The sequence below is a fragment of the Loxodonta africana genome, chromosome 19 (genome assembly GCF_030014295.1).
Source record: "Loxodonta africana isolate mLoxAfr1 chromosome 19, mLoxAfr1.hap2, whole genome shotgun sequence".
Taxonomy (NCBI): domain Eukaryota; kingdom Metazoa; phylum Chordata; class Mammalia; order Proboscidea; family Elephantidae; genus Loxodonta; species Loxodonta africana.
In genome coordinates, this window is record NC_087360.1 from 17,335,168 (window position 1) to 17,555,217 (window position 220,050).

Here is a 220,050-nt window from a genome sequence, read left to right on the forward strand (position 1 = left end):
CAAAAAGGAAATCAGGAAAGCAATACCATTTATAACAGCCCCTAAAAAAAATAAAATACTTAGGAATAAATCGAACCAGGGATGCAAAAGACCTATGCAAAGAAAACTACAAAACACTATTGTAAGAAACCCACATAAATGGAAAAACATGCCATGCTCACGGATAGGTAGGCTCAACATTGTGAAAATGTCAATTCTACTCAAAGCAATCTACAAATACAATGCAATCCCCATCCAAATAACAACAGCATTCTTTAACAAGATAGAAAAACTAATTATTAACTTTATATGGAAAGAGTTGAGGCACCAGATAAATAAAGCACTACTGAAGAAGATGAATAAAGTAGGAGGACTCTCACTGTCTGACCTCAGAACCTACTATACAGCCATGGTAGTCAAAACAGTAAAATGACAGACACATTGACCAATGGAACTGAATTGAGAATCCAGATGTAAATCCACCCAGTTATGGTTGTCTGATCTTCAACAATGGCCCAAAGTCCACTAAATGGGGAAAAGACAGCCTTTTTAACAAATGGTGCCAGCAAAACTGGATGTCCATCTGTAAAAAAAAATGAGACAGGCCCCATACCTCACACCATACACAAAAACTAATTCAAAATGGATCAAAGACCTAAATATAAAATGAAAAACTATAAAGATCGTAGAAGAAAAAATAGGCTCAACACCAGGGGCCCTATGATACGGCATAAATGGGATACAGACCATAACTAACGATACACAAACACCAGAAGATAAGCTAGATATCTGGGATCTACTAAAAATCAAACACTTAATACTTATCAAAAGACTTCACCAAAAGAGTAAAAAGAGAACCTACAGACTGGGGAAATTTTTTGCTTATGACGAATCCGACAAAAGTATAATCTCTAAAATCTATAGGGAAATCCAACATCTCTACAACTGAAAGAGAAATCAGCCAATTAAAAAATGGGCAAACGTAATGAACAAACACTTCACCAAAGAAGACATTGAGGCAACTAACAGACACATGAGGAAATGCTCCTGATCACTAAACATTAAAAAAAAAAACATTAGAGAAATGCAAATCAAAACTAAAATGAGATACCATCTTACCCCAACATTACTGGCCAAAACCAAAAAAACCCAGTGCCGTTGAGTCAATTCCGACTCATAGCAACCCTATAGGACAGAGTAGAACTGCCCCACAGAGTTTCCAAGGAGCACCTGGCAGATTCGAACTGCCGACCCTTTGGTTAGCAGCCGTAGCAGTTAACCACTGCGCCACCAGGGTTTCCACATTACTGGCACGAATCAAAAAAACAGAAGATAACAAATGTTGGAGAGGCTGTGGGGAGATCAGAACTCTTATGCACTGCTGATGGAAAATGTAAAATGGTACAACCATTTTGGAAAATGATATGCAGTTTCTTTAAAAAGCTAAAAATAGAAATATCATATGATCCAGCAATCCCACTCCTAGGAATATATCCTAGAGAAAAAACAGCCATCACATGAATAGACATACGCACACCCATGTTCATTGCAGCCTAGTTCACAATAGCAAAAAGATAGAAACAACCTAAGTCCCCATTAACAGAGGAATGGATAAACAAACTATGGTACATACACACAATGGAATACTACACAACAATAAAGAACAATGATGAATCTGCAAAACATCTCACAACATGGATGAATCTGGAGGGCATTATGCTGAGTGAAATAAATCAATCACGAAAGGACACTTATAGTATGAGACCACTAGTATAAAACTCATTAAAAGGTTTACACACAAAAAGAAGCAATATTTGATGGTTATGTGGGTGGGGAGGGAAAAACACTAAATAGGCAATAGATCAGTGATAACTTTGGCAAAGGGTAAGACTGTACATAGTACTGGGGAAGCCAGCACAACTTGACCTAGGCAAGGTCATGGTAGCTTCACAGACACATTCAAACCCCCTGAAGGACCAAATTACTGGGCTGAGGGTTGGGGACTATGGTATGGGGGGGCATCTAGCTCAGTTGGCATAACATAGTTTATAAAGAAAATGTTCTACATCCTACTTTGGTGAGTAGTGTCCGGGGTCTTAAAAGCTTATGGGCGGCCATCTAATATACTCCCCTGGTTGTCACCCTGTCTGGAGCAAGGAAGAATGAAGAAAACCAAAGTCACAAGGGAAAGATTAGTCCAAAGGACTAACGGACCACAACTACCACAGCCTCCACTAGACTGAGTCCAGCACAGCTAGATGGTACCTAGCTACCACTGACTGCTCTGATAGAGATCACAATAGAAGATCCCGGACAGAGCTGGAGACAAATGTAGAACAAAATTCTAACTCATAAAAAAAGACCAGACTTACTGGTCTGACAGAGACTGAAGAAGCTCCGAGAGTATGGCCACTGAACACCCTTTTAACTCAGTACTGAAGTCACTCCTGAGGTTCACCCTTCAGCCAAAGATTAAATGGGCACACCAACCCAGAAGCAAGGACAAGAAAGCAGGAGAGGACAGGAAAGCTGGTAACAGGGAACCCAAGGTCAAGAAGGGGAGAGTGTTGACAAGTTGTGGGGTTGGCAACCAATGTCACAAAACAATATGTGTATGAATTATTTAATGAGAAATTAATTTGCTCTATAAACCTTCATCTAAAGCACACACACACAAAGAAAGAGCAGAGCTCAAGCAAGCAATGAGGCAAGCAAACAGATGAGGGAAGATAGGTGCCACATCACATGGGATCTCCAAGGAACCAAGAAACAAAATCTGAAAAGAGACAAGGACCTTCCCCCAGATCCGACAGAGAGAGAAAGTCTTCTCCTAGAGTTGATGCCCTGAATTCAGACTTCTAGCCTGGTAAACTGTGAGAAAATAAATTTCTCTTTGTTAAAGCCACCCATTTGTGGTATTTCTGTTACAGCAGCACAAGATAGCTAAGACAGCTAGTTTTGGTGTCTTAGTTATAAGGGGGAATTTTTCTCCTTTTTTTTTTTTTTTTTAATCTTTACTGTGCTTCAAGTGAAAGTTTACAAATCAAGTCAGTCTCTCATACAAAAATTTATATACACCTTGCCATATACTCCTAATTGTTCTCCCCCTAATGAGACAGCACACTCCTTCCCTCCATTCTCTATTTTCGAGTCCATTTGGCCAGCTTCTGACCCCCTCCACCCTCCCATCTCCCCTCCAGATAGGAGATGCCAACATAGTCTCATGTGTCTACTTGATCCAAGAAGCTCATTATTCACCAGTATCATTTTCTATCCCATAGTCCAGTTCAATCCCTGTCTGAAGAGTTGGCTTTGGGAATGGTTCCTATCTAGGGCTAACAGAAGGTCTGGGGACCATGACCACCAGGGTCCTTCTAGTCTCAGTCATACCATTAAGTCTGGTCTTTTTACGAGAATTTGGGGTCTGCATCCCACTGCTCTCTTGCTCCTTCAGGGTTACTGTTGTGTTCCCTGTCAGGGCAGTCATTGGTTATAGACAGGTACCATCTAATTCTTCTGGTCTCAGGCTGCTGTAGTCTCTAGTTTATGTGGTCCTTTCTGTCCCTTGGGCTCATAATTACGTTATGTCTCTGGTATTCTTCATTCTCCTTTGCTCCAGGCGGGTTGAAACCCATTAATACATCTTAGATGGCCACTTGCTAGTGTTTAAGACCAATAAGGGCAAATTTTTGACACTAATTAAAATGTAGCAAAGTGAATGGTGTCTTGTCCATCTCCCCACTTCAGTGCCCCTGGGCCAAGCTTAGTTTTGCTCTAAAATAAACAGTTTGTTCTGTCCTAGGTCCAGATCAGCTTTCTTTCATGTTACTCTTCTGCCTCTACCCTGGACTTTCTTATACTTATTATTCAGTGCCTCACCCACATGCATCCCCAAATTTAGCATCAGAATTGTCCCAGTAGATCTCATAAAACCCTTTAAGGTCACATAAGGCCAGAAGTTTTCTTTGTGTAATGAATCCAGAATTCTTAAAAGGGCTGGTGGAAAAAACAATAGACCAGAGAAATGATACCAAACTGGCCTCACATGACCCAAATGTTTTTTTTTTCCCCTTATTGGCCCCTCTCAGTCAGTTAATTCCAATATTGAGAGCATTCCCTTGGATGCAGGAATGCTAAAAGATTGATGGATGGATGGGTGAGTGGATGGATGGATGAATAGATAGATAGATTTTTTTAAATGACTCATAGCTACCCTATAGGACACAGTAAAACTTTCCCAGAAGGTTTCCAAGGAGCGGCTGGTGGATTTGAACTACCGACATCTTGGTTAGCAGCCAAGCTCTTAACCACTGTGCCACCAGGGCTCCAGGAAGATGATAGACAGATGACAGACAGATAGATAAACAGACAGACAGATAGATGATAGTCAACTCCAACATTATGTGTGACAGAATGAAACGCTGCTGCCTGGTACTGCACCATCTTCACAACCATTGGTATGTTTCAGTCCATCGTTGCAACTATTGTGCCAGTCCATCTCACCAAATGTCTCCCTTGCCCTTGCTTGCCCTGTACTTTGCCAAACATAACGTCCTCTAGTGATTGATTGCTCCTGATGATGCATCCAAAGCAAATAAGTCAGAAAATGTGCAATTGTGATCCATAAGGTTTTAATTGGCTAATTTTTGGAAGAAGATCGCTAGACCTTTCTTCCTAGTCTATCTTAGTCTGGAAGCTCTGCTGAAACCTGTCCACTGTGGGTGACCCCACTGATATTTGAAATACCAGTGGCATAGGTTCCAGCATCACAGCAACATGCAAGCCACCGCAGGATGACAAACTGACAGATTCTGGCGGTGGGGGGAGGGGGGGTGCTTATTACATGTCAGGGACTATTCTAAACACTTCACATGAATTTATTTATTTAATCATCACAACAATTCTGTAAGGTAGGTACTGTTTTTAATCTCCATTTTGCAGATAAGGAAACTGAGGTTTAGAGAGATCTATTGTCTGGCCCTGATCTATAGGCTGAAAGGCTTAGAAATCCTATTTTGACCCACACCAAGAATGGGTCCATGTTTTAGAATTGGACTTACATTGGATTTAGCTTACTAAATCTAACGTTTAAAACTGGAATGCCAAATTATTAATTTATGATGAGAAATTTAAGCTCTTGAAGACCACAATGCTGATGTTAGCGTGACTTCAAAGCATTCTCCCTTTGTAAGCTGAGAAGCCAAACTGCAGTCAGAGCACGACTTAAGGAGCATATAATTAGAACAAGGAAAGTTGGTAAATGAGCTAAAAAAGCATCCCTCAGCTCAGCTTTTTAGAAATACTCTAGTCACTATGAGTTGGAATTGACTCGACAGCAGTGGCTTGGTCCTCCTTGGGATGGCCTCACGTATGAGTCAGTAATACTAGAAGTCCATCGCTGGGCTGTTTTAACAGGACTCCGGATATTTACCTCTGAGGTGCTTGTTTTTCTATGCTTCCAAAACTGACCAACTCCCCTCTGATAGACAAAATTTTTTTTTTTTTAATTGCATTGAACATTTGATTTCAAGCCTTTGCTCTGGCTTAGGAGTGACTGTATCTATTCTAATTCAAGATATATTTATTTTACAGATCTTTCTTTTTTTTTTTTTTTAATCAGTCATATTTATAAATGCTCACAGGGCCTAACATGGTCACTGTTCAAGGCAAGTCCTTAGTAAGGTTGGTTGAAAGAATGAATGGGTGAAGGAATCAATGAAAAAATGCATTTCAATGTCAGACATCTTTACAAATAGCTCTTCCATGCTGACTCATGGCTTGTGTTTCTAAATCTGAGCTCTGTATCCACAAAACCAATATATCAGCTCTCATATTTGTCCTCATATTTTAGTGCAACGGGTTTGTCCTGTTGAACGTCATTGAGACTTCCTATCACATAGTGCCACTGTACCAACTATACCATATATAGCACAGAGTTTCAAAATAAAGCTGCAAAGAATATGGTCCCTACTCAATAATGAAAAGGACAGACTATTGATCAAGAAAATAAATACAGTATTCACAGTTGATAAACAAAGCAATTTGATACCGGGTCGACGTTGACTTTGACAATCTTAATATAATTTTTTTTTTTTAGATCTGCAAGAAACAAATATATAAGCAGTGCAGTTGAACAAAATCATACAGGATTAGCAGTTTTCTGACCCACTTACTAAAAAAAGCTGAATCACTCAATAGAGACCCCAGGGATATGCAGATTTATACCTTTGACATATTGCTTAGTTTTCCTTCAATTAAGTTAAATTCTGTAACCAGTTTTTGAGTTCTTGCCATTATCTCTTTTTTTAATTGGGTAATTTCATATCAATTCTTGAATACAAACCTTTGCAAATTCTTGATTTCTTGTAGATACAAATGTATAATAAAACATGTATATGGCTCTCTTGTATGCAATTATTTTCCAAACACATCAGGAAGGCCTGCTTCTATCCCTAATCCCTTCCTCTGTTACGCTGTGGATAAGTGGGTCAGAGGAGTGGGCTGTCATGAAGAGAAGCCCAGTGCAGTTTGCTGCAGATGGTAGCGGCAAAGGATAGAGGGACGGTTGCTCACGTGTAGTCACACTGGCCCAATGAAGGAGGTGTGCTTCTGTTCCCACAGGCACAAAGTCAAAGTCATATTTAACCCCCTATTTTTTTTTTTTTTCCACCAACAGACCTTCACCAACGCTTTTCCAAACAGAGAAAATAATCTCTCTCCTCCTGTCAAGTATGGGAGTCCCTTCTCCATGAATTCTAGCTTTCTCTGGAAGCTTTCCTATGGGTGCAAAAAAAAACTTTTCATTTCCAAGCCCACTGGTACCACTACTAACCAATATCTCATCAGCAATTCACTCTTATAATTGGTATATTTATACTGATTACATGGTTATCTTATTTCCTATCTAGGCCAGATGTCCTTGGCCACTGCCATATCCAAGGAGGCCTAGTTGTCTGATTATCTCCCTTTTTCTGGCTTTCCTGTTTCTGGCAATAGCACTATCATGTTGTGGCCTAGGTTAGAACCTCAGAGCTCTCTGCATCCTCCTTTTTCCTCTCTCCTACTCCTTAATACTCAATCAGTCTCTGAATCCTGGCAGTTCTCTCTTCACGACCTTTCTGACATCTTTTTTTCCTTTTCCATGTACCTTTCATCTAGATTCTTCTGGCAGTATTATAACTGGTCTCCCTGACTCCTGACTCCCACCTCGAGTTCATCCTTAACACCAGTGCCAGATTAATCTGCCTGAACTACAGCTTTATTCAGATCATTTTACAATTTCAAAATCTCCAATGGCTTCTTCAGTTTAACATTCTCTTTGGCTTAGCATTCAAAGCTAGACAGGTGGAAAGACTCCAGGTTTTATAGGCAACCTAACCCCTATTCAAATCCCAGCTCTATTCCTTTCTAGCTGCAGGATCTTGGGCAAAGACTCTTGACCTCTCAGAACCTCTTTTTCTCATCTGTGAAATGGGGGTAATGACACCCATCAGGAAAGGTTGTTGCAAATTTAAACAAGATAATGTAAGTCAATCCTCTGACTGCCTGTATTGTTGTCATCGTTAGTTGTCATTGAGTCCTCTCATGGTGGCCTTATGTATAACGGAATGAAACATTGCCTGGTCTTGTGCCATCTTCACGATCCTTAGTATATTTCAGTCCATTGTTGTGGCTATTATGTAAATCCATCTCAAGGACTATACATGATGTCCTTTACTAGTGATTGGTCTTTCCTGCTGACATGTCCAACATAAGCAAGTTGAAGTCTTGCCACCCTTACCTCTAAGGAACATTCTGGTTGTATTTCTTCTAAGACTGATTTGTTCATTCTTTTGGCAATCCACTGTATAGACAATGTTCTTCACCAACACCAACCCTTGCTCTGATAATGTTCTATATTTATGTACCATGTTATCATTGGGGGAAGCTGGGTGAAAGGTACACAGGAACTCACTGTACTATTTTTGCAACGGCATCTTTCTTTCTTCTCCAAGTCAATGCCAATTTACCTTTATGACTTTATTCTCTCCCTCCTTTGCTGTTCTCCAAACACAACTTTCTGGCCCCTGTGGCCTCTGTTCCTTCTACTCGCCTCGCCTCTTAGCCCACGGAAATCTCCTCTGTCCTTTAAGGTCCTACTTCATGAAGTGTTTCTTGATTAATTCTGTCATATGTAGTCACTGGCATACCAAGGGAGCATTGTGGAAGTATGTTGCCACTGACCTTGCTTAGAATTACTAGCATATGGTGATAATAAAAAGCAGACTGACTTTTAGTTGTTTTATGCCATTGTATCTAAGAGAATCTCCCTTCTCTGAACTAAAAAAATATGTAGCATAATGTATTCACAAGGTGTTTAATATAATTCCAATACTGCTTGGAATTATAGTTATTTTTGTTCATGCTTTCTACCTTTACTAAAGTAAACTTATCGAGGGCAAAGATCACAGTATACAAATCTTTATTTCCCTCACATAATATCCAACACAGCAGCCTCCATGCAATAAATGTTCAATAAATGAAGATGTTAATACAAACCATATAGAACTATTTTAATATGTAACAAATCCAGTATACTGAAACCAAGGTTTAAAAAAAAACAAAAACCCATGTACTTATTGAGTGAACACTGACAATGCTCTAGGCAATATACTAAGTGCTTTATGTACATCATTCATGATAAAAACTTATCAAGAGCCTACTATATGCTAGGCACTGTTCTAGGACGTAAGAACACATTAGTAAACGAAATTATTGACTTACACAACACCTGGGGTCAAAAAGGTTAGCTCAGTTGCCCAAGGTTATTCAGCTAGTAACTGGGGAGCCTTGACTTAAAATCAGATCTAACTGTAGAACCCGTGTTCTTAACCACTGTCATGGATTGAATTATGTCCCCCCCAAAATGTGTGTATTAATTTCGTTAGGCCATGATTCCCAGTATTCTTTGGTAGTCCTCCATTTTGTGACTGTAATTTTATGCTAAAGGGGATTAGGGTGGGATTGTAACACCCTTACCAGGTCACATCCCTGATTCAACGTAAAGGGAGTTTCCCTGGGGTGTGGCCTGTGCAACCTTTTATCTCTCAAGAGATAAACAGGAAAGGGAAGCAACCAGAGAGTTGAGGACCTCATACCACCAAGAAAGAAGCTCCAGGAGCAGAGAGCATCCTTTGGACCCAAGGTTCCTATGCTGAGATGCTCCCAGACCAAGGGAAGACTGATCACAAGGACCTTCCTTCAGAGCCAACAGAGAGGGAAAGCCTTCCCTTGGAGTTGACGCCCTGAATTTGTACTTGTAGCATACTTGACTGTGAGAGGATACACTTCTCTTTGTTAAGCCATCCACTTGTGGTATTTCTGTTATAGCACCACTAGATGACTAAGACAACCACTGCATTATATTGCCTCTGGTACAAGCTATGGGCAAGCCATGATGACGATGGTTAATGTTCCATCTGACACTGTCTCTTATACAAGCACTGATGGCATCTTCTTTAAGGATAGGGATAACCTTTATAAATCCTAACGGTCTCATATAATGCTAATCCCAAACCTAGTATCAACCTTTGGTAGTTACTCAGTAGATACCTACTGCCCCACTGCCTTGAAACTAGACAATTTATAGGGCTTCCTTACAAGTGGGAACTTTATATTTTAATTTGCCCATAAAAATGTTTAACAGCTAATAAAAACTTATTCTTCCCAATCACTGTTAAGTATAAATTAAATTACCAATATTTGCTGGTGCATTATACCAACTCTCTTCCCAGCACACTTAATCGCATGTATATCCCACACCTACACATATATCCCAGACACACATGTAGCTGTATACTCCAGGACATGCGATTAAATCTCCACCCTTCAGAAAATGACAACAATTCCTATGATCAGGGGAAGACACCAAGGCTCTTTGCTAAGGGTGAGAAAGTAAGTAGCAGCATTGAGACCACATACTACGAAAAATAGATTAAAGGCATTTTACTTATCCACCAAGACAAGTTTTCAGTTGCCCTGGCAACTGTGTGATATACTATTTTACAATCAGTTTCATCCTGTTCTGAAGCTGACAAAAAAAAAAAAGAAGTGGGGGAAATCCACTTAAGAAACAGTGTTAGTTTGAACACTATCAATAGGTATAAATAACTTGCCTGCCAACAAATTAAACCAGAATGTGATGCAGAAAGAACAAGATATAACAAATGTTTGTTAAATTCTTGGAATGAAATAAAACTAGGAAATGTCTAAAAACAGCTTCCGATGAATGATATATGTAGCAAAATACATCAGCATTATGTTTAGGGCCAAGATGATTGAAAAGAAGAGGGAAATGTGAATATGCAGAAAATTAAATCACAAGTCTTTCTAGATGTGGGCATTGGAAGAGCCAAAAATAGCCAACACTTGTGCATAAAGTGGTCGTTTTCTGATGTGTATGGGCAAACGAGACAGCCAAATCATTAGAAGAGGAAGGGAGAGTATAACAAACAGTTTTGTCAATGTTGGGAACTGTTCAACCAAAAACAGAATGTTTTTTATCTGTTTGCCTCTATTACGGGCTGGTTTCTCAGAGGGGAATTCCTAAAAGCAGCCCAAAGCACCCTTGGACTCGCATCATAGCCCCTCCTGTGTATAGCCCATTTGGGTCTTGCTCAGGCAATAAATCCCTTGATCAAGCAGTAGATGCCTAGGTCAGGGTTTCTCAATCTCAGCACTATTGACATTTGGAGATGGATCATGTTTGTTGCATGGAGCGGGGACTGCCCTGTGCATTGTAGGATGTTAACAGCATCCCTGGCCTCTACCCCCCTCTCAATTGTGACAACCACAACTGTCTCCAGATATCGCTCAATGTCCCCAGGAGACAAAATCACACCCTGGTTGAGAACCATGGGTTTAAAAGATTAAGGGATTATCAACCAGCCCAACTCCTCACCACAGAGATGAGGAAACTGAGGTCCAGGCACATTAAATGCCTTGCTCAGATGTACAAAACTGGTTAATGACAGACCTAAGATATGAGCTAGAGATCCTCACTCTCAACAGCTCCACTATACCCAAACTTTATCACTTGCACACCACCATCATGATTTTTGCCATGCTCAAAACCAGTCATATTATTTTTACAATCTTATGTAAATTGACTCATTTTTTTAATTTATACGAAAAAAATTTTAATAAAGAACAGGTATATAAAAGAAAAGAAGACAGATGTGGAAGGTAAGAAATATCAAGGTCTCAGAGGGAGAGGGCCACGCTCAGTTATTTTATGTATTTATTCATTTATCAAACACCCACATCTTGCGTACCATGTGCCTGGCACCATTTTAAGGGGTTTACATATATGAAATCTTTTTACTTTTACAATTACCCTATCTGGTAAGCATCCTGGGTTTTGCAAATCATTAACATGCTTGGCTACTAATCAAAAGATTGGAGGTTTGAGTCCACCCAGAGGCGCCTGGGAAGAAAAGCCTGGCAATTCACTTCCAAAAAATCAGGCATTGAAAACCCTATGGAGCATAGTTCTACTCTGACACACATGGGGTTGCCATGAGCTGGAATTGACAGCAACTGGGCATTACTATGCCCATTTTAAAAATGAGGAACCTGAGACACACAGGTTCAAGGTCACTCATCTCATAAGTTGCCGAGTCTGGCTCCAGGGTCCATACTTTCAATCAGTAAGGGGAAAAGAATGGAAATGCCAGATTAGGATGGAGAGAAATGGGTCTGCAGCTGGAAACAACAGTGGTTGGGAAATAATGGGCAGAGGTCAAAAGCAGCTGGACTGGGTCTTGGACAAATTCCTGGGAGAAGGGAGCTGTCACCTAGAAGAGGAACATTGGGCAGAGATGGTGGTAGGAAGAGAGGAAGTTGGGAGAGAGGGAGTTAGGACCTCGTGTGTGTATCAGGGGCAAGTAAAGCTTTAACTAAAGCTTACTTAGGCTCCAACTAAGTAAGTAAATTCAGCGCATCAGGCACTGAGTGAAATGAGGAGGTTGGTGGGATGAGGAAATGGAAAGGCCAGAGATGCAAATTCAGGAAGCAAGCAGTTTGCAGTTGGCTACTGACTCAAAGGTTGGAGGTTCGAGCCCACCAGCAGCTCTGGAAGAAAAGGCCCAGTGAATTGCTTCTGTAAAGATTACAACCAAGAAAACCCTATATAGAGCAGTATAGATGTAACACAACGGGGTCACCAGGAGTCGGGGACCGATTCAACAACAACATGGTGATCTGCAAAAGGGGTAAAAGGAAGCGCAAAGTGGGCTTCAAGGCCCAGGGCAGGATACCTGAGAGGGCTGAGGAGGGAGGTGAGGGAACTGTCAAAGCGAGAATGGAAACATGGGAGGGGCTGCAGTGGGTTAGCTGGAGCTAGGGAGGGGCCCCAGCAGAGTGAGCTGCGGGCACCATGATGGGTAGCAGAAAAGACACACTCCACCCTAGGCAGAGCAGGGGTCTGCTGGAAACTGATCCTAGTGAGCACCAGCACTGAAATCTATGTTTTTCCCCTAAAAATTAAGTTGAGAACTACCAGGGGTAAACACATAGCAGTTTAAAAATGTTGAAGTAACTTATTGTGGTGTGAGGCCTAAAATTAAGGTTCAGTATTATGTGCTTTTTTTTTTTTTATGTGCAGTTTTGACATCTGGTAAAATCACCCAAAAACCCATTGCTGTCAAGTCGATTTCAATTCATAGTGACCCCACAGGGTTTCCAAGGCTGTAAATCTCCATAGAAGCAGACTGCCACATTTTCCTCCCGCAGAGCCACTGGTGCTTTCAAACCATGGACCTTTTGGTTAGCAATCGATCGGTTTAACCACTGCACCGCCACAGCTCCTTTGGTAAAATCAAGAAGGCTTCAAATGGCTTAACTGCTAGTTCCTCTCCCCACTGTGCTCCCACCGGGATAAGGTCTTTTAGCCAAACAGCCCTCCTGATCAAAGTGACCAGGCACAGTTTCTGACAATCCCTGAGTAACAGGTTTCAGTTTCCTGATAGCCTGCAGAAATACTCAAACAAGCCAGTCACATTCTCTGGTGGGAACCCAGGGGCACCTCACCCCCTTGATACTACAAAGTCTGCCTCCCACAGCCCCTGGGTGTTCATTCTGCTCCCAACTGCAGCCTCCATGTGGCCCTGGGTGGCATGTGGTGTCCTCTTCACTGGCTGCTAGTATATGTGCCTAATAAACTGCTGCCCATCCCATCTGTCCAGAGTTGGGTGTTAATGTGTTTGGCCATCCCCCTAAACCTAGGATGGGATCCCTCACTCATCCATGGAGCAAATTAAAAAAACCCATTGCCGTCGAGTCAATTTTGACCCACAGCGACCCTCTAAGGCAGAGTAGAACTGCCCCATAGGGTTTCCAAGGAGCAGCTGGTGGATTTGAAGAGCTGACTTTTGATAAGCAGCCAATTTCTTAACCACTGTGCCACCAGGGCTCCATGGAGTAAATAGACAGCAGTTAAAACATTCATCTCTAAAAAACATAAAAAGCTTTTGGGTAATATTTTTAGGATTGAATTTCTTAGACTTTCATGTTTCCGTAAGTAATTCATAAATAAAAAACACAATTTTTTTTAAAAAAAAAACACACACTTGTATTGCTAAATGAAAATAACAAACACAGGGTTGCTTTATTACATGTTTTGTCACCTCCTCATGTTTCTTCAACGCTTGACTTTTCAAAAACAAACTTTTCTTGAAAATGTTTTGTTTTTTATATTTCCCAGTTTTTACAGATCAAGATGTTAATAAAAATAAACAGCTTGGGAAAATTCCACGAGTGTTGTCATATTTAAAAAGATAATCAGGATTCCTAAGAAGGAAAACTCCATGTTTGGTGTTTAGTGATATAATAGCATTTAGGTGGAAATGTACCCATGATATATTAAGATGGGTTACATATAAATCAATTGGATTATCCAGGTACCAAAACTGACATTAATGCAATATGTCTTAATGGACTATATAATGCTAAAAACACCAAGTAAGGCCTAATAACTAAGAAAAAACATTTTGGAGTCAGACAGACCTAAATTACTAGCATCATAGCATCACTCACTAGCATATTGGTGCTATATACTTGCATTATAGGGTTATTGTGAGAATTACATGAGATAAATGTCATAGAAAGCATTTTAGGAATATTAGGCTAAATATATTTTAGCTATTGTTATTCTTGGAGCCCTGGTGGCACAGTAGTTAAAGAGCTTGACTGCTAACCAAAAGGTCAGCAGTTGAAATCCAGCAGCTGCTCCCTTGGAATTCCTATGGGGCAGTTCTACTCTTTCCTATAGGATCGCTATGAGTTGGAATTGACTCGATGGCAACGGGTTTGGGATTTTTAAAATTATTATTCTGGCGTAATCTAAGCAGAATAAACAAAATAATAGGCTTATTAGAACAAAATAATAAGTTTTTCCATGGGATTTTTAAAATTATTATTCTGGCGTAATCTAAGCAGAATAAACAAAATAATAGGCTTATTAGAACAAAATAATAAGTTTTTCCATAATCTCACTTTGATGAATGTTATATCTTGGCACTAATTTCCTTGTAGGACGGTACTTGTTCATTCTGCTTAGCTCGAGGCAGACATAATGGTCTTGGATAGCTCTAAATCAGCAGTTCTTAAAATGTGTTTCACCAACTCATGGGGGTCCCCAAGATCCTTTCAGGAGGTCTATGAAGTCAAAGGAGCCCTGGTGGCGCAGTGGTTAAAAGCTTGGCTGCTAACCAAAAGGTTAGCAGTTTGAATCCACCAGCCACTCCTTGGAAACCCTATGAGGCAGTTCTACTCTGTTTTATAGGGTCGCTAGGAGTCGGAATCAACTCAACGGCAAAGGTTTTTTTGTTTTTTATGAAGTCAAAACTATTTTCATAATAATACCAATGATAGTAATTCTAATTTTATTATTAGTAAAACTAATTTCATAATAATACTAATTGCCTAATACTAATTTCATTTTTCACTGTGGCGAAAAACCAGCGCAAGAGTGGTGGTGGTTAAATTGTTGATAGCTTAGCATGAATCAGCAGTGGCACCGTGCTGCACGGGCTGTCATGATATCCTTCACTACCCTGCATTCCCAGGGGGCAAAGGCTAGTTTCACTTTTTTTTTACTGTCTATTATGAAAGTGCAAGAATTATTACTTTTATTAAATCCTGACCCTTAGGAGAACGTCTTTTTAATATTCCATGTGGCAAAATAGGAAGTGCCTATAAGCACTTCTGTTGTACATTGAATGAAGTACAGTGGCTATCTCGAGCAAAAGCATTTAAACCACTGTTTGAGTTGTGAGCTAAACTAGCCACGCTTTTCATGGAACACTGATTTCTCTTGAAAACAATGACTGACAAACTACGGTATTTGCATTTCGAGGACATTTTCTTCAAAAATATAAAGTAAGCCTGTCATATCAACGAAAACAATTGACAGTATTTGTTACCAACAATAAAATGCAAGCTTTCAAGTGAAAATAAGAATTCTGGAAAACTTGTATCCTCCTCAGTTATCTTGATAACTTCCCGATACTTAAGGACTTTTCCGACAAAATCAGTGGTGATATTAACGAACGTGTTTTTTTTAATATGTTGTATAATGACATGTGATGAAATTTGGAAGATCGGAATAAATCAGTGAACCGATATTTTCCAAACAACCAGTGCATGGTGTTATGGATTGAATTATGTCCCCCCAAAATGTGTGTATCAGTTTGGCTGGGCCATTCCCAGTATTATGTGGTTGTCCTCCATTTTATGATTGTAATTTTATGTTATACAGGATTAGAGTACGATTGTAACACCCTTACCTCACATCCCTGATAGAATGTAAAAGGAGTTACCCTGGGGTGTGGCCTCTACCACCTTTTATCTTATAAGAGATAAAAGGAAAGGGAAGCAAGCAGAGAGTTGGGAACCTCATACCACCAAGAAAGCAGCCCCAGGAGCAGAGTGTGTCCCTTGGACCTGACATTCCTATACTGAGATGCTCCCAGGCCAAGGGAAGGTTGATGGCAAGGACCTTCCTCCAGAGCCAACAGAGAAAAAGACTTTCTCTGGAGCTGGTGCCCTGATATGGACTTGTAGCCTACTAGACAGTGAAAGAATAATTTTCTCTTTGTTAAAGCCATCCACTTGTGGTATACACATGGTTTTACAGAATCATACATGGGTAAAGGATATATTCAAAGTGGAAGATAAATCAACAGATTTCCTTGACAGAGTTGCAAATTCCACAACCACTAACCTTTAAGAAACTATCACTTGTCCAGTTCTGGTGTAATATCAAAGAAGACTGTCTCAGTGATTTCAAAAAGCTATTAAAACATTCCTCCTTCTCCCAGCCACAGATCTTTGCAAGCATAGATTTTCTTCATATATTTCAATCAAAACAATATCACTACAGATTGAATGGAGAAGCAGCTATAAATACCCAGCTTTTTTTCTATTAAGCCAGACAGTAAAAAGATTTGCCAAAAATGTAAAATAATGCCACTCTTCTTCCTGATTTTGTTAATAATTTATCTTATTTTTGTTTTCATTATCCTCAGTTTTTAAATTAATTTTGTTTTTTATTATATTTTAGATGAAGGTTTACAGAACAAATTGGTTTCTCATTAAACAGTACACATACTGTTTTCTGACATTGGTTAACAACCCCATGACATGTCAACACTCTCTCTTCTTGACCTTGGGTTCCCTTTTACCAGCTTTTCTGTTCCCTCCTGCCTTCCAGTCCTTGCCCCTAGGCTGGTATGCCCCTTTAGTCTTGTTTTGTTTTGCGTGCCTGTTTAATCTTTGGCTGAAGCGTGAACCTCGGGAGGTACTTCATTACTGAGCTAAAAGGGCCATGCTCTCAGAGTTTCTCTAGTCTCTGTCAGACCAGTAAGTCTGGTCTTTATTTTGTGAGTTAGATTTTTGTTCTACATTTTCCTCCAGGTCTGTCTGGGACCCTCTATTGCGATCCCTATCAGAGCAGTCATTGGTGGTAGCCAGGCACCATCTAGTTGTACTGGACTCAGTCTAGTGGAGGCCGTGACAGATGTGGTCTGTTAGTCCTTCAGATTAATCTTTCCCTTGTTTCTTTAGTTTTCATCATTCTCCCTTGCTCCTAAAGGAGTGAGACCAGTGTTGTATCTTAGATGGCAGCTCATAGGCTTTTAAGACCCCAGATGCTACTCACCAAAGTAGAATGTAGAACATTTTCTTCATAAACTATGTTATGCCAATTGAGCTAGATATTCCCCGAGACCATGGTCCCCACAGCCCTCAGCCCAGCAATTCGGTCCCTCAGGGAGTTTGGATGTGTCTACGGAGCTTCCATGACCTTGCCTTTACAAGTTGTGCTGGCTTCCCCAGTATTGTGTACTGTCTTACCCTTCACCAAAGTTACCACTTATCTATTGCCTGTTCAGTGCTTTTCCATCCCTATTAACCATCAAAGATTGTTTCTTTTTTGTGTAAATCTTTTCGTAAGTTTTTACAGTGGTCTCATACAATATTTGTCTTTTTTGATTGATTTATTTCATTCAGCATAATGCCCTCCATATCCGTCCATGTTATGAGATGCATCATACATTCATCATTGTTTTTTATCATTGCGTAATACTCCATTGTGTGTGTACGTACCATAGTTTGCTTATCCATTCATCTGTTCATGGGCATCTAGGTTGTTTCCATCCTTTTGCTATTCTGAACAACGCTGCAATGAACATGGGTGTGCATATGTCTATTTGTGTGACAGCTCTTATTTCTCTAGGATATATTCCTAGGAGTGAGATTGCTGGATCATATGGTATTTCTATTTCTAGCTTTCTAAGGAAGTGCCATATCGTTTTTCAAAATGGTTGTATGCTTTTGCATTCCCACCAGCAGTGCATGAGAGTTCCGATCTCCCTGCAGCCTCTCCAACATTTGTTATTTCCTGTTTTTTTTTTTTTATTTATGCCAGTAATGCCAGGGTGAGATGGTATATCATTGTAGTTTTACTTTGCATTTCTCTAATGGCTAGTGATCACAAACATTTTCTCATGTGTCTGTTCGCCACTTGAATGTCTTCTTTGGTGAAATGTCTGTTCATTTCCTATGCCCATTTTTTAATTGCATTATTTGTCTTTTTGTTGTAAAAGTGTTGGATTTTTTGGAGATTTTAGAGATCACACTTTTGTCTTATTTGTAACCACCAAAAATTTTTCCCCAGTCTGTAGGTTCTCTTTTCACTCTTTTGGTGAAGTCTTTTGATGAGCATAAGTTTTTAATTTTTAGAAAATTCCAGTTATCTAGCTTATCTTTTGGAGTTTGTGAGTTGTTGGTTATGGTTGTATCCTGTTAATGCCGTGTATTAGAGCCTGTAGTGTTGATCCTATTTTTTCTCCTATGAACTTTAGAGTTTTTGGTCACTTTTTTTATTTCTTGATTTGAGAATATATATTTTTCATAAAAATACATTCTTTGTGTTAACATGTAAAAGGTGAATCATAAGTATTTTTAAATGAAGTAATAAATATTTTTAAATTTCTGCTTTAATTTTTAATACATAAAATATCAATAACCCACATAACTAAAAGTTTTTGAAATCCTCTATAATTTTCAAGAGTGTAAAGAGATACCCAAACTAAAACGGTTATGAACCACTATTGTAAACAGTTCTCCAAACTTGGGCTGGTCTCCCCTGATCATTCACAGGAAGATAGGGCCAAACCTACAGTAGAACACTACCATTTCCCAGTAAGGTTAGGCAGTGGAACAGGGTTAAGGAGGATCCTCAGAGCTAGAGTTAGGTAAGAGTGCATTCTCACAGTAATGGATGAGTTCAAGAAAGGCAAGCAAAAGTCCTTTCTTGAGTGACGGGCTGCATGTCTGCATCAAGGAAAAAGAAATAGCTGAAAACTCTTTTGATTAGGAATCCTGTGCGCTCTTCATATGTGTGTCTCTATAGATTAGGGAGAAACTTGTCCTTTTGTGATTCAAAAAAGACAAAAGAGAGTTGTAAGTGGATTTCACAATGGACCCACAATTTCTGCTCAAGGGGGGCATGATAAAAAGTGTTAGAACATTCCATTGCTGTCATGGTACCATGGACAACTGCAGGGGTTTAGCTCTAAGAGGGATGAGGGAATCCCTCTATTACCTGTTTCCTTTCCAATCAAGAGTGGACAGAGCCATTCCTAAGGATCGGGGCCTTCTGGATTCTTACCTTCAGTCTGAGGGTAGAAAGCAATGTGAAGACCTGAATATTGTTTAGGCTTTGAAGTTAATAAGGAATAAAAGCCATGTGAGTTTGTCATACTGTGGTGGCTCGTATGTTGCTATGATGCTGGAAGCTATGCCTCTGGTACTTCAAATACCAGCAGGGTTACCTATGATGGACAAATTTCAGCAGAGCTTCCAAACTAAGACAGACCAGGAGGAAAGGTCTGGTAATCGACTTTCAAAAATTAGCCAATGAAAAACCTATGGATCACAACAGAATATTGTCTGACTGGACCCAAACGCGCCAATGATCATGAAGACGGCAGGCAATGTTTTATTCTCTTAAGCATAGGGTCGCCATGAGTTGGAGTTAACTCAATGGCAGCTAACAACAACACAAGTCAAGTGAAACTGGCCCATTTCAGCCTCTTGGTGTTCTGAAATTTCAATGGGATGAAAAGAATCAAGGTATGATCTAACTCAAAAATGGGTTGTCACCCAAGAGGGAAAATACGAGACCAAAGCAACACCAGTCAAAGCAAGAGCTGACTGGAATTCACCCGCTAGGCTCTTCAATCTATATTTTGATCATTGCAAGAAGCTTTCTTGATGCCACTTTCTACACAGATCCAGTCCATCTTGGTCACAGACAAATTGCCATTTATTTTTCTCCAGCCTTTTCACATGTGAGGGAAGAATAATGATTTACCTGAAGGCTGAAGTCATTTTGCCTGGATCTGAGTCCTGATTCTACCAGTTGTAATGACTCCATGCCTCGAGGCCTCGATTTCCTCCTCTAAAATGGGAAGAGTGACAGTATTACTTGTAAGGTTCCAAACCAAAAACCAAACCCACTGCAGTTGAGTCATTCTAGAACTGTCCCATAGAGCTTCCAAGGAGGGGCTGGTGGATTTGAACTGCTGATCTTTGGTTAGCAGCCAAGCTGTACTGTAAAACCTGTGAAAGCTGGAACCTGTATAAAGCAGAAACCTGTCAGAGAAGGAAAACTAAAACATTTTCCACAAAAACGAGGGATAGAAAAGTGGTAAGACTGCATCAAAGGTGGAAAATCTGTGAGACCTGGAAAAACGAGGTGGTCCCCTTGAGTTCCAGCTCTTACAGGTTTCACTTTATATCAAGGATTTGACACAGGACATACCACACACTAAGTGCATTAAGCTATTTTTTTTTTTTTTTTACCATTAGAGAGGAAACCCTGGTGGCATAGTGGTTAAGTGCTACTATTAGGGAGCCCTGGTGGTACAGTGGTTAAGACCTTGGCTGCTAACCAAAAGGTCAGCAGTTCAAATCCACCAGCTGCTCCTTGGAAACCCTCTGGGGCAGTTTTACTCTGTCCTGTAGGGTCGCTATGACTCGGAATCGACCCGATGGCAATGGTTTTGTTTTGTTTGGTTTTTTTTTTTTTTGGTGGGGGGGGGACTTATTAGGGAGATTGCTTCGTATTCTCACCCACAAGCATTTTTTCCGTTATTTCTCCACACGGCTCCTTCCTGTCCAGGCTGTTGATACCCGAAGCATCTAGTCCCTCATATCCCTGAGTCATCATCATTAAGATGCCGAGTTTCCCAAGTCATCCCTCGTCCTGTCTCTAGGGCTCCCTCTCCTGCCTGCTTAGCTGTCCCGGGGACGCAGACCTAAATTCCGCAACCGTGAGCCACCAGAGTGGGAGGAATGCCCCCAGCCCCCTTGGCCCAGATTTCACCCAAGACGTGACGACAAGGCTGAGCCCCGTGCCCAACCCAGCAGTGTCAGGGAGGCTGTGGGCGGGGCGGTACCCCCGAGGTGACAACGAGGGTGGGGCGGGGCTACAGCCTGAGGTGACAGCGTGGGGCGGAGCCATAGCCCAAGGTGAGAACGAGGCTGAAGGCGGAGCCGCGCCCCGAGGTGGGAGCAAGGCGGGGGGCGTGGCCGCGCCTCAGGCGCCGACGGGACCGTCAGGGCTGCGCCTCCCGCCTCCACAGGAGGCGCGCGCAGCTGGCCCCGGGCGTGAGGCAGCGCAGGGGTTAAGGCTGCCGGCGCCACCTGGGCGCCGCTGAGGAGACCCGGGAGCCGGCGAATCCCGCGCGGGCGCGGCGACAGGTGCCCGCGCGCGTCAGGCGCCGGCGAAGGGCGGGGAGAGGGGCGCGGCCGGAAGCCCGGGGCGGGTGCGGCCGGCCAGGGGAGCCGGCGAGCGGGGGCCGGCAGGAAGGAGTTCGCGGGCTGCGCGGCGCGCGATGTGGTGCTGCCGCCTCGGCCCCTGCAGCAGCCGCCGCCGCTGCCGCCGCTGCTGCTGCTGCTGGGGCTGTCGCCGAGCCGAGGGACATGGAGCGCGGCTGCAGAGGGCGGCCGCCGGCAGCAGCGAGCGTCGCAGCGACAGCGGAGCGCAGCCCGCCCCGTGAGGCGCTGCCCGGCCGGCGGCGGCAGCAACAGCAGCAGCAACAGGGCGGCTAAAACCCCGGCGGCGGCGGCGCTCCTCCTCACACCTCGCCTCTCGCTTCGCGGCCCCTCAGCCTTCCCTTCTTCGCCTCGGCCTTCCCTACCCACACCCTTCGCCTCTTCTCCCCCAGCGGCCGCGCCGCGGAGCCGGGGGCGGGGAGGGGCGCGTGCCGCCGGGCGGGGGAGGGGCGGCCGGCCGGCGCGCGCCGCGCCCAGGGCTCGCGGGGACCGGGGAGCGCGTGCCGCGGCGCGAGGCGAGGCGCCGGGCGCGGGGCGGCGCGGCGGCCCCTCCCCCTGCAGCCTGGCGCGCGCCGGCCGGGCTGCACCGCTGCGGGCTCCGCGCGCGCGGGCCATGTCCGCCTTCTGCCTGGGCTTGGCCGGCCGCGCTTCAGCACCCGCCGAGCCGGACAGCGCCTGCTGCATGGAGCTGCCCGCCGCGGCCGGGGACGCACTCGGGAGTCCCGCCGCCGCCGCCGCCGCCGCCCTCGTCTTCCCCGGGGGCCCCGGGGAGCTGGAACTGGCCTTAGAGGAGGAGCTGGCGCTGCTGGCGGCCGGGGAGCGGCCGTGCGACCCCGGGGAGCATCCTCAGGCCGAGCCCGGGCCTCTGGCCGAGAGGGCCGGGCCGCAGTCGCCGCCCGCTCAGGATCCCGAGCTGCTGTCGGTGATCCGGCAGAAAGAGAAGGATCTGGTGTTGGCAGCCCGGCTGGGCAAGGCGCTGCTCGAGAGGAACCAGGACATGAGCCGGCAGTACGAGCAGATGCATAAGGAGCTGACCGACAAGTTGGAGGTGAAGACCCCCGCCCGGGATGGGTGGGAGGCAGGGGAGCCCAGGCACTCACCCGGCCATGGACAGCCTTTCCTTATCCACCCTACCTCGCAGAAAACCGCTTGGAGAGGGAATCGGGTGGGGGACCTCGGATTGTCAGACCAGGGCCTCCATTGAACCCACCCGACTTTCCCACCCTGCTCATAGCCAGTGAGACCATGCACAGCTCCCACCGCTGTGGGCCGTTCTATATATGTACTGTACACAGTTCTAAAATAGAGCTTACAGTATGACTAATTTATACAGCACCGAGATGATGTCTGCACACAGAACAGGAGAAAGTCGGGGAGCATTTAAAATATGCTCCAGGCTTTCCCAGAAGTAATCTCTAATCAGGGTGTTAGCCTAAAGCTTTCCAGTTTGGGCTTTAAAGCCTCCAGATGCCCTTGTCTTAACTTCCTGGCAGCTCAGAGTTGTGGGAAACAAGTGCCCCTCAAGGAGCTTTATATAGCCTTCAAATACTCAGGGATTAGGAAATGGGGTTCCATTGCAGAAATCAGGCGAGCCTGCATGCCAGGGCTCAACATGTGACTGCTGGGAGTGGATTTAACTTGGACCTCAGTATTTATGTGTATTTAATCATGCTTTCTGTGTTCTGGGTCTCATGCCAGCAGTTGGATGGTCAAATGCAACATGTGAGAACCACATTAGTGTAACTACTGTTATCAATACCGCTTATAGTATCTGTAATATTTCTGCTCATTCTGAGCTATGCCTGTTTGTTTTCTTGCCCTTAACTAAAAAAGGGCCCTGAATGTGGTACAGACTGCCAGCATTTCTAAAAATTAGTTTTGCAAAAAACCAGGGGCGGGGCGGGGGGGGGTGGCGATTTATGGCAGTGGAGACAAGCTTATCCTTTTCTGCCTGTGGATTTACCATTGTTACCCAGTTTGGTTGTGACCAGTTCTTTTCATTCTTAGTTACAAGAGGACAGTAGTAATCTTGTATAAAAGGTCTGAAGTTGATCCTAGTCTGGCTCAGTATCACTGCTACTGGTTCAACAGTCAGCACGTAGATTCAGAAACTTCTCTATAATAACATTTAAGTGTCTGCAGTCCCACAATATATCCAAAGTAAATCGGGGCGGGGTGGGGGAGGAAACCAGTGAGTACCCTGTAGCTCAGTTGGCCTGTTAACTAGGTCTGCCAGTTGATGAACTCCTGTGATACGTCTCTGAAAAGTGGTCTGTGAAACCTGTGGGTAGACTGCCAAAAAGCAACCTGATGAATTGAATTGTTTAATTTTCACTTGAAGTAGAGATCTAGAAATAAAAGGGTGTGTGTGTGTTTTTTTTTAAGAGATTCAGTTACACGACTGCATAAAGAAGTACTCCTGCAGAGATTTATACTTGTGATTTCAAATTCTTTCAGTGAGAGACTTGATTGAAGAGACAGCCAACTTGAAAGGAACATCGTATCAGTCGGTTTGATTAGTGATAGATTTCATAGCAATCCTGAGTGTGCAATTACACACATCCTGGGTTCCATGTGGAACCTTTATACATTTCTTCAACAAAGGGGAAAGATTTCAAAAATTCTGCTGTAACAAGAAATGTTCTCCTGTAAAAGAATATATTACCTTTGACTTAATTATTGACTTGGTAGACATTAAGAAAATAGCTTAAAACTCTTGAACTATTTATTTTTTTTTAAACTTCACTGTTCTGTGGGTCAGCATCCAAACTCTAGTGTTAAAAAAAATTTTTTTTCACAGCCAAATATCAATCATTGTTGAAATGAGCCATGGGTGCGTGAGGGTTCAGTTATACTCTTCCCTCTAGGGTATGTTTGAAAATTATCATGAGTTTTTAAAAATACACTTTTTAAGATATAAAGATATTGCCATTGGTTGCTTATGAATTCTTTTAGTGTTAATATGAGAGTGACAAACCTGATTAACATGGGAGTGCTTCATTTGATACCTGTAATTGAGTTTTGCTAACAGTATATTTCTTGAGCAGCCTGGATTTTAGAATGTCTCCATAGACAAAGCTTCTAAAGTTTAACACTGCCACTACCTTTTCAATTAAATTGAACATTTTCGAGTAGGGAATCAGCCCTTACTTTCAGAAGTATTTATAATCTCCCACACTGTCAGACAGTGGACTCAAACACATTTTTCACAGGTCAGTTCAAAAGGTAAATTCAGGAGTGGACTCAGAGAACAGTGGGGTTTGACTATTAAATAGTGAGAGTGTTTTTATTTTAGTTTTATCTGCTCCCTCGCTTGGTTTTGAAATTACCATTTTTTTTAACTTCAAACCAAACAAGCATTTTCAAGATCTTCTCTACCTATTTATCAGTTAATACTGAACACCTCTCCAGCTCTTCCTGTCGAATCCAAGATTTTCTGTTTTGTCATTTAAAACGTAAAGTTCTTGACCCTGTGCCAAAAACCCATTGCTGTCGAGTCGATTCTGACTCATAGCGACCCAGTAGGACAGAGTAGAACTACTCCATAGGGTTTCCAGGGAGCGGCTGGTGGATTCGAACTGATGATCTTTTGCTTAGCAGCCGTAACTGTTAACTATTACGCCACCATACTATTCCCATTAAAGGCATACTCTCTCTCTTAAAAGACTTTAATGTTCAAAGGGTTGAATTAGAAGTTTTTTAGCTATACATCTCTCAAGGTTAAAATGAAGATTCTATTTCATTTTAAAGCTGTAAGTTTTGGGCTATTTTTTTCACCCTGGAATTGGCTATATTTTATGATTCATTTACTAAACAGATTTGCATATGCTTAAAGTTCTAAAGGCACTTTTTAAATTTATTTCATCTGTATCTACAATTAGCCCTTTTGCTTTTAAAACTTAGGTTCAGCCAGGTCATTTGTTTTTAAACTAAAATAGTAACTTATATTTATACAGTTTTTTTCTTTAGGGGTTAAATATTTCCTTTTCTTTTCTTTTCTTTTTTTTTAATAATTTTTATTGTGCTTTAAGTGAAAGTTTACAAATCCAGTCAGTCTCTCACATAAAAACTTATATACACCTTGCTACATATTCCCAATTACTATCCCCCTAATGAGACAGCCGCTGTCTCCCTCCACTCTCTTTTCGTGTTTTTTTTGTTTGTTTCTTTTTAATGTACAGCATTCCCATTTTTTTCCATTGCTGCTGAGTGAATTATCTCTTACTGCAGAGATGGTCTCTTTTTTAAAAAATACTACTGTATTTTTGGTGGAAGTGTACACAGCAGAGTTAATCTCTTTCCTCTTACATTTTTTTCCCCCTTTCCTAGGCCAGTTCTCATAATTCTAATCCCTTTTTTTAAAGAGGGCAAAAAGTTAAGATGAAAATGATTACCTAGTGGGAGTCACTGGTAGATTTAGGGAAGCGAACCCAAGGCCTTGATCTGTATTCACTGCTTGGTCGACTTAAACAACAGCACTTTTTCTTTGTATTTTTCGGTTACCATGTTGCTTTTTTTGGTCCTTTGTAGAAGTGCGTTTCTGTAAATACCTATTTTATTGTGGGCTAATGATGTTAATTTTTTTGGAGTTTTTAATAGACTTTTTTTTTTTTTTTACAACAGTTTTAGATTTACAGAAAAATTGAAAAAAGAGTATGGGGAGTTCCCAGATACCCCGGACTCAGTTTTTGCTATTATGCCTCATTTGCCACAATGAGTGAATGAGCCAATATTGCTGCATTATTATGAACTAAAACTGAAAAACCAAACCAGTTTCCACTAAGTCAGCTCCAGCTCGTGGCGGACCCCATGCGTGTCAGAGTAGAACTGTGCTCCGTAGGCAGGGTTTTCAGTGGCAGATATTTTCAGCAGCGGATCGCCAGGAGTTCCTACCAGGGCACCAGTGTATGAACTTAAATCTCCAACCCTTTGGTTAACAGCCGAGCACTTAACCATGTGTGCCACCCAGGAACTCCGTTACTAACTAAAGTCCTTCAGATTTCCTTAGCTTTTACCTGTCTTTTTCTGTTCCGGGATCCCATGCACAGTACCACATTACACTTAGTTTTCGTATCTCGTAGGCTCCCCTTGACCATGACAGTTTCTCAGACATTGCTTGTTTTTGATGACCTGGATGGTTTTGATGTTAGCATTTAAAATACCATAGAACCCTGAGAAACAAGGGAAAGCATAGACAGAGCCTGGCCTCCATACTTCTGACATAGTGCCTGGAGTTTGTTTGTTTATAAGAATATCTTGATTTTTTTTTTTTTTTTTTCAAACGGCTGGGAAACGTGAAATAGGAAGTTTGCCTCATGCCCGTAGAACTGGAAGGACAGAATAGACTGACCAGCACCACCTGTCCTCAACCCTGTCCTCCTCCCTCCAAGTGCAGCGGATGGTCTTAGTTGCCTGACTGGGCTGTCCACCAACAGCTGTTTGCTGAATATTTTGAAGTCTCTCTGTTCTTTTAGAACACAAGCCTAATTTATCTGGCCTCTCGGTAACACAGTGATTGCTGAGCTCTTGCTGTTGCCTTCTGCTCAGTCTTTTTTTTGTTTGTTTTGGGAAAACTCAATAAAACCAAAGGATCACAATTTTAGGATTGCAGCTAGCATTTGTTTCTGCATTCCATCTTTCTGAAGTTTCTGCAATCCCTAGAACATTCTCATTTTGGGAAGTTTAGCAGTATGAAGGAAGCACAGAGCAGGGAATTCTCACGCTGATGAGTGGAAGTCCCTCCCTTGCATACCTTTCCCATGTGCTCCAAACAGGCTGAAAAGACTATAACTATAAAGTAATGTGCTTTTCAAACAGATACAGTAAATAAAGTGGCTGTATCCAGATGAGTTATGCCTTTGAAAGTGGTCTACTTGGGAGGCTCTGTGTTCATTTCAGCAAATACTGCCTTTGCTAGTGTGCTCAGAATTTTCATTGTGGATCACCTTTTTAATCTTCTGGCACATTCTTTTGATTACTCTTCGTCATGGTAAATTTTCATCTTTTGGGGTGCATTTGTCTTTAAGAAACATTGACAAGCTATTCAGGGCAACCAAAAACCAAAAAAAAACCCACTGCCATCGAGTAGATTCCAAATCAGAGCTAACCCAAAGGGTTTGCAAGGCTGTAAATCTTAATAGAAGCAGACTGCCACATCTTTCTCCAGCAAAGCCACTAGTAGTTTTGAACTGCTGACCTTTTGGTTAGCAGCCGAGTGCTTGAACCACAGTGCCACCAGAGCTCCTTTTTCAGAGAAGAGTCAGAGGAATAAGATGGCAGGATGAAAACGGATAATCTCATTTTTTAAACAAACCTCAGATGTGAAGTAATGGGACTGATTTTGTTGCCTGACTATAAACTGGACCTTAAGAATTTCCAAAGAAGCATTCCAAAAAATGTTTTGAAAGATGGAAACTTTGATAGATTAAGAGTGTAGATTTATTTCCAAGGTGAAGAGATGATTGAGTACTCTGAGGGAGAAAATTTGTATGTTCATTTCAGCTGGTTGAAACAACCTCAGTGCTTATTATCAACCTTGGGTGTGCATCAGAATTTCCTGTAGACTAAAAAAAAAAAAAAAATAGATGACCAGGCCTCATGCCTTCTTAACTGAATCATGGTCTAAGGAATTGCGGTCTCCCAATATAAAGTTGATTATGACTCATAGTGACCCTGTAGGACGGAGTAGAACTGCCACACATAGTTTCCAAGAAGCACCTGGTGGATTCGAACTGCCCACCCTTTGGCTAGCACTTAACCACTATGCCACAGGGTTTCCAATTGGGATCAGGTGGGTGTTATTTTCAAACAATTACACCAGAACTTTTCTGAGGGCACCAAAGATTGAGGATTGTTAGGTTAGCTTACACTTCATATACTCTTTGAGATACAGACTTGGCTTTTACACATTCTTTGCTTTTTTAAGGAGAACATACTTGCCTCTGAAAAGAGGCCACCATATTTATCTCACTGAAAAAAATGATGGTATTGCTTTAATCCAAAGGAATCCCTTTCTATTAAACTGCTACTTCAAACCATCTGTACTTTTCCTGGATCTCATTTGTCACACACAACTAAATAGTGATCAGTCTTCGCCTCTAGAATGAAAGCTCCATGAAGACAAGGACCCCTTCTATTTTGTTCATGACTGTGTCCCCAGGACAGTACCTGGCCCACAGTAGCCACTCAAGAATAAATGAATGGATCAGAAATAAATCTGCAAGGCTTAATGGGCCTGAACCTGAGCTTACCTTAATGATTTTGAAATACAGCGCTCTATATAGCAACTTGTACCTGGTGGTACAGTGGTTAAGAGCTCGGCTGCTAACCAAAAGGTTGGCAGTTAGACTCTTCCAGCTGCTGCTTGGAAACCCTAGTTCTACTCTGACCTATGGGGTCGCTGTGAGTTGAAATCGGCTCTCCAGCAGGGGGTTTTTTGTTTGTTTTTATAGACAGCAACAAGTATTTATTGAGTTATGACTTAGAACACTAAACAGAGTCAAGGAACTTAGTTACAAAGCTCAGCTCTGCCATTTACTAGTATTGACCTTGAACGCTTAACCTCTTTTTCATCCTCTGTTGCCTCGTTTGTAAGAAGAGATGATTAAAGGATTTCTGAAGTTCTTTGCAGCTCTGAAAATTCTTCGGTTCTCAGTGCCTGGTGTTATGCCAGGCATAAAAGATGGTTCCGAAAGAAGCCTTCTTAAAATAATAATGAGTATTTTGGTTATGGGACTCGTTTTAGCTGTTTAAATATACAGTTCTTCCACTGATCAGATGACTTGCTAAATTTCCGGGGAATGCCTGAGTCTAGAACGGCATGCCCAAGGACGGCAGTAAACATAATACCATAAAGTGTTTTCAACAGAGGTGGTGTTCAGTTTGTGAAACAAATTCTTTCCCTCATCTGGATGAAGGGAATATTTTTATAGCTGCAAATTGGGCAACATACATTTGTCCTATGTGGCAGATTGTTTTGTTTGCCGACTGAGGGAAAGAAAAGTTAGGACTGTATGAAAAGAGAAAAGAAAGGCTGTGGAATTTTTAACGGTTTTAAAATTTTTCATCCAGCACTTAGAACAAGAGAAACACGAACTAAGAAGACGATTTGAGAACCGGGAAGGGGAATGGGAAGGGCGAGTGTCCGAGCTGGAGAGTGATGTGAAACAGCTTCAGGACGAGTTGGAGAGGCAGCAAGTTCACCTGCGGGAAGCAGATCGAGAAAAGACGCGGGCGGTCCAAGAACTGTCCGAACAGAACCAGAGGTTACTGGATCAACTCAGCAGGGTGAGTCCTGAGTTAAAAAAGAGGATTCGTGGCGTAAAATTCTCCAAGTTAAAACAGAGCTTATGTGAAATGCCAGGCGTGTGGATGGCAGCAGCAGTTCTGATTCTTGTTGCCTTTGGGTTTGTTGTCAGCGAGTTAAGTATCTTCCACCGAGAACTTCAGCAGTGCTGAACTAGAAGTCAGGAGCCAAGGCCAATCCTTGTCGTTAACCGGATATGAGACTTTGACAAATCACTCAGTTTGGGAGTTTTCTCATTTGTAAAATGAAGGGGTTGTGCTTCATGATTTCTAACGTTCCTTAAGCTCTGGAAGTCCGTGATTCCTTTACCTAGAGCAAGCCTGTCGCTGGGAAAGTTACCTTAATACATTCAGTTCTTATATTAAAAGCTGCCATCTTTAAACTGAAAAGTGTAGGGAAAATTTCTAGAGCAGATAACTTTCGTTGATGTTGCCATTTGTGAGCATACATTCTTTCATGTCATTTAAATGCGATAGGAGGTGTGTGTCTCTATATTTATTTATTTCCATATTAAGTAAAAATTCTTAATTGTGCTGTATAGGGTGGTATCCTGGAAGTATTAATTAACCAAGGTCAAGGATATAAAATCATTGCAAAGAAGGGGGTTGAAAGCTGAATAGGTGGAAATCTAATCTAAACACAGAACATACCTTTTTAACAAATGCAGGAATGTTGTTAGTGCCCTGATCTCTAAATCAACCTACTGTTGGAAGTTAAGAGCTGAGTTTACTGTTGTACCTCAGCCCTTCCTATGTGTTAAAAATAGAACTGCTAACTCTTTAGTTAACAGAGAAAAAGAACTTCTGCTCTGATATCTAACAGCTAATGTTCTTGTGAAAGTACTGCCTCGTCCACATGGTTAGGGTTTAGGTTTTCGGGAAAGTTTAGCTAGAGCAGCTTATGGTTAAAGTCCTGGCTCTTCCAATCATTTGATGGTGACATAGTACAAAGTTGTTTAACTAGTTTGTGCCAGAGATGTTTCCTTTGGGTACTCTGAGACTGAGGAAAACCTGCATGCCTCACAAGTAAGTGTGAAGTAAATGTTGACTCTAGGAGAAGGGAGATGAGGAGGGGGAGAGGAAATGATGCCAAATATCTTGGAAGTTTCAGGGAGATACCAGAACATACATGAAAGGTGAGAATTCAGGTAGAAGGCAGAGCTAAAGATCTTGCCCGAGAGTTTCCCATCTAGGGAATCAAATCACCGTACCCTGTTTGGTTGGGAAACAAAAGTTGGACAGTTTTTCAAGAAGTCATTTCAGTTAACATCATTTCTGACTCCATTCTAAAACCTTTTTAAGCAACCGGGAAGGGAATGTCTATCCTTGGAAGATTTCATAGGTTTTTGAGTCTTTTTATTTATTATTCATGAAAGGTTATACTAACCAGCTAGACTTGGCTAGATTGATTCACTTGTACAAAAACATTTAGTAAATAACTCTGGTAAAGAGTTCTTTTTATGGAAACTTAAGGAATGAATATAACAAACTAGAACAAGTAGAGGAAAAATTAAGATTTCTTGGAGACAAAGTCCATGATAGAGCCCTGATGGTGCAGTGGTTGGAGCTGGGCTGCTAACCAAAAAGTCGGCAGTTTGAATCCACCAGCTGCTGCTTGGAAATCTTATGGGACAGTTCTGTTCTGTCTAATAGGGTCACTATAAGTCGAAAATGACTGGAAGGCAGAGGGTTTGGTTTTTGGTTTAAGTCTACGATACAAAATAATGTGAGCAGAACAGACTTAACCCTGCTTTCTGATCTGGTGAAAGGTGCATGGCCAAGGGAGATGAAGGGAGAACGCAAATACTAACTGACATAGCAAAAGAGCACGGGGCTTGGAATTTGAATCCATGTTGAATCTTGACTATGCTTCTCATTCACTGGGTGACTTTGTCTGTGCCTCACTTTCCGTATCTTTACAATGGAAGTAAAATTTGTACCTCACACAAGTACTGTTGAAATGAAATGAGATAATATGTTTAGTTCAGAAGTATGTGAAGGTAAAGATTTGTTTCAGTGTTGATGGTTGTTTTATTAAAGCAATATCTTTATAGTTGATGTGCCTTTGCCTGATTCCTGATAAGCTGCTCCCAAAAGAATGTAGGAGGATAACATCTCCCCAAGATCTAGATTCTTGTTATGCTCGCTGACCTTGAATATGGGCCTTTGATGTGTTTCATGGCCTTTTTCCCTTTCTCTTGTTAAACAGGGCAAGCCCCTGGGGTTTCTATCAGCAGCCAGTTTAGGTTACATTTTATTATCGTTTTATTAACTTAGTGTTAAGGAACTAGAGGAGTTGAGTACTTTGAGGTGAATTAAGATTGTCCTAGGACAAGACTGCAACCACCAGAGGTAGTAGAAGGCCATGCTTTTCATACAATGTATATAATGTGTTGTGTGTGTTTTAGTAAGACTTTATTATTTTAAGTGAAAGTTTACACAGCAAATTAAGTTCCTCTTTAACACTGTTTATACACATTGTTCCGTGACATTGGTTACAATTTTTGTGTGTCAGCATTCTCATTATTTCCATTTTGTTTGTTCTGTTTCCATTCATCTAGCTTCCTTTCCCATTCTTGCCTTCTCATCTTTGGTTTTGGGTAACTGTTGGCCGTTTGTTCTCATAGAGTTAATTGTTTAAGGGAACACATTACTCACAGGTGAGATTGTTTATTTTATAAGCCAATTTATTATTTGGCTGAAAGGTGACCTGCAGAAATAGCTTCAATTCCAAGTTCAAAGGGTATCTTAGGGCAATAGTCTCACAAGTTTCTCTAGTCTCTATCTGTCCAGTAGGTCTAGCCTTATTTTAGGAATTTGAGCTTTGTTCTACATTTTTTCCCCATTCTACCCAGGACCTTCTATTGTGTCCCTGGTCAGAGCGGTCAGTAGTGGTAGCTACAATGTGTTTTTAGAAGCATGACCTGTATAATATCTAAAATGCAGTACAATGTTTCTGTGATGTTTTTGTCCAGAGTATTTTTACATGTAGTATTTTCTTTGACTGCTATCGTCTCCAAGCTTCTTCCTTTTATAATAACAGTTTTATTGGTATATAATTCACATTTCATGAAACTCAGTCTTTTAAAGTATACAATGCAGTGGTTTTTAGTATAGTCACAGAGTTGCGCAACTGTCACCACTCCCTAATTTGGGGCATTTCTTCCCCCCAAAAATAAACTCTATACACACTAGCAGTCACTCCCCGTTTCCCTTGCCCCCTAGCACCTGGCAACTACTACTCTACTTTCAGTCTCTATGGATTTGACTATTCTGGGCATTCCACATAAATGGAATCATCAATATGTGGTATTTTATGTCTGGCTTCTTTCACTTATCAACCTTCATCCATGTTGTAGCATATATCAATACTTTGCTGCTTCTTATGGCTGAAGAATAGTCCATTGTATAGATATGCCACATTTTGTTTATCCATTCATCAGCTGATTAACATTTATGTTCTTTCCACTTTCTGGCTACTGTGAATAATGCTGCTGTGAACACTGATGTACAAGTTTTTGTGTGGTCGAGGCTCTTTCAGCACTAAAATAGGATGCTATGAGCATATATAGCCCGTGAGCTTTCAGACCCTCAGTGTGATGAAGGTAGGGATAGGTATTGCTCTTATTTTACAGCTGGGAAAACAAGAGGGACAAAGATAGGAGACTTGATTAAGCATCTTCCAATTTAAGGCCGATACGAGTTTCTGTGCCTCAACTTTAAATTTCTAAGGCAGCAATTAAATTCACAGGTTCTGGAGCCAGACAGCCCTGAGATCAAACACCAGCTCTGCCTTTTGCTAGCTGGGCAAACATGGGGAAGTTATTTTTTCCCTTTTAAGCCTCTGTTTCCACCTCTGTGTAATGGAAACAATTATTACTATTCCCTGATAGTACTGAGGAATAAATGTAGTAATACATGTGAAATGCTTAACCATAATGTCTAGCATACAGTAAGTGCTTAATAAATGGTAGCCACCATAATTATCATTTCATCATCATTTGTATATAATTTTTGCATCTGGTCGAGCATTGATCCTCTAATTTGGTAAGAGAAGAATCTGAAGTGTCCCTGTTGTTAGGTGCTGTCGAGTCAATTTCAACTCATAGCCACCCCACGTGAGCACCTAGCAAATAAAAAATTATTTTATTCCAGAAAGTCATTTGAGCTTTGCATCTTAATCCATAGATGATCAGACCGCTTTAACATATATGGGAAAATGTTCTGTTTTGTAGTTAAATCTCTATTCACAAATCTTTGTGTAAAATTGACCCTTGTAGGAGCTGGATCAGGTTGTACCTAGTATCCCCTGGAACACTGCTGTATATACCCTGGGGATACTTTCTCCCAGTTTATCTGTTCATTTGCACAAGATCCCCTCTAAGTTCCCTCCTATCTCCTAAGATTCTGTGAATTTCATTTTTGTGAGACTCAGGCTGACGTATTCGGAGAAAGTGTAATTCACTTTCTAAATTAGAAAGTAACACCAGGATGGTATTGACAGTGGGATTTAATAGAACTTGTTAGACACCTATCATCCTAAGTATGTCAAAAGTGGAAAGAACACAATGGTGCTTGCTTTGGGAAAGAGGAGAAGGCCATGCTTGGTGCCTGAGGTGAATATCTCCATATGTAAAGCATGAAATGGAGAATTTAGAGGAATCCTGGTACGTAATGCAGTGCTTTTCACTGGCATTGCTGAAGAAACCTCCAGAGTCGCGAGCTAATTTTCTCCCCAGCAGCAGCAGCAAAGGTATCAGAGTTCTGCCCAACATTAAAGAGTCCTGAAGTGATTTTTTACTGGTTTAACCTGCCACAGCTGTATAGCACAGTTTAGGTACTTGGGAAAATCATTTCTGCCAGCTCGTACAGCATCAAGCCAGAGGAGTGATCTGAACAGCGTGGAAACACTCTTGCTCATAATAATATCGACAATCACAAGCTTCCTATTTAGCCTTTCCGGTATTGAAAAGCAGTTGAAGTAAGAGATTATTTCCAAAATGCATTTCAGTAGTGTTAGAAACACCAAATAAAAAGTAAAAGAAGGCATTTTCACAGTTTGTACTAATAAAATACCGTTCACAGATTCTTGCAAACACTGGGGCCAGATTTGAGCACCTGGTGACCAAAGAATGGTAAAAACAATTGATTGCTTCTAGGAAATAAGATTTCAAAATTATTCAGGAGCTCCTTCCCCAAAATATGTAGCTTTAGGGTTTGTAGAAGCTGCCTAGGAAATTAGCCTACATTTCTTCCCTATAGTTTTATGTATGCTGTATCAGTCCCACCTTTTCCTCCCCCTCACCCCCTGGCTCCGTGATGAGGAATTGATGGAATACCAATTGAGATGTTCTGACAAATGGATGCGGCGCTGGAAGTGCTCACTAGTCTATGTCTAGAAATTTCAGAAGACAGCTTCCTGGCCAGCCAACCGAAAGAGACCCATATTTGTGCCCATTCCAAAGAAAGGTGATCCAAAAGAATGCAGAAATTATCAAACAGCATCACTGGTGTCACACTCAAGTAAAATTTTGCTTTAAAATTCATCCAAAAGCAGTTACAGCAGTACATCAACAGGGAACTGCCAGAAGTTCACTCCTCTTCAGAAGAGGACACAGAACAAGGAATACCATTGCTGATGTCAGATGGATCTTGGCTGAAGGCAGAGAATACCAGAAAGATGTTTACTTGTGTTTTATTGACTATGCAAAGGCATTCAACTGTGTGGATCATAACAAATTATGAATAACATCACAAAGAATGGAAATTCCAGAACACTTAATTGTGTTCATGAGGACATAGACATAGACCAAGGGGCAGTAGTTCAAACAGAACAAAGGGATACTGCATGGTTTAAATTCAGGAAGGGTATGCGTCAGGATTGTATCCTTTTGCCATACTTATTCAGTCCATATGCTGAGCAGATAATCCAAGAAGCTGGACTATATGAAGAAGAATGGGGCAACAGGATTGGAGGAAGACTTGTTAACCTGCATTATGCAGATGACACAACTTTGTTGAAAGTGAGGAGGACTTGAAGCACTTACTGATGAAGATCAAAGACTACAGCCTTCAGTATGGATTGTACCTCAACAAAGAAAGCAAAAATCCTCACAGATGGACCAATAAGCGCTATCATGATAAATGGAGAAAATATTGAAGTTGTCAAGGACTTCAGTTTATTTGGATCCACAATCAACACCTATGAATGCAGCAGTCAGGAAATCAGACGATATATTACATTGTGCAAATCTGCTGCTAAAAACCTCTTTCAAAGTGTTGAAAAGCGAGGATATCACTTTGAGGACTAAGATGCACTTGACCCAAGACATGGTATTTTCAGTCACCTCATATGCATACGAAAGCTAGACGGTGAATAAGGAAGACCAAAGAAAAATTGATGTCTTTGAGTTATGCTGTTGGCAAAGAGTATTTAATATACCACGGACTGCCAGAAGAACAAACAAATCTGTCTTGAAAGACATACAGCCAGAATACTCCTCAGAAGCAAAGATGGCAAGACTTTGTCTCACTTTGGACATGTTATCAGGAGGCACCAGTCCCTGGAGAAGGACATCATGCTTGGAAAAGTAAAGGGTCAGTGAAAAAGAGGAAGACCCTCAACAAGATGGATTTACACAGTGGCTGCAACAGTGGGCTCAAGCATAGCAATGATTGTGAGGATGGCGCAGGCCGGGCAGTGTTTTGTTCTGTTGTACATAGGGTTGCTATGAGTTGGAACCGACTCGATGACACCTAACAACAACACAGGGTTTGTAGGAACTGACTAGAAATTTTCCTAGATTTCTTCCCTATTTTACGTATGCTATATCAATATCAATCAATAGATAGGGTTGCTATAAGTCAAAATTGACTCGACACCAACGGGTTTTTTTGGTTTTGATTCCACATTTTCTACCCCCTTCTGGTCTTTCCAGAAGTTGTCACTCAAGAATTTACTCATTCAGAGTGCCTGAAGACCAGAATGCCCACATCCCATTCCCTTGGTACCCCCATCTCCCCACCCCCACACTCTCAGCCCATAAAGGAGTCACTCTTCTGAGGAGTGCCTGTGAGGTGAGATCTGTAGGAGGAATTTGATGCAAACAGGGTGCTTAGTTTCCTGCCTGTTTGGAGCTGTATTCCTTAGTCAGCCTCTCATGTCTTATCCACACACAAAGAATACAGTGTATACATACTAGCTGAAGCTAATTTTCCCTGAAAAGGCTAATTTTCCTCTGAAAAGTAAACAGACTCCTTTTCTTCAAACAGCTCATTTCGAATTAGCAGCTGAATCTGCATCATACGTTTCCTGAAGCACATTTCTCCTGATGGTGTTTTTCCCAGGTTCCTTTCTCAGGATTAGAGACTTGAAGGCAGTGGCCCTAAGTTTCACAGTTTCTCTGTCTATTGGTGATGGACAGCCATCCTTGTTTCTGGGACACATTACTGTGAACAACAGCTGCTCACCCAAAGTCGTTTTAATTGCTGAATAGGCTTTTATGCTTTTATTGGGGGGCGGGGGGAAGGTAGGCTCTATTATTTTTCTTCTTAAAAGTACTCTTTATCTACACGTGTGTTATTATTTAGGGGGGAAAAAAAGGCCTAGCAATTTTTAGTCAGCCTATTCTTGAAAGACATCATAAAAACAAGATTGTTTTCCAACCAGATAACAATAATTTAGGTTTGCAAAGGACGTTCACGTATGCGACCTCCGCTAATCTTTTTAGCACCCTGTGATGGAAGTAGTAGTAATTATTCTTTATTTGACAGATGAGGAAGCTGAGGATTAGAAGTTGACTGACACGTGCCCAAGGCCTTGCACTAGTTACAGGTTAACCACTGGTTTCAGGATTGTTTTTTGTGTATTTTCTAGAATGGGTAGTCAGAATTAGAAACTTCCTCATGTGTATGTACTGTCTCATTGGCTTGTTTTCTTAGTTGATGTTGTTTTGGATGCCCCTTAACATCAGAGTCACTCGGTAGAATGAATTCAAAAGTTTGAGATCCATTTCTTGCAGCTTCTGTCTGTCGTATCAAGGGTATGCTAGAAGGATTAAAAATCAGCTAAAACATAAAAGGGTCTTTTGCATAGAGCAGCTCTCCTGTATGAAGACAGCCTTTCTCCACATTGGTGCTGTTGCTGATTAGTAGGTTAAACACATTAGGGTAGTAATTGCTTAGTCTTTCAGCATATGGGTGTTTTTATTGGTAGATCTGTGTTGTGATTATTTGAGCCTGTTCTTAGTTACCCAGAGAGAGCCATGCCTGATTGAGGAGACTTCAGGTTCGATATGTTCGTTACAAGTGTATCTAGTTCTGTTTTTCCTTTTCAAAGGAAGAAAGTCTAAGGTTCTAACATATTTTGCCTGAATTTGTGGAGTTGTAAGGCTCAAGATTCAGATGAATTACTGTTGGTGTTGTTGGTGTTGTTAGGGGCCATTGAGTGGATTTTGACTCACAGTGACCCCATAGCGTTTCCTTGGCTATAATCTTTATGGGAGCAGATCACCAGGTCTTTTCTCGTGGAGCTGCTGGGTGGGTTCGAACCGGCAACATTTTGGTTGGCAGACAAACTCACTTAACCGTAGCATCACCAGGGCTCCTATTGTAGGGTTTCCAGGGAGCGGCTGGTGGATTCAAATGCTGACCTTTTGTTAGCAGCTGTAGCTCTTAACCACTGCACCATCGTAGCTCCATTGTAGGAGCAGATCTTCTTAATCTCTTTAAATTCCTATAATACAACAGCAGTCAGCCTTCTTTGATGTAGACATCTGAGTTCCCTCAGTCCCTGTAGCCAGTTTAGTGTATTGTAATGGAATGATGAAAGCAGAGGTCAACAAACCGCCCCTACCTGGTGTGAGGTGGGGCCTCCAAATGTGGTACCTGGCAAAGGGTTGCAGATGGTAGGAATGTTGGAGTTTACTGGCAAAGAAAAAAAATTAACATCAAACTACACATTCTTTGTTACCTATGCTGGTTAGCCATAGTCCTGATCCCTAAATAGTATTGTTTTGAAAAATAAAATATGTGTATTCAGTGAGTAGATACAATCAGCAGAGGTAGGTATTGTTTTGACTCTGATAGCATGGTCTCTGTTGCTCTTCACTGGCATTTGAGAGAACAAACCAGGGCTGTCATATCATTTTTTAGAGCTAAAAGAGAACTTCTGGTCCATGTAGACCAGCAGTTTGTAAAATGTTGATCTTCCAGAGCGTCTGCAGATTTGATTCTGTTTTTAAAATTGTAACACTTTTAAGTACCATTACCAGCATAGACATCATGCACTGTCTTGTGATAGATGCCTCATTTAACAGGTTAAGACCGTCAGTGCTTTAACTTGTCCTATCAGGCTAACTTGCCTGTGTGGTGACATGGGCCTAAGACTTTTCCTGCCATCTCTGTTAACTAAAGAGTGTTATGTGATTGTGTAAAAGCTGTCAGCATTAGTAAATATTCCACTAGGTCAATAAAAAAAATTTTTCCATACTGTGAAATCAAAACTAAATCCAAAAATATATCAATACTAATACTGCTGCTATCATCCTTATTCCCCAGTGTTGAATTGTTTTCATCAAAAAGCCTCACTGGTCTTATAGAACAATAAATAAATACATTTTATAAATTTCAATGTATAAAAAAGTACTATTATTAAAAGATTATCTGTTCTATTTATTGAGACTTCTCATAAGATTTCATAATTCTACTGCCAAAAGAGGGAAAAAAAATCACATAATTTGGAAAACAATTGGTTTAGACCTGTGGTTCTCAAACTATGACCCCAGGAATCATGGGTCCCCAAGAGGTACCTCAGGAATTGATGCAAGGAAGAGCTGAGGGGGACATTAAGTTGATGGACTCCTGTCCCCTTCTCATTTCCAATTCAACCTGATCATTTTTATGTTTCATATACTGAAGTCATGTTTAATATTTTATTGAAAAGAGTAGTTTTTTAGCTGTATATTAAAAAGTAATTATTTTCACATTACTAATCTGTCAACAGTTAAGAAAACTGAAGCCAGGGAGGTTCAGTGACTTGCCCAAGTTTACAGTTCCATCCTTTGCTATTTCTGCTATGCAGTGTGGCTTTCACTGGCTTGACAAGTAAAACAGGCCACCTCTTTAGGAGTGAACATTATAAAACTGATGAGGAAAGAAACAAAGGGATGGATGGTATTCAGTATTTGTAGAAGGATAACTCTAGTTATGGTTTTCTGTAACAGATAACCCCCAAACGGTGGTGGTTTAACAGAGGAGTTAAAAACTGATATTGCTGGTTGGTGAGTGGCCCTCATTTAAAGCAATGGTTCAGTGATCCAGCCATCTCTTGCCATCTTCAGCTGGTGGCTTTTAAACTTCAGTGGCTGGAAATGATGCACATCACTTCCACTCCTTCACTGATCAGAAGGCCACACTCAGACACAAGAGAAACATAGGCTAGGTTTGTGCTCCAGAAGAAGAAATGGGTTGGTGATCAGTTAGCAATTCTCAGCCATAACAGTGTCAGTAGAAAGAGTCCTGGACTCAGAGGCAGACTGGGTTCTGGATTAGGTTCTATGGCTAACTTGCAGCATGACTTGAGCCAGAGTATTTCCTTTTCTGGGCTTCAGTTTTCTGAAGGGGTTGTAATGACTAATTGCTAAGATCCTTTTAATTCTAAATAGGTAAGATTGCACGGCAGACATAGTTGTAACAATACCACCTTTTTTTTTTTTTTTTCTGGTACACATACACCATTTTCTCCCAACTGAAGAAGCTGCTTGGTCTTTTTGTACTCAGGCAGTGTCTCTGATAATCTCAGATTTGGATAAATTCCTTTGAAGTTGTAACCTGGTCCAGAATCCTCAAAATAAAAAATGTGGTGCTTTGGGGTAGGATAGTCGCATTCATGGTTATATTAGGTAAAGTAACACTAATTTATCAACAGACTCTAAAATTTCAATGGCTTTACATAATACAAATTTGTTTTTCATTCCCATGAAGCCCAAACAGGTATTCAGGTTTAAACATGAAAAAAAAAATTAGTGTAGTGTTTTAATTGAAAGACAGAAGACCTAAGTTCTAGCCCATGCTCTGTCACTAACGTGACCTTGAATAAATCTTTACTCTGGGTCTCAGAAATTGTCAAAGATTTCATTTTACTGGATCCACAGTCAACACCCATGGAAGCAGCAGTCAAGAAATCAAATGACGTATTGCATTGGGCAAATCTGCTACAAAAGACCTCTTTAAGGTGTTAAAAAGCAAAGACGCCAGTTTGAGGACTAAGGTGCACCTGACCCAACCCATGGTATTTTTAATCGCCTCAAAAAAAAAAAAAATTTTTTTTTTTCATATGTATGCAAAAGCTGGACAATAAATAAGGAAGACCAAAGAAGAATTGATGCCTTTGAATTACTGTGTTGGCAAAGAATATAGAATATACCATGGACTGCCAGAAGAATGAACAAATCTGTCTTGGAAGAACAACCAGAATGCTCCTTAGAAGCAAGGATGGCAAGACTTCGTCTCATATACTTTGGACATGTTATCAGGAGGAACCATAAATGAAATAATTTCTTTTATAAGGATCAGCACAAAGCTGGTTCCTGTGAGGTTAAAGATGTCCCAAATGTCCAGCTCTTCCAAGCTGCTGTACCACTCCATCACCTCTAACATCAGCTCCTTCCTCTCCCCTCAGTACTCTTCTTCCCATCCTTGGGTTCCCTAATCTGCTGCAGTGTCTCACAGAACTCACAAACCATATAAAGGAAATGGCTCACATGGTTGTGGAGGCTGCCAAGTGTCAAATTCATGGGTCAGGCATAGTCTTCTCCTGACCCATGCAGCTGCAGGAGCTGACGAACCCAAACTGGCAGTTTGGACCACAGGCTGCTGGTTCACAAGGCTGCAGAAGCCGGCGAATTAGGTCACATGATAAGCCACCAGTCCAAGAGCCTGTGGAGGCTGGTGAACCCCAGAATCGCCAGGTCATACAGCAGACCTCTCGGGAGGTCAGTTGATCACTGTATGCGGGATCCAGATGCAGAGAGATAGAGCCTCGCCAGGACGCACACATATATCTTAGATGCAGGCCACACCCCAGGAAAGGATGTACCTTTAGTAAGGATGTGGCTTGAGTCACGCCCTCCTGCAAAGCTGTGACCCAAAACACACCTTATGCCAGTCCTAACTCATCAACATGTAGGGGTCAAGATCCACAACACATAAAATGGAGAGACAACCACACAATACTGGGAATCATGGCCTAGCCAAGATGACACAACCCCAACCGTCACAGGTTCCATATACCTTATTTGCATAGTTCCACTCATTCGTTTTGTGTGAGTCACAAAGACCATGGCTAAAAGGGCCATATTAAGTTAATTCATTTCACCACATACCAGTCCTTGGAGAAGGACATCATGCTTGGTAAAGTAGAGGGTCAGCAAAAAAAGAAGACCCTCAACAAGATGGAATGACACAGTGTCTGCAACAGTGGGTTCAAACATAGCAATGATTGTGAAGCTGGTGAAGGACCGGGCAGTGTTTTGTTCTGTTGTACATAGGGTCTCTATGAGTTGGACATGACTGGACAGCAACTAACAACAACAACTGGGTCTCAGTTTCTTTGTCAGTAAAACAAGATCATTGAACTAGAAGGTTTCTTTACTCTTCAAAAGTCCCTTTGTGTGTATGTGGTCTCTATTAGAAAGGAAATTCTTAAGAGGGAAAATCCTCTCTTTATTTGGTATATTGTGAGAAGAGTAGCTTTGTAATAGTGCCTTCTCTGCATGCAGAACATATTCCTCCTCTGGGCCCGGGGCGGCTTCTCCTCTCACCCAGATTCACTGCCTCTGCAGATTAGAAATAAAGGTGAAGATGATTGGTGCCACAACAAAATTTATTTTCCATTCCAGTCATAATACATAAAGTACTTTCCCTCCGCACAACTGACGATGTGGGCAGTGAGGAGGTGTTTATGTGCTTTTCCTGTTTAAAAGCATGCATCATAGTATTAAGGTTTTATGAGGTTGACATTCCCCAACGCTGTACAGATGAGTCAAGTTTTCCACGTTGCCCTCGTACGATTAGTCGCATTCAGCATTGCGTGTTTGTCATTTGCAGAACTGGAAGAATTCCCCTTACACACACCTCTCGTCATAGGTTGCTAGGTTCCAGCTTTTTACATTGTCCCAGTCTGGCGGTGTTGCTATGGATACCAGTTACTCCTCTTATGACATTGTCTGGTCAGGCTCAGAGTGCAGACAAGACGTAACTACGATGTCACAGATGTTTTAGCATATGTCTTCCCATCTACATCAGTGATAAGAGCTAAGAAATAGATATCGATTCCATGTTTTCTAATATAAATTAAGGAAATGAGTAATTTAGCTGAATGCTGGACACAGTCCATAATTAGAACCTCTATTCCAATAGTATTCTACAGAAATAAAACTTATAGATTATGAAATATACATATGAGACCTGCCGTATTACTTCCAGCTCGTGCTTCATACAGACCAGCATCCTACCTCTGATAGGACCCTACATGGAATAATTATCCTTGATAGTATCCTCAAAGGTTAGTGACATTTAGAGATGCTTTTTGTCAAACTCTTAATTTACCTCAGTGATAAAGCCAGTGGTCTAAATTTTATTGTCAGCATCACACATGGTTATGTTTATTTTTCCTGCTAGGTTTTGGACAACGTGCAGACAGGAACTGGCTTTAACCGGTTTTATCACCAACAACATTTAGTATATAGTGCCACACACGTCAGAAACAGCTTACTGGTTTGTTCTGAAGTCTAAAAGAGTAGGTGATTACTGATTTGACTTTAGATTTCTATCATAATGCTTTAAGATCGTGAGAACCCCTTTATATATGACGTTTGTTGAAGGACAAGGTTAACTCATGTTACCCACCTCCCATGTAGTCTGACCCTTTGATCTCACAGTTGAGGGAACAACTAAGGCCCCAAGAGGATGTGACTCATCTAAGGTCACGGAGCAAGTAAAGCTGTGGTTTCTGAAAATGTGTCTTATAAAAAGTCTTTGTAAAAAACAGGGCTCTAAAATCCTTGCAGTAAAAATAAAAATAATCCTGTTTACTTAAATGGTAGTTTTGGTTTATGCAGTCTGTTTACTAAAAAGGCTGGCAGACAGACATATTATTAAAAAGGAACTTCAGCGTTTAACAGGAGCTCTACAATGAACATACCAATTATTATTCCAAGTCAAGTCAAACCCTTGAAGTCTACTTAAAGATTTGACTTATTACCCAAAAACCAAATCAAATTTGAATAGAGCATAAATTGAGGCCAGTCTTTCAAAGTTAACATCCTGTTAAAAACACACACACACACAAGAATGAGACTAAAGGGGAACACTAGCCCTGGGGCAAGGACGAGAAGGCAGGAGGGAACAGGAAAGCTAGTAACAGGGAACCCAAGATTGAGACGGGAGAGTGTGGACATGTCGTGGGATTGTTAACCAATGTCAAAACAATATGTGTACTATTTAATGAGAAACTAGTTTGTTTTGTAAACCTTCACCTGAAGTACAATTTAAAAAAAAAGGATGTAAATTTTTAAAAAATCATTTTTTTGTGTGATAGCACTACCCTAAAGTGAAAGGAATTTATCAAATAGAGCCTTTTGTTTGAAAAACAAACAAAATTAATGAAAATGCATCTTCTGAAGAACAGGCAACTGAAAGTATCAGTGAGGAACTTTCACTTGTCAGTGGGAAAGATGGACAAATCCCATGAGGGGAAGGGAAGATGACAAAACAGAAGCTCTCATAAGATGACATAATATTCCAGATGAACTTTCCTTGCTCCCTCCCAGGACCAGCGAATCAAAGAGCCTGCCCCCTCCTTTCCCTTCTCACTGCCATATTCCTTGTTGAAGATCTCTTAACTTTATGCCCCTCCAGTCTTTCCCATTGTCAGGTTTTTTTCCTCTATGGATACTCTGAACAACTAACTACCTTCAGAGAAGTCCCCTTTGTATACCAAACAGAGGTTACACTCCTTGACATAACATTCAAAGCCCTGTACCATCTGAACTTAACTTGCATTTCCAGCCTTGTTTCCCATTACTTTTCTGTTTGTGCCCTATGCCTCAACCAAACTAACCTGTTCCCTGAGAATGCCCTGTGCTTTCCCGTCTCACATCATCTCCTCCCAGTGCTACCTGTTGGAAACTACTCCCAGTCCTTAAGGCCAAGCTTAATTGCCAAATGAGGTGTTTTCCCTCATTTCTCATGCCATTCTTCCCCCACCAGACTTGATCTCTCCTTTTGCTGACCACCAAGAGCACTTCCATACTTTTCACATTTACATCACATCATCCGTTATGGTTAATTTATGCACTGGCTCTGTTGAGTCAAGGGCTGTGCAATCAGTGTGGCTCCCACATATTTACTAAACACAGATGCATAGTAAATATTAGAATTAAATATGGGAGTCAAGTAAGCATATATCACTAGCTATGTAGTTCAGGTGCAGAGCAAATCTGACTGCTAAAAGGTGTTACCCACCCAGAGAACTGATACTTTGCTTCCTTAATATATTCACTCTTGCAGAAATTCCTAGATCACTGGTTTCCAGTCTTTAGGTATGAGGACCTCCCTTTTAGAAATCTAATCCAACTACCTTTTACAATATTTTTAAACAGCTTTGTTGAGGTATAATTTACACTTTATAAAATTCACCTCTTGTAAGTGTACAACTCAGTGGCTTTTAGTAAATTTATGGAATTGTCCTACCATCAGCATAATCCAGGTTTAGAACATTTCACCCTCATGTTTGTTTGCAGTGAGTCCCTATTCCTACCCCCACCCACAGTCTGAGGCAAATATCGGTCTGCTTTCTGTCTATATTGATTTGCCTTTTCTGGTTATTTCATATAAATGGAATCAGACAGTATGTTGTATTTTGTGTCTGGCTTCTTTCACTTAGCATAATGATAGTATGTTAGTGAGATTCACAAATGTAGCACCTATCGGTAGTGAGTTCCTTTTTATTACTGAATGGTATCCCATTGTGTGGGTATACTGCGTTTAGTTGAATTGCTTCCAGTTTTTTGGTTTTTTTTTAACTGTGATGAATAAAGTTGCTATGGACATTCCTGTACAAGTCTTTGTGTGGACATATGTTTTTATTTCTCTTGGGTGGGTATCTAGGAGTACAGTTGCTGGGTGGTGTGGTAAGTCTTTGTTTAGCTGTTAAAGAAACTTGCCAAACTGGTTTCCAAGATGTCTGTACCATTTTACATCCCTAACAGCAGTATGGAAAACCTGGTGGCATAGTGGTTAAGTGCTATAGCTTCTAACCAAAAGGTCGGCAGTTCAAATCCACTAGGCACTCCTTGGAAGCTCTATGGGGCAGTTCTACTCTGACCTATAGGGTCACAATGAGTCGGAATCGACTTGACGGCAGCGATTTCTGGTTAACAGCAGTATGAAGATTCCAGTTTCTCCACAAGAGGACTCCTTTTTAGTATTTAAGAAATTGTGGACTCTGACATGATGATAGATGTAGTTGTTAGTATCTGTAGATTGTTAAGTATCACAATGATACATTATTAGGGACTGAGCAATACTTCTAAGAAGGATTTATATTCTGTAATCACAAGAACATTTACTGATATGATATTTTCAGTCAATAGGCAGTGGACTCCTGTAAGAAAATTGGCTGGGCCTTTTCAATGTCATGGAAGAAAATGAAGCGGTGTGGGGTGGGGATTTGTTCAAGATTGAAAAGATTTAAGAGACATAACAGCTAAATGCAAGTGTGGATCCTAGTTTGAAGAAGTTAGCTTTAAATTAGATCCTGGTTTGGACAAATTAGCTTTAAAAGATATAATGGGGACTTCTACTTCTGGTCAATCTGGAGTCACAGGGAACAGAAAAACTGTATGAAACGGTGGCTTTCAAGATGTTTGGTATAGGCAGTGAAGAATAGTGATCCCTGAGAGAGAAAAAACAGAAGTGAGCCCTACAATTGCCCCCCACTGCCTTCAGTTTCCAGGCTGTGGGAGTGGGGACTAAAGCAGAGCCCAGTGGACTCCCTGAGCTGACATGGAACTGAGAGTCCGGGGAGACAATGCAACTAGAATTCATAGGACTGAGTACCAGAAAGAAGAGAGATACACAGAATGGACCCCAGAGAGCTGCAGAAAAGTATCCCTTGAGTATTCATCAGAGACTGTTCAACACAAGCATGTGAACAAACTACTCGAGGTTGAGGAGAGAACCATTTGAAGGGTTTAGAGGGAATGATGTCCACAAAAGTGGCCACAGTGCCTGTTGCTACCAGCCGGATAGGAAAATCTCATAATTCACAGAGCACTGGGTAGAGTACTCAGGAAGGTCTTGGCTTAGTAGTGGAGAATAATTAGTCCTAGACTGAGCACTGCTCTGGACTAGCCTAACAAATTATAAAAGCAAGACTCAGAAGGATCAAACCGTTTTCAAGTAAATTTACTGCACCCCAGAACAAAGCTTAAGAACAGCTATAGGAATACATAAATATCCAGCACCAAACAAGGTAAAATTCACAATGTCTGGCATTCAGTCAAAGATTACCACACATGTAAAGAGGCAGGAATATATGATCCATAGTGAGGAGAATAATCAATTAAACTGACCCAGAGCTGACCCAGTTGTTAGAATTAGCAGAGAAGAACACTCAGAGAGTTATAACTGGATTTTATATGTTTGGAAAGTATAAAAAAAGACCCAAATTCAGCTTCTAGAGATGAAAACTGCAATGTCTGAGGTGAAAAGTACACTGGATGAGATTAATGAAGAATAGACATTGCAGAAGAAAATTCTTAGGGATTTGAAGGCATGGCAATAGAAATTTTCCTAAATGAAACACAGAGAGAAAAGAGAAAAATAAAAAGAGCATCAGTGAGCTGTGAAACAACTTCAAGCAGCCTAATGTCTGTGTAATTGGGGTCCCAAATGAGCAGGGATACAGAAAACATATTTAAAGAAAGAATGGCCAGAAATGATCCAAACTTGATGAAAAGTAAACACCCACAGATCCAAGAAACTCAACCACAAACATAAGAAACATGAAGAAAACTGTACTGTCAGTCATCGGTTTATTGTCTTTCAGCTACAGATATACCATTCAATATATGCTCTGTGATAAACAAAGGAATTCCTTTGAGAACTGAGGTTCTAACTAGTACTATTAGGCAAGAAAAAGAAATAAAAGGCATCCAGAATAGAAAAGAAGAAGTTGTCCATTTCACAGACAATATGATTGCCTATATAGAAAATTTGATGGAATCTCCAAAAAAAAAAAAAAAAAAAAAATTACAAGAACAAATAAGTTAGCTTAGGAAGATTACAAAATATAAGATCAGTATACAAATAGCAATTGTGTTTTTATGTACTAGCAAGAACAATCAGAAATTGAAATAAATGAAACCATTTACAGTAACATCAAAAATATTTTTTGAAATACTGAAGTAATCTGACAAAAAATGTAGAAGACCTGTACACCAAAAACTGTAAAATATTCATGAGGAAGCTTAAACACCTAAATAAATGGAAATATATTCCTTGTTCATGGGTTGGAAGATTCAATGCTGTTAAGATACCAGTTTTCCCTAAATTGATCTATAGGTTCAGCATAATCCCAATGAAAATCCCAGCAGGCTTTTTTGTAGAAATTGACAAATCCAGTTTATCGATTTGTTCTAAAATTCATGTAGAAATGCAAAGGACCTACAGTAGCCAAAACAACACTGAAAAAGAAGAACAGGGTTGCAGGGCTAACACTACCTGATGGCAAGAATTATTGTGATATGGGCACATAGATGGATCAATGGAACAGAATAGAGAGTCCACAAATAAACCCACACACATATTGTTATGGATGACCACGATTTGAGATTATAATTTTTTTTTTTCTACATCCAACTGAGTTGGAGTTGGGTATTAAACTTAGATGAAAATTCCGTAAGGAAAGTGGGGTCATATAAAGAATATTGGCTATTCCAGTGCTTGAAATGAGAAAAGAACGAGAATGATGAAGTAATCTCAGATCCCTTTGAAATAAAGTTGAATCTCACCTCATTCCCCTTGAGGTACCATTTTACCTTGAAACTGCTTAGTAATAACAATAGCTTTTTGCCTTATAGTTTGAGCTGTTTTCTTATATTATCTCATTTGAGACTTACAACTGAATTGTTAGTTAGATGATGATAACCTGATTTTACTAATAAGGAAATTGAGGCCCAGAGAGGCTGTGATTTGCCCAGAGTTGATCAGTAGGTCCTGCCCAACTGTCCTATTCTTGTCATTTTCTGTGTTCTATCATGGCTTTTACTCAGATTTCTTTGGAATCTTTAAAAATCTAATTAGCACTCCCCAGATCTTGTTGAAAATATGACTTTCCTTGTAGAATAATTTATGCCCTGGCATTTTTTCTTGAGTATAATGTGGTAACCCAAACCCAGCATCTCTTTGGTTCCCACAGGACCAGTCATAGGTTGAGCTTTTTTTTTTTAACCAAGAAGCTAACATCACTTAATACCATTATTCCTAATGAACAGATCTGTTTACTCTTAATTTGCAATTATAGTGCAAGATAGAAAAACAGCAAAAAGATTCAGGTTCAGAGGCATTAAAATGCTGATTGTCATGTTCTTAAATGAGTATTTTTTAAGACAGAGTTTTAATTGAGGCAGTACTGGAGCTATTAATCTTACTCTGTCTTGCCATACCCCTAAGCTGTTGAAGACTCAGAATTCATCCAGGAAAACTGGCTATATCGAAGGCTAGCTGGGAAATGGCTTTGTTTTTCCTGTTATGTCTGATGATGGAGGTCGTGACTGTCAGTTTAGTCAAGGATCTGGAATTGGAATATAATTCTAGCATTTTCTGGGACTGCGGGCTTTATTAAGAATACCAGTTTGGTAGATCCTCTCCAAGTCTTGTTTTCACTAGAGTTTTAATTAAATAGAAGATATCTCTAATTCTGTGTTTTGCTCGCTACCTTTAGACTCTCCTGTTTCTCTGACCTTTACCAAGGCCCATTGAAGCTCCATAGACACACCCAAACTCCCTGAGGGACCGAATTGTTGGGCTGAGGGCTGTGGGAACCACAGTCTCAGGGAACATCTAGCTCAACTGGCATAACATAGTTTATAAAGAAAATGTTTTACATACTACTTTGGTCAGTAGCACCTGGGGTCTTAAAAGCCTGTGAGCGGCCTTCTAGGGTTCTCCACTGGTATCATCCATTTGGGAGCAAGGAAGAATGAAGAAAACTAAAGATACAAGGGAAAGGTAAGTCCAAAGGACTAATGGACCACATCTACCATGGCCTCTACCATACGGAGTCCAGTACAACTAGATGGTGCCTGGCTACCACTACTGAATGCTCTGACAGGGATCACAGTAGAGGGTCCCCAGACAGAGCCAGGGAAAAATGTAGAACAAAATTCCAAGTCAAAAAGAAAGACTAGACTTGCTGGCCTGACAGAGACTGAAGAAACCCTGAGAGGATGGCCCCTAGACACTCTTTCAGCTCAGTAATGAAGTCACTCCTGAGGTTCACCCTTTAGCCAAAGGTTAGACAGGCCCATAAAACAAAATGAGACTAAAATGGCACACCAGCCCAGGGGCAAGGACTAGAAGGCAGGAGGGAACAGGAAAGCTGGCAATAGGGAACCCAAAGTTGAGAAGGAAGAGTGTTGACATGTTGTGGAGTGTTAACCAATGTCATAAAACAATATGTGCACTAACTGCTTAATGAGAAACTAGTTTGTTCTGTAAACCTTCATCTAAAGTACAAAAAAAGAAAATGTGTTATTTTGTGAAATAGGCAGCAGTACAACAGGACTGGCCAAGAACCCAGCCATCTAGGGGGAGTCTACAGATTCCATAGTTACAGGTAATCAAGGAGTCAGTTGGAGGGAAGCCAGCTGATTTAGGAAAAAGCCAGCTGGCACAAAGGATAGTTGAGGTGGTTGTGATCCATGAAGTCAATGAGGAGGCTCTAGCAAAGTATGCTGACCAAAAAGATATGTCCTGATCAGAGGGTGTGGTAGCCTTAAAACCATGGTTCTTAATTGCTTGTGGCTAGAGGCCCAAAGTGGCCCTGTTCTGAGTAATACAGGGGTGAGCATGCTATGATCACTACAGGCACAAACGGAATGCACTGTGGCACCCCCAGGGCAGCGTTCTGTTCTGTGCCCTGAACTGCAGAGCTATAATTTTACCTAAAGGTTAGCAGAATTTTCCCCTCAATAGGTAGTACAAAGATCGCTCAGCTGGGTTCTACAGAACAGTCTTTGACGTTGTGATTATTATAAATCTAAGGTTTTTTTTTTTTTAATTTTATTTTTAACCTGGTTGCCATTCATGAAGCCCTGAATTGAAATGTAGATCTGTTTAGAATTTTCATGTGTTTACAGCAGCTTTCCTCAAAGTGTGCCCCTTACAGCATCAATCCCAAGAAGTGCACCTCAGAATTAAAAAAGGTTCCTTGTTCAAGTAAATCTAGGGAACATTTAAGATGCTGTCCTCCTCTTGGAGATTTCCAAAGTATATTAGTATATTAAAAGCTTTAATAAGTCTCACTGTAAAGAAACGTCTTTCCCAAACATATTTGACCCCAGAATTTTTTGGAGGGTCATGGGGGAGGAATGGGGTGGTGAGGTAATACCCATTAAACTTCAGCTGAACTAGTATGTCTTAAACAACTTCGGGGACAGAATATACTCTTGGAAATGATAGCTGTATGCCAAGTGGTTGAGTTTGAAATGAGTAGGGAAAAAGGCTTAGATTATCGTTAATGTAGCCATGTGATTTAGAGGAAAGTTCAAACCTTCATTAAGGGAATAGATAGAGCCAAGAAAGGGACTAATGATGGTCTGCTCTATTTTCCTGAAGATATGGTTGCATTTTGGAAGTGGGACAGACTTCCATCCCTTAGAGGGGGAGGAGGATTTGCTTCACATTTGTATTATGCTTTAGGGTTTGCAAAACTTCACATTTCCTTGATGGTATGTGAAGTAGAAGGTAGCTATAGATCCCATTTTCCAAAAGAGGAACCTCAGATTAAATGACTTGCTCAAGGTCACACGGCTATGTGTAGTAAAACTAGAATACCTAGAACTCAAGGCTTCAGTCTCCAAGTCTAGTACTATGCCCACATCACCAAAGTGGTTACCCACATCTGTGTTAATGAGTGCTTGTTTGTAGAAGTGTATACTTTCTCTTATTCACTTTCTTTTTCTCCTTTATAAGTACTTCTAATTTCATTTCTTTTGTCTTTGTTACTTCCCACAGTATCTGAAGGATGGGTACAATCGGGACATAACAGATACTCAGTTTGTCTCTAGGCTGCCTACTTCTCAGAAGCTCAAAAGCCTTGCACTTAACCTAATTTCAAATTTCTCTTATAGAACCTGCTTCCAGGTATAAATTTAGAACCCACCATGTTACCCTTTTTTTGGTTTTGATCTTGGTTTTTATAAATACAGCAAACGTGTGTTGAGAACTGACTACCAGCTATAGGCAAGGCACCAAACTATACATATTTTCCTCCAACACTTTTTTCTAAGAATTTTTAAACATACAGAAGAGTTGTAAGAATTGTTCAGTGAGCAGCATATACCCATCACCTAGATTTTACAGTTAAAATTTTACTTTGTTTTTTATCATATATCCATCTATCACGCCATCTTATTTTTTTATGCATTCCAAATTAATGATAAAGACATCAGTACACTGTACCCCTAAACACTTCAGGATGTGTATCACTACCTAGAGTTCCACATTTGTTTACAGTTCTATTTTAGTTTGTGTTTAACTTTTTGTGTACTGGGTACTTGATAGGTCCTTATCCAATGTCTTTTGAATGAGCAAATGATTCAATCAGATCAATCAAAAAGAAGAAGACAACCAGTCTGCAGAGTCATGAAAGTTGTAGAACCTCATAGGGTTTGAGAAGGCCATCTCATGGCTGCTGCCTTGACAGTCTCAGAATAAATTTCTTCCACCATGTCTTCCCTTCACCCTATACACGTATGCAAGACCTCGCACATACCGGTGTTAAACATTGCATTCTCATAGACAAAACACTGCATTCTCAGAAGCCAGGAAGAGGGAGTCTTTTAGGAGAATGAGGCCAGAAATGGTTGGTGCCTGATAGTGGTGCATCAGGTGGCTTTGGGGTCATGGGCAATGACAGAAACCAGGAGCAGCTTAAGTTTTAAGCTACAACTTAAAGGGAGTTTTTTTTTTTTGATGGGGGGACAGCGGGGGGCAAAATGCCTCATGGCCTAGCCATGTCCTCAATACAGCCTTGTCACCTTTAGGCTAGCCAGTGGGTTAAAGAATTAACAGTTTCTGCCTGTCCAAATTCTACCCATTTTTCTGGGACCCACTGATAATTCGTCTCTCTGAAGGCTTCCCTCACAGTTCTAGCACACCCTGATTTCTTCACTTTCTGAATTCATTACTTGATACTTAGTATTCACACCTTGTGAGATTTTATTTTGCTTATCTTCAAACTAACCTTTTGTTATTACAAAGGCAGTACATGTGTGCTAAAGAAAATTAAAAAATAGAGATGAGTCAAAAGAAAAAAATAAAAACATCAGTTTTCACCTTCCAGAGAAATGACACAAATTCTTAAGGATCTTTTTCAAGCGTACATAAATACATCTGTCATTTTTTAACCAAAATCATATGGTTATATGCACATACTATTTTGTAACCTGCCTTTTCTAATCAATGATCTCCACCTTTCCACTCTAGTAATTTTTCGTTGTTCTAATTTCAAGTCTATATTCAAATTTTCCTAATTGACCTCAAAAGATGTCCTTTTACAGTTAGTGTGCAAATCATGATCTAATCCAGGGCTATGCCTTATGTCTCGTGGTTATGTCCCTTAAGTGTTATTTATTCTAATATGTCCCCCTTTTCCTTCTTTATGCGAATGACATATTGAAGAAACTGGGCCAGTTTTCCTGCAGAAAGTTCCAGCTTCTGAATTGCCTGGTTATTTCCTTTTAGTGACATTTAGCTTGTTCGTCTATTCCTTGGCATTTCCTATTAACTGGGTATTATACATAAAAGCTCGACTGAGTCAGGTCCAACATTTTTGGCTGGAAGATGTGCATTTCTCATTCATTACATCAGATGATACATACCTGGTCATGTCTCATCTACAATGCTAAGATTGACCCTTGCACTGTAGAGAGGCTGTGAGATCTCACTGTTGTTCAGTTTTCTTTTCTACCTTTTGACTACAAAGTATTCTGTAGAGGTGTTCAGGCATTGACTTTTGAAGGATCCTTCTCTCAACACCACCAAATACTGGAACACAGTTCCTCATCCTTCGCGGTCATTGAGCATTTTGATGAAAATGGTGTATCATCCAATTACATTTTCACATGAAACTTTGCTATGTGGTTTTTTGGTCCCTGTAACCTACTGTTCTGATTTTGGAAAATGAACTGGTACTATTTATAGATGAATAGAAATTCTACTTTCTAAGAATGAAATTAGGAATTCTTCAAATATAATGGATAAGATCTTCCATCTGTAGAAATGAACGTGCAAAATGTGAAATGCAATCAAGATCACCTGAGCATAACTTTGTGAAGGCATGATAGACTAGATTTTTAACTAAAATTATGATACCAAAATTAACAAAACACGAAGAGGTTTGAGAGCTGCCTTTTGGCAGTGGGGTCTCCTTCCCTGGCATTGGAGGCTGAGCTTGAACAGAAGCATTGGTCCCTGAAGAGGGTGTGTCGTGTGCCTATGACCCTGCCTGGAATATAAGATCATCCAAGAAACTCCCTTACTGGGATTTGGCTTTACACATGAATTTCTCTGAAGGGATGCAGGGATCAGCAAACTTTTATTTATCATCTGACCATTTCCATGGGTCAGGAGTCAGAGGACTCATAGGTTGCAGTCAAGGTGTCAACTGGACTGGGTTCTCATTTGGAGCTCAGGGTCCTCTTCTAAGCTCATATGGGTTGTTGGCAAAATTCAATTCCTCACTGCCATAAGGCTGAAGTCCACAGCTCGTCAAGAACAGTCCTCCCATAGGCAGTTCACAGCATGGCTATATGCTTCCACAAGGCCAGCAGGAGTACGTCTCTCTACCACTTCCACTCTCTCTGTTTAACTTTTTTAATTCTTTTTTAAAAAATTATGGTCTGTCTTATCTCTCCATCTAAACTGAAAATATCTTAAGGAGGTGCTTGTTTTTTTTTTTTTTAATTCCCTACAGCTCTTAGCATAATTGTCCTTTGTACAAAAGAAAGGAAGGAGCCCCAGTGGCACAGTGGCAAACCACTTGGTTGCTAACCAAAAGGTCAGCAATTCGAACCCACCAGCTGCTCCACGGGAGAAAAATGTGGCAGTCCGCTTCCTTAAAGATTACAGCCTTGGAAACCCTATGGGGCAGTTCTACTCTGTCCTACTGGGTCATATGAGTGGGAATTGACTCAATGGCAATGGGAAATGAGGACAAAGAATGCGTTGCTGCTGTTGTTGTTAGGTGCTGTCAAGTCGATTCTGACTCATAGCAAGCAACCCTAGTACAACAGAATGAAACACTACCCAACATGCACCATCCTCACAATGGTTATTAAGCTTGAGCCCATTGTTGCGGCCACTGTGTCTATCCATCTTGTTGAGAGTCTTCCTCTTTTTCACTGACTCTATACTTTACCAAGCATGATGTCCTTCCCCAGGGACTGGTCCCTTGTGATAACATGTCCAAAGTGTGTAAGACAAAGTCTCACCGTCCTTGTTTCTAAGGAGCATTCTGGCTGTGCTTCTTCCAAAACAGATTTGTTCATTCTTCTGGCAGTCTATGGTATAGTCAGTATTCTTCACCGACACAAATTACTTTGTAAAATATTTGTCAAATTACTAGATTTCTTAAAACTCAGCTCTTGAGTTATTTCTGTAATTGTTACTCCAGAAGTAAGAAATAGAAGGAACTTATCTGCGGTTTCAGTTACCCTCTGTTCAAAAATGTTAAATGAGTACGTAGTGTGAAGAAATTTCACGCCGTCCCACTGTGTCATTCACATAACTTTTATTACAGTGTATTGTTATAATTGTTCTATTTTGTTATTAGTTATTGTTATTAATTTCTTATTGTGCTTAATTTATAAATTAAACTTTTATCATAGTTATGTATGTATAGGACAAATCATAGTATATATAGGATTCAGTACTATCAGAGCTTTCAGGCATCCACGGGAGGTCTTAGAGTATATCCCCCGTGGATAAGGGGGGACTACTTGTTACCTGCCTACTGTATACTAGTGTGCACACATAGTGTGGAGCTCCGCACTAGCTTTTTCTTATTTGATCCCTATGACAACCCTATGTGGTATGTGTAACCTCATCCCCCTTCTTTAACTGAAAAAATGAAGCTCAGGGATGCTTATACACAGTGATCAAGTGACTGAACTGGGGTCCACATCAAAGGTGGCTGACTTTAAACGCCGCTCTTAAATCCCTGCTAAACTGCTTATTGTAGGTGATGCTCCTAGGAATGTCCACGTACAGAAATATTTTTTACAAACCTTTTTTGGAAACTATGCAATATATGGAAGAGGCATAAAACATAAACATACACAATAACGAAATGTTACAAAGCAAATACCCATGTAACCACGACCCAGAGGTGTTGCCAGCACCTTAGAAACCTCTCCAGAAGCACAGCCTCCATCTTTTCCCCAGAGGAACCATTGTCCCACCTTTTATGGTAATCATTCCATTACTTTGCTTTGTAGTAAGTTTTACCTCCTAAGTATGTATTCATAAATAATACCATTTTGTTTTGCCTATTTTGGAATTTTATATAAATGGAATCATACAGCATGAATTATTTTGTGTCTGGCGTCATTTACTTAACATTTTGTTTTTACAGTCCATCCATGTTGTTGCATATAGCTTAGTTAATTCATTTACTTTGATGTATTGTATTCCATTGTATGGATATATAAAAATTTATCTGAGCTGGGGTGATGGTTGAGTTATTTATAGGGTTTAGCGATTAACAAGCAATGCTACTGCAAACAATCTTGGACCTATATCCTGATGCACAAGGCACACATTTCTGTAGAGTGAATGCCTAGGGAGTTTCTAGGTACATAAATCTCAGGCAGCTTCTCTGGTAATTTCCTGAGCATAGATACCTAGCTGTAGAATTAATGGATAAGAAAGTATAACCATGGAAGGTTATTTCAGGGCCTTGCCTGTGAATTTACTCCATAATCTGTAGCATTGCCTTTCTTTTATTTATTCTAATTTCATTCTTTCTGCTGCAGTATAAACTAGCTACATTTTGTTCTGTCTGTGGAAATGTAGCATAGCTATGGAATCAGTGAGCAATTTCCTGGTACTGGGAGCATCAGACTGGTTTTTCTCTGAAGTTCACCTGGAAATGTGTTTCTTTGATGCTGCCTGCAATCCATTCTTTTGGGTTTATGTAGTAAGTACGACCGATTGGCTGGAAAGCTTAGGAATATTGGTGAATCTCGTTGTATAGAAATACTTAAGTTCTATCAATTGAGTGTTTTAATATGCGTGCTGCTATGTTGTTGCTTTTACATTAATCACTAAATGTGATTCCTCATTTGTTTACTTAACAGGCTGCATGTCCTTCTTTGAATGTAGGGCTGCATTTTATTCAGTACCTAATGCCTTGCCTGTGGTAGATGTTCAATATTTATATGTTGAAATGGTATGGAACTCCCATATAATTTGGAATTGTTACCTTTGTGCTCTTCTGTGGTAGTCTAGGCTTATTGATGAGCGATAATTTTGATTTATAGAGCACCTCTTCTCTCACCAGGAGCTCTGAGGCATTTGAAGCTGACTCCTTTTGTCTTGGAGTAATTATTCCAGCTTTTAAATGAGCCTCTGTCTGGATGCGCCCCAGATTTTCACTTCTATCTTTTTAAGCTCCCCTGCTCCTGAGAATTTTCACACTTATAAGACTACAGTTAATTAATAATATCCATCTTGGCATCCCAGGTAGACATGAAGTTGACTGACAGAGGAAGGCAGACAAGTTTGAATAGAATACGTCTTGGCAGTCAGATAGCACTTTATACTTGAAAGCCTTCACAGACATTAACTAATCAATTTTCCAACACTTCGGAGAAGTAAGGAATGAGTTTTTTATTATGTATTTAATAGCTAAGAAAAATAAGATAGGCTTTTAATCACTTAACTCTTACTACAAAGTTGATGTTCACTTGGGAACAACTTTGTTTAAAATCATGAAGCTATTCTTCGTAGCCTGGTTTACGTAATAACATTTCTGTTTTTTAAAAATCTGAATTTTTTTAACAGATTTTTCTTTCGTCATTCCATCTTCTCAGTAGGAGACAACTGAATCAACTTCAAAGCTTACCCGTTTCATTTTCACAAAGCCAACACACCAGGCAGTTTCCAGAAGTAGCAAGCTACTCTTGCTCCCTTGCCATCCTTGGAGAAACCAGAAAAAAGAACAGATGCCAACTCAGGACACGAGGGAATATCTAATTGCCCCCTGAAGGTTAATACAACAGTAGGTAGTTAGTTTGCCCCAGGTTTTTGAAGGCCTGAGGAGACAGGCCAGATTGTTTATGCGAATTGCGTATGTTCACCCAGTGAGCCAGTGGGCAGTTAGCAATGGAGTCTTTAGGAATGGAGTCTAAAGACAGCTGATTTCCACCCCAATACTTTTTCCTTAAGCCAGTGGTTCTTAACCTTTGTTCCATCAACAGACATGCTCAAAATGCTTCTGTAAGGTGCGGCTTACCTAAATGGGTTGTTGTAACTACACCTTCTCTCCTACTCGAGAAAACACGTTCAGTGCACTCATGTTGAGTTTGCTCTTACTGATATTTTTGAAGTAAATTATTTACTTCATTACATTATTTACTTTTTAAAGTAAATTATTTATTTCATTACGTTATTAGTAACAAATGATTTGCAATATACCTCCCAAGTGATCATGACCAAACTCTAATACGTTCATAGTTAATAGTTTTGTATAAGATTTGTTCTTTTTTTTTTTTTTTCAAAATAGTACATGGACATTGTTTGAAGTCTCTCAGTATACTTGATTTCTTAAACAACATAACAAATTATGGATCACATGGCGAAGATCGGGAATTCCAGAACGTTTAATTGTGCTCACGAGGAACTTGTACATAAAGGCAGTTGTTCGAACAGAATAAATGGATACTGTGTAGTTTAAGTGCTATGGCTGCTTACCAAGAGGTCAGCAGTTCAAATCCACCAGGCGCTCCTTGGAAACTCTATGGGGCAGTTCTACTCTGTCCTATAGGGTCGCTATGAGTCGGAATCAACTTGACGGCAGTGGGTTTGGCTTTTTTTCATGTAGTTTAAAGTCAGGGAGGGTGTGTGTCAGGGTTGTATCCTTTCACCATACTTATTCAATCTGTGTGCTGAGCAAATAATCCAAGAAGCTGGACTATATGAAGAAGAACGGGGCATCAGTATTGGAGGGAGACTCATTAACAACCTGCATTATGCAGATGACACAATCTTGCTTGCTGAAAGTGAAGAGGACTTGAAGCACTTACTGATGAAGCTCAAAGAGCACAGCCTTCAGCTTGGATTACACCCCAACATAAAGAAAACAAAAACCCTCACAAATGGACCAGTAAGCAACATGATGATAAACAGAGAAAAGACTGACGTTGTCAAGGGTTTCATTTTACTTGGATCCACAATCAACGTCCATGGAAGCAACAGTCAAGAAATCAAAAGACACATTGCATTGGGCAAATCTGCTGTAAAAGATCTCTTTGAAGTGTTAAAAAGCAAAGATACCACCTTGAAGACTAAGGTACATCTAACCCAAGCCATGGTGTTTTCAATCGCCTCACATGCATGCGAAAGGTGGGTGATCGATAAGGAAGACCAAAGAAGAATTGACACCTTTGAACTGTGGTGTTGGCAAAGAATATTGAATATACCATGGACCGCCAGAAGAACAGACAAATCTGTCTTGGAAGAAATACAACCAGAATGCTGCTTAGAACCAAGAATGGCAAGACTACGTCTCACATACTTTGGACATGTTATCAGGAGGGATCAGTCCCTGGAGAAGGACATCATGCCTGGGAAAGTAGAGGGTCAGCAGAAAAGAAGAAGACCCTCCATGAGATAGATTGAGACAGTGGCTGCAACAATGGGCTCAAGCATAACAAGGATTGTGGGGATGGCACAGTACCAGGCAATGTTTCATTCTGTTGTGCGTAGGCTCGCTGAATTGGAGCCGATTCAACTGCACCTAGCAACAACAACAACAACAAAAAAACCACCTCAGTGTTCTCTGGCCTTTCCACTCACATTCAGATGTAATTCTTTTCTTTTTTTTTTTTCTCCATTGTTGATTTTCTTGCTAAATCATTTTTTGTCGATTGTTGTGAACCAAGCCCTTTCCAAATGCTGGAGAGGTTGTAAGAGAAGTTGAGCCCTCCTTTCCTTGGAGGAACCTATAATCTAACTCTAGTTTAGGGTTAAGGCTTGTTTTTGTGAAATAACTTGTCATATTGGGAAAGTCACTTAACCTCTCCAAGGTTCAGCTTCCTCACCTAAATAGTAGGTTAATAATACCTGTCTCACAAATATTACTCTGAAGATTTAATGAAATAATTAATGTGACAGCACTTAACATTGGCGCCTGGCTTAGGGTAGGCACTCAGTAATGGTTAATTCAGTTTGTATCTAGAGAGTCATGCAAGACACTCATTATCATGTGAAGGCCATTATTTAAAATATGAATCAAGAGGCAGGAGCAGAACTGAGAACTAGAGTTTATTAGGCAAGTCTTCATGGAGGATGTAGGATTTAAAGAGGTTCTAAAACATAGATTACCCAACTGTAGGCATTATAAGGATAAGGAATGGATAGATGCTGACTTCAGGAGTCTCCAGCATTACTACGATGCTTTTTCTGCCCACATATCTGTGTTGCTTTCCCGTGACTTCACGGAAGATAATTCTGCACCCAGTGGTAAACCCTGTGGAGCTAATCCATGTTAGCATTACTACTGTTTCTATGACAACCATCAGATGATACATAATCTTAGTGAGGCTAGATGTGAGAAGTATTTTCATGGACAAATGCTCAGTTTTCCTGGTAGAATGTACCACTAGGAGATTATCAGATTACTTAGCTGCTGTCTCTAAAATTTAAACTCTGCTTGTCCGTGTTTCCATATTTCAACATGCAGGAGATACCCTTAAGGAAAAAAAATCTTGCCATAGCTTTTTCTGTAAGGAAACAGCATTCTGCTTGCGTTTTGTCTGAATAATTTGTTCAAAATGGACGTAACAGGTAAGGTAAATCTGAGGGGAATGGGTTTCATATCTAATTTATATAGAGTTTTTGAATGCTGATGAGTAATTATGGTCAAAGGTCAAAATTGGAATGATGAATCTTCTGTCAGTATTATCAAATAAAAGGAATATTTAAAAATAAAAGTCTTAGTATTTAAAAATAAAATTTTCTTTTCCTTCTGAAAACTGTACTCCTTATATAATGTGAGGATTTTACAGAATTTGTTTTGGTCACTGTGACACTTAGAGACAGCCTTAAAATGCAAATATACATGTTTTCTCTTGTATTCAGCAAATTTGTCTACTGTGTTCCAGCTTGGTTCTCAGTACTGGGGTTATAGCAGGAAATAAAACAAAGTCCTTGCCCTTTTGGAATTTATAGTCAAGGGCACAGAAATAGGCAATAACCCAATAAACAATGAACTAAATGTTAGGTATAATAAGTGCTATAGAGAAAAATTTAAAAAGAGGCAGGGAATAGAGATTTACAGGAGTAGGGGGAAAGTAAAGATAATGCTACTTACATGACCATGCCCAGGTGAAAAGACTGCATTCATTTCTACTTCTGCTTATGATGGCATTTGAGAACAGACTCAGGTAAAGGAGAGAACAGGCCTTGTGACTATCTAAGGGAAGAGTGTTCCGGGCAGAGGGAATCGCATATGCAAAGATCCTGATGGAAGAGTATACGTGACAGGTTCGAGGGCAGCAAAGGAGGCCAGTATGAGTGGAACAGAGAGAATGTGGTAAAGAAAAGAGGTCAGAGATGAGGCTCCACTGGGTGGATGAATCTTGTAATCTTACAAGCCATGGTAACCAAAAAAAAAAAAACCAAACCTATTGCTGTTAAGTCAATTCCGACTCATAGCAACCCCTACAGGACAAAGTAGAACTGCCGCATAGGATTTCCAAGCAGTGGCTGATGGATTTAAACTGCTGACCTTTTGGTTAGCAGTCAAGCTCTCAACCACTGCGCTACCAGGGCTCCAAGCCATGGTAAAGACTTGATATATTTTATTCTGAGTAAGGTAGAAAGCTCTTGGAGGGATTTGGGCAGTGACATGATCTGACTTGAGTTCTTAAAGGATTGCTCTGCTCTATGGAAAATAAGCTCTAGGAGGGCCAGAGTGAAAGCAGAGGGACCAGTTGGATGATTACTGATTCCAATAATTTCGGTGACAAATGAAGGTGGCTAGAACTAGCCTGGTAGCAGTGGAGGTAGTATGACAATATCCAGTAGGATTCTGGGTATTTATTTTAGTCAATAAATACTAGTATAGCACTTATTATGTACTGGGCACAATTCTAACAGCTTTATAAATATCAGCTCATTTCATGCTGATAACAATGTTATGAGGTCAATTTCAAACGTAGCGCCCATGAGATTTGCAGATGGATTGGATGTGGGGTGTGAGAGAAAAAGGAGTCAAGAATGATTCCTATGTCTGGGCCTAAAACAACTGTAAGAGTGGAATTACCATGTCCTGAGAAGGGGAGGACTCGGGGAGGAGCATGTTTAGGGGGAAGCCCTGGAATCAAGAGTTGGCTTTTTGGACATGTTGCATTTGCAGTGCTCATTAGATATTCAAGTGAACAGGTTGAGTAGGCAGTTGGATATAGGAACCTGAAGCCAGATGAGAGGTCGGGGCTGGAGATAAATTAGAAAAAAAAAGCCTTCAAAGTACTCAGAAAGAAGTGCCAACTTGATGTCTGATTTTGTTGCTAAACCGAAGCAGAAGTAGACATGAGGGCAGTCTTTTCCCCTGGGCTGGTCATGTAGTAGCATGATCACTGGCTTTGGGATCAGATCTGCATTTGAATCCTATCTCCTTCATTTACTAGTTAATGACCTAGGCTATTAATATTTTGTAGCTTCGGTTTCTTTGTCTATAAAATGGGGTTAACAGTGCTTATCTCATAGGATTAAGATAAAATAAAATAACATAAGCGTGATACCTAGAGGAATACCAAGACATAGAAAGTGCTTAATGTTTGTTATCTTCCATTTCCTTGGGTTTAGTTTGTTGTATTAAAGCTAAACTAACAAAATTTGAGCTTCTCTTCCACGATTAAACAAGTCTGAATTTATAGCTTCCCTCATGTACACTTTGGGGGGAGGTGAGTATTTAATGACAAGTTCCAGAAGGGATTTCAAATCCATCTCCTATCAAACAATAATGATCTTATTGGTCAACAAACAAAAATCAGTTGGGTTTCAGCAATGAGAAATCTGAAAGGAAAATAAGGGAAACAATTCCATTTACAGTAGCATCTAAGAAAATAAAATACCTAGGAATAAACGTAACCAGGGACATGAAGTACTTATACGGTGAAAATTATAAAACACTGCTGAAAGAGGTTAAAGAAGACTTAAATAAGTGGAAAGATGTTCTAGGTTCATGGACTGGAAGACTTAATATCATTAAGATGTCAATAGTAGCCAAAGCAACCTACAGATTCAACACAATCCCCATCAAAGTTCCAACAGCCTCGTTTACAGAAATGGAAAAACCAGTCCTCAACTTTATATGGAATGTAATCAAAACAGCTTGGCATTGGTATAACCATAGACACAAAGACCCATGGAATAGATTTAAGAGTCCAGAAACAAACTCACACACCTAGGGTCGACTGATTTTTGACACAGGTGCTAAGTCCATTCTTTGGGGAAAGAAGAGTCTTTTCAATAAATGATGTTGGGAAAATTGGATTTCCAAATGTAGAAAAGTGAAACAGGATTGATACCTCACGGCATATACAAAAACAAATTCAAGATGGATTAAGAACATTTAGGTGCAAACTAAAACAATAAAATTCTTAGAAGAAAATGCAGAAGCAAAACTGTAAGGCCTAGCTTTTAACAATGGATTATTTAATATAATAACAAAAGCAAAAGGCAAAATAAATTAATGGGACCTCATAAAAATTAAAAGTTTTTGTTCATCAAAAGACTTTACCAAAAAAAGTGAAAAGACAAGCTACACACTGAGAGAATATGTTCAGAAACCATGTATCCAATAAGAATGTAATAACTGAAATATATATGAAACTTTGAAACAACAAAAAGATAATTCAATCATAAAACGGGCAAAGGACTTGAATAGACATTTCACAAAGAGGACCTTCAAATGGCCACCAAACATATGAAAAGATGCTCAACATCATTAGCCATCAGAGAGATGAAAATCAAAGCCACAATGAGATATCATTTCACTCACACTAGAATGGCTAAGATTTTTTTTTAAAAAATGAAATAAATGTTGGTGAGGATGTAGAAAAACTAGGACCTTTATCTACTGCTGGTGGAAATGCAAAATGGTACAGCCCATGTGGAAAATAGTGTGGCAGTGCCTCAAAAAACTAAAAATAGAAATAACATAACCAAAACCAAACCAAACCCAGTGCCATCGAGTCGATTCCGACTCATAGCAACCCTATAGGACAGAGTAGAACTGCCCCATAGAGTTTCCAAGGAGCGCCTGGCGAATTCGAACTGCCGACCCTTTGGTTAGCAGCCGTAGCACTTAACCACTACGCCACCAGAGTTTCCAGAAATACCATATGACCCAGCAATTCCACACCTAGGAATAGTCCCAAAAGATTTGGAAAGCAGGTACTCAGAGATTTGTATACTAATAGTTCACTGCAGCAGTATTCACAATTGCCAGAAGGTAGCAACAACCTAAAAGCCCATTGACAGGTGAATGGATAAATAAAATGTGGTACATACATACAATGGAATACTAGTCAGCCAGCAGGAGAAATGAAGACCTGATACAGGCTACAGTAAGGGTGGAGCTTGAAGACATTGAGCTGACTGAAATGTCAGTCACAAAAAGACAAATATTGTAATAGACGACAACTACCACAGCCTCAACCAGAGTGAGTCTAGTACAACTAGATGGTGCCTGGCTACCACCACCAGCTGCTCTGACAGGGATTACAATAGAGGGTCCTGGACAGAGCTGGAGAAAATGTAGAACCAAATTCTAACTCAAAAAAAAAAAAAACCAGACTTACTGGTCTAAAAGAGACTGGAGAAACCTGGAGAGTATGCCCCCTCCCCCGACACCCTTTTAGCTCGGTAATGAAGTTATTCCTGTGATTCACTCTTAGGCCAGTAAAACAAAACTAAATGGGCACACCAGCCCGGGATAAGGGCGAAAAAGCAGGAGGGGACAGCAAAGTTGGTAATGGGGAACCTAAGGTCGAGAAGGGGAGAGTGTTGACATGTCATGAAGTTGCCAACCAATGTCACAAAATGATATGGGTATTAATTGTTTAATGAGAAGCTAGTTTGCTCTGTAAACCATTTAAGGTATAGTTTAAAAAAAAAGGACAAATATTGTATGATATGGAGACTAAAGTTTGTTAGTGGTTACCAGGGGTGGGAGAGAAGGGGAAAGGGGAGTGGTTATTGCTTATGGAGAACTGAGTTTTGGTTTACCGTGATGGAAAAATTGCATTGATTAAGGGTAGGATTGCATGCCAATTACTGTTAAGTACTGTCAATAAGTTGTACACCTGTAAAAAGTTGAATTAGCTGAAGTTGTGTGATATATTTACAATGACCAAAAAAAAAGAGTAGCTGCTGAGGCTACTTATGTACAACCAAACATCTCATAGGATTTGGTTCCTTCATTTGGAGGTTTAGGGCCATGGTTTCATGGAACATCCCAGTTAATTGGCCTAATAACATGTTTAGTGCTTCTATTTTACCTCCTAGTTTGTTGCGTAGTGCCTCGGGTCTTAAAAGCTTGCAAGCAGCCACCCAAGGCGTAACAATTGGTCTTTATTTGCCTGGAGCAACAGAGGAAGAAGAAGAGTCAGGAATAGGAGGAGGAAATGGAATGTGTGGCTAACGGCTTCCATGAACAACTGCCTACCCTACCATGAGATCAAAAGAACTGGATGGTGCCCAGCTACCACTACTGAACATTTTGATCAAAGGTTCTATAGAAAAATCCTGATCAAAAAGTGGAAAATGCTGAACAGAATTCCAAATTCTCATGGACTCCAAACTTTCTGTAGCCATGGAGGTGGGTGAACCCCTGAAACTATTGCCCTAAGATAATCAATCTTTAAACCTTAAACCAAAAATACCCCCTGACGTCTTCTTAAAACCAAACAGTAGTTTAGCTTAATTGGTAAAAAAATGTCTGCCTTGTGCATTATGCTTTTTTTTTTTAATAACTATATGGGATCAAATTGACACAGCAACTTGAAAGATTAGATAGGAACTTTAAGGGCAGTGAGTTTGTGTTAATGGGGGAGGAACAACTCAAAAAAGGAGGGTGAGAATGGTTGCACAACTCGAAAAATGCAATCACTGTCAACTGGTACCTGTTTTGCTGTGTAGATTTTCAAGAACAGCAAAATAAATAAAATTAAAAAAAAAGAAAATCACCTCATAAAAGGAAAGACTTTAGTGAGGTTTATACAGGGCACAGCCAAAGATGTTGTGGGCTCTGAGTATTAAAAGATGCTTCATGCAAAAGCAGTGTGAAGGTTTAGGTAGAAGCACGCACCGAGCAGCAAATCCAGGGATCAGTCATGGGTCATTTACATCAAAGCCTTACTAAGTAAATCTAGTTGAGCCATGGTGATGACCTACAGGAGGAATAGGACCCTTTGCTGGCTATGAGCTATTTAAATCAAAGGAAATTATCTCATTAATTCCCTGATGATCCTGGTGGAACTTTGCTAAAGGGGCACTCCTGGGGTTTAGCTTAATCCCACTTCTGTTTTCTACAGTCATAGCTTGACTCTCTCAAAAAGTACTCTTAAGGTGTTCAGATTTTATCTCATATAGTAAATGTACTGTATTTAACACCTATTATGTGCCATGTACTTTATTAGAAAAACAAAGTCGAATAGGAGATACAATTCCTGCCTTTAAGTCTTTTGCAGTCTAAAAGACAGACATGTAAACAAGTAAACAAAATAGAAAGTGGTAAGTCCTATAAAAGGACTGCAAATAATGTAGTAATTCTACCCTGAGAGATTAATACAGTCAATATAGAGGTCATCTCTAGCTGGGATGTTAAGATTGAGTTAAGAATGTATCAGGTGAAAAATTTCAGGGAAAGACATCCCAGAAAGGGAGAACACCATGATCCCAGTCATAGAGGCATGTTCAGGAATATGGCACTTTGGAGAAAATGTTATAATCTGATTAAATAGATTTTTTTTATGTTGGTGGGAAGAAGAAAGTGACCACTGGTTTGGAAAGCAATTTCTCCCTAACCTTTTTCCACCTCCAAACAAGAACACTTTAACATTCTAACCTTCTTTTCTAGGTCTAGATAAGTCCCATTGGTGAGCCATAAAGAAAGGAGCCCTGTTGGCACAGTGATTAAGCATTTGGTTGCTAACCAAAAGGTCGGTGGTTTAAACCCACCAGCCACTCCATGAGAGAAAGATTGGCGGTCTGCTTCCATAAAGATTACAGCCTTGGAAACCCTATGGGGCAGTTCTCCTCTGTCGTATAGGGTCGCTATGAATTGGAATCAACCCAACAGCAATGGGCTTTTTGGTTTGGTGAGCCATAATGACTAAAAGAAATTTGAAATACTACAAAAATTAACTAGCCCCCAGACACACTTTTAACTAAGTACTGAAGTCACTCCTGAGGTTCACCCTTCACCCAAAAATTAGACAGGCCTGTAAAACAAGCAGTAATACACACAGTTCAACCACGCATACGAGACTAAATGGGCACAGCAGCCTGAGGGCAAGGATGAGAAGGCAGGAGGGGACAGGAAAGCTGGATGAATGGAAACGGGGGACTGGAGCTCCAGAGAGGGAGAGTGTTGACATGTCACGGGGTTGGCAACCAATGTCAGGAAACAGTATATGTATGAATTGTTTAATGAGAAACTAATTTGCTCTGTAAACTTTCACCTAACATGCAATTAAAAAATTAATTTAAAAAATCCTTATTAGGTTTAGATGTGACAGTTATTTTCCGAGGGAATCCTGAATGTGTCCCTGTGATGCCATTTGTCTTACAATGAAGGACTCCTAAGTGTTTACCTCATCACTGTCCTAAATTAAAATTAGTTAAGTAGAATATCATTCAAAGTGTCTACCTTCCCCCAGCCTTCCTGCCTGATATGAAAAGCCTCCCAATATCCTTTCAAAGCATCCTCATGAAGTCTTCTTTGGAAAGCATAAATATTTCATAGTCCAGGAGGTCCATGTATTCACAGTAGTTTCGATCCTGGAGGACCAGAGAAGCTCAATCCAAGATGGACATGTTCTTAGGCACCGTGTAGTGCCTGGATTTAGCTTGATATTAATCCTTTTGGCTTGGCTCTGTTTCCATATCCATTTTCCTTTAGCCCCAAGACCGTTCAAGGTTTCTCTTTTATTACCACACCACCATTCAATGCCCAGAGTTCCTGCAACGCTGCCTCTCTGTCCTCCATTAATCCCTACACCAAATTTCCTTAGAGTGTTAGGCTCTCTAAGGTCTGCCCTCATTTCCATCTAATCTTTTAGACTTTTCTGTGACAATGACTTAAGCATTAGATTTTCAATCAGGATTGATATTCGAGATCATTAGAGCTGTCTTACAATAATGATGAAGATGACAATGACATCAGCAATAGCAGCTGCTAACACATACAGTCCTTACTTTGTACGAGATGTTGTTCTGAGCACTTTCCATGTGTTTATTTCATTCTTATAACTTTAGAAGGTAGGTATTACATTTGTCCCCATCTTACAATAAAGAAACTAAGGCACAGAGGGTTAAGCAGTTTGTCTGAGGTCACACAGCACAGTAAATGGTAGAGAAGGAAGATCATGTTCTTTTCAGACTGTGAGTTTAGAAGACCGCTTTCTCACAAGTTCTGTCTTACTCACCTGTGTACCCTCAATTCAAGGCAGAGTAAGTGTTCTGTCCATGTTGGAATTAGTGCAAAAATTGCCAAGCCACGAAGTTAACTCAGAGTATTGTTTCATCTTGGTTTAAAAAAAAAAAAAGAATGAATCAAAAGCTTGCATTGTGATTACAGCGCATTGGGGAAATCTAGGTCCTTTTTTATTATGAGTTCTAATAGAACACTTAAAATTTTTTTTTTATTCTTTCTGACTTCTTCTGAAATCCTTTTTATTAACTAGCAGTAGGAATCTGACATTGAATAATGGCCCTTTTTTCAGAAATAAAAGTGGATTAAGGTTTGTCCTTTTTCAGTTAAAACCAGTGCTGCTTGAGTTACTGGTCTTTGATGCTGAGGGATTACGTTTGTGGTAATGATTAAAAGGGTAGTAATAACAAAATGGTTATTGTGTTCTAATTCTAACACTAGTTCAATAAAACATAAAATTAGACATGGCCTCTATCTAACGGTCATACACCTTCTAAACGTCAAAGAGCAGCTTTTACACGTGCCTGGTATAAACAGGACCCCCAGTAATGCGTTGGCTTTATCAGGCGTTCCCTCATATTAAATGTCATTAGTGGCACCAGACTTCTCTCATTCCAGGGGATGGGTTTTTGATATCCCTAAAAATTGTCCAGCATGTGGCTATTTGTTTTTGCCTAAAAAAAAAAGGTAATGAAATGGAAAGAAACTGAAAATAGGATACCAGAGCCAGCTAATGCTATGACCTTGGGCAGGAGGACTTTTTCAGTCACTGAACTGGTTGGTATCCTAATGGGCCTCACTTTGTTGACCCATGCCTCAGTTCACTGCCTGCAAAATTAGGGGTTTGAACCCAACAGTCTCCGAGGTTTCAACTCTCAAATTGCTTACTTTAAATGAATAATGGCAGTACTCTTATTAGTTTTCTTTTTATCATAAATAATAAAAATATCTATAATATTTTACATATTTTAATCTGTGTTAAACATTTTATATACATTATTGCATTTTAATGCTGGCATAACTTTAAAGGTAGATCTTATCCTCATTTTACATATGGGGAAACTGAAACTGGGATCTCTCAGAAATTTCTCTAAGGAGCCTTGATTCCTGTTTTAGAGAATGGTATTTAGAAACCAAGATCTGGGCAGTAGGTGTGTTTGTTGTAACTCTGGTGTCTTTGCTTCTAAGTCCTCTCTGAGGACAGAGCTAGGAAATATGTGTTTGTATACTAATATACACATAAACATGTATCTATATTAATTTCTCTAGTCACTGTATATGTACACTAAATATATATAAGTTCACACTGTTACCACCAATTCTAATGTAACATCACCAGGTTCATTCTAACCTCCCCACTTTCCTTATTTGTAACTTCTTTTTCTGAATGTAAGATACCTGGTTCTCATGATCCAGTGTATTTACTTCTTTGTTCAATCCTGTTAAACACATACAGTAGCTTCAGAATCACTAACCCTGTGAAAAACAAATTTATTAACTAGAATGCAGCATCTGTGTATAGTTTGTTTTGAATCTTATGGCATATAGTCAAGACTATTTTCCAAAGTATCCTGACGGGCCTCGCTTTGTTACTGTGTTCTAATTTTAAAGCTAGTTCAAATAAAACATAAAATTAGGCATGGCCCCTATCTAATTATTTTCTTCTACACCCCCTTCAGTGTGGTTATATTATTCATTTGTAATGCAGTTAGGTTTGTTACTGTTGGAGTCCCTGGGTGGTACAAATGATTAACAGATGAGGCTGCTAACTGAAAGGTTGAAGGTGTGAGTCTACCCAGAAATGACTTGGAAGAAATGCCTGGCAGTCTGCTTCCAAAAGATCAGCCATTGAAACCCTAGGGAGTACAGTTCTATTCTATTTGGCTACCATGAGTTAGAATCGACTCGATGGCAACTAGTTTTTTATGTATGCATGTGTTCCGTTGGTTGGTTGTCATTATTTAGGTATGGGAAACATTACCATGGTTCTGTCACTACCTGTCAGCTCTTTGATGCTTTTAGGAAGTCATTTCGGTTTTATCCAGCATTTTTAGCTATTTTCAGTAGAAAAAAATAATCCTCGCCTAATGTATTACCAGAAACAAAGCCTTTTCTTAGGGGGGAAAAAATTGGTAAAAGTCTTACTGTCTTCAGACATTAAGGAAAAAATAAATAATTTGCAAAATTCACTTTTGAGCTTTATTTTTGAAAGACTTTGGGGGAGTTGGGAGACTACTCTAGTGAGAACAAAAAGCCTGTTTTTTTCTTTTGTTTATTCCCTAGTAGATGGCTATCATTATAATTACTGTAAATAATCAAAAGTTAAAAGGGGACTGATTCTGTAATTTGCTATTGATAGGCACACAGCACCCATTACTCAATTTAAAAGCTTTTAACAGGAAAACCTTGAAAATCAGAAAATACAGACTTCTGGTCTGGTAAGTTCTACTGCCACCACCCTAGTAACATATATTCATCAATGCATTATAATTGCGAAATATGGAAAATCCCGGGTGCCTCACAGTAAGGGAGTGGTAAGGGAAATTATAACACATCTACTGAGGAACATTATGCCGTCATTTAAAGTGATGATTGAGAAGAGTAGTAATAAATAACTCCAAAAATGCTTTCGATGTAATTCTAAATAAAAAAAAGAAAAAAAACTATATGAACAGTATGATCATAACTAATTATAAACACACATACATATAAGTAGAAAGATTGAGAAAAGCAACAAAATGTTATCAGTGTTTTTTAAATGTGCTCATATTCTGCAGCAGAGTTAAACAAAAAAATAATTTTTTGTTTTTTAAGTAGTGCCCTAATGTAGCAGTTTTAGACCAAAGTGAAGTACCAATGTTTTAAAATAATTTGCCCTTTCTCTTAAATTAGAGTAAATTCAAGGTTGTTGCTCTAATGTTCCTTTCATGTCAGTAAGTATTCTTGAAAGTAAGACAAGGGGGTAGTGCGGAGGCAGTATGGTGTTGAAGCTAAGAGTGCCAACTATACAGAAGCAGGAGATTTGGGTGAAATTCTGGTTCCATCACTTCACAGCACCAGTATGACCTTGGGAAATTACCTAACCTCAGTATCCTCATCCTTAAGTAGAGAAAGTTAGATTACCTACTTCTTATTGTGAAGACTAGACAAGATGATAAATGTGTAATGCTTAGAACAGGGTGAAGCACAGAATATTCAATATGTGAACCTTTGTTGTCTCCTCACCATCTTCGTCATTGTCTCTCGGGGCCACCCCCAGCGTGTTTCAGACAGATGCCCATTATCTGTCATGCCCTGGCACAAAAAAGATGGAGAATTTCTTAAAGTAAAACTCAGTAAATTGGGCAGAATGTTAAAAATTCCCTACAAAGATTTCTAAGTCAATTGGTTTATTTTCTTTCTTTTGACATGTTAAATGGATGCTCCTGTATAACTAGTGTAATTTCCTTTTCTCCATTTAACAAGAAAGTCTATAGTTAACAGTTCTGCTTGGCCAGTTTAAACAAACTTAATCTAAATGTCCCAGTTTAGAGAAATGTTCATCTGTTATTAATCACGGCAATAAGAAAAGTAATCATGGAGCCGCTCTGCTCAGCGGGGAGGGAGGAATCTGTCCTGGGTGGGACTCAGACCAAATCAGGCACATCAGGGAGAAGGAACCCACTGTCAGTATGTTTTGCCAACTTGAGGATTAATTAAATAATAATAACTCAAGCACTCAGATTATAAAAGGAGTGCATTTCAGATAGTTCAGGGACTGTGTAAGTGTTAAAACACTTGAGCGTTTCACACCACAACTGTTTATTTCTTTCATGTCTTTTGTTTTCATTATCACCCAATCTGTATGCAATGAAACTAAAACTTAAATTTTTGAAAATATCAGAAAGAAGCATCCAAAGATTAAAATGTTTGATAATACCCAATAGTAGCAAGGCATTGAGAAGCAGGCATATTGGTATATTGTGGGTAGGGATATAAATGGGTGGAGGACATTTTGGAAATACCTATCAAAAAGTATATGCATATTCTTTTATCTAGCAATTCCATTTCTAGGAATTATCCACTTATAGGATATAGTCCCATAAACACAAAGATGGGTGCAGAAGGGTGGTTTTGGAGCAATGTTTGTAATGACCAAAAAATAAATAATTGGAATACTCTAAATCCTTACCCAGCAGGGACTAGTTAAAACAAATTATGGTCCATTCACACAATTAAATACCAGACAATTGTTAAAAAGAATGAGATAGATCTACATATTGACATGGAAGGATGTTAACTATGTATATGTATTTTCTAAAAGCAAGGTTTTTTTATGGTAATGTCTTAGGTAGATAGGAATAGAAAATTTCTAGAAGGACTCATAAAAAACATCTCTAATAGTGATTACCTCTGGAGAGTAGCCCTGAGGATTAGGGATAAGTGGTAACTTTTACCTTTCATTTTAATCCTTCAGTTCTCTGTATTTTTTTCTCTTTACTCTGAACATTGTTACTTTAATTATAGAAAAAAATTTTTTAATTTAAAAAAAGAACAAATACCTGAACTAAAATCATACCATCTATTTTATATTTACTTATGATTACAGAAAAAAAAAATAGATGGTATGATTTCAGTTTAGGTATTTGTTCCTTTCTTTTAATTTAAATTTTTATATTTATATTTTGAATTTGTTTAATTTTTATATTAACTTACTATTATGGAGGAAACCCTGGTGGTGTGGTGGTTAAGAGCTACAGCTGCTAACCAAAAAGTCTGCAGTTTGAATCTACCAGGCGCTCCTTGTAAACCCTATGGGGCAGTTCTACTCTGTCCTATAGGGTCGCTATGAGTCAGAATCGACTCTATGGCAATGGGTTTTCAATGGGTATGATTACAGATGTCATTCTTTGCCACAGCTGTTAGTGGCTGTGTAACTAGCCAGAACTCATCTTTACTTTTGAGAAGTAAATATAAGACCCATGCCTGCCATTTTCTACTATAAGAATGAATTGTCCTAATGTCACTCCCCTCCCAGAAAAAAAGTTCCAGGCATCAGATTGCTCGTATAACTTGGACACATACATACGGTAGAACAGGAACTTTAACCCTGATCATTTGAGTCTTAATTTCCTTTTTCTTTCCGTCACACCATCATTCCATCTCAGGAGCAGAGTGGGTCCCTTCAAAGAGACTCCTGTTGTTCTGAATAACTCGGCTACTTGGAGAGCTTCACAGAAGCTCTGGAATTCTTTATGGAGCTAAGACTAGCCCTGCAGGCCTCCTGATACTTTGACAGGAAAGCATTTAGAACATTACAGTTCCGTATAAACTTACAAGATTATTATTTAGTTTATGTGCAGAAATTGATAACTAATACTCGTTCTGTTAGTCAAATCTAAAGATCTGAGCCAGATTCCATCTCTGAAAAAAACAAAATAACTGACTTTGAAAGGTGCTTTAGCTCCTTGAGAATAGTAGGTTTATAACCCTGGCTTATAAGTGCTCTCCATCACCATTTCAGGAAAATGACTGACGCGCAGGCTGGAATGTGGCCATGATGTGGCTGAAGATCAGGGAAGTGCCACTGTAGCTGAGCAATCTTGGCAGTACATGGCACTCCCTCTAGTCTCTACCTCCTTGTCTGCAAAATGAGACCAGTGATTCCTGCTTCTTAGGGCTGCTGGAGATTCAAATGAGGAAATGTATGTTGTAAACAGTACATCCTTAGACACATCCAAAGGAGTAAAACATTTAAAGGAGACATTATAGCTTGGTGATTAAGAATTCAGGCTCTGGAGTTGGACTTCCTGGTAGGAAGAGACAAATTACTGTTTCCAGAAAGATTGCTTTGAGAGGGGGCTGGTCTACAGGAGCCTTTCTGATTCCAGCTGGGCTAGAGTTGTAGCCCACAGTGAAACTCTGTGGCTTCATTGCCTCATGATTGATTTCAAGGTGGTCATGCTAGGTGTAAGGTTGGCTGCCTGAGTTATCCAGTGCTTTGTAAGTCTAAACATTATTTATTTATCTATTTGTGCTTTAAGTGAAAGTTAACAAATCGTCAGTCTCTTATGCAAAAAGTTATACTTAATATGTACTCCTAGGTGCTCTCCCCCTAATGAGAGAACCCATTCCTCCTCTCCACCCTGTATTCCCTGTGTCCATTTCAACCAGCTCCTATCCCCCTCTGTCTTCTCATCTCACCTCCACACAGAAGTTGCTCACACAGTCTCATATGTCTACCTGAACCAAGAAGCTCACTCCTTACCAGTATCATTATCTATTTTATAGTCCAGTCCAATCCCTGTCTGAAGAGTTGGCTTCGGGAATGACTCCAGTCTTGGGCTAACAAAGCATCCGGGGACCATCACCTCCAGGGTCCCTCTAGTCTCAGTCTGACCATTAAGCCTGGTCTCTTTACGAGAATTTGAGATCTGCATCCCACCATTCTGCTCCATCAGGGAAAGTCTAAACATATTTGAAACCCCAGTAGTCAACTGAACTCAATGCAGGCAGGCAAACTGCAGCATAGGAGAGGGAGTTTTCGTTATGGGCCCGAAATTCCACTAGAAGACAGTTCCAAAGACTCTTAAATGAAATTTCTTCACATTAAAAGAGGAAAAAAAAAAAAAGGGGCTCATGTAAAATTTGGTTTCAATAGTAATAGAATTCTGATACAGGAAAAACTATTTCAGGTATAAGAAGGCAGTGTTATACTCCTAATTGGGGGATTAGACAAACCAAAGTTTCCCACCCTGATGGTACCAGTTACTGAGATCTTGGACAAGTTACTTCACTACTGCGAGTCTGCTCCCTCACTGGTAAATTGGAAGTGAAAGGCCTTGCCTTGGTTGTGATGACAAGATGATGCATTTAAAATATTTAGCTCAGTTCTTGCACGTAGTAAGCACTCAGAAGTATTACTGATGTCGTTATTAGACAAGGGTGACTGAATAACATTGTGTTAATACGTGATTGAAAAGTCTGAAAAAAGGTGGTAGTGCCTAAAATTAAATTTGGAATTTGGATGGAAAAGAGATGGTTTGATATTATTTCGTCGTATGCTTTGTTAAGCGTCGTTTAAATACTAAAACTATAGGTTAAGATCCTAGGTGGCTCTCTAGTCTAGTGAGGCAAAATTTGTTGAAACTTTGGAACCAAAAAAAAAAAAAAAGATGGACAATTGATTCTATAGCACTTGAGGGTAAAAAGAACTATTGAGCATGTAAACATTACAGTGAGAGCCTCATTGAACAGCTAGCCTACAATTTCAACATTATCACCATTTCACCTCCTCCAAACGCCTTTCCTAACCATTCCAGCACACAGTGATCCCTCTCGAGAACCTATAAAGCTTACTGACCCCATGTGGCCTTAAAAAAGCACTGAGACAGTTACTTAATTTGTCCTGTGGCCCTGAGTGCTTTCCTCAGAGGGGTCTAGGCAGGCCTCAGGAGGTCGGCTGGAGTTCGCGTGTTACCAAGTGACCATTGTTTCAGACGACCCTCCTACGTATGGAAAGGAAGGTGCTGGCACACTGAATGATGTTTTAGTGTTTGCTGTGTTTCAGCAAGACGCCCTGGTGGCATAACGGTTAAGCACTTGGCTGCTAACCAAAAGGCTGGTTCGAGCCAACCCAGCAACTGCACGGGAGAAAAGACCTGGCGATCTGCCCCCGTAAAGATTACAGCCTAGAAAACATGATGGGGCAATTCTCCTCTGTCACTTAGGGTCACTATGAGTTGAAATTGACTCAGTGGCACCTAATAACATCATGTTTCAACACTAGAGAGTAAATGGACTGGGGTGGAAAATAAGTACCTCAGCCCAAATTCCCCAGAGAGTTAAAAGTTGCAAAAATGTCCTTGAGAAATGAATGGCAAAAATATTAACAGACGTGAACAGGGAATTTCAAATAGTGACCATTTAAAGTGGAAATGAGAAATGCAGACCAGAGGTAGGTGCTTTGGCTGGGCCCAGCTAGGAAATGGATGGGGAAAAGAAAGGAATTTCTAAGGCAGTAGGCATAACTGTCTTATTCCTTCATATAAAATACTGAGACTGTCTCTCAGTTTGGTAGATATTTGCTACGTGCCCTGGTGGCACAGTGGTTAAGCACTCGGCTGCAGACCAAAAGGTCAGCTGTTCGAGCCCACCAGCTGCTCTGTGGGAGAAAGACGTGGCAGTCTCCTTCTGTAAAGATTATAGCTTGGGAAACCCTCTAGGGCAGTGCTACTCTCTATGCCCTATAGGGTCACTGTGAGTCAGAATCGACCCAGTGGCAGTGGATTTGGTCTGCCTCTCCTATGTGCAGAGTGATAATGAAGGTAATTAACATTTGAGAGCTTACTATTTCCTGGGCCTATTTCTTCTGATCGGTAAAGTGGTCTTGAACCTAGACACAGCCATAGTATGTAGGGGTGGGGGTGGGGACTTGTCTTGGCAAAGAGAACAAGTGAACCAGGGGTGGGAAACCAGCATCTCATTCAGTACTCCTTCTAGAATGGAAAGTTGCAAAGAGATGTTTGAGTAATGAAAGGCAAAAATCTTAACAGACTTCCTGTGCACAACCTCTGAATTAACTCAAGGTCTCCTCTGCTCGCAGGCATCAGAAGTGGAGAGACAACTCTCCATGCAAGTCCACGCCCTCAGAGAAGACTTCCGAGAGAAGAACTCTTCAACCAACCAACACATCATCCGGCTTGAGAGCCTGCAGGCTGAGGTAAATCTCCCACGGGGCAGTGCTTGGGGGGTGAACGTGGTTTCCTCGTTGGAGGCGCTGTACTGGATCATTTAGATAAGGGGCCCTCGGATCTGGGAACAAAAGCCTGCTCTATAGAAAAACCTCTCTAAAGAGAGATCTGTGAGAAGCTAAATGGGGAACATGTGATCCATGTCCCTCTGGGTGGCCTGTTGTCTGGAAAAATAAAGTTGCTGAGGGATTGCTTACAGTTACTGCTGAGAGTGCTGAAATCATGAATGACCTACATTTCACTGACTATGTTGACATCTCCCAATCCTTGCCAATCCCAAAGAGATGATGGGAGAGAGAATCCTTCCTTTCTCCATTCCATTCAGGCCCAGTTTAGCCCACCTTAACGTGGAATTGCCATGGGTCAGAATCGACTTGACAGCAACTGATTTGGGTTTTTATTATTCTTATCTGAAAAGTAAGCGTAATAGAAGTACCTGCCTCAGGGGTTGTTGTGAGGACTTGATGAGTTAATACGTGGAAAGTGAGTTGTTTGGTGCTTCCGAGAAGCCAGAACATGGCAGCCAGGGTCTGAGGCCCTGAGTGGGCCAGAGGGAAGGAAAGAGAAAGTAGCACCCAGGGAACAATACAGTGAGAATCCAGTTGTGGGAGGTGAGAAGGGGAGGGTCATACCACCAGCCCACACAGGCTTTCCCCTGGGGATGATTCGACCTAATCTGCTCCTCAGAAACCCTCAGCTAATCTGCTCCTCAGAAACCCTCAGCTAAGTGTTTAACAGCAGCCCTTTGGCCAAGTAGAACTTTGAAGGATAGTCTAGTCCAGAATGAGTGAGCACCCTCCACTGTGCTATGGTCAGGCCCCAGAGAAGCCCAGATGGGCTGCTCCACTGCTTTGTAAATCACTTGAAGATGTTTTTCCTAAAATCTGTCAATATCTTCTTTTTTTCCTGCCTCCCATCCCCTTCCTTCCTCCCTCCCTTGGAATTCCTACTGGTATTGAGCAGCAGGTTCTTGAAGTAAGTAGAGTTTGCTCCAGTGGAGTTTGGCATGTGTGTCTGTGACCATTTGTGTGCATGACTTGCCATTCAACTGCCTCTGCCAAGCTCTGACTCCTTCGAGTTGCCTGTCTTCCTCTTTACCCCTTCTCCTCACTTCTAGACCCTCATGGCACGGAGGCATTCCTGGGAATGCCTACTGCCAGATTCGGTCACAAGTTTCAGGGTGTGTAAGGTGGGTTGAAGGAGTTGACGGCCTAATGCCAATTCTTTGCTTCATCCCAGTATCACTGCTGCATTTAAAAGCCACCTATGAGACTATTCATTTCAGATAAGTTACTTCATGTAGCTCTGAACTTCTTAGCTATTTTAAGGGGTCGCAATTACCTGTTTTCTTCACTGAGTGGAACTTGGGAAACAAAGATTATCCAAGGGAAGAAAAATGTAGAGGTCAGAGGGTATTTAAATGAAAATCAGCTAGAGTAAGAATTCCCTTCATGTGAGTAACTTTGCTTCAGTGAGGGAATAGTGGGCCCATTCACAAAAGGCACTTGCTCCTTTTGGTCCCTTACCCAGGTGCACACTTGAGAGACAGTATTTCTTTGTCTTTCCAGATACCTGATCTCTCTGGACAAAGGCCACATACTTTGTTTCCCCGGGACAGCATCCTATCTGATTGATTGGTGGCCAGGGAAGATCTGTGCCCTCTGAACACAATTCTAATGCATGTGAGAACAGCCAAAATGCAGAGGGGAAGGTAGACGGAGCTCAGAGGAGCTGGGACGAGCTAGACATTCATTTCAAAGTCTCCCCTGGAAAAGTTCTGAGCTGGTCTCCAGAACTTAACCAAGTCAAGCCCTTAAGAAATTGTAATCCAGGCTAGATCAGAGAGCCTGGAAAGCATCTCAACCGTGTTAGGAAAACATTTACAATCAGAAGCTGGTTGAGAAATCATTCCAGCAGGCAAGTGATAAATGGGAGGAGCCAGGGGACCTGCAGGACTCCAAATGTTCCCCCTGATGCCAGTAGGAATCAGAAAGTCAGGCACCTTTCCAGAAAGCAGTAGCAGACTTGTAAAGGCTCTCTGTAGCCTGAGCAGTGAGCAGTGTTCTTTGGGTGAATCCTTGGCTAAGACTGGCTAAGTGCCTCACTCTGCAAAACTCCGAAGGCCAGAGAAGGCTTGGCATCTTTCTTCTTTCCCTCTGTTTTCTTGCTGACCCTGAAGAGTCTGGACAGACTTTCCTAAAAGAAGAGTTACCTATCTTGAGGCTGGCTAGATACTCAGTGTACCATCCTGTTTAGTAAAAGGAGAGAACGTGCTTCTATTCACAAATTACTTGCTCAGCAAAAGACACTTGGTAAAATCAGTTATTCCCTGTGTCACTGTCCTAGTCCTTCCCAGGACACAGGCTCATACAGGCACTGCTTTGTTGTCTGTACCCTCCATTGACCCGGGGCACCAGGGCTGAGCTGTGACCTCCAGAGCCAGACAGGCCAGCAGTGGGAAGGGAGAGAAGGGAGCCCTATACAGTACAGTGGCTGCAGAGAGTTTCTTGGGTGTTTTCTTGTGCTCATGACTGGAGAAAGAGTAGTAGTAAGCAGGCTAGGTTTCACTCCCTACCACACACACACAAATGGAGGGCTTGGGGTAAAGCTGAGGGCAGGCAAGGTGGGGCCCTTCTATCTTATCTCTGGAATTTCCAGAACACTAACCTTCCCTTCCTCTGCCTGGCATCTGACATTCCAGCTTCCCTAAAGCTAACTCCCACCTCTTCCCAGACAGGTTTCTAGAGGGGAGGAGTTTTCTCTTCAGCATAGGATTGCACAGCTGTTTTCTCTGAGATGGGGCACAGAGCCTCTGGACAGCGCTCACGCCTTTGTGTTTTGGGGCTAGTCCCTCCCTTCCACTGGTCAGCCCAGGTGTAACCCCACACCACCCCTGTGGCTCTCCGCCCTTTCAGATCAAGATGCTGTCAGATAGGAAACGGGAGCTGGAGCATCGCCTCAGTGCCACCTTGGAGGAAAATGACCTGCTCCAGGGGACCGTGGAGGAGCTGCAGGACCGGGTGCTGATCCTGGAGAGGCAAAGCCATGACAAAGACCTACAGGTATGGGGCAGAGAAGTGGGCTGCATCAAAGAAGCTCAGCTGTGTAGCCAGAGTTGAAAGGACCACCCCCGCGGTCGGGAGTGAGTTATGCTGAGGTCTCCATGGCCCCTGTTGTAATTCCCCGCAGGCACTCACTCCTGGCTCTCCTGGGGACAGGTGCATCTCTACCCACAGGTCATCCCACCAATTTGTTCTGAACCACTGGCCTCTGGAGCAGTTTCACCGCGTTCTTTCTGGGCTATTAACATGGCTGGAACACCGGGAGTGTCATGCCGGCCTCAAAGCGTTTGTGAAATCTGCCAGAGGGTCTCAGAGGGAGCCTTCGACTTTCTGTGCTTGGCTCACAATGCTCTTTGCTGCTGGTCTCCTGGGCGGGTGGATTTAGTTGACTGGCACAGAACAGAACCAAGAAACTGCCCACTGATCACAGCAAGCCACGTAGCCTGCCTCTGGTAGTTGCCAGGAAAGGCACAGGCTGACCCCTTTGTGAGTCTAATTAGCCTCTCTTTTCTCTTCCTAAAGGAAATTGCTTTATGACCATTATTTGTACTTATCTGAGAACTGCCACCAGGCCTCCACTGAATCCCCAAGCTCACACTTAAAAAATAACACCCCCAAACAAAAAGATAAAAACACTCTCAGCCTCCCCACACATCTGCAACCAAGAAAGCTCTCCTGGGCCAGCCTAGGAGCATCTTAGGCCAGCAGCCAGCAGTGCATCGCTTCCCTGTGGGCATGCGCTGAGAATGCCAGGGAGGGGACTGGATTGGAAGGGCGTCATTAATGCGGAGGTGGCAGCAGTGTGTACCAGGCGGGTCCCTGCCCAAAGACCAGGCCACAGAAGTCTCCCACTGAGCTCAGATGTAGGCTGTTCAGAAAAGCTGAGAGTGGGATAAGGAAACAGCATCTCAGGCTAAGATCACTTTTCATGGATGCCATCTGAGTGATTAACCTCTTTGAAGGCCAATTATCAGCTCTTCTCCCCCCATGCTTCTTGTACCTTCAGCCTGGAACTTACCATAGAGTAGGACCTTGGAAAAGGTTGACTAGCAAATGGTGCTGACTAACGCTTCACAGCAGCTTTCCCAGTGGGAAGAAGTTCTTTCGTTTTTTTCTTTTTCAGTATTTTTTATTGTGGTAAATTGTATAACAAAACATTTGCCATTCCAACCATTGTTACGTGCACAGTTCAGTGACATTGATTTCCTTTGTCATGTGTGCAGCCATCACCACTCTCCAATTCCAATGTTTTTCATCTCCCTTAACAGAAACTCAGTTTCCTCTGAGCAACAGTTCTCCCCTCCCCCGCCCACCTGCCTCTGGTAAAACCAAAACCAAACCCAGTACCATCAAGTCGACTCCAACTCATAGCCACCCTATAGGACAGAACAGAACTGCCCCATAGAGTTTCCGAGGAGCACCTGGTGGATTCGAACTGCTGACCCTTTGGTTAGCAGCTGTAGCACTTAACCACTACACCAGGGTTTCCCTGCCTCTAGTAACCACAAATAAACCTTGGTCTCTATGTATTTACCCATTGGAGATAGTTTCCCAACCATTTGTAATTCTTGTCCTTCTGTTCATGTGGAACCTTTCTTAGGCTGCTACTAATTACCCGTGTCCTCCAGAAAGCTTTCTGTTGTTAAAATGGCCTGTACTGATAGCAGAAATAAAAATTTCAGCTCACTCAAGTAATAATTAAACCAAACCTATTGCTGTCAGTTCTGACTTGTGGTGACCTTATGTGGGTAGATTAGAACTGCACTCCACAGAGTTTTCAGGGATCTGATCTTTGGGAAGCAGATCACCAGGACTTTCTTCCAAGGTACTTCCGAGTGGGTCTGCACTGCCAACTTTTCAGTTAGTAGTTGACAGTTAAGTGTTTGCGCTACCCAGAGACTCCTGGAGTGGTATCTGAATGGCCCCAAATCAGACTTGTAAAATGTAGAGCTGGTGGCCTTAGAATGTGTAGACTCCCCTGGTTTTAAACCCTTTTCCTCAGACAAAGGGTGAGAGGAAGGCTAAGCAGGCAAGGCAACAGGCCTGCCTCCCCTGCCGCAGCCAGTGACACTCCCCGTGTGTCTATTTCACTGTACAATTTGGAGTTCTGGATAAGACTTAGTTTGAAAAAAGAGTTCTGTAAAAAAAAAATAGATTTCGCAAAGCACTAATCAAATCCAACTCTGTTTTCACTCCAAGAATAGGGATAAAAATTATTATTTATTGAGCACCCAGTATGTCTCAAGCATTTTGCTAAACACTTAATACCTAGTGAAGAAAATAGACTTTGTCCCTCTAAGAGCCACTTAACAGTGGTCTAGTCCAGCTGGACATCTTAGTATGTATACAGGAGCCAGCCCTGGCGAGTGGGTGGATCTCATCAGCCAAGAGCACAGGCCCAACTCACTGTGGGGTGACGCAGGAAGCAGGTTACCTGGAGTTCTCACCTAGCTCAGACTCAGATCCCTCAAATGTAAAATGAGGAGAGTGCCCTGCTTCTGTCGACTTTACAGGCCTGAGTATTTGAATTCTTAAGCTGAACATACTTACTCAGACACAAGGCATTTGATGTCATCCTTGTCTGTATGTATAAACGTATTTAGTGTCATCTTTGTTCTATAAAGGATAATATTTCTTATTTTAGGGGCTTCTTATACTCACTAGAGTCTCCTCTGGTTTGGTTTTCTGCATATGCCTGTCCACTTGGTAAATCAGTTAATGACCAGCGAGTATAGACCTGGCCTGCTCTTTTCTTCTCTTGCTGTAACGATTAATTAAGCACCTTTGTGTGTGCATGAGTAATTGAACTAATTTTGCCCAGTGCATAAGAACTTGTGCTTGTCTGAGCTGAACTTCTCCTGCTGAGATGTATGTGGAGTTGTCTGGAAAATAATCGTAAAGCATTTTGCCAATTTAATACGCTGTTTGTAATTGTGCCAAATGCTTCCGAGGAATGTCTTTTTTTTTAAACCTCTGATTTCTTCTTTCTGGATTTCCTCAGAACTGGGGCTGGAGGAGTTCCCACTGGACCAGCAGGTACTGCTGATCCATGAGAACCATGCAGAGCAGGCTTGCCAATACCTTTTTCACTCTGAGCAGCCAGGCTTCAAGCCCTTACTAGTTAGGGCTCATCCAGCTCACTGGGGCCATTTGTCAACCGTGTCCTGTTACCGACTGACAAAGGTGAGGCTTCCAGGGCGCCTAAAGGATTGGCTAAAAGCCCTGCCAGGCAGCTTGCTCCATTTATGAGAACTGCAAAGCTCTGAGGAACTGCCAGCCACCCCGCAGTCTCTGAATCTCTGCAGGCACCCCAAAGTCCACTTGGCCAAGCATCTAGAAAAGACCAATGCAGTATCCACTCTTATTAATGGAACAGGGATGGCCCCAGAAATACCATTTTATAAAAAATAAAATGGCTAAATTTAAATCTCAGGAAGTCTCCCCACAATCCAATTTTCTAATATTGTTTAAAAGGGATTGGGCAGCCCGCAAATACGAGGTTGGGAAGTAGGGCTCATGTGCAGGTGTATTGCGTGGTTGTAGCACAGTGGTTGGCAAACTGATTGAGATTTTCACAATTAGGGACTGTGCGTTAAAAGCAGGTGGAGTAATGGGTGCACAAATAGCCTGGTATCCAGCAGCTGCGCCAAGGCCCCCTGCATTCAGTACCGATAGCCTCACCTGGTAGGGGTGCCCTGTTGTCAATGGCACACTGAAGGGGCCATAGACAGTGCAGAGAGGGTGAAGCAGAGGCTGTGAGGGGGGAGCTGACCTGGCTGTAGGTCGTGATCCCTGGGCTGCTGTCTCCTCTCCACCACTGGTGTCACCCCCTTGTCTGGACCTCAGTTTTATCATCAGGAACCCGAGATGATTGGACGAGCTTATCCCTACAGCCCTGCCAGCTCTAGAATGTTGGATTATGAGAAAACTTTTGAGATCATTTAAAAATCAAGAAAGACGGTCGATGGGAAAAGTCTAAAGGGTGTGTAATGTATGTAATATTCAGCTTGCAGGATGCAAGCTTTTGAAAAGGAGTATCTCTACGTAATTAGCTCTTGCCAGTCTTCAGATAGGACTGAGATAGAACAAATAGCCTAATGTGCAGAATGAAGGACTTAGACTAAACAAGGTAAAGACACGAGAGTTGGAACTGAAACTGTGGAACTTCCCCTCCTGAGATCTTTAGAATAGGTTAACATCCCCTTCTCTGTGACAAAGTGGGTGGAGAAGTGAAAAGAGCACTGAGTTGGGAGTCATGAGTCCAGCTCTGCTTCACCATGGTTGGGGCAAAGCTGCTTTTCACCTGCAGCTCAACTACCTGATCTGGGAAGGGAGGGAGAGTGACCAGGTGATGCCTAAGGCTGCTCCCATCCTGGGCCTTATCTTTACACTGAGGCATGACACAGCTCCCCACCTGGGCCTTGTCTTTACCCAGAAAGTGGGAAGACACTGCTCTCCCCTTGGGTTTGGAAACTCTTGGTGTTACCACCCAGGTGTTGATCAAACCCCAGCCCCAGCTCCTTTCTAAACTACCTTTTTGCCTCTTAATTTTTTTCATAAAATATATGTAAACCACACAAATCTGAAGTGGACAGCCCAATGAATTTTCACAGATACATGCTCCAGGGCAACCACCACTCAGAGCAAGATACAGAACATTAGCAGCACGCAGACACTTGGCCTCCCGGGCAGTACCTGGCCACTTCCTCAAAGGCAAGCCTCTGTTCCGACTTTCTTCTTTTCTGTCTCAGGGAAAAGGGGGACTTCCTATACATGCAGGCATATACAAATCTTTTTCGGTCTGGTTTTTGGTCAGCATTATGCCTGTGAAAATCATCCCAGCTTGTGGCATGTAGTGGCAGTACGTTCATTTTCATTGTGTGTAGTATTGCCACGTGCGAACATGCCACAGTTCACTTCTCCATTCAGTGTCTATTGGCATTTGGATTGTTTCCCGTGCGACTACTATGAATAATGCTGCTATGGACATTCACTTTATGCTTTTGTGCACACATGCAGTCATTTTTGTTGGGTCTACACCTAAGAAAAGGAGCCCTGGTGGCACAGTGGTTAAGCACTCGACTGCTAACCAAAAGGTCAGTGGATCGAACCCACCAGCCACTCCTCAGGAAAAAGATGCGGCAGTCTGCTTCCATAAAGATAACAGAACTTGGAAACCCTATAGGGCAGTTCTACTCTGTCCTATAGGGTCGCTGTGAGTCGGAATCAACTTGAAGGCAACGAGTTTTAGGATGGATGTATATTTAACTTTATTAGATACTACTGAGTTTTCCAAAGCAGTTGTACATTTTATACTCCCATGAGCATTGAGAGTCTTGGTATTTCCACATCCTTACTAACACTCAGTATTATCAGCATTCATTTACTTCAGCCATTCTGATGAGAGTCTAATGGTATCTCACTGTGTATTTGCATGCGTGTGCTTAATTTTTATTATTAAGAGTTCAGACAAACTCAAAAATCAAATAGTGTAGTGAAACCCATGTGCTGCATTGCATAGTACTGGCATCCATCAATCCATGGCTGGCCCTGCCCCATCTACATCACAACCACTTCCTCCTCCTCTCTCATCATTTTGGAGTTATCCCAGAATTATTATTGGTCCGTCTGTACATAAAAAATAGCTAAAAAAGGTAAGGACTTAAAACATAATCACTATAATACTATTATACCTACAAAATGAACATTATTTCATTAATACTATCAAATACCCAGGGTCCAAAGGGTTTAGTTGTAATATGTCATGAATTTTTCATTTTTGTTTGAATCAAGATACAAATTAAAGTAGGCCCACACGTCAAGCTTATTGATACTTCTTTTAGTTCTCTTTTAATCAATAAAAATCTGCTGCCATTGAGTCAATTCTGACTCATGGCAACCCTATAGAACACAGTAAAACTGCCCCACAGGGTTTCCAAGGCTGTAAGTCTCTATGGAAGCAGACAGCCACGTCTTTCTCCCATAGCAACTGGTAGGTTCAAACTGCTGACCTTTTAGTTACAGCCGAGTGCTTAACCACTTCACCACCAGTTCCCCCTTTTTTCTTTTTTTCCCTCGCAATTTGTGAAGAAACTGAGTTGTTTGTCCTGTAGAGCTTCCCACAACCTGGATTTTGCTGACTACACCCCCTGATGGAGTCTAAAGTTCCTCTGTATTCTTCTGTAAGTTGGTGGTTGGATCTAGACTTACGATCGGTTCAGGGCAGTTTTATGTGTTTGTGTTTGGCATACCTGACTACTGTTTCCATCTCGTTGAAAGCTGCATCAAAGCCAGCTGGAGCTCCAGGAGGTGCGGCTCTCCTGCCGGCAGCTGCAGGTGAAGGTGGAAGAACTCACTGAGGAGCGGAGTTTGCAGAGCTCTGCGGCCACCAGCACCTCCCTCCTGTCAGAGATAGAGCAGAGCATGGAGGCCGAGGAACTGGAGCAGGAGAGGGAGCAGGTGCCGACACCCATCACTCCTCAGCGTGGGAGATCACCTGGGGATTCCCGGGCAGGGACCTGGACTCAAGAGCCCAGCAGCCCTCCATATTGTTAGTGCCTATTATTTCAGCTGCCAGCCTGGCAAGGACCTGTGGCCTACACCTGGGCAAGCCCTAGGCTGCTGGCCAGAGCTGTCTTAAAGCAGGCCCTGAGGAAGCATGCTCCTGGCCCTCCATTTTCATCACGCTGTCCGTTAAGGCTTTAAGAACAGAATTGCCAGAGGATAGAATGTCAAAGGCACAGCCACATGCCACCCAGTGCCCTTTAGGAAATACTTGTTGACTAATGATTGGCCTCATGCTTCTTGTACTGACAAAGTTCTAGAACATTTATGATCCATCCTTTCTATCCACTTGGTTTCTTTTCATGCTACCCACAACTATTTATTCCCCTAATCATTTTCTGATTCCCACAAAAGTGACTGTGCTTATATTAAGAAATGCTTATATGGTGGGTGGGAGGGGCCAGAGCAGGGAAAATAAGAATTGGGAGTCTTTATAGACATATATAGACATACTGGGCCCAAAACAAGTATCGGTGTTTCTTGGGACAGGTGATTTAAAACAAAAAACCTTTTTCCCAGAACTGGTGTCTTGGGTTTAGATACTTGAAAAAGGTGACCAGTTGGCGGTCTTCACTGGAACCCACAGTCAAGAGTTATTTCTTTCCGTAACAGCTGAGACTGCAGCTCTGGGAAGCCTACTGCCAGGTTCGCTATCTCTGCTCACACCTTCGAGGAAACGACAGTGCTGACTCAGCCGTCTCCACAGACTCCTCAATGGACGAGTCTTCGGAAACCTCGTCCGCTAAGGACGTGCCAGCCGGCAGCTTGCGCACTGCCCTCAACGAGCTCAAAAGACTGATACAGAGCATTGTGGACGGCATGGAGCCCACGGTAAGAAGCCAGCCTGAAGTTCTTACGCCCCAGGATCTGGCTAGGGGTAGACTGAAACCAAGAACAGGAGGTAAGGCTAACCCTGGAATTGGAGCCTTATAAAATAAGTACAGGAATCACTGAATACTGGTGATCAGACAGGGGTGTAGGTGCTGAGGAATGGAAGACTCCAAGACCCTCTTCCTGCAGCTACTGGGATGCATATTGGAGTCCTTTCTCCTTAGAGTTTGTCCAAGCAATGGGGGCTTCAAGGCCAAGAGATTTCCTTAGAAGCTTTGACTATAGGAACTTGTATCCAGGTTAAAAACTACAGGTTACTCTTCATAGGCCACTGGTCCTGGTGATAGGGTGTGGCTATGAACAGGTCAATGTAAAGATGGGAAGCTTTGGCCAAAGAATGTAAGTGAGTTACAGAAAGCTGAGCTCAACTGCAAGGGCCTTGTAGAATTCCTGATGAGGCCCCTCCTGAGAAGGAATGGGCAGTTCAAGTGGGCATCTGGGCAGAGTGACATGCCCTGCAGCTTCACAACAGGCTTGTGCGCCATTTACTCCATCCACTCCCAGCTGTCAGGCTATTACGTCTCTTCAGGTTTCGTCTTCCTACAGAATAGTTGTGTCTTTCTACCCGTATGAGGTGAGGTAAGATGATAGGATGTTGTTCCTACCTGAGCATGCTGTGTTGATCTGTGGAACGTATTGCCGGAGTCCATGGAGGCCAGTCTTTGTGGGGAAAGGGAGTGGTCAGACTGGGCGTGTGGCTCACTGCATACAGACCATTCCCCTTCCATGAGCCCTGAAACAAGAATAAATGTCTAAAAAAGCAAGAAAATGGAAAATATCTAGCTGTTGTTTGCAAATTGATATTGAGCAAGAGACTCTTTCTCCCCTAACCTTCTTTCTTCCCCCCTTTGTCTCTCTCCCCTCCCTGTGTACCATTTCCCCCATTATCTTTCTCCTGCTCATTTTGCCATTTCTCTCCCCTCCACCTCTCCTCCTCTCCCCACTGGTCCCCCGTACCCTCATCATCTCTCTGGCTGGCTGGGTCACATTCTCTTGCTGTCAGAGCTCCCGGAGAATTGATGATGACTCCTTAGAAGAACAGATAAGGCAGACCAGTGAGGACTCAAGAGCCCTAAGGGAACTCATGGAGGGAGAGAGGGGTAAACTGAGGCAAAGCCTAGAAGAGCTGCAGCAACTCCACAGTCAGGTGAGCACCCGCATCTTCAGCCCAGGGCAGGGAATGCGCACGCGTCTGTGGGCTCTCCTGGGGCCCTGGTGAATTGAATTTGAGAAGTGGCTTTCCTCTGACAACCCTCAGGGAACTGTGACCTGAAGTTGAGGTGAGCTGGGTGTCTTCAAAAGAGGAAACCAGTCCTCTGGCTTAGCCCAAAGTACAATTGGCAGAGATACGAAAAGCCAGTCCTTGTCTCCTCCAGTGACACATTACCTTCCACAGAGCCAAGTCAGTCAGTGGATGCTGACGCTGAAGGAGCCACAGCTCCCAAAACACTTAGGGATGTTTCTTCCAGCAGCTGCTGAGCAGGGAAGTTTGCAAACCAAGGAACAATCGATCTCTGCAGGACTGCTCCCTTTTTATAAATGCCACCATCTCTGTTGGCCTGCTTTTCACCTTTAGAACTCCCTGCTGCTCCTGTGTTCCCTCCCTGTTGGTCAGGATTGCATCGCTTGAGAACACTGGAGAAGGATGTCTGTATTCTGATCTGAGAAGATGTAAAGAGCTAAGGAGCAGCCCTACCCAGAAAGGAGGTCCTGGAATCTATTCTAGGGTTATATGAAGGTTCTTCCTTTTGACTAGGGTCATGTTTAGTCCCTTACTACTGTGAGGGACACCACACACATACCCTCTAAACCCTGCCCCCACCCAGCCTGCCCCTTTGTTTTCCTGTCCAAGGCTGTTCATCCCTTCCTGCTACACAAGATTTCTGAGATGGGACTTAAGCCAGGCTATTACTTCAGTCACCATTACTTAAATTTAAGAGACTTTTCTAGAAATAAACTGCTGTCTTTTTATTTCTTTGGATCATACCCATTAGTCTCCCTAGTATTATCCTCTTGGAAAACAGGAAAAGACTCACCCACAAACATGACTGTCCTCTCTCTGTGAGGGAGCAGATAACGAGGACACAGAAATGTGTTTAAAGCTAGGGTTTGATCTTGGCAAAGCCCTGGGAGTGGAGTAAGGCAGCCAGAGACAGTCTTAGTCCTACAATCTGATACCTCAGGTGGTATTGGCCATGGTGTGGTTCTGACTCAAGGACAAATCTCCCAAATGGGAAGAATAAAACGCAAGTGAAGATTGAATCTACACGTCCTTGGATTAATAAAAATGTTGCTAATTTTAAAGCCCATTTACATTCCTGAGGGGTACTCTGCTCATCAGCTCTTTGATATTGGCTGGTGTTTTCCGTTTGTTTTTTGTTTCTCAGGCCTATAAAACTGAAAGCTCACCAGAGGACACTATTTCATTCAGAAACAGAAGCAAAGCGTAGGTTGCTGAGAGTCTGGTGTGGAACTATCTAGGAAGCCATCCCCACCAGGAAAGTATCCTTAAAAATTCAGCCAATAACTGGTTTAGGCCAGCCGTGGATTCCCTTCCAGGTAGCTCATCAAGGAGATGGATGCACTCAGGACCCACAGGGGCCATAGAGCTGGGCTTCTCTCTCGGGTCATCTCTCCCCAAATACTCAGTCCAAGCTGAAAACATCTTAGCCAATGCAGCCCGACAGAGCAACACTGACACCCCGAGGCAGTGGGCAGGGTGCAGATTGAGGTCCAGAATGATGGTGGAAATGGCAGCCATCACAGCAGGCATCAAGTTCTTCCTGCAGCATTGATTGAGCACCCACTGTGTGCCTGACACTGTGCTAGACCTGAGAGGCACAAGGTGGACATGACAGGGCCCCTACACCCCAGAAACTCTCAGTATCGGGAAGAAGTCAGAACCATCTTTGTACCCTTTTAGAGGGACAGAACCTAGACAAGGTTAGGTGGAGCCAGGTTCCAGCAAACAGCTCCTAGACCTGGGGGAGATGGAATTGAGACAAGCCTCATCCAAGGATCCAGCCTCGGAGCCCAGCTCCTTCCTACCTGAGTGGGTCCTTTTCTCTCCTGGAAACTAGGAAACTAGGCCAGAGGTAAAAGGTGTAGGGCCTGGGAGGCGACAAAACTAGCCCCCTCAGAAGCCTACTCAGATTTGTTAAAAGAGAGCCTAGGTTCAATTAAACTGATAATTAGATGTCTGAGGCAAAAGCCATAGCCACACCTGAAGGCCGGCCCAGCATCGTTCTCTTGCTGAATTAGCGCGCAAGTCTCCAGCTCCTGCCCTCTGTAGGGCCCCCCACACCCTCCACGTCAGTGGCAAGGGGCTCCCCTCCCTCCATTCCCCACAGCTCTCCAGACCCCTGCTCACCTTGTCTGGCGAGGGCTGGGTATAGAGCAGCTGCCACTGAGGCAGGGCAGATCTCTGAGTGATTCGTCTGTAGCAAAATGAAAAAGCCATTTACCTGTGAATTTCCTCAGCCATTTTTAAGGCCAGTGAACCTGGTTTAAGAAGCTCAGTGAGAAAGTCCTGGCTGTGGTGTTTGAATCCTTTATGCTTGACTAGCATGCACGCCAGATACTCCAGAAAGGGAATCGAAAGCACAGGAGAACTGATACTGGGAGTGGTCAAGGCCTGCACTAGTACAACCCTGATGGCTCCTTCTCTATAAAATCTCAGCATGTTCTCTTTCCTCCATTGTTCTCCTAGCCACTGCCCCAGTTCTTGCCTGCATTCTTTCACATGGGGATGTGGTAATCACTTCCTAACTCACCTGTCTTCCCCCAGTCCACCAGCCCTCCAAATGGTTTGGATTGATCCTCCTGAAGCATAACTTGAAAACAGTATGCACTTCCAGTAAGTTCTGGGCACGGCTTCAAACCGAATCGTTCCAGTCTGAACCCCTGCTGAGAATTTGCATTTCCGGTCCATGTATGCTGAATCAAAATCTAAATTTTAACACTATCCCCAGGTGATTCTTTTGTATAACTTCCTGGGAACTTGTTAGGAATGCACATTAGAAGCTCTGGTTCTGGGCTGGCTTCCCATTAATCAATAAAAAGAAGCCTCTGGCCTTCGTGGCCACCACAACAGTCTGGTTGCATTCTCGCCAGCCAGCCTTCTGTCCTCTCATTTCCCACCTCACCTCCTTTGTGTTAGCAGTGAACAAAGGCTGTAAAAGGGGATGGCACACTTACCCGTGCTTTTCCACACCTGGGCCTTGTATCCAGCTCATCTCTCTGCCCGGAAAACCCTTCGTCCCAGCTGCACATAGCTCAACCCCATCATCCTTCAAGTGCCCCATCAGGTGTCACTTCCTCCTTGAAGCCCTCTTGGTTTCATCCCTCATGGAGTAGCCCCGGCTCTGCTTTGCCATAGTTACCCTCATTCACATTTCATCTTCCCAATTAAACCCTAGATGCCTGAGGACAAGCTCAGGTCTCATTTGTCTTTGTCTACTAAAGCAATGAGCATAGGACGTTGCCTAGAGTGGGCACTCAAATAATTGTTGAAGGAGAGAGGATATACTCAGGATGTTAGGTTATATTCAGGATGTTTTCTTCAATGCTGTTTAACTGTGGGGACACCCACTTTATTTGCGAGAAGTGGATTTGGGGTGGAAGTAACCCTAAATCGATGTATAGACAAGCCAGACCGATCCTCAAGAGTAAGTCCCGCACAGACAGAGGGAGGAGGAGTGGAGCAGACAACCATCGGGCAGGCACTGGCCTAGGCCCTTGCCACTATTTATCTCATTTGATTACAACAATCTGAGGAAGGAGAATAGTTATTTTTATTCCTACTTTTTATGAAAGGTTTAAGAAAGATTAAGTCCCTCGTCACTTCTGCTGAGGCAGATGGCTGGTAAGCCTTACCTTTACGAGGCCAAAGTAAAAAGTTCTTCTGCAGTTTTATCTGGAGCATATTAAATGTTGGCATTTCCTGCCTAGCATGTAGTCTCACCTGTTCCTTTCTCAGCTGGCAGAACACCTGGCTGGCCCTCGGCTGCCCTGAGGCCGTGTCAGGGGCATTTGGTCTGAGGCGGGCTGTCTGTCTCCACCAGGTGCTTTCTGGGTCTTCCCAGGCAGCAGAACCTACAGTAAACAGGCTGAGGCAGCCTTTTCACCTGGGCCTTGTCTGCTTCGGGGCTGGATGGATATGCAGACACCACCCCTGCTGACGCTTAGTTCTTACCCCAGTTTTGGGGTATCCTCTGAACTCCTGGAGATGGCTGCTCCTCAGGGCCTGGCAACTCTGCTGTTTCAGTTTGGGGAGAATCTGAAGTGTTTCCAGGAAGCTTGATTTTCAGCCTTAGTCCTGAGCCTGTGCTCCATACCGTTCTATCTAAAGATGATTAGACCAGGGCTTCAAACCAGTTCATTCAGGTTCAAACCCCTGCTGAGAATTTGCAAGTCTAACAAGCTCCCATTTGATGCTAATACTGCTTGTCAGGAACCAGTTTTGAGAACCACTAGTAGAGCAGTGGGTCTCAAAATTTGTTATATATAAGAATCACCTGGGGATCTTGTTAAAATATAGATTCTGATTCGGTATATCTGACGTGGAAATGCAAATTCTCTGCAGGGGTCTGAATTGGAATGAACTGGTTGGAAGTCCTGGATTAGAGCTGGGACTTGAAGAGCAGAGGAGTGGACTGAAAGATGGCGTCTGTGCCCTGTGGGAGGGAGGCAGACCTGTGTAGATGGATCCTCCCTGCTGGAAAAATGTCACACTATACGTGATATTTAACAAGACGTCAGGGCCGGACAGCCTGACTCATGTCTGAACTTACCAGCTGAGAAGAAGGGGCTCCAACCCTTCCAGTCATTCAATGGATCCTTACCGAAAGCTCTGCCGGGCAGGGTTTTTTATTTTTTATTGCGTTTGAGGTGAAAATTTACAGTGCAATTTTAGTTTCTCGTTCATAAATTTATTTACAAATTGTTTTTGCGACATTGGTTGCAGTCCCCACAATATGTCAGTACTCTCCCCCTTTCCCTTTACACCATGGGTTCCCCGTGTCCATTTGTCCAGGTTTCCTGTCCCTTTCTGCCTTCTCACCTTTGCTTTTGGGCAAGTGTTGCCCTTTTGGTCTTCTCTGGGCAGGGTTTCTCATGGCAGGCAACAGGAACTTGCTCTGCTTAACTTAAGCAGGAAGAGAACGTAGTGGAGTTCGTTCAGGTAGCTCCCAGAATTAACAGGAAGGCTGGAGAACTGGGCTCCAAAAATAGGAAGAAGCCAGAAACAATCTGTGACCCCTGTAGGTAATTTTCTCCTGGCCTGTGGCTTTGGTTTACTCCCTTGAGATGTGACTGGCAAGTCTGGGTCACTTGCCTATGCCCAGGCTGCCTGGGAAAGGAAATGTCTTCCCTCCTTTGGCTTCCATTAGGAGGGCCATGCCCTGCTCATACAACCAGGAATGGCCCAGAATAGGAAGGGAGTTTGGATGACGAGTAGCCAATAAATGACAGATGTCCTCTGCACAAGTGTTGGGATTAAGCACTGCAGACGGTCAGATTACAGAGATGGATCCAACACAGTCCCTGTCATCACTGAGCTCCTGGTACAAAGGTTACTGTGCAGTGGGAAGGGATAAGCCTGGTCACGGAGAGAGCCACTAGGAAGGGCACCTGATCACCAAAGGATGACTCCAGGTTTGGCACGAGAACCTGAGTCGGCTGTGGTGCCAGTCACTAAAGCACAGATCACAGAAAAGGCAACAGAGTTGAAGTGAAAGATGATAACATCATTAGGTATCTAAATCCCACGTGGCTTTGACCTGGGGAGGTGAATGAAGAAGGAAAGGGAGCCAGGCTGCGCCAAGAGCTGTCAGAGAGCTGAGTGACGGAAGCCAGGGCCACTTGGGACCATGTTGATAGCAGCTCTCCATGTTGAGTGGATGGTGGCTGGAAACAAAACTTGAGCCCATAGCCAGAGCACTGAGGCATTTATGGCCATCCGTCCTTAGTTACCAGGGAGTGCCTTGAAATGAAGGAGGTGGTGTAGTGTGCTGGAGACAAAGGGGCTCTGGCCTCGCACCTGCAGGTCCAGGGCTGTGTTCCCCCGTTGTCCCCTTGCCACTGCGTTCAGGCCTAGCGTGGGGCATCCTTTGTTCAGGAGAGACTTCCTGAAACTCAGAGGCTTCAGGCATAGGAGCTACCCGGTGCCTGCTGGGGTTCTCTGGTTCCTTTTTCCCAGCAGCAGTGATAGCATCCCACTCATTCTCCTTGGGCTCCCGTTAGGTGACGCTGCTGAGTGTGGAGATGACTGCACTGAAAGAGGAGAGAGACCGACTCAGAGTGACATCAGAGGACAAGGATCCAGAGGAGCAGCTTCAGAAGGCCATCAGGGACCGGGATGAGGCCATCGCTAAGTAAGTGAGATCCCTCGTTTGGTTCTATTTTTAATTACACAAGTAACATGTGAGTATACCTCAGTTGAAAAACATTTTAAATCCTGCACAATTACAAGTGTAAAAAGCTAGAGGCTGCCTACTACCCGCCTCGCCCCCAGTCGCATTCTTCTCCGCAGACGGACACCACTCTTGAAAGTTGGGTGTGTGCGTTTTACAGATTTTTTTCCTGTGCATACGCAGGAGGCTATGCAATATTGTTGTGGTTGGGTGCCCTAGAGTCCATTTCGACTCACAGTGAGCCCATGTGCCTGAGTAGAACTGCCTATAGAGTTTTCTTGGCTGTAATTTTTACAGGAGTGGATCTCCAGATCTTTCTCCTGCGGAGCTGCTGGGTGGGGTTCAAACCAACCACCTTTCAGGTAGCGGCCAAGTGCAAAAACCATTCACACCACCAGAGCCCCTTATATGCAACATAGTTCTTGTTCTTTTTTAACATCACTGGGATGATACTCTCTATGCCTTGCTTTTTTTCACTTCATATATTTTAGAGAGCTTTCCAATTTTATTTTTATATAAATATGTTTATAATATATAAAATATGTTATATATAATTAGCGAATACTTGAATAGCAGTGCAATCTGAGGGGCGGGAGAAAAGGGGGCACATACCTTCACAAATAACAACGAGTGGTATGGTTTGCTACAGTTATGTAATAAAATGGTAAAATTAAGGCACTATTATTATTTTTTTTTTATTTATTTTTATTATTATTATGGAAGCCCATTGGGAATAAAAAGCAGAATAAAGTTAGAAGTACAGGCTGGCTGGTCACCTACGATCAGCTAGGAAAGCAGAACAGAGATTAAGATTTGAGGCTGCCATACTGGCAGGGACCAGCAGGAATCCCAAATCATGTCCTAGACCTTCCCCTGAACCCTCAGAGGAAAAGGGATGACAGCTGAGGAAACGAACCAGGCACCCATTGCCTGCTGGGGTGGGGTGTGGAGGGTTCGTGCCCCAGGCCCCAGCCCCCATGCAAACATGTCTGGTGGGCTGAGCTGGGCCCAGCAAGTCAGGATTCTCCTCAACACCCAAGCCTAGGGCTGAGGGTCAAGATCTGACCATACTCTGGCATCAGCACACGAGGTGGGAGATACAACCAGAGAGAGTGGTGGGGTGCAGGAGAGAAGGAATAAGTTGTCCGGTCCCCCTCAAGAAAATGGAACCTATCTCTGCCGCCAGGGTGAGGGACGAAGCCACCAAACCTACATGAAGCCTCGTAACGCTTGCCCTTGACACTAGCTGATCCGATCTGCAAATTCTCATCCCCGGAAGGATGCTCCCGGTAGGCGGAACTCTGGAATGAGGCCCCTGCTCTTCCTGGACCCCAGTAGCATAGGGCAGGCCCTGTGGGAAGAGGGCTGGGGTGTCAGATCACTCCAGAATGGTTCTTTTTCTGCTCCTTACAAATGAAACTTGGTGTACGGTAATTGAGACAACAGACTTGAGCAGTCATTTAAGGGGGAGCCACACCCACATTTGCACAGGACTTCAGATTTTACAATACACTTTCCTCTCCATCATCTCAGGTTCTTAATCCTGGCTGCACATTAAAATCATTCTGGACTTGCCCAGAACAACTCAATCTGAATCTCTGGGGTTGGGGCTGCTCCTTAAAAGCCTCCCCATCTACCCACATCCCAGATTCTAATGGGCAGTCAGGGCTGAGAATCCCCCAAGAAACATAGCTTCCTAGCCTACACTGGGCTGCAGGAACCTTAAGGTGTACCTTAAAAAGTCGCATAATTCTCTCTTGCAGGTGAAAGACCTTCACTAAAAGCAAAAACGTGGGACTAGTAATCTGCCTCACAAAAACAAAAAGGAGACGATTACTCGTGGTTCCAGTTAAGTAAGGGATTCTGCTAGCACTTAGAAATATTCCTGTCTTAAAACGTGATTAACGCAGGGATCAGCAGCTTCCGTAGCTTAGCTCTCCCTGTCTGGGATTTCTCATGAATGACAAGGACCAAGATGCTTAGTGAGCGAACGATCCCGAGGGTGCAATCCGAAGCCAGGGTACGGAGGTGGGCAAGGCGGGCCCCGTCTCCGGGGGCTCCCGAGAAGGAAGGAGGGCCCCCAGCGCCGAGGCCGGGCCGCTGCTGGACCTCGCCCCTCTGGTCCCGCTGGCCCCTCTCTCCCGGGCGTTAGTCAGCACATTTCCGGGGCTCCAGGCTGCTCGTGGCGCCACCTGCCGGGAGACGCCCGGAAGTGTTTGAGGCTGCAGCCGCCGCGAGGCGCCAGGGAGACTGTTCTGACGTCCATTGGCCGCGGGGGCGGCCGGGATGGGCGTCCATGGCAACCGGTACCGCGCGGCGAGGGCTGCTGTTTGCCGCCAGCCAATAGCAGCGGGCGTGACGGAGGCGGCCTGCGGCGCCTGAGACCCCGACGCTCATTGGAGGGGCCAGGTCCTACGCCGCAGACCGCAGCGCAGTGCGGCCGGGGCGGACGCGGGCGCTGGGCGCTGGCTGAGCGCTTGCTCCGGAAAGAGGGGGGCGGGGTGCAGGTGGGTGACTGATGACTCCGTGGTCATGAGGCCAGAGAGGATGTGCTAGTCACAGTGCTGGTCACGGTGGTGGCCTGAGCGCTTTACTAATGGGGCCCGCCTGCTCCTGCTTCCGGCTGCGCTTTTGCTAGTGCAGTTGGCGTGCCCGAGGCCTCCGCAGACGGGTCCTCTAGCTGTCCTCGCCCGTGCAGGGGCGAGAGGGCGCGTTGGTCGCTGGGCCTGTGCAACGAGGACATTTTTGTGAGCTTTTTTCTAACAAGCGCGGTAGCGGTAGATGAGGGCAAGGGCTACCAGACGCTTTGGCAACCGGGCAACCAGTGCAGCCTCTATAGGGGCCATCCAAGTCCCTCCCACTTTATCCCACGCTCCCCCCCCCAAAAAAAACTCATTTTTTGCATTGAAAACTAAGAGTCAGGAATGTTGGGGAATATGAACGGAGTGATACGTGTAACACGTACAAAACGTGAAAATGCAACCGTGTGTGTGGGAGGGGCTCCCCGTCGGGGATCCTTACCCAGAGATACCAGTGCGACATTTTTGTGTATGTCTTTCAAATACCGTGCAAAACTGATATCGTACTAGTTCTTGTGTTGGGTGCTTTTCTCCGCTCAACAATACGTCGTGAACATTTCTCCATTGTCAGTAAATAGTCAGTGTCCTGGTTCTCACTGGTGATGGCGTGCCATCCCATAATTTACTGTTTTTTTTTTTTTTTTTTTTAGTTCCCTAAGTGTTGCATATGATGATTGGCTAAGCTATGGGGATCGCCATGTGTGACTGCCTTTGCACACTTCTGTATCTTTAAGGCAAACCCCTTAATAGGGGAATTGCTGGTCAAAAGGAATCCCTCCCTATAGCAGGAGGACAAACCCTCCATTCCAGTGGGGACTGACATATTTGCTTGGGGGAAGGATTAGTAGCTCCTTTGTGCTGTGTGAGGCCTTTGGTCTCCTCTGGATTCCAGTCCTGACTTAGGTATCTTTCTCTTTTAACCACACTGAACCTCTCTTTCTGCATCTGTGAGGTGGAGCTAACATATAATCCCTTCACCTACAGTTTAGTTATAAAAATTGGGAGGATGTGTAGTGAAAGCAGGTTGCAGACTTTCTACAAGTAACATCAGTTACTGTTACAGTTACCAGGGGCTTGTTAGGAGTTGGGGGTCAGGGCCTGTCCCCCCCTACTGTGGACTGCAGATCCTCTGGGACAGGGTCTCCATGCTTACCCTGGCTTGTCTGTTTTCAGGAAGAATGCTGTGGAGCTGGAACTCACCAAGTGCAGGATGGATATGATGGCTCTGAACAGCCAGCTGCTGGATGCCATTCAGCAGAAACTGAACCTCTCGCAGCAGCTTGAGGCTTGGCAGGTAAACGAGAGCCCACAGCCCCGGGGAGAGAAGGCAAGGCTCCAGTGGGGTCTCTGAGCCTCAGGCAGTGTGGAGAGGTTGTTACTGGAGGGTCCCATGGGACTGGTGAGCAGTGACCCCAGTCTTCACCTGCCGAAATCTACAGCTCACATTCCTGTGTCTGGAGAAGAATGTTGATGCTTTCAAGAGCAGCAAGCCCCAGACTACTGAGCTGGGGCTGGCGTGGCCTCCAGATGTGGCACTGGGGCCTCCCTCTGCCGCTGGCATTCTCTGCTCTGTTTAAATTAGAAAGAAACAGCTGTTAACGTGGAGGGCCCAGGAAGGCCCGTGTGATGGATGAGAGTTCGCAGCTGGATGCAGTTCAGCAGCTCTCAGGCGCTGGCAGCTGCTGCCCTGCCCTTCTCAAAGGCCAACTTCTCTTTCCCAAGAGCACTGCAAGGCACTGTAGCACTGCTGTGCTCAGGGTCCTGCAGCGCTTCTCAGGGCTGGGACTGGGACTGGCCTTGTGTGGATGTGGATGAGGTATACAGTTGCAGGATATGAGTGTGACCAGTAATGTTTCTCCCCAAGAAAACGGAACCAGACAGGTGAAAAGCCACTTGGCAGCTTTACCACAGGCAGGTTAGCAGTGCCTGTCCCGCTGAGGTCCCACTGCCCTGGGTCCCACCGCCCAGCCCGTGAAGCTGGCAGAGGTGCCGCCACGGACTGCTGGTCCCCGGCTGCCCCGGCTCACCGTCCTGTTCTTCTTTCTTCTCTCCTGGCTGCAGTTTGCTTCCTCAGGGCTTTTTACTATCTGGCTCCTTTGGTTTCTGATCTAGTGGCCTTTCTCAGTTCCCGTATCAACAGCTTTAGTTGTACACCCCTCCTGCCTTTGAGGTGAGACTGAGCCTGCATCCCATCTCCAGCCATCACCGTGTACCCCTGCCGCCTCCCCTTGTCACCACTGTGTCTGTACCGAGCCTGGCGTCATCTGTGCAGTGTGACATGCCATCAAGCCCCAGCCTCCCTCCCTCTGTCATCATCCTACCCAGTGGGGGCCTCGTCAGCACGTGGCCGGTGCTCAGGCCTAGCGCTGAGTAACCCTTTCCCAGAAATACCGTGTTTTGCCCACAGAAGTAATAGCAGATGTGAAATTAGGAGCAGCACACGCATGTGTGTGTGTGTGAATCTTTAAAATTATGTATTTCATGGAATTACTTTGATGAACTTGCTCAAAGTATAAAACTGCAGTTTGCAATGTGCCAGCGAAAACACTGTCAGCTTGGAAAGGCTTTCTTTCCAAAGGGCCCTTCGGTATTCTTGTGCTGCACTTGACAACGTCAATTGTATTGAGCAGGGCCCAGGTGCAGGCACTGGGCCTAGGATGCCCGCGGGGCTCCTGAGCAGCAGGGGCTGTGTCTTCTAGTTGTGTGGATCGGCCAGCAGCTGCGTGTCAGATCTGACAGGGGGAAAGGGAGAGGGAATGGGAGGGACCTGAGTGTGAAGAGGAAGGGTGGAGAGGACAGGGAGATAGCAGGATGGGAGGAAAGGAGGAAGTGAGGAGGTGATGGAGCAGGGCCACACTCACGGCCACCTGATGACTTGCTCAGGGAAGTCTCTGTTACACACTGAAATGTGCAAAGACGTTTGAGTAACACCAGTGGTGGGATTTGGGGTGAGAACCTGGAGGTGACATAGGTGCCCAGCTTCCTGCCCTCAAGTGAGGGGCTGCTCAAAGGCACGGAGCCCTCTGCCTGGACTCAGGAAGTACCCACCACCCCCATGCAGGCCTCACCTGTGCATGGGTGGAACTGCGGATAGGACAGGTGTTAGCCAAAGATCTCAGTGTCTTTTCACCAGGACGTCCCAGAGAGACCACCTGGCTCAAGACTGGAGGACTCATGCAGATGCTTGCTGGCTGTTCGCTGCTGACGCTAATCAGACAGGGCTGTTTATGTTGCTAAAGCAGAGGCTTCTGTTAGTGGCAGAACCCTCTGTCAAATGGAGTCTTACACAGATTCAGAATTGAGCAACCAGGACACAGAGAATGGAGCTGCTCAGTGCCGAAGCCCCGCTGTGGGTAACACGGCTGTTCTCTGAGCTGGGGAGGACATTTTCTACAGTTTCAACAAATTGGAGAGGATGAAGCCAAAGGAAATAGCAGGACAACCCCCAGAAGATGGCGCGCCCCATGGCACCTGCCACAGATCAGGCACTGGGGAGGACTGAAGGAGTGCAGCACCCAGGAAGCCTCCTGTTCCTTGCCTGTGGGATATGGGTGTTAGTAGCTCAGACCAGAAATAACTCAAAGGAAGGAAAAGAGCAGAAGTCCCTGGGGCCAGGTCATCCGTGAGGAGAGCTAGCTGGCTAAGGTCTCCCTAGGGTTGGGGAGAGGGGCAGCGGAGGGAGAATGGGTGAGGGGTCGGGGCAGCGACCAGAGCTGCAGGCACCCAGCCAGCCCCAAGGGCCCCTGGGGAGGCAGAGGGAGAGAGGCGGGGACACTGCAGCTGTTCTCTGGGCCTCTAGGGACAGACAGTCTGAGTGTCCACTGAGGGGGAGGTGGCAGGAGAGGATCACACCAGCAAGGAGAACCAGCCCCGTTGAGGAGACTCTGGTGCCGTGGGCACCTGTCTGTCCCGTGCCTCCCACACCTCACTGCTTTCTTTCCTGGTGGGCAGCCCTGGCTGTGACCCTCACTCATCTCATCTCATCCTCATCTCACATCCTTCCATTACCTGACACCTCCCTGACCCCCGTCCCCGGCCCCAAGCCCAAGTCCCTGCTGAGCCTGCCACTCTCCCCTCGCAGGATGACATGCACAGGGTCATTGACCGGCAGCTGATGGACAAGCATCTGAAGGAGCGGAGTCTGCCGGCATCTTCCTTCTCCAGGGGCCATGGCGCAGGGCGGGGGGATGAGCCTGGCGCCACCGAAGGCAAACGGTTCTTCTCGTTCTTCAGGAAAATTTAAGTTGGGAGGAGCCAGGCCACCAAGGGTGGGTGGACGGAGGCACTGAAAGGGGGTGCAGCAGAACCCAGCACACTGTCCCACGAGGGCTTCTGGAGGCCTGGGCTCCGCATTTGCAAGAGACCCAGGGTGGGAGTGCTGGCCTGGTTTGCCCTCTGAAGGGTGCCCTCCACAGGGAGACAGGCAGAAACCCTGTCCCCACCGCAGGGCCAAGCCCAAGCCTGGGTGCCCCCAGCATCTGGTATGAGCAGAGCTCAGGCTGCCCCAGAGCTGCCCCTGCTCAGCTTTGCCATTTTGACCTGCAGGTCACACACCACCCCCACCCCCACCCCCATCCCAGTGCTCCAGCACCCAGGCCCCAGGTACTGCTGCCCTTCAGTTTCTGAATACGGGGGAGCAAAAAGAGACGGAGGCCCTTCTCTGCATGCCCCAGGAGGCCGCCCACCCCCTGCTGCCTGAGCCACTCCACCCTGGCAAAGGGGTGAGGAAGGGGCCCCTCACCCACATGCATGCGGCTCTGCCAGGCACAGCTCCGGGCCCAGCACCTTTGGGCAGGTGCCAGTCTGCCGGGGCAGCTCACCGCGGGAGACTGAGCCTAAGGCAGCAGGGCCAAGGGCTGTTCTCTGGCTCAGCCACGGGTTTCAGCCCCAGCTTGGCTGAGGCCGCACTGAGCCCCAGGGAGGAAGAAGGGCCTCTTCGGGGAGCCATGGCTCTCTCTCCCCAGCCTCCTCCAGTGGCATCCTTGCCCCCTAGTTGGGGACTGGGTGGGCAGTGTTCTCTCTGGCTCTCTGCAGGCTTCAGCCACCCAGCCCTTCCCCTTCATGGGGCTGGAGCTGGGACAGGCCCTGCCCCTCCCCCCAGAAGCCCCCTGCCCCCATGTGTACTTAACCCGGCCAAGTAAGTCAAGGCCACAGACTAGCCCCAGAGGGGTCTGTGGTTAGCTACCCCAGCCACATAGGCAGCATCAGCACCGTGGGGTGGGCAGGGGCACTGTGGCAGCCCCGGCTGCTGGGAGCTCCGTGGCTCTAGACACTGCCCGGGGCTGCAGAAGGAATGACCCTGCACCTGGGGCTTCCGCTCCTTCCTCAGCAGCCACCACCCACTGTCTCTGCTGAGGCCCCAAGTCAGGTCACGGGCTGGGTGCCTGCCTGCAGCTGCTTCACAGCCAGGAAAGCGCAGCAGGGCGTGGTGAGAATGTAACTATAGATATGTACATACCACAGTGCTGTAACTTTTGTATGTAGCAATCATGTAAATACATATATGGATTTTATAATATACATATTATATATAAATCTATAAAGGCATATTTTTAGAAACACAGCGCATCACTGCTTCTTTTGAAAATAGTCTGAATAAGAATAAAATGAATTTCTACAGAGCTCCCTGCCTCGGTTTTTGAGTATTTGGAGGTGCTGGCTGGTCAGGCTGCAGCTTGCATTTCAGGAGGGCCCCTGGCTGAGAAGAGGTGGCAGTAGAGGACCCACACTGGAAGCACCTCACACCTTGGTGTCCACCAGGGTTCAGCTGAGAAGAGGCCTCCCTCCTGAGGTGGCAGCATCCTGCCCTCCAGGCCTCCGGTCGGTGACAGCTGCTTTGGTAGCCGGGGTCACAGGCACTGGGCTCACCGCCAGTGGCTGCAGGGTCCCCAGCAGTCAGGAACTGTCAGCTCTGCATCCCACCCAGAGCAGGCTCGTCAGAAGCTTGGAGCCAGAAACTGCTCAGGGCAAAGGCTTCCACTATACCCTGCCGGCATGCAGACGGGACACAGAGCTGACCCGAGCATCTTAGTACATGTGCCCTGGCCACTGCATCAGGGGAGGGGAAATTCAGCCCTGAACCAGCCCTGCCCAGAGAAGATGGGACTTGGCTTTGTAAGGTGGCCCAGGGCCTCGCAGGCACCTGTGCAGGCCTTCCCCAAGAACAAACAAGCCGGACCCACCCAGAGCACAGCTGGAGGAGAGAAAACAGACCCTGGAAGAAAATGTGGCAGCTTGAACCTTTATTTTTAGTATTTTTTTAAAAAGCATAATTAGAAATTTTCAATACAGAAATAATCCTAGCAAACCATTTAAAAGTTTTGTTTGACAGGAAATTTCACATCAGGTCCACCAGGACGTCGGCCCAGCCCTATAAGTCCCCCACCCCACCCGTCACCCCTCCCTTTGTGTATGACGCTCAGGGGACAGCACACTGTCGTCCCCAAATCATACCACCCGGGGCTGGACATACAGTGACCGGAAGCCCTGGGGGCTCCCTGCCTGGGCTGGAGGTTCCCAGGTCCCCCTCACTGTGTGAATTCGCAAGCACTCCCATGCTGGCTTCACCTGAATGCTCAGAAGTACGCCCACCCTCCCCACAGAGCCCCCAGCTCTGTGTCCCAACAGCACCCATGTTCTGCCTGGACGGTCCTGAGGACAGCGGCCAGGCTTCTGCTCTTGGCTCCCCCAGACCAGATTGGGCTGCCAGCTGGTGGTGGCCGGGCAGCCACCTTCCCCAGCCCCCAGAGCTCCCCAGCCCATCCTGTGGCTCCACAGTGGGGCCTGTCACACAGAGCCACAGGCTTTTGGCAGCCGGGAAAGTGGAGAGACAGGTCAGAAGAAACTCCCAGTTTTTATTGATTAAAAACCCATCCAACAGTGTTTACATGGAGAATCTGCAGTGTGAGCCATGATGTGATTGTCCAATCAGGACTCTGCCTGGAAATCACCTAGGGAAGGAAATCGAGTAGATCAAATCCCGGTGGTGAAATTCCCAGGTTCCGTGATCCTCTGCGGGGAAAGGTGAAGGACGTGTCCTGAGGGGAGGGAGGAGGAGCAGTATCAAGTGCAGATGACCCTGGTTTTTCCTCCAGGGAACCGGGCCAGTCAGTACTGGCAGCTGCCGGCTACCATTCCTCCCCACCCACTATGAAATCCTCATGCCATCTTGGTACTAAAAGTCTGTCAGTGATCCAAGGCTGCCTGTCAGCCCAGCTCAGAGGTGTCGTCCCCACAGTCCAGCAGCCTCCACCGCGACCCACATTCAAAGGTGCCCGGTGCTACACTGTAGCTCCAGGAACTCCAGTGGGGGCCCTGGACTGACCACAGACCAGGTGGGAGGCCCCGTTTCCTTCCTCACCAGGCAACTGCCAGGAGGGCGGACCTACTCTGCCAAGAGCCCAGCCCCACAAGAACAGGAAACCATTCACTTTTTCTAAAACAATGGACCCAAAGTGGGGAGGCCCCAACTTTTGATGCTGTGCCAATCAAACTCCAGGGAGACAAAAGCAGCGTGAGGAACTTCGTCCATTTGATTTGGCTGAATTGTCTTTATCTGTTAAAATAATGCTCCTCTAGCCCTCCGGCAGGCCGTATCCCTGCACAAACATACCCCTACCTTTCTGTTGGAACTGAAACGTTTTGGTATAAATTAGAAGCCTGTGTTCCCCCGGGCTTGTGGCTCAGGAGACAGGGAGGTCAAAGGGCAGGACTGCCATCCTCTGTGGAATGAAGGGCTGGGGCCGGCAGAGGGAGGCCTCTGATGGGCCCCCCAGGCCTCACGCAAGGCCTGGCTTCCCAGTTGCCAGATGGTTACAGGTCAGGGGAAGCGGGCAGGCTCGGAGATGACACAGGCCCTGGAGAAGAGTCAATGCCAGGGACAGCAGCCGACAGCCTACAGGGGAGAAGTAACAGGGCGGCTACTCCCCCAGCCCAGGTTGCAGAAGACGTAGCCAGACGTGGTCCTGCCTCCTCAGGAAGCTGCTGGCAGGAAGGTGGGGTGGGGTGAGGGTCTGTTGCAGCAGGCTGGCATTAAGGACGCAAAAGCCAGAGCAGGACGAGGGGGTGCAGCTGGTTAACGCAATATACATTATGTACAGACTGGTGACTCGTCCACTCGCTGGCAGCATCCGAGCCAGGTCCGGACACCTGGGCCGGGGCGGGGGGCACCAGCAGGGAAAGGCAGGTTTGTCCAACACCTTCTTGGCACTCGAAGGGGGGGAAGAAGGAAGGAAGTGCCGATGGCGCCTCCAGATACAAAAACGTGGAGAGAAATCTTTAAATAACGGCACGAAACTGAGACTGTCCCCCGAGGAGCCCCCCGCGGGCCTCGGGCTGGGAGTGACCACAGTGCAGTCCCTGCAAGTGGCCTGGCTGGGCCATTAACAGCAGCGTTTCTTTCGTTTACTGTTCTTGGTGAGCTTCACCACATCGTTCTGTTGTTGCTGCTGCTGTTTCGCTAGGTTGTCTTTCTTTGCTCGGAGGACCAGCTCTGTGATGCAGTTGAACATCTGTGGAAAGGAAAGGAGATGGGGTGGCCTCAGCCCAGACGGCCTGTCTGGCCGCGGCCTCCGAGTCCTACTGGCTAATCTTGTGTCTGTGTGTCCTTGGCTGCAGCCGTCTACACCCTTTCTAGAAGGTGGTGGTGAAGTGGTTCATTTAAAGGTCAGAAAGGAGCAACACCAAAGCCACACAAGCTGGGTGGGTTTGGGGAAGTCACTTCATCTCTCAGGGATTTTCCAGTCTCTTTTGTTCAAGGAGAGAAAGAACCTCTCTCTCGTAGCTGGAATCTTCCTGACAAGACAAATAAAGGTACAACTGCTTTGCAGATGGGACAAAGGGACCCACCACCTGTCTGCTCTGTGGATGGGATGGGGGGACCCACTGCCTGCCTGCAATGTGGGTGGGATTGGGGGGCACCTACCGCCTGCCTGCTCTGTGAATGGCATACGGGGGGACCCACCACCTGCCTGCTCAGTGGATGGGATGGGGGGGACCCACTGCCTGCCTGCTCTGTGGATGGGATGGGGGGACCCACTGCCTACCTGCAATGTAGATGGGACTGGGGGGCACCTACCACCTGCCTGCTCTGTGGATGGCATACGGGCACACCCACCACCTGCCTGCTCAGTGGATGGGATGGGGGGACTCACTGCCTGCCTGCTCTGTGGATGGGATAGAAGGGACCCACTGCCTGCCTGCTCTGTGGATGGGATGGGGGGACCCACTGCCTGCCTGCAATGTGGATGGGACTGGGGGGCACCTACCACCTGCCTGCTCTGTGGATGGCATACGGGGGGACCCACCACCTGCCTGCTCTGTGGATGGGATGGGGGGACCCACTCCCTGCCTGCTCCTATCACCTCACTGCACACAGGGCCTGAGGTCCTCTGCCTAGAGCCTTTCCCAGGACACCCAGTGGTCCTTCCAATGTCAGGATCCAGGAAACTTGATGTACTAATTCTCAGTCCTCTCCTTCACACCTCAGTCAAGGAGAACAACAGTAGTGGTGGTGGTGGTAGCAGGAGGCACAAAAAAGCTGGGCCAACATCTACAAAGCACTCACAGGACATAATTTAGGAGTAGTGCAAACGGTTAACAAGCTGGGCTGCTAACAAAAAGGTTGGAGGTTTGAGTCCAGCCAAAGGCACCTCAGAGGAAACACATGGCAATTTACTTCCCAAAAAATCACCACCAGAAACCCTATGGAGCCCAGTTCTACTCTGACATACCCGGGCTGTCAGGAGTCAGAATCGACTTGGTGGCAAGTGGTTTTACTGGTGATAGAACTTACTTCATTTAATCCTCACAACTTGGGAGGCAGGAACTCTCATTTGCCCCAATTCACAGGAAGAATAGATGGAGTGTGGAGGTGAGTCCCCGCCGCCTGGGCCCCATGTGGAAAGGCCAGTATTTTGACTAGTCTGACACTCTCAGGAGCCTGGGCTCCCACCACTGTGCGGGCCGTGTCCCAGGATGCAGTGGGAAGGACAACTTCTCCGGGGCCTTGGACCCAGACATCAGTGAGGCGGGACCTTCCTAAGGCCGGCGAGTGGGCCCAGGCTGGGCTGTGGCAACAGGTCTGGTTTTTCTCCCACAGAATCACAACTGCTTTCAGCAGGCCCAGCAGACGCAAAAAAGGGAGCTGCCTGAGCTGGTGGTTCGGCCGCCCAGTCTGCACTCTGTGTACCCTCAGGAGCCTTGGAGCTGGCAGCGGGGACCCACATGAGTTCTGGAAGCCACGGGAACCAGCCTGGTCTCTGCAGGGAGGCCAAGGCCCAGGAAAAGCAGAGAGCAGAAAAGGTGACAGTTGTGTGGCTAGGGGACGGGCAGCGAGACAGGGGACAGGGTGGAAGCTATGCGTGGCTTTGGTGAGGGACACGTCTAAGCTTCAACTGAACTACTGACAGCTGGGTGATATTCCCTAAGTTACTTCACCACCTGGAACCTCACCTTCCCTATGTGAAACGTGGGCATAATTACACCTACATCAGAAGGCTGATGAGAAAAGCGTTAACACTAAAGGTCAACAACTACTCTAAGGCAAAGACGAGAACCTAGGGGGCAAGGAAACTAGAGTACAGATACGGAACCAGAACACAAGGAGAATGTTGACTCGTGAAAAATATAACTAATGTCACTGAACAATCTGTACAGAAACTGTCAAATGGGAACCTAATTTGCTTTGTAAACTTTCACCAAAAACACACAAAAAATATTATTTAAATAAACAAGAAATGACCTAACACCTTCAGCGTGCTCAGCACAAAGCCTGGCACACAGTAGACACTCAGTAAATGGCAGTTACTGTGACACATTCTCTTGGCCCCTCGATGTCCTGACAGGCTAGTCTGGAGTGGGCAGAGGAGGGGAGGGTGGTAGAGAAGGGCCAGGCACCACTACCTCCCCAAGCCCGGCTCTAGCCAGGGCCTCAGCCCAGCCTCACCTCCTCCACGTTGACATTCTCCTTGGCGCTGGTTTCAAACAACTGGATCCCCATCTGCCCGGCGAATTTGTAAGCATCTTCTGTCTCCACCACCTTCCGCTCGGGGTCGTCATTCTTGTTCCCCACTTCAAGACAAAGCAGAGTGAACCCGGCCCTGCAGGGCACCCCACCACCTCCCACCCCACCGTCCCTCCTCTGGCTGTGGTCTCACCTAATATTCGGCACACGTCGTCACAGTTCTGGTTGATTTCGTGAAGCCACCGCTTGACGTTGACAAAGGACTCGGCACTGGTGACGTCGTAAACCACGATGACCCCGTGGGTCCCCCGATAATACCTGGAGGGCCAGGGTCTGTATCAGAGCTTCCGCCTGGGCAAGAGCTTTCGCACAAGCCACCCCAAGTCCAGGCTCTCCACCCAGCCTCGTGGCCTCACTTAAATCACACCCTGGGCAACAGGAAAGGACGCATGGCCCAGCCCTGCACCCTCACAGTTCACCACCGAGGCCCCAGCGGGGAACAGTGAGCCCAAGGGGCTGAACAGAAGCACTAACCCAAGAGCTTGAGAGACTACCCCTGGCATGAAAACACTCTGAAGTTCTTGTTTTATTTCTAAAATGCAGGCAACTTTAGTATTTGACATCATATTACCACTGTGCTTGTTTTAATATTCAAAAAAAAGTTTTCTCTCTTCAAATTTTTTTTTAGTAAAATGCCACTCTAAGAAGATGCACCATTTGTGAACACCCCGGCAAAGTCTGCCTTTGCTCCCCTGGGGGCTGGCGGGCAGGGACGGTTTGGGAGAGAGGATCCCAGGTGCGCTCATTATCCCAAACGTGCAGACCTCACAGCCTGAGAGCTCAGCGAGGTCTGGATGGGAGGAGGATACAAAACATCCCTCTGCCAAACCGCCAGCACTGTGTCCCCATCCACACAGATGGCCCAGAAGGACAAAGGACATCAACATTGAGGAGGCAGGGGGCCTCTGCCTCCCCTGGGAGTCTTCACAGACCCAAAGGCAGGCAGCAGCCCCTCCCAGCACTATGGACCCACCCTGAGCTGCCCCTCGGAACCTCTTCCCAGAGCTGCTGGAAAACCACCACAGGGATTCATGATCCTGGGGCCTCTCAGGGCCCAGAGGTTAAGAACTGCTGCCACAAAGGGAGACGAGCCTGGGGTGCAGGGCTGCCTTCTCTTCTGACCTCCAGCTGCCCCCGTGCCAGCCCTCAGCACCTCTGAAGGCTCATCTGAGCCTAGGAGCTCAGCCCCTGAGCCCGCCAGGAGAACCACTGCTCTTCCAAACCCAGTTCTGAGGCAAGAGAAAATGGTGGGTACAAGCCTGTCCTCACTGCCTGCCCATCAGCTGCTGGCAAGCCCTTCATACACTTGGCCTGATCAGAGAAGAAAACCAGCCCCGGCACCACCTCTGAAAGACTGTGAGGCCTTGGGAGGGTTACTTCACCATTCTGAGCCTCAGTTTCCTCAACTGTAAAATGGCACACTAATACTTACCTCTCAGTGGTTGTGAGGAATACAAGAGATGACATCTGTCATCACAAGGTGGTGACTCCTGAGCAGCTCACACGCGGTGAAGCCGTAGCCGTCACCTGCCGCTCTGGGTCAAGTCCAGCCTGTCCCCTAGGTCTGCCTCTCCACCCTCAGACGGCAATGAGATTTCTCCCCCCGGGCTCTTCCTTCTGCCCGTGGCTTTGCCTTTTCAGGGATGCAGCCCTCCCTGGCTCTGTGGGAGCCGTCACAATGACACAGCCTGTGGGACTAGGCACTAGGTCGTGTGTCCCCCACCCCCCCGCCCCCCTGGGCATCACAGGCCTGGGTGTGGCCCATGTGCTCCTGAGACAGTACAGAGGACACGCTGGAACCATGGGAACAAACAACCAAACCCGAGCCAGCAAAGGAAGTGCCAGCATGGAGGCGTTCCCAAACCTCTCCTCTGCTGAGGACTACCGAGGATGCCAACAATGCCCACGGCCCAGAGCCAGCACACAGCCCTGGTTTCTCCCGGGACCTCTGCCTTCCCAGGCCCAGGGAAGGGGCTGTGTCCAAGTGCTCAGGGCTGTGGCAGGAAAGGCACCAGGGCTTCCAGGCGCCAAGGCCGAGGCTGGCTCACCGCTGCCGTCACCGTCAATAATCACTAAAGGTTGATTCGGAGCAGGTGCTGCCAAGCACATTCTACCCGCTACCGTCTACGTCTTGCGACAACCTGGTCCAGCAGGTGTTACAATGGCCACTTTACCAGGGAGGACATGAGGCTGAGAGGGGAGGTGACACCCAGGTCTGATGCCCGACCCAGGTCTCGAAGGGGTCCTCTTCCTCAGCACCTCTGACCTCCACCATCGCCTCCCCCTCGGTCCTCCCCCAGCAGCACCTCTCAGGGTCAGCCAACTGCAGCAACGAGAGACAAGGATCGTCAGGGCTAAAAGGGTGCAGCTTTAGTTTTTTTTAAAGCCTCCAGTCAGACAAGGTCATGCTACCACACTCTGACTGCCTGTCTCCCTGTAAAGACACGAAACTCCTGAAACATTCCCAGGCTTCACTACCCCTGATGCCAGCAGCCACTGAGACACCAAGTCTTTGGGCAGCATCATGCGTGGCGGCTGCATGAGCCCTGTGGGAGCCCACCCCTCACTGTGGTCCCTGCCCCAAGGGCCAGAGTCAGGGACCTAAGATGGAGCTGTGCCCTCAGCCCCCGATACAGGTAGGGCAGCCGTTAGGGACCTGGCCAAGGCTACCGGGGTGTAGGGTCAATTCCTGTGGTGCGATAAATTATTTAATATGGCCCTGCTAGCCCTAGTCTTTGTAACTCCCATACAATGACTGGGTGGGACAGTGCCAATACAGTGTTGTGGTCCACCAAGGAGATTAGACAGCTTGCTAAAATATGTGAATAAGATGCATGGAACCCTGTGGGGGGTGGGACCATGCAAATAAGGTATATGGAATCCTAACAAAGGGGATTGGTCAGTTTTGCCATCCCACTAGGCTTCAAAGAGAGCCAATCCCAGAGCAGACGGGGGAGGGGGACTTGACTACCACCAAGAAGAGACAGGAGCAGAGCATATCCATTGGATCTGGGATCCCTGCATGAGATACCCCAGACCAAGAAGACAGAGAGAAAGAGCTGTAACACCAAAGAGAGCAAGGCAGCGAGAAGCAGCAGCAGCAGCAGAGATACACCAACAGCAGAGGCAGCAGAGCCAGGAGACCGCACAGTGAGCTTCTTGGCCCACAGAGCAAAAAAGCTGAGCACCTTCGAACAGGAGGCTCCCTGGTGGAGTAGGATGTCTGTGCACTCAGCGGAGCTAGACTCCCTGAACCGCAGAGCTAGAGAGCTCAGCGCCTTTGGGCTGAGGCTTACCGGTGGAGTAGGGCACTTCCACGCACTTATCGGCAGAGCTAAAAGAGCTTTGTAACACTTGCCAGGGCAGGGCTGAGGCCAGGCCAGCCCAAGAGGCCAAAGGAGTGGAGGGCCAGAGAGACGCCTGCCTGCGGGCACAGCTGAGAAAAAGCTGTCCTGATCGAAGAACTATATCCTGAGCATTCCTGAGCCTGAAATGTAACCTATCAAAAAAAAAAAATTTTTTTTTTTTTAAATTTCTTCCTAATAAATCCCATCACTGTGAGTATGGCCTGTGAGTTCTGTGTGGCCATTGCAAAGAATTATTGAACCCAGAAGGGAAGTAAAGACTGCCACTGGGAGAGGTAGCTGGTGTCAGAATCGGCAAAGATGGCGTACAGAGGAGGTAAGTCTGATCTCCGCCTCACAGGAATCAGCCTTGAGCTGTTGATCTTGATTCTCCTTCCCCCTTGTGAAGTTAAAGGAGGTCAGATGACCCCACCACGCCTTTCTTGCCCCTGCTACACCATTCTTACAGTTGGCATCACAAGCCGGGTTCACTGCAATGGCTCCAAACTCACAGAAGCATGAGACTTTGTTAGAGAAAGAACAAAGGGGCGTGGGAAGTGAAACTTCTGATGGTTGCTTGGTTGGTATCTGTAATGGCTGAAAGGAAAGTGAGAGATGTTATGCTACCACCGAGGGGAGAAAAGCCGCGCCTGGAGTGGCTGGGGCAAGTGCCAGGCTGGTTGGAAGGGAGGATTGATAGGGGGCCAGGTCATCTGGTTCCACCCAGCCAGAAGCCTGAGGCCATATGCATATGAATGGGAAGATAGTCAAGGCATGGAGATGAAACTGGAATGTTTTTAAAAAGGGTTTATGTGTTTATTTGAATGTACTATTGTAAAGCAGACCTAAGTGTGTGCTAGAAATGAATACTGGGCATTACAAATAAGAGAGAGCGTGCAACTCCGCCTTCAGCCAATACTTGATTGGATATGCTAAAAGGGAACTAGGATTTGCAGGAAGGAAACACAGGCTGTTGGTTTGAATGCAGTAGCCCTCTGTAGAGTACTAGGGGCTTAGGTGGAAAACCTGAACCCCACCCAGAATCTTCCAGTCAGGACATTTGCATTTGAAAAGACATGCAGACCTACCCAGAGCTGCTGAGAACAGGAGATTTGCATTTGAAGGAAGGACCTGCAGGAAAAAAAAAATGACTGCTTTGCTTTCTGAATTTTGAGCAATAGTTTGCCTTCAGGTGCATTGAGGCAGGAAAAGTCTGTGCCCATCAGAAGAGACTCCTACTAGCAGTTAAAGGGAGCCAGCAAGTAGACAGCCTGGCATGCTCACTTGCGACCACCTGGGTCCACTCAAGGAGTGGCAGTGGAGGAGGTACAGCAACGAGGAGATGGGCTGAGTTTGGACATGTTCCACTGGTACCCTGTTGGCCTAGCAGCCCACAGAGGTGAGAGATGACAGAGAGGGAGACAGAAGGGACTGGCTGGTCTGAAGTACAGGGAGTTGTATGGGCTCCTGAGCCTATGGCTGGTACCCACTGACCTAGTCCACAGGGACTAGGGTTGAGCGGACCAGAACCTGACCGAATAAAGAGTAAGATGTCTGACACCGTGAGCTGGTGTGGAATGCTGCAATTTGATGGCTTGCTCTGGACTTTGCTCATGGATGCAGACACTCAAGAGTTCCAACGGGAACAAAAGATTCTTAAACCAAGGAACATGACTGTCTCCTCAGGGTACTGGTTTGATAGGGATGGGAAATTTAACACTGGCTGTCTAAAATGGGGGGAGATAAAGGCATGAAGAGGCTGGCTTACACACTTTCATGGGTGTGCTTACAATCAAAATGAGGGGGTCAATGGAGGGCTTCCCTGAATAGATTCCTCTTTTCCTTACGGGTCTGGGGAACAGAGGGTGGGGGGAAAATGCTGATAGGTTATATGATTCAGTTGTGAGTGCTGACTGTTCACACAGTTCATTGTGATTGTAAAAACTGTACCTGTGGAAGCAGTAACTGTGAAAGAGTGGACTCGGGGAGGCACTGATGGACTAAAGTACAGCAGCTGAACCTAAAGTCCTATAAAGGTTTTGCTGTGCTGATACCTAGTGAGGCTCAGAGCAAGGGAAAAATCTCCTCTCAGTTAAATTAGAGGCCTGAAGGGGTGAAGACAAGATGACTTTTGGAGAACCTGTCCAGATCAGGTGGACACCTGCAGCAGACCTAAATGGCTGGTCCTCAAATACTCTCACCCTGTAGACTCTTCGCCTGAATGAAGGACTGATCGTTAATGACTGTTTTGGACTGGTAAAATGATTGGGAGGAGAAGTCAATCCTTCAAACACAAAAGGGCCAACAGCTAGAAGAGCCAGGGGGTAGCCTGCTGTGCAGTGAATTATTTAATATGACCCTTCCTGCCATGGTCTTTGGGGCTCCCACACAATGACTGGGTAGGACTATGCAAATAAGGTGCTTGTGGCCCACCAAGGGGATTGGACAGCTTGCTAAAAATGCAAATAAGGTCTATGGAACCCTGTCAGAGTGGGACCATGCAAATGAGTATATAGAACCCTAATGAGGGGATTGGTCAGTTTTGCCATCCTGCTAGGCTTAAAAGAGAGCCAATCCCAGAGCAGGGGATGGGAGAGACTAACTACCATCAATAAGAAGAGACTGGAGATCTCCTGGAGATTGGACCCGGGATTCCTGCACTGAGACCCTCCTAAACCCAGGAGATAGAGAAAGAGAGAGCTATAACACTGAGAACGGTAAGACGCCGAGAAGCAGCAGCACGGAAATGCAGCAACAGAGGCAGCAGAACCAGAGACCAGCAGGAGACGACGTGGTAAGCTTCCCAGCCCACAGAGCAAGAGACCTGAGTGACTTCAGGTCTGGGGTGGCTCCAGGCACTTACTGGCAGAGGTAAAAGAGCTTAGTAACACTTACCCAAGCAGCTGAGGGCAAAGAGAAGAAACTGTCCTGATCATAGAACTATATCCTGTGTTCCTGAACCTGAATTGTAACCTGTTCCTTCCCTAGTAAACCCCGTAACTGTGAGAATGCTCTGTGAGTTGTGTGTGGCCATTGCAACAAATTATCGAACCCTGCAGGGGAGTTGAGAGTGCCATGGGAGGGACGGGTGATGTCCAGAATTGGTAAAGATGGCGTAGAGAGGAGGCATGTCTGACCTCTGTCTCATAGGAATCAGCTTTGGGCTGCTGATCTTGATTTTCCTTCCCCCTTGTGAGGTTAGAGGAGGTCAGATGCCCCTGCCACACCATTTTTACACCCTCCTTCTAAAGCACCCTGGAAAAATCACGTGTTGCCCTCAGGTGGCTGAGAAACTCCTCCAAGTATCCCAAACAGAATGAAGGAGGCAGTTAGGCCTGCTGCTAGCGACCCAGCCTGCAGTCAGGAACGGAGCTGGGGGATGGGGCTATGGCTCCTTCAGCCAGAAGGGCCTCAGACCCCCAGCCGCCTAGCCTGGTCTCAGCATTTCTGTTGCCACAGGCCAAATACTCTCTGCTGTCCTGACTTCTCTGGTTGGTTTTAGCCAGAAGGCTCTGACATAGCCACTTTCCCCAGCCCTGCTCTCCCTGGGGCAGCACAGACCTAAATTCAAATCCTGACTCCTCCACTTACCAACCAAGCTAAGTCACTACACCCTCTCTGGGTCTCAGTTTTCTCGTCTGTGAAATGGACACAATCACAGGACACTGTATCAGGATTAAATGAAATAAAGTAGGTAAAGGCCTGAGCCACAGTCCTCAGCCTAGAGTATGGACATCTGCCCCAAGAGCCCCTGACCCCAGCTGTTCTCCTTCAGCCCCGCTGGCAGCTGCTGAGATGCAAGCAGGCCAGGAAAACTCTCCTCAGGTAGTTCACCAGCCAGCAGTTGCCGAGAGCTGCACCTGGTGTATATGTGTACGGGGAGCTACAGATGAAGAGACACGTGCTCACTACAGGCTTGCCCAGTGACGTACTCCGCTTAAGGCGCGAGCACAAATTCCTTCCTGGCGAGGGCTCTTCCCCCTCACACGTGCCACTCCTCAGACAATCCCAAGCCCCAGGATGGGCAGCCAGTCAGACGTCTGCCCATGTTTCCATGTTAAAGGGAGGAAAGGGCTCTCTGGCTGGGGACTTCCCCTGCACCTTCCCGGGAGCCCCAGGGCTGAGGAACTCCTCTGCTGAGAGGAAAAGGCGATTCCCAGAGAAGAAGCAACTACCATGCACCAGACATGGGCGGCTACTCTGACCACTGCCATATAGAGCACGGCTCTGCCACTTGCTAGGCACAGGGCCACTTCTCAGAAGCTGGCTTGTCTGTGAAGTGGGGACGGTGATACGGTGAGCACAGGGCTGTCAGGGAGTTCGAGGAGAGAATCCTTGTCAAGCCCAAAGCTCCAAATACCTGCACACAGGACTCAGCGGTAAACCAGGTCCTGAACACAACCCAAGGTCACATAACAGAGCAGAGACTGAAATCATCAACTGTCTGCCCTCAGAACCCCTGCTCTTTCCCGGAACCTGTTTCATGAACAGTCCAAGCAAGATCCAAGGTCCCTCCACAGGGCTCCTGTTTGGAGCTGGATTCTGCCTCCTGTGGCAGCAACGAACCACAAAGGGGCGCTCAGCAGCAAAGGCAGGTGACCGCTGCAGGGAGCGGGCTTCCCAGGGCTTGGCAGTAAGAGCAGAGAAAGGCCTGACGGCTCACGCACACCAATGTCCTCCCAGGCCTGCCAGCAGAGATGCCACCTCCAAGACCCCAGCTGTCACAACTGACACCTAGCAGCAATGACTGTCACTAAGTGTTCACTTGGGCAGGGCACTTCACAACCCCCTGGTGGAGCAAATCCCACGGTTATCCCCATTTCAAAGGACCTGAAGGCCCGAAGGGAGATGCCTGGCCTGAGGTTCCCGGTTACTGTCCTTGAGACTCCAAAGCCAGGTGCTCAGTCACTGTCTACCCACGGGTGGTGGCCACACCGCACCCCGCCACCCCTCACATCTTCAGGATGCAGCCGACTGTGGCCAGCAACAAGCTCCCTTCCCAGGAGCCCCAGCGAGCCATCCCAGGGACATTTCTACCATGCCACGGCACTATCCAACAACAGTGTCCAAGCGTCGGCGGGAGGGGTTGTGAACGGGAGCGCCGGGCAGACTCACGTGGAGGTGATGGTGCGGAAGCGCTCCTGCCCGGCCGTGTCCCAGATCTGCAGCTTCACTTTCTCCCCACTGATCTCCACGGTGCGGATCTTGAAATCCACTCCGATCGTGGTGATGTAGCTGCCTGCACACACAAGGCAAGTTGTCAGAGCCCAAAAGGGTGACAGCAAGTCCATGATGTTAGCAGGGCCCTCGCTGAGCACCCAGCACAGTTCTGGGTTGCAGGGACAGCCCTGAACAAAGAAGACAAGCTCCCTGCCCCATGGAGCCTACAGTCAGGGGAGGGCAAAGGTAACCTACCACAAAGTGACAAAGAAGACCGCTTCCAAAAATGGAAGTGCCGCAGAGGCAGTCACACAGGCTGGTGTGACAGAGGGGCTTCCTTTAGTCACAGTGGTTGGGGTGGGGACTGTCAGCTGGGCCACGAGAATGGGGAGAGACCTATGACGCGGCCTGAACTTTTCTATTCTATTCGAAAAATTTTAATGACCCACAAAATTAACTTCTAAGGCACAAACAGGTTATGACCTGCTGTCTGAAAACCTGTTCCAGGCAGAGAAAAGGGTAACAGAAATAGCAACGGTGTGTGTCCATGTGTGCGTGTGTGCGGGGCTGGTGGGGGTGCCACGCACGAAGCGTGAGGCGGCAGGAGGCGGCGGAGGGCACGTCTCAGGCCTGAGTGCCATCTCAGCGCTCAGGCTTCACCTTGCATGGGTGGGGGTCGTTGAACTGTTTTGATCAGGGCCTGGCCTGCATTTTCGATGGCTCTCTTGGGGCCTCTTGTAAAAGACAGATTTGAGGAGAATTTCTGGCTTACAAAGGTCTCAACACTAAGAGCACATGTTCGGGCTCCTTTGGGAACTTAGAGTGTAGCAGACACTTTGCTTAGAATGTAGCAGACATTTTTGCAGTTCAAAGGCAGACTCTTTTTGGAACTCAGTATGTAGGCGACAAGACACCCAAAAATAAGTATGCAAAATAAAGTGTCGTGAATATATCAGGAAGGCCAAAGGTCATGGTGGGTAGAGATCAAGGAAGTGTCCAGGAAGAAGTCACATTTGGGCCTAGTTTTAAAGAAGAGCTAAGATGTCAAAGGTTGAGATGAGGTGGGGAAAAGACATGCTACACGGAGGAAAACAGTTCATACAAAAGCCCAAACAGAGTTCATTCAGAGAACAAGCCAGCATGTCTGAGTCTTCCAGTCCTGGATAATGTCAAGGGGTGTGGCCCAGCACTACTGACCAAAACCCATTGCCATCCAGCCAATTCCAACTCATAGCGATCCTACAGGACAGAGTAGAACTACCCCACCGGGTTTCCAAGAAGTGGCTGGTGGATTTGAACTGCCAAGCTTCTGGTTAGCAAATGAGCTCTTAACCACTGTGCCACCAGGACTCCAGGCACTCCAAAAATAAAAAACACAAAGCCCATTGCCATCAAGTCAATTCCAACTCACGGCAACTCTGCAAGACAGAGCAGAACTTCCCCATAGGGTTTCCAAGGAGTGGCTGGTGGATTCGAACTGCCAGCCTTTTGGTTAGCAGTCAAGCTCTTAACCTCCGTGCCACCAGAGCTCCATTAGGCACTCAGCAAACAGCTAATAGCTGAACGAATAAGTGAGCAAAGTGAGTGAAAGAACAAGACAATGAACAAACAGTATGAGGAAGTTGGAAAGGTAAACCGGAACAGGTTATGAAGACCTCTGAATGTCATGCTAACACTATGAACCAGTGGTTTGCAACTGAGGATGATTCTGCCCCCCAGGGGGCATCAGACATTTATGGTTGTTACAACTAATTGGGTGGTACTGGCTTCTCGTGGATAGAAGCCAGGGACGCTGCTAAACATCCTACAATGCATAGGACAGCCCCACAACAAGGAATTACCTGGCCCAAAATGTCAACAGTACCAAGGTGGGGAAGCTTTGCTCTACACTTTGCTCTGGTGATAGAGGGACACTGAGGTCTTTAAACGGAGGACACTGCCAGAGCCACACAGCATGACTCATGGTGACCCCATGTGTGTCAGGGTAGAACTGCACTCCATAGAGCTTTCAGTGGTTGATTTTTCAGAAGTAGATCACCAGGCGCCTGTGGGTGGACTCAAACCTCCAACCCTTCGGTTAGCAGCCAAGCACCTTAATCCAGAACCATAGATTATCAAGATGAACTTAGAGTCTTCTAAAGGAGCTGTAATGCTTCAAGCTAGAACCCACAAGGGTCTGAACTAAGTTAGTGGTAGGAGAAATAGAAATAGAAATGAGGAGAAAGATTGCAATAGAGTCCTCCAAGATTCAGAAGCTGGTTGGATGGGGAGCTAGAGGGTGTTAAAGAGAAAGAGAAATGTTTAGCAGTATAATCAGGGGCTGATCATTAGTTATCATCCTGGAACGGAAGATAACAATAACAAATGCCTAATACTATTTACTGAGAAGCACTATGGCATGCGATATCAGGTAATCCTCACCAACCTATTACTCCCACTTTACAGATGAGACTTGGTCACTGGCTCAAGGTCGCATGGAGAATCCAACTCTTCCTAACAGCACACCCATGTGCTGCAGAGCCAAACTCACTTCTCCCCATAATCAGAAGGCCCTAGGTGACTTTTAGCTTGCCCTCAACCACATCGCAGGGAGCGCTCCACAAGATAATCACATTTCGGTCCTCAATTAGAGCCACCAACCCAACCCAAAGCCTCTATAATGACCCTGATGTATGAGACACATGAAAGCATGTTCAACCTCACCAGTGATGAGGGAAATATAAATTTAAATGAGACACCACTTTTTGCCTATCGGCTTAGCGAAAATGAAGGCAACTACTAAGATCCAGCACTGATTTCAAACTGGCCAGGGGCACTTTCAAACCCCTTCAGTTTTTTGGAAAGACAATTTGGCAGTACTCAAGAAAACTTGAAGGGAGCCCTTGTGGTGCAGTAGTTAAGCACTCGGCTGCTAACACAAAGGTCAGCGGTTTGAACCCAATAGTTGCTCTGCGGGAGAAAGATGTGGCAGTCTGCTTTGGTAAAGATTACAGCCTAGGAAACCCTAGGGGTGGTTCTCCTCTGTCCTATAGGGTCGTTTTGAGTCAGAATCGACTCAACGGTAGCAGGTTCGGTTTTTTTGGTTAAGAAAATTTTAAATACACATAGCCTCTGACCCAGCACCTCCACTTCTATAGCAACGGACTGTACAAGTATACCAGAATATCCTTACAACGTATCACAGCTACAAGACTGTATATACAATGTATCGCCAGTAATGTAACATCACTTACAAGAGACTCTACCCCAAAGGTACACCCATCAAGAGCACTGTTGGTGAATTATGGTTTAATCCATCCACACCTCAGGGAAACTTCACAGCATTCAAAAGAATCAGAGAGGTCTATAGGTGACAAGGGGGAAGGACGTTCCTTGAATCCTGAGGGGAAGACACGTTGCTAAACAGCATGCAGAGCTCAGAAAAAAGTTGGAAAGATACACACCACGCTGAACAGAGGCTCCTCAGGCAGCAGAGGGGTCAGGTGAAGGGACAACTTTTTTCACCTAGACAACTTGCTGTTTCGAATTTTATACAAGCGTGTACTATTGTGTAATACTTTTTTGATTTTTTTTTTTTTTTAATGTTAGGGAACAAATCGGCCCTAGGTGAGAAAACAACAGGTCTGCTACATGCTTCTCAGGAGAGTTTAAGAGAGACCAAGGGGTGGTTTTCTCACCTACGCCTCCTCCTCCTCCCTGCCTCTGGCCATCTAAATGAGAAAGTTTCCAAGAACGTTTCTGTGTTAGGCAGAGCCGGCGTGCTCTGGTGCCAGGGAAGGGAATTTAAAAACTGAAATCCCCAGGCAGCAGCCCAGGGGAACACTCACCTGAGAAAGTGTTGTCTGCAAAACGTAACAGTAAACTGCTCTTGCCCACACCTGCAAGAGAGAAACCACTGAGATCAGAGGTGACGGGGGCCACCTCCCTCCAACCAAACCTTCTTCAGGGACATGATGGGAGACAGTCCTAACTCTTACAAAGCGCAATGGGACCCATCTCTCTCCTCAAAGCCTGTTTTTACCTCCCCAAAAAGCCCCCACACCGATGACATCTCTTCCACTTACTCCCTAGCCTTTTCCTCCATCCTAGTGTAAGACAAGCTGCTCCCACCTCCCCTGGAGAGAGATGGGAAGGGATTCCTGCCAGACCCCACCCTGAGGACTGGCAACCCAAAGGAGGATTCCAGATTACAGAAATAAAGCAGAGGAAGGTCAACCAAATGATATTGGGCCCCAAAGGGAGCCTAAACATGGTCCCTAGAAAAACGCACATCACCCATGTAGCTTCAGCGTGTGCGCCACATCAACCACGAAACTACAGAGCTGGAGAGAACCCTTGAGGCCATCAGGGCTATTTTGCAAGTGAGGAAACTGAGGTTCAGAGAGCTAGAGCTGGCTATCAGCCATCTTGCATCTGCAATACACTTTCACCTCTGCTGACGTCACTGCCAGCAGGATTCATGGGGTAGGGTGGGGTGGGGGTGTCTTCCTTATACCATCTATCAGGCCAACCACTCACTTACATTTGGACTACTACGCTTATCACAGTACGTCCTGGCATACTTATTCCAAGGAGAGGTAACCTCGGACGCCTGGCTTCCCCTTTACTTCAACGCACAGCGGCTTCAGCCTACCAGATGGCCTGTCCCAAGTCCTCTTGCCCCGTCTCCCTACACCGCCACTCCAAAGTCCAATGAAGCATAGAAAGAATAAACTATATGTGCAGAGAACACCTTTGATGTGGTGGGCACTCTGAATGAAGCACTCCTATAATTCCAGCTATGTCTCAAGATGAGGAAGCTGAGGCTCCGAGAAGCTACGCAGCTGGCCCGAGGAGCCCCAGCAGGACGTGAAGCTGAGACAGGAAACGAGACAGGTCTGTCGGACTCCAAAGTTCGAAAGCTCTTCCCGGCACATACTGCTTGGGGTCTTCTTGCGTCTACTTCCAGGAGTAGAATAAAATGACACATAAAGTCTTCTACATCTCACAACTGATAAGTTTTTTAACATGAGAAGATCTTAACCTAGGGCCTCATGAACCCTTAAAACTAAATACAAAATTTTGAGGATACGGACACATTTGAGGGGAGAAGCCCATAGCTTTTATCAGAGTCTCAAAGGAGGCAATGATTCCACCCTACGCTGCCCCCAACCAACCAAAGTCAAAACCTACTGTTGAGGTCTAAGTACCAGTGGTGTTTCTCTCAACCTAACCCCAGACATCCTTTCTGAGCAATCCTCTCAAAAGAGCTCTTCTGGGCACTTCTCCAAGTGAGTACGTTGTCAGGGGATGCCCAGAAGAACTTGTTTCACTGAGTAAACCTGGGCCTTACCTTCCAAAGATAGACTGGGGGTGAGGCGCTCCTGAGCAGACAGGTGCTGCACCCACAGTACCTGTTGCTCAGCCCCTGGGACTGCAAGGTTCTTGCTCAGAGCCACTTCCTCATTGCTGCCTCTGTGAGGCTTCCTGCTGAGCACAAGGAGAGCCGAGTCCTGGGCTGGGTCCTCTACGGGCTCTGCCCAAAGCCAACACCCCATTGGCCCTGCTGGCTCCTCTGCTTCCTCCCAGAGCCTCCTGGAGCCTTCTGGGTCCAGCTTACTCAGCTAAAAGCTGAGTTCCTGTAGACGGCAAGCTCATCTCACTCACCCTGTGCTGTGGCTGACTCAGTTCCCAGGCCTGTACGCTGGGCCCTGCGCTTAGTAGGTGCCAGCACAACACTGCCTCGTGAATTTATGACTAAACAAACAACAATCTCCCTGTTGGCTATGCCATCTAATGCTGTCTCTGCAGCATTAACAGGGGCCAAAGCGGTGGTCTTCAAACTTACAGGGACAGCAGGATCCTTTTCAGAAATTGTTTTATTCAAATCCCATACCTCTAAATCAGATCAGAGGGAGGTGCGCTCTCTGCCTGAAGCCACCACATCTCCTCCACCTGGGTCTCACCCCTCGATTCCACTCACCCCCAGGCACCTCTGCAGAAAGACCATGACAGTCACTGCATGAGCTGCTGCTTTGGGCCTGACGCCGACCTCCAGACGTTGCTTTTCCCTCTGAGAGGAAGCAAAATCCACCCTGAGAGATGCCATCTCCTAGACAGCCCTGAAAGAGGCCTCCTTGAGAAAACGTGCTGCTGCCATTTGACCCACAGCACCCAGCCCTAAGCAGGAAGCTGAGGTACCCATCTACCTTCACTATGTCAAAGCTGGAAGCCCTGATGGCTCAATGGTTAAGCAGCTGCTAACTGAAAGGTTGGCAGTTTGAACCCACCCAGCAGCTCTGTAGGAGAAAGACCCGGCAATCTGCTCCCATAAAGATTGCAGCCAAGAAAACTGTATGGGGCAGTTCTACTCTGTCACATGGGGTCTCTATGAGTCGGAATTGGCTCGATGGCATCTAACAACAACATGGTCAAAGTCGACAGCACCCCAAGGCCGCTTCCACCATAAAACTCAACCAATCATCGTTTACCCTGCAAGGAGCAGAGCCCTCGGCACTCAAAGCCTCTTGGTAGCCAGGAGACATAGATCTCCACTGCAAAGACCTTGCACACCCATTCACCACCACGGTCCCTGCAGCAAACTCCCTCTCTCCCCTGGTTTCTGCCTCTCGCCCTACACAGATGCTCTGGTCTTCGTCATGCTAACCACAAGACAGTGCTCACCCTCAGCCCTGCTCCTCCCTTGGGCTAGCACCTTCACTCTGCTTCAGTTCCAGCCTGCTGGAGAGCCTTAGACTTTCAAGTTGAAGTGTTCTCAATGGTAATCTCGGCTCAACAACTACTTCACTGTATAACCTCAGACAAATCCCTTTCCCCCTCACAGCCTCAGTTTATTCATCTGTCAAATGAAATGCTTTAACTGGGTCTCTGATGGCCACTCCAGCCTCCAGCTTCTAAGAATGAGGATGGCCGGCCCAGTGGATGCAGATGAAATGCAAAGCCTCAGGAAAAAAGAAGAGAAGCAAAAGCCGAGGAAATGCATCCCAGAAGCATGTACAATGTGGCAGAGTGGGAAGAAGAGGTCTAGATTTATGAAGAAAGAAACTACCATTCACGGAGGGCCTACTGTTTGCCAGGCCTGACACCAGCTGCTTGCACACAGATTAGCAGAGATGTGCACTAATTCCCAGCTTTGCCTCTGACGAGCTGTGTGACTTTGGGCAGGTCAGTCAACCCCTCTGAGCCTTAGTTTCCTTAGTTGACAAACCACACTGGCAACAAGTGACAATCAGAGGAGAGAATGTCTGTGAAACCATTTGATCAGCCTTAAGGAAGCACTCACACAGGAGCTCAATTCAGGGGAGTATGTGATGTCAGTGTCCTTTGGCTCGATTTCCAAAGCTTAGCTGGAACTTCATGGCTACCATTTCCCAGTCTCGTAAGTGTTCAACTTTGAGCATCAGCTCACTGTCAGGAGAAATCAAAAAGCAAAGCATCTATCTCCTCTTACACAAACTAAGCCTACATGCTCAGAGCTGGGAGCCAGACCACATAAATCTTGACCCAATGAGTCTTCTCCCACACCTGACTGCTGAGTGAAAAATCAATACAGCACACAAAATGTACTGTGAGAATGGGGGCCAAAACCATCCCCTGGGGTTTTGCTGGGGAGAAATGCCAACAAGCTGTATCTTCGTGCTGACTTCAGGTTTTTCAGTTTTGGATATCAACACATGGGGCCTAGGCATCTTGCAGAGGGATAAAGACCCCTGACCACAGCTAACTGGCTTTAACTCCAAAAGGAGGACATCATCCCTCAGAACAGACTAGGGCTGAAACCAAATTCTATAAAGGCATAAGCCTCAGGACCCTGAGGAAGGCCAGAGGTCATCTCCAAGAGCAACAGTACACAGCTTGTCTGGTTCTCTTTCCGTCAAACCACAAGCAATCAACCTCTACCTTTCTAACTCCTTCCCCATCCACAGCTGCCCTCCATCTTCCTAGTCAGCCCCTAACTTTTTCCCTTACCTCTCCCCTCCACCAGCACCCACAGAAGCCTCAGCCATCCTTCCTTATCCAAACTACCAACCACATCCCAAACCGGCTTCATATGTGAGACCAAAAACACCCACTTCCTTGGACCAACTATGTTACTGTCACCCCCAACACTCCTACATCCTGAGTCTTACAACTCACTCGATTTGGCCCCCACTTTCCTTAACAAGACATGGCCTCTGGGTCCAGTCACATGACCCCTTTCCACACACTCCACTCAGGTCTGTCTATAAACAGTGTGCTCCCAAGCCTCCGCCCCCTGACACCACATAATCCCAGCACCTCAGCTATGCTCCCATAAACTTCCTGGGGCCTGCCTTCCTGACCTCCTCGTCACCCCATAAACCCGTTCACCTGCCACATTCCAAACACCTTTAAAACCTTCCCCCCTCTCCCAGCAACCAGCCTATCCTTTCTAAAGACACTTAATAGTCATTCATTCAACGTATTTACTAAGCACCCATGGGGTGCAAGGCAGTGTTCTAGGCCCTGGGAATAGAGCAGCAAACTAAGCTAGGCACCCTCAAGGAGTGTGTATATGGCCAAAACACTTTTACAGTATTGGCTGGCCCACGCCCAATGCCCCTCTGTTGCCTAGTATTCAATAGCAGACACTTACTGAGCACCTGCCAGGCACTACTGCAAAGCAACACCTCGCTGAACAGTCACCAACCCGTGAGGGAGATGCACTATTATCCCATTTTACAGATGAGGAAACTGAGCCACACAAAGGGAGAACAACAATCCAGCACGAATGTGCCAGGCCCTGTGTTAAGCGCCCTGCTTTACCTTATTTAAACCTCACAACCACCAGACGGGGCAGGTTCTGGGGAAATCCTGATTTTACAGGAAACAAAACCGAGGCGTACAAAGAATACTACGATCATAAGAACAGTAGTTAGCATCTACTTAGAGCTTTACTTTACGCCAGAGCAGGTGCTAAGCACGTCTCCTGCTGCAGCTCCTCCAATACTCACACCACCCAGCGAGGCAAGTCCCCACTTCTCAGAGGAGGGAACTGAGGCTCAGAAAGGTGAAGCAACTTGCCCAAGGTCACAGAGTGAGGAAGCTGGGAGTCCCGGGCCTCGAACCCGCGTCCGTCCCCCTCCAGCGATCGGGCGACTTGACCAAGGTCACACGTGAGGCCGGAGAGGCGCGGCGCGCAGCCCCGACGCCCCGGCCCCGAGCCCCGCCCGCCCCCCGGCGCGCCCCTCGGCCCGCGGCCCCGGCGCCCCGCCCGCCCGCCCGCCCGCCCGCCCGAGGCCCCCGCGGGCCGCGCCCGGCAGGGCCGCTCCGCCTCCGGCCGCCGCGGCCCTCACCGCTGTCGCCGATGATGAGCAGCTTGAAAAGGTGGTCGTAGTCCCGGGCCATGGCGGGCGGGGGCGGCGCGCGCGGGCGGGCGGGCGGGGTCGGTGCTGGCCTCGCGATCCGCAGCTCCCTCCGGGCTGCTCCGGCAGCGGCGGATCCACTTCCCGAACAAACAGCCGGAACTGACAGAAACACCTCCCTCCGCTCCCCCTCCTCCTCCTCAGCCGCCGCCGCCGCTGCCGCCGCCGGCCTCCTTTCCGCCCCGCCCCGTCACTGCGCACGCGCAGCGCCCGGCGCCGACTCTACGCAGCCGCAGCCCCGGCCGGCCGCGCCCTCTCCGCGCTCGCGCACCGCGCACGCGCGCTGGCAAGACCGGGAGGGAGCGGGAGCGGGAGCGGGAGCGGGAGCGGGAGCGGGAGCGGGAGCGGGAGCGGGAGCGGGAGCGGGAGCGGGAGCGGGAGCGGGAGCGGGAGCGGGAGCGGGAGCGGGAGCCGGTCGGTCTTGCCAGCGTTTCTTCGGCGAGTGTCGCCGCCGTCGATCCCTGACGATTCGGGGACCTGAGCTGCTGCTGAATTGAAAGAACCCGAGAGCGCCAGGACACCGGCTGTGACCCAGGACTGACTTCGCTCCGGCATCTTCCAGACCTAAGCGCTGCGGAGGGGAACCGCCGGCCACGAGGTGGCCGCGCAGGAGGCGCTCACGCCGAGCTCCCTGTTTCTTGAGCCTGGGTACTCGCATGTACAGGGCTGAGTCGTACGGCAGTTAAAGGCTTGGGCACTAAGCCTTCTTTCTGCATCTACGCCGCCTCCGGGGTGCTGGCTCGGGCCCACTTCGAGTCCTGGCCTGTGGACCGGACGCCGAGGGTGACAAGGATAGGAGTCGCCTGCTGGGGGTGTAGCGTGTTAGGAGTGTGGCCTTTGAGGTCAGCTCGGGGTTGAAATCACACCTAGCCCTGTGACCTCCTGGAGCCTCGTTGGAACTTGTGACCGCCTTGAATGACAGGTGTCTTTAGACAGCCTGTAAGAATCATCCTTTTGGGCCTGGATGAAACTCTGAGCACACTTTCGAAAAGAAACGCTGTTCAGAGCTCAGTGACTTGAACTGTGCTATGGGATATATATATATATATATATATATATATATATATATATATATATATATATATATATATATATATATATATATATATATATGTGTGTGTGTGGTTATATATATACACACACACTTATATGTATATATTCCTGACCTGAGGGGTAAGTATCAGTATGAACCAGTGACGGGAAACTTCGTTTCACTGTCTCAAGCAGCCCACTTACAGATGAGCTTTTGCAACACCACCTGTTTGTACATGAGCAACTACAATGGGGAGGCATTGAAAGTTTTTGAGCAGAGGAGCAATATCAAAATGTTTCTGCAGGATGGATTTCAGCAGCTGAGCTTTGAAGAGGCATGAGGTAAACAAGCAGGAAGGGGCAGATGGCAAAAGACAGGATCAACCAGATATTGAAGCTGCATTTTTAAAGATGGCAATGGGATTCATTCACTAATTCAATAAATATTTGAGTGGCTATTATGTGCCAGGCACTGTGCTGGATGCTGGGGATATGAATGAGCAAAAAGCCCCTGTTCTTATGGAGCTTATAGTAATAGTCAGGGAAGACAGGTCATTCATTCATTCAACAAATAATTGAGGGCCTACTCTGTGCTAGGCACTGATCTAGGAGCTGAGGGTTTAGTAGTAAATAAAATTCAAAAATTCCTGCTTTCATAGGATTTTCCTCCTGGTGGGGAATACAGACAACAGCTAAATATGGGTCTAAGGAGAGATGTCACCTTGAAGACTAAGGTGCTTCTGACCCAAGCTGTGGTATCTTCAATCACCTCATATGCATGTGAAAAGCTGGACAATGAATAAGGAAGACCAAAGAATTGATGCATTTGAATTATGCTGTTGGCAAAGAATATTAAATATACCATGGACTGCCAGAAGGACCCACGGGAGAAAGATGTGGCAATCTGCTTCCATAAAGATTTACAGCCTTGGAAACCCTATGGGGCAGTTATACTCTACTACCAGAAAAATGAACAAATCTGTCTTGGAAGAAGTACAGCCAGAATGCTTCCTAGAAGTGAGGCTAGTGAGACTTTGTCCTGCTTACTTTGGATATGTTATCAGGAGGGACTAGTCCCTGGAGATGGACATCACACTTGGTAGAGGGTCAGTGAAAAAGAGGAAGACCCTCAACGAGATGGACTTACATATTGGCAGCAACAGTGAGCTCAAGCATAACAACGATTGTGAGGACAGCACAGGACCGGACAGTGTTTTGTTCTTCTGTGCATAGGGTTGCTGTAAAGTCAGAACCAACTTGACAGCACCTAACAGCACCAAGGTAGGGCAGGGAGTATGCAGACGTTTAACAGACAGTGAAGGCATGGGGGTGGCCGGTATCTACTATTCATTCAAGAAGTTTGGCAGTGAGTAAAAAGAGAAATACAGTGGTTGGTTGTGAAAGCAGCGGGGCTGAATGAAGTATTTCCCGGAATAGCAGAGGTGGAGGATAAGCAGCCAGAGAGGAGTAAGGATTGAATATTTAGAGATGGGCTGAGGCATTTTAAAGAGCTTAACTTTCGCAAGGAGGAGAGTCCGGAAGTGAGGTGTCACCAGAAGGGGAGGGTAAGGGAGAAGAGACCAGCGGTGCCTGCCCTGGTGAGTGGCAGAGATGAAGGTTAGTGCACTGGAGGCCTGGAGGGACCTGTGAGATCCGGATCTCAAGACTGGTCAGTAAGGTGAATGCTACAGTTGCCAGGTAGTGGACAGCAAGGGAGGAAACACGGGCTTCCATCCTGCCAGAAGGTGCAAGTGGGTGGTAATTATGAATTTAGAGTGGACATGTAACTGAATGACAAGAACTTTAAATGGGGAGTCCAGATGGGGCACCATTCAACATGCTGGTCCAAGAGGGAAGGAGTGAATGAAATTGCACTGGGTCTCTCCCTTTGATGGGACTGAAAACTGGCCCTTTATCCCATGCCTGCATGCCTGCTATCATACAGGAGGCTTGGCAATGGGCATTGCCCTACCCTTAAGTAGTCCCCCAAAATCAAGGGAACATAAGTCCCTTGGTTGCAGGGACCGTGTCTTACTCATCTTTGGGTTCTCTGGGGAGAGAGCATGTGGTAGGAACTTGGGGTCTGCTGAATTAAAATTTAGAACTGGAAGGAACATCAGAAACAATCTAGGTGAACCCTTTCTTGAGTTTGCTTCCTGTGGGGCCTTTTGCTTTAACTCAGGTCAGTTGCTCCCCTGACACACAGTCACTAATCTCCAGATCTTTTGGTAGAATTTTTCTCCCCTCATGTTTTGGATTAGATCAGTGGTTTCCAAAGTGTGGTCTGGGGACCCTTAAAAGGGCCCTTTCAAAGAAAGGGTCTACAGGGTCAAACCATTTGCTTCTGAGTGTACAGTGGAGTTTTCTAGAGCCTGCATGACTATGATATCACAACAGACTGAAGGCAGAAGCAGATGGCAATCCAGACATTAAAGAGGCCTGCTAAAAAATGTAAAACTCCCATTCTTCTAAAATGTTTGTTTCGGGGAAGCAAGTATATTTGTTACGGATTTACACTAACATGTAAGGGTTTATTTTGAAATGAATTAATAGATACTTTTAAAGTTTTTCTGTTTTGATTTCTAAGATGATAAATATCAGTAGGTTAAATACACAAAGAAGAGCTCTTTGGGCTCAATTTTTCAGAGGGTAAAGGGGTCCTGCAGCCAGTGTTTGAGAAACGCTGGATTAGTTACTGCTGCACTCCAGCCTCCCACCTCCCTTTTGTATGCGACTCTAAACTGTAAAACCAAAGCCGTTGCCATTGCATCAATTCCAACACATAGTGACCCTATAGGACAGAATAGAACTGCCCCATAGAGTTTCTAAGGAGCACCTGGTGGATTTGAACTGCTGACCTTTTGGTTAGCAGCCGAGCTCTTAACCACTGCACTACCAAAACCAAAAAACCAAACCCAGTGCCGTCGAGTTGATTCCGACTCATAGCAACCCTACAGGACAGGGTAGAACTGTCCCCATAGTTTCCAAGGAGCCCCTGGTGGATTCGAACTGCCGTCCCTTTGGTTAGCAGCCATAGCATTTAACCACTATGCCACCAGGGTTTCCACTGCACTACCAGGGCTCCCTAAATTCTAAGAAGGACTTGATTTAGTTTGCGTCCCAGCCTTATCACATGACTAGGAGGCATGGCTCTGAGGGATTTTTACACATTTGACGTGACCAGCGTGCCATCTCAGCAAAGAAATCTCTCGAACACCAGAAAGTGACTTGGTATGTTCCATGCGGGCACACTCAGGAAACAATCTCACCCAGAAATCCCACTGAGGTGATAATCCTTGGACCAGTTTTTCCAGTTTCATGATCTTTGTTAATGTCAACGTCTACCCAACATCTACCGTTCTACTGCAGGCAGTCGGGACTCTCCTAACAAAACCGAGGGGCAGCTCAGGACCTCTCCAAAAATTAATTGGCCTCCACCTCTTCTGAAAAGTGAAACCTGGCCACTCTGCTGAGCCACCCGCTGAAAACTTGACTAGTTTCTATTGTTGAATTCACCTTCCACGTTTTTTATAGAATGGCCCCTGGGGCTTGGTGACCAGGGAATCAAGAAATGCGTTTTTTTTCCAGTTCTGCTGCCAATTGGCTACATGACCTTAGAGACAATCCTTTCTATCTGTACCTTTCAGATTCATTAAACAAGGACAAGGTCCTTCTGACCCCTCCCTGTGTGTGTTGGGAGCCCTGATCTCAGTAAGTGCGTTATTGCCCAGGCAGACCCATCCACCTGCACGCCTCTCATTCAGTATTTTAGATACTCAAGCAAACCTGTAGCCGTCAGGTCCATTCCGACGCATAGCGACTCTGTAAGACAGAGTATAACTGCCCCATAGGGTTTCCAAGGAGCATCCGGTGGATTTGAACTGCCGACCTTTTGGTTAGCAGCCAAGCTTTTAAGCCACTGCACCATCAGGGCTCCATACTCAAGCACAGTCATCTTCTCAGTGAGCAATTCTCAATGAGCCTTTCTCTGAATGTGTTTTTTAGGAGACAAAAGAAATCTGATTTTCAGTTAGCAGCTTTTCAAGAGGTTAACAATACATGTGCAAATTCTGGGTCCAGCAGCTAATTCCAGAATAGTAGAGCACTATAATTGACACCCATTATGTAGTCAGAGGTGCCTACTGTTCAGTCTTTTCATTGACATGCCTCATTCTACTCAAGTTATCCAGGTACCGACAGCCTCCTGTGTCCCTGGCCCTGTGTGGAGTGCATTACCTCATTCAACCCGTATAACAACCCTATGCAACCTGCATGGATGAGGAAACTTGGGCTCAGAGAGGTTAAGAACAAGTTCTAGGTCACAAAGCTTAATATTAAGCAGTAAAGGTTTAAACCTGACTTCTAAGTCCATGTGGCTCCACCGTACCCCACTACACTACAACCTGAAAGCAGTCTCTAGGTTTCCTTAAAAATATTTTAGGACCTAGGCCTTTAAGTTAGACTGGTTCCCCTTTTCCCCTATTTTTCTAATTTAGAACGTCTTGAAGGAATTTAAGACACATCCACACAGAACCATACTTAGAAGAAAAACATTTCTAACTGCCAATCTTGTTTCAAAATCTACCCTCAATAAAACCATCTGTATCCGGATTCCAGCATACAAGGCGGTTCAGCCCTGCAGGTTCCTCGCCCTTCTCCCAAGCCCTCCAGCATCACAATCCGGGAAGGAACAGAACTTACCTGTCGCCTTGCTTCCTAGGAGGGATGTGAACCACATTGCACTAGCCCATGTTTTAAAATAACCCTGATTCCAGAGGCTCCCAGGGTTAGCTGAAGGGTTGGGGATGGTCTCGGTTTAATGAGAGTTTTCTCTGGATTAGCTAAGGGGACGTTCTGTCATTGGCTTTTAGTTACTTGGGAGAGAAAGATAAGACAGTCTCCTCTCTGGAGGATGACTGAAAGTCTTGATAATTTTAAGTCTTTCTCTATAGATCTTCCCCAACCAGTGTCCTATAAATGGGGCAAGATTAATCCCCCCAACCTGCAGAGCAGCTGTCTGGGTGAAGAAGCCCCTGGGCCAGGCAGCCAGAGCTGTCTCATCTAGTCACCTCACATCTCCCAGGTATGCCAAGACGAGAATGTTCTAGAGGCACCCCTCTGAAGGAGAATGCTGATGCCTAAGCAGCCAGCACAGTAGAGGTCATGGAGGCTAAGAGTATGAGTTCTGGGGACAGACTGCCCTTTATTAGCCATATGACCCTGGGTGCACAACCTCTATGCCTCAATTTCCTCCTCTGCAAAATGGTAATAATGAGAACCTACTTCATAGGACTGTTGAGACGCGCTGCTGTAAAAGAAGAAAAAACCCACTGCCATCGAGTCAATTCCAACTCATAGTGACCCTATAGGACAGTGTAACTGCCCATGGGGTTTCCAAGGAGCAGCTGGTGGATTCAAACTGCCAACCTTTTGGTTAGCAGCCTTAACGTTTAACCACTACGCCACCAGGACTGCTGAGAGGATAATGAAATAATGCCTAGCACATAGTAAGCTCAATAAATGTTATCATTACCATTAACCCCAAAAGGACGACTTTAAAGATGGGTATTTCAGAGCTTCAATTCCAAAAGTCCTCGTTTTACGGATGAGAAAATTAAACTGGCCCAGAGAGGTTAAGTGACTTGCCCAAGGCCACAGCCCCAACCACCACCAGGGCATAGTTTTTGCTTCTCTGCTGTCAGGCTCCGTTTCCTTCAGGGTGCTTGGTCTGGGCTGCTGCTTTCTAGATTGCTGTCTCTGGCCTGATAAGGTCTCTATTGCCAGCTCCACAGTCATTTCTGAGACAGCCTTTCGCAGCTCACTTCCAGAGAGTGCGCACCCTTTCCAGACTCAGAGAATGCAATTCAACACACTCTGGAAGCCTTTGAGTCATCTCCATCTGTCAATCAACCTTCATCCATCTATTCTGAACAGAGAGAACTCACCCTTTTCCAGTTTCTGGAACTGGAACCTGGTGTTTTTCCCTTGGATTTTGCTTGATGAGTGTCTTCCACCTCTCAGTATGTGCGGTTCCCTTCCCAGTTTCAGACTGGGTCTGAAAGCCAGAGATGGATACCTAGTCTAAGTACCTAGTCTAAGATTCTGCAGGAAACACAACATAGTACCGGGGCCCCCACACAGCAGAACTTTCATAGCCCTTGCCGTGGCTCATCTGCATAGGAGAACACGCATGCAGACAGCTTGCTGGACATATGCCCCAGGCAGCTGGAAGGCTGATGACCATCTGAGTCCTTAATGCAGGGCAGTTACCATGGCTACCAAAAGCTGCAACCATTGGCTGGTGTGGCTGTGGGGACCGACTCAGCTGATTTCTTTAGGTCCCTTCCACCCTGGGACTCTGCAATTACAGTGAGCCAGCTGAGCCCATGTCTACTGCAAGGAACTAGGAAGTCCTGTGACATAAGGCTCTGGCAGAGAAAGCAAGGATTTCATCAGAAGTACCTTAGAGGTCACCTTGTGTTCTGAATCACCAAGTATTGAGTCACCAGCCTACTGCATTTATTAAGAAACAGAACCTTTTTTTTTTTTTTTTGGTATAGCATTTTACACCTTTTACGGAGTATACTCGCTACCACCATTTTTTATTTCTCTTCCTCTTACAGCTCCAGCCAGTCATTTCGTGATAGAGGCTTGTTCCATATCATGACCAGGGAAATAACCCAGAAAATCTTGGGTCACTGGACCAGGTGGGGATGTGTGCATCACGAGCCTTCTAAGAATCAGGGGGAAGGAAGTCATTCATAAAGGAGGCAGATGCTGAATAGCAACTTTGGCTTCCTCTTGCAAGTCCTTTGACTAATGTGGTTTGTTCTTACTCCACAGAGGAGATGGCTTCTCTTCAAAGCCTGACTCCCAGCAGCTCCCAGTCAGGAGAGAGCAGGGCAGTGGCTAGTTAGACTATGGCATCCTCCACACCAGAGATCACAGGCCTGGCTCCTGAGACCTGACCTCAAGACAGACAAGTTTGTAGGTATCCACATGGCAGCACAGAGCAGGGGAAGGATGCCCAGAAACCCTATACCCATTGCTGTCGACTCCAACACATAGCAACCCTGTAGGACAGAGTGGAATTGCCCCATAGGGTTTCCAAGGCCATAAATCTTTACAAAAGCAGTTTGCCAAGTCTCTCTCCCATGGAATGGCTGGTGGGTTTGAACCACCGACCTTTCACTTAGCAGCTGAGCACTTTAACTGCTGTGCCACCAGGGCTACTAGAAAGCCTACTGGTCTGCTAATACTTACAAAAATAGCTGCAAACCTTTCCTTATTCCTGATGCATGTAGCTTCATGTTTAATGGATATTAGAAGATTAAAAAAAAAAAAAACCGGCTTCTATCAAGATTAAATCAAAGCCTTTATTAAACACTCCTCCTTCTAACAGCCTGCATCTAAACCTATGCCCCTCCCCAGATATGTCACCAGCCAGGGCTGTGTGGGTACCATTTTCATATGATGGGTCAGATCCCATCAGGGTGTACACCAGCAAAAAGCCAAGACGAGACACCCCACACTGGGCAGCCTGCCACGGTTCTGGGCCCCACTCAGGATCTAGGCAAAAAGCTGCTGGCACCCACTCTCGACCCTGAGCTCAAGCACAGGAGAAGAGGAACTGGAAGTTTGACCCTCCTTGTTCCTGACCCTGCCACACCACACGGGGTGAGCAGCTCCTTAGCCACCATGTGGTGAGGTGTCCGCATGTGCTTTTTCTTCTCTTCTCCAGAGAAAAGGGTGTGAGATGGAGGAGGCAATCTTGAGTTGTGTGTGGGTTTGATTTAAGGCTTTGGCTGTGGTCTGCTGATATATTAAAATACTTTCTGGGAATGCCATCTCCTAAGCTCCCCATCGGAACAAACGTATTTTCAAAAATGAAAACAGTGACCAGGGATGTGGAGCCGAAATGCTGACATGGAGCTCAGTGGATGGGGCAGGGCCCAGCCATCAGGTCAGGATGGTGTCGTCCACCTGCTCCGTGGAGTCGGCCTGGCTGGCCAGCTTCCTCAGTGACCTTCGGTGGCACTCACTCAGCACCTCCAAACTGGCCACATCCAGAATCTTGGAGAGAGACTGCAGGCAAGGGTGGGAGAGAGGAGACGTAGTCAGAACATATGGCTCCAGACTTCTCCTTAAATCAAGTAAAAACAAAAATGAATGTAACCTTAGAACTAGTGCCACTGAGGTGGAATTTGGCGAAATGAGAAATGAGATGGGCCAGGGGAAAGCTGAGAAAAACACTCATGATGTTTTTCAGGTGGTGAGGTGCAGGTGGTTGCGGTTTTTAGAGCCTTAGGGCTGCCTGGGGGTAGGAGGCTGAGTGGACAGAGCTCTAGGCTTCAACTGGGCACCTTTACTTGGATCCGTTTTATAGCTTTGGGTGCCACGTGAGGATGTATTTGAAGAAAGAGCTCTGCCACTGAAAGATGTTTAGAAGCCACAGAAATGGAGGAAGGTGTGTTTCCAGGCACCAGGCCAGGCACCCGAATCACAAGCTGGTGCTCAGAACTAGCACACCTATGAGGTGGCAGAGAAGAGCAGGAGGCCTGAATACCGTCATGCAGAAGAAGAAATGCAAAGCAACTGCCTGCAGCACACCCTGGGCACACCAGTCCCAGGCTCCCACCTGAAACACCTCTTCACCCTGCCTCATCTTGAGGAGATTGACAATCGCCTGGTCACTGTAGGCCCTGACGCTGGTGTTTTTATCCTTGGTGTTGTCAAGGAGTGCCTTCAGAATGGGCTTGATGGCCTGGGGGTCCAGGGGAGGCAGCGGGTCCTTGTTTGCCCACCAGATCATCTTCTCGGCCACCAGCCTGATGTCACTGGATGGGTTCTGCAGACACTACGGACAGGAAGAGACAGACTTCCGGTGAGGCACACCCACTCTGTTTCTCTAATCACAGAGAAGCCCCAGTTCCTGGTCGGACACTCTCCATCCTGGAAACGGTCCCGACTATCCCCTTCCAACACGGTCCCCTCCTATGGGGAGGCGTGCTGCACACTCAGCCATCTGCTTTCCCATCTTGCCTCATCCACCTCTCCCCCGGGCTCACTACTCCAGGCCCACAGGGGGCTTTCACTTCCTCAAACATGCCATGTGCCTTCCTGCCTCAGGGCCTCTGCACTGGCTGCTCCCACTGCCTGGGACATACTTGCCCCTGGTGCTTTGCTCGGTTGGTTCTTTCTCATCCTGCAGGTCTCAGCTCAAATGCCATCTCCTCAGGGGCCTTCCCAGACAAGCCTATCTAAATGAGGGCCCTCCCATGGGGTTTCCTGCGTGTCTCTGACCCCAGAGATCCTGTTCATCTCTATGCCTTCAGGGTCTAGCCCAGCCGGGCACACACAGTGGGTGCTTAGTAAATAAATGCTGGATGAACAACTGAATGCAGGGTGAGGCTCACACGGGCCAGTCTAATCGGAGCCCCCATGAAGTTCTCAGTAGGGGCCTGGGGCCTGCAGGGTGGAGGCAATCACTTGTTGGAGGCTCACTACACACAGTAAGGTCTGTCCCCCAGCAGCACTCACATTGCCCAGAGCTAGCTGAAAAGGCAGAGTCCTAGGCCTGACCCCAGCTTACTAAATGCAGATTCTCATTCTGACTTGTGTGTACACAACAGTTTGAGAAGTGTACTGTATTACACCGGCAGCGGGAGCCCCACTGTCAAGAGTCCCCAGCTCCCCTATTTAGGGCCTTGCACCCAACACAATGCCCACACTAACAACGGTGCTGTGCCAGCTAAAGAAGGGAGGAAGGGAAAAGAAGATTTACTAAGATTTGAACCCAGACCAGTCCCTAATTTTACAACACCAGGGCCAGTAGGGTGCCTACAAAAAAAGCCTAAAATAGTGGCTCTTAACTTGGTTTGAACCAAGGTCTCTGAGAATATGACAACAAGTTAAACACTCTACCAGAGAAAAATACACATAGAAACATTTTGCATCCCACTTCCAAGGTTCCGAGATCTACTAAAGGCTCTCCCTGGAGAACTTCGAGTCTCAGCGTACATCTCTGGTGTTCTGTGATCCCAGGTCCTTCTCACACAGCCCAGGTTTGTGGGTCAAACCTAGTCCCTGCCCCACTCACCTTAATGAACAGGCTGGAGAGTCTGGCTGGCAACTGTCCGTCTCCTGTCTCAATGTGATATTTCATCAGAAAGCCCATGCCCCGGACCCCACTCACCGCAATGGGGATCTGTGGAAAAGTAAAGAGTAAATCGTGGAAGAGCTGGACAGGATAATTTCCCACTCCTTCTGCGGAGCGGCAGGGCTGGGCAAAGTCCATTCCCGGGGTCCCTGGCCCCTGGCTCTTCACCACCCATCTCAATCCTTATTGCTTTACACTGAAGACTCCGTGACAGCTCTCCTTCAGATAGGCTGCCCTGGCAACTGGGCAGATGAACAAAGTCTGAGTCGCTGGCTTCCGGGACTTTTCAATCTAGAAGGGACGCCCTCTAACCTAAACTCATTGTTTAGATGATGACACTGGGGTCCAGAGAGATCACGTACTCATCTAAGCTTATAATAAGTGACCAGAAGAGGTAAAATTTGACCCGAGGCCTCTTAACACCCTGTCTAGGGTTTTCTTCCTTCCTGTGCTGTGTCAGCGAGGCTATGGCCATGGCCTTGTGGAGAGGGGGAGAGAGAGGGGGAGTGTCTGACTGCCCAAAAGCCTCACCCTGTCAGCCACAGCATTGCTGAGGATCATTTCCTGGACGTCATCGCTGTACCTGCCCGCACAGAGTCTGCAGGGAGCCACACTCACAGCCACTGACAGCGCTAGGCTCCGCCCGTGCCGAACCATCCAGTCAATGCCAGACACATCCGCTGGGGAGGGAGGACAAAACTGGGGTCAACTTGCACTTTACAGCAGGCCTCCACCCCCATGAAGTCGTGGGCCAGCCCCAGGGGCGGATTAACCAGTAAGCAAGGTACGCACGGGCTTAATTGTGTTTACTTACTAATCTGTAGTGCACAATTTCACATCATAGATGTGGTGAAACATTAGTAACTGATTGTGCAGTACAGATTAGCAAGTAAGCACAAGTAAGCCCGTGTGTACCTTGTTTACTGGGTAATCCATCCCTGGCGAGCACCCTCTGAGACCAGTGTGCCGCCTGGGAACGAGAGGAAACCCCAGCCCACACTGTACACAAACCTCCCTTCTAACGTGGTCAGTTAAGGAGAGGTCTCTCACAAACCGCTTCAGATTTGGGCTGTGCTCTTTTAACAGAGACACTCAGAGTTACGGGACCAATGAAAAGCCCATCTGTTTTTCCCAATTCAACAATTTCTACATGTGTAATTCTGTGACACTGATTGCAATCCTCATGCCGCGCAACCATTATTTTAACGTTTCCAAATTACCACCATCCATTTGACTTTGAACAGCTGGACTCTCAGGGAACAGGCAGTCTAGATACACAAAGGCCCTCTGAGAAGAAAGGGAGACATGGGCTCCCCCCCCGCGTTAAGGGCCCAGGTTCCTGAAGGGAAACTCCCCGGTGTACAGAGAGACCTACCCAGCAAGCACTGCTGGAGGACAGTGTTAAGCTCCTCCTCGGTCAAAAAGGCACACAGCTCCCCCAAGCATCCAGCCGAGGAGATCCGAGAGTTGTCCTGATGGAGCAGAGAAGGGAGTGAAAGGCCGTGCAAGCAACGGCACAGCTCCAGGCACCCGGGCCAAGCAGCTACAAGGCCCAGAACCGAGGGGCAGAGAAGAAAGACAGTACAATCTGCTCAGGAGCTCTCATCTAAACCATCCTCACTCCAGGCTCCCGGCGCCAGACCGCCATCCGCTGAAACTGCTGCTTGGTGTGGAGTTAAGAATTACACACCCAGCACTTAATTATAGCTCACCCCAGCGTGTGTGCATATGGCGGACACCATCGCAACAGTAATGACAACTGTCTCTGCACAGCACCTTGCTTCGGAGGAAGTCTGAATGTTTTACATTTATTATCACAATTACCATCAACAGCCCTGGGCAGCGGGGGTGGGGCAGCTGGGAGAGACCATGGCGCCGGCACCAAAAGGGGAGCACCCGCCCACAGTCCCAGCGAAGTGAGTGCAGACAACCGCCTCGACTCCTTCCCCACTGGCCTTACGTGTCTCCTACTGTGTCCATGTCACACGCCACCTCAGTTACTCTGGTTGGTCCAAGGACATCAAACTGAAGCCACCCTTCAACCCGAGGAAGATGGGGAAAGGCCAAGCATTGTCGCTCAGATTCAAAGCCAGGTACACAGCTGGCCTGTGCTGTTCCTCCCTAGCCAGCTGACTAGGGAATCCGGAGAGTGGATTTTAGCCTATGTGCTAGTTTACTAGGTATCCATCTCCCATCCACCTCCAAAAAAAAACAGGGACCTCTGGGGAAGCTGATGTCAGGCCACCACCCTGGATTGCCACTTCCAACCCAAGTGGAAGTTCGGAGGTAGAGGAGGGTGTGGCCTGCTGGCCGCTTAGGCCTCTGGGCTCTAAGCAGAACCCCAGATACCAAACAAGGCCAAAGCTGGCTCTCTGACACCCACTCTCTCCAACTGGATCTATTTTAAACTCCAGTGCGGTGAGATGCAAATTTGTTTAATACTAACTCTTGCTCACGCTTGGCATGGCCCTGTAAAAGCCCAGACAGTGATCAAGAGAAGCTAGATGACTCCGTCTGTACCCACAGAGAAGGCCTGAGGCCTTAATCAGGGAGCAGGTGGCTGGGGATTAGAAGCCGAATAGAGGAGCCGTGATCCGTGCAGCAGGATGATGGTGGCCCCATGTGTGAGCACATGATGGAGTGCAAGTGAGTCCCATAGCCCTCTCTCCAGAGATTAGCCCTACAAATGTAAATTAGGTCACCACACAGAGGGCTGTCTGTGAGAAGGGAGAGAAAATTCTTATCCACAGGCTCAACCCCCTCCTGAGCCCGCCACAGTGCTGGGCAGCCAATGGTACTTCAATGCTCCCCGTCTGGGTAAGGCAGGGTCATGAGAACGGATGCAGGACAGAAACAGGGGTCACAGGGCCCAGACTCTGGGTTTCGCTCTACCACTCACTAGTGTATGGCCCCAGGCAAGTCTCACCTTCTAACTGAAGACGTCCCACCCACGGCACTACAGCACTAGAGATTATTAATTCCATCATGTTTCTCGATCTCTGTGACCATGCCTGCCTCACCTCTGGGCCAGGCCCAGGAGAGTGACTGTTCTTGAATAAATAAGTGAACTCCTTCATTTTACAAATGGGAAAAATGAAGGGCAGAGAGGGAACGTGACTTAAGTTCAGAGAGCAAATTATAAGCAACCTGGATTCTCTACAAACCTTACTTTCCTTATCTATTACATAGACTAATCAATATCAAAAATACCCACCCTGTCTCCCTCACAACCTGAGGAAATGTTTGGTCAACCATAAAGGGTGATACAGATGTCAGAAATCACTATTATCACTGACCATTTGGCAGCTGTACCAAGTTCTTCTAACACAAAGCAGATGTCAAACCAAAAAACCACTTGAGCCCACCAGTCCTGTGATCTATCCATGGCCTTACCTCATCATGTCCCAGCATGCTCAGTAGGAGTGAGATGGTGTTTTTCCGGATGACTGCATCCACTTTGGCCCCTGCTCCCTGAATCACAAATCGCAGGGCCTGCAGCATGGTGTCCCTGCAGAGCCAAAATAGCCGACTTAGATTGGGCTCCCCTTCACCTCTGTTCCCTCCCACGTGGACAGGTACAGCCTGAGTCAGGCTCTTGGCAGCTGCTTGGCCTCCTCATGGCACGGCTCTCTCCCCAGCATGCACCTGATGCCTGAGTCCTCCACAACACGGATTCCATTCACCAGCTCGGTGAAGAGTGGGTCCACCTTGACGTGGATGGAGATGAGCTTCCCCAGGGCCTCTGCAGCCTTCAGGCGCACGCCCCGGTTGGAGTCCTGAAGAGCTTTGGTAAAAGTGGTCTGCAACTGGGGTAGGAAGGGCTTCAGGGCAATCCCAACCTGTATGAGAAACCCAGGCCCAAAAGACACAGCTGTGGTGGTGCCCAAACAGCAATCACAAACCGCCATGCGCCAACACAGCCCTCACGCAGAGGCTAGGAATGGACATCCCATGCGAGAGGAGAGCCAGACGAGCCAGGCTTTGCTCAGTCTCCTCATCCATTTTCAGCACCCTTCATCACGCTAGAAGGAGGAGGAGGAGGCAGTGGCAGCAGGAGCCATCATCCAAAGGAGCTGTCTTACAGCCTTGGCTACACTGGTCTTGGCTCAGTGGATACCTGTCCATGTCTGAATGCATTACAGAGCAGAGCAGGCACGCACTGTCAGCATTGTTGACACAACTGACAGTTCTACTGGCAAGACAAGGAAATGGACTTAACAGCAGCTAGCAGCTGCTGAGCAGTTACTTCACAGGTTAGGCACTTTACATGTGGCCCTCAGAACAATCCCATGAAACAAGTGACCTCAGAAACTCCTCCCTGCGTACATGTGCACCCATCTAATTAAAAATCCAGTTTAATCTGTCATTATGTACAGGAAAAACAGGCGCACTCTTGATAAAATACAGATGTCTAAGACTAGGAATTTACTTATTGTTAAACGCCAAAGCAAAGTAGTTGTTTGGAGGTTCAATGCCACATAGGTCTGGAAGGGCCTGGAGTTGGGGGGGTGCAAGATTTGCTGGAGCCATGCCACAGAGTGAAGCTGGTAAATCTGGGGTGACATGTGACTCACGGCCTAAGGGACAAGGGGCACGAGGTAAGGACTCCATTTGCGTCTAAACACCATGGAAAAAGAACAGTGTGTAACGCAAGGTAAAGATGATACATATCAAAAAAAGACTCAATTTTCCACAAAATGAGGCTGAAATTCAGAATCCCAAAAGGAAAATGCTACAAACTTTAAGGTAGTTTTTGCTTCCAAACCTCAGGTAAGAATTTGATTATTTTCCCTCAACCGCCAATCTTGGTGCTGCTGTTTATGCTTTTTTAAATCTGAACGGTTTAATTATCACCCCGTGAAGCATCGGAAGTGGCTAATGTGTTGGGCCTTTGTCTCTTTCGCTTTTGGCAAAAACTGAAGCCATTTCAGTGGCTCACAGACTTCTTTCTCATTCTTTCATCATATTCTTCACATCTCTCATGTGGCCGTAATAAAAACTGAAGCATATTTAAACCATGTTTTAATTGTATTTACGTAGCCCTGAGTTTTTTCCTTTGAACCAGCAGTTCTTCAAAATAAAAGCAATTAGTGTGCGTCGAGGGCTTAGTGTATGCCAGGCATCGTACCCAACATTATTTCACGTAATGCCCACATTTAACAGCCGTTCGTGAGGTAGGCGGTATTATTACTCTCATGTTATAGGTGAGGAGGAAATAGGCTCAGAGGCTGTATGACTTTCCAAGGCCGTTCAGGTCATATGAAGTGGAAGAACTTGGTATGGAACCCTGGTGTAGTGAGTCTAGAGTCCAAGCTCTTAACCCCCTCTGCTATACCATTTCCCCCAATGCAGCTGGCCCTCTGCTGCCATGGGACACCTCTGTCAGTCTCTTGCAGGCAGATCTGTTCTCTGAGACCCGAATGCTGAACAGCTTTTTCTTTTAGTCGCTCACCTTGGCCAACAAGAGGCTGAGTGTCTCGAGCAGAGCCGCCTTCACATTCCAGCTGAAGCGGTCTCCCAGGATGCGAATCAGAGGGCCAGTGATGCTGACCACAGAGGGCTTCAGGGCATCCGCTGAGGTCAGTCTAATCACCAGGCCTAAGGCTTTGGCTGCTTCCTCTTTCTGTTCCGGGTTGCCAGTCAGGACTCCTTCCCGCAACACTGGAAGGATGGAGGTTACTCCCTGACAAGAAAATCACACCTGTGAGTCAAGTCAAAGGCTCAGACCCAGGTGTCTCCCACTAAAAGCAAGGCACTTAGCCACCCTCCCCTCAACTTCACGGGTCCGCCTGACTGGGTGCCAGTGGGGGAACAGTGTCCAGAAAAGAGACCTATCTTAACTTGATGGTGACAAGAACTGCATGTAACTGAAGACAAGTGCCCCTTCCTGTCAGAGCAGGCTTCTCACACAGAGGTAGCATGAACCAGGCCACATGCCCCACTTGCTCTCGCTATGGTGGCCTCCACAGCCTACACCTAAGGCAGCATGAACCCTGTTCCCACACTGTCTGCGAAGGTGCTGATAGCACCTCAAAGTACTAAGCCAGCTGCCCTACCACAGGCTGTGACGGAGCAGAGGCAAAGCAAGGCCGCCTGCCCACAGCATCCTGCACCACGAGACCCAGGCTTACCCTCCTGGGGAGGCAGAACCCTGGCACATGCTCGCCTCTGCTCTCATTGCCTGCAAGCCGGATTTCTTTGTGCAGTTCTTCGATTAGCATCAGCTGGTTGGCAGCATCCAGCTTCTGTGGGAATCCAGGGAAAAGCAGAGAATGTCAGAGAGTTCTAACAACCCTCACAAAGCTGCTTCAAAATAACATTGGAGGGTGGGGGTAATAAACGAAATGGGCCATGAATTAACAAATGTTGAAGGCAGGAGTCTACTCTTAAAATGTCTGAAATTTCTATAATCAAGTGGCTTTATTTTTTTAAGGCTGCATATGGTTTATTACTGTTTCTGTTCCTACTATCAAGTAGGCTCTGACTCATGGCAACTCCATTACAACAGAAAAAAATGTCGTCTGATCCTGCACCATCTTCACCATTCTTCCTACGCTCAAGTCCACTGTTGCAGCCACCACGTATTCTGAGTACCCCCCGACCGAGTGGGCTCACCTGCTAGCACTATACCAGACAGTACTGTGATTCACAGGGTTTTCAGCGGCGAATTTTCAGGAGTAGATTGCCAGGACTTTCTCCCTAGTCTTAGCCTAAAGTGCCACTGAAACCTGTCCACCATAGGCGACCCTGCTAGTGTTTGAAACAGGGTTACATAGCTTCCAGGAGCCCTGGTGGTGTAGTGGTTAAGAGCTTGGCTGCTAACCAAAAGGTCAGCAGTTTGAATCCACCAGCCACTCCTCGGAAAGCCCATGGGGCAATTCTTCTCTGTGCTATAGGGTCACTATGAGCAGGAATTGACTCGACAACAATGGGTTTGGTTTTTCGTACAGCTTCCGCCATCACAGCAGCACACAAGCCACCACAGTACAACAGGCTGACAGACGGGTGGTGGGATTTATTACTAGGTCTTATTAACTCGGGGCCAGGGAGTAACTTTCTAAGCACACCTAATGTCCAGTGATTGACAGAAAGGCTGACTCTCTCCCAGATTCTGATCAGCGGTGAGTGCTCAAAGTGGGGACAAGCGCCTGGGGGCTCAGCAGCCCCTCACCTTGGTGATGGCATTCAGGGCATCCCAGCTCTCCTCCAGAACTACAGGGTTGGAGTCGTTGAAGAGGCGGATCAGGCCTGAGACCAGGCTCCGCAGGTGGTTGGTGTAGTCCGCCCTCGTGCGGGAACAGTAGATGTTGAGGATGATGGCGGCAGCCTGCCTCATGCCCACCTCAGGGCTACGGGTGGCTTCCAGCAGGTCCTCAATAATGATGCGTTGCCCGGCCTCGTCTTCCACAGACAGGATCACAGCCTGACAGTTGGCCATCTCCTAAACACCACAGGGTACACGAGTGCTGAGCACGGATCCTCCGCTGGAGGGCAGGGCAGTCGGAAAGCTCCCAGTGTGGCCATGATGGCTCTTACCAGCTGCTCCCCCGAAGTCCCAAGCTTCTCCTTCAGGGCCAACATGACCGCTGGGAGGATCACGCTGAGATGACGGGTCAGGGCATCGCCTGCCACAGACGAGAGGAATGCCAGGACCCGGGTATTGACAGGTGGTGTTGTCAGCTGGGAGAACAATGAATATCATCAACTCATTGCATGCTAAGCACTCGTTACTAGGCTCTGGGAATAGAAGGGTGAGGAGGGACCCATCCCCACTGCCCAGGGCGGCACGTCTGCTCCATGGATCTCAGAGAACAGGGGAACTTCCTGCCTACACTGCAGCCTATCATGAGCCTCTCCATGCTAATGCTATGGCTATGACTTGTGGGAGGAGGGTGTTCACTGGGATTTACCTTGGGCACGAGGTAGGGTAGCACCACACGACTCTTGATGGCCATAACTTGCTTCAGACCGTCCAAGGCAAACTCTGACACCTTCTCGTCTTCCTGCACAGGGGGATGGGGAGAGCCCTGAGGAGCCGCTCTGTGCACATCTCTGCTATCTCCACTGGCGCTGCCAACATCCTTCCCCACTCTCCTCCCTCCCACTGCGGCCAGATTAATGTATGGTCAAAGGACAAGCACAAAGCCAAATCTGATCCTGCTGCACCCACCCCCTCTGGAGGGCCCACCTTCTGACTGCCTAGCAGGATAAACCCCCGCCACATTCTGCTTCTGCAAAGACAGTGAAAACCAAACTGGCAGGTGTGTGGCAGACCCACTCACCAGCTGCTTCAGCAGAAACGGGAGAATGTCCTCCAGGGCCTGGTGACCAATGGTGGAGTGCAGCTGCTCGAAGGTCTTGGCCGCTGCCTCCCTGACCTCCTCCAACGGGTCACACAGAGCCTTCCTGGCCGTAGGCACGAGGGACTCAGAGAAATACAGCACCTGCAAGAACACAAACACCACTGTACTGAGACAAGGGGAAGACAAGGGCAGAAGAAGCCAGGGCTCCCGGTGAGGGAAACCCGGGCCCGGCCAGCACAACTTCCTTTGCCTGACTTTTCTTTTTATTCAATTCTTTATTGGGAAAATGTTCAAATATAAAAAAGCAAAGAAGATATGTAATGTACCCCCACGTATTAAGAATCAATAGCTTCATTTTTTTAGGTGAATTCTCTGATGCGTCCCACGTCCTACAACAAGTCCAATCACCTTCACCTGGCAAGGCCCTTCATGACCTGGCCTCCTCTCTCCCTGGACTCTTTCTTTTGCTTATCCTCTTGGAAAACTCCAAGTCCTTCTTCAAGTCTCAGCTCAGATACTTCCTCCTCTATGAAGTCTTCAGCTCTACAGTGGGATCAGTGATGGCTCTCTGCTCCCTTTGGAATGAATTCCATTCTAGTAAAGCTCACTCTGAATTCTAGATACTAGTTGACACGTCGGCTTCACCACTGGACCGTGGGCACCTTGCTGGCAAGGACTCGGCCTCTGGGGCACTTGGTAACTATTCAATGAGTCACAACTCTGTTCTTGCTAAAGGCAAATATAAAAAACAGATCTAATTCGTACATTAATACACACAGAGAAGAGAGACCCCGTAAATCAGACTAGGATGCTTGGACTGAGCAACCAGCTACTTGCTTACGTTTCTCCCTGGCCACCTAATCAGTGGCTTTGGTGCTTTCATCTACACTGAGAGACTACATGCTCAACCTACTTCCCAGGGATGTTTCGAGGATCAATTACCTTAGAAAGCAATGTCAGTGTAAAGTACTCCAAAGCTCTCGAATATTGCTACTATGGAAACAGTATCATTACTACAGACAATACATTTCCACCCACGGGGTACTTAAGCTCTCACCTACTCCACTCCTTCTAAGAATGAGCGCAGACCTCTCCCGCTCCCCACCGCCCTCCACCTGGCACTCATGCACGCCTTCCTTTCTCTGCCGAGGAGGTACCACACATCTTAATTACACCCAAGAGGAGACACGGAGTGGAGTGATCTGGCATAACCTCAGGAGAGGTAAGAGAAGGCTCACCTTCACTCACCAAAGGCCATCTGAGGCCTCAAATCACTTATTTCTTAGCCTGTGAATCTGGTAGGGAAGCTCAGAGGAGGGACACTGAAGTCCTGTAGGGCCTAGCCAGCACCCACTCTCAGCAGTGCCCCCGGAGAGAGGTTCTCAGGTCTCTGAGGGCAGGGCAAAACCTCTCGGGCTGAAGCTTCTCCTGGTAGCCACCCTCCCCTGCCCTGAGTCGGGTCACCAGGGCCCAGGGCCCTCAGGAGATACTCACGGCGTCGCGGCTGGTGGACTTCATGATCTCGCTCAGCCCGATGCACACCCCCTGCCTCTCATCACTCTTCGGAGATCTCAGGCCTTCCTCAAGGATGGGGATGATCTCGGGGAGGATCTTCTCCCCTAGCTTCCGGACCAGGTCTCCCAGCGTCCTCGCTGCGATCTGTCAGCAGGGATCAAGTCAGGACGGCACCTCCAGAATGAGACCTCTAGAACCTCCTGGACTTTATGTGAGCCACTGGCTTAACTTCCCCAAGCGCTCCTACCCCTAAAGAGGTCGGAGTGTGCTTGCAAAACACTACAAAATAAAATACACAAGCAAGGGCAAGAGCCGGCACCTGATACGTGAACATGACGTTCCATGTGCTCCACAGTCAAGGGCCAGTATCCCTGGATTTAAAACTGCAGCCTAGAAGTTACTGAAGCTTACGCCCTTGCTCCAGGGAAGCTGAATTTGGAACAAACGCTTTAAGTAAAAAAAACCAGTTCTCTCCAAGGCCTCATGAGCCTCAGGGCTCTTTAGGGCCAAATACACAATGTGCTTGCCAGGGATGGGGTTAGAAGAGGGGTAATGCAGACTGGAAGAAGTGATAAGCAGTCCAGGTTGGGCACCTCCTCCCAACCACTGACCATGGCCGGCCCCAGCCCCCGCTCACCAGCCTCATCTCACACCACCCTGGCTCCTCCCTGCTTTCTCACTTCAGCCACACTGACCTATGCTCAGCCCCACATTTGCCATGTTCCCACCCACCACAGGGCCTTTGCACATCCTGTTCTTACATCTGAAGCACTATATCTGCTCTGCCTAGAACAGTTTTTTGCCATTTTCCTAGTTAATGCTTACTCATCTTTCATCTTTAAACATCCTGTCTTCTGAGAAGCCTTTCCTGGCCCCCTGGGCTAAGTCAAATGCCTCTATTTATAAGCATTTGTACTGCCATGTAGCACTTGCCACAACTGCGTTTTACAACTGTATGACTACTTGGTTAATGTCCATCTCCACTACCAGACTGTAGCTCCCCAAGGCTTAGGAGTGAGGCTGCCTTTATTCTCCATTATATCCCCAGGTTCTAGACCCCTGCTTAGTTAGTACCTACTACATGCTTGACACATAACGAATGAATTAGTAAATAAATAAAGGGCCTGGGTTAACTTCTGGCCTAGCCCCTCTCTCTCCCTAGTTTCTGCAGGCCCAGCTTTCAAGGGTCTGAAGGGAGTCGTCAGGTGCTGCTGGGTCAGAAGCAAGGTCTGAGAGACTTACTGTTCTCTTATCCGCACAGGTGCTGGCCAGGAAACCAAGCAGGAGCCCGAAGAGGGTGGGCAGGATTTCACGCAAGGTACGGGGGGTATTGGAGACCACAATCTTCCAGACGTGCAGAGACGCCTGCCTCACCACCAGCTGGGTATCCGAGCGGCCCATGTACAGCCCTGCCAACACCCGGTTCCGCCGATCTACCCCCAGGGCGGTGATGATTGCCTGCGGCCAGTGGTGGCACAACGGAACAGAGCACATAGGGTGTGAACAGAGCACAAAGCCTCCACGGCAGGCATGCCAGGGCTGCCAGCCCCCAAGTGACCCGACCACCCACAGAGGGAGGAAAACCAACCCAGGGCAGGCACCTTGTTGGACTGGGCAGTTCCAAAGTTATCATCTTCAGAGGCAGTTTCCGTGGTCATTTTCCCAGTGACACCTGAGATGTGGAACAGGAGGTCCCCAAGCAGCTGAACAGAGCTGAACCTGAGAAGGATGCCAAGCACAGAGTCACACAGCTGCAAGGGACAGTCTCACAACCAAGCACTGCACAGAAAAAAGACTAGAAGGAAATGCCCTCAAATTAAAGGCGGTAACCTGGAAATGGGAGAAGAGCTACAAACGACTGTCATTTCTTTACACTTTCCCGCATGTTTTCCAAGCTTTCGACTACTGAACACGTGTGTAACTTTTATAATGGGAAAGAATAAACATTTTTAAAAAGCATCCAAGTGATGGAATCATGGAGACTCTCTCTACTTTTCAGTATGTTTAATTTCTATAATAAAAGTCACAAAGAAAGAGAGTGCACACAAAAGGGAAGCATTAACAGGAAACCAGGAATCCTGACCAACAGAAATGGACGAGCCAGGAGAGGCCTAGGCGATAAACTTTCTTTCTTGTCGAATTAAATAAGGCTTCGTTTTTAAAGTTATAAAAATAATAGTCATACTCAGACTAAAAATTCGTGAAATACGGAAAAACATAAACAGAGTTAAAACAATCACCAAAACTCCCACCATCCAGGCAACCAAGCACTCTGTGACACCCTTGTCACACATATCCCTCTTCACCAAGACAGGCGCCCAACCACACACGAAATGAGAAACAGGCCCGCACTACACGTGTGGGACCATAGCCTACACTGTGCCGGCAACAGGAGGTCATGGGCTCTCTGTGTCAGCTCATACAGTCCTATAAGATTATTACCATTATTTGACTTAAAAAAAAAGACCACTGCACGGATGTGCCAATCTCCAGTTTTTCAAATGGTAAACAATACTGCAGCAAATATCCTTTTAGATGAATCTTCAAGCACCTGACCAAATACGTCCTTGGAATAAATTTCTAAAATTGGAATTTCCAGGTTAAACGGGTACCCATGTTTGCAATTTTAATACAGCTAGAAGACTGGATAGAGAAATCTTTCAAAAAGAGAATCAGGATGAAGGCTTTGCTACACAAAATGGTAGAGTTACAAAATGGTTAAAAGCAAGGGTCTAGAAAAAGCTGAAAAGAGTTCCTGGCAACACTCTGCTCTCCATTTCTCAAGTGGAGTTCCAGATAGCAAAGAGTGGGTCCCCTATTTGCACCTTATTCTCCAGAGGTCATCAAACAGGCCCTGCTCCAGCTGGGGCAGCAGCAGGGCAATGGCCGTCTCGGCGTACATGGAGATGACCCGCTGGCCTGCTCGCAGTGCTGTGTCACGCACAAACTCGTTCTCATCAGCAAGAGCCTGTGCACAAAGAGGGTTGGTCAACCAGGGCAGCCTAGACTCAAAGGAAGTGGGACTCCCAAATTAGCAGGAGGAGGATGCCTGCCACCCGGCCCCCAACAGCAGGGAGCCACCAGCCCTTCAGGAGAAGACATGCACCCTGCCTCCCTCGTTAGCACCATCCTCAGCATGTTCACTGGTACCTACTTTGAGGATACAGGGGATGATGGGCCCCACGTAGGGCGTAAATTTGTCCCCAAAGGTGATGGGCAGGTAGTTGAACATCATGATGTAGCCATCTCGGACGTGGGGGGCAATGTCCACTTTGCTGGCTGTAGCCACTATTTCCGGCATCAGTTTCTCCAACTTTTCCACCCCCAGACCAGCCATGACCTCAGCCAATCCTATAAGAAGACAGAAGGAAATGAACCACTTGGACATGAAGGCCCCGAGAGGGAATTCCTGGTCTGGCCTCGGCTGCTCCGGCCTCACCTTGCGCAGCACCAGAGCGGTCCACGGAGCTCTGCTCATAGGTCAGCGTCTCCATGAGCCACGGCAGCAAATCCTCAAAGCATGACTCCCCCATGCCCTTTACCATGGCCCCAAGAGCCTTTGCAGACACCGTCCGCACCTGTCAGGCAAGCAAGATCAAGGACGGGGATGAGACACAGCGCAAAAAGGCAACCATGTAGGAGCAAGGAGGGGCCCCTACGGTCTCCTTCCCTCTACCAGACAGACACAAAAACCGCTTATGGGAATTCTCAGGAATCCATTTTCTGAGGCCTAGGCTGAAATAATGAGTCCCCCACTCCCCTCACTAGACTCACCTCAGGCACAGGGTCCAAAAGGGATGCTTTCAGGCCAGGCGTCACGCTTGGCAAGTAAGGAGCCAAGTCCTGCAATGACATGAGAAGGACTGCTGCTTTCTCTGGGCCTGTTCTGTGGTGGACCCTGACCTCACCATTCTGCTGAGAAGGAGCACTCAAGAAGAGCCCCGGCAAGAAAGCCTAGCAGCTCACAGAATAGATGAGGAAAGGTAACTGATGAAGCACTCCTCGCCAGTTTCCTTGAAGGTCCCATGCAATTGCTAGAGGAAACCTATCAAGGACCCAAGAAGTGAACCCAGGACTACCCTCAACAGATCAAACAGGCACCTATACAGTTCAGTGCTCTTACACTTCCTGCCCTTCTCCTGGGACCAAGACCTGCTCAGCCTCCAGAATCTTTAGGAAATGAAATTTCTGGTACTTTCCAAATTTCGTTACCATTTTCTTCACCTTAAAATGTTTGTGTCTCTTGATGTACCATTCAGCTTTGGGGAATAATTTCAAATATAGAAAAAGCCTTATGCTCTCTGCGGCATCATTTAAAATAGCTAAAAACCTTGGCAACTATATGACTGGCGATAGAACTATATAAGGTAAGGTACATAAACTTGTCGGTATATTATGTAGCTCTTAAAAATCCATTTTATGAACTACTTGCTGTAACTGGAAATAAGTTTATATTCAGGAATGTAATAAAAAAATTAACAGTAATTGTTTTGGTGTTGGGGGACTTAAGGATAAAATTTTTTGTTTTTCTGCTTAACTTCCCAAATTTTCTATGATTGACATGGTGACATTTCCATTTTTATCTTCTTTTCCTGGGAGATGCAGAGCTGTGGTAGACAGTGAGATCAGACATGCAATCTTTGGGGAGCAAATAAACAAATAAAACACATTTCCCAAACAAGCCTCATTTCCTCTGGGTGACCTCCAGAAGCCCACACTTGTGACAAGCAAGCATGGCAGGTTGTCAAAGGAGCAGCCACTTTACCAACACTCCTGAAAGCTCAGTGAGGAGCTGGACCTATCCTCCACCCCAGTCCGCACAAGAGGCCCAGTGGGACAGGCCTCAACTGGGTACGAAGCCAAGAAACACCTGAACCACTGTTACCTGCAAGATGCCCAGAGAGTGTAGATTTCTTCTACTCCCTATTCTCCAAAAATAGCCCACTTCTCCTCCCCAACATAGCCAGGGACCAAATATCAACATCCCTTCCCGTCTGCTGTGGGTAGAGACTCTGTGCCCCAGCCCCAGCTGGGCTGTTACCTTCTGGTCTGTCAGGGAGTACATGTTGCCGATAATCTGAGCTGCCATCTTCCGCGTGTCTGTAGAACGATCCTGGAAGGCTCTCTGAACGATAGGCATGATGAGGGCCAGGGACGGGGCATCAATGAAGTGGACAAACTTGGTGTCCAGCAGGGTCTGCAAGCACTTCTGTGTCTTCCTGGACGGGTCCGTCAAGGCATCCAACAGGACGGGGGCAATGGCTGTAGGTGCCAACAGGGGAGGGGTGGGTTTGTACAAGTCTATCGAGAGGCCAAGCCAGTGGCCCCAGAACCAGCGTGGATCAGAGAGGAGGGAGCCCTGGGACCCCTCCTCCCCGAGGCCCCACAAGTTGCCAGCTGAGGAAGCTAGCCTGTCTGCTAAGAGCCACCCTCACCCCACCAGCAGGAAGCTGAAGACGCTGTGTGGAGGCAGCTGCCATCCCTTTACACTGTGGAGCTGAGACTGGCGGGGCACCTGTGGGCTGATTTCAGTGGGCAATGAGCTGCAGCCACAGTGCGAGCAACCCAGGCACCAGGGACTTTATGCTGGAAGCAGCAACTCAACTGTGGTTTTGTGAAGAAAACTGTTTTGAGACACCAAAGGCCCCTGAACCAGTGGTGGGAGTGAAGTCCAAGGTGGTCAGAGCAGCTACACGCAGATAAAACGAGCTCTCAAAGTTCTGCATAAACAAGCCCAGCCCAGGGAATTCCATGAGACGAATACCTGGATTGTCTTATCCACAAGCCGAGGGAATCTAACTACAATAAAGACCCATGCTGATCAACAATAAAAAACAACCCAATTTTAAAAAATGTAAGATTTGAATAGAAATTTTTCCAAAGAGGATATGCAAATAGCCAACAAGCACATGAAGAGACGTTCAACATCATTAGTCATTAGGGAAATGTAAATCAAAACCAGGAGGTGCCACTTCACACCCACTAAACCAAACCAAACCTGCGGCCGTGAATCAATTGAGACTCATGGCGGCCCCATGTGTGTCAGAGCAGAACTGCTCAATAGGGTTTTCTAGGCTATGATCTTTATGGAGGAGCCCTGGTGATACAGTGGCTGAGAACTCAGCTGCTAACCAAAAGATCAACAGTTCGAATCCACCAGCCACTCCCTGGAAACCCTATGGGGCAGTTCTACTCTGTCCTAGAGGGTCACTATGAGTCGGAATTGACTCGACGGTAATGGGTTTAGGTTTTTTATGGTTTGGAATCTTTACAGAAAAGAAGTCCTGGCGGCACAGTAATTAAGCACTCAGCTGCTAACCTAAAGGTCGGCAGTTCGAACACACCAGAGAAGGATGTGACAGTCTGCTTCCATAAAGATTACAGCCTTGGAAGCCCTGTGGGGGAATTTTACTCTGTCCTGTGGGGTTGTTACGGGTCAAAACTGATTTGACGGCAACAGGTTTAACCCTGAAATTAAGGACCACTGGTGGCACAACGATTAAGTGCTCAGTTGCTAACCGACAGGTCGGCGGTTTGAACCCACCAGCCACTCTGCAGGAGAAAGATGTGACGGTCTGCTTCCATAAAGATTACCACCTTGGAAACTCTATGGGCCAGTTCTACTCTATTCTACAGGGTTGCTATGCGTCAGAATCAACTTGACAGCACACGACAACAACCATCTTTACGGAAGCAGATAGCCAGGCCTTTCTTTCACAGCACCGCTGGGTGGGTTCAAAACATCAACCTTTCAGTTAGTAGCTGGGCATTTAACCACTGCACCACCAGGGCTCATTTTATACCCACTACTATGATGACTAAATTCAAGAAGACAACAACAAGTACAAATGATGACGACTGCTCTGGACCAGTCGGAAAACAGACCGCTTCCATACAACCTCAACTAATTATTCCAGGAAAAGGGTGGCCCACCTAGGACTTAGAAGTTAATTCACTGCGGACATATGTGCCCTCTCAGGGCAACAGCCTGGGTAGGTGCATCTTCCCTGCAATGTCCAAGGGCGGGGAGAGCCAATACAAGGGACCCTGTGGAAAAGACATACCCAGGATCTCCGGGTTCCTGATGACGGAGCCGATCTGCCTTAGCGCCTGCTGTCCAGCCTTCTGCACTTTGACGTGAGAGTCAGTCAGCACCTCCGTGAGCTTGGGCACGATGTTGGGCAGGCAGGATGACAGCTGCTTTGGAGCACAGTACGCCATCGCCCCGAGCAGCTCCACCGACCCTGCAGACAGACACACACCCAGCACTGGACCCACTGAGCACAGACCTGCAAGTCACATGGGTGGGCTGCATGGGCAAGGGGTGACCAGCCTGCTCCTCTGCAGGCCATGCTCACACCCTCCCTGGGAGGGGCCAGAGGGGCTGCCTCCAGCAGAGAGTACAAAAGGCTCCTGGGGCCTGCTAAGCCATGGGATCCTGGCTGAGAAGCAGTGCAGTGTGGGGGAAACAGGTGAGACCGGGCTGAGGGAGGCCAGGTTCAGTCCTGGTGGGGATCAAAGGCTAACTCACTTCATATCTCGGGCCTCGGTTTCCCCACCCACAATTGAGGAAACAGATTTACAGGTGTGATTTTTCAAACAATATAGAACCAAGTCTGAAGGACCAACGAAGAAGCCAATTGGAGAGCCCCAGACTAGACGCCGCCCAAACTAAAGCACCTGCTATGTCTGTTTTGCGTACAAGGTTCCAGAAAAGACTCTCTCTTTTAGAAGAATTTTAATGGGGAAAACAGCTTTAGAGTCACAGAACCAGGTGATTTCAGAGTCCAGCTTTAAAGCCCTGTGATTTCATGACCTGGGGTTGTGGCTCCTGTCCTGTGCATGGGAATGCACAAATCACAGAAAGATGGAGCTGCCCAAGGGCACCGAGTCTTGGCCTTTTCCCTGGGCTAGGGACTGAGGGCCACATACAGGACAAGGGCTGCCCGTGACTTGGATCCCTACAAGGGTACTTTCCAAAACAGGAAGTTGAGGAAGAGGGGCAGGAAGAGAGTGGTTTACCAGCTTTGGTCCTCCAGGATTCCTCCTCCAGGGCAGCCAATAAGGAGGGGAGCACCAGCTTCACCCCGTGAGCACTCAGGTTGCTCATCACAGCCTTGGCACAATCATCTGCAGCCTCAAGGGAGGAGAAAAGGCATTCAGGGGCGTCCTCGCCCAAGCAAGGGTTAAGGCCTGATGCCATGCCCTGTGTGCTTCCAGTGACTAGCACTCATGGGTCTGTGTCAGGCCCTGTGCTGAGGTCTGGGATACTGTGAACACGAGGCAGTTTCCCATCCTACTCAGTGCTTTATGGGGAACCAGAGAATAGTCTACACCAGTAACCAGTGCCCGAGGTGTGGGCAGAAGGCATTCTACACCGGAAGAAGAAGCCACGGGGGCCTTAGACCACCTGAGAGGCTGCCCTGCATCTCACACCTGGGCCAGCCCCTGGCTCCCCCGTGCAGCGTCAGGACTTACCTCACGCACATACTGGTTCCCGTCCCCGAAGCACAGCAGCAGGTGGGGTAGCACGTGGACCACATACGGCTCAAAGAGCTTTCCCAGCATGGTGCAGAGCATCTCAAAGGCGAAGAGGGCTCCTGGGGAGGAGCAGGGGGACAGCTGGGAACAGAGTGTTCTCTGAGGCTGCCACTGGGAACAGGAAGAGGCCAGCAGCCTCCCTACCACCTCCTCACCCTCTAGAAACACCCCGGGCAGCTATGGACTAATGTGGCTTTCCCACGAGGGAGCAGCACCCTCTGTCCCAGCTTGAAGCATCCCAGAGCAGCGGTGTGGCTGAGAGGAAAGAAAAGGGCAGGGGAGCCGCCTGTCACTCCTTGGCACTAGCAGCTAGAAGGGCAACAACTCTCCCACCTAAGGGTGTTGTTGAGTTAGGAATAAGAACGCCCAGGCCACATCATCTAGGACCCAGGAGGAACGGGGACACACACATGCCCCTACAGAACCGCCGCAGCACACACACAAACACCAGCCCTGCGTCCCTCCCTGGCAACCATCGGGACTGGCTTTACACACTGGATGACCCGAAGCTCAGAGACACGCACCCTCTCTCCGGCGGAAGTTCTTCTTGTCCTGGATGGCGTCGGTCAGCGCTGCCATCATTTCCTGCTGCTTCAGGGAGAGGATGCCCAGGCCCTTCACCAGGCCTGCCAGCCCGTACGCAGCCCCTTTGCGCTCAGCATACTTGTCCGACTCCAGCAGCTGCTGCATCAGCCTCTGGATCATCCCTCCCGCGTCCTCCTTGATGGCCGGCACAAGAGGCGGCAAGCAGCTCGCCACGGACTCCTGGACCTGGGGAGGGCACGTCTTTGTCAGAGCGGCAGCTCTGCCACACCACAGCTGGGTCTGGGTGACTGATACCATCCTGTGCAGCCGCTCACCACCAGATATCCCTAAACTCATACCAGCTGAATGCTGCCTGCCCACTGTCACAGGATGTCAGAGAAGCAGATGGGGCCTCACACGCCCTCTCGCACGTGACACACATGCCCTGCTGGTGTGCGTATCAGTTTGTCAGACACAGCAGCAGCAGCAAGCACGGCGCTATTTCTGGTCTGAACGAAGAACCGAGGCCTGGACAGGTGGGAAAAACTCCAGAGAGACCAAACCCACTCAGCGAAAGATCTCTACGATGAAGTGTGTTACAGCTCCCCCATATAAGCAGTCCAGGTCTCTGGGCTTTCAAATGTCTCAAGACCAGGCTGCGCCCTACAGGACCAGGGCCAAGTTGAGCAGAACCAAGAGACACTGTAAACTTTCCCTTCCAGCCACAGCCCATAAGCCCAACTGAAGAGCAACAAAGCGCAGCACTTTCCGGTACCCATGTGGGGCCCTTTGCAGGTCGGGTTTTCTGACATCTTACTTGATCACAATTTTGTAAACTTACTCTTCTCAACTGTGCATTTGAGGAGGGTACTCTGGGTGACCCAAAATGCAAGTCACAGAAAATGTACACAAATGTTTCTCCAAGTAGAGAAAAATGAAAAAAAAAAAAACCCTTTGCACTGTGGCTTGAGGCTGTAGTAAAAGGCACCTGATACATGGAACCAACATATGGAGAGGGTCGGGAAAAAGCATGACGAGAGGGGCCCATCTTTTTTAGTCTCTGGACCCCAGTGGGAAACCCTGGTGGCATAGTGGTTAAGTGCTACAGCTGCTAATCAAAGGTTCGGCAGTTCAAATCCTCCAGGCGCTCCTCGGAAACTCTATGGGGCAGTTCTACTCTGTCCTATAGGGTCGCTAGGAGTCGGAATCGACTCGACGGCACTGGGTTTGGTTTGGATCCCAGTGCAAGGTTTACACAAAGTGCAAAAAATGATTGTTAGTAAATGAATGGAAAAAAGGAAAATATACAAAAACAAATTATACAAAGACTAAAGGAACCCCTTTTCCATGGGTGTTCTCTGTATTGTAACTTTTTATTTTTAAATACAAACACGAATGAGCACTGTAATGACAAACATGACAATGAAATGCAATATAGATAAATACTATACTGTGTCCTGTTGCATGTTTGCAATTTTTGGGTTGTCCTGCCAGAGTCTGCTCACTGTGTCATCCCTTTCCGTGCCCACAGCCCATGGGGAAGGAGGCTGGCCAGTAGTTGAGGCTACAGTTTACTGTGGCATGGACACACTATGCAAGACCCACAGAGGAGGCCTGCCATAAATTCACTACAATGCTCTCCGGGGGTGCTCTTGGCCATGAACCAGGCTGTCCCGTGGGAAAGGGGGCTACTCCTCGCAGAAAACAGGGCCATCTGGAGCCTGGTCACCTAACCCTGCCCCCGCCATCCTGCTGCCTATCCAGAGCCGGGTCCCCAGTTCCTCAACTGGCCCCATGGGCCTAAGGCCAGGTGGCACATACCTGCTGGGAGGGGGTGGAGAGGGCAGCGATGAGCTTGGCAACAATGGGCTTCACTTTGGGGTCGCTCTTCTCCAGATGCTTGGCCAGGGAGCCCATCAGGACCACCACACTCTGCCGCACAGCATCGTAGCTGGCGTCATTGGGCGCATCCTTCAGGAACTCCTCAAACACTGGCAGCAGTGAGTTGACGTTCTCCTGGAAAGCCAAGCCCACTCAGGACCTGAGGCCAACCTTACGGAGCTGCGTGCAGGGAGAATGATCTCTGCCCCAGTGACCAAACCCAAATCTGGCTCTGGGGCGGGCCTCCTGACAAGCCAACCAGCAATACCAGCAGCTCTCCCAGTATTCTGGCAGGATTGGTGCAGGCCTGTAAGACTTTAACATTCTTTCAGGATCTTTTTGGATCAAAAGGGATGCAATGGCAGTCTTCCGCTGGCAGGGCTACCACCCCTCCACGATTTCTGGCATTCAGTACCTGTGTTGCCATTGCTCAGCCCTGCCTCCTTCCTGGGCCCAGCCACCCTCCCTGCCCCCTCAGCTGGCTGAAATCCTTTTACCTTCCCATGGGTGTTGAGCGTTGCAAGGGCTGCATCTAACATGCACTTCCGGACATCTGGGTTTCGGTCGTTGAGGGCATCAGGGACAAAAAACTGAAAGAGGGGCTTCACCTGAGAGCTGTCCAAATACTGGGAGAGCTTGTTCAGGGCCAAAGCCAAGCCACACCTGGGAAAGAAGTGGCAGTGTGTCAGTGGGGCAAGAGCCAGCCAGGGTTTCCTCTGCTGATGAGAGCTACTCCAGCTCGTCACCAGGAGACGGAGCATGCCTGCAGCACACACGGCTCCAGGGGAATAGAGCACAGCATAGAGCCCATGGCCAGGGCTTATCCAATGGTCTTGCACAACTGACTTGTCAAATAGAGTTCTGACATCTGCCCTGGTGTCCCTGTGCAGGGGACCAGCTCTGCCTCAGTTCACCATGTGTGAGTGCAATGCCCGCCCCTCTAGCTCCAAGGCAGGGTGACCCTGGGCGGGGACCAGCTCTGCCTCATCTCCCCACGTGTGAGTGCAATGCCTGCCCCTCTACCTCTGAGGCAGGGTGACTCTGGTCGGGGACCAGCGCTGCCTCATCTCCCCACGTGTGAGTGCAATGCCTGCCTCTCTACCTCTGAGGTAGGGTGACTCTGGTCGGGGACCAGCTCTGCCTCATCTCCCCATGTGTGAGTGCAATGCCTGCCTCTCTACCTCTGAGGTAGGGTGACTCTGGTCGGGGACCAGCTCTGCCTCATCTCCCCATGTGTGAGTGCAATGCCTGCCCCTCTAGCTCCAAGGCAGGGCGACCCTGGGCGGGGACCAGCTCTGCCTCATCTCCCTATGTGTGAGAGCAATGCCTGCCGCTCTACCTCTGAGGTAGGTTGTAAGAGGCAAGGGATATTATTCTTTTCAGCTACAGAGCAGAAGGAAGGCTCTTGGGGCAAAGAATCTATGTCCCATCCCTGGCTGATGCTCTGGGACAAAAAAGAAATAATCTCCATGCATTAGACGGGCCCATAAACTGACACACGAAGCAGCCCTGGGATGGGGAATGCCAGGGCCAGCCACTCAGAAAGCTAACATCGACTGCGTGTCTGTCACTCACCTACTCTGGTAGGTAAGTATCTTCTAAGGTCACTTGCTCCCAGACATCTCCCAAATCTTCCAACTGCTATGGCTGGGCTCTGAGGGGGAGCGAGCTAACACTCACAGGCACTTTACATATTGTCCGGCAGCTAACTTTAACAACTCCGCAAAGGAGGCTCTGTCACTGTGCCCTTCACAGTGATGAGGAAACAGGCCGGAAGAAAGAGAAATGTGCCCAAGGCCACACAGCCAGCACAGAGAGGAGCCAGCAGTAGAGCCTAGGCCTCTGACTCTGAGGTCATGCTCTCTCCTTCTACTGTGCCATTATTCATGCCGCCTCCTCACTGCACCCACCCAGCCTGCCTGCATTTTACATCCACAAAAGCTCTGGGTGAGACAAGAACAAGACTGGAACAGTTGGAATACCTGGCTTCCCACTGATCTGGAGGAGATTCAGAAATAACTCGTCCCAGAGCATCCAGAACCGGGGGCGGCCGCTGCAACAGATAGCTCAATAAATGCACTGTGGTGCTCTCCCTGGCCCACCAGGTACACCAACCACCTGGCCACCAGGACCGTGAGGCAGGAAGTTAGTCAGAGCCACCGGAGTCACAGTGAGCTCTCAGACTCTGGTCTGGACTAGGCCAGGAGCTGGGCAGAATCCAAGCCAATCTCGTACTGCCCAGACCACGTCATTACTCACATAGAGCTTCTCCTGGTAAATCTCCACGAGCCTGCCCATGACTTCCGCCGCCTGCCGCTGGTACCGTGCCACTGCCTGGGAAAGGGCTTCAGCCCCAGCCTGCCTCACGGCTGCCTCGTGATAAATCACATCATCAATCAGCAAGGAGCAGAGGTCAGGCTGCAGATCTAGGTCCATCGACGACCATAGCCTGTGCAGACCCCAGGTGGGGGCTTGTCAGACAAGGCTCTGCAGCTCCTGCCTGCCAAACCTGACCACCCAGCCCCTCTCTCCACTGTAGGCTGAGCACACTGCAGGCTGAGCGTTCTTTTATAGGGGAAGAAGACAGAAGAGGAAAACGAGACCTTCCAGCAGCGCTCACCTCTCAGCCAGCTTCCGGATCTCCTCCTCCTTGTCAAACTTGACCACCCAGAGCCGCCGCAGAAGGTTCAGGCCATTCTTCTCATCAGTATCAGGCACAGGCAATACCATGTGGAGCTCCATCAGCCCCTGCAAGGGGGAGGGGTTAGACTGTGTGAGGCACAACCTTTTAGGAAGCGCTTCTAACCTGCCTCCTCACCTTCCTCTTGGCTGTGCCACCCAAGGTGCCGTTAGCCACATGTGGCTACTTGATGTGAAATCAATTGGAAATAATTACAAATGCCATTCCTCAGTTCTACCAGCCACATTTTAAATGGTCCATAGCCACATGGCTACTGCCTACCATACTGGACAGCATTTCCATCACTGCAGAAAGTTCTACTGGACAGCACTGGTCTAGGGAGTGCTGTGAGTCAGCTCAGCTCACGACCTACTCAGTGTGTCTTAAGACAGCTTTTCTTTAGTGAAATGAAGGTGCGGTAAAACTGGTGTTCTTTTGCCAGAATAACAAACAAATCTGTCTTGGAAGAAGTACAGCCAGAATGCTCCTCAGAAGCAAGCATGGTGAGGCTTTGTCTCACGTACTTTGGACATGTTATCAGGAGGGACCAATCCCTGGAGAAGGACATCATGTTTGGTAAAACAGGGGGTTAGTGAAAAAGAGGCAGACCCTCAGCAAGATGGACTGACAAAGTGGCTGCAACAATGGGCTCAAACATAGCAATGATTGTGAGGATGGCACAGGACCGGACAACTTTTCGTTCTATTGTACATCAAGTCACTAGGAGTAGGAACCAACTCAACAACAGCTAACAACAACAATGGCAGAACTCTGTAACGTAAAAATTAAAAAGTCTAACTCTAAGTAAGACATACATGATCTCAGAAAAAGGGAAGTCTGATTGAATGAATTTAGCTTTAACAGAAATTACCACCTTGCCCGTATCTTCCATATTTTTAACCAAGTGCCAGTGAAAACTCGGTCACAGGCCAACGGTAGGAGGCTTCAGACTAGCATTTGGGAACCACTTACTCATCGCTCCAAGGGGATTGTTTAGTTTTGTGCACAAAAGCCAACAATGAAAGCCAAGTACAAGGTGGTGGGTTGAAAAAACAAACTAATTTTGTGAGTTATATCTGTCTATAAAGGTATCAAGATCCGCATTCCGTTTTAGAACACAGGTGAAGTCTTTGCAGGTGAAGAAGTAGACAGCAATACATCGCGACAACTATTTGGTTGTTCCAATTCTCAGGTAGATCCCCGACCCACCCCCGTGGCCTCTTTTCACTGCCTCTCCAGGACACAGTGGTGCAGGCACGAAGCAGTTCCCATCAGGGTGAGGGACAGTCTCTCAAATGCCCATCACACAGCTCAAACTCACGTACAGTGACAAGGGATGCTGGCAGTGGTCCCGAGGGGGAGTGGCCACGTACCCGGAGCGCAGTGTCCCGCACGCTGGCACATGGGGACTGCAAGGCACAGAGCAGCACGTCCACCTCCTCCTGCTCTGCAAAGGCACAGCCGTCCTCGCCACTGCTGCTGGCACACAGGGTGGTCATGGTATCTGATGCCAGAACCTAAGAAGAGCATCGATCTGCCAGGTTGAGTTCAGCAATGTCTACCAAGTGCCTACTCTGGGCCCAGGCAGAATGCCAGGCAATGACGGGCTGAAAGACTCAGAGAGGGATCTGAACTGAGAATGTCCACCCCCGCAGCCCCACTACAGCTAAGACCCTATCTCCAGGCCAGGGCTCAGTGGCAGGGCCCAAGCAGTCTCTCACTAACTGAGAACAGTGCAGGCCAGCTCTCAACAGCAGCTCTTCTGCCCAAGTCCAAGAATCAGGGCCGAGGGAACAGAGAACTAGCACTCAATCCCTTATCCTGGGATCTGTGGTCACAGACTGAATGACAGTAACTACAAATGAAAACCAGATCACCTGCAGGCGGGGGGAGCCTGTCCCGATCACCCACGTCAGCAGACGCAACATGGCCACACGCGGCAGCAGCTCTGGCCCGTTCTAGGAGAAAACAGCAGACAAGTTGGGGCGAGGCACAGGGAAGGTTTGTAACCAAGCCTAGCAGCAAATGAAGGCATCCTCTCACCCTCAGGGACACATCCTGGGTCATATATCAGATGTTACTGTAGGAACCCCTGAGGTTTACAACTAAGTCCAAACAGGCGAACCCAGTCAACTATGGTCCTCGGTGATTAAAACAAGAACAATGAGGCTGGCTTGAGATTCACAGAACAGGAAATGCAGGAGGCCCATAAACATATAGAGAGACTCAGCTTTACAAGTTATAAAAAATGCAAAATAAAATGAGGTACCGTTCTTTTGCACATCGCTGGCAAGACTAACACCATCTGAGGTTGGAGTAGGCTTGGAGAAAGGAAACTCTTAGTGAGGGCGTATCTCAGAACATGCCACATGACCTAGTACCTCACCCCAATTCTCCTTCCTACAGAAATGCTCCCACGGGCTATATGAGGTGCACATACATACAAAGGTCTGTATCACAGCACTGTTCAAAACAGGGAAGAGCTAGAAAAGTTTAAATGTCCACCAATAAGTAAACAGGTCAATAAAACATGGCGCCCACAGTATGGAATACCACGCAGCCAGGAAAATCAATAAGGTAGATGAGACCCAGGACGTATGGTTATATGAAAAAACCCACCCATGCATGTGGATGTAAGTTTTGCACGTGCCTAAAAAAAAAATTCACAAGGGTATACACATCAAAGTGTTAGCAGTAGTTACCTCTGGGGTATGGTATTTCCTTTTTAGCCTCTGTATGGTTAGAATTTTTTAAATATGCATGCCTTACTTTGGCAAATTTTTATGACATAATGTATTAAAAGAGAAAGCCTCTTACCGAACCAAGGCGCAATCTCGTAATCATGAGCAAGTCACAGTGAGACTGACGCTGATATCTTGAGTTAAAACTCAAGCAAACACAATAAAATAAATGCAGAGTCCTTCCACTTTTTGAAGATACAGGGGACCTGGAAGCTTCTTTGAGGCCCTGAGAACTGCACAGAGGACATTCTGGTCCTCCTTGCCAACAGTTGCTATTCTAGGTAGAAACATACTCTCTGCTTTCCCGCCAGGATTGCTGATGGGTCAGAAGGTGTCAGAAGCTCCTGCCCCCACCCTGGTCCCCCTAAGCAAAAGGGAGAGCAGAGCTCCCCACCAACCTCATCCACCCGCCTGGGCGGGGTGCTGGGCGAGGCCCTCAGCTGGGCATGGACAGTGAGGATCTGAAGGACCTGGGCCATGAGCTCCTCCTCCTCCTCGCTGTGGTGGGGCATCTCGGTCAGCACCATCTTCAGAAACGGGAAGACTAAGGAGAAGGCTGGTGCGGACAACGGCGCAGCATCTGTGCGGGCAAGAAGCAGGCACAAACCTGCAGGCCGGGTGGGGCACTGGGCCACCTTGCTGCAGTCCCCATCCTCAGGGCAGTGAGGGAGGCGGGATGCTCTTTCTGACACAGAAAGGCATACTATGACACAGAGGTGACAGCAGGTAGCCCAGTTCTAAAGCTCACGTTGCCCTTACCCCAAACACTGCCCAGCTCCAGAAGGTGAGAGTTAAAACAGAGAAGGAGATTCCAGTGACAAGACGTAAACCTCAATGGCAGTCATGGCAACTCAGAACACCAGGACTGGACTCAGAAACCCTCCTCTGGCCCAACTCCCCACTTTCTAGATGAGTAAACCAAGGCCAGGGATGCCCCAGCCCACACAGCCTTCCCACCCAGCTCAGCCCACCCATGTCCTGCGTTCCATCTGTTCCTTACCTGGCTCACTCTTGCCCACCCTGCTGGTGATGGTGTGGGAGTGCAGCAGGCTCACAGCCCTCTTCACGGCCACCGCCAGCTCCTCCTGGCACCATGACTTATCCAGAGTACACTCTGGCTTCAGGAGGCGCAGAGTCACATGGCTCACCAGAGTGCCTATGTCCAAGAGAAGAAGCCCCATGGGGGATGACCCAGGCAGATATGCAGGATCCAGCCCCACAGAACCAGGGGCCCAGTGTAGCGGTGCCTGGTCCCTGATTTAAAACCCTCTTCTGCCATGCTAAGACATCCTTGACCTCATTTCCCATTGGATCAAGACAACGCTGGAGGGTGGGTAGGCAGGAATTGCCCTTTGGATACTCAAGAAACTATAACCCTGAGAGGAGGCATGGCCCACCCAAAGGTTACTCAGCCAAGAGTAAAGCTCTACCCATAGAGTTCCTCCACCTTCCACGCAATAAGCTCAGCCAGCCAGACAACACTTCTGACAGGCTCCACAGGGCACAGACTGAAGTTTCCACTCAGAACCATTCCCAGATTCCAGCCTCACCCTTTAAGCTAAAACGGTATCTGCTTAAGGTCATGAAACCACCCACAGAAGTAAGACCACCTTAACTGCCAGCCGCTCTACCTGGCTTTTGATTTCTCCACAACTAACAAAAAGCCTGGTGGTGTAGTGGTTAAGTGCTACGGCTGCTAACCAAAGGGTCAGCAGTTTCAATCTACCAGGCACTCCTTGGAAATTCTATGGGGCAGTTCTACTCTGTCCTATAAGGTGGCTATGAGTCGAAATCGACTTGACAGCACTGGGTTTTTTTTTTTTTTTTTAACAGAAAGCCAACAGTCACTGACACCTTGACCACCACTGGCAGATGGCTGCTCAGGAGCCCTGGGCTGCTCTGATGGGTCTTGTTACACCAAACCATCCTGACTGGCACTGAATGTCCGACTCCTTCGTTTAAAACTACTACAGAAAGAGCAGACGCTGACTAGAGTCTAAAACCTGGTCCTCTGAGCACAGGCACAGCGGACACAAAGCAGACAAGAAAGAGGCACAATGTTGCTCCCGTGGATATGTAGCTTGCAGTTCCCAAGACTGCCTCCACATGGAGAAGGAAAACTCAGTAGCCTGGATCACCACAGGCCTTCCCACACTCTCTCACCTTCCTCCATCCCAACCTCCCTGCAGCCAGCAGACAAGCACTAACCCACAGCCTTGAGTCGAGGGGGCAGGACACAGGCAGCCAAGGATAGGAAAGGGTTCTTGATCCTGGGAGCAGCCAGTGGAGACTTCAGCAGGGGCAGAAAAGAGTCGACCAAAACTGGGATGTACTGGGTCAGGCCAGAAGGGTTCTTGGCCAGGACGCTGTCCAGGAGTCCTAGCACCGCCTCCAGCTCACCGTCCAGCTGCAAGCAGAGTCGCCCCAGAAGGAGGTCAACATGGCCCTGCTCCAGGGCAGCAAGGCTCGGGCCCCAGCTGCCCAGCATTCACAGGCTCGAGAACATGGTGGCAGCAGCCACTTACCTCCTGCAGCCGCCTTCGGATCTGTGCCTCTTTGTCCAGCTGGGCCTGCAGCATCTCCTTCTGCTTGCTGGTCAGTTGCACCTCCTCTTTTATGCCTTTCTTCTTCTTTATCTCCTGGAGGGAACAGGCAAGCCAATTCCACTTCCAGGGAACTGGCCTCCCTCTCAACCACAGAAGGAGAGCTTGTTTCCCCAAACAGTGCCGTGCCAGCTCTCGGTCTACAATTTGGACCCCCAGACCCATCGTGGGGTGTCCCCTACCTCCCACAGAGTCCACAACTGCCTGGTTTCCACAGAACTGAGGCAAAACTACATGGTCACAGCAGGAGAAAAGCAATTCCCTACTGACAAAGGCAAGGAGGGCCTTTTGCATATTACAAAAGTAAAAAGACCCTCAAGGCACTCAAAAAGGTATTTTGGTAGCCACATGGCTTCAGAATCAAAACTTTTGCTTCCTGTCCTGCCCGGGTCCCTTCCCCCAGAAAGTCTCCCCATAGTATAAGCTGAAACCTAGAACAGGCCTGTGGTGTCTGGGGTCTTAAACGCCACCAACCGGCCATCTAAGATGCATCAACCCACCTGGAGCAAAGGAGAATGAAGAACACCAAAGACACAAAGTAAATATGAGCCCAGGAGACAGAAAGGGCCACATAACATAAAGCAGAGACTCCACCAGCCTGAGACCAGAAGAACTAGATGGTGCCCGGCTACAACTGATGACTGCCCTGACAGGGAACACAACAGAGAACCCCTGAGGGAGCAGGAGAGCAGTGGGATGCAGATCCTATAGTCTCACAAAAAGACCAGGCTTACTGGTCTGAGACCGGAGGGACACTGATGGTCATGGTCCCCGAATCCTCTGACAGTCCAAGATTGGAACCATTCTCAAAACCAACTCTACAGACGGGGATTGGCCTGCACTATAAGATAGACAATGATGCTGGTGAGGAGTGAACTTCATGGCTTAAGCAGACATGTGAGACTATGTGGGTGACCCGTCTGGTGGCAAGGCGAGATTGAAGAGGGGGACAGGAGCTGGTTGAATGGACACGGGGAATACAGGGTGGAGGGGAGGAACATGCTGTCTCACTAAGGGGAGGGCAGCTAGGAGTGCACAGTGGGGTGCGTATGGCTTTTTGTATGAGAGACTGACTTGATTTTGTAAACTTTCACCTAAAACACCATAAATAAATTAAAAAAAAAAAGAAAAGGCCTGTGGCCTGAGATGACATAGCAAAGACATAATGCATTCATTCAACAAATATTTACTGAGTGCCTGTATTGTGGCAGGCACTGTTCTAGGTGGTGGGGACACCACAGGGAACAAGACAAGGTCCTTTTTCTTAGGAAGCTCACAATCTAATGGGCAAAAACAATGGAACAAGTAAATGCAGTAACAAGGTGATTTCAGATCATGATAAACAACATGGAAAAAATAACTAGATATGGAACAAATAGCATAGTTAACTGGCAAGAGGGGCTGGGTCTACTTTGGATAGCTGGGCGGGGTCACCCCTCTGAGAACCAGACAATTAAGCCAATGCTGAAGTCAAGAAAAACCTACCATTGCAAAGAGCAGGCAAGGCGCAAAGACAGTAAAGAGCCCTGCAGACCTCTTAAAAGTTGAATATGGCATTCGAGCTTGATTCACGGGGGCTACACAGGGCCAGGCCCTGTGCCTGCTGGCAGCAGTAAGACAGGACCCAGCCTTCAAGGAACCAGAGGACCAGCATGGAGTCAAGTACCACCACATGGTAAATGTTGCTGTTATGTGCCGAGTCAGTTTTCGACTCAGAGTGACCTGTGACAGAGTAGAACTGCCCCATGGGGTTTTTTGGCTGTAATCTTCACAGAAATAGATTGCCAGGTCTTTTCTCCTGCAGAGCTGCCAACCTTTGGGTTAGCAGCCGAACATTAACCACTGCACCACCAGGGTTCCCTATGTGGTAAATACTCAACGCTAAACACTAAACTGCTGCAGGCACCCAGCAGAGAGAGAAATTCGCTTTCCTGGAGTGGGGCGTGGGAGGAGCTACGGATAAAGGGTAAAGAGTGTGGCAGGAGGACGGGGGGACATGTGGGGACAGCAGAGGAGTAGCATCAGGATGACCCAAGTATATGCGCAGCGGGAAGAGCCGCTGGTTGTGGTCACCAAGCTCTGCGGCACCCAGGTGCAATGCCTCTGTGTACTCACCTCCTTCAGCTCCAGCTCAATGATCTGCTCCTTAAAGGAATAAGCTTTGTTCTCCCGCTTCATGTTGGCCTTTTTGATGCTGTCCTGCTGGGCGCTGAAACACCAGAGCAGCTCATCAGCCCAGCTGGAAAAGGGCTGCTGGTCCCTTCTTACTTCCAGCTTCATACCAACCATGACACCCCAACCAGCTTTTAAGGAGTCCTGGGTTGTGGAAACAGTAAACACACTTAGCTACTAACTGAAAGGTTGGCGGTTCAAGCCCACCCAATGGCACATTGGAAGAAAGGCCTCACAATCGACTTCCAAAAATCCAGCCACTGAAAACCCTATGGAACGTGGTTCTACTTCGACAAGCATGAGGTTGCCACGAGTCAGAGTTGACTCAATGGTAACTGGTAACCGGTGCACCAGGAAAGTGCTGGACACCTGACATACTCGTGTTTCCCAGGCCAAAGCGCCACGCCCAGAACAGATCAACTGTGCGGCTCATGTCTCACAACAACCTGCAAAGGGGGCAGTGTCTCCATCTTGCAGACAGGAAGACTGAGGCTTGGGGGAGGAAGGCACGACACCCAGGAATGGGCCTTACCTCTGGATGATGGACTTGTCATACAGCTCTCCAGCAGGGGTCTGCATAATGGCGAACTCTTCCCGCGTCACCTGGCACAGTGCCGGGTTCTGCACAGAGGCGGTGATGGTGCTGATGATTTGTGGGAGGACCCGGTCCGGGGACAGGAGGGAAAGGGAGCCCATGGCATTCATGGACGACTGCCAGACAAACGGACATGTTAGTGTGTGCCAAGGCTGGCACTGGGGGGGGGGTTTACCACGCCGAAAGGCCCTCCAGCAATCAGATGCCCTTCTTCTCTGCCTTTTTCTTGCTGAGCACTGTCCTCCAGAGCAGACAACTTCTGCCTGCCCTGCTCACCAAGCGTTTACCCCTTTGTCTGGTAAAAGCGCCCTGATTGAAGAAGGACCCACTCCCAATCTCTATGGTTGAGTGCAGACGCCCCATCCTTTCCAGAAATGGGCACATGACTCAGGCCAGCTGGATGGGCTCAAGGAGGCACAAAGGACCCACGTCAGGTCAACCAGGAGCAATGAGACTCCACACCTGGTGAAATTATTGGAAAACACTGAGGCTGAGGAGGAACAAGATGGAAGCCTGAAGCTCCGGCAGCTACCCTGCCACCAGAAAGAGAAAGACTGCGTGAGAATAGAGCCCACGTGGTGGGCAGCCAAGGTGAGAGACACAGATGGATGAGCCAGAGAGACGGAGAGAGAGTAAGAGGGGCACTATCAGCTGTCCTGAGGGCAACATCTGAGGCCCTGCAGCCAGCATTACCCAAAGCCAGTCATATCCTTGGACCTGGCAGTTACATGAGGCAGCAAGTTCCCTTTTGTGCTTAAACCAGTTTGTGTTTTCTGTTGCTTACAACCCAAGGGGCCTAGCCTACATTTCATTCACACCTTCTATCTGCTTCTTTGAATTCCCCCTTCCTGAACCCTGCTAGGGGCGAGCCCCCACCAGAGGCCAGAACCCTCCTACACGCCAATCACCTGGCTCAAGGGGCTCTGTGTGGTGACCCTGGGAATGATCTGGTCCAGGTGCCTGCTGATGAAGGCTTCGGGGTCGATCTTCATCCTGGTGAGAAGTGCTGGCCAGAGTCCAGACTGCACAGCCACTGAGGGGAGGGAGGTCTTTGAGGCCTCTGTTGGGCCTGCTCTCTCCTGCCCGGCAAGCCCCTATCCCTCCATACCCGTCCCAGCCACGAACCTAAGGAGGGGTGGTGGGAGATGATCAGCATTTCCTCTGCCAACTGCTCAAGGTTGGAGGTGTCCCCCTCCAGCCCCGGCACCCCAGAAATGATGCAGAGAGCCTCCTGAAGGACCCGTGGAGGCACATAGGCCTTGCCCGCCTCGGTCACCTCCCCAGCATCAGTCACCAGAGCCTCTGAGGGCAGCACCTGCATGGAGATGACAACTGAGCCCCCTCTGCTCAGAGCCCTGCGCAGACTGGGCACACAGGAGACAAAGATGCTGGGGACATGGCTGCCTTTCGCTCATGGGGTTCTCTGGGGTGCCTGTTGGAGTGGGTGGCTAACGTCCAGCTTCCTGCATTGGGACCCTCGGGCTGAGATGTGTCTAGAAGGAGAAAGTACCTGTGACTTTCCCCCTAAAAAGCCCACAGTGGGGGAAGAAGGTAACAAAAACTGGTCCAGGAGACCTGGCCCAGGACTGGCCAACATTCCCCAAGCGGCATACAGCGGGCAGGGAGCAGGCAACCACAGTACAAAGGGCGCTGAATAGGAGTCAGGTCTTTGGGTCTACTCCCAGTTCTGCTGCCCACAGGCTGGAGGCCCTGTACAGGTCGTTTCAACACTTCAGCCTTAGACAACTCATAAAAATTAGTTAAATAGCCCCGTCTGTCTGTTAAATGTATTGTGGAAAATTAAAAGGACAAATGGGTAGGAAGTACTTTAAGCATTATAAAGCACTGTAAAGACACAAAGTGTTATTCAGTTACTCCAGGATTAAATGGTCGACCTACATGCTACAACGCATGGGAAGAAAAAAACGTCTCTGACAAGGAGAAGGCATTATACGAAACACGATGCTACTGGAGCATGTGCAAGGGCAGGGGAGAAGGTTTCTGGCATCACCCAGAGTCTGAGTGAGCAAGAGGAGCCAGGAGAGGCCCAGCCAGAATTTCAGAACCATAGGCAGGGTCATGAAGCGGGTCCCGGAGCCCAGACGTCCTCACCTTGTGAGAACTGAGGACAGTCTTCAGCTCCTCCAGGAGTCCACACGCCAGCTTGAAGCCCCCGAGAGAGGACAGCAGCTTGCGGACCGTCTGCTGGGCCTGCCTGCGGACGTGCCAGGTCCGACTCAGGAGCACCGCTACCAGAGCCCGGTGGTACTGCCTGCAGGCACAGGGACAGACCGTCCAGGGGAGGCTGGGGCACCAGGCTTTTCCATGACCAGCCCTCAACCTCCCTTTTCCATGGCCAACCCCCCACCTCCCTATTCCATGGCCAGCCCTCCACCTCCCTTACAACCCCATTCCTCAGGCTCCTACCAAGGTGGCCTCATCTGGCCCAAGAGAAAATTCAGCCTTACGTACTGAACTTTGCCGCCTGTGAGTCTATGCGGGTGGTCAAGGAACAGTCTCTCTGTCAGATACACCACTGTGCACAGGGCTAGGAGGGAGAGAAACAGAACAGATATGTGTATTCACATGCACACACGCACATGAAAAAAATGGAAAATTAACACCAAAATGTAAATGTCATTATCACTGAATGTGAAATTATGGGTCATTTTTTATTTCCTTCTTTGTGCTTATTCTGCATACATGTATTTTGGAATAAGGAAAAGTATACACATTTTTTAATAACTCGAAACTACTACACAGCTCTACAAAAGGAGAAAACACTTTACAGAACGAGTCCCAAGTAAAGAATGTACAGAGAGTATGGTAGCCACACTACCATTTGTGTAAAAAAGGTAGCAAGCTAACACATAAATGTATTTATTTGTATAAATATATTCAGGATTAAGAAGCTGATAGAATTGGTTGTCTACGAGCCGGAAAAGGGGCCCTGATGGCACACTGGTTAAGCGCCCAGCTGCTAACCGAAAGGTCAGCAGTTCAAACCCACCAGCAGCTCCATGGGAGAAAGATGTCTGCTTCTGTAAAGATTACAGCCTTGGAAGCCCTATGGGGCAGTTCTACTCTGTTCTATAGGGTCGCTAGGAGTTGGAATCAACTCAGTGGCATTGGGTTTGGTTTTCATGGGTAAGAGCAGAAAACTTGGGTGGCGAAGGGTTATAGTAGGGGTGGAATTTTCAGTCTAGACCTTCTTGTATATTTTAATGTTTAATTATGTGAATCTATTCCCTATTTAAGGGAGAAAGATGTGGCAGTCTGCTTCCGTAAAGATTTACAGCCTTAGAAACCCTATAGGGCAATTCTATTCTGTCCTATAGGGTTGCTTTGAGTCAGAATCCACTCAACGGCAGTGGGTTTTTATTTCCTATTCATAAACTAGCTAAATTAAAAAAAAATCAGGAAATGGCTAACAGTTGTAGCTCATTAATAGGATGTTGTGATTTACAAGTCAAAAGGCTTTTCAAATCACCAATTAGTGGCAGACATCCCTAAGGCAACCTAGACTTTCTAACATACATTTAAAGATCAACTGTTCCTTTTCTGCCAGGGTAGAAACCAGTAGTTTTTGTGTCTCCTGCTGGGCGAGTGGAGTCTGCCACAACTCCCCCAGAGCTTCTCAGCTCCCTCTTAAACATAAGAAAACCTCCCAGACAGCACCAATTAGCCAATCTGCTGTAATTATAGCTAATAACTCAGCTCCCAACTATCACAGCTCTGTCTCCACAAATCTCCCGATCCCCCATTTCCCTAGCCTTCAACTCCCCTATAGGAATGAATGTGTTCCCCTGAAAGCCAAGCTGTTGGCTAGACTGTTCCTGGGCCAGGTCCTCCCTGCCTGGGTGGCTGGGCCCAAATCCGGAGTTCCGCTAAGTGGGTAATAACTCACCATCCTCAGAAGCCATCAGCAGGAATTTCTCAGAAGTGAAAATCTGCTTCTTCTCATCCACAACCAGCTGCCAGAAACTGCTCAGTTTGGCTTCTGCAAGAAACAACCGGTCATCCCAACACAGTTCATCATTTCCACCAGGGCTGGTCCCCTCCTTCCTGAAGCCGCTCAGCCTGGCTTTGCTGACAGACCCTTCTCTCACGTGGGTGGGGGTGCACTTCCAGCAGGGATGGTTCATTCACAGCGTCATGGCCCTCCCCCATTTTGAGAACCAACAATAGTCCGTCTAGTGTCATTTCCTATATGAGAACCTTCAGAGGTCCTTTGGTGCCTACAGGAGCCTAGGCCAGCTGCTTCCCACCGGGCATTCCCACGTACCCTGGGCTCTAGCCTAGACGGAACATTTGAGGCTTACACTGTGGCTTCCTGTACTCTTCCCCGACTCCAGTCTGGTTAGGATTCACACTGGCCAGTGAAATCCTTCCTAGCCTTCAGGCCCCCAACCCCAAATGCCTCCACCCTCAGGAAGTCTTTCTGGACTCCATCCCCACCCCCTAAAAACTGCTTTAATGGCACGTTTTGCCTTAAATCAGGGATGTCTTTTCATATCCTCTCTCCTCCTAGAGTAAGCACCCTCAAATGTGCTGAAACACGGGCTTGTTCATCTTTGCATTCCTGCAAGGCAGCCCGGGGCCATGGCCCATAGGCAGTGGATACAGAATACGAAGAGAGTTTAACTCCATTTCCAACCAGAAAAAGCTCGGGTACGTTCGTGTGCTGTGAGGAGAGGGACTAAGAAATCATGGAATGTCATGTAGTCACAAAAAAGAACAAGAAAGCTCTGTTGTCCAGACTTGGGATCATCTCTAAGATATTTTCTGTATACTATGCTATGTGACATGTCTGATTGACTACACATCAACCACCTCTGGACAGCAAACTGGTAATACTCTCCAGAGAGGGGGTCTGAGTGGGTGGAAGACAGGGCTAAGGAGAAGCTTTTCAGGTTATACTCTCTCACGCCTTTTCAATTTTGGGCTCTAAGAACATACAGCCAAATAAAAACAGTCCCGCTACTATACCCAGGCCAGTCTGGGTGTTATCTACAAGGCCAAGTCCCCAGAGCACTGGAGCAACAGGGCAAAGAAGAATAGTGACAGAATGCCCTGGTTCATTCCCACCACCTAGGGTGACCCTGAGGCTCATCCCTGCAGACATGGAAGCAGCCCTGTGGAATCCCGTGTGGTATGTGGCCAAGCTGATCCTGTAACATCCTAAACATCAAGACACTCCTCCCTACCATCTTGCACATCTCTGGGTCTTACCGGCCTGGGCGTCGACCACCGACAGCTTCGACAGCAGCAGGGCTGCGGCAACCCCCTCAGTGATGGTGGGAACCTGAGTGCTTTGGGAGGCTGCCTTCTCCACGGTCTGTATGAGCAAGGGCAGTAAGTCCAGGGCCTGCAACAGTGTGTCACCTGAGGAGAAAGGACAAAAACCTCATAGAACAGGCCAGATCCTGGGGATGACAACATTACTTGACAAAGGTGTTATCTGCCTGGCTCTGAACTGGCTGACCCAAACCCTTGCATTAATTTGTCAAATATCTCATGCAAAGACCTGGAACTGGAATCAGAGGCTTTAGCCAAACCACGGCTATGAAATCAGAGCTAGAAGGATCTTTACAAAGAGACCAGCTATTGATGGGTGAAAAAACAGACTGCAGAGGTTAAGTGAGTCACCCAACATCACACAGCTGGTTGAGACAGAACCCAGCCTGACCTTAAGCCTTTCAATTCCAATCTGGTGCTCTTCCCCAAATTCCAAAGCCAGGCCAATCTGTTAATCTATGAACTAAACCCATTAAGAAAACCAGAACTAGTTAAAAGTATAGCTAAACACATGTTTTCTTAAGTACTGAACAGGAACATCACAACATGTTCACAACAAAACCAACACTTTGTTCGGGTGATGTCATGAGTCTGTATCCAGTAGTGAGGAGAACTAGCTCAAGCTGAAGAGACAAGGTTAAACCAAGTCTCTGATGCGTAGGAACTCAACCTAAAACCTGAGGTTGGTCAACACAGGAAAATACAATTTGACGTACGAGTACGTAGCCTGTTATGAAATCAGGGATGTGAGCTCACTCTATCCCTACGGCAGCTGACACTGTACTTGATTGTACATTTCCACCCACGGGGAATCTATGATTTCAATCGGCAGTATCTATGGCTTTGCATAAACCTCACGAACCACTGCACCAAGGTGGTCTAGGGCTCTGAGCTCAGAGATGTGTTTCAGAAAAAGATTTATTGCTCTCAGCTCAGAGCAAAAAGCTCTTCTGTTCATATTCTTCAATCCTAATCATTAGGTGCAAAGTTCATCAGCTAAGACATGTTTCATATGGAAGGGTGACCCCTCTCTAGAGAAGGTTCTAGAATCCTCTAGATTTTTTTTTTCCCCATTTACCGAAATGTCCGTTATTCTTACGTACTTCTTAGCGACATCATTTACCTTGGACAAGCTGTGCACGATTCACCCACATTCAGTGTTACCTTTCTCATCACCAAAAATAACACTCAGTACTATCCAGAGAGTGATTCCCCTTCCCTCCCCCCCTTCCTGTCCCTGGTAACCATCAATGAACGCTGGTTTCCGCATGTATGCCTTATTCTTCCCTTTTTATAAAAGTGAGATCATACAGTTGTCCATTTGTAATTGACTTATTTCACCCAGGATAATGTCCTCCAGATTCACCCAGGTTATGTTTTGAGAACTCATCATTAACCCCAGATGTTTTTTCTTAAACAAAGATCATCCTAAGTCTAAACCTTTTTCAAAGAAATACAAGCTTACCCCAGAGGCGGAAACAAATATTAGAGATTTCTGCTCTGGAGATCAAGCTCCTACATACTTGAGAGTGTCCCCTAGCTCTGCTTTGGGAGGATGTGAGGCCCAAGGCCAGAAGACCACAGGTTTGTCGGCACTGCAATGAGGACAGTGGTCGTTTTTAATAGGTCCAGAGCAAAGTTTAATAAAGTCGGACCTTTAAAATCTGTCTTATTATTATTTCCCCATGCTTTTAGGTAATGTAGTGAGAGGTTCTGGTCTGGATCCTCTCTGAATAAAGGTTCATACCTTGAAGGTCTGATAAGGGGGAGAAGCCAGAATTGGTTGTGAAGATCAGGCTCGATTCTGGGCTTTATGGGCAACTAACCTCGATGCTAGGGAGTCCTGGTGGCACAGTGGTTAAGTGCAGCTGGTAGCCCAAAGGTCAACAGTTCAAACCCACCAGCCGCTCCGCAGGAGAAAGATGTGGCAGTCTGCTTTTGTAAAGATTACAGCCTTGGAAACCCTATGGGGCAGCTCTACTCTGTCCTGTAAGGTTGCTAAGAGTCAGAATCGAGTCAACGGCAACAGGTTTGGTCTGTTGCTGCTACGCGTGCTCATGACGAGAAATTAGGTTAACCCCAATGGTCCCAGAGGTTCAGGAGGAAATGATGCAAACAGCCTGAGCCAGAAGGGGAAAGCTTAACATGACGAGAACGGCCTGGAGGCCTGATCATCTCTGTGGGTGAGTCGTGGACACAGGCTCAAGGAGGCCTCTTACCTCGGAAGGAGGCCAACATGCACTGCAGGTAGGCGTGCCTCACGGCAGAGGTGGAGGTTTTAAGGCTGAAAGCTTTCTTGAACCATTCCGTGAGCTTCTTGGGCACTTCTGTGGTGAACCGGTTACACCAGAGAGCCAGGACCGAGACAGCGTGTACCAAGGTGCCTTCGTGAACTAAGGCAAAAAGCAGAAGCCCAGTCAGCCCAAGGCCTTGTAAGCAAGTCAATCGCTGTAAGCAGCTCATGCAACCAAGCAGGAGCACAACAGAGTGAGATCAGCAACACTGTAAACTATTCCCGGCATCCACTCTCTGGGGAGATAGGTCTTCAAGGGGGTTTATGGAAAACTCCGGCTGTGAGACCCTTCTTCAGTCAAAGGAAAGACTGTGGTCAAGAAGAAGATCCAACCTGGATGGTCAGCATTATGCACAAATTACCTTCTTGCTGGAGAAACGGGATGAACAGCTCGGCCACAGTCCCGTTCAGGACTTGACTGGAAGGCCCAGACACCACGTGATGACTGATACTCCCGATCCCTGAAAGGCAGGAGATGTCCCCCTCCGCTCAGGCTCTCGTCAGCACAATGCCCGAGACATGTGATCCTTTCCTGCCGCTGCCCACCCCTCCCACAGTTCTCAGTCCAGGGTCACGGCCCCCTTCTGGGCCACCAGACCACTGTGCCTCTCCTCTGGCCATTAGAGACTGTCCCTCAATCCCCCAAGCGTCCTGCCTTTTATGGAAGTGAGGCCTCCCACTACAATTGAGCAGTCCCACTTGCCAAGCAGGCAGGAGCAAGTCCTGGGAACCAGAACGGGAAGTTCGAGATTATCAGAGGATTCCAGGTCCCAAGGAGAACTCACCTTGCCGAACCGTTACACTAAACCTCATCTCTTACCAGACCACACTTTCGTCTACTACCCAAGAGCAAACTGTGTACCTGAGAGGACGCTGATCTTCTGGGCTACAATAGTCAGTTTTCCCTCTGAGCCTGAGAGGCGAGACGGAAAAGATTAAAACTTCACATCTGTTACAGAACATTTCCATTAACCAGTAATGTTTATTTATATGCATTTTTGTAGTCAATTCTCCCATTATCCCTAAACTGTTCTGCTTTCTGGTACCATAGTTCAATGTAGCTTATTCTTAAACTTCCTATAAACGGAATACTTTCTTGTGTCTGACTTTTTTCACTCAACAAAATGTTGCCGAGATTTTGAGACTTGTTGATATCGTTATGGGAACCAGCAGTTCATTACTGTCTCCTGTTGTGTAGTATTTCTTTGTATAATTATATCACAATGTAACCATTTTCCTATCGTTGGACATTTTGGTTGTGTTCAGTTTCTGGCTACTGCGAAAAAACCTGCTATGAACATTCTTATTAAAAAAAAAATTCACATCTGTCACATTTCCTAAGAGAGTGAATAATGTACTCAGGTGCATGACACTGAGATACAGGTTCTGATTACTCAGAAGTAGCCTTCTGTGATAAAGCTGGGTTTACAATAACATCGACCAGCCTTTGGTTTTCTGACTAAAATAAGCAATTAAAGAAAATGTGAGAAACTGACAAAATGTAGAGACAGATTTTAAAACTCACCCAGGCTCCTCCTACTCAAAGATGTCATTAACTGCTATTCACTATTATTGTTATTGTTACTATTTAAAATGTTATCAACTATTATTAAATATTATTTGGAGGCATTTCCCTCTAGTTTTTCTGCTATGCATAAAACATGTACATACTTGACAAAAAAAATCTGCGATCATGCTGCCTGGCCCACCCTGCACATGCATTTATTCACTTCTCACATTCACATTGTATGCACTATTCCCAGCGACACGGTGAGCGTCCTTCTGGCCACCCAGCCTTTCCATGAGCAGACTTGGAGCGCCAAGCACCAGTCTGGATCCCAGTGTCCAGGGGAACGCAGGGCCACCCCTCAGCCAATGCCCATGGCCAACAAGGCTGGCTCACCTCCAAGGACTGCAAACAGGTGCTTGCTCAGCGCTTCCATCACTGAAGAGTCGCTGCATTGGCGGGCCAGGTTCCGCAGCGCCAGCACGGCTTCATCCATTAGGCGGGGACTGTTGGATTTCAGCTGACCTGGATGCATAGTGAGCAACTGCTCAGGGCAGCTCGACAGCTGAGTGTCCAAATGTTCATGCTCGTCTTTTCTGTGGCCTTGACTCTTTAATCCTAGCTATAGGTTCTTATTACAAATGGTCTCAAGAAAGAAAGTATGCAAATGTTGTTTAGCTTAAACCCTTATCTAACCTGAGCTGTCCCCTACACCTGTTTCCATAAGAATCGGGGCAAGAATAACCAAAACCCAAGGTGCGGCTCTAGGGGCTGGAGAGGGGTCAGGATGCTCACCGGCCAGTCCTTTTACGATGTCCAGGGCATACTGGCTGAGATCGAGAGTCACTGATGCCAGCAGAGTGGAGATAGCTACAGGGGCAGAAACCATTGACCACGTCAGTTTCAAGCATAAATGCTCGTTTTCCCTTAGTGCTCAACAAATGCCATCAGGCCTAATGTCTAGCCACATGGAACCGTGACCGCTCTTCATCTCTAGAGGGCCATATGAGCAGTCAGACCTTCGTTCCAAAGCTCTGCTGAGAAGCCATACTGCCCCTTTCCCCAGCCCCAACATTTTACTTATGCCTTTCATCAAGAGAAACGGAGACAGAGACCCCAACCTTTATGCCCTGTAGGTTCAAGTGCCACTTTCACACCAAGTTCAAACTGTCTAGAGAAGTTTGAGGCTCTTAATGGTCTCCAAGAGGCTCTTAGACCCCAAAGATTGTATACAAAACTCTAAGTGGATATACTGTTGTGGGTTCTTCTCGCATGAGGACCCCATGACTTTTAACATATTCTCAAAAGGGTCCCCTCTTCTCTCCCCCAAGGTTCCCATGAGGTAAAAAGATCTAGTGAAAACACTCCCCCAACACCACTTCCTGCTGCCAAGTGTCAGCGATATAGCTCACCCACCAACTTGCCTCCCTTCCCCAGTCCTGCTGGGTAGTAACCTACTTTCAATAACATTCTCCGGACTCCTCAGTAAGGACTTCTGTATGGTGGGCAGTATCAGATCCTTAAATTCCGAGTGGGACATGTATCGAAGCAGAGGGGCACAGCTATCCTACAGAAAGAAAGGAGTCAGGTGTCCAGCCCTCACGGAGCAGACCAAGACTAAAGGACAGCCCAGAAGCATAGAATTTTAAATGGGACTTAGCTTGTCCAGGCAAGTACGGTCCCCCTCTCACTCACCAACAGATACTTTGGAGGCTTCACTTTGCTCATCAGGACATTCTTCATATAAAAATCCAGTAGGGCGCTCTGGGGAGCACAACGCCCTGGTTAGATCCTAACATGCCCAAGTAATCAGATCACCAGCCTAAGAGATTCCTCTTGCATGACTGCCTCCAAAAACTACAAGTCGATGCCCCAAATATCACAGTGTCAAGTACAGAGCTTCCACCGATCATGTCACTCCCCATTTAAAAACTTCCGCGGCTCTCCACTGCTCCTAAGATAAAGTCTAAACTCCTTGACATGGTTTATAAGGCCCTGTCTGCTACCTGGCCAGCTGCATCTAACACCTCTCTTACCCACTCATGCCACTCCAACCCCACTCATGTCTTCTACATTCCTTCCCACACATTGCTTTCTCTGCCTGAAATGCCCTTCCTTCCTTTTGACCTTGCTAACTCCTCTTCACCCTTACCATACCGTACCCCTTGCTGTCAAGTTAAATCTGACTCATGGTGACACCACGTGTGCAGAGTGGAACTGCTCCACAGGGTTTTCAAAGCTGTGACCTTTCAGAAGCAGATTGCCGGGCCTGTCTTTCGAGCTGCCTCTGGCTAGGTTTGAACTGCCAACCTTTCAGTTAGTGGTCAAGCACTTAACAGTTTATACCACCCAGGGATTCCTATTCATCCATAAGGTCCCTTCATTAGAGATGTGACTTCTGATCCACGGCCTAAGTCAGGTCCCCCCATTACGCAGTATCACAGCTTCCTGCACTTTTCCTTTATAGCACCATCAGAGTTATAATTAGGTGGCTGTCCAATATCAGCCTCCTTTCTCAGACTCAAGTTTCCTAGGAGCAAGGATCGCATCGCCCTCGCTCACTACTGGACTCCCTGCACTGAGCACAGTGCTTGGCACATGGTAGCCATTCAACCGTGGGTGAAAGAAGGACTGGATGATGAGCAAACCCTCACCCTAATAACTATGACAGGTTTCACCCCAAGCCACAGCTGGAGGGAAAACTTTTCAACTCCTCAGCCTTCATATAATATGGTGATGGGTGGAGGTCTCCGTCAACACTCATGTGAGAAAACCAACAAGTTTCAGATGAGACAAGCAGCTGGGGTTGCCAGCACACAACACGTTCCAGAACACGAAACATTCTCACCCCTGCCCCGCACTAAGGCCATGAAGTGGCAAACCACAGCCGCCCCATCCTCCGTACTTGCCTTGTGTTGGCTGACCACGTCCATCTCCTTCTGGTTCGTGCAGAACTGCACCAGCAGCCCCAGCATGCCTGCATAGTTCTGGCTGGGCTCTAGGCTGAGGATGGCCGACAAGTACTGTTCCACTAGCCCGGGGTTCTGAAGAGGAAAGTGTGAAAGCAGAGATAGCAGATGGCAGCGGGGGACGGGGCACAGAAGCAGCAATGCCCACCAACCCCTGCCGGCTCCTGTCACCTCCTTCCACAGCTTGGTGAGTTTCTTCACAGCACCGTCCACGGCATGCCTATGGGAGCCGCCCAGCACCTCCAGCAGGAGCAGACACTGCACCTCCACCTGCCAGGACCAGGAAACACTCAGGTCAGGGCATGAAATGGGAGCTGGGGGGCCTGTGGCCTCTCGCAGCCTGCCCAAGGCCTTCCTCAGGCCCTCTAGAACCTGGTTCAGCTCTGCTAGGCCTCTCCTACTCAACCCCAGGCAGATCTCCTTCCCCCACCCCTCACGCTTGGCTCTGTCCTTTAATTACATTCATTCACTTGAAATGCTTATTATTATTTAATAAATATTTGTTGAGCACCTACTATGAGTCAGACAACGAAGCTACATGGGAATAAGACAGACATGGTCCCTGATTTCGAGCACCTTAAAATCAGTCCCAAGGAGCTCTGGTGGCACAGCAGTTAAAGCACTCAGCTGTTGACCAAAAGGTCAGCGGTTTGAATCCACCAGTCGCTCCGCAGAAGAAGGATGTGGCCGTCTGCTTGGGTAAAGATTACAGCCTTGGACACCCTATGGGGCAGTTCTACTCTGTCCTATAGGGTTGCTATGAGTCAGAATTAACTCAACAGCAGCAAGACGGGTTATAGTCAGTCCACAGGGAATATAAGGTATTAAACAAATAAACACACGAGTGGATATATAACTTCAGAGAGGTACTGTGCAGGAAGAGAACAAAGGTTCTGCTCTATATACCTCTTTATCTTCCGTGACCTTTGCCTTCATTAACTGCACAAATATTTACTGAACACTGACTAAATGGCAGACACTGTGGATGGAATCAACTCAACAGCAACGGGTTTGGTTTGGTTTTAGCGGACATGGAAGTGAAGATTTACATGGGGATCCTGGGCTGTGTGGAGTAGTGTGAGGTACATAGTAGGTGCTCAACTACAGAACCTCAGAGACTACGTTCCACAAACACCCAAGGACACCGGTGAGAGGCGTGAACTGCCACTTTGGGGAAAAAGGACCTGCTTAAGAGGTCTGCTGAACTTCATTTGCAAGTGAACAAAATGGCATATGTACAGTTCTTCATTTGCAGCATTTCTGGCACCAATAAAGCCTGTAAACAACATAACTGGCCATCAACAGGGGCTGGGTGTGTATCGTGTGCGACGTCCACTCAAAGGACTAGCAAACAATCACAAAGGACAGGATACTCTTAATACACTGCTCTGGAACAAATTCTAAGATTGGTTAACTTAAAAAAAAAAGGTGAAAATGTACAGTATGCTAGTGTATTTAAAAAAAATGTGACATTGTGAATAACGTAACCAATATCACTGAACTACCTGCACAGAAATTATTAAATGAGAACCTAATTTGCTATGTAAGCTTTCACCTTAAACACAATAAGATATTACTAAAAAAGATTTTGGTTGTATATACAGAGAATTTATCTGGAAGGATACATAAGAAACTAGTAACAGAGTGGAAGTGGGTGGCTGGGAGACAGGAGTGGGGGGACAATTAGTATATCCTTCTATACCTGGCGAATTCTGAAGCATTTGTTTTAAAAATCGTAATATTTTAAATAGTTTTTTTTTTTTTTTAAAGCTTGCTGATACCACAATCCAAATGGTACTGCTGTGCCCTTTTCCTGGAATGTGCCAACCCCTGATCTGGGCATGACTTGCTGACTCATGACCTTCAGGACTCTGCTCAGATGACACCTCCTCAGAAAGGCCTTCCCCCGTGTAAATCTTCACTTCCACGTCCACTAAAACCCTCCACACTCTCCCTTCTTATCCTGCTTTTCTCCAGCACTACTTTCCATTGTTACTGGTGATGGGTTGCCTTATTTATTGTCCACTCCATAGTAGTGTAAGCTCCATCAGTGCAAGGGCCTCCTCCGTCTTACTCGCTGCTTTCTCCCCACCTGTCAGAACAGCGTCCAGCACACAGGAGGCCCTCAACGTACTTGTCGAACAACTGAATGAACTATAAACTGGGTGTATGATCAACACAGCAAAGAGCAAGGAAAAAACCAGATTCAGAACACAGACAAAAATAAACACAGTCTGAGGCTCCTGATGCATCCTGCTCCATAAACATAACACTCCAAGTTTGACCCCTCCCATTCAGTAACCCACAAGTAAGTAAATACTAAAAGCCCAAAACACCCAGTGCTGTCGAAGTAAATACTATTTACCAGTAAACACAGTGAGCAACTCACATAATGGTTATAAAATTTACTCCAGGTAAGACACATTATAAGAAGGCCTTTTGGCTTAGGACCTCATTCTCATGGGACAACTCAGTCAACTAGCATAATATAGTTCAAAAAGTTTATGTTCTACATTCTAGTTTGATGAGTACTATTTGGGGTCTTAAAAGCTTGCATCTAAGATACAACTATTGGTCGCTATTCATCCGGAGCAAAAGAGAAAGAAAGAAACCAAAGACTCAGATAAGAAATAGTCTATAAGATTAATATTCTACGTGAACCATGGTCTTATCCACCCTGAGACCAGAAGAACTAGATGGTATCACTACTGACCATTCTGATAAGGGCCACAACAGATGGATCCTGAAACAACAAGAGAAAAATGTGGAACAAAACTCAAATTCTTAAAAAGTCCAGACTTGCTGGACCGCTTGAGACTGGGGGACTCCCCAAGACTACAGCCCTGAGATATCCTTTACACCATGAACCAAAACTTTCCCAAAGTCACCTTTTAGTTAAATAACAGGAGTGGATCATAAAACAAAGAATATAACCTATGAGTATTGCACTCCTTTAAAAAACCACCTATAAGATACCAAATGGTCAACAACCACTCTAAAGTCAAGGTGAGAAGGTAAGGAGGCAGGTAAACTAGGTTGCTGGAAACAGAAGAACCAGAACGGAATGAATGAGAATGTTGACACATTGTAAAAAACATAACCAGTGCCACCAAATAATTTCTGTAGAGATTGTTAAATGGGACCCTAATTTTCAGTGTAAACTCTCACCAAAAACACAGTAAGATATTACTTTTTTTAAAAAAGGAAGTCCTTTTGGTAACAATGAAACCCATGCTCTTAGTGGGTCCAAGAGAGACCCTGTTCACATCAATTTCAGTATGTCCACCACCAGCGAGGTTTCAGTATTCTTATCCATCATCAATTGCTGAGGGCTATTTCCTGGTCACCCCGAGAGCTGTGCTGGCTACCTTCCCAGGGACGAGGCTATCTGTCTGTCTTCCCAGCCAGCTGCTCCACTGAGGGGTGTCTAAGGCTTTCTAATGCCGCTCTTATCATTTACATGGCCTTGCACAGCACTTTGTATTTCTAAAACCCTTTCAAACCTCCTCTGAGCCCATCTTCATGACAGCTCTCAAAGGTGGAGGCAGTAGGTGGTACTTTTTCACATTTTGTAGATGAGGAAAGGGGCTCAAACTTAAAGGACTTGGCCAAATCTCATGGCCAAGAATCAGATCTGTACCAAGACCCTCAGACTCCTGGGCTACAAGGCCTTTCCACCAAACCATTAAGACCATCCTTCATAACTCCACTAAGCTATCTAGATATTAAAAAGAACCTCCAACATGTCTAGTGCTTCTGTTCTACCTCCTAGTTCCTTGGGTAGTGCCTGGGTCTTAAAAGCTTGCAAGCAGCCATCCAAGGCGTAACAATTGGTCTCTAATTGCCTGGAGCAACAGAGCATGAAAGAGTCAGGAATCAGAGAAGGACATGGAATGTGTGCATAATTGCCTCCATTGCCAGGAGACCAGAAGAACTGGATGGTGCCCAGCTACTACTACTGAACATTTTCATCAAATAATCCTGATCAAAAGGGGGAAAATGCAGAACACAATTTCAAATTCTCATGGGACTCCAGGCTTCCTGAAGCCATGAAGGCTTGGTGAGCCCCCGAAACTATGGCCCTGAGAAAATCTTTAAACCTTAAACCAAAAATAGCCCCTGAAGTCTTCTTAAAGCCAAACAACTGTTTAGCTTAACTAGTAAAAAATGTCTGCCTTGAGCATTAAGCTCTTTTAAGAACTTATCTATAAGGGATCAAATTGACAACAGCAACTCGAAAGATTAGACAGGAACCTTTGGGGGCAGTAAATTTATGTTAATGGAGGAGGAACAACTCAGAAAAGGAGGGTAAGAATGGTTATACGACTTAAAGAATGTAATCAATGTCACTAAATGGTACATGTAGAAGCTGTTGAATTGGTATATGTTCTGCTGTGTATATTCTCAACAACAACAACAAAATAAATTTAAAAAAAACAACAGAACCTCCAAGCCTGGCCTCTTACGCCATCTCTGGTTAGCAGACATGTGGGAAGAAAAAGCAGGGAATGTGGAAGAAGCAGGCATAGAAAGAGAAGAGAGAACTTAAGGACCAAAACACATGGCTGGAATTCCATTCCACTAGCCAACTCAACACTGAAATTCAAACACAGGGAAAGGAACAATTAGCCAGAAAAAAACCAACTGAGTTACATGATTGTATTTCTGGTTTACTTGATTTCTGGCTGTCTTTCCATTCTGGCACATCAAGTCTTATGCATTTGCCATAAGGACAGCGACCATGTGTCTCTTGTTTATCACTGGATCAACATCACTGGATGGACAATCCCATCTGTGATACTTAGAAGGCTCACCAAGACGTTTAGTAAATAGATAAACATTATCATGTTGCACTCGTGCCCATTCACCAAACTCAAAGCTCCAGGACAACTCAAAGTGCTTTGTGACCTGGCACCTAGCAAAGCACTAGGCACAGAGAAGGCGCGCAAACGTCCTGACTGGGCAGCAAGCTGACCATCCCTCATTCAAAGACCCAGGGAACCTACCAGCTTGTTCCAGATGTCTCCTTGCCTCTTGGATCTCGAGGGAAAGACAATGTGCACCAGCAGGCAGGTCCAGGACAGTGCCAGCAAGGCAGCTGAGCCACTGCTCTTACTATGGAGGGAAGGAGAGGAAGGGTGAGTGTGGCAAAGCAGCCTCCACCTGGAGGACAAATGCTCGCCGCAAGCTCTGTGTGTAGACAACCTGCCTTGGACCTACGACTGGGGAGAACTTGAAATCAGTTCCCCACAAATCATCTGCCACCATTCAGGACAAGGAATTCAGGCCTCACCAGCCAAACTCCCATCTCTTAGCACTATTGCAAACCAAACCCCTTGCCATCGAGCCAATTCCAACTCCTAGCAACCCTACAGGACAGAGCAGAATTGCCCCATAGGGTTTCCAAGGATGTAATCTTATCAGAAGCAGACTGCCACATCTTTCTCCCACAGAGTGGCTAAGAGTGGCTGCTGGGTTTAAACTGCTGACCTTTCACTTAGCAGCTGAGCACTTAACCACTGCACTACCAAAACTCCTTCTTAGCACTATTAATGACTGTAAAAACAAAAAGATAGTTTCCCTCATTCAGTGCTTCCGCCGGTTTCCCATCCTTGCTCCTCAGGACAACGGTTCTCTCCCCTGAGCTTGCCATCCTGAGTCCTCCCTCCATTCAGAAGTCATCCACAGGTACATTCAGAGTTGCAAAGGGGAAAGAGACACGCATGACCACATCTGCTTGACGCAGGTCATCTGGCACCAGTGTCTCTCCGATAGAGCTCCACCAACCCCAGACAGGCCCCCACCTTTCTCTCCTACCTGGGAACGCCTGCTTTGGAGCCAATGCCTGAAGCCTGCAGAGACTGCAGAAGGTTCTTGGCAGTGGCTTCTGGCTGGGCCTCAGCCAACTGCTGGATGGCTGCCTGCAGGGCCCTGCGGGAGGCTGCATCTCTAAGGAAAGGAGTGAAGGGGCAAGTGAACATGTGGGCTCGGGGGAGGGCAAGGCTGCTTAGGCCAAGCCTCGTCTATCTTAGGAAAAACTTCTCACACAGTTCTGCGGGGGAGGGGGTCACTGACTACAGGATTAGGAAATAACTAGATAAACCCATCTCCTCCTGGAAGTCATTGATAAATCAGGGCAAGTGAGCCATTAAGGCACTAAGGGCAGTAACCACATTTACGGCACTTACTATGGCCTCAGTGCTTTTGCATACATGATGAATGACACAGTACACATACCGAACACTCATGATCAGATAGGCACCATACCAGGCACTTCACACCTATTAATCACCACCCTATGAGGTAGGGAATAGCATCATCCCCATTCTGCAGAACAAAGAACTGAGGCACAGAGAGGTTAAGTAATGTGCTCAGTTTCCAACGGCTAGAATGTAACACAGCCCAGATCGGGACCCTGTCAGCCTGGCTCCAAGTCTGGGCACCTACCATTACCCTACACTGCCTCTCTGTGTAAAGTGCTCTGGACTCCGGGCCTCTGGCTGAGATTCACCTGTATCGATGCAGAGTCAGGCAGAACAACTTGCACAGCCCTTTCACGGCTCCCTCCGGCAGATCTGAAACCAAGGATTACACAGAGCCGGTCAATGAAAACTGCTTAGGCCAGGCACTCTGCCAGCCATGACTGCTGCCCACTGGACACTCCTGTGTATTTGAAACAGAATTCAGAGGAGGAAAACCCACCAAAAAGACAAGATTCTAAGAAAACACCTGGTATAGGAGGCAAACATTAAATGAATGAAACTGGGGCAATACACGTGGCCTCAAAATTTAAAGTGGAGGAAAGGTTCTGGAGTGTCTGAACCGTTCTGCTTCTTGATCTGTTGTTGTCATCTGCCATCGAGTCGGTTCCAACTCACAGCGATCCTACAGGACAGAGTAGAACTATCCCAGAGGGTTTCCTAGGAGCAGCTGGTGGATTCGAACTGCTGACCTTTTGGTTGGCAGCCAACCTCCTAACCACTGCACCACCAGGGCTCCACTTCTTGATCCAGGTACCAGTTTTGGGTGTGTTTAGTTTGCAACAATTCAGCGAACTGTTCACTTATGAGATGTGCACTTTTCTTTATGTATTTCCTTGTAAAAAGTTTTTAAAAGTGTACAAAATTTTAAAATTAAAGTACTATGAGGGATCAGAGAAGGGAAGAATGTCTGCAATTGGAGTGGCCTCTGAAGGTTTTAAGGAGACATGAGTTTGGCCTAACGATTAGTGGGCTATGGAAGAAAGAGAGGAAGGACATGCTTAACGGCGTGAGCCAAGGTGCGGGGTAAGAATGCATCAGGCCTACTTAGGACAGACAAGGAGGAGAAATAACATTTGTTAAGGATTGAATTGTGCCCCCCCCAAATTTGTGTTGTAAATCCTAATGCCTATACCTGTGGTTATAATCCCATTTGGGACTGGGTTTTCTCTGTTATGGTAAAGGGGCCAGATCAGTGTAGGGTGTGTTTTAAGCCAATCATCTTTGATATATAAAAAGAGCAGATTAGGACACAGGAGCAGGCAGAGATGGGAGAAGATAGATCTTAGGCCACACAAAGATCACCAGGAATAAGGACCTTCCCTATCCCAGAGCCAGTGCTCTGAATTCAGACTTCCAGCCTCCTACATTGTGAGAAAATAAATTTCTGTTTGTTACAGCCACCCACCTGTGGTATTTTTGTTACTGCAGCACTAGATAACGAAGACAACACCCAACACTTAATTAGCGCCTATACAGTGCCAGGCCCAGCTCTCAGTGCTTTACATACATTAATTCACATGATCCTTAGGAGGTGGGTGCTGTTATTGTCCCCACTTTAAGATTAGGAAACCAAGGCACAAGAAACCAAGCAGGATGGCCAAAGTGAATGAGAAACGGGTGGGACAGTAGTGCTCAGTAAGGTTGGAAAGCCAATCTGTGACAGGGTATGCACGCCAGACTGAAGCACGCAGATGAGCTAGGTGTCTCTAAGCAGGGGAAATGTCATCTGCCGTAGAAGACAAACTAATGTGGGGCACCCAAGAGCAGGAGGCCCATGAAGGGTTTGTGCAGTGCCTCACACATCGGGTATCCAGATGACGGAGAAGAAATAAATCTGGCAACCAGTGCAGGGACCCAGCGCCCCAGGTCCCTGAACACTGTATCGGTCCATCTGATTTGGGGCTATTTCAGTAACTGAGAAAAAGAGTGACTGGGGCCAGAAACAGGCTCTGGCTAAGAATAATAACAACAGTTAACGTGCTCTCAGAGCTTACCACATCTGGGCACTGTGGTAAACAAACATCCATGCATGTTCTCTTTTACTCCTCACACCAATCCTGTGGGGAGCTACTACTGCTTTCCCCACATTCTAAGCAAGGAGACAGGCTCAGAGAGGGTAAGTAACTTGAACCAGGTCACACAGCCTATAAGTGGCAGTGCAGTCCACCTGACCACAGACCAAAGCCCTTCATCACTGACTGACAACCTAGAGGCCTATAAATGGGAAGGTCAGACACAGGAGACGCTGCAGTAGCGAGTCTCAGAGGTCAGGTAACTGGAGGCAAGACTGAGGACAACATCGGAGAAGTTCTCAGCACCAGGCTGAGATGGGCCATGCTGACCACCTGCACCCAGGGTCAGATAGCGCTGAGAAAGTCCTCAGATCACTCAGCGGGGCTGAAAAAAATCTCCCCCCACCTTCGGTGATTAACTTGGCTGCCTGCTACCCTGACAAAAGGAAAGGCCAGGAAACCATCAGTCTGCAATGGATGAGGGATTCCACGCACAGAGAGTTAGTCAGCTTTCCACAATCACCAAGCCCATCAAAGGCTCCTGAGCACATTACAAACACAATTCACCCTGAGCTGGCGTTTGCAGGGTGAGTGAAGAGTAAAATCACCAGAAAAGGCCCTGAGTACTTCATAAACTTCACCCATTCATGAGTCAAACTCCTTCCTCCAAAAAATGGGAAAAGAGAAGTACAGTGTTCAGCAGTCATTTAGCAGGGCGAGTCTCACATTATGGGTCAGAAGGTGCAGACAGCCAGTCTACTGTCTATCTGGAATTCGGCCACCTGGCAGCCTTGTTTGACTAGTACCCTGTTATGAAAGTGACCAGAAAGACCTTTGAAGACGCCATAAAACTCATACACTAAAGCACTAATACACAGGAGAACCTCTTAGAAGCTTACAAACAGCAATGTACTTAATTTACACACAACTTTAACAAGCTTGGGTATGTTGCTCAGGACAGCAGGTCAGAAGCAGGAAACTACAACTTGGGTGAGAAAGAAGGGTAGCAGGGCAAGACTTTACCAATTAGAAGTGAAAGCAGACAGATAGGAAGGTCTGACTCTATGGCTGTAGTTCTCAAACTGTAGCATCCAACTCACTGAGGCGGCTTGTTAAAAACAAAGATGTTGGGCTCTACCCCGGGGTTTCTGGGGCAGAGCTGAGACTCTGCATCTCTAACAAGTGCTAAGGGGATGCAGAGCTGCTGGTGTGGGGACCACTCTGTAAGAACCAATGCTGTCTGGTAAAAACCAGCAGATGAAAAAGATACTCGGAAAACTCATTAAGATTTACTGTGTGAAGGCAAAATAGTCTTACAGATCCTGACAGGGATATCCCTCAGTGACGGTATATAACCACACGTGCTTGGCATTTCCCAAAATATGGTCCCCAGGCCCTCAGCAGGTATTCAGCAAAAAAGAGGTCCCAGGAAAACACTGAATTAAAGAAAGCTTAACGAAGTCGAAACATCTTCCTGGAGTACGTTGTGAATCTCCATGAGGGGATTAGAAAGTGAGCCATCTCCCACACTTATCTGACGTTAGGATCCCTTACTGGCCAATCACCTATTAACAGCTTACGGTGCCCGTGGAACACGAATTGGGAAAAATGGTGCCCCACGCTACAGGTAACATGTTTGCACATCCAGTAAATTAGTCAAGAAAGATTGTTGAAATTTTTAGCAATATTTCCAATCAAAATAGTTAAAACTATAAAAAGCTTTGGTACCTAATGGATAAACTCTCCAATACTCCAAGTAACCTGAAGAGAGAAGTTTTTAACACATTAAAACAAGCAAATACAGAAACTGAAGGCACCATTCTAAACAGAGAACACGATTTACTATGAATGGTCTCCAGGCTTCATGGATGAAAAAGGCATACCTTTTCCAGCAACACATTTTCCCAGGTCACTGAGGATTTCTCTCCGTTCCTTCACACTGGCTGTTGTCACCTTCCCTGCAAAGCGCTTTAGTGTCTCAGAAACCTGTGAAAGCCAAGCCCACAGAGAAAATTTCACCAATCAGACAACAAAACAATGAGGGGTGAGGCAGCAGAATTCAGGGAGGATCCCTTTGACTCAGGGTTTCTCAGTCTCAGCACTACTGACATTTGGGGCCAGATGTTTGTTACAGGGGCTGGGTTATGAATTGTAATTTGTTTAGCAGCATCCCTGACTTCTACTCACTAGATGCCAGCTGCTCCATCCTCCCTCCCCAACCATCGAGTTAGAACAATAAAAATGTCTCCAAACATTGCCCAATGCCTCTTGGGAACAAAAACACTCCTGGTTAAGAAGCACTACTTTCACCCAACCAGTCAACCGGTTAATATAACTTAGTAAGCTTGGGCAAGGTAAAAGGCAACAACCTCAGGACAGAAAATATCCTTTGGAATTAACCAAAACCTAGTGAGGGCCTACTACGTGTGCAGTGCGATGGGATCAATTTTATGTGGCCTTTCTCATCATGGTCTTTTAACTCCTATCAAATGATTGGGTGGAACTATGTAAATGACATGCTGTGGCCCACCAAGGGGATTGGACAGCTTGCTAATAAGGTAAACAAGGTGCATGGCACTGTTGTGGGGGTGGGGCTATGCAAATAAGGTGTATGGAACCATAACAAGGGGACTGGTCAGTTTTGCCATGCCACTAGGCTTAAATGGAGACCCAGGGAGAGAGAATGAGGAGCTGTAACATGGAAGACAGAGAGAAGCAGCAGAGCCAGGACACCAGCAGGAGACAGTGCAGTGGCATTCCTGTCCAAAGGCTGAGCATCCTCAGGCCAAGGCTTCCTGGAGAAGTGGGGTGCCTCCAGACACTTATCAGTAGAGCTAAAAGAGCTTTATAACACTTGCCTGGCAGGACAGAGACCAGAGACGGTCCAAGGGGCCCAAGGGGCTCAGCAGCCGAGGACCAGAGAGACACCTGACTACAACACAGCTGAGAAGAGGCTATCCTGGTCAAAGGACTGTATCCTGAGTGTTCCGGAACCTGAACTGTAACAGTTACTTTCCTAATAAACCCCATAACTGATAGTACGGTCTGTGAGTTCTATGTGGCCACTGCAACAAATTATTGAACCTAGCAGAAAAGCAGAGCATGCCACGGCAGGGACAGTTGGTGTCAGAACTGCTAAAAGGTTGACGAGATGAGGTATGTCTGACATCCACCTCATAGGAATCAGTCTTGGGCTGTTGATCTTGACTCTCCATCCCCCTTATGAAGTTAGAGAAGGTCAGATACCCCCACCATGCCATTCTTGCCCCTGCCACACCATTCTTACAGTTGGCGTCAGAAGCCGGATTCGTTGCAATGACTCCAGACTCATGAAAACCCAGGACTTTGTAAAAGAAAGAACAAAGGGGCATGGGAAGTGAAACTTTTGATTCTAGACAGCTACTTTCGTTATTATCTGTAACAGCTGAAAGGAAAGTGAGAGATGTTATGCTATGGCAGAGGAGAGAAAAGTCGCATAGCATTGGGGCAAGTGCCAGGGTGGTTAGAGATAATTGAGAGGGGGCCAGGGTCACCTGGTTCTACCCAGCCAGAGGCCTGAGGCCATAATATGAATAGGAAGATGGTCAAAGGGTGGAAATAAAATCAGAATGTTTTTCTAAAAGTTTATGTGTTTATCTGAATGTACTATCGATACTGAATGTTTCTCCTATCTACTGTTGTAATGTAGATCTAAATATATTATAGAAATTAATATTGGGTATTACAGATAACAAAGAATGTGCAACTCCACCTTCAGTCAACACTCGATTGGATATGCTAAAAGGGGAACTAGGATTTGCCCGAAAGAAACACAGGCTGTTGATTGGAATGCAGGAAGCCCCCCCCCCAAAAAAAGGTTGCCATCAAGTCCATTCTGACTCATAGTGACCCTATAGGACAGAGAAGAACTGCCCCATAGGGTCTCCCATAGGGTTTCTAAGGACTGGCTGGTGCATTTGAACTGCTAATCTTTTGGTCAGGAGCCATAACTCTTAACCACTATGCCACCAGCGTTTCCTTGAATGAACACAGTAGCCCTGTGTATAGAGTACTGGGGACTTAAGTCAAAAACCCAAACCCCACCTAGAATCTTGCCTTGGGAAATTTGCATTTGAAGGAAGGACCTGCAGAAAAAAAATAACTGTTTTGCTTTTTGAAATCTAGAACGCAGTTTGCCACTGGATGCATCAAGACAGGAAAAGTCAGTGCCCATCAGAAGAATCCCCTTCTGGGACATCTAGGTCAACTGGCATAACAAAGTTTATTTTGAAAATGTTCTGCATCCCACTTTGGTGAGTGGCGTCTGGAGTCTTAAAAGCTTGCGAGTGGCCATCTAAGATGCAGCAATTGGTCCCAACCCACCTGGAGCAAAGGAGAATGAAGAACACCAAAGATACAAGGAAAATATTAGCCCAAGAGACAAAAGCGCTACACAAGCCAGAGAGTCCATCAGCCTGAGACCAGAAGAACTAGATGGTGCCCGGCTACCACCCATAACAGCCCTGTCAGGGAACACAATAGAGAGTCCCTGACAGAGCCGGAGAAAAGTTGGGTGCCGAACTCAAATTGACCAGACTTAATGGTCAGACTGAGACTGGAGGAACCCCAGAAGACACAGCCCCCAGACTCTTTGTTAACCCAGAACTAAAACCATTCCAGATGCCATACTCTTCAGACAAAGATTAGACTGGACTATAAAACATAAAATAATGCTCGTGAAGAGTGTGCGTCTTAGTTCAAGTAGATACATGGCACTAAACGGGCAGCTTCTGTCTGGAGGTGGGATGAGAAGGCAGAAAGGGACAGGTGCTGGCTGAATGGATGCAGGAGACCTAGGGTGGAAAGGGGGAGAGTGCTGTCACATTACAGGGATTGCAACTAGGGTCACATAACAATATGTGTATAAATTTTTGTATGAGAAACTAATTTGAGCTGTAAACTTTCACCTAAAGCACAATAAAAAAATTAAAAAGATGAAGAACACCCTTCCAGGACTGGAAGTTAAAGGTAGCCAGTGAATAGACAGCCTGGTATTTTCATTTGAGGTGACCACATGGGGCCATGAATGAAGTGGGTGAGGCACAGCAATGAAGAGATGTGCTGGGTTTGGACATGTCCCACTGGCACCCACTGAACTAGGCCACAGGGGCTATGGATGAGCTGCCCAGAACCCAAGAGAATGATAAGAAAGATGTTTGACACTGTGAGCTGGTATAGATTGATGCAATTCAGTGGCTTGCTCTGGACTGGACTTTGTTTATGGACGCAGATGCTCAAAGTTCCAACCGGAACAGAAGATTCTTAGACCAAGGAACATGCTTGCCTCCTCAGAGTACTGGTTTGATAAACCTGTTGCCATGGAGGTGATTCTGACTCATAGCAACCCTGTAGGACAGAGCAGAACTGCCCCATAGGGTTTCCAAGGAGTGGCTAGTGGATTCGAACTGCTGACCCTTTGGTTAGCCGCTGAGCTCCTAACTACTAGGGATGGGCAACTCAAACACTGACTATCTAAAACAGGGAGAGATAAAGGCATAAAGTGGCTGGCTTACTAAGTGTACTTAAACTCAAAATGAGGGAGACAAGGGAAGATCCACTGAAGAGTTTCCTCTTTTCCTGATGTGTCTAGGAAAGAGAGGGTGGGAAAGATGCTGATAGGATTATATGATTCAGTTGTGTTATTAACAGGGTTAACTGTGATTATAAAAACTGTGATTGTAAAAGCAGTAACTGTGAAAGAGTAGACTAAGAGGACGACATTGCTGCACTGGAGTACAGTGGCCAAACCTAAAGTCCCTTAAAGCTTTTGCTATGCTGAAACCTCAAGACTCAGAGCAAGGCAATAACCTCTCAGTTAAATGTTATCACAGGCCAGACAGGCTGAAGCAGAAGCGGCTTTTGGAGTACCTGACCCGATTAGATGAATACTTGTTGCAGACTTGAATGGCTGGTATCTGAGTAAGGACATCCCAAGGACTCTTTGCCCTACTGAAGGACTAATTGTTAATGATTGTTTTGGACTGGTAAAACGATTGGGAGGGAAAAGTTATCCTCCAAGTATGAAAGGACCATGGCTAGAAAAGCCGGGGGTGGCCTGAGGTGCCATGGGATCACTTTTATATGGCCTTTCTCACCCTTGTCTTGGAACTCTCACCAAATGATTGGGTGGGGCTGTGCAAATGAGGTGCTTGTGGCCCCCCAAAGGGATTGGGTAGCTTGCTAATAATGCAAATAAGGTGTGGGACCACGCGAATAAGGTATATGGAACATCAGCAAGGGGACTGGTCAGTTTTGCCATCCGCTAGGCTTAAAGGGAAACATGGAGAGAGAGAGAAGGAAGCTGTAACATGGAAGACAGAGAGAGGCAGCCGAGGCAGCAGAACCAGGAAAGAGAGAGCTGTAACACCAGAGATGGTGAGAAACAGAAGCAGGAGAACCAGGAGACTGGCAGGCGACAGTACAGTGGGCTTCCTGGCCCATGGAGTGAGAAAGCTCAGTGCCTTAGGGCCAAAGCCTGGCAGAGTAGGGTGGCCCCTGGCACTTACTGGTTGAGCTAAAAAGCTTTGTAACATTTGCCTGAGCAGGGCAGAGTTCCAGGGGCCAGAGAGATCCTGCAGGCACAGCTGAGAAGAGGCTGTTCCGATTGAAACACTGTATCCTAAGGATTCCTGACCCTGAATTGTAACATGTTACTTCCCTATGGGCTGTGAGTCTCTGGGCTGTGAGTTCTGTGTGGCCACTGCAACAAATTATCAACACAGCAAAGAAGGAGACTGCCATGGGAGGGACACGCGGTATCAGAATTGGTAAAAAGGTTGGAGGCATATCTGACCTCAGCCTCATAGGAATCAGCTTTGGGCTGTTGATCTTGATTCCCCTTCTCCCTTGCAAAGTTAGAGAAGGTCAGATGCCCCCCCACCACGCCATCGTTACAATGTGCCAAGCATGTTCCCTTTATACTGTCTCACTTTAACCACCTGCAAGGGGAATAGCCACATTCTAGCAGATCCCTAGGGGGGCATAAGCACAGTGGTTATAAGGCAAAGGGTGAAGAGACTGAATCTCAGCTCTGCCTCTTGGTAGCTGTGGAAACTCTGTGAAATCATTTCACCTCCTTGAGCTTCAGTTCCTTCATCTATGCAATACAGACAACAGCACCTAAGTGACACAACTGTTGTAGAGATTAAATGAGACAATGTGTGCAGAGCATAAACTCTCATTCCAAGCACAGTCTGGGCTACTATCATGACAAGCCTTGAGGGAGGCATCAAATCGCCATTTTAAGATGATGTAGGAACAGCCTCCACCAAGTGAAGTCATTTCTCAGAATGGAGTTGAGTGCCACAGCACCTGCACATTTGAAACTAAACCTGAAACTAACTAGGTTTATAAACCGATGCTAACAATCCTTAGCTTCAACCCCCATCCAAGTTACCGTGACTGTAGTCCCCTGTATAAAGAAAGGTGCGAGCAGAAGCCTAAATATTCCGGAGAATCTGCTCCTGAGCAATATTCTATCGACTACAAAGGGCACAGGTCCTGAGTAACAGAGCAGGGCACGATGGTGAGGAGGGTTCATAACTAACACAGCGGTGTCTGCACCTTTTTCTTTTGAGGGTATTTCACAGGCAGGCTTAACTAGCACCATAAGATTCAAGGGTGCGTAGAGAAAGAAAAGAATGCCAAGTTCTTGTGCTTAAATTCCTGCTCTAACACTACGGGCAATGAATCAACTAACATCCAAAACTTTGCCTTCTACATAAAATTTGTTTTAAGTTTCAAATGTTTTTTGTTTTTATAGGCATACATACATGGTTATATGTGCATACAGTCACACAAGTCAAAGTCAAAGCATTCCGTGAGGTTTGCTATAAAAACCAGTCCCAGGGGCAACTTCTTTACCAATTCCAGGTGATCACTGTGGTAGTTACCTCCTTATGTCCACATAACTTGTTTGTGCTACCAGTTCTTGGTTCTCCTTCTTTTGGAAAGAGCCCTAACGGCACAGCGGCTAAGCACTCGGCTGCTAACAGAAAGGTTGGCAGTTCGAACCCACCAGCTACTCCGTGGGAGAAAGATGTGGCAGTCTGTTTTGTAAGGACTATAACCTTGGAAACCCTCTGGGGCAGTTCTACTCCGTCCTACTGGATCGCTATGAGTCAGAATCAACCAGATGGCAACAGGTTTGGGTTTTTTTGTTTGTTTGTTTGTTTTTACCTTAACTCTCTACCCTACCACCCATCCTCTCCACTTCCTCAACATAACTCAATTTTACATGAGCTACCTTCCCGGTGTCTATATTATATGTAAATGGTATTCCGCTTCCACTTAGTAAACTATGATTATGCTTCCATCCTGCACAGCTTTTTCATTCCCCTGGAGTTAATAACTACACTTTCCTACTTCACCTCAGTATGCCTCGTTTTATCTGTCCTTATCAATAATTCAACCCCAAACTCTTTGTCATTTGTCTAAATCTCAAGACATTTAGGCATATCACGTATTCCATCAACTTCCTGAAGAAGTCTTTCCAAGAGTTTTCTGACCTGCCACATTTGGGCTGGTGATTCTCTACAAAAAATACTCTCTTTTTTGTGTCTGGATGAAGCACATCCTACATTTTGTGGAGTCCTTGCAAGTCTGGCAATGTTCTAGCCTCATACCTGATACACTTTGACTAGACAGAGAATTCTAAGTTGAAGTCATTTTCCTGTAGGATTCTGAAGACACTTCTCCATTGTGTTCTAGCTTTCGGTGTTGCTGCTGTGATCAAGAATTCTGATTCCTGATCTTCTGTATAAGACCTGAGTTTTCCTTTCTCCCTGGAAGCTTCTAGGACTGTGTTTGTGCCCAGGGTTCTAAATGTCACGATAATGTGCTTTGCTGTTCGTTTAATTTTACCCATTATGCTGAGCACTTTTGGTCTAGAGACACGTCCTGTAGTTCAGTGAAAGTTTCTTAAATTATTTTGTTGCTGACTTCCTTCTCTCTGGGATGTTGTAAACCTGTTGCTGTTGAGTCGATTCCAACTCATAGAAGCCTATAGGACAGAATAGAACTGCCCCCATAGGGTCTCCAAAGCTGTAATCTTTAGAAAAGCAGATTGCCACATCTTTCTCCCATGGCGTCGTTAGTGGATTCGAACCACCAACCTTTCAGTTAGCAGCCGAGTGCTTAACCACTGTGCAGCAAGGGATGCTTTGCGTGTTCTATTCCTTTCTATTTGGATATTTGAGCTCCTACACAAACCCTGGTCGGCGTAGTAGTTAAGAGCTATGATTGCTAACCAAAAGGCCGGCAGTTGAAATCCACCAGGTGCTCCTTGGAAGCTCTATGGGGCAGTTCTAACCTGTCCTATGGAGCTGCTATGAGTCGGAACCGACTCGACGGCAATGGGTTTGGGTTTTTTTTTTTTACTCTTGCCCTCACAATACAGTGGTCCTCTGGTTTACACTCTCCTGAGAGAAAACCTCCAGTCTTTTGCCAGGGTGGAGGAAGAGAGTTGGGGAAGTGACTACACCTGAAACAGACTTTCAAGCAATCTCCTTAAGTTAGCCCCTCCCCACTCACCCTCACTCCGAGAGGTTCACTGATACCACCAACTCCCATCCTTCAGAGATTCTGCATTGTTATCAGGCTAGCTCTCAGCTTTCCCATACGCTGGGTTAGGATTCATTTTTCTCTGGTCTACATAACCCTGTACCACTCATTGTCAGTTTCTAGCTTTGAAAAATTCATGCTCTTGTCTACTCCCTCATTCTCCCAATCCTTGTGGCTTTTTTTTTTTAACCCTTCACTAGTTTTAAAAGGAGCCCTCGTGGCAGTTATCAAGCGCTTGGCTGCTAACCAAAAGCTCAGTGGTTCCAACCCACCAGTCGCTCCATGGGAGAAAGATGTGGCAATCAACTTCCATAAAGATTACAGCCTTGGAAACCCTATGGGGCAGCACTACCCTGTCCTAAAGGGTCGCTATAGTCAGAATCAATTCAACAGCAATGGGTTTTACTAGTTTTATTTAGGTTTGAGAGAGAGACAGACAAAATAGATACAGATATACAATCCACTCTCTACCCAGAATTCCCACATAGCTGTCTTCCCATATGGTAATATTAAATTCCTGGCCATCTTTTCTCTCACAGGTTTGAGACTCTTCTTTTCATTTATAAGAAAATGAATGTTACCCACTTGAGACTATGTCAGAACAGAACTGAGAAAAGGTCCACCAAGACCCTTCAAAGAAGTAATTTGTCGGTGAGATCCAATGCAAACAACTTTAAAGTCCACAGGTTTCTCTCTAGAGTAGCACTGTTCAATTTCACTTTGTGAGGATGTAACTATTCCCTGCACCATCCAATCCGGCAGCCACTAGCCACATGTGGCCACTGTGCACTGAAATCTGGCTAGTTCAACTGAAGAACTCAATTTTTAATGTCACTTAATTTTAATTAACTGAAGTAGCCATGTGGCTATTACTTAACCAAGTGGCTAGTGGCTACCATATTGGACAACATACACTGCCTACCTCTAGAGGGAAGATGCCTTCCTTTGCACTTGAGTATAAATGATCAACATTCAGCATGTAGAGCATCTTCTAGAAACACCCAACAGACTAAGTTTTCTTTCTAGGATTGCATATAACCTGCTCAAAACAAATTACCAGCCCCCTGCTCAGGAGACCTTCAACAAATGTCTTGAATGTTCAGGTAAGTGGTCACTCTGGCAGACAGGGCCTACATATGTTCTTGTTATTTGCCACGTAGTCAGCCCCCAGGGATTGCACTGTTGTGATCCAAGAGTTTTCACTGGCTGATTTTCAGACGTAGATCATCGGGCCTTTCTTCCTAGTCTGTCTGAGTCAGTCTAGAAACTCTACTGAAGGCTGTTCACCATCAGGTGAGCCTCCACTGATAAACAGGTGGTGGCTTCACATGTGGTGCACTGGCTGGGAATTGAACCCAGGTCTCCTGCATGGAAGCAAGAATTCTACCACTGAACCACTGCTGCCCTCAACCTACGTATAAAAATCAATTAATCTCATCACCCTCGGGTCCCAAGTAAGCCAAGTGGTCCTTTAAACCTGTTTCTTTTTGCCGTTAACATTGTCTTCTCACCTTAAAACACTCACAGGTACAAACAAGGTTGGGGTGGAGAAAAAAGGTTTTCCCACCCTTCCCTGATCTCACAAGGTACAGACAGATACCACTCTTGGGTGACAATAGGTCTTCCTGGGTAGCAGGAGTTCTTTTATCTGACTCAGGACCTAATAACAGTCAACATATACCAAGTTCTACTCTATCGCAGTGACTGTGCACAACAAACCTAACAAGGTTGGTATTAGTTTAATCTCATTGTACAGATGACAAGACTTAGACTTGGCGGGGTTAAGTCACCAGCCCAGCGTTTCACAGAGGGGCGAGCGGTACTCAAACCCAGATTTGTATGAATCCAAAGACTGTACTGTAAGTCCCTAAACATAGTAGGTGGCCGAAAAACATTTGCTGAATTTAAAGTTCAAAGAAGACTGAGCGTTGGCCCGTAGCTAACTGCCGGAGAATTTCGGGAAAATGGAGCGGAGACTTCGGCAGGCAAACTTCTGCAACTCCGGGGTCGGGAAATGGTCCCGCCGGCCCCCAGCAGCAGAAGTCGAGGCCGGAGCCCCTGACTTCTCAAGCCCAGAGTCGGTCGGCGCCTCCCGGGCCGGGGGCCGGGCCGGGAGGGACCGGGAGCCGTACGCAGCAGGTCCTCGGCAGCCCCGGGCCGCGCCCGCCTAGCCTATGCCCGCCATAGCCCCTCACCCCGAAGCCGAGTGTCGGAGAAGGACTGGCCCAGCGGCCGCCGCCCGTGCCCAGTCCCTGGCCGCGTTGGCCCCGCAGCTGCCCGCCTCACCTGCGTGTCCGCCGCCATCCTGCTGGTGCTGACCCCGGAACCGCTTCCGGAGTCCTTCCGGGTCACCGTGAGAGCCCACGCGGCAGGGCGAGGCCAGCTGCTCGCTAGGGTTGCAGCCCCGGCCTGGCGCCACCGGGCGGGACGGCGGCTACTCCTGGGCCGCAGGTGAGACCGATCTTCCAGTAGGGCGGCCGGATCGTTGGTGCCTGGGCCTTCGCCGGAGAGTATCAAAACCTCTTCCCCAGGGGCCGCCCCTCACGCCCGGGCTGGGTGCCCTTCCCCTGGCTTCGTGGCTGAGACGAGGGTCTTTGAGGATTTGTGACGCAGTAAGACGCCCTGTAGCCTCCAATCCACTTCGAGCCTGAACACCGTCATGTGGGCCTTCCTTGAGTGAAGGCACCTTTCAGAAAAAGTATGAGTCTGGAGAGCATCCTCGATGCTAGGAACTGAACTAGGTAGAAAGGAGACTGCAAACTATACTGAGGCTCTTGTCCTTAAGGAGGTTGTGGGAAATGACTTGTTAGTTGCCATCGAGTGGATTTTTACTCATGGCTACCCCAAGTGTACAGAGTATACCTGCTCCGTAGAGTTTTCAAGGCTGAAACCTTTGGAATTATGGTATTGGCAAGGAATATTGAGTATACCATGGATTGCCGGAACAAACGTCTTGGAAGTACAACCAGAATGCTCCTTAGAAGTGAGAATGGTGAGACTTTGTCTCACGTACTTTGGACATGTTATCAGGAGGGACCAGTCCGTGGAGAACATCATGCTTGGTAGAGGGTCAGTGAAAGAATACCTCAAGATGGACTGACGCACTGGCTCCAACAATGGGCTGAGGCATGATTGTGAGAATGGCACAGGACCAGGCAGTTTCCTTCAGTTGTATAGTTGGAACTGCCTCGAGGGCACCCAACCACCACCTTTGGAAGCAGATTGCCACCCCAGTCTTCTGAAGCACCTCTAGGTGGGTTTGAACCACCAAACTGTCAACTGGTAATTGAGTGCTTATCCATTTGTGCTACCCAGTTAAAAAGGAGACAGCAAACTAATTGTAGGCTCTTGTCATCAAGGACTTGTGGAGTACAAAATAGTAGATACGTAAGTAAGGGAAGGATTCAGGAAAACTGGGAGAGGAGCCTGCCCTTGGAAATGTTGCTTGCTCCAGGCTGGGCACTTAAGCCAAGGCCTGGAGGTGGGAGGTAGGGAAGGTCTTCATGGCAGGCTGTTGGAATTTTATGTCAAGTGTATACATGTATAGTTTGGAGCACTGTATCTCCAGTTTAGCCTCCACACACCCTTTAATATTTTTGAACTTTTGAGAGTTGCAACAGAACACATTTCACATCATGACCCAGCCCATAAATCTGTACATGGAATAAAACCCGTTGCCATCGAGTCGATTCCGATTCATTGCAACCCTATAGGACAGATTACAACTGCCCCCATAGGTTTTCGAAGGAGCACCTAGTAGATTCGAACTGCCAGCCTTTTGGTTAGCAGCTGTAGCTCTTAACCACACCACCAGAGTTTCCGTGTGTGGAATAGTAGCTTCAAAACAAACTACCTACTATTTCAGCAATCAGATTTTTAATACTGGTCATCACCTCCTCATAGGACCCCCAGACAGTTTGAAAAACACTGCTGTATATAGGACAACTGCCATTCACTGAGTGCCTTTCAACTGACACTGAGAACCTCTTGTTAGATCCTCGTGTGCCATAGAACAATTCCAACTCATAGCAAACCTATATGACAGAATAGAACAGCCCCATAGGGTTTCCCAGGCTTTAATCTTTACAGGAGCAGATCATTTTTTTCTGCCGAGCAAGTGGTGGGTGGAAACCTCCGACCTTTTGGTTAGCACCCAAGCAATTAACCATTGAGTCACCAGGAATCCTTTAATGTAGCTTAGAGGAACCCAAACTAGCACTCAGATGGCCATGGGTACAAAAATCCTAGTGTGATAAAAGGACAGTAAAAGCTGGCCTAGAAAAAGCAGATGACACTAGGAGAGACTTTAGTTTCTAGCATGGAATGGACCACTAGACCACTGCCGTCAAGTCAATTCAGGCTCACAGCGACCCTACAGGACAGAGTAGAACTGCCCCCATGGTGTTTTCAAGGAGCGCCTGGTGGATCCGAACTGCCGACCTTTTGGTTAGCAGCTGCAGCTCTTAACCACTACACCACCAGGGTTTCCAGTTTCTAGCATACAATATATAAACCTCAATATGTACAAAATAATGAGTGCAAAGGCTTTTAAGAGAAGTAAGCCTTTATTTCCTTGTTTCACAAATCAGGCTAAGCTGGTTGCTTTTTGGTGACTAGTCAAAGAGACCAAATCCCATATCCTCGTCAGACTCCTCTGACTCTTCCTTTGCTTCAACTTTGGCCGGGGCCGAAGCAGCAGCAGGAGCAGCAGTGGTGGCAGCAGCGGCCACAGGGGCAGCAGCCACAAAGGCAGATGGATCAGCCAAGAAAGCCTTGACCTGAAGCCGGGGGAGAAATTAGTGGTCAGAAAGGTTGGCCATACACAACCCCCCTCCACTACCCACAATCTCCCAAGCCTTTACAGAGTTCTAGAGTTGAAGTGACCCAGGTAGGACACCTTGGGCATGGCCTAGTGAGAGCCCAGCTCTCACCCATTAGCCCTTTAGATCTCTTGCCATTTCCCAAGTGAGGATACCTCTTCCTCCATCCCCCAACACCAGCCTCCCAGCTATACTCTTAAAATTTTACCTGCCAAGTAAAATCTGATTATAAAAGCACGACGCAGTAGGTTGCCATGTGTTCCACCACCCCTCCTGCTCTTGGGCCCACTGTGGTCCTGGTGGGACCTTTGTACCTTTTCAGCCAGTGGGAAGGTGTAATTAGTCTCCACAGACAGAGCCAGGACCCGCTTGTACCCATTGATGATAGAATGCGGTATTGAGGCAACAGTTGGGTAACCAATCTGCAGACACACGCTGGCAACATTGCGGACACCCTGAATGGGGAAGAGAGAGGATGCTTTAGGTGAGACATTCTAAAATAAAGGCAGTGAAGTCCCAACAAACTCAATGAGAACCGACGATACTTGCTAGGTTAACTTTTCAGTCTAACACAGGAGATATTTCAATCTCCTACCAGTTGCTCCTGGCAAAGTGATTCAGACCTACCAGGTTAGAAATGCTTTTTGCCCTCACTCCCAACCTGAGTGTTCCCTTTACCATATGCTGATGGGCTGGGTATGCTTCCAAAGCCACCACTCTTTTATAAAAGAATCAACTATTGACAAAACCTTGAGTTCCGTGAAGGAAAGATGCTAAACTAATTCCAAACATAAATTTTATATACTAGTTAAGAGTTCCCCAAATTAACTGGAGTTATTTAGAGTATACTTAATTGCAACTTTTTTATTTGGCCCAACAATGTTATCTTCTATCACCATCATTCATTAAAGGACTTTAATAGCAAAAATTAAGCAGAAGTCTCAGAAATAAGGACAGTAAGTCCTCCAAGAAAGGTTATTTGACAACACTATACTAACATTTATGTAAAAAAAAAAAAAAAAGAACATTAATTCATCTCCATTTTTCTCACTTCTCCTTTGATCCTGACACTACTCAAAATCTCATGCATTACTGCAGCCCCTAGCTGAATAGCCCTTTCTACGTGCCCAGCACTCTTCTTAGGCTTTACGTTAATTCATTAGATCATCCAGCAAAATGATATTATTATTGCCATTTTACAGATGAGGGAACTGAGGCAGACAGATTAAACAACTGTGCTTGGTTACACACCTAGTGTAAGCAGCACAGCCAGGGCTTCAGTCTGACACAGTCACGCTCTCAACCACTAATATGAGAAGGGGCAAGGCTGGGTAGTATGCTACCTCCAGGAAGCGAGAATGCAGAGTCTCCTCTGTGATGTCAAGCACTTCAGGGTTGTAGATGCTGCCATTGTCAAACACCTGCTGGATGATCAGCCCAAAGGAGAAGGGAGAGATGTTCAGCATGTTCAGAAGTGTGGCTTCGCTGGCTCCCACTTTGTCTCCAGTCTTAATCAGCTGCACGTCACTCTGCAGAAAAATTGGCAGTTAGCACCCAGGCACCAAGCAGGTCCATAGCCACCAAGAAAGCCCCCACCACCACCACTCACCAGGATTTCAATGGTGCCTCTGGAGATCTTAGTGGTGATGCCCAAAGCCTGGAAGAAGGAGGTCTTCTCGGGACCCAGACCAGTGTTCTGGGCTGGCACGGTAACCTCACATGGGGCAATGGCACCAGCACGGGCAGCAGCTGGCACCTGAACAAAAGCAAGAAACAAGAAACTGTGAGAACAGTCTTCTCCCCACAAATCCATGCTGAGAATAGTCACTTTTGTTTAAAGACCCAAAAACAATAAGGTCTCTTTAGACAATCTGATCCTGCCCTCACCTTGTTGGCCAGCAGCATGTCCCTGATTTCAGTAAGGTCCTCCTTGGTGAACACGAAGCCTACGTTCCCCCGGATGTGAGGCAACAGTCTGCAAAGAGAAGTTTACGGGTCACCTTTCGGCACATTCTTCCCTAGGAAAATGGAACAGGGCACTGGGAAGAGGACGGCACAGCTCGGGGGACTGACTGACTTCTCCAGAGCCGGGTTGTTTTCCAGGTGCCCTCGGATGGCCTTGCGCATCATGGTGTTCTTGCCCATCAGCACCACGGCCTTCCCCCGGAGGGACATGCGGATTTGCTGCATCTGCTTGGAGCCCACGTTGTCCGCTCCCACGATGAAGCATTTTGGATAATCATCCAAAAGTTGCTACAAGAACAAGCCGGAAACAAAAGTTTCACAGGAGGAAAAGAGAGGGACGACGCCAGGAGAAACCAAACCCATTATCACTGACTTTCCATTTCAATCCCTTTCTTTTGCTTCTGAGGTGACTTGGAGATTTGAGACAATTCTTCCCACCAGAAGTCACCTGGGTTATGAATGGTGCCCGATTTACTTGCTGGGTATAAATTACGAAAACTAGGTTTCTACGCTTCATCGAAAAGGCAAAAAGGAGAACAAGAGATGTACCTTTCATGATTTGCAAACTATAAAGCCCCAAACTGATATCCTAGTTTTTTCCAATTATGAGGCATGTCTCCGATTAAGTAAAATAGCTAATCTTAACAGGGAAAAAAATATTCCAAATACGCCAGGTCAAGGAGAGGATTAGATTTGCAACATTTGAAAACACAACATAAAGCAAATATCACAAAACATGACTGTCAAATCTAAGTGGTGGGTATATGGATGTTTATCGTTTACTTCTTCTAAAAATTTACTGCGTATCTGAGAAGTCTCCTAGTAAATGCCTGTGGAAATTAAACCAAAAACCCGTTGCTGTCGAGTCGATTCCAACTCATAGCGACCCTGTAGGACAGAGTAGAGCTGCCCCATAGAGTTTCCAAGGAGTGCCTGGTGGATTTGAACTGCCCACCTTTTGGTTAGCAGCCGTACCACTTAACCACTACACCACCAGGGTTTCCCATGTGGAAAATACAATAGATTAGGCTCTAAAATGGCAGCCTAATACCTGCAGAACAGCAAGTCAGTGTTTCTAGACAAGAAATACCCACAAGGCCATCCAAAGGAAACCACTCATTCAACAAATAGTCTTTGGACTGGTGGGACTTAAATATGCAACAACTTGCCTCCTATAAAAACAGTAAACTATAGATCAAAGAAAATGAGTCACCAGTGGCCTCAGAGCTTCCCAAAAACTGGAAGCAGAAAAGCTCTACTTGAAGCCAGATTTCACCTGCCTGAACCTGTTTTCCTGTAATAGTGGGGTCCTACCTCTGGAAAATATTAAGATTAAACGACAATCTGCCCAAAAGGGCCTAATTCAGTAGCTAGCACCGAAAAGACGGTAACCAAGTGGCAGGTGATTGTCCCTATTAGGGCCTAAGGCTGAGACAGCATGTTGGGCGACCGCAACCCAGCCCGCACTTACAATGATCTTAAGGAAGTAGTTGGACTTCCAGGTCGCCCTGTCTTCCCTGGGCATCACGGCGGTGCGTCAGGGATTGCCACGCAGGGTTTAAAGACGATGTCACTGGAGGAAGAGAGGGAGCTCAGACCTGCTAAGTCCTGGTGACCCCCGCACTCACCACCTAGGCCCGGCCGGGATCAGGCCCAAGGCCTATACTGCGCGGGCCAAGCGCGAGCGCCCACCGCACCACCGCCACCACCATTCGGGGAGCGCGAGACCCCAGGCCAGATAGGCCCGAACCCCAAGACTTCCATTCCCCCCCTCGCGTACCCCCCGCCCCGCGAGCAAAACCAAAAAACCCACGGCCGTGGACTCCGACTCACAGGGCCCCTACAGAACAGAGTAGAACTGCCCCATAGGGTTTTCAAGGTTGCAAATCTTTACGGAAGGAGACATCGTTTTCCTGTGGCGCGGCTGGTGAATTCAAAGCCGAGCGCTCTGACCACTGCGCCACCACAGAAACCCCCATAATTCCCGCGACCAGGCGCCAACGCCAGCTAAAGGCGGCACGAACCTCTCACGAGGACGCCTGGAGAGAGGAAGGCCACGCACCGGCGCGGTACCTTTTATACCCAAACGAAGCAGCCAATCAAAAGCCGAGGACAGCGTTCCCGCCTATTGGTTGGCTCAGTCTCCTGTTTGTACGGGCAGAACTGATGTAGATAACCATTGGATGATGTCGCTGCCACTCTAGCCAATGGGAAGCCGCCTTTAAAAACAGTAGTTAAGGTAGGCGCTTGCCTCGGTTTGAGGGAATTTTCTCAGCGCTGCTTCCCTCTGCTGGGCTGGAGCTGCCTTCTGGTGGGGAGAAGAAGTGATTGAGAGTTTGTGGACAAGTCACAAACTAAAGAGTAGTTGCGAAGAAGGGCCTACTAGAAATAACTGCACATAGTTTAGAAACAGAACGGGCTCCTACCTTCTACTTTATCTCCCCTGCGGTTTGTTCTTTTGGCCAACAAATAAGAGGGATCCTTTAAAAACCTAAGTCAGAGCCTGTCCTCATCTGCTCACAGCTCTTCTCCATTTCACTCAGTAAAAACCCAAAGCTTAAACAACCTACAACGCTCTACATGATCTGCCTTTACCACCCTAGTTCTACTCTCATCTCCTATTTTCCAACCAGACGATGCTCTTTGCTGTTTTCTAGAAGCATGCTCCCACTTAAGGGCTTTGCAGGAGCTATTTCCTCTCCCAGAGCCCTGGTGGCACAGTGGTTATAAGCTTCGCTGCTAATCAAAAGGTCAGCAGTTCGAATCCACCAGCTGTTTCTTGGAAACCCTATACGGCAGTTCTGCTTTGCCTCATAGGGTCACGAATTGACTTGGCGGCAGGAAGTGACTTGACCCCAACGGCTTGGGTTATTCCCTCTCCCTGTAACTCTTTGCTGATAACTTGACTCACCTCCATCATCTATCACCAGCTGCTCAGTGAAACCTACCCTGGGCCTATTTAAAATTACAAAAACTCTCACTCCCGCTCCCCACGTACCCTGTTCTATTTTTTTTGGTTAGCACTTAGATCTCATAACACACTGTATCAAGTACTTATTATATTAGTATTTATTGTCCGTCTCTCTCTGCAATAATGCAGGCTACACGAGGGCAGAGATTTTTGTCCTTTGCCGGGGGCCAGCCTCGGCAATGAACAGGGTTACCAGAGGAGGGGTAGAGTTCGGCGAAAAAAGAAGAATGCGAGGTAGTATGTCTTATATTTTCATTCTGCAGAAAAAGAAGGCTCTGCTCTTTATTTTTTACATGGTCTTTTATATCATAAGCTTACAAAAGCATAACATCGCATGATCAATAAAGGGGCAGTACAAGATATAATCATAAACATCATTTCCCAGAGACATAATTTTCCAAGTGACACATAGTACAGTTCCGCATACATACACAAGTACAATGAGTTTTTTGTTTAATTGAAGAGAATATTTTGTTGATATATTTTTACACAAAATAATAATTGACTTCATATTGCTTTACACTTATGCTTAATCTTGCAATACCTTCCACAGTTTTTATAATAATTAATCTTTTTGCAAAATCATTGTTACATAGGCTTTGTCCATCTTGTCCAGGGTGGTCAAGTTCTTGAAGCCCAGCCACTTTGGGTTACGTCATATTGTCCACGATTATGCCAAGGACAATTAGCCCAATCTCTATACCCAAAGACCAGTCAAGCGCAGCAGTGAGCGGGGTGGACGAGAAAGTTGACCTGTAATTGGCTGAGAGATTGGCTGAGAGAACTCACTGCCTTTTGTTTTTCCACTTTTATGGGGTCATGTGTGGGTGGTGGTTTAATCACAAAAAGGGCCTTGGTAAATACCAGGATTTCACCATCCTATTCTTGTTTTCCATAGTCGAGCTATTTGTTTTTTCCCCTAAGACAACTTCATGTTGATCCCCAAGTAACACATGGGCTGTCCCTACCCGAGATTTCACCAGAGGATTATGAGTAGGACGCCCCCCGTCCAAAGGTCCCTAAATCTATAATGGAATTTTATGCTTATACATTCTGCTATACACAGGCTGAAAATGAAATAGACACATAACACAGATGACAGAGATATTCCTGACTTTTCAGGAATTCTTCGATGTTTATGCTGGGGGCAGTGGGTGCAGAGGGGCCGCCCTTGCAGCCTGGCTCCCAGCATCTCCCCCTTTCTTATTTTTTAATTTCGCCAGATGAAGATCTGAAGCCACCTTTTGGATAGCTTGATTTAAGATTCGGAAGATGACTGGAAGAAAGAACAACAAAATCAAGAATAAACCTAAAGAAATACCCGTGTTTAACAGAATGTTTTTAAGACTATGTTTTTGAATAAAGGAATTTAAGGAATCAATAAATTGTTTGACTGTTTGAGAAGAGGAAAAATCTTTTTTTGCATTTGTAATATCTTGTATTTCCATATGTAATTTGTCAATATTAAAACTCAAATCGGAATGATTCCATATGCCCTGGATATGATTTTTGATTTTTTCCCAATTATGTATGGTAGTATTTACAGGCAGTGGAGTAACACAAATCCATCTGAAACTTACATGGCATCTCAAAGTAAGTCGCACTTTGAGATTAGTGATTTCTTGTCCTATATATAGAATTGCTTCTTCAAGGGCATTAACTTCTTGTTGTAATTTTCTATCAATGGCTTCTTGTGTGGCTAAGGCTAAAGTAATATTTTTACTTAAATTATTTACATAGTTTGCAGTATGAATCTGTTGTGTTAACGCCATAGCAGAAAGTGAAAGAGAAGTTGCTAAAGCTATGAGAGCAGAAATCCCCAGTATTAAAGCTGCTACAAACCGTTTGGCTCGAGATAAAATAGCAGAAGCTTGTTTTAAGGCTTCTAGGCCTGAATCATCATACCAATCTTCTTGTAAATGTACAGGAATCATAATATATTTTGGCTGTTGTAAAATCATCATACTTTCAACAGGAATTGCAGGATTTATACAACTGGTCAGTATACAATTTTTACAAGAACTAACATAATGTTTTTTCTTGTTTTCTATAACAATACTAGAGTGATTGTTGCGGCTAATTAATAACACATATGGAGCAGGTACACAAGCTTGAATATCAAAACTCTCATTATTAAAAGGACGGGACAAAGTGACATTGCCGGCAGCAGTTGCCAGTCTCCACAAAGATGGATGTATGTTACCCGTGAAGGTAGAAAGAATAGGGGGAACCCATCCATTTATATGCCAACGATTAACTTTTTGTGGGAGAAGGACTAAGGTATCTTGCCAATTAAAACGATATCGAGCTGATTGTAAAAATAGACGATAATCATCTTCAGGATTTAAAATACTACAATCAATAAGACGTGCAGACATTTTAGGCACAGCATATACAACTTGTGAATTATACATACAATTTCTCCAAATAGGAAATCCTTTTGAAGGGTCAATCATAGCCCAATCTTGATTGCTCTTAGAATCCTCAGGAGGCGACTTATCACAGGTAGGAAAAAGAGGAGTGTGTACTTTTGGGATACCTTTAAGAAAGTCAGTTTTTTCTGGAAGGATGAGGCGTAGAGCCCATAATAATCTATAAGGCTGTTGGTTTTGATTTCCATTAGGTGAATCAGTAATCATTGATTTGAAGCCAAAAGGAATACAGCCAGGGATAGTTTTTTGCAAATTTCTTAATTGAATACAAATAGGAGGATTATCTGATATACCAGAATAGGAATAATTAGAATTAAAGCCTTGAGGGTTCCAAAATATGGTTTCGCCCCCCAGTAATGCAGAATTATTAGTAAATACAGAGGGGGAAGGATCTTCCCAGGTGACGGGATGAAATATAGGAGGTTTTGGGACATAAGCCCAATGTATATCAGCCGTAACAACACATACCTGGCAGGAAATAATAGCGAGCATAGCCACAAAAAGAGTACCCGCATTTATGGGAATATATTGATCCACGGTTAAGATGTGAGCCAGATGAGTAAGTTTTTTGAGTTGGCCCCAAGTTGGGGGCTCAGCCGCAATGGTTCGATGGGTTCTTGAATAGGGAGTATGTCTCCGGCTTCTCCACCGCACTTTGTCTCGAGATGAAGAGTTGTTGAGGTTTGTAGAGGGTTGTATAAAGTCAGTGAGAGGGGGTGGAGTAGAAGATGAAGAGGAGGAACTAGAGACAGGCGAAGGTGGGGGTGTAGATGGAGCATTTTCAAGAGGCAGATTTCTCAGAAGAGTCATGGGAGGTGTTAGGTTTGTGAGCAGTGAGGGAGGAAGTGTTGGAGGATTTTTGGTGGTTTTTGGGTTTTACATGTCTGATGAGTCTGTCGGGTATCCACAAAGGGGAAGTTTTGTCCTGTAGGAAAACACAAGCATAGCCTCTTCCACAAGAGATTAATGGGTCAGGTCTTTTCCATTTTCCATAACAAGAAACTACCCCCAGGTAAGCAGGTTTTTGCCAGCTGATACCAATCATAAGGAGTCATCCAGCTGGTTGACAGAATATCTATTAACGACAATGTATATGGAGACAGGGGTCCATATTCTTTGCAGGCATTTTTAACCTCCTTGAGGAATTTATAAGAAAGAGGAGTCCATTCTGCATCCTCATCAAATTCCCCGCTATAATGTACTGGAAAGCACAAAGGGAGGGTAACGTCTCCCTCAGACAAGCCTTGTTTTAAGGCTGCTTTGATTTTTGATTTTCCTGCCAGAGAAGGAGGTGGGGGAGGTAAAGGTACTCTATTTCGAGGAGTAAAGGTCAATGATTTAACCTCATACTTTGGAGGCTGTGACTCAATTTGCAACTTTTGTAAAGGAAGAACAATATCCTCATCCTGATGATATCTAGCAGCCTCCTCCTCTAGATCGACTTGCTCCTCCGGGCTCAGAGTGTCATTCGTGATTGGATTAGATAGACCAACCAAGGGAGGGGCTGAAGGGGTAGATGCTACAGAAGGATGTTTCTGAAGCAGAGGTGTTTCTTCCTCCTCTAAAGTGGGGTCAGAGTCAGGATTGTCTAGTACTTGGAATGCTTTAACAGAATCGGGAGTTGGGTCAAGAGTATCTCTGATAAGCATCCATAATGCAAAAGCATCAACAGGCACCCCCTCAGGACCACATCTAGTATAATGTTTTTGTAGCTGTTCTCCCACAGCTTTCCATATGTCCAAATTAACCGAGCCTCCCTCTGGGAACCAGGGGCATTGTTCCTGAACAAAATGTAAAAACCGAGCTACTTGGCTTCTAGTCACTGCGGTTCCCCTTTTTTTCAGCATACACGTGATGATATCAATAAACAGTTTCCTTTCTGCAGAGGATGTTTGTCCCATAGTGTTTTTCTAGTATTCTCCTGCTTATACAGGGGTCTAACAACTTCTCATATGTTTTGCCTATCTTTCCTTTCCTATTCCCGTCCTCTCTAACGACGGGGTGGCTAAAGGGAGCTTTTCTCCTTTCTTATCTAGCTCTAGGCAACAGCCCTATCTACCCCGAGACGACAATGCTTACCTTCAGGTCCCTGTTCGGGCGCCAGTTGCCGGGGGCCAGCCTCGGCAATGAACAGGGTTACCAGAGGAGGGGTAGAGTTCGGCGAAAAAAGAAGAATGCGAGGTAGTATGTCTTATATTTTCATTCTGCAGAAAAAGAAGGCTCTGCTCTTTATTTTTTACATGGTCTTTTATATCATAAGCTTACAAAAGCATAACATCGCATGATCAATAAAGGGGCAGTACAAGATATAATCATAAACATCATTTCCCAGAGACATAATTTTCCAAGTGACACATAGTACAGTTCCGCATACATACACAAGTACAATGAGTTTTTTGTTTAATTGAAGAGAATATTTTGTTGATATATTTTTACACAAAATAATAATTGACTTCATATTGCTTTACACTTATGCTTAATCTTGCAATACCTTCCACAGTTTTTATAATAATTAATCTTTTTGCAAAATCATTGTTACATAGGCTTTGTCCATCTTGTCCAGGGTGGTCAAGTTCTTGAAGCCCAGCCACTTTGGGTTACGTCATATTGTCCACGATTATGCCAAGGACAATTAGCCCAATCTCTATACCCAAAGACCAGTCAAGCGCAGCAGTGAGCGGGGTGGACGAGAAAGTTGACCTGTAATTGGCTGAGAGATTGGCTGAGAGAACTCACTGCCTTTTGTTTTTCCACTTTTATGGGGTCATGTGTGGGTGGTGGTTTAATCACAAAAAGGGCCTTGGTAAATACCAGGATTTCACCATCCTATTCTTGTTTTCCATAGTCGAGCTATTTGTTTTTTCCCCTAAGACAACTTCATGTTGATCCCCAAGTAACACATGGGCTGTCCCTACCCGAGATTTCACCAGAGGATTATGAGTAGGACGCCCCCCGTCCAAAGGTCCCTAAATCTATAATGGAATTTTATGCTTATACATTCTGCTATACACAGGCTGAAAATGAAATAGACACATAACACAGATGACAGAGATATTCCTGACTTTTCAGGAATTCTTCGATGTTTATGCTGGGGGCAGTGGGTGCAGAGGGGCCGCCCTTGCAGCCTGGCTCCCAGCAGTCCTTGCCTGGCACATAGAAAAGAAAAAAAAAAAAAGCCCAAACCCATTGCCATCTAGCCAATTCCAACTCATGGAGACCCCATGTGTTACAGAGGAGAACTGCTCCATAGGGTTTTAACAGTAATCTTTACAGAAGTAGATCGCCAGGCCTTTCTTCCACAGTGCTGCTGGAGGGGTTCAAACCACCAACCGTTAGGTTAGTAGCTGAGCCAAGCTGTTTGCACCACCTGGAGACGTGGCACATGGTTGGTATTTAGTTTTCATTTGTTGAATGAATGAATGCAGGGTTTGCAGTTAGGAAACATGGATCCATATCCTTTTTTTCTGCCATTTGTGAACTGTGTCATCTTAGGAAGTGACCCTGTTTGACCTTGCTGACCCTGTTTCCCTTTCCTTATCTGTAAAATGGGGAAAACAATAGTACACAGATTCCAGAGTTGTTATGAGGATTAAATGAGATATAATTTAAATTAAGACTCAAATGTAGTAGGAAATATTAGCTTATTATTCATTCATTCTTCTTATTCTAACACTAGTGCTATGTAAATTTTTTTTTAATGAATGAGCTTAGATCCTAGAGCAGAGGGGTGTTCCCCACTCTCTCAACTCTTTTCCTGTGGCCATATTAGAAATTTCCAACGAGTTCATCTGGATCAAGTAATTGAACTGTAAAATGGTTGTCTATATGTGGCTTCGAGGTCTGAATTTCCCCTCTAGGCCGATCTACATATGGTTGAAGCTCTAGTATTCCCGTCCCGTGTTTACTTTGGTGGAGGTGCTGGTGGTAGTTGGTACAAACGGTTAAGGTGCTTGGCTACATTCAAGGTCATCCAGAGGTGCCTTGTAGGAAATGCCTCGCGGTCTACATTTGAAAAATCAGTCATTGAAACCCCTATGGAGCTCAGTTCTACTCTGACACACATGGGATCGCCACGAGTAGGAATCGACCCGGCTCGATGGCAACTGGTTACCAGAGTCTAATTTTGCTTTAGAGTGCGTCTTTGTGCAGTCACGTATGAAGCCTTCTTTTCAGGCCACTGTAAGGAGGAACTGTTCCCAAACCTGGTGTCTTAGTCATCTAGTGCTGTTTTAACAGAAATACCACAAGCCGATGGCTTTAACAAAAAGAAATTTATTTTCTCACAGTAGAATTGGCTAGAAGTCCAAATTCAGGGCATCAGCTCCAGGGGAAGGCTTTCTCTCTCTGTCGGCTCTGGAGGAAGGTCCTTCTTGTCAATCCTTCCCCGGGCTAGGAGCTTCTCGGTGCAGGAACCCCAGAACCAAAGGACACACTCTGCTCCGGTGCTTCTTTCTTGGCGGTATGAGGTCTTCAACTCTCTGCTTGCTTCCCTTCCCTTTTCTCTCTTCTAAGACAAAAGGTGGTGCGGGCCACACACTAGGGCAACTCCCTTTACACTGGACCAGGGATGTGACCTGAGCAAGGGCGTTACATCCCACCCTAATCCTCTTTAACCACAGGCAGAGATTATGATTTATAACACATAGGAAAATCACAAAATGTAGGACAACTACACAATACTGGAATCATGGCCTAACCAAGTTAACACATATTTTGGGGGGACACATTTCAATCCATGACACCTGGTAAATACCAAAATCACTCTAAGAGCTTTGTGAAAACACAAGTTTCCAGGTCTACTGGATCAGAATGTACAGGAGTATCCTATGAGCACTCAACTACTAGCTGAAAGGATGGCTGTTCCAACCCATCCAGGGGCACCTTGGAAGAAAGACCTGGCAATCTGCTTCTGAAAGGTCACGGCCTTGAAAACCCTACAAGGCAGTCTTAATCTGCACACATGGGGTCACCATGAGTCTGGATGAACTCAACTTGACAGCAACTAACGAGAGTGACTCTGAGGGGTCAGTGGTGTTTCAGTGGTAGAATCCTCGCCTCCCAGGTGGGAGACCCAGGTTCATTTCCTGGCAAATGGACCTCATGCACAGCCACCACCCATCTGTCAGAAGAGGCTTATGTGTTGCTATGATGTGGAACAGGTCTCAGGGAGCTTCCAGACTAAGACCAGGAAGAAAGGCGTGGTAATCTACTTCAATAAAAACCCTACGGATCACAACAGTCCATTCCCCAACCAAATGTGTAGCGCAGGACTAGGCAGCGTTTCATTCCCACTCAGCAGCAGGTAACAACGACTTGATGTTAGCCCAGTCTGAGAACTGCCAGAGTCGATTACTGCTAGGATCCCTTTTTAATGAGTGTATTACTGCAAAGTACTTTTGCATGTTACCTGTTAATCTTTGCAATAATCCTCTAAGGTAGGTATCAATATTCCCATTTTACAGACAGAAAAATCCACACAGAGAAGTTCAATAATTTGCCCAAGTCCCTCAGCCAGTAAATCATAGTTTCAGAATTAAATTCCAGGAGCAAGTTCAAAGCCGATGGGCCTCACTACGCTATACCATCCCTTCCAACACTGTGGCTGTCTCCCTCTAAACTCACTTTCCCAAGTATACAAACATTCACAGGGTACCTTCCCAAGGACATCCTGGCTCCGATCACATAAATACCCTAATTATAGCATATCAATATAATGGAATACCATGAAGCCATTAAAAAATGATGCAGATCTATATTTATTGACACGGAAAATTATCCACAAAGTACAGAAGAGTGAAAAAGCAAATTACAATGCAGTGTACCATACCCATTTCTGGAAATGAAATGACTCCAACATGGGCTGGAAGAATAAACCAAGTAATTATCTTTCACCGAGAGCTGAAGGCAATTTTCACTTCTGGGCTCACTGTAGATGGGGCAGGATTTACACTGGAACTCAACATGCTGCTTCTGCAGGCCCATTCCAAACAACAGGGAAGCTGTGAAGCTACAGCCCACGTGGAACAAAGCTGAGATGGACGATAGCAGCTCCTGGACCCTAGAGTTCTGGCTCTTGGTAAGTGCAAAGAAGCATGAAAATATAGACATGACCACGTGGGGGAGGTAGAGTCCTATCTTCAGTGTAAACCTAACTCCTTCAACTGGGAAAGTTCAGATACACCCACTGTGTTGGCAGGGTAGTGGTGTCTGGCTCAACCCAGGAAAAACATGGTGGTGGTTATAATGGGGATTGCCTTGTGCATGTGGGGGGTGCGCACCCTGAACCTCCTTCCCCACCTGTAAATGCGTGTAAGACCACTGACCCACGTGGAGCCCGCTAACGCTGCTCCCCAGCCCCCCTCACCAAGTGCTGAGGAAAGAGCGAAGCTCAAGCGAGAAGCCAGGTCAGACCCATGGGCACAGATTAGGCCTCAGGGGTCCCTTTCCCTGGATTTTTGCCTCAAGTGAAGGAATATCAGTGGTTTACCCCCAAACTGGTGATCTTCGTGAGTCTGGGGAGGGTTTTGTGTCTTTTGGGATCAAGAAGTTATTTTAGACCACAGAGAAAAGGCACTAGGACAGGTGAAAATAATGGCAAATTTATTGGCAGAAATCACAGGAATTGAAATGGGGGAAAGCCAGGTTAGAAGTTTATAGGAAAAAAATCAAAATCAAATCACCAAATAACCATTGACCCAGAGGTGGATCCCAGAAGCCCCAGTCCCTCTGGGGACGGCTGGGCAGGTCACTGTAAACAGAGCAATAAGGCCTACGGGTGGAGGTGGAGACCACCAGACCTTTGGGCCGGCTGACCTTCCCAGAGCTGGTGCTTCCAGTCCTGCCTCAGGAAGGGGGGCCTCTTCCGAAACCCCAGGGCACTCAGCCTCTGCTATGAGGCTAGTGGAGTGCAGTTTCCTCTTTTTAGACCCCTCTGGGGCCCCTTCCTGCTGACCAGAGACCCCAGGGCTGGCCTGTTTCCATTTCATCCTTGGGGAAGAGAGCTGTTGTCAGCCCAGGACCCTGTCCCTCTGTCCCAAGTCCTAGCAGACCCCCTTGCAACAACCAGGCACCCTTCACCCTGGACCTCCTGGTGTCAATCCCACCTGAGAAGGAGAAAAACCTGCACCAGGCCCCAGGAAGGGCAGGACATTTGGGAAGTGATGTGCCCAGTGGAACCATCAAGAGCCAAAGAGGCCTTTATGGTCAAAACCAGATCCCAGCTTTCCTAAGAAAGCAGAACAAAGAGCCCCAGAGGAGTGGTGAGGAGGCTGAGAACGTTCCATGGGTTCTCAGTGTTGCTAGAAAGTTCATGGGGGGAGTGGGAGTTCCTAATGGCTTACTAGGATGGGAAACAGCACCACAAAGTGCACTTCCTCCTTCTCCCACCAGGAACAGCAGAGAAGGGCTTCTGAATTCTAGGGCCCAAAGCACAAGACACCCTCAGGCCGATTTGAGTTAAGAGCTTGTTGGCCTAGGCAGTAGGAAGGGGTTTCAAGATACAGCAGTTTATAAAACAGTCCTGGTGAGCTGTGAAGTGAAAGAAGGGGAGTCGTGGAGCTGCTCCCAGTTCACCTGCTTGTGCTAAAAAAAAAAAAAAATCAAATACAAATTGCTTCCCTGCCCCAAGCTCTCAGTACAAAGCAGGCTCCATGCCAAAAGCCACCACGACCAACATGACCGGTGGCGTCAGACGAGGAGGTGAGTACAAAAGGAACGTCTTTAAAATCTCTGCAAAATCATTTTGTATAGAGAAGTAAAAGCAACTCGGCCGATATGAATTCAAACCTCAGTGTAGAAATCTATCAAAGTCGGTCCAGTGTCCAGGCATGGGGTGATGCTCCCCACCTCACGCCGTCCCCGGAGACAGAGGAAGTGACTAGAAAACATTATTGCTGGAGAGGCCTTTCTCAGTAGAACCAGAGCAGTTAAAAAAGGGGAGGTCGGGGTACAAGGTGGTGGGCGGCAGTCATCCAGGCCCAGGGAGACCAAAAGGGCAGGAAGAGGACCAGGAACTTTCCGCGGTCCCTTGGCTGCTCTGCCCGTGAATGGATGGATTTATGCTGGCATCATCTGGAGGGAGCTGGGTGTCCCCCAATACTTGCAGAACAAGGATAATTATAATTAGGT

At 46.3% G+C, this 220,050-nt stretch overlaps 4 protein-coding genes, 1 long non-coding RNA gene and 1 other non-coding gene across 12 annotated transcripts; 1 reads left to right on the top strand and 5 right to left on the bottom strand.

The window, feature by feature from the left end:
- The first annotated feature begins 21,973 nt into the window (after positions 1 to 21,973).
- BICDL1 (BICD family like cargo adaptor 1) lies at positions 21,974 to 103,923 on the top strand. 3 transcript variants are annotated; one of them, XR_010318588.1, is made up of 10 exons: positions 21,974 to 22,408; positions 29,431 to 29,646; positions 77,481 to 77,597; positions 80,544 to 80,690; positions 86,970 to 87,149; positions 87,867 to 88,085; positions 89,149 to 89,292; positions 95,388 to 95,518; positions 97,321 to 97,405; positions 99,310 to 99,417. XR_010318588.1 is itself a non-coding variant. In XM_064272273.1 (10 exons), the coding sequence occupies exons 1-10, from the start codon at positions 21,974 to 21,976 to the stop codon at positions 102,377 to 102,379; spliced, it is 1,872 nt and encodes a 623-aa protein (XP_064128343.1). In that variant the 3' UTR covers positions 102,380 to 103,923. The 3 variants fall into 3 exon arrangements, 2 of the variants coding, with proteins under 2 accessions (XP_064128343.1, XP_003419311.2); XM_064272273.1 differs by lacking the exon at positions 97,321 to 97,405 and adding an exon at positions 102,218 to 103,923 and having other exon boundaries at positions 99,310 to 99,430; XM_003419263.4 differs by lacking the exons at positions 89,149 to 89,292; positions 97,321 to 97,405 and adding an exon at positions 102,218 to 103,911 and having other exon boundaries at positions 99,310 to 99,430.
- Positions 103,924 to 106,230: 2,307 nt separating this feature from the next.
- On the bottom strand, positions 106,231 to 127,067 carry RAB35 (RAB35, member RAS oncogene family). Of its 2 annotated transcripts, XM_064272274.1 has the most exons (6): positions 126,978 to 127,059; positions 121,491 to 121,541; positions 117,619 to 117,742; positions 109,293 to 109,417; positions 109,082 to 109,206; positions 106,231 to 106,646 (listed from the first exon to the last, which is right to left on the bottom strand). In XM_064272274.1, exons 1-6 carry the CDS (start codon positions 127,027 to 127,029, stop codon positions 106,518 to 106,520), a joined length of 606 nt encoding a protein of 201 aa, XP_064128344.1. In that variant the 5' UTR covers positions 127,030 to 127,059; the 3' UTR covers positions 106,231 to 106,517. The 2 variants fall into 2 exon arrangements, with proteins under 2 accessions (XP_064128344.1, XP_064128345.1); XM_064272275.1 differs by lacking the exon at positions 109,082 to 109,206 and having other exon boundaries at positions 126,978 to 127,067.
- An 8,362-nt stretch (positions 127,068 to 135,429) lies between these two features.
- GCN1 (GCN1 activator of EIF2AK4) lies at positions 135,430 to 202,135 on the bottom strand. 4 transcript variants are annotated; one of them, XM_064272276.1, is made up of 58 exons: positions 202,022 to 202,134; positions 192,019 to 192,121; positions 188,372 to 188,435; positions 187,678 to 187,809; positions 186,867 to 186,975; positions 182,032 to 182,130; positions 181,801 to 181,935; positions 180,587 to 180,655; positions 180,350 to 180,458; positions 179,687 to 179,761; positions 179,288 to 179,416; positions 178,247 to 178,297; positions 177,747 to 177,845; positions 177,311 to 177,484; positions 175,026 to 175,178; positions 173,701 to 173,793; positions 172,266 to 172,341; positions 171,906 to 172,065; positions 170,919 to 171,108; positions 170,702 to 170,826; positions 169,731 to 169,909; positions 169,142 to 169,235; positions 166,949 to 167,062; positions 166,632 to 166,830; positions 165,424 to 165,579; positions 164,822 to 165,003; positions 163,560 to 163,640; positions 163,056 to 163,199; positions 161,623 to 161,750; positions 161,262 to 161,451; positions 160,985 to 161,055; positions 159,500 to 159,665; positions 158,943 to 159,137; positions 157,121 to 157,367; positions 156,534 to 156,655; positions 156,078 to 156,192; positions 155,120 to 155,299; positions 153,097 to 153,317; positions 151,830 to 151,898; positions 151,495 to 151,633; positions 151,210 to 151,406; positions 150,881 to 151,023; positions 149,657 to 149,774; positions 149,298 to 149,513; positions 148,035 to 148,199; positions 146,520 to 146,681; positions 146,148 to 146,240; positions 145,774 to 145,917; positions 145,409 to 145,678; positions 144,369 to 144,482; positions 143,690 to 143,920; positions 141,883 to 142,076; positions 141,631 to 141,745; positions 139,613 to 139,709; positions 138,769 to 138,917; positions 138,178 to 138,285; positions 136,717 to 136,935; positions 135,430 to 136,163 (listed from the first exon to the last, which is right to left on the bottom strand). In XM_064272276.1, exons 1-58 carry the CDS (start codon positions 202,037 to 202,039, stop codon positions 136,038 to 136,040), a joined length of 8,016 nt encoding a protein of 2,671 aa, XP_064128346.1. In that variant the 5' UTR covers positions 202,040 to 202,134; the 3' UTR covers positions 135,430 to 136,037. The 4 variants fall into 4 exon arrangements, with proteins under 4 accessions (XP_064128346.1, XP_064128348.1, XP_064128347.1 ...); XM_064272278.1 differs by having other exon boundaries at positions 163,008 to 163,199; XM_064272277.1 differs by lacking the exon at positions 187,678 to 187,809 and having other exon boundaries at positions 163,008 to 163,199; positions 202,022 to 202,135.
- Positions 158,624 to 158,758, bottom strand: LOC111753154 (small nucleolar RNA SNORA42/SNORA80 family). The gene has a single exon (XR_002788017.1). It is a non-coding gene; the product is annotated as a small nucleolar RNA SNORA42/SNORA80 family (small nucleolar RNA).
- Positions 202,136 to 204,281: 2,146 nt separating the features above from the next.
- RPLP0 (ribosomal protein lateral stalk subunit P0) lies at positions 204,282 to 208,626 on the bottom strand. The gene is made up of 8 exons (XM_003419262.3): positions 208,545 to 208,626; positions 207,992 to 208,093; positions 206,633 to 206,808; positions 206,443 to 206,530; positions 206,165 to 206,311; positions 205,899 to 206,084; positions 204,870 to 205,010; positions 204,282 to 204,513 (listed from the first exon to the last, which is right to left on the bottom strand). The coding sequence occupies exons 2-8, from the start codon at positions 208,043 to 208,045 to the stop codon at positions 204,349 to 204,351; spliced, it is 957 nt and encodes a 318-aa protein (XP_003419310.1). The 5' UTR covers positions 208,046 to 208,093; positions 208,545 to 208,626; the 3' UTR covers positions 204,282 to 204,348.
- Positions 208,627 to 209,737: 1,111 nt separating this feature from the next.
- On the bottom strand, positions 209,738 to 211,755 carry LOC111750912 (uncharacterized). Its single transcript, XR_010318532.1, has 2 exons — positions 211,072 to 211,755; positions 209,738 to 210,767 (listed from the first exon to the last, which is right to left on the bottom strand). It is a non-coding gene; the product is annotated as an uncharacterized LOC111750912 (long non-coding RNA).
- Positions 211,756 to 220,050: the final 8,295 nt, after the last annotated feature.

Bases quoted from the DNA above. Each gene is read 5' to 3' on its own strand.
- BICDL1 (XM_064272273.1), top strand. From the start codon at position 21,974: ATGTCCGCCTTCTGCCTGGGCTTGGCCGGCCGCGCTTCAGCACCCGCC. The intron at 87,150-87,866 runs GTGCCGACACCC...TTTCCGTAACAG, and splicing joins TGGAGCAGGAGAGGGAGCAG to CTGAGACTGCAGCTCTGGGA. The intron at 89,293-95,387 runs GTGAGCACCCGC...GGCTCCCGTTAG, and splicing joins TGCAGCAACTCCACAGTCAG to GTGACGCTGCTGAGTGTGGA.
- RAB35 (XM_064272274.1), bottom strand. From the start codon at position 127,029: ATGGCCCGGGACTACGACCACCTTTTCAAGCTGCTCATCATCGGCGAC. The intron at 121,542-126,977 runs GTGAGGGCCGCG...TCTCTCTTGCAG, and splicing joins GCTCATCATCGGCGACAGCG to GTGTGGGCAAGAGCAGTTTA. The intron at 117,743-121,490 runs GTGAGTGTTCCC...TTGTGTGTGCAG, and splicing joins TGCAGACAACACTTTCTCAG to GCAGCTACATCACCACGATC.
- GCN1 (XM_064272278.1), bottom strand. The intron at 167,063-169,141 runs GTGAGTACACAG...TGTTCCCTCCAG, and splicing joins TTGAGCTGGAGCTGAAGGAG to GAGATAAAGAAGAAGAAAGG. The intron at 151,024-151,209 runs GTAGGTACCAGT...CTTTGTGCACAG, and splicing joins TCATCCCCTGTATCCTCAAA to GCTCTTGCTGATGAGAACGA.
- RPLP0 (XM_003419262.3), bottom strand. From the start codon at position 208,045: ATGCCCAGGGAAGACAGGGCGACCTGGAAGTCCAACTACTTCCTTAAG. The intron at 206,312-206,442 runs GTGAGGGCAGGA...GCTTTTGTTCAG, and splicing joins ACATGCTGCTGGCCAACAAG to GTGCCAGCTGCTGCCCGTGC. The intron at 206,085-206,164 runs GTGAGTGGTGGT...ATTTTTCTGCAG, and splicing joins GAGGCACCATTGAAATCCTG to AGTGACGTGCAGCTGATTAA.